General features: G+C 37.9%; 4 protein-coding genes across 7 annotated transcripts in view; 1 reads left to right on the forward strand and 3 right to left on the reverse strand.

Annotated features, from left to right (window-relative positions):
- The first annotated feature begins 28,379 nt into the window (after positions 1-28,379).
- Positions 28,380-197,908, forward strand: bach2 (BTB domain and CNC homolog 2). Of its 2 annotated transcripts, XM_002940313.5 has the most exons (7): positions 28,380-28,852; positions 67,052-67,166; positions 116,731-116,888; positions 156,506-156,760; positions 185,432-186,946; positions 191,872-192,078; positions 192,943-197,908. In XM_002940313.5, exons 3-7 carry the CDS (start codon positions 116,856-116,858, stop codon positions 193,420-193,422), a joined length of 2,490 nt encoding a protein of 829 aa, XP_002940359.1. In that variant the 5' UTR covers positions 28,380-28,852; positions 67,052-67,166; positions 116,731-116,855; the 3' UTR covers positions 193,423-197,908. The 2 variants fall into 2 exon arrangements, with proteins under 2 accessions (XP_002940359.1, XP_017949819.1); XM_018094330.2 differs by lacking the exon at positions 67,052-67,166.
- A 25,352-nt stretch (positions 197,909-223,260) lies between these two features.
- gja10 (gap junction protein alpha 10) lies at positions 223,261-224,956 on the reverse strand. The gene has a single exon (XM_018094017.2). The coding sequence runs from the start codon at positions 224,950-224,952 to the stop codon at positions 223,261-223,263; it is 1,692 nt and encodes a 563-aa protein (XP_017949506.1). The 5' UTR covers positions 224,953-224,956.
- A 16,938-nt stretch (positions 224,957-241,894) lies between these two features.
- On the reverse strand, positions 241,895-263,116 carry casp8ap2 (caspase 8 associated protein 2). 3 transcript variants are annotated; one of them, XM_031901507.1, is made up of 10 exons: positions 262,868-263,116; positions 260,371-260,455; positions 260,157-260,225; positions 259,215-259,312; positions 258,982-259,056; positions 258,439-258,554; positions 254,470-256,769; positions 250,143-252,732; positions 248,644-248,743; positions 241,895-244,395 (listed from the first exon to the last, which is right to left on the reverse strand). In XM_031901507.1, the coding sequence occupies exons 2-10, from the start codon at positions 260,429-260,431 to the stop codon at positions 244,333-244,335; spliced, it is 5,472 nt and encodes a 1,823-aa protein (XP_031757367.1). In that variant the 5' UTR covers positions 260,432-260,455; positions 262,868-263,116; the 3' UTR covers positions 241,895-244,332.
- Positions 263,117-274,997: 11,881 nt separating this feature from the next.
- Positions 274,998-288,358, reverse strand: part of mdn1 (midasin AAA ATPase 1) — a 126,650-nt gene continuing 113,289 nt past the window's right edge. The window contains exons 84-102 of the mRNA XM_002940316.5: positions 288,286-288,358; positions 287,729-287,870; positions 285,732-285,913; positions 285,032-285,181; positions 284,615-284,762; positions 283,811-284,127; positions 282,825-282,980; positions 282,601-282,702; positions 281,002-281,203; positions 280,562-280,741; positions 280,028-280,179; positions 279,793-279,879; positions 279,307-279,422; positions 278,912-279,086; positions 278,744-278,817; positions 278,087-278,201; positions 277,434-277,497; positions 277,183-277,325; positions 274,998-275,893 (exon numbers count right to left, since the gene is read on the reverse strand). The exon at positions 288,286-288,358 is cut by the window's right edge and continues 65 nt beyond it. Of these exons, the coding sequence (XP_002940362.3) occupies positions 275,705-275,893; positions 277,183-277,325; positions 277,434-277,497; positions 278,087-278,201; positions 278,744-278,817; positions 278,912-279,086; positions 279,307-279,422; positions 279,793-279,879; positions 280,028-280,179; positions 280,562-280,741; positions 281,002-281,203; positions 282,601-282,702; positions 282,825-282,980; positions 283,811-284,127; positions 284,615-284,762; positions 285,032-285,181; positions 285,732-285,913; positions 287,729-287,870; positions 288,286-288,358 (2,767 nt within the window). The 3' untranslated portion in view covers positions 274,998-275,704. The remainder of the gene's footprint in view (positions 275,894-277,182; positions 277,326-277,433; positions 277,498-278,086; positions 278,202-278,743; positions 278,818-278,911; positions 279,087-279,306; positions 279,423-279,792; positions 279,880-280,027; positions 280,180-280,561; positions 280,742-281,001; positions 281,204-282,600; positions 282,703-282,824; positions 282,981-283,810; positions 284,128-284,614; positions 284,763-285,031; positions 285,182-285,731; positions 285,914-287,728; positions 287,871-288,285) is intronic.

Genomic DNA, 288,358 nt, shown 5'->3' on the forward strand with positions numbered 1-288,358 from the left:
TTTGAAATCAAACATAAAAAAGGCAAACAAGCTGGCAAAAAGTTGCCTCTAGTAAGCCATAAATAGTAAAAAATAACGCAAATACAAGAGTATTGTAGAAATGATACCTATATTAGCTAACAATAAAAATACACTGCAAGCTTTCGGAGCTCTAGTAAGCCAAATTTCCATTTTTTAAAACAGAAAGCTAGGGCAATAGTGCTCTCTGCACTAGTGACATGACCCCCTCCCCCCTTCCTTTACCTACTCAGAAGCTGAAGAGATAATAGTGGAAGGAACATCCATAGAAACTGCACTGGATGTAAACTACTGAGGGCAAGAAGAGTATCCAGTCTTTCTTAAAATGGCATACACAAGCTGAATAAACCTGTTAGCAGCTTATTCGTCTGTATATAGGGATTTCTGTTGGCCAAGTTTGAAAATTTCTCCAGACAAGGACTCTTCAAAACATACTAACATGTATAGTGGGTAGATGACCCTGAGCAATATCCATGTACTATGGTCATTGGCCTTTTACAAGAAATAGCCTCCTTTTCTTGCTAGCGGCTTGCACTGGGGGGCCAGAAATCATAACTGTGCAAGGGGCAGCAGCAGGCTGAGAAAAAGAAAGAAAAGAACTGGCAGAGAGCACCCAGGGGGGGGAAAGGGGCCTAGTAGTATTGCCTTGGGCACAAATATTACTTTGCCTGGCTCTGCGGGCATGTACTTATGTGTGTGGTACATATTGCTGTTCCACTCGTTAGGCTGTGGACCCAAATGAACATTAGAAGAGTAACCGAACTGTGTATTGTACCGTAGGCAAATCAGAATATTCCATGCATGGTCACTCCGTGTATGGCATCCTTAAATCAGTAAAGTGAAATACTACTAAATAATGAGAATCTACTCCTTCACTTACATCTCACCTTACTGAGGTAGATCTTTGTAAAGGGCTTACTAAAAACTACAAACCTTTATAGATTAATGTAAAGTGCTGGGTAACTTGCTGGTGCTTTATAAATATATAATGAGGATGATGATTTTAATGAATTCGGTTCATTCTTCAAAAACACCCTCCCATATCCTACATAATATCCTAGGCTAGTGGCACACAAAGTGTTTCCTCCACTGGCATACAAATGTTGACAGAGAAAAGGATGACCCATTTTTAAACCAGTGAAGAAAACTCTGTGTGTGCCACTAGACTTACTGTTATTACCTTCTTTATTTGGGCTATCAGAAAGACAAATATAAAGAAAATATATAGAAAGCAAGGCTTTCTTTACATCAACTTTAAAAATGCAACATTTTATTGCTAGAAATATATGTTTTTATAGTCCCAGATCTGCAGAAAGTATCTAAATATTTCCTTACCTCAGTGATCACCAACCAGTGGCTCGCGAGCATCATGTTGCTCCCCAACCCCTTTGAGGTTGCTCTCAGTGTCCCCAAATCAGGTAGTTATTTTTGAATTCCTCCGAAGGAGGGAGCAACCCTGCACTATAGCCTCAGGGTGCAGATTGTGTAATTTTTGAATTCCTGACTTGGTGGTAAGTTTTGGTTGAATAAAAACACAATTTTCTACCAAATAAAGCCTCCTGTAAGCTGATAGTGTGCATAGAGGCTCCCTAATAGCCAATCTTAGCCCTTATTTGGCACCTCCGTGAACTTTTAGGATGCTTGTGTTGCCCTCCAAGTCTTTTGACATTTGACTGTTGCTCAGAGTAAGAAAGGTTGGGGATCCCTGCCTTACCTAGATGCAAGTTAACATGTGTGCTACTTTACACCATGCTAAAATATATAAAATAAATAGTGCACGTACAACCAGAAGTTTGCCCTTATATTTATTGTCATACAATGATCTATTGTGTATTGCTAATTTAGCGCCTTTGTTAATGCATTGCGGAGTACTCTGCCTTTACGGCATCAACCTTTGTACTGCAACTAGAAATTTTAAATAGAAATCTACTCTTACCCCCATATGTAATAAAAGCCAGGAGCAGGAGCAGTATCCCCTAGCAACCAATAAGAATTATTTTACCTGCTGATTGGTTTCTATGGGTTACAGCACCTGGGCAAATTTAGAGCCTTTACATAGCCCTGTAAACTTTAGACTTCCATGGCCATATCAACAAGGCTGACATTATGGAAATAATTCCCAGGGACAGCTGTTGGGCATCTGCATCACGTGAGGCTTACCCACCATTCATAACATGGCAAAAGGATATTGTTATTACAAACAATTAGCTGACATGGTGAGAGCTGTCACTAAAAATGCATTCTGGAAAAAGAGCAGACACAACTGAAATGTGGGGAGAGACTGTTTATGGCTCTACAGAATGCAACTTCTCAACAGGCCAGCAGTTAAAAATATCTCTTTAATAAAAACTTTTTAGTAAAATGTATTGTAGGAATTAATAATGCGAATACATATGCAATTGGTGTTTCTTATTCAATGATTAGAAATGTTTCTTTTTTTATCATTCTTTATTTATTTATTTGTAAAAAGGGGGGGGGATAACAGAAGGGATGAGGGTAATGCAAATATTACACAGTATAAGATTTTACGAACATGGCAAGTTCTGTCAACAAGTTATTGCTAACATACCAATATCTAATTGCTTAGAAGTAGAACAGTGACCTTATCCTTAATAGGTTATGTGGCGGGTCTGTACTGTCTGTATTACCTTAGAAAGAAACCTTGCATAGCTTTATCTCATAATGAACATAGGTAATTTAGCCAGGGAGTCCATATCTTCCAGTATATCTTACTTTTGTTCTGTATAATATGTGTGATTTCTCCTAATTTCCTAGTATCCTCAACAATCGTTAACCATTCTGGAAAAAGTGCGTGGGGGGGGTGTAGCTTTCCATTTCTTAGGGATCAGAACTGTTTACTATACCTTTCGTAGGTTAGAATAAAGTGTTAGAAGAGGAAATTAAACAATAACAGAGAAAGATTCTAACCTCCCCATCACTCTGCATCTGTTTACGGTCACTGACACTAGCAACCAGAGAATAGTTAAATTTTTATTTTTCAGAGAGGCAAAATAGAAAGGCAAATAATAGAAGCCAACAATGCATATAAAAAGAATAAAACTGGTAGGATTTTCAATTAAACACTTCTAAAGAACCAATTTAAAAATACTCCTGCTTAGGTAAAGGTCAGGAAAGAAGACACTAGAAAAACTTCACTACTGTATAGTTGATTCTAAAAGCTGACATTTTGTGACCCATGGATTTTGAAGTTTGTGGCCTTGTAGCCTTGTGGCTATTACTGCATAGAATCACGTAGCACAAAACTACCTATCTTTGATAGATATCTAAAAATGGTGCCCCTTTAAGGCTTTGTTTATTTTGGCTGATATTTATATTTCAATTACTGTGTGTTACCTCCTCTGACTGGTAAGGCAGCCAGTAAAGCTGGTTCCTCCACAGTCTGTCACCCCCAGAAACCAATTTAATTTTGCTGTAGTGCAAACTACATTCACATTAAAGTCACCCCACACACACACCTACTTAATGTACATACAGATCAGATCCCTGTGTGTTTTCAATTATTATTAGGAGGGTTCCTTCCAATAATTATGCAAACTATATGCAATTTAACAAAAATTACTTTAGCTGTTAGATAAGCTGTTATGGTAATATTCAGTATAATGTGTATTGTATTAGTATGCACTGCACCTGCAGAATGACTGGGTGTTTAATTGAGCAGGCTGTACAGTATTCTTCACGTGTATAGCTAACTACAGATCCGTCTGTCACCAGGATTTATCTTAAAGACTAATAGCATATTCTATGCCCAATCAGAGAAAAGTTGACTGCTGTGACAGATGATGGAGTAGATCGTTATGCATTGCTTACTGTAACACACAACATATGTACTTCCATGGATTGGTGAAATGGTGTTGAAGTGACATTGCTTTTCAAGTGCAATTACTATTATTCAAGGATGTCTGCAAGCAATTATAATGCCATGTAGAAAATACTACAGTTTACATTTAGATATATGTACATATATATATATATATATATATATATATATATATATATATATATATATATATATATATATATATATAAAATAAACATAATTTCCAAAGATTGAGTGCCCCATGATTAAAGTGATACTGTCACTAAAAAATGACTCCTCAAAATATGAATGTACACAAAAAGTTGCCTATAGGTCATGTTGATTGATTTTCACTGAGAGATTTGCTTTTGTAAATAATTTTTACTTGAAGTTCCTAAACCTGACTGTTATGCGAACCTGACTGTCCCTTCTCAGCCTGTCAGTTACAGTTTCTTATGCTTACGGCCTCCTGCTGGACAAATATGGCAGCCCCCTTATAGAGGAACATGGGGGATCAGACAGGTAATATAAAAGCATTGGGCAAATACTTTTATGGCAAAAATGAAGATCATGCAAAGACAATGTTATGATAGATGTAAAAAAGGTTTAATTTCTGGTGTCAGTATCTCTTTAAAGATTTAATGCCACAAAGGGCACTGTAAACAGACGTTCCCTGTCCCAAAGATCTTGCAATCTAAGTAAATGCCCATTGCAAATATGTAAGTATGTGCCAATGTGTCTTACAACATAAATATGCAGTATATATGCAGTGGCAAATATTCTTTAAAGGGGTGGTTCACTTTAATTTTTAGTATGTTATACAATTGCCAATTCTTAGCAACTTTTCAATTGGTCTTCATTTTTTATTTTGTATAGCATTTGCCTTTCTCTTTTACATCTTTCCAGCTTTCAAATGGGCATCACTGATCTCAGCAGCCAAAAAAAATATTGCTCTGTGTGCAGTTGAAAAACCCAACATACTGTTCTTCGACCAGTTTATTCTTCTTCTTAGCGCCCCCCATTTTCTAAATGCTACTCTCCACACTTCTTCGCCCTATAGCGGAGCAGGCTGCTTGTGCTTTTCTAAGCGATCCCGCCCCCCCGTCTTTTTGTGGCGCCGATCCGAACCCCCCAATTTTCCCATTGACTTTGACAGGGAAGATTTTCAAACTGCTGCCACTCTTACAGCTTTGAGGCTGCACCCCCCAAACTTGAATCACATAGTCATGGGGTCAGCCTGAATGAAAATATGATGATTGTTGGATGCCCAAAAGTGGGTGAAGCTGTAAACAGCAAATCATATTTTACCTATTGACTTGGCAGAAATTCAACCTGCTGCCATTCTCACAGTAATAACATCAGGGTCCCCAAACTTTGTAGAGTTAGGCACCAGGTAACTGCGGTTCAAGGTTAGAAAAAAAAAGTGGGCAGAGCCATCAACAGCCAATCAGATTTTACCTATTGACTTTCAATGGGGAAATTCAACCTGCTGCCATTCTCACAGTATTAACACCAGGGTCCCCAAACTTTCACAGTTGGTCACTAGGGGACTACAGTTTTAGTTTTGAAAAGTGGGCAGAGCCACGAACAGCCAATCAGATTTCACCTATTGAATTTTATTGGTTTGATACCAGGGTTCCCAAACTTTGCACAGTCACTGGGTGACTACGTACTCAAGGTTAGAAAAAGTGAGCAGGGCCACCAAAAGCCAATCACATTTCTTTCATTGTTTTCAGTGGAGAAATTTTAACTGCTGCCATTCTCACATGTTTAATGTCATGGTCCCCAAACTTTGCAGTTTGTCATTGGGTGACTACATTCCAAGTTTAGAAAAGTGGGCTGGGCCAACAACAGCCAATCAGATTTTGCCTATAGACTACATATGCTTAAATTTAAACTGCTGGCATTCTTTAAATATTAATACTAAGATCACCAAACTTTGCAGAGCTAGTCACTAGGTAACTGCGGTTCAGAGTTAAAAAAAAGTGGGTGGAGCCACCAACAGCCAATCAGATTTTAACTATTGATTTTCAATGGGGAAATTCAACCTGCTGCCATTCTCACAGTATTAACACCAGGGCCACTAGGGCATTTTTAGGTTCTAAATAGTGGAGCCACCAAAAGCCAATCAGACTTTACCTATTGAATTTTTTGGTTAAAATGTAAAATTCTGCCTTTCTCACCCTATTTATGTCAAGGTATTGGCTGACCAAGTATTTAGGGTTAGAAAAAGTGGGCGGAGCCACCAACAGCCAATCCATTTTCACACATTAAATTTCATTGGTTTATATTTAACCTTTTTAGTGCCACAGGACGTAGAATCTACGTCCTGGGTACTAAAGGACCAAAGTGCCACAGAACGTAGATTCTACGTCCTGGGGCACTTCCGGGTTTGGGAGCGGAGAAGCGGCTTTTCAAGCCGCTTCTTCGCTCCCCGCTCGTTCCCCACCCTCCAGACACAAGTCAGAGGTGGGGAACGAGTGGCCCCTGGGGCGCGATCGCCCAGGGGCCCCATAGGAAATGTCAGGACACGCTGTCTATGCGTGCCTGACATTTCCTGCTCTCCCTTCCCTCCCCCCTGGCCCCCCTTCTCATACTCACAGATCGGCGTCGCAGGAAGAAGCTGCAGCGTCTCCTGGGTCCTTCCTCCCACCTTCACACGATGTCTGTGCCTGCTTGTCCCAGGTAAGTGTAAAAAAACACACATACACACACATAATACACTAATACACACTTATACTCACACTTACACACAAACACATACATTTTGGGTAGTTGTTGGGTTTCACACATTCAGAAAAGTTACACTTACACATACTTACTTGCACACTCACTTGCACACTCACACACATGCACAAAAAACACATTTTACCATGTGTACACACTCACTTACACACTTATGTAATTTTGTATTTTTTTTTTTTTTTCTATCGCATCGTTTTTATTCTTGACGGAAAAAAATGTTTTATTGCCTTTGCGGATAGCGTATTCGCTAACCGCACTGCGCAATACCTTTTGTGTATTATATTGGTGTTTCTACTACATGTTCTGTGATTTTGGTGCATTTTTGGGTTTTTTACTGCATGTTTAGCCATTTTATAGCATTTTCAGTTATGCATAGTTGTTGTTCGCTTGACTTTGTCTGTAAAACTTATTTGCCCAAGCCAAAATACTCAAACTGTTATTCTGCCTGCAGATATTATTGGGCAAAAAAAAAAAATGATTTTAGTGATTTCTTTTTTATTTTTATCAATTTTAGGGCTTTTTACATTGTTCTTTGTTACTTGTCTTTGCACATGGACATTTTGTCTGCTGTATTTCAATTTGGCATCCTCTGTACCCCACATAGTTTGGTAAATCTATTCATATTGGGCATCAAACTGTTCAGTAGACCCCTGGCGTTCATAGTTAGAATGTTTTATGTTGATACGTTACTAAATGTGGGGGTACATAATGGGGTAAAATGCAAGCTTTGTGACAATTTTCAGAAATGTCATAAAAACCGTTCTGTTTAGCATAGCTTTGTAGTTTGGTAGTTTGCAGTAGAAAGATGTATTTACCCATTTTTGTTTTGTCAGAATGTGTACTTTCGGAAAATATATGGTTTTCTAGGGTCTCTGTACTGTTAGGGGGTCTTATGCCGCATAATACACATACCGGGTGCAAAAACTGCATGAGCCGGAGCGTCTTATGTGAAAATTCATATGCACTATTTTTGCTTGGGTGCCCCTGTACACCACATAGTTTGGTAAATCTATGCATATAGGGCATCAAACTGTTCAGTAGACCCATGGCGTTCATATTTAGAATGTTTTATGTTGATACGGTACAAAATGTGGGGATACATAATGGGGTAAAATGCAAGCTTTGTGACAATTTTCAGAAATGTCATAAAAACCGTTCTGTTTAGCATAGCTTTGTAGTTTGGTAGTTTGCAGTAGAAAGATGTATTTACCCATTTTTGTTTTGTCAGAATGTGTACTTTCGGAAAATATATGGTTTTCTAGGGTCTCTGTACTGTTAGGGGATCTTATGCCGCATAATACACATACCGGGTGCAAAAACTGCATGAGCCGGAGCGTCTTATGTGAAAATTCATATGCACTATTTTTACTTGGGTGCCCCTGTACCCCACATAGTTTGGTAAATCTATGCATATAGGGCATCAAACTGTTCAGTAGGCCCCTGGCATTCATATTTAGAATGTTTTATGTTGATACGGTACAAAATGTGGGGATACATAATGGGGTAAAATGCAAGCTTTGTGACAATTTTCAGAAATGTCATAAAAACCGTTCTGTTTAGCATAGCTTTGAAGTTTGGTAGTTTGCAGTAGAAAGATGTATTTACCCATTTTTGTTTTGTCAGAATGTGTACTTTCGGAAAATATATGGTTTTCTAGGGTCTCTGTACTGTTAGGGGATCTTATGCCGCATAATACACATACCTGGTGCAAAAACTGCATGAGCCGGAGCGTCTTATGTGAAAATTCATATGCACTATTTTTACTTGGGTGCCCCTGTACCCCACATAGTTTGGTAAATCTATGCATATAGGGCATCAAACTGTTCAGTAGGCCCCTGGCGTTCATATTTAGAATGTTTTATGTTGATACGGTACAAAATGTGGGGGTACATAATGGGGTAAAATGCAAGCTTTGTGACAATTTTCAGAAATGTCATAAAAACCGTTCTGTTTAGCATAGCTTTGTAGTTTGGTAGATTGCAGTAGAAAGATGTATTTACCCATTTTTGTTTTGTCAGAATGTGTACTTTCGGAAAATATATGGTTTCCTAGGGTCTCTGTACTGTTAGGGGATCTTATGCCGCATAATACACATACCTGGTGCAAAAACTGCATGAGCCGGAGCGTCTTATGTGAAAATTCATATGCACTATTTTTACTTGGGTGCCCCTGTACCCCACATAGTTTGGTAAATCTATGCATATAGGGCATCAAACTGTTCAGTAGGCCCCTGGCGTTCATATTTAGAATGTTTTATGTTGATACGGTACAAAATGTGGGGGTACATAATGGGGTAAAATGCAAGCTTTGTGACAATTTTCAGAAATGTCATAAAAACCGTTCTGTTTAGCATAGCTTTGAAGTTTGGTAGTTTGCAGTAGAAAGATGTATTTACCCATTTTTGTTTTGTCAGAATGTGTACTTTCGGAAAATATATGGTTTTCTAGGGTCTCTGTACTGTTAGGGGATCTTATGCTGCATAATACACATACCTGGTGCAAAAACTGCATGAGCCGGAGCGTCTTATGTGAAAATTCATATGCACTATTTTTACTTGGGTGCCCCTGTACCCCACATAGTTTGGTAAATCTATGCATATAGGGCATCAAACTGTTCAGTAGGCCCCTGGCGTTCATATTTAGAATGTTTTATGTTGATACGGTACAAAATGTGGAGGTACATAATGGGGTAAAATGCAAGTTTTGTGACAATTTTCAGAAATGTCATAAAAACCGTTCTGTTTAGCATAGCTTTGTAGTTTGGTAGTTTGCAGTAGAAAGATGTATTTACCCATTTTTGTTTTGTCAGAATGTGTACTTTCGGAAAATATATGGTTTTCTAGGGTCTCTGTACTGTTAGGGGGTCTTATGCCGCATAATACACATACCGGGTGCAAAAACTGCATGAGCCGGAGCGTCTTATGTGAAAATTCATATGCACTATTTTTGCTTGGGTGCCCCTGTACACCACATAGTTTGGTAAATCTATGCATATAGGGCATCAAACTGTTCAGTAGACCCATGGCGTTCATATTTAGAATGTTTTATGTTGATACGGTACAAAATGTGGGGATACATAATGGGGTAAAATGCAAGCTTTGTGACAATTTTCAGAAATGTCATAAAAACCGTTCTGTTTAGCATAGCTTTGTAGTTTGGTAGTTTGCAGTAGAAAGATGTATTTACCCATTTTTGTTTTGTCAGAATGTGTACTTTCGGAAAATATATGGTTTTCTAGAGTCTCCTAACTGTTAGGGGGTCTTATGCCGCATAATGCACATGCCGGTAGCTTATATTGCAGTATATACACTTTGTATGCACTAACTTCCTTTTGGGGTCTCTAAATGCCAGATACATCAGTGATCCTATGCACAATGGGCATCAAACTGTTCAGTGGACCCTTGGCTTTCATATTTAGGGTGTGTTTTCTTGGTACCTAATGTTATGTGGGAGATAAGGTGCTTGAAAGTGGAAGATTTGATGTGATTTTCAGGTATTTCACCAAAACTAGCAATTTTGGGAAAGCACTGCGACTCTGTAGTTTGGAGTAGAAAGACATGGGTACCAATTTTGAATTCGCCCGAATGTGTACTTTCCAAAAATATATGGTTTTGGGGGGTCAATGTATTTTTTTGTGTTTTTACCCCACAGAAAATGCAGTAAACGTGTTGAATTTTCAGTAGCTACCGAGATCTCCTGGGCAATTTGTATGCACTAACTTCCTTATGGGGTCTCTAAATGCCAGATACATTGGTGATCCTATGCACAATGGGCATCAAACTGTTCAGCGGACCCTTGGCTTTCATATTTAGGGTGTGTTTTCTTGGTACCTAATGTTATGTGGGAGATAAGGTGCTTGAAAGTGGAAGATTTGATGTGATTTTCAGGTATTTCACCAAAACTAGCAATTTTGGGAAAGCACTGCGACTCTGTAGTTTGGAGTAGAAAGACATGGGTACCAATTTTGAATTCGCCCGAATGTGTTCTTTCCAAAAATATATGGTTTTGGGGGGTCAATGTATTTTTTTGTGTTTTTACCCCACAGAAAATGCAGTAAATGGGTTGAATTTTCAGTAGCTAAAGAGACCTCTGGGGCAATCTCTATGCACTAACTTCCTTATGGGGTCTCTAAATGCCAGATACAATGCTGATCCTATGCACAATGGGCATCAAACTGTTCAGCGGACCCTTGGCTTTCATATTTAGGGTGTGTTTTCTTGGTACCTAATGTTATGTGGGAGATAAGGTGCTTGAAAGTGGAAGATTTGATGTGACTTTCAGGTATTTCACCAAAACTAGCAATTTTGGGAAAGCACTGCGACTCTGTAATTTGGAGTAGAAAGACATGGGTACCAATTTTGAATTCGCCCGAATGTGTACTTTCCAAAAATATATGGTTTTGGGGGGTCAATGTATTTTTTTGTGTTTTTACCCCACAGAAAATGCAGTAAATGTGTTGAATTTTCAGTAGCTAAAGAGACCTCTGGGGCAATCTCTATGCACTAACTTCCTTATGGGGTCTCTAAATGCCAGATACAGTGGTGATCCTATGCACAATGGGCATCAAACTGTTCAGCGGACCCTTGGCTTTCATATTTAGGGTGTGTTTTCTTGGTACCTAATGTTATGTGGGAGATAAGGTGCTTGAAAGTGGAAGATTTGATGTGATTTTCAGGTATTTCACCAAAACTAGCAATTTTGGGAAAGCACTGCGACTCTGTAGTTTGGAGTAGAAAGACATGGGTACCAATTTTGAATTCGCCCGAATGTGTACTTTCCAAAAATATATGGTTTTGGGGGGTCAATGTATTTTTTTGTGTTTTTACCCCACAGAAAATGCAGTAAATGGGTTGAATTTTCAGTAGCTAAAGAGACCTCTGGGGCAATCTCTATGCACTAACTTCCTTATGGGGTCTCTAAATGCCAGATACAATGCTGATCCTATGCACAATGGGCATCAAACTGTTCAGCGGACCCTTGGCTTTCATATTTAGGGTGTGTTTTCTTGGTACCTAATGTTATGTGGGAGATAAGGTGCTTGAAAGTGGAAGATTTGATGTGACTTTCAGGTATTTCACCAAAACTAGCAATTTTGGGAAAGCACTGCGACTCTGTAATTTGGAGTAGAAAGACATGGGTACCAATTTTGAATTCGCCCGAATGTGTACTTTCCAAAAATATATGGTTTTGGGGGGTCAATGTATTTTTTTGTGTTTTTACCCCACAGAAAATGCAGTAAATGTGTTGAATTTTCAGTAGCTAAAGAGACCTCTGGGGCAATCTCTATGCACTAACTTCCTTATGGGGTCTCTAAATGCCAGATACAGTGGTGATCCTATGCACAATGGGCATCAAACTGTTCAGCGGACCCTTGGCTTTCATATTTAGGGTGTGTTTTCTTGGTACCTAATGTTATGTGGGAGATAAGGTGCTTGAAAGTGGAAGATTTGATGTGATTTTCAGGTATTTCACCAAAACTAGCAATTTTGGGAAAGCACTGCGACTCTGTAGTTTGGAGTAGAAAGACATGGGTACCAATTTTGAATTCGCCCGAATGTGTACTTTCCAAAAATATATGGTTTTGGGGGGTCAATGTATTTTTTGTGTTTTTACCCCACAGAAAATGCAGTAAACGTGTTGAATTTTCAGTAGCTAAAGAGACCTCTGGGGCAATCTCTATGCACTGACGTACTTATGGGGTCTCTAAATGCCAGATACAGTGCTGATCCTATGCACAATGGGCATTAAACTGTTCAGCGGACCCTTGGCTTTCATATTTAGGGTGTGTTTTCTTGGTACCTAATGTTATGTGGGAAATAAGGTGCTTGAAAGTGGAAGATTTGATGTGATTTTCAGGTATTTCACCAAAACTAGCAATTTTGGGAAAGCACTGCGACTCTGTAGTTTGGAGTAGAAAGACATGGGTACCAATTTTGAATTCGCCCGAATGTGTTCTTTCCAAAAATATATGGTTTTGGGGGGTCAATGTATTTTTTTGTGTTTTTACCCCACAGAAAATGCAGTACGTGTGTTGAATTTTCAGTAGCTAAAGAGATCTCCTGGGCAATTTGTATGCACTAACTTCCTTATGGGGTCTCTAAATGCCAGATACATTGGTGATCCTATGCACAATGGGCATCAAACCGTTCAGTGGACCCCTGGCTTTCATATTTAGGGTGTGTTTTCTTGGTACCTAATGTTATGTGGGAGATAAGGTGCTTGAAAGTGGAAGATTTGAGGTGATTTTTTAGAATTTTCATAATTTTTTATAGAAAGTGCTAAATTCAGTAAAGCATTGCTGTTTGGTACTTAGGAGTTGGAAGACATAGTTACCCATTTCGGATTCGTCAGAATGTGTAGTTTTCAAAAATGTATGGTTTCCTGGGGTAAACCTAATGTTCCAGGATTTTTGGCTTTGGAATGTAAAGTATGCTGTATTCTGCTGTAATGCTTTGAAAATTTAGTAATTTACTGCTGGGAGTTTTTGATCTATAGAAGTCAGAAATCTCAATAAAACTATACATATCAGGTATTGGCACGTTCGGGAGACATGAGGCTTTCCAAATCAGTTGAATTTTTGTCCATAAAATAAAATATGTTTCTGGTAGAAATCCTTATATCATGAAAAATAGCATTTTTTCTTTTTTTTTTTGTATTTCAAGCTCTAAATCTTGTTCCAGAAGTGGAAATACACAAAAACTCAGGTAGATTTGGAAAGCTCAGGTTCTCCTGAAAAAAACAATATATAGTTTGCCTACCTAAACTTAACCCTGCCCCCAGTAAAAGCCCCTACATTGAAAGAGCACAGAATGTTTACAAAACGTCTGGCACTGGGGGGAACTGAAATGACGAATTCGGCTGGCACTTAAAGGGTTAAACTGATGCCATTATTTAAGTATTAATTCCAGGGTTGTTAAACTTTCCAGACTTAGTCACTGGGTATTTGCCATTCAAAGTTTTGCCAACAGCCAATCACATTTCACCTATTTATTTTCAATGGTGAAATGTAAAATGCTGTCATTCCCACAATTTTTATGCAAACTTTGCAAAGTTGGTCACTGGGGGACTGCAGTTTAAAAATTGGAAAAGTGAGTTGGGCCACTAACAGCCAATCAGGTTTTATCCATTGAATTTTATTGGTTTAAATTTAAAATGCTGTCATTTGCAAACTATTTATGACAGGGTGCCCACTGCTTGTCACTGGGTGACTTTTACTCAAGGTTAGAAAAAATGGGCACATCCACCAACCACCAATCACAATTCACCTATTGACTTTTATTGGTTTTAATTTAAACTGCTGTCATATTTTAACAATTAATCCTAGGGTCCCTAAACTTTGCAGAGTTAGTCACTGGGAAACTGCAGTTCCAGGTTAGAAAAAAACTGGAGAGCTGCAGAACAAAATGCTAAATTACTGGAAAAACCACACAAAAAAAGAAAACTAATTGCAAATTGTCTCAGAATATTAATGTCAAGGGCCCGACTGGGGGGTGCAGGGCCCACCAGGGCTCCCGCCCCAGGGGCCCTGCAGGTGCCCTAGCCAGCCGTGTCCCTAACCCCCCGCAGGGCCCCCACCTGACGTCCTCCCCGAGCGTGTATAAATTGAACGCGTTAGGGGAGGAACAGTCAGAAGCGGGAGCGCCGGCAAAGGTCGGACTGAGCCGCCGGGGCCCACTAGGGCCGGGGCCCACCAGGATTTTTCCCGGTGTCCCGTCGGCCCAGTCCGACCCTGTTAATGTCTTTGTCATACTAATGTTTAAAGATGAACAAACCCTCTAATGTCTATTGGAATTTAAATTAAAAATAGTCAAATATTTGCATCTATCAATTTGAGTCATTAGGGGTTACATCTTCTTGCTCTGATCATACCATTTGCCTATTGTTTTAATTGTTAAAATATACATTTTTTTTTCTATTACTTGAGCTAAACAGAGATACTGAAGCTACTCAACATTTAGTTATTGTATGTATGTATGTATGTATGTATGTATAACTTTATTTATAAAGCGCCACAAGGGTACGCATCGCTGTACAATCTTACAAAATACTAAATTACACACAGGGAGGACAAGTGTTATAATAAATAAATACAATAAATATATATAAATGCACAGGGAATAAGTGCCATGTGGTATGGGACACAGTAGGAAGGAGGTCCCTGCCCCATAGATTTTACAATCTAAGTGGTTGGGTAACACACAGGCACAAATTGGAAGAGAGGTCCATTATGTGGGAGGATTATCTGTGCACTGGTAATCTAATGATTGACCCTACAAGGACCAAACATGGAGTAGCTTTAATTGCAATACATAGTAAACTAGATAGAATAGCTTAAAAAACACCATCTATTTACAATAGAACAATAAACAAAAAGAATGCTTGGCACAAGTCTAACTATAGACCTCATGTTAAAGTTTATTTTGCATCTCGTGTTGAACAAGCAGTGTACTACCCCTTTAAATGAATACAAATGTTACAGCTTTTATAGAAGCATCTGGCACACAAAGTCACAATCCAAGTTTTCCAGTTCCATCAGTAACATCTGCTGTATCTATGTTTATCTGTACACCTGCTAATACAGTATATCTCATTTGGAGATTCCTTTCACCCTGCTCTTGTTTAGAGTCTTTAATAAAAGCTTCAGATGTGTAGTTATATCCTGCTCTAATAAGATTCAAACAGATGTTTTTTAAAAACTCAGCAACTCTAGAAGGGATGGAGGATTTCCTTACAGATATCCAGCATCTGTGTGGCATGTGTATATATATTTGGAGGCATTGGGGTTTTGTGGCCCATCCTACCTTGCCGATTGCTGATGTTCTGTTAATCCTCAGATTTGGGACTTAAGAAGCCCATATTTTCTTGCATTGCAAGGTTCTAAAAGATAGTAGGGATGCACCAATCCGGGATTCGGACAAGATTCTTCTCCAATCTGGGATTCGGCCTAATGCATGATCCTGGCCGAACCAATCCAAATCCTTCAATTCATATGACTTTTAGCCACATAAATATGGAAGTTGAACATTTTTCGTCATGTACGCAGCACGCGGTTCTTTTTACGTCTTCTGTAGCTAAGTTTGCATATGCAAATAAGGATACTTGCAATTACATTGGCATCATTCATAAGGGCATATTAATTATCTTTGGATGCTCAATCCTATAAAATAATGTCAGAAACTGGAGAGAGGTTAAAATTAGGTCAAGTAGAATCTGTGTCTTTGGTTAATTAAAATTGTGCCTTCTTGCACCATAGGCAACTGCCTCTACTGTCTTGAGAGAGGTGTAAGTTAAACTAAAAAACAGACATCTAAAATAACAGAAGCTAATTGTTAAGTGTTTAAGTAGTATTAAATAAATGACATTAGTAAATGTGTGGCACAATTGCCCAGTAGTTAAAGCTCCTGACCTGCAGTACTGAGCTTTGACCTTGATTTGGTTTCTTCCAGGTATATTAGCTTCCTCCTATACTCATACACAACATACCCACAGGTCTATTGGTATCTGATAAAACTGGCCATGGAGGCAGATGTATTAATATTTAGCTCTTAGTGGCTTTAGAGTTTATTAAAACCACAAATAAACTCATTTCCATGAAAACCATGAATGTCCAATCATTTATTAAAAAATTCAAAAACTACAAATGAAGCTTAAAATGTGGAACAAAAATACGAAAATACGAATAACGAAAAATGATTTTGACATTTTCCTACAAATCTTCTTGGACTTACAACAAAAAAACCTCTAAAACAACTAAGGATGCACCAAATATACTATTTTGGGAATCAGCCAACCCCGAATGAAATATTCATGAAATATTTGGCCGAATACCAAACCAAATCTTAATTTGCATGTGCAAATTAAGCGACCAATGGCTACAAAAGGAACCACGTGCTGCACGCACAACAATATAATTTCAATGTCTGTGTTTATGTTACAAACAGTCACATGATTTTAAGGATTCCGATTCGGTTCGGCCAGGACCATGGATTTGGTGCATCCCATATACTTCTACATGACCTTGACAACTTTTAGATGGTGTATACTGTATTTGCAGTGTAATGGTTTGATGCATATTAAATGGCAAAAGATACTATGAATTTAGTACAAAAACACACAAATCGTAAAAAAAAAAAAACCTTTGTTATTAAATGGCTCCCTTAGTTGTCTGCATATTTTACAGTAGTAAAATGGGCATTAGATTATAAACTCCACTGGGGCAGAGAATGATGTGAATGATAATGTCTGTAAAGCGCTGCATAGCTTGTTGGTGTTACATAACAAAAGGATAATAAATGCATATGTATTAAAAGAGTTAGAATGAAACCATTTATGTATAAATGATTGGTTAATAGTTATAAAAGTAGGTTAAAGTTGTGCGGTTACACTGGCATAATAAATGAGGTAAGCTCTCCAGCCAACTAGTGTGTGTGGTTTCCACCTCTTACTTTGCACCACAGCTTTATCTCAGGGTATGTGCAACTGGGAACTGGACTGGTAATACCATTAAATCATCCTGGGCCAGGAACATTGGCTTATAGGTGCACATGAGATAGTTGCCAGCGGGCAAATTGGTAATTTTTAATTTCTAATTCTGTATCTGTGAAAGGGCCTCAAGAATAATCATTGGCTTGCTATTGGTTTTTATTTGCTCCAAAGTGATGCCATTTTACCCATGAAAGTTTTAAGCTTAGTTTATTTGCCAATATTGGTCAGCTGATGTACTGCAGAGGGTATACTTACCCGGCTGAGGTGTATGCTGTGCCTTGGGGCATTCTAAAGCAGGATGGCACAGCAAAGGAACCCTTCCACCCACCCTTAAAAAAAAAAAACACTGTTGCAGCTTTGCAAGGAATAAATGAAAGAATCTGTAAGAATGCATTTATGTCAACTGACTAGTGGCAGTTTTCTAAAGTGGAAACAACAATGTATTATAGTTATAATTTTTGTTACAAATTGCAGGATATAAAACTCTTTAAGGTTACCGATTGGCAATTGAATTTAGAACATGTTTAAATAAAAGCCCCGGCTTGTGTGTGTTTTATTTGGTCTTGTAGTCTGGCATACTTATCCCATGTATTTGTATTGAAAATGCATTACTAAATATGTAACAATATTTATATCAGCACTTTGCAGTGAAATATGCAGCCTTTTCCTCCAGCTCCAGCTTGTGCCTGTGTGTGTTATTTGGTCTTGGTAGTCTGGCAATGAAATGTCAGCTACCAGCTGCGGCTACCGAAACGTCAGTTTATGTTGCACATATAATAAATAACATTATTTGTTCTTAAGTCCTGTGTGAAGCGGTACCATTGATGTTCGAATATATATACATATATATATAATAGTCCATAGGGTGCACACCATTTACAGCAACAAAACCTGGGTGCTAGTACAAAAAAATGCACTGGAACAAGGACAGCACTCCTAGAATTTAAAAAATTGTGAGCAAAATGTAAATGCAAAAATAGAAAGGTTTATTACTCAACGTTTCGGTCTCACACAGAAACCTTCATCTGGAGTGAAAAACACTCCAGATGAAGGTTTCTGTGTGAGACCGAAACGTTGAGTAATAAACCTTTCTATTTTTGCATGTACATTTTGCTCACAATTCTTTAAATCCTAGGAGTGCTGTCCTTGTTCCAGTATATACAGTATATATATACTATATATATATATATATATATATATATATATATATATATATATATATATATATATATATATATAAATAAGTAATTTGATTTTAAGATTTAATGAAGTTGATTGGCATGTTAAGTTTTATTTTACAGTATTTAAACGCAACATGTTCACCACACAAACAACATGTCTCAGATTTTAGACCATTATACAATGGATTATTCTTGGAACCTGTTTTGGGGTTTAAAACTCTCACAATAGGCTAAGAGACTAGTGATGAGTGAATTTTTTGGGCAGACATGGATTCGCTGCAAAATTCTACATTTCAGCATCAGTGATTTTTTTTTTCGCAGAACCACTACAAAAATTTGCCATGACAAAAAAACGCAGAGAAAAAACGCTCTTTGACTTTAATGCATTTAAAGTGAGAAAAAAGTAGTGCACAAAAAAAGTTGTGCACGTAAGAAATAATTGTTGAGTGGTAGGAGTGAGAAAAAACTCCCAGTGACATTAATGGGGTTTTGAACCTCAATAAGTTTCTGACTGCACAGCGAGTTTGGGAGCTGCTAGCGAGTGTTGCATGTAATCTAAAGTGTTGCATGTAGATTAAGTGTATAGTAGGCGTTAAAAACAAAAAAGGCGTTGGAAACTTAAAAGGCACTATACAAGAGATTGCACTTGGGAGACTGTAAGTACCCAGTGGCAATATGAGTTGCAGTATGATTGCTGGTGTTACTCAGTGTGCATCTTGCCGCATGTATGTGGTCCTGGAACAGCAGTTCCATGCAGCATTTACTTGTGAGAGATGCAGGTGGGTTTTCCTCTTGGAATCTGAGGTGCAGAATCTAAGGGGGGAACTGGCAGCACTGAGGGCAGCTGCAAACATGGGGGAGAACAGGAGGCTCACTGAGCAACCACTGGCAGGGGCCGGTGTAGTGGGGGGTGGAGAAGGGACAGTGGAGGTTAATGAGGGAGACAAATTTGTAACAGTTAAGAGGGGAAGTAGGGGACACAAGGGTAGGGGGGCTGGTTCACAGCTTGTACAAACCAACAGATTTGCCGCTTTAGGTGAAGATGCTGGGGAAGACAGCTCTGAGCTAGCATGTATGGAGCGGGCTGACTCTCAGAGCACCCTGGGAGCCGGCACCTCTAATACAGGTGGGGGGAATAGTGCTAGGAAGGGAAGGCAGGCTATAATTGTAGGGGATTCAATTATTAGAAAGGTGGATAGGGTAATTTGTCGCAAAAACCCTACATGCCGAACTGTGTGTTGCTTGCCTGGTGCTAGGGTTCGGCATGTGGTGGAACGAGTGGACAGATTGTTGGGAGAGGCTGGGGAAGACCCGGCGGTCTTGGTACACATAGGTACCAATGACAAAGTTAGAGGAGGGGGGGGAAGTCCTCAAGAACGATTTTAAAAAGCTAGGTGCGAAGTTGAGGGCGAGGACTTCCAAGGTAATTTTCTCAGAGATATTACCTGTGCCACGAGCAACATTAAGAAGGCAGCGGGAGCTTAGGGAGATTAATGTGTGGCTGAGAGATTGGTGCAGGGAGGAGGGCTTTGGGTTTCTCCAGAACTGGGCTGATTTCTCAATCGGCTACAAGCTCTTTGCCAGGGATGGGCTGCACCTCAATGATGATGGGGCAGCTGCTTTGGGGGAAAAGATGGCTAGCGGGTTGGAGGAGATTTTAAACTAGGAGTGGGGGGGGGAGGGTGCAGCGGGAAATTCTGTGGTAGACAGGATAGATGAGGTAGTGGGCATAGTAAGGGAAAATGGGGGAGGAGACTTGCTTCGGGATACTGATAATGGCAGGGAGGCCCATAAGTTGTTTACACGTCATTCTCACGCCGGAACCAGTATTAAATGTATGTTTACCAATGCAAGGAGTCTGATTGGTAAAATGGGAGAGCTGGAGGTACTGGCGTTGGAGCGGAAATATGATGTGATTGGAGTTGCTGAAGCTTGGTTGAATGAGTCTCATGACTGGGCAGTTAATATTGGGGGGTATACATTGTTTCGGAGGGACAGGGGCAATAGAAAAGGAGGAGGAGTGTGTCTGTTCATTAAGCAGGAATTAAAAGCAAATATTAAGAAGGAAGTGATGGGGGTAACAGAGGGAGCTGAATCCTTATGGGTTGAGCTTCTCACAGATAGTAAAGAATCTACCAAACTAATTGTAGGGGTATGCTATAGACCCCCTAATGTAAGCGAAGAGGAGGAGGCCCAGCTCCTGTTGCAAATAGAAAAGGCTGCTAGTTTGGGCAGGTGATAATAATGGGGGATTTTAATTACCCTGATATTGACTGGGGCAATAGTACTGCCAGGACAGTAAATGGGAACAAGTTTATAAACTTGCTGCATGACAACTTTATGTCACAAGTTGTTGAGGAGCCAACCAGGAACCATGCTATACTAGATCTAGTGATCTCTAATGACCCAGAACGTATAGCAAATGTGCAAGTGGTTGAACCCCTGGGTAATAGTGACCATAATGTTATTTAATTTGATGTTTGGTGCAGGAAATAAATTTACACGGGGGCAACAAAGACACTGAATTTTAGGAAGGCAAATTTTAGCTCCTTAAAGGCAGCGCTTCAGGGCATAGATTGGGGCATTATGTTTTCTGATAAAAACACAGAGCAGAAATGGTTGTCATTTAAAAGGATATTAAATCATTACTGTTCTCAATTCATTCCATTAATAAGAAAAAGTAGAAGTGTTAAGAATCACCCTATGTGGCTTAACTCTGAGGTAAAGAAGTTAATAGGGAAAAAAAGGAAAGCTTTTAAGAAATATAAGTCAGAGGGGACAGTAGATGCATTTAATGATTATAAACACTATAACAAGTGTTGTAAAACAGCAATCCGGAAGGCAAAGATAGAAAATGAGGAGCGCATCGCGGCCGAGGCCAAGACTAACCCCAAAAAGTTTTTTAAGTATATTAATAGTAAAAAGATGCAGGTTGAGGGTGTGGCCCCATTGAGTTATAATAACAATATGGTTACAGCGGATACAGAAAAGGCAGGTGTGCTTAACCAGTTCTTTTCTTCTGTGTATACAGTAGAGGAGCCAGTGGGCCAAGTCCCACCCAATAGCTGCACTGTTGCCTCAGCTCCAACTACACAGTGGTTGGCACAGGATATGGTGCTTAAAGGGTTACACACGATAAATGTAAACAAGGCACCTGGGCCAGATGGAATACACCCTCGGGTACTGAGAGAGCTAGGGGCAGAATTGCAGTGGCCCTTGTTTCTGATATTCTCAGACTCTCTTTCATCAGGTATGGTACCTAGGGATTGGAAGAAGGCGAATGTCATTCCCATATTTAAAAAGGGAGTAAGATCTCAGCCTGGCAATTATAGGCCTGTAAGTTTGACATCCGTGGTGGGCAAGTTATTTGAAGGCTTGTTAAGGGATCACATTCAAAATTATGTAGTGGAGAATGCCATTATGAGCAGTAATCAGCATGGCTTTATGAAGGACAGGTCATGTCAGACCAATTTAATTGCTTTTTATGATGAGGTAAGTAAGAAGCTGGACAGTGGGGATGCAGTAGATATAATCTATTTGGATTTTGCCAAAGCATTTGATACCGTTCCCCACAAACGACTGCTTTCTAAGCTAAGGTCTATTGGTCTTAGTGAAGTCGTTTGCACATGGATAGAAAACTGGCTACAGGATCGGGTACAGAGGGTGGTTGTTAATGGTACATTCTCTACTTGGAATAAGGTCCTCAGTGGGGTCCCTCAGGGTTCTGTACTGGGTCCACTTTTGTTTAATTTGTTCATAAATGACTTAGGGGAGGGTATTATGAGTAATGTATCAGTGTTTGCAGATGACACAAAACTCTGCAGACCAGTCAATTCTATCCAGGATGTGACATCCCTGCAGCAGGATCTTGACCAACTGGCAATCTGGGCAGCTAAGTGGCAGATGAGATTTAATGTGGATAAATGTAAGGTCATGCACCTGGGATGTAAAAATATGCAAGCCCCGTATACCCTTAATGGGACTGCACTAGGCAAATCCATAATGGAGAAGGACCTTGGAGTCCTTGTAGATAACAAACTTGGCTGTAGCAAGCAATGCCAGGCAGCAGCTGCAAGGGCAAACAAGGTTTTGAACTGTATTAAAAGGGGTATAGATTCACGGGAGGAGGGGGTTATTCTTCCCCTTTACAGAGCGCTGGTAAGGCCCCATCTAGAATATGCTGTTCAGTTTTGGTCTCCAGTGCTCAAACGGGACATTATTGAGTTAGAGAGGGTCCAGAGAAGGGCAACTAAGCTGGTAAAGGGTATGGAAAGTCTCAGTTATGAAGAAAGACTGGCCAAGTTGGGTCTGTTTACACTGGAGAAGAGGCGCTTAAGAGGTGACATGATAACTATGTATAAATATATAAAGGGATCATATAATAACCTTTCTAATGTTTTATTTACCAGTAGGTCCTTCCAACGGACACGAGGGCACCCACTTCGTTTAGAAGAAGGGAGGTTCCATTTAAACATACGGAAAGGATTTTTTACAGTGAGAGCTGTGAAGTTCTGGAATTCCCTCCCCAAATCAGTCGTGCTGGCTGATATATTATTTAACTTTAAGAAGGGGCTGGATGGATTCTTAGCAAGTGAGGGAATACAGGGTTATGGGAGATAGCTCTTAGTACTAGTTGATCCAGGGACTGGCCCGATTGCCATCTTGGAGTCAGGAAGGAATTTTTTTCCCCTCTGCGGCAAATTAGAGAGGCTTCAGATGGGGTTTTTTGCCTTCCTCTGGATCAACTAGTAGTTAGGCAGGTTATATATAGGCATTATGGTTGAACTTGATGGACGTATGTCTTTTTTCAACCCAACTTACTATGTTACTATGTTACTATGTAATGCATTTGGAGTGAGAAAAAAGGTGCATATGTAAAAAAGTTGTGCACGTAAAAAAAAATTTGTCAAAAAAATAATTGCCTGTTGACAATGCATTTTGGGAATTCTTCTCTGTTTTGCAAATTTTTCGGCGAAGCAAAACAGGACATATTTGCTCATCACTAGCTCATACCCTTACATTTTACAGCCCCGTGTAAGGGTGTCCACCGTCCAGCGCATCATTCAGCGCACGTGTCAAAGCAGCCGGCGCACGGGAGCGGGCGCTCGCATTCCAGCGTGCAGCGCGCCGAAAAGTTGTGGGCATATGTCCGCACACTCCGGCGTGCGTCCTGACGCACCGTGCACTCGCGTCTTTTCGTCATCCTGTAAATAGTCGCCCAACACATGCCATCTTTGCTTGGTTATCAAGTTTACTCTGGTGCCTGGTGTTTTCCCTATCCTATTCACTGGTGTGAACCTCTGCCTGAAATCCGCTTTTGATCCTGGTCGGTCTGCCTGCCTCGACCCGGACCCATCTGACCACTTTCTCACTTGATCCTGTTGTTACTTCGTTTGGGCTCTCCTGCCTCTCTCCACTTCTGTGCTTCCTGTTCCCATCCTCAGGCAAGCCTCCGGTTAGTGTGAGACATTTGTGGGCTTGCTCGCTACGACCTATACTTCGGGCTTGACATCTATTCCTCGGCTTGACACCCCGGTGTTTAATTATTTAGCATTGCACTGAATCTCATAGAATTTCTCAGGCTGCCATTTTGGGGTTTGGGTGAGGTTAACTGTGTGAGGTTAACTAGCAGGTGCACTGCGTGAATGCTTTTTTTTCAACTATACAGTAAAATGATATGGTTGCAGCTTGACAGAAATTAACAAACTAACAAATACTAGAAGAAATCTTGATATACTGTTTATGTCTTGTTTATCACAATCATGGAAAACGTTATATTTCACAAATCGTGAAAAATCATGACCCCGTAAATATACACCTCTACCCAATAGTGTCACTGTTTGTAAGACAAGGAAAGGGAGTCATGTGCACTCGTACCCTCATAACTGGTCCTAAAGGGGTTAGCATTTGTAGTGAAAACCAATAACTGAGTGATTTTAACATTCCCAGGTGTTAGCAAAACTATCCTCTTTATTAGGCTAATGCCAGACGAGGCGTAAGACGGATACGTGAGCGCTTTCTGAAAATTAGGCCCTACACCTCCTACATGTGCCTGCACCTGAATGAATGAGATACGCTCGGGTGCAGGCACATGTAGCCGATATACACATGCAAACACGAGACTTTGCATTTTCTCGCGTTTTCATGTGTGTATCAGCTACATGTGCCTGCACCCGAGTGTATCTCATTCATTCGGGTGCAGGCACATGTAGGAGGCGTAGGGCGGAATTTTCAGCAAGCGCTTTTCCACTTGCCGAAAATATCCGCCCTACACCTCGTCTGATATTAGCCTTAACATTTCTTTCTGGCTGTAAACCCTTATACATGATCTCTTTCAGCTGATTTTTCATACACCAATGTAGTTCTTTGTATATGTAGGACTATTCAACAAAGAAAAGTTATTTTGGAGTTACAAAGATAGTACTACATTTCTTTATCCTATTCTCAGTAAAGAGGACAAAACACTGTGACATAGTTTACTGTAAACTGATGCTTTCCATTTATATCGAAAGGACAAATGACCTCAGAAAATCATGAAAGCTCTTTATTATTCTAGCATGGTATAGAAGAGGTTAGCCGACTGCTAAATCAACAATAAGTCACTGGTTAGTATCTGTCATTGCTAAGGCAAATCAAGGACATCATTTGCTGGCTCTAGAGGCCAATATCACATTAATCCTAGGCTTTGGCTGTTTTGTAGCCAGCAAAAATGATCATGCAAGAGCTAAAAAATGTCATCAGTAAACCTTGTGTAGAATTATGAGGAGGAAATATCTGATTTGTTGATCAAGACTATCTGACTTTAGAGATTTTGTATTTTCTGTGAAATTATGCTCCATTTTTAAATCCTTATAGGAGGAGCTTCATTCCTGGTAACCACATGACTTGCACTTTCCACCAATCCAGACAACTATAATTGATATACTATGTTTTCCTACTGGCATTGTAGCGTATACACAACCTAATTAATGATGCTTTAGGGTGATAGATGGGGTGCTTTGTCACCCATAGGAAATTGCCTTCCCTAGATAATTGTTCTGCTTTTTTGCACAGTTACTCCTCACTGCCGCATGTTAAGTGGTTTACACGTGGCAATATCTATTCATACAGAGAGAAAGATATATTCTAGTATTTTGTCATAAAAACATGTCACATTTATTATAATGGATTACTGAATGTAAGCACCACATTTAATTTCTTCATGTGTCTTAAGTTTTTTTTCAAACATTTAAACAGTGTATTGAACATTTTTGAGTATCAGTGCAAGATAGTGAAGATATTATGTTGTAAAATTAGACTAATCACAAATCTGAAAACTTTCTAAAGTCAGTTTATATACTCTCTTCTTGATTCTACCCATTCAATCTCTTATCTGTTTTTGACTGGCCTAATCCTTCTCTGAGGTGTTTTTTGGACTTGTGACTCTTAACACATACCCTGAAGTAAGCCAGAACAATATTGCTCACTACTACTATGACCCACAGTCACATGTGACCTTTATAACAATTATTCCTTACAGCAAAAATACCCTTGCATAGTCTTAACAGTTACATGTGCATAGTTTGGCAGCTAAAATAAAGTTATAACTCCACACAATCAGAGTACATGACTAAGTTGGAGCCATAACCATTCCTAATAGGATGAAATGATCCATATTGTCTTTTTTCTGTTGATGTAAAGGAGTCTAGAGTTGTGTAAAATGATTGGAAGAAAACATAACAATTTCTTAATCAGAATTATCTAAAAGATGTGTTTATTGGTTTCCTGTCAATTTTGAGTGAAAGGAAACCAGTATAACACAGAGATGACGTAGGTAATGTGTTTGTGCCCTCATTATGTTTTTGTACCTTTGCAGAACATTCATTGGCACCTTATTTAGGCTCCACTTCTGCACAATGAGCAGCTGGAGCCTTTATCTGAAAAAGAGTAGCTCAAAAATTAAAATGTATACACAATCTAAGGATTGATTGAAGCAAACCCATATGACTTATAGCTATTTAATGGGCTTAATATGCCTTTCAAAAACCATTCTTCTGCTGGCATGTGACAGGCATATACTATGGGGCAGATTCATCAAAGTACGAGTTCGAATCCCGAAATGGGTAAAATTTGGATTAGATACAATCATTTCTGATGATCGAAAATGTCACTAAAATGCTTACAAAAAAAACCGTAATAGTCACAATAATATCATATTGGCGATCCGAAAGTAACAACATTTTTGTATCCGAATGATCGTAAACGGTGGGAAAACCTTTCTGACTTTGATCCTTCTGTGCATGTTTTTGGAAGCCTCCCATATGACTCAATGGCACTCTACAGCTCCAACCTGGCCAAAGGAAAGTCACGATAATGAAGCTTTAATGAAGCTGAAACTTTCATACTTGTTGCGACAAATACAATTTTGTCTAGTAAAATTTGAGGCAAATAACGATTTTTTTCTATTCGGAAACAATCATACTTTGATAAATGTGCCCCTAACTGTTTCAGGCTTTGCCCTTTTGTATAAATAGCTTTAGCATTTTGTGAAACAAAGTTAAAAACTGATAAGATACATTAAACAGATCTGATATAGGTATAGAGGTAATTTTTAATGCTAACACGCCAAATGAATTATTTTTCCTCCTTTCCTCACTCAGACACTTAATTCTCCAAGTCCCTTTATTTACATGCTAGCATCTATCTTTCCATTTGTTTCTCATCTTTGTTCCAATTTAAAAATAGGTAATGGCCATGAAGTAGGCCAAATGGTCAGGAGCAGGAGGGCCCACTTACAGCTGGACCCACCGGGAGTTTTCCTGGTATCCTGGTGGGCCAGTCCAATACTGACTGCAATGCACAAACATTTTCTGCCAAATTGACATGTATCTGCATTGATAATTGTGTCAGTTTGTTAAAAGAATTAACTGCCTGGAAAAGTGTTCCTGACTGTCATAAAAGTGTTATTGATGTGGTAAATATTAAACTGCTACATATTATTACATAAATCTGATGTTTCATTTTTGGATGATTTTAAAAGAAAAACTTTAAAAGTTAATAAGCATACATCCACTCTTTGCAAAAGGAAAAATGCAAATTGCAAAACCTAAACTTGTGAAAAATATAAACAAAATACAAGGCAGAGGCAAATGTGCTGAGGGGGTTGTGTACAATACAGTTTTCCCCACACATATGCCAAAAGTCAAAAATGACACTTGCTGTATATTGTGGTATGCAGTGACATATTTCTGACATGAGACATGCCCATGCTTGGCAAGTCAGTTTCTCAGGTACATTAAAGCAGTTGGAATTCCGTCCACACCAACTATCTGTAAAACACCGCTACATATTTCATGAAATCAAAGCTTTATTCACATGGTGTCAAAAACAGTACATGAACATGTAGGGAACTAATGCATTTCGCACATTTCAACAAGCATTTTCTCAGAGCTGAGCAGTGCTGCATTATTCACTCTTCTGAATGTAAGTTGCTTCCTTGCTCAAATGTACATTATGTTATAAATTTGGACTATATGAATGTCTGAAATCTACATACTAATATCTATCTTGAGCAAAGACTTTCATTTATTTATTTGTAAAAATCAAAAAAATAGATAGCAGGTAGCCATTTTTCTATACTGTATTAAGCTACATAATGAGCACAAAAAGTGCCAACATATCCTGCAACACTATACAACAGAATGGTGCATCCATTAAATGACATGGGTACAAGACCCTTTATGTGCAGTTATATATATATATATATATTTACAAGTTTACAGGCAGCAGAGAAAAAAAAAGTCGCTTTATTAAGTGCAACTAAGCACACTTTTTCCAAGTGTATAAATAAAACTATTCGGTGCACGTAATAGTGTCGGTGTCAGTTGAAATGAAATATTTTATTTGCAAGCCAGAGCAAGTAAATGGAGTAGAGTGCTGAGAGCACCCATTACATTCCCATGAAGGAAGGGGTGAATCAATATTACTAGCTCACAGTTGTAAACAATGCCTCCATTGTGCAATGAGTCACAATACAACAGGATATGTGACACTGCGCCTCAGGAGCTCACAGTAGATGTCAGTAACGAGTCTCCGAGCCGATTTGGACAGCCAATAAACAAGCAGGGAGGCAGAGAAGGAGGCAGAGGGGTGGGCGGGCCCTTCAGAGAGCAACAAACACACGGCAGTCACACACGCTGCCTGGCAATCAGGAGGGAGAAAGGGGCAGTCACACACTCTGGGAGATACACAAATACACACAGGCGAGTGGCCATGCTTGTACTACAGTGCAACCCTAGGTCATTAAGCTGAGCCCGTACATTCAGAGCATCTGTGGCACAGCCCGGACTGACAACTGCACAGGCACACAAACACACACATCAGCCACAAACAAGGGCTGCAGCGGTAGCAGCTCCGTCTCCCCTCGGAAAGCCTTCCTCTTTGCAAGGCGGTGGGGGTGGATCGTGATTGAGAAGCTCTCCTTGGCTCCTGGGAACAACAACAACAACAGAAAAAAAGCAGCAGCAGCAGTCGCTGCCATGTGATGGGTCCCTTTGCGGTCCGCTGGGAATGCTACAAATAAAGAAGAAGATCGAGTGAAAGAAGGAGGAATTGAAAGTGCACGGGAGGTGAGTCCATTGGCTGGGGGGGGGGGTCCCTGCAGGTTTGGTACAGCTGACACCTGGCTAAGAATGTCAAACTGCAACCACCTTAGCATGTGTGACACTTTGGTCCTCAGATGTTGAGGGATGCTGGGATTTGTAGTCCTATATAAATATTTCCGGCCTGAGTGCTGTCCGGATTTCGCACAGGAGCTGCATTGTTACAGCGCGGGGAGACATTCCTGTTCCGTGCGGTTCCCGGGTGTCAGTGTGGGGTTATGGGAGTAGCAGGCTGAGCCCAGCTTGGCTCTTGCTGTGCTGTGCTTATAGAGAGAGAGGGGCAGCTGTCATAATTATTATATTGCCTTTAACCCACGAGTGGTGCTGGGTAACAATGTGCAGTTGTGGGTATCAGGGCAGCCCAAGGTGCCATTCACAGCGGCTTTTATGAGGCCGGAGAGTCAATGAGCGACTTATCCAGGCAGCAGGGTAGCACAAGGTGAAGCTGCTTTGCTGAGTTGGTTGTGCTGAGCACAGTGGGGCTGCCCCCCGTCACTGCTGCCTGCAAGCACTACTCAGCATATTTAGCAGCAGCACCAGGCGGCTTCTTAGCTTTGGTCAGGGTTTCGTGTTGGCAAAGCCGTCTCACAGTATTTATAATGCCAGTGAATCCTAAATAACAATGTGTGCGTTGGCAGTGAAGTGTTGAGACGTAAAAAAAGCCATTCAGTTTGGTGCCGTTATGTAGCAGCATTGCAATGTGTGTTGGTAGAGATTCATTCATATTAACAGACCCTAGCAGGGCTGGTAGGGTGACACTTCTATAGCTTGCCTGCTGGATTTTGTCACACATCATAGATCAGCAGACTTTGACCTTCAGCTCTCCATCTGTTGTTGGCCTGCACCATCTAGCTCCCCCTGAAAGCCTTTGCTTGTGTATGTGTGCTGAAAAAGCCGTAGTTCAACCTGTGCAAGAGTGCTGCAGGTCAAACTGTATTACCCCTGTTTTAAAGATTCTGTTTATGGTGGGTTCAATATTGAACTTTTAACATTTTCCCTATATTCTACAGGCTTATGTCATGTATGTATGATATGTCCGATTTCATTGCCTTTGATTAGTGAGCAGATCACCAGCATATTGAGTGGTGTGTAGTGATTTCATGCAGGGAATCAGGCATGGTATGCTATTTGTATTACTGGTGACCACAAGCACTTTTCTTAACCTGCATAATATTAAATAGGTGATATTTATAACGTTCTTCCCTTCAACCCAATGGGCTATCGTTAATTAAAACCCAGTTTATTTTGTGGTGTCATTAAACCCATCATAATGTTTACTGTCCCAAAAACACAACTGCTAACCTGATGCTAAGCTAAGCCGTTTATTCACCATTACAGCTGAATTTCCAAGCAGTGGGGTTAATGCCGTTTCTCAAATGTCAATTCATCAGCAAAATGTGTTTCCTCGACTCTGACCAATGTGGTTCAAAGAGTTTTCACAGTAGATTTCCTCTGCCGGTGTATTTAAGCGAAAAGGATAATAACACTCAGCTGCAAAGCATAAATAGTAAATTTGCCTCCCCAGTGGGGATAATAGTAAACATAATGCGATCTGCAGTAACATCCTGCTTGCTACCTAAACACTACGATTAGATGCCCAAATGTTGCAGTTCTGACACGCTGAACATGCTTTCCTGCTGGGAGTGTATCGTATGTAGTAAAAGTTGCAAACCTTGTATTTGGTCTAGTAACCCATTGCCACCAGTCAGGTGTAAGCTTTTAAACAGGTGGTTCACAGATACAACCTGCTTGGGGTAATTAGACATGCCGCAAACTTTGGGACTTTAACTACATTACCTCAGTGTTTTCCCATCTTTGCGAAGACCACAGGGAAAGTAATTTATATATACAAATGACTTATTCCCACATTGACAATCTGCGTTGGTGTCGTTTGTGCTATCCTGAGGTCTGGCGATGCGAAAGCAGTTTTGATGGTGGATTTTACATTTATTAGGAATTAGCCTGTATTTTCCTACTCTGTTTAGGTCTGCAGCAACGTGTTATAACAAAAGGATTGGATTTAGAAAATCCAAATTTTCTCTCATTTTTTTTAAAATTTCTTTTAGTCTTTTTTTTGTGTGCAATAGATTTGTCTTGTTTCTTATTTTTAAATTTAAAAAAAAAAAAAAACACCTAGAAAATGTGTAGAAATGTAAACATATAGTTACACTATGTAAACTATAGCATTTTATAAATATTCTGCGAGTAGTTAATCCGAAAATAGCAGCAAAATATAGTAGTCATTGGTGTTTTGCTGGTGTTTACTCAACAATGTAGTAAAAGTTCCCAGATCTAATAACCCAAGGCAACCTAACAGCTAGTAGGAATCTTTTAGTAAAAAAAAAAAAAAAAAGATTTGTTTGCAAAAGACTGCATGTCCTGGTGTAAGATGCTCTTGTGAACCTGTGTGGTATTTCTTCAGTTTATGTTGTTGAGTCAGATCAAGCCCATGTAGCAATTAGGGATGAAGGGAGTTTAGGGGGTAATTATAAATCTGTGGATAAAAAAAAAATCATTCCCAGGCGTGGAATCATCTGGTCTGTTTTAATGCAAATCAGTCATGTTTTGGGCCTTCCCACTGAACTAGTTGTGACTGGTTGTTTTCTGGGAGCTGTAGTTTAATAACAGCTGGAGTTTGCAGGTTGTCCATGATTGTCAAATGTAGGCTTCCTGTGCCAATATCTGCCATGTATTGAATGTATTTTAGTTCTCTGTACATTGTTCATAGTGGTATGTGCTGATTTAGGGTTCTCCTTCCCCCTATCTCTTGTTAAACTTTAATCTCTGGCAAAACCTGCTTATCCTATATTGTATGAATACTTTTTTGTTAAAAAAAAAAATTATACACTAGAAACAGCTCTTTCTGTCTAATGTGCTTTGCTGCCTTCAGCATGAGATAATCCATGAGAAGTTTAGTTTGCCTGTATCAGCTGTGCAGGCATAGTGTGTGTGGCTGAGTTATGCTATCTGTCAAAATACAGTGGCTTGTTAAAGAAATATTGTGGCTAAATCGAGGTTGACCTTCAACCCTGAAATGGCTTAAGGATCATTGTTGAGAAGGCTGACTAAGCTTGCAGCTAAACTAGTCCTCTTCTTCTCTTTATTCTTGTTGTGAGCTCTCGCTCAATGATTGGATTTATTTTTATAATTTGCCTTGATGTTAAGTCATCTCTCACATTATGAATCAGTTTTGCTAGATCTAGATCAGAATAAGAGAGCCTTGTCATTATAAAATGCAGACTTTGCTTTAGATGAGACCTTTTACAATCAAGTGCCCCACAAAACTTGCTGTTTCCAATGCAACTGAAATCAGTGTTTCATTATGTTATGTTTGCATTTTCTAAAAAATTGATATAGGTACTTAATTTCTATATATTTTGTTAAATAATACTTGTTTATAAATGCTTTAAAGTTTTTAAATGTATTTGTAAAGTAAACCGTTAGGGTTTATACAGCCTGTGACAAATCCATACACCATTGCAAGATAGGCAAAATTAAATATGTTCTAACTCTGTCATCCCCATCTCCAGTAAATCTGTACCATGGTTCTCTGTATATTCGTGTACTGTACTGCTGATGTTCTGTTGGGTTAAATATATGTAAGTTTATCATGTATATGGGCATTTTTGTAATTAAATGAATAACTTGTATTTAAATTAAACATAATCGGCAACACAATTATAAATGAAAGTAGCCTTTGCTACTGAGTCCTAATTTATTTAAATTTTAAAAATGTTATACAGGTATGGGAGCTGTTATCCAGAGTACTTGGGACCTGATGTTTTCTGTTTAAGGGATCTTTTCATAATTTTAATTTTTGTACCATAGGTCTACAAAAAAAGCATTTAAATGTAAGTTAAACCCAATGGGATTGTTTTCTGTCCAATATGGATTAATTATATCTTAGTTGGGATCAAGTACAAGGTACTGTATATTATTACAGAAAAAAGGAAACCATTTTTAAAGATTAGAATTATTTGTTTAAAATGGAGTCTGTGGGAAATGGCCTTCCTGTAATTTGGAGCTATCTGGATAATGAGTTTCTGGAAAACAGATCCCATACTTGTAGTTGCTTTTGCACAGAGGAATGTAATTAATTTAAGTATCCCTTTCTCTGACAAAGCAGTTGGTGCCTGTTGCTTTATGGTGGAGTTTATAGCTATCTTACTAACAGATCACTGGAACCCCACTGTTCAGGGATCCTTGCTGAAACCTATTGCAGGGTGACTAAGATGGGAAAGGAGAGCAAATTAACCAGCATTAAAGCAGTTTTCCTGTTAAATCAAATTGCATACAATTAGGAACTTTATTATTTAGCAACTGCACAGCTCTAACAAAATACATATAAAAAGAAACCAAAACAAGTTAAAAGGCAAAATTAGAATATATATTTATATAATATTGTCTGTAAGACATGTAAACTCAAAAATAAAATTTTCCCCAATGAAAGTAAACATTCTTCTAATCAAACATATGGATACAATATTTGAAATGGTATTAAAGGTATTTGAATATATCTTAGTAATAGAATGCATCTGTCCCTTTCTGCACTGCTTGTTCTGCCTTTTGAAATAATGTAGCAGAAGGTAACCTTGCATGTTTTTTCACAAGCAGTTTCCTGGGTTCTGCTACTCTGTTTTAAAAGGCATAGAATAAAAGGGGACAGGCAGGCACTGATTTTAATAACCTTTATATTTACATATAACTTTAAAACCACTGGAAATGTTTCATTTTTGTACTTTGTAAAGTTACTATTATTTTCATGAGGCTAATGTTTATATTTGGGTTTAAATTCCTTTTAAGATTTACCCAGTGGGCACAGTTAAGAATTTTCCTATTGACATTAGATGGAATCTTACAAGAAGGCTATAATTTCTGGGCAGGTTGAAAAGATAGCTGCTCTACCTCCAGTGGAAGGATCTGTTGTTTTTTTACTATCGTGCATGTGTTCATTGTATCTGCCGGCTACACTGAATTTACAGTCTTTGTTTACATTAATTTTCAGTTTCATAAGCATGTAGTAATAAAAAAAAAAAAAGAGGAAGTTTGCCGATGTGTAGTCTTGTGGCTTAAAGAAATGTTCCCCAGAGCAATAATTTAATTGATCCATCTGCCAGAATGACCCAGAACACAAAAATACATATGATTTTGTTGGGGATTGCCCCTATCTATTTCTGTCTCTAAAGGATTACAATTTCCCCTTTATTGTAACTGTATTTTCTGAACCCATACACCACTGAATATTGGAGAGGAAGTTCTGCTCTAAATTTTGTCAAGGTGTGCAGTGTATGAAAGATATTACATCTACTCACCCACTTCTGCTTTATTTACTGGTCTCCTGCTAGTATTGGGGCACACAGAATGACTTAAAGGGATCGCTCACCTTCAGATTAATTTAATGTATGTTATAGAATGAGCAATTTAAAATTGGCCTAAGTTACTTTTAATAGTTTTCAAATTATTTGTCGTCATCTTCAAAATCTTTCCAGCATTTAAATAGGGGTCACTGACTCCAGAAGCCAAAGACTTTTGCTCTGTGGCTACAATTTTACGGTTTTATTTCATTATTTATCTTAGCATATACATCATGTAATCTCCTCTGGGATGTCTTTGTGTGTTGTTTGAGGCACCCTGAGATTAATAACACCAATATAACATTTATGAGTATCTTGGAGAAACTCTGTAACAAATAAGTAGAATAATTTGGTTTATAGAAAGGGAAAATATTCTAGTTGAAACTTGCATTTTCTCCCTTGCAAGACATTCTTTTCAGATTTTGCATGAAAGAGGTTAATGTTGACCTTGCCTTGGAAAAGAGGAAGCATTAGTGTGGAGGTGTGTGCTCTGTCCCATTCACACACAGCCATCTTGTATTTATGAGGTAGGTGTGTGTGTGTGTAGTGGTTTGTGTCTGCGAGGAGGAGAACAATACAGGCTGTCAGCAGTTTCCTACAGGCAGCTGCTGCTGACTCACATGTCTGCTTCAGCCCTGAGCTGCCCTCTCTAAATCATCCACAGCGTGAATGAAAGAATGTGCAACTGTCACTTATCTGATCGTTGTTCAACTGACATACATGCCCCTTCAACGGATAGAGAAAGCCTATTGGCAGGACAGACTGAAGGGCTTTTTTTTTTCCTTGTGTGTTGTGTACATAATACAGAGCACACATCCTCCTCAGACCTTTACCTTGATTGCACTTGGCTTGTTCCTGTGCAGAATGTAGAACAATTGCATCATTACATAGTGACAAAAGGAGCATTGTTCCCTCTTTTCTCTTGCATGCGTGAAGCTATTTTTCTGGGATTTCATCCACGGCCCTTCCCATTGCAGGGATGTAAATAAAACTCCCACAGTAATCATTTCAGAGCCTTGCGCTTCTACATGGACTGTATCTAAACTACACTACCCAGCATTCTCTGGCAAAGTTTTTGTATTTTAGCTGTCTTTACTCAAGAAAAAAATTCTTGTGACATGCCATAGTTTTATTCAACATTAGGATTTCATAAAACACATGCAACTACTGTGTCAGTCAATAGATGCAATTTCTTTGTGCGTGTCTTTATTTCAGGCTATAGGCTCTGCATGTATCCCTCCAAGTCTATGGTCCATGCATCTTACTCAGTCTGATAAAAGATTACTAAGCCATATTTTTATATTACATTAACTATGGTTTAATGGTACTTTTTAAGTTAACTTTTAGTATGTTATAGGATGTCCTATTTCTAGCATGATGCAATTTGTTTTAATAATTTATTTTTATAGCTTTTTTTTTTTTAAATTAAAACGCCGGGCATAGACTATTGGACTGGGGAGGCCCGTCGGTGGTGTCCATACACTGGCAGATGAGCTGCTGAATCCGCCTAAAGGACCTATGTATGGCCACCCTAAGACTATGTGGAACTTGTGCTATGAAACTGGTAAAAGGGATAGTTCACTTTTAAATAAATGAATTATTTAGATTTTGTTCAGCAGTTCGGCAGTTTGGAATTTCAGTGACAATCCAGTTGCAGTATTACTTTTTTCCCCTGGGAACCAGGCAATGGCTTGATAAAGTATAGGAGAGGGCCTGAAAGAAAGATTACAAAAGTAGCAGTACTAAATTAGAAGCCTCACAAGGCAGTAGTTTTTTGGTTGCTGAAAGCTGGAAAAAGGCAAAAGACAAAGGCAAATAACTATGAGGGCAGGGTCACACATAAGCGCAGGTTGACAATCTGCCATACACTTAAACATTCTTCTAGTTGTGCCTGCACCTGGAAGCATTGAATCCGCCTGGGTGCAGGCACATGCAACCGATATCTGCCAACAAATGCAAGACTTGCCATATGTAGGTGGATATTGCCTGCGTGTGCAAAGAAGAATTTTAAAGCATGCGGGTGAATTGTCAGCCTGCGCTTATCAAAAATGCTATAAGAAATCAGACCAATGCTAATACTTAACGAAAAGGTGGACTAACCTATTTAATGTGACACTGCAAGTAAATGCAATACGGTGTACTTGGGAGGAGCAGTACCTTATAGAGTGCAAAACTGTGTTTAATAAAGTTTTATATATATATATATATATATATATATATATATAATCATATTAGCGTTTACCTTGTATGTGCTGTGTGTTTATTCCTCATCAGGTTACACAGTGTTTCTCACTAAGGCATTTTTATAAAACTTTGTAATATTTCCCATCTGAAAAAGTTGGTATAGAATAAACTGTGTATTTATAAGCTCCTTTGTTGTCCTTATCTGTCAATTAATGCTTGATTATCCTAAAAATAATGCATTACATATATCTAGTTGGCATATAATATATATATAAAGGGTTTGTTAAGCCAGACTTAATTTACATGGTTATTTAACAAAACTTTAAACCAGCTTGAAAATATATGAGAATTTTTTTGGAGTGGAAAATGTTGTCAGAATCAGTACGGCATACCATGGCATTAAAGAGATAATATTTCAATTTTGCCTCTAAGGGGTTGCTTTTCCAGCATCAACTTGTGGGAAATGATGGTACTTGCAGTTCACCACAGCTAGAAGGTCTAAAGTTTGACAAGCAAGCCTGATCAAGAGGATATATTGAGGATATATTTGGAGGGGAGTCTAGGGATTTGTGCCTTGAAGGCAGGAAAAGATCCTGCCCTTGTTAGTTAAAGCTTGTGTTTTTCAGGAAATCAGTGTGAATGTCCTGGAATGAATCTTGGAGTCACGCAGAAGCAGAACTTCCATACCAATGGTTTATTGTAATGTTTGTATACAAAGAATAATGAGAGGAGGGGCTAAATCGGAATGACTCTCACAAGCTGCTTGTGACCTTAAACAACTTGGCTTTCTTAGTTGACATTAACATGTAGATGCCTGTTTGCAGCTGTTCCCCCTAGTACAATATGATGATATGATTAACCCAAGTGCCTTTACTCTGAAATTATTTTGAGCAACAGTATTTTCTTGGCTTAAAGCGGCACCTCACAAGAAAACAAACTATGAGTATGATGTAGACAGCATAGACAATTTACAATTAGTTGCGAATTACATATTTCCTCTGTGTACACAGTGGCACATTCACTATGCGTCCTTAGTAGCACTTGTGTGGAGACAACCACAGAGCTTCAACTGCAGCACCCTGCTCCCAGCTGGCTAAGGTTTATGCTGAAATACAGTACATTTTCCCCCAAGGGTTACCTTATCCTTTAAAGTCTAATTTACATGGATGGCTTTTGTCATGAAATTTAAAGAATTTGCATTATGGTCTTGTGTCAGCCCTGTTCTTGAACAGGTCATAGCCATGTTGTTCACAGTGGCTGCTAATTTGTATGTTATCTGCCAAAGATGTCCAACCATGATTAAATCTCACATCATCTCATATAAATGTTAAATCACCTTTTGGGATCACTTCTATGTGGGCATCTGTACATTCTTAATGACAGGTTACATTACATGGCTTTGATATACTTCTGCTTAAATGTGTTATAAATTAATCTATAAAAGCAAAAATCATCAATATTGGAAATGGTCACCGTATCACCTAATCATTTTGTCTTTGTTGTGAGGGGAAGAAAATTCCTATCATTTTCTGTTTTGCCCATCATTGTCACAACAGCTTGGTTTGGTGTATGCATCTTTTATAGAGCATGTGAGGGGGTGGCATTGGTGCTGCTGGTTTAGGCATCAACAGCCCTAGAACACAGCTTGGCATAAATGAAAAATTAGGCAACTTTCATTGCATGTAGAGAAGGTGAGGCAAGAATAACAAGTATTGCTGATTAGACCACACCAGAAACATTATTATTCTTCCTTTTAATTGTGTGCAGTAATCAGCACCTTTTATTTTAAAGTCTCAGAGTCACATTTGAACAACAATATGATGTCTGCCATGCCAGAGACGGGGATGCTAAGTTTCCGCCAATACAACTGACTCATCTATATCAGTGGGGTTGTACGTTCTATTAATAAAGCATGTGGTTTTAGTTTGCAAGTCTAAGTGAAAGGTTGGAAAATATTGCTCTTTGTAGCTTTGCTTATGTTGAAATATGTAACTCTTTTTGATTAAATGTTGTATTTAATTATACCTTCTCATTAGATATCTGTAAACCCTTCTTACAGAAGTCTGATCTTAGAACTGTGGTATCTCTCTCTGTGATGGAAGACGTGCCAATTTAAAACTTTCTTGCTAGAGAAGAGTTACAGCGTGCCATGATAATGCTGTCAAACGATAAAATGAATTTCCAGGGACCTTTTATTGTGAAGCTAATATGGTACATCATGTGCCGCATATGTGGCATCCATAATGACAATGGCTCGTGCAACTATGTTTTAGCCAACCCACTCAACTGAGAGCTAATTTCTTTTCAGAAAGTCAATGGAAAATGAAAATTTATTTTAAAAAAAGGGTACAAAGAGCCAAGACCAGTGCCATCCCTGGAAATGATAAGACAACTGGCATATATGCACCAGATAATAGCAAGTTTACCCGCAAAAATCTATGCTTTTACATCCGTTTCAGTCTTCTGGTGTTCTCATGGCAACCTCAAATGTTTTAGTTTTCTTTGTTCTTCTACCGCATTTAATTCAGCTGGTGTGAAAGTGCCGCAAAAGATTAACACAATGTTCTTCAACAGACAAAATGCCTGCTGCACTGTAAGGACAACGATAACGCATTCTTTGACTTTGCAAGCTTTGTTGCATGCATACAAATTGTTTTCACGATAAAACAAGTTAAAGCTGTGAACCACTTTCATCTGGGAGGAAAAATGTGGCACACCACAATTAATCATACTGAAATTTCTCCCCCTCCTGATTCCACCGGGTGTAAGAGAGTAGGTGATGTGGTCAGGGATCTGTGTTAGTGAGTGGGAGACTCGGTTATTGTGACTTGAACATTTCTATTCAAATTAGTTGCATAGCTATATACCCTTTTATGCAGTGTCCATATCTGCGCAATACAGACTATCAGGAGAGAAGGTCTTGTCACTTCAGGTGATATTGAAGTGCAAGTCACAGTATCCCCAACTAGCAGCTAACTTGGGATAATGGCAGCACCACTTTTTTTCGGCACTTATCAATGCACTTTTAAATCTTTATTGCAGCCAAGGTATTTCAGGATTGCAGCATGCTATAAACCATAAGGCGTTTCTAACACAAACCTTTGTGATCATCTAGCATTTGCAGTGTTGTTAAAAAGTTGAATCAATCTGTATCCAAAATTGATGTTTAAACCGTTATTACATCAGACTTTTATATTCTGCGGTGTTTATAAGGCAGGATATCAATTGCAGAAGATGCTGTTAGAGTAGAGCATGATTTGAGTATTTTTTTGTCTCCTAGTTTGTAGCATTGTGTGACTCATAGGAACCTTGTTAACTCTTTAATTGCAATAATCCTTTTCCTTTCTTGCCCTGGGCTTTGCTTCAGTCACTCACTTTCTGCCTTACATTGTGCCCCTTTCCTTGGTTTCATGTTCCAAGCCCTGCTTTTGTTCCATTCCTGTTTCTGCTTTTAACCTTTTTTGCACTCCTCTGTCCCTGCTAACTTGTTTCACTTTTTTTTAGCCATGTTGCCAGGTCCTCCAGACCTAATCTTTTGCCCTGTTGTCTTGTGCTGTTCCTTCAACTCTTCTGTTTCCTTTTATTCTTTTTGAGTTTGTACACCTCTTCTGCCCTACTGCTTCTTTACACACTTCCAATCCTGCAGCCTGATGCCTGACCATGGAAGGCCTTCACCCTTACATTTTAAATTTTTTGTGCCCTACACCTTTTTCCACTCTCTCAGCCTGCTGTCTTGTTCTATTGCTCCTACCCTAATTTTTCATTTTCCTCTTAGCACAGCTGACTTATTCTGTACTGCCTGGCTGATCTATCCTTCTCATTTGTCTACTTTTCCTTCATGTCTGCTTCTTATGTTTGTCTGTTACTCTCCATGCTGCTTTTTTCCTCACTCTTCCAACCCCTAATGCCTTGTAGCTTCTGCGGCCCAGCTAACAGTTTCGTTCCTACTGCTATGCTGGCTTCTTTTACTCTTGAATCCATAAAGATGGTACCTAATTTCACCGCTAGCAGCTTTGTGGAATAATTGTTCTTATTGAATAATTGAAACTTGTTCTATTTTTTCAGTCAAGGGCCCTATTACATTGTTTTGTCCTTTGGTAATGTAACATTGGTCACTTTGCTTTGTCACTTTAGGCTTAGCTGCCTTTGCCCTACTACCTTATTCCAGTCCTGCAGACTTGTTGCAAGTAGTGGTTATTCCATGCTGAACAAGTGTGTTATTTTGCCTTCAAGTTATTTTTAAACTTGCTACTTCTCTGCCTGTAAACACTTCAAAATGTGTTTATATCAAATCCAGATTAAAATTTATACAGATTTTAATGGTTTTAAACCAGATTGAATATAACAGCACAGTCAAGGTCTAAGACAGGGCTAAATCTGTTTTTTTTTTTCTTCATCCGCTTTTTTTTTTGTGCTCACAGTATTTTCCACAATGTGCTTTTATCATGGAACATTGTTGCTTCATGCATATACTACAAAATTGAATCATTTCTGATGTTGCTATGGTTACAGAGTTTGTGCCATATATATTACCCTCTGATAAGCTATATCCCAATAATACTTCTCTATTCACATATTTGACTTATACTAAACAAACAGAAAGGGTACACTCTGGTGCAGTGATAATGCTGCTAGTAATGTTTCTTCTTTCTTTTTTTACTTCTGACTGTTAATCCTGATAATTAAAATTAGAGACAGGAATCTTTCACCTTTTTTGCCCCCTCTCTTGCACTAATAGCTTGTTTCCTAATTAACCCTTCTTTACAAAGCTTGGTACAAGTTGTCTAGTGACAGTAGAAAGATGCCGTTTGCAACCACTGTTAAAGTTGTGGGGGATAGGCATTGATTTTAGGGATTAATGAAGCATTCCTAATTTTCTGTCAGTCAGCAAAATGCTGTTCAGCACACACATTTTGGAAAAAAATATTCTAATAGTATATATCCCTTCCTAGAGAAAAACAAAGACTTTACCATTAACTGGGCAGCTTCTACAGCAGAAAATATATGACACAGAAATCTGCATTATCTTTTCCTTTTTTAACTGCCAGGTGCAACAAAGATGGCAGTTGCTGTTCACAGCTTGGGTCGAGTGTCTTGTAAATAATTCCTGTACTGAATGCTCTTAAATAGAAAAGTGAACAATTTATTGTCAACATTCCAGTGCCATGGGGGACACCTTTGTCAGGACGAATGAACATTGTCCTGAGAAACCTGTCCCTTGTGGCATAGACACATTGGCTATAAATAGTTCACATTTTATTTAAGACCAGCAATCATGTGAAGCAGATACAGTACATGTTTACTGAAAATATGTATGTAGTTTTCAGGGTCACTTTAAATGCATAGTGTTTATATGTAATTGTTATTATATGTATGTGCATTCAGACAGGAAGTAAAGAGGACTTTGCTCAATAGAGCTTGCAATCTAAAAGCATTAACATTTTCTAAAAGAAGCTTCATTACACTTAACCACCAGTGGTTGATTCCCTGGCTGTTCTCATAGACCATAAACCTACATCCGTGAAATCAATGCTAGGGGAAGAAATTATTGACTTAGCATGTCATTTGTCTCAGGCATAGCAATGAATGATGTAATGTAATGGCTAGTCAATGGCTAGTCAGCATGTCTGTCTCTCACTGCATTGTACCAAAGTTCGGCCAGACTTTGAGCTAAATCAAACAACCCCGATTGCAGTCATTAAGGCCAAGAAAGAACAATATTTGGACATTAATGTGCGCAGTGTTCTTGCTTCCAGCAAAATGACTAACTGGCATTTTGTTGGACACAACTCTTTAAACAGGTCAGGTACCTTACAATTAACTCTTTGTGCACTGATTATTTTTAGTTTTAAATGTAATCAGTGGTGTCCAGCAGCATGTATTCATTATGTACCTTTTTTCAAGTAATCTCTTGTCTTTAGAGTGATGTACATAAACAGTATTACTGATATAAGATTTGCTATCCAAAAATCTGTTATCCATAAAGTTCTGAATTACAGAAAGGACATCTCCCATAAACTCCATTATAATCAAACAATTCACGTTTTTAAAAAATATTTTTTCTCTGCAATAATAAAACAATACCATGTACTTGATCCTGACTAAGATCCTTTTGGGTTTATTTAACATTTAAAATATTTTTTAGTCAACAAAGTATAAAGATCCAAATTACGGAAAGACCCCATGTCCAAAAAAAACCCAGGTCCTGAGAATTTTGGAAAACAGGTCCTATACCTGTATTAGGTTAATGGCAAAGGGAGTGTTTTGCACCCTTTGAGTTCTAGCTCATGAGGCAAAATGTCAGAAAATGCCTTTGTACTGACAATAATGGATAATGGTAATCACTGTAAGCCTTTCAGTGCACCTGTATGTCAGGTGATTATCACTCAGAAATTTGGCAGTGAGTATTTCCGAGCAGTAATCACCTGACCCACAGGTGCTTCACCAGGGTCAGTATTGTTAATACAAAGTTATGCTGTCAGCATTTGTGTCCTGGGTCTTTTTTCAGACTTTTTTTTTTCTTCACTTTAAAATTCACTTTAAAATTCTAGTTGGGATGGTTACTGACTATAAAAACAGGTAGTGGTTGTAATCACAGATATTAAAATGAAAAATCTAGCCTCACATTCTAAGATCACTGAGCTAATAACAAAATACTATTTAATGTTGCAGTGCACACACACAGAAGTAAACAAATAGAAATCATTTGCATTCTTTTCTGTCAGAATATCAACATACTGAAAGTTATTAGTTTTGTTTTGATGACTTGCCCCTTAGGCCTATTGCCACACATCGATAAATGCGGGCCAAGAATTTGCCCCTCTGCTTGAATCAGCACTCTTCTGAGCCTGTACCTGGAGCCCAGGCACAGGCACATGGAGCAGATTTTGGCTCTGAAATGTGTGAAATCAAAGTCCTGCTTTGTGGTTACTTATAATAATGTGTGATAACATGTCAGACCACGGCATGGGCAATGTGTTTGCTGAAAGCTATTAATGCTATTAAAAATTTCCATCAAAGGCATTTGTTTGAGAATGTTTGTTGATTCAGTATGTTATTCTGACTATACTTTATATCTACATTTGAAAGGCCAAACATTTCAAATATAATATTCTGTTACTCTGTACTGGTAAAATGTGTGCTGCAGAAGATCATATATAATTATGCTAAATTAACTGTTATGTAGCTACATGGTCTGTGACTGAAGTTCCAGTAGAAGTGCAGGACCAATAAGTGTATACCATATAAACGATAAGCACTACTGGATGCAGCTGAAAAGTGCTTGCTGTCACCACCTGCAGCTAGTATTAACTTTAAATATGAAATGTTGGAAAGTGCAGGTGAGATCACTTCCTGTCCAGGAAACTCTCACCAGAGAATTTTGAATTGAAAAGTGATCACACTAGGGGGCACATTTACAAAGGCACGAACGCTCCGAGCGTATTTTTGCCGATTTTTTTCGGGCGTCCGCACGACTTTCGTACGGCGCACGACTTTTTCGGACATTTGCACGAAAAAATCGGAAAGGTTTTACCGCTGTTTACAATTGTTCGGTACGAAAATTTTGTGACTTTCGGATCGCCAATACGATATTATCGTGACTAATACGATTTTTTCGTAAGCATTTTCGTGATATTTGCGATCTTAAGAAATTTTCGTTTCCAATACGATTTTTTCCCATTCGGAAATCCACGGATTCGTGGATTAGTAAATGTGCCCCTAAGGGTTGTTTCCTATTCAAGTGAATAGGGACTGTGCAAGTTAAAGGGGGACACATTTCAACTGGAAGAAATATATTAGCCTTACTGGCCATAAAGGTCGGAATTTAACTTATTGTTTTGTTCTCCCTGATTGCATATAAACCTTGGTGACATGGCCAATTCCTGTGTTATTTTGCCATACATTGGACTGAAATTATCTGTTTGGTTTACTGAACATTGAGACAGTCAGTATGAGGAGGTTTATGTGGTATGTTGGTTGGCAATTGTGGAAGGCAATAAAATTAGGAAACTATTCAATTGGGTGATCAAGTTTATACTAAAGAAATATGCAGTCCTCATACTCTGACTGCTCAGGTGTTCTGAACACCTAACCTACACATACCCATTACCATTAGTCAATATGTGTAATTTAAATGCTAGCTACATGATCAACTAAATCACTTTATATACTGTTTATCATGAATAGCATGATATTGAAATTGTATAAGCATATCTTGTGTATTCACCACTGGCAATTTTCTGTTTCAGACTGGGTAGTCCAGTCTCTGTTGCTAAACTACAAAACCCTCAACAAAAGCATGTCTCTATACATGTAAGACCACCCCCCCCCCCCATTTTCTGGAAATAAAAAAACAAGCTTTTTACATGAACTAATTAGATGAAATGCAGTACTTTGTGTGTATATGCCTATATTTTACTGTAACCCAGGGCCATGTTATTTTAGTATATCCTATAATGTTCCTGTAAAAAAAAAAGGTCTTTTGAGACTAGAATTAGTGTACACAGTTCAGTGGTTGTTTGCTCTTGGGCAATGGTATGAAAGTATGTAGGTAATCATGTTCTGCAGTGCATCTGATATCTTGATGGTAAGCAGATTTAACTGATCAAAAAAAAAATTCAGTGGCTTTTCTATGGATCTTTCCACCAACAGTTTGTGTATTTTAAGCACGATAAGGAACTGGGCATAATTTGGTACTAGTGCAATATTAAAATCTGGGGTCCAGGGCTGTGTACTTCCATGTTCTTGTGTGTTGGCGGTGGGCCTACTGTAAGCAGATAATGCTGGCTGAAATAAGATGTGAATGCAGTAATATGCCAGTAAAACACATGGCAAAGGAATTAAAGGGGCAGGTCACCTTCACAAAACGTACGGTTTTCAAATCAAATAAGGTCTTTTCCCAGTTTTCTGTTGTTTTATTGGCACTTAGCTTCTTGTAAAATGAAAGCTGTCCTTTGTGCCTTTTGTATTTATAGACACTGCTGTATTACTGACTGGGCAGATATGTTTTCCAAGTTTGCATACTATGGTGTGTATAGTGCTTCTAACTTTACAGGTCAAGGCTGGGAGTAGCAGTAAGCAGAGACCTCAGGTACAATGTAACATGACAGCATGTAGCAGTGACAGACTTGCTGAGCAAGGTAGGTGTGTGAGGCAAGAGGAGATTCTTTCAGGGTTCCCTTCTTAGCTTAGCCAGTTAACTAACCTAAACTGTAGCACCCCCTTCTCCTGTTGGATGTGCAGCTGTACCCTGTCACTGCACAGGTACATCATAAGGGTTAATAGCCATAGGTGCTAACTTACTAAGGGGGGCACTCTCATTTAAATTGCAGGGCTAACATTTAGGGGTTTCCATGCTCTTTTATATGCTATGCCTTGCACCTAAGTGACAAATTATTGTCAAGATGGGCACAATGACGCTAGGCACAAGCAAACATTGGCATGTAGTGTGTGTATATATATATATATATTAGTACTTGCTTTTGTAGCTTCATCTGCAAATTCTAAACTAGGCCCAAATGGTTACATTAGGCCTAGTAAGATATTGGTGTACACAGAGGAAAGGATGTAGGAGTGGTAGATGGGCAAAGACTGATACATGGAGTGAGGGCAAGAGGGGGAGAGAAGATTGGCCTGCATTTGGCCATAAGGTACTCTTTTTGAAGTGCTATTTTTGAATGTAAGTGTCCATAGTGCCTTGCAGTGTTATCCTTTTACTGTAAACATAGGTATATATTTCTACGGATTAGACACTAAACCACAAGTCCCAACGTCCTTTGAAAGATTAGTTCATCAGTTGCAGCCAAGCTAAAACATTGAAGGGTAGACGGGTTAGCTAGTTACATGATTGCTGTATATGTTTTTTTTTTTACATGATTTGCAGATGCTAAAAAACCTCAGTAGCTACACAGGAAACATTTGCCTACAGAACATTTCGTCATAAGCCTCACCTTTACTTTGTGACCTTTCTGATTTGTGGTTACATTTTTGAACTTATTTGAGCAACGACGAAAAGGTACAAACAATAATAAATATTTTAAGATACCTCTTGTTAGACACAATATCTTTCAGCATTGTACAGCTACTGTGTTCACATAGGTGTTGACTGTGTAACTAAACAGAGTTGTCATTGTATGACTTGGTAAAGCGTGTAGATTTTTTTTCCAGGTCCACAGATAATAGTCAACAGTCATTGTACATTAACAAAAAATATTTCTTGGATATTTATTGGATGCTGTGGGTTATCGTAGAGTTGACATTTTCATCCCATCACATTCATATCTCACAGGCAATCCTCTTCTTTTTTTTTTTTTAAGTAAGATATATACACATCATGTTTTCTTGTGGTTGCCAGATCTGTTATCCCTTTAAAATGGGATACCTATAAAATACACTGCATATCTAATCAGCAACCATGTCTATGAGCAGCCATGGTTTATTCCACCCATGTTCATGTGTACTTTACAGGACACAGTATTAAATGAATGGCTCTTCAGCCTTACACTGAACTAAGTAATCATTTATGGACTTGTATGCTTTACAAACCAAGTGCTGTACATTATCGTGTTATGCTAAGGGATTATAAGTAGTAGGCCCCTAACACTGGTTTTACAGCTTTTACGTCAGTTCAGCATCAGTCTTGCTTACAAAGCACTGATACAGACTTTGATTATCTGATGTAACCATACATACCAAACTCTTAGGCTGAAACTGAAACAGTAGTATAATGTTGAGAAGCTGATGATGACCCCCACTGACCCCTATGACCACCACTTTTTCTAAAACTTCCTAATGGCAAATGTAAACTGCTCAAACAAATAAAGGGAACACAAAAATAAGACATCCTAGATCTAAATGAATGAAATATTCTTATTAAATACTTCGTTCTTTACATAGTTGAATGTGCTGACAACAAAATCACACAAAAATTATCCATTATCAATGGAAATCAAATTTATCAACCCATGGAGGTCTGGATTTGGAGTCACACCCAAAATTAAATTGGAAAAAAACGCTACAGGCAGATCCACCTTTGATGTAATGTCCTTAAAATGAGGCTCCGTAGTGTGTGTGGCCACGTGCCTGTATGACCTCCCTACAACGCCTGGGCATGCACCCACACAAATGGCTCACGTAGTGCAGCTCATCCAGGATGGCACATCAATGTAAGCTGTGGCAAGAAGGTTTGCTGTGTCTGTCAACGTAGTTTCCAGAGCATGGAGGCACTACCAGGAGAGAGGCCAGTACATCAGGAGACGTGGAGGAGGCCATAGGAGGGCAACAACCCTGCAGTAGGACTGCTAACTCTGCCTTTGTGCAATGAGGACCAGGAGGAGCACTGCCAGAGCCCTGCAAAATGACCTCCAGCGGGCCACAAATGTGCATGTGTCTGCTCGGTCAGAAACAGACTCCATGAGGGTGGTATGAGGGCCCAATGTCCACAGGTGGGGGTTGTACTTACAGCCCAACACTGTGCAGGACGTTTGGCATTTGCCAGAGAACACCAAGATTGGCAAATTCGCCACTGGCGCCCTGTGCTCTTTACAGATGAAAGCAGGTTCACACTGAGCACATGTTACAGAGTCTGGAGACGCCACGGAGAACGTTCTGCTGCCTGCAACATCCTCTAGCATGACTGGTTTGGCAGTGGGTCAGTGATGGTGTGGGGTTGCATTTTTTGACTTGTTTTAAGGACATTACATCAATGTTGAATCAGTCTGTAGTGTTTTTTTCCACTTTAATTTTGAGTGTGACTCCAAATCCAGACCCCCATGGGTTGATAAATTTCATTTCCATTGATAATTTGTGTGATTTTGTTGTCAGCACATTCAGCTATGTAAAGAATTAAGTATTTAATAAGAATATTTCATTCATTCAGATCTAGGATGTTGTATTTTTGTGTTCCCTTTATTTTTTTTGAGCAGTGTATATACATTCAGCAGTTTTTCATAACAATATGCATACAACATTATTTTTGTTAAATAACTTTAAAGAGGTTTTAAGAAAATGAATACAAAAAAATATTTTTCCTGACAGAGCCCATTAATCTGTAACCACATAAATAATCAGTTCAAATAGCATAATGCTATTATAAAATAATGCCTCTAGCATTTTTAATTAAAAAGTTGCCTTGGTGTTTTAGAACACCTTTTAATTTCCCTCAAGAAAATTTATAAACAGGTTTTTGGGAACAGGCTTCAGGCCTTATTATAATTTCACAATGAAAAAGTCTTCACTCTTGCTGAAATACAACTCCAGTCAGTCACCAGTATGTTGCTGTTGGGTGGATGTTCTTAGCTGTATTTCATTGAGTTGGCAAGCCGTACAGTGCATTCTTCGGTCATATGGGTTCAAGAAGTGGTTTACAAAGAATCTCTTCTCGTGCTGATTTATAAGAATGTTACTGCATATTCAGTTGTTTCAGGATATTGTATAGTATTAGAAAAAATGTAAAATATTACATCGTAGTGACACAAACAAAACTTTTAGGCACCCTTGAATTAATCCAGGTGCAAGAGAAAACGCAGATGTGACGATTAATGCAAACACAATGCAAAACATTTCTAGGAACCTGAAAGATTCATTGTACTATTTTACCATAGATTTGAAGCCTTCCACTTATCCCCTGTATCACAAGTCAAGGGCAAATTACTTTTTTTATGCCCAGGACCCTATTTTCTTTTTGCATCCAGTTTTCTGGAAGATCTGAGGTGACCTTATGAACACAATGTAAAAAGTGTATTATTCAACAGAAGAATAGAGTTTGTAGATGTAAGAGGTTCCACTTACATCATGAGATCATAGATATGAGTGGATAAAGAAAGTGCGGGATGAAGACATTAGATTCTGCTTACAGATCTTTTGATTTTTGAGGAGAAGGGCCCAGACCAGTTACACTTCACATTAGTGCTGTGTATGGCACTGTATGTATGGCAGTCATGCATGTGCCAGTTAAGGTGCATTAGGTTCCACTTATCCAAGTTCAAAATAAAAGCTTGGTTAATACAAAAACAGAGGCAAAGATAGTATTACACCATACAAACCATCTTGTGTGTATGTGTGTGTTTTTGTTATACTAAGGGAAACAAGTCAGTCTGAAAACACAAAATTATCTAATCTGCAGGAAGTTGTATACTGCTGGAATAAAAGCGCAGGGAATAAAAACTCAGCATTTTGGAAGCTGGGACATTGTGCTTCATGGGGAACATTTATATATAGTGCACCAACTATACTTCTACCTGTAAGTGCATTCAAGTTACTGTGAATTTATGAAAAGACGCCAGAAATGCTAGAGAAATTACATATTTAGAAAGAATTGTAGTGCCACTCCCCATGCTAGTTCCATAGACACACTAGATCTTCTCTCACTGTGTTTCAAATTAAGGTAGCAGACAAGGCTGTGATCTCCCGAGGAGCATACTCATGATCACATGCCTCCAGCTACAAGTTCACTCACCCTGAAATTAGATAGCTTCTTGAAGAGTGCAGTTATTTGGCAAATTAAAGATATTAAGATACACAAAGGTTAATTTTCCTTTTGTTTTTTTTCCTTACTATAATTGGTTCAGCTTGAGAACATTAGTTCTTATTTGCAAAGAACTATCATTTGCATTTAGGGAGTATTACTTTGCCTAGAGAGGCTACCGATGGGCTGCCTACTGTAGAAAAGCTTCACTCTCCTATATTTTGTATTCTTTTATATATTGGTCAAATAAACACACAGCACATCACAGAGAATGCAGCGTCTGAAAGGCAGGTAGGGGTAATCATAGGCAAGTAACTTTATTTGTATAGGCAAATAATCTCCCGGTCACAGTTCATACCTTAGCTGCAAGCTGTCCTTAATTTTCAGGGATATTGCCTTGTTTTGGTTTTCTGTCCCTAGAAATGGCCAGGGTAAAATCTGAATAATTTCACAGACTGCTCTCACTCTGTACCTCATCATACTGAAGTAGGGAATTAAAAGAAAACTGTACAGCGATCACATGACAGGAAGTAATTCAGACTCCTTTTGTGAGAAAAAGACACAGCTCTCTCTTTTCCTCCATTCAGCCAGGGGGGCAGTTTAGTTTTTCATTTTGGGATTATCCAGTGGCACATTGTACTAGAACAGTATTTTTCATAAAAAGGCTTTATTTGTATGAAACGTGTATTTTGATAGATGCCTGCAGTGCTCAGGGCTATAGTTTCCCTTTAACTTTTTTTATATTTTTTTCATGATGTCCACTTATACCATATTTGGGGGTTGTAACACATTACATTACCCATCCCTTAACACATTTCTTGTATGTGTCAAAAGTCTATCAACAGTGTTTGCCTAATATAGGCCACAAAACAATAGCAATAACTGATTAAGACAATTTAATTGCAACTGACTAGGCTTGTGGAAATCATTTAATACAATATATAATATGCAATTGTGTGTGAAATGATTCCACAAACTAGCAATTTCTCCACTAACATCTCTATCCAGCATTAAAGTAGTGGAAAAACATCATATATCTTCAACACAAAGGGCTCAAAAGAGTTTAAATATGTTACACATGTTCTGTAAAGTATTCACATTTTCCCCCTTCAGTCCCCTCAATGATTTAATCCAGACCCCTACCTCCCTTTCTGCTGTTATTGCTCCTAGAATGGTAAGAATGCAGGCACTTGCTCAAGCAGACAGCTTGTAGGTTGTGTCTGGCTTTTGCTGTTCACCTGACAATAACACAGTGATATGGCTGAAAGTATGCCTTTACATTAGGCATGGCTGACTTACATCCCTCTAGCTGTTCTAAAACTACAGCTCCCACTATCCTTTTATATGCCTATTGTATGTCATGCTTACCGGCAATACATGGTATCCACAGGGACCATGGCAGAGTGTTAAAACACAATCAGCTTTAAACTAAAGGATTTTTTTGCTTCAGAGTTTAATATATAATAGCTAAAGTTTCAATAAGTTTATTTAGTCATTTACAGTAAATGTCAGACTTCCATAAGTTTAAATCTGCGAACAGCATACACACACACAGACCCTTATTCAGCATACATTTCATCAAGAATACAGGCTCACATAGGCAGAACTGTCTCTGATAAAAGTTCTGCTGTGTTTGAGCTGAGCTCAGGGGTGTTGGTTGGGAGAAAAAAATTGAAGCAGACCGCTAGAGCTGAGTTTCTATGGGAACCAGCAATGCCATCTCTTCACTGGTTCTAGACTGGGGGGCATGTTTAGTAATCTGAGCTTAGAACAACTGAGCATGCCCACAAGCCAACAGCCAAAGCAAATTCCTGAGGGAGGGGGCTGAGTGGGTTACAGGAGGAGAAGCAAATCTAAGTGATTAAGGGAATGTTGCAGCCTTACTATTAACCTCTGGACACCCAGTGTGGCAGGTATTGAAAGATTTCAAAGAGGCTGTTCACTGATTAAATTTTTGTGTGTGGGGTTTACATGTCCTTTAAGATCACAAAAAATGGCATGAACCTACCTTTGATACTTCTGGAATCAGCATCTTTCAGGTTAGGATTGTGCTGACACGCTACAGTGAAGACGCAGCATCTCTTCTACCCAGCACAGTGTTATAGGTCTCCTCCTCACTAAATATTGGGCCCTGCCAGTGATTTGAAATGGACCCAATGCGCTTACTCACCTCAGGAAATTTTTTTTTTTTAAATCCCAGGGCCACAGAGCAGGATCTGATTGACGATGCCACCTCCTGATCAATGGATCACTGGGCAAGAACTGCTGAACCAAAGGGCCCAGTTAGCAGCTCCACATATTGGCATCATTATGGAACTTATAGACTTATATTATTATGTATTTTATATAAATAGTGTTTGTGCAACACATCAGATTAGATGAGTAGCTCCGCCTTCTCTCCGAGTTTTGTAGATAGGTGGAGAAAATTGCATCTGCTCTCATCCCCAGCTCTATATAGCTGCACTGACACAGCATCAGTCTGAGTATCAGTCTAGAGGTGGCCATACACACTCCGATAATATCGTACGAAACCTCGTTTCGTACGATATTCGGTGCGTGTATGGTATGTCGGCGAGTCGACCGATATCGCAGGAAGCTGCTGATATCGGCCGACTCGCCGATCGGACCAGTTGGAAAATTTTGATTGGGCGCCATAGAAGGCGCCTGATCAAAATCTCCCTTCAGCGCTGAATCGGCAGAAGGAGGTAGAAATCCTATTGTTTCTACCTCCTTACCTGCCGATTCAGCCCTGAATGGTGTGTGGCACATGACCGATGGTCGCACGAAACATCGTCAGATCGCCACGTGTATGGCCAGCTTTAGTGCAGCTACACAATGTGGAGATTAGTCCAAAAGTTGAGGTTTTTTGCTTTTTTTTTGTCCTGATCACCACTCTGTGTAGCTGCACTGAAGCTGAAGATGCCGCTGTTGCTGCTGTTGCTACACAGAGCTGATACTCCTAGTGGGAAGTAATAAATATTGCTTCTGCTTTGTGAAGGTGTAGTAGGTTCTTTCTCAATTCCCATTCACTTTACTTTATTCACTCTGTTATACTGATGTTTCAACAAATAATAACATTTCATAACAATACTAATTTAACATTTACTGATTTGTAGAATGGATATTGTGTTAGAAATTATATACCTTTGTGATCTCTGCATAAGGGAACTTTACAGAGTAACAGCAAGATCTTCATTGTGCTATATTTCATGCTGTTAAAAGATTGTAGAATTAAACCAATATTTCTCCTTGACAGTTTGCCTTTCAGTATTGTGATTTTAGTTTATATGCACTACTATGGCTAAGAAGCTTTTATCCCAGTTAGGAACAGCAGTTATTTTACTTTCTTTTTAACATTTTAAAGTGTAACCTGTATTACAATTGAACTTAAATGATTTTATTAAACACTGAATGGCAATTTAGCAAAAGTTACATTTAGTATTTGGAGATAATGGGCCCGATTCACTAAAGTCCGAAATAAGGAGTGCTATTTATAGCATGCGTTAAAAATCTTATCACTTCTTATTTTTCGCTCGATTCACTAAAAGGACACTTGTCATAATTAAGAAGCAATGTTCTTGGCGTTATTTATCTTACGATGACATATTTTAATGAAAAAAACTATGCGATAAGCGTTATTGACCTTTAGTGAACCGGCCCCTATAACGCTTATCCCATAGTTTTTTTCATTAAAATATGTCATCGTAAGATAAATAACGCCAAGAACATCGCTTCTTAATTATGACAAGTGTCCTTTTAGTGAATCGAGCGAAAAATAAGAAGTGATAAGATTTTTAACGCATGCTATAAATAGCACTCCTTATTTCGGACTTTAGTGAATCGGGCCCAATGTGTTTGTATTATCTGTAGTATTGTTTGAAACACAAGGTTGAAATCCTAAAGTACCTAGTGTCCCTATTAATATTATAGGACTTGCAGTTTACTAGGAGCTGCGTAGCACACCAACAAGTTTCTGCAGATAGGATGGTTAGTGATGAATATGCTATGAATTTCCATCTTAAGATGACTATACATTATAACCTCGCCAAATGAGCAGATCTTTCAATGATACACCTACCATCACATCGATGGGGATACAGACCATTGAGTGAAAACCACATCAATGATTCGTCCTTAAAAATCAAAGCTGCCCAATTGACATCTGCCCAATTTTATGACAGATATCAGTCAGGTAGGCTGGTCGTAGGGCCACATACATGAGCAGATAAGCTGCTGAATCGGTCTGAAGGGCTTAAATCTGCCTGTATATGGCCACTATAAGCAATCACTTTCCTATGGCTGGAGCCCATTCTGGAGGTTTACTGCTCTCTTCATTGAGCTTTTAAATGGTACATAACTTTTATGGCTTGCAACATTTTTCATAGTCTTCATAGTTACATAGTTACATAGGGTTGAAAAAAGACCAGTGTCCATCAAGTTCAACCCATCCAAGTAAACCCAGCATACCTAACCCACACCTACCAATCTATACACTCACATACATAAACTATAAATACAACCACTAGTACTAACTGTAGATATTAGTATCACAATAGCCTTGGATATTCTGATTGTTCAAGAACTCATCTAGGCCCCTCTTAAAGGCATTAACAGAATCTGCCATTACCACATCTCTAGGAAGGGCATTCCACAACCTCACTGCCCTCACCGTGAAAAACCACCTACGCTGCTTCAAATGGAAGCTCCGTTCCTCTAATCTAAAGGGGTGACCTCTGGTGCGTTGATTGTTTTTATGGGAAAAAAGAACATCCCCCATCTGCCTATAATCCCCTCTAATGTACTTGTACAGAGTAATCATGTCCCCTCGCAAGCGCCTCTTTTCCAGAGAAAACAACCTCAACCTCGACAGTCTCACCTCATAGTTTAAATCTTCCATCCCCTTTACCAGTTTAGTTGCACGTCTCTGCACTCTCTCCAGCTCATTAATATCCTTCTTAAGGACTGGAGCCCAAAACTGCACTGCATACTCAAGGTGAGGCCTTACCAGGGACCTATAAAGGGGCAAAATTATGTTCTCATCCCTTGAGTCAATGCCCTTTTTTATACAAGACAGCACTTTATTTGCTTTAGTAGCCACAGAATGACACTGCCTGGAATTAGACAACTTGTTATCAACAAAAACCCCTAGATCCTTCTCCATTAAGGATACCCCCCAACACACTACCATTCAGTAGATAGTTCGCGTTTATATTATTTCTACCAAAATGCATAACTTTGCATTTTGACATGACATTTTCAAGTCTATTTTTATGCTGTTCCTCATGTTTTAATATTTCTGTACATTTAACTTGATAGGCAAATTAGTTGAGCTGACACGAATTTAAACATATAGTATTTTAAATTGTGTTTCTAAGGAAAATAAAGCAGGGAGTTGTTTCAGATAATTTCCATTGTAAATCAAATGACTCCCTGAGCTTACACATATATTAGCACACACATATCAACACATACACAACATAAGTTGTGCAGCATTTAGACATACAGGCTAGGGAGCTGCAGGGGCCACAAGGCACAGAAAAACTTACTGTCTGATAATGGCAGTAGTTAAAGAATAAGTAAACCTTTTTTTTTTCTATTGTTAAAATTACTCTAAACAGCCTCCCAGAATTGCCTACCTTTGTCCCTCTTCTTTTTGACCTGGATCCTGAGTTACATTCAGCTCTATTCTAATCTTCTTAACTTACACAATATTCCCATAGACTTCTACTGTATAGTTTTTCTAATCCAACTGAAGTTAATTCACTGAGATAATTTTTCCAAAAAAGAAGTACTGGTGTGCTCTATTAGATTCAATTGTCCTTGTGCGGCCGGATTTATTAAAAGGACTAATACAGCTGACCTACAAGTCAACTGCTATTTTAACTGTGCACTATACCTCCATTATAATTAAAAGAAGAATAAATACAGGAAGAAGACTCGTAGGACTGAAGCAAGGGAGACAAGCAGTTGAGTATCTGTGGTTAGGATTTGCACTCTGTTGCCTTCATTTTTTTGCTGTGATGAGCTCTTCAAAGCCATGCTTTAAAGTGTTGGCTACTCTCAGTAAAAAAAGGCAAAGTTGATCTTTTGAAGGCAAAGAGTTTGGAATTCTTTCCCACATCCTGTCTGACTTTATCCGAGAGAACAGGTGCAGCTTGCAAAGTCTGTAATTTGCATGTGTGAGCAGGTTATGAAAATGGTGTTGAGATGCTAGTCATTAGAGGAGCATAACAAGCGAGTTGGTGGGTATTTAGAGAGAAGTTTAGAGATGTAGAGTGGGGCAGAGTTATAACCTGCTTTGAATGTGAGGGGTCATTAGTGTGAAATTAATGCTGAAAGGCAGCTAAATCCAGCGCAGACTGGCAAAGTGGCATGGAAGAAAAGGAGTGGTTACTGAGGTGTATAAGCTTAGCAACAGTATTTATTATGGACTGAGGAGGTGACAGTTTTTGGAGGGGAAGGCAAATCAATAGAATGTTATAGTAATCTGAGAGTGAATGTAAATTCTAATGGCATCTTGGATGATAAATGATTGTATTTTGAAAATATTCCTTCAAAGAAAGCAACATGAATTAATGAGTGACCTGATAAAAGGAGTGAAGGACAGTGCAGAATCCAGGATAACCCCAATGCACTGAGCCACTGAGGAGATAGGGTGATAAAACAAGGGTTTATCCACAAAACGTGTTGAATGTAATTAACTGTGCTCATTGACAGCGTAAAAACAATGCCAGTGGTTCGCAAAGATTTCTGGTTCATTGCTCCACCATTCCATGATTGCAGGGATCCACCATTCCATGATTGCAGGGATTTCGCATGGAATGCACATTTTTGTGGCTTGTCAGTAGGCAGTAGAGGTGAGCACCTAATGTCTGGCAGGACTGAATAGCGTTTCATTCATAGGCTTTGGCAGCTCAAAAACAAATCTGAATAAATAAACAAAGGGTCACAACTCACATATTTGGCCCACATCCTGCTTTAAAAGCTGCTGCAGATTTGTTTTCTAACTTAATGGGAGATTTTCATTCAAGCACAACCAACCACAAACTAATATAAACATCAATATTTCCAGTAAGTGAAAAAGTACATTCCTTCACAGCATTTTAATGGCTTTTATTTTTATTACACAAGCATGCTAAAAAATAACGAAGACATTTTAAAGTAGTGTTATAAACCTTTTATAGAAAGCAAATACATAAAAAGCACATGTTGGGTTTCTAATGATGTCCTCAGGTACTTTGGCTGATCCAAAACCTTCAGTGGGTTCTGGCATGATGAGAGGTAAGAAGTGAATTCAGTTTGCTGACAGAAAGCCTTGGTGCACTATTGCTCACAATGATTTATAGTTTGAATGCCAGGCCAAGTTGTATGTTTACCTTTAAAACTATTGATCTGGATGTTGACTGAAACAATACCTTTAATAATCTTTACTTGTTTTGGTGGAGAAAATCTGTTTTGCGGTCTCTGTTTTTTAGAAGCCAGAAGCTGCAGATGTGAAGTAATGCTGCTTGCTCATGGTCTTTATGTACACTTTCCACTAGTGTAACTAGAATGGTGGTTTAAAGGAGAAGGAAAGGTTAAAAATTACTGGGAGTTACCAATAGTTAGACACCCCCCAGGGTATTTACTTACCTGATACCCTGGGTGCACCTGTTAGCAAAAAACTGCCCCGGCCCAAGGTTCTTTTCCATGAGCACCATGGAGCAATCTTCTTCCTGCTTCTTTTTTTTTTTGCGGTGGTGCGCATGTACTGTAAAGTAAAAAGTCTGCTTTTTCACTTGCAGTTTTCTGCTAAGAAAAGCATTGACCTGGTGTAGCAGGTAAGTAAATACAATCACTAAGGGATGCCAAAGTTTTACCTTTCCTTCTCCTTTAAAAGAGGAAACTAGCTTTACAATAGCTTAACAGTATGTTGTAAACACCTTCAATCTAAAGGAATTTTAATTTACAATGTATAAATTATTTTTAATTATGATTTTTTTGCTCAGGCTTACTGAATGCTATGTGGCTTTTTATCAGTGGCATGTTGTTGCAGTCTGGTGAAGGGCTTCATGGGGGATTGTTGTAAGTAGCAAATTGATTGAGAGAGGTTGGATATTGTGCAAAGTCCGTTTTATCTGGGCTTTTTATTATTTACCAGAGGTACTGATTTTTTTTTTTTTAAATATTCTTTATTTTATGCCTCTGACATATTCTGCAGCACAATGATTATACATCATTCATATTAGTCCCTACTAAAGTGTAGTTTACAATCTAAGGATCCTAACACAATGGAAAATTTATCATGTTTTATCAACAGATTACCTGTTTGTATGTTTTTGTAGAAACCAGATTACAAACAGTAGAACATACAAACATCTGAATGTATTGGCTCTTTGTATTATAGAGCATTAGAAGTGGTAAAAATTTGGGATCCAGTCATTTCTGAAGCTCTAAAACAGGGATCCCCAACCTTTTGGGGAGCAATAGAAGCATGAAAATGCTTCCTGGGGTGCCAATAAGACCTATAATGGACTGGCAGCTTACAGAAGGCTCTGTTTGGCATTATGCTTGGTTTATATGCAACCATGGGTTAGTTAAAATAAGGTAATTGAATGGGGAATAAGAAGCATTGCTGGTCATGTTAATACATGTTTAACTGGGCTCGTCTCTAAGAAATAAAAAGTAAGGTTAAATAGAAGAAATGCTGACTTTTTACTTTTTAGTGGTCTAAAATATTGAAACATTAAGGGAAAGAGACCTGCAGGTCAAGTGAATAATTTACATTTGCATGTTGAGGAATCAGAGAATCTATAGTATAATAAAGGTGTCAGACCCAGCAAGGGCTTTAGGGTAGAAAATACTGATGTTACTCTGATGAGAAGAGTGGTGGTAACATCAACAGTCAGACACATGATCACAGAGAACACCATAAAGAAAAGAAACATGTTAGATATAGTACTGCTTATGCATTTTGGCTTTAAAGAAATCTGTCTCTGAACATAGACCTGATAAAACTTACCTTAAAGACCCCTGATTATTGAGTAACTTACAACTTGGAAAAAGTTACCCCCAGCCACAGTCCTTAATATCTACATTTTCTTATTCACCATTTCCCTGCGTATATTTCTTTAACTGATAAAAGGTTAAATCAAATGTTCAGCTAAGGCAGCACAACTGTGTTTTCAGTACTGTAAAGATTACAGTGGAAAGTTCAAACATTTTTTAATCTGAGAAATATATACTGAAAATATCTAGGAAGTGTGTATTAAATTAGCCTTTATCACAGTCATGATAGGCTTGATTTCAACCTACAGTCTTTTTTTGCCTACTTATTGTTATTACAATTTCACAATGACACCCTCCCACCTTGTAACCCCACACACATTGGTTTCATGAGAGCTCAATTAGGGATAATAATTATTTTCGAATCAGTGTGATAGTATATTAAATCTGGAACTGTATGTCAAACTGCATCTTCTATTTGTGTAAATCATGCTGACATTCAGAGCCTGATCTGATAAGCGTGTTGCCAGCAGAGTTGCTGATCAAGCTCTGATTCACTGTCGGCTCTTATTCAAGTATTAGATGGTAATCTGTAGCAATCTATAAAGATCACTAGTTGTTGCGCCGTTCAGAAATAATATTTACATGATGGATGTAAATATATGATGGATTTTTGAATGAGCAGACCTGGAATCTGAGGCTAAGTCCAGCACTCAGTCTGTGCATTCATTTTGGGAAAGGATTTTTTGGGAAAGGATTAATATTTTGGCCCTGGAACAATTAACTACTATAGAATTAAGCTCAACAAATATGTACTTATTCACTTATATATAATGAAAATACATATCATATTATGGACACAGAGGTACTAGAGGAATCCAAAGCTGATAGCCTTAAAATTGTGAAGATACATTCATATATGCTTGACACTGTCATGAGATTTTGTCACTATACATATATTTTATCTAGCATATGGGAAGAATTAGCTTCCTTTGTAAGGCATTTCTTTACCCATGGTTGGTTTAGTCTAATTTTAAAGTGTTGTGATTTTCTTCAGAATTGGGGAAAAAAACAGACAGGTAAGAGGATTGTACTAGAGAATGTTTTCCGACCTACGTGGTGGAGGGCCGATAATGGAAGCCAGTTTTGACCACTCCCCTTTTTGAAACCGCACCCACTTGAAACCAAACCCGTGTTATCACATGACCATACCCATATTAATGGTTGTAGTACAGCAAAAACCTGCCATACTCTGCCTGCCCTACCCTGCCTGTGTGTGCCATACTCTGCCTGCCCTATGCTGCCTGTGTGTGCCATACTCTGCCTGCCCCACCCTGCCTGTGTGTGCCATACTTTGCCTGCCCTACCCTGCCTGTGTGTACCATACTGTGCCTGCCCTACCCTGCCTGTGTGTGCCATACTCTGCTTGCCCTATGCTGTATGGCATACACAGGCAGCATACAGTGACACAATGCTGGCACTGCTCCTACAGTCTGCACAATAACTATATTAAAAAACTTTTTAATTGCAGTACCACCTCAGTATATGTTCTTTTTGTAGTGTGCAGGGAGTCTGAGGTGTGAACAGGTGAACAATGGGGGTGATTACAGTCTGAGCCTGAGGTGTGAACACTGCAGGGGGTGAACAATGCAGAGATTAAAAGGTGTGAACAACACAGGGGATTACATTTTTAAACAATACAGAGGGTTTACAGCCTGTATCTGAGGTGGAACCATGCAGGGGGGCAGTTAATCACAGTACTGATACCATTTAAAGCGGGCCGCCAGTTGGACAGCACTGCTTTAGAACTTTCAGAAAAGGTTGGGGTTGAAAATGATATATATGCATTAGGAGGGCAGAGCTGAGAATAGATAAAAAGTGTAACTTGTCTTCGACCTTAAGGGAGTCTATGGCTACTGTATACACCAACTGCAGGCATAAAAGAACTATAAACGTCATATTATGGCCACAGTTCTCCTCCGAAGCTGATAGTCAAACAAATTTGAAGGTACATTCAGATATGCTAGACATGGCTCCATGTGATGTAAGATGGGCAATAGAAACATATATGGATACATTTAATAATGGAGTCCAGCAACAGGGTGCTACTCAGGAGGTGTGATTTATGCTGGGGTGGAGGTTAAAAGTGCCAATCAAAGTTCATGTGACCACTGCAAAATAATTTGTCAAAAACCTCTCTTTAAAAGCATTGAGGAAAAAGACCGTGGAGGGCTTTGAAGCTTTAGTGAAGCTTGTAGAGTAATGGCAAGAGACTGATACTTTGAGGATATTCTTACATTTACAGTATACATTTTTGTGGTGTCTGCTAATATTAAGTGAAACAAAAAATAACCTTATTACAAGTCATGACTATTAATCTTCATCATTTTTTTTTCTATGAGGATAGTGAAATATCAATTACATAGTTACATAGGGTTGAAAAAAGACCAGTGTCCATCAAGTTCAACCCATCCAAGTAAACCCAGCACACCTAACCCACACCCACCAACCTATACACCCACATACACAAACTATAAACACAACCACTAGTACTAACTGTAGATATCAGTATCACAATAGCCTTGGATATTCTGATTGCTCAAGAACTCATCTAGGCCCCTCTTAAAGGCATTAACAGAATCTGCCATTACCACATCACTAGGAAGGGCATTCCACAACCTCACTGCCCTCACTGTGAAAAACCAACTACACTGCTTCAAATGGAAGCTCCGTTCCTCTAATCTAAAGGGGTGACCTCTGGTGCGTTGATTTTTTTTATGGGAAAAAAGAACATCCCCCATCTGCCTATAATCCCCTCTAATGTACTTGTACAGAGTAATCATGTCCCCTCGCAAGCGCCTCTTTTCCAGAGAAAACAACCTCAACCTCGACAGTCTCACCTCATAGTTTAAATCTTCCATCCCCTTAACCAGTTTAGTTGCACGTCTCTGCACTCTCTCCAGCTCATTAATATCCCTCTTAAGGACTGGAGCCCAAAACTGCACCGTATTCTCAAGGTGAGGCCTTACCAGGGACCTATAAAGGGGCAAAATTATGTTTTCATCCCTTGAGTCAATGCCCTTTTTTATACAAGACAGCACTTTATTTGCTTTAGTAGCCACAGAATGACACTGCCTGGAATTAGACAACTTATCAACAAAAACCCCTAGATCCTTCTCCATTAAGGATACCCCAACACACTACCATTCAGTAGATAGTTCACGTTTATATGACAATGACACCTTTTAAAATAGATATGTAAATGGCTATGAAATGAATTTCCATCTTCTGTATTTTTATAAGCATCATCCTAAAAAAAAACAAAACTCTGTGGCAATATCACAGATTATTCAAGCATCTGAGCGTGTAATGAAGCATATTTAATAAGAGAAGGAGCCCCATATTGGAAGGAGCTATGTAAATATCGCCTCAGCGTCTGTCAGCTGCAGGTGTTGTTTTCAGCTGAATGCGAGCAAACTGCAGTTGTCAAAACCAACAAAGCTGTACGGGAAATTGTCCACCCTGCTGAATTTTCCATTTAACCCACTAGATCAGCTGAGTTTCACAGTTAGAAAATTAGTTGTTTTCCCTGATTCGTTCTTTCCTTCCGGAAGCTAAAAGTAGATAATAGCATTTGTATAGACTACTAGGGGTCATGCACAAGCACACCCCAGAGGCAGGTGCAAATGTAAAATTCTACCTGTTATATATGCCCCCCCCCCCCCAACCATATACATTACCTATTGGGTCGCACATTACCATGCTGGCAATGAACATATCACTTAAAAGGAGTCATTTTGCTGTGGGTAATTCACTGAAAACTGGTTTGGGTGATTTCTTGAACAAGAGTACTATCCAAGGCATTGATCTCAAGATCTGCAGTTAGTAAATGTATTAGTATACTGCATTGTATCTTTGTGTATATATATATATATATATGTATATGTATAGATAGGTATACTTCCATGAACATATAAGAGTACATTATTAAAATACAAACGTTTCAATGTCATGTGATAGAAACTATGTAACTAATCAGTGATTATAACTGATGACATCACCAAACATAGTTTTAAAGGATATAATTTACAGGATATTCATGGCTTTCTTATGTATGTATGTGTGTGTGTGTATATATATATATATATATATATAGAACAAAAAATAGCCGGGTACCGCACTCACAGGTCTTGTAGAAAGAAATTTATTCAAAAACTCGTGTCTAACGTTTCGGCTGCCATTGCAGCCTTTGTCAAAGACAATGTGAATACAGTGAATACACACAGATAAACCAGAAAGTGGCTTGAAAATAGTGACGTCATGGTGTGGGGGAAAAAGTGATTACACAATAAACCATAAATAAACATATAAATCCAAATAAATGGTGAAAGGGAATCAAGTAGAGACCAAGAAAGTGTATAAGAAGATAAATACAAAGCATAGAGGAGAGTCTGGAGCCCAACCGGTAATCCTGCGTACACTGATGTTGAACTGCAACTCGCTCACTCTGTAAATCAATCTAGCTCGTCCAATGTCGGTTTGCAGGTACCCCCAAGCTGTAGTAGAGTCAGGACTCTGTTAGGGACAGAATAAACTTACCGGTCGAGCTGAGCGAACCGGAGGTGCTTAGACGTAGTACAACAGTCGCGCTGGTTCAGTCAGTCACGGTGAGCTAGTCACAGTTTCTTTGGTCCCGTGTAGGAGAAGTTGAACTGAACGTACTGAAAGTATTTAGTAGCGCTGCCGTAGCGCTTATGGTCAAGGCTGCGTAAGGTCACATTACACCTATGAACGGTGCTGCTACGGCTCAATAAAATAAAGTTATATAACTGCGGGTCCTTACCACTGATGTTGGGTGCGCATACAAAGATAACATAGATCTGTACAAAAAGTGGTAGGTTTCACTCCCTGGTGCTTCGAAGTCACCAGTCGTCAGGGGCTATATTTCAAACACCAGACGACGACTGGTGACTTCGAAGCACCGAACTTCGAACACCACTTCGAACTTCGACTTCGAACACCACTGTAAAAATCTCTGCTTACAGGACTTTAAAGGACATGTAAACCCCACACACAAAAATGTAATCAGTGAACAGCCTCTTTGAAATCTTTCAATACCTGCCACACTGGTTTCCAGAGGTTAATAGTAAGGCTGCAACATCCCATTAATCACTTAGATTTCGTCTCCTCCTGAAACCCACTCAGCCCCCTCCCTCAGGAATTTGCTTTGACTTCTGGCTTGTGGGCATCCTCAGTTGTTGTAAGCTCAGATTACTAAACATGCCCTCCGGTCTAGGAGCCAGTGAAGAGATGGCATTGCTGGTTCCCATAGAAACTCAGCTCTAGCTGTCTGCTTCAATTTTTTTCTCCTAACCTCCTCTCCTGAGCTCAGCTCAAACAAAGCAGAACTTTTGTCAAAGACAGCTCTGCCTGTGTGAGCCTGTATTCTTGGTGAAATGTATGCTGAATAAGGGTCTTTGTGCATTTATGCTGTTTGCAGATTTAAATGTATCTGATTATGTATCAGAAGGAAAATGCCCACCGGGTGAAAGCTGCTATTTTCTTTAGGAACATGTGATGGTGCTGGCAAGCGGAGGAGATATATTCAGTACAAATTATGCCATTTGGGTGGGGGAGACGTGCCCAACGGATATACATTGTAGGGAAATGTAGGTTTAAATGTCCTTTAACGAATTCAGAAGGTGATTTATTTCAGAACAAACCAAATGTTTCGTTGGATCAATGAATCCCCAGCCTTTGTCAAAATGCTACTGTGCAAGAAGCCAATCCCTTAAAAGCAGTGTTTAGCATGCAATTAACAAGTGAGTGATATCATCCCAGAGAGACACCCATGACAACACATGCAGGTATGAGACAAAATCACAGTGAGACAAAAGCATGTTTACTAAAAAAAAATGGTTACTCAGATGCGCACTATAGAGCTAAGCAGTTACACCAAACGATACTAGAGACATTTGAATACAATATAAATATAGTTTTATACTTATTTTATAAAATATATCATGCATATGATATATATGTTTGTTTCATAACCTGCGCCAATATGTTAAACACTTACGGTATCCAAAAATACAAGAAATGCATACTCTATGTTTAAATGCCTTTTCAGGCCCAAAGTAACTAACATGAGGGGGTTCTATTTTAACACAACATTGTGCAATATTCATTATCAATTTGAAAAATCCTTCTCAGCCTAGAGGCCCTGTCCGCTTTGCAGTTTGTGAATTAGCAATTTTGGGTTCAGTTTAACTACACTCCGGGCCATATTGTTCACTGGAAAAAGCAAGGGCCATAGAACTGCTGCGGTTTTATTATAGCATAGGATAGTAAGTGTTATATTTTTGAATGCAGGCCATGGAATTTGTAAAAGGTTTTGAATGTGTAGTGTAAAGCACACAGTATGAGGGCATGTTATTTGCAGTGTTTTGTTTTTGTGCTATTCCTGTCAGGCTTTCTTTTTTTCTATTTTTAATTAAATATAAAACCTTAGCTATAATTAAAATGTTCTCAGTAAATTGTTAAACCTGTGTACATTTATTTAAAGTATTTGTTTTTTTTTTAAGGCATAGCAAGAAATTGGGTAGTGAAGTTCTAATTGGTATAGCAGGAATGGATGATCACAGCCGCCCACTCACATCAGTGTTCAATATTTCTGTAAGTGTTGGGTTTGTACATTAACATACTGGATTCCATGGCAACTGATGCATACTCAATAGGCAGTTCATAGAATACTCAGTACACAGATATGTGTCTCTGAATGCTGAAAAGGTCCTGTTTGTCTTCTGTGCACAATCCACTTGCAGATACATGTTTTCACTCGAGATGCTTTTGCTTAAAGTACGAGTTTATAATTGTGTATTCTAACTATATGGTTGGTAAATACAATAGTAGGAATAACAATTTGAATTATTAAGTGGTATTCCAGGTCTTAAACATTTGCAGGTATCAGTTAGTTTTCTAGAATCAATCTGAGGCTTTTAGCTCGGCTGTACAGTGAGTAGTGGCTTCTATTAGTGCCAGATATTCACATAGCATTTCATATGCATGAAGGATTATGTTGGACCACTGATTATTTGGATGTCTCACTGTAGAGTGTAGATGTGTGAGGGGCCATTATGGCACCAGGGCTTACTTGTTACATTTGAAGAGGTTTTGGCACTATGACAAGGTCTAAGACATCTGACAAAGTGAGGTATGGAATTAATTCTTTTTAGCATATGGTACTGTTGGGTTTATGCACTTCATTGGGTTGATTTGTAGCATTGTTGCTGTTATTTCAACCATAACTAAAGCTGGTTGTTAGTATTTTTGTGGACAATTGGTCGCACTGGAATGTTGTATATGATGCCAATGATAGGTAAGAGCTACTGTTCAACTACATGCCCCACCACCCTTAGATAGCCTTTGGCTGTTGGTAAGATCTTGGAAGTTGTTGTACCCATTGCATTTCTTAGGAGTATGCAGCTGTTACTGCCGGATTCTTCAATATTATTAAGGCAATAAATGTGAATACAATTTGCTTATGTTACAATTGACTATTGAGAAGATTTAGGGTGGCCACCTTGTCACAAGCCCATACACATGCAACAGCATACATGACAAGCAACTGGGATGTTTGTTTGCAAAACCTATGATATGTTATAAATTGTGTGGGTCAGAAAGCCCCTAAATGTGAAAGCAGATGCATTTTGAATTAAATATAAGGCTCTCTAGAAATAATAATGGATATTGTGAAATTAGAAACACCATTTATTTCCTTCTATTCTGTATACACGATCTTCTGTGTCAGACTTCCTTCAGGACACGGCACAAGCATGCTCAGTTTGCTCCACTCTCCCATGCTGCCAATATTTCATAATGATTTCATATTTGTACCCCTGAACAAAAAGAATGCATCAACAACAGCTGGAGAAAGGTGCAGAGCACAGAGGCTGCACTGAGAATAAGCGCTATGTACTGAGAACTCTGAGGGTCTCTGTTTTGCATTTATCAGTGTGGCACTTGCTCCTGCACTTAGTAAATGAGTTGTATCCACATGCTACAAAATCATTTCTATTCTCCCTCTGCAATCTAAAACTATTATTATTAATATTGGGCATTGATAAACCATGCTTTTAGGTGTGTATTATATTGACAGCGTAAACATTCTTTTCACAGGTGATGCTTGCAGATAAACAGAATTTTGCATATTTCTTCAACCCCTGGGCCCTCGAGTTGACAGCACTGCAGAAACATTTCTGTAATAAATGATTGCATATTGGAACAGCATAAGGTAAATGGTTGGGGTGGGATGAATAATGCTGGAAAACTAGACTGTAAGCAATCTGGCTACTAACATTTATGGACAAATTGCAGACAGTGTGACAGTGTTGCATCATTTGCCATATTGGCTGACACCTCGCCCACTGTCTTAACACTTACCTCCAACATTTGAAAAATGCAAAAAGGGACAAAAAGGAAGGCAAAATTTGGCAGGTTATTTAAAGTTTGAACACATTTCTGGGTATCTAGGGTTCTTGTTCATATGTTATTACAATTTTGCTATTGTTTTATCCTATTAATTACAATTTTACCTAAGCGCAGGTGTTGACTGTTATGGCAGTCCGAAGTCGCGCAAAGTTTCCTCCCGCAGGCAACTTTGTGCAACTTCGGGAAAACAATGCGAAGGGCTTTCCACCTGCAACTCTCTATTGTTTCTGGTGGAAACCAATTTCGGAGAGGTTAGTCACCCACGATAGAAGAGATCTATCGCGGGCGACTGAACCGCTCTGGTTCTTACCCTTAAGTATACTGGGCTCTATGCCCAAAACCTACTTATCTAATTAAGTTTGAGAAACTTTGTATCTTTTTTTTGGTGTAGGAGATCAAAGGGAAATGAGAGACTTTCCAATAAGAATCCGGGGCTGGGGGTTGAGCTGTTAAAATCAGGACGGTCCTGTGAAAATCGGGACAGTTGGAAGGTATGCCTTAACAGACAATGGCCTACAGGGGTCACATAATTTAAAGCAACCCCAGTCCGCTCATCTTGACCAACCTTTTTATATAGTATAGTATAAGTATAAATAAAGTTAGTCTAATGCCTGTGGCCATTTTAACCAATGATGCTTTTGCATCATAATGCATACCTTCGAGCATGTGAATTTAAATTCTGTATAACTAAGAAAAATTGGGATAGCTGGGAATCATGCATAATACAGTTATGTCAGGTACACTAGACATGGAAAATTCAGTGGATGGCTACTTGCGCAGAGCAACTGTACATTCTGTTGTGTATTGCAGTTTTCAGTCTATGGGCCCCCTGAGATATTTCAATGGATTTTTCTGTCTCCAAGTTTCTTTTTTTATTAGGCAGCATTGCCACTATTCTGAAAACAAGCTGAAACTGTTAAAATTCTCCTGTACAACTTTATTGAAGGGACCTTCTTGTATTCAAACCCATTCTATCATGAATATTGTATATATTGCATTAATATATGAAGTGAGAATATAAAATAACTGTGTATATAACAAGGCAATTTGTGCAGCAACATTTAGCTAAAAATTAAGCCTGTATACTAATTATAAATATATTATTTATGCTTTATTATTTATGCTACTAAAAACGCTGCTGATATGCAAAGGAATGTAAATGTTTTTATAAGGGGGGAAAATTTGGCATCCTGGCATCATTTAACTATAAAATGCTTAAAAAGGAGGAAAAAATGCAGAATCATATCAAGCTGTGTTATAGCACATTTTCTCCATTCGAAAATTTGCCTGAGGTTATTTGCCAATGGTTGTACAAGATTTGTCTCATGTTTATTTTGTGTGGCTTTTTTTTGTTAGCTAAAATTCCATCAGTTTCATTTATTGTTTATGAACATGTATGTTTGTTTGTATGTATGATACCCAGAACTGTACAATCTTACAATATATACAAGTGTCATAATAAATACAATATATAAGTATACTGAGAGATTAAGTGCCTTGTGGTATAAGACACAGTAAGAAGGAGGTTCCTGCCCTGTACAACTTACAGTCGAAGTGGTCGGGTAACATACAGGCACAAATTGGAAGGTAAGAGCATTTACTAGGCAAAATAATGTATTTGTGCTCCAGAAGGTAGCATCTGAGTTTTTTGTAGGATAGTGAGTGAGTGTTCCCTACGGAAGAATTCAGGGATAGAGTTCCAGAGATAAGGTGCAGCAAGTAGAAAGGTTTGAGACCAGAGAGAGCAGTGGGCGTGGATGGTGTACAGAGACGGAGGCTCTGAGAGGAGTGGAAGAGACGACCAGGAACGTGCAGGGAGACCAGTGAAGAAATGTAGTGAGGAGCAGGTGATTGAAGGGCTTTGAACATTAGCAAAAGGATTTTGTATGCTTTCCTTTGCTTGACAGGCAGCCATTCTAGAGAGATTATTTGGGACTAAACATGTTACCTCTTGGGAGAAAGCAGAAGGATCCGAGCAGCAGAGTTCAAGATGGATTTCAGGGGAGAGAGGTGGAAGTCTGGACGGCTGGTTAGTAGGAGATTGCAGTAATTTAAGCGGGAAAGGATAAGACCATGGAATAGTGTTTTAGAAGTAACTTGTAAAAGAAAAAGTGTATCTTGGCAATATTGCGGAGAAAAAGCGGCAGGTTTTGGCAGTGTTACGAATATGTTTAGTGAAGGGGAGGGACCCTCAGACAGCGTGCTGAATTAACAGGGTTAATGGTCATGCCGTCAATAAAAAGGGTGAAAGAAGGAGAAGGGCTAGGATTGGGTGGGAAGACCATGAGCTCTGTTTTAGCTAGGTTAAGTTTAAGGTGGCGTTGGTTCATCCAGGAGGAGATAGCCAAGATGCAGTTAGCAATCTGGGTTTGAACATCAGTGGTTAGTAAAGGGATGTCTAAATACTGTATATCTGGATGTCATCTGCATATAAGTGATACTTAAGACCAAACAAAGAAATAAGGTCACCTGTAGAGAGGGTGTACAGGGAGAACATCTATTATTATTAACTGATCACAATATACAAATTATATATTCTGGGTTATTTCAGATTATATGTAAACTATATATGAAACAAATATCAATTGGCTGGTTATTCAATCATATTGTTATCTCCAAGACATCAGGGAGCCTACAATTCTTTAAACCTAATACCTCCATATGCTAAATTGTAGCAAATAAGGTCTCCAAGATGGCAGGAGTGGACCATTATCCCCTTACTGACATGGGGTCAATTGAGATCTCTGTATTGTACAGTTTAACCCCTTACCAAAAGGATTAAATTGCACTTATCTGACCAGATTAGTATAAAATCAAACAAGTGAGAGAATACTGCCTAAGGAAACCAGATTTTCATTAAAGCATTTTGTTGCATTAATTGTTTTACTATCCCTAAAGAACTAGGAAACAAGTAATGTTGCTGGGTTATACTGTAGCTCCCAGCATGCTTTAAAGCAGGGCTGTCAAACTCAATTACATAAAGGGGACATAATCTAATACACAGGCTAAGTCGCCAGCCACATTTTTTAGTAAAATACTGTACGGTCAGTCACAGTGCAGTCAGGCGATTGGTGCTGCACGGTCAGGCACAGTCACCAGGGACCACATAAAACAGCCAGAAGGGCCGTATTCGGCCACGGGCCTTGTGTTTGACACATGTTCTTTAAAGGATTCTGGATCAGGATTATAATAGAATCATTTTTTGCCTTGCCTTTTAATTTAAAAAAAAATATATAATTTGAATTTTTTTGTATAAAATTTATAATTATTAAATTAATAATGCATTAACAGAGCATTATTTTGCTTTCACACTTGCTATGTTAAAATTAATTAGCTAAGGTAAAGTAGAAATACTGAGCTTTTTATAAACGTTCCTCTCTCTTCTCCCCTTGTTGTGACTGTTTTGGCTTACAGATAAGCAGATACTGTATAAACTATGCAGGGAGATTATCTGCACACTAGTAATCTATTTTTCTACCTCACATGAACCAAATATGGTGTAGCTTCAGATTGTCTGCTTAGCTTAAAGGGCACCTATCACCCCTATATTGTTTCCCCCACCAGAGGTGCGGGCTAATAGAGCCCCCACTCCAGATAGGGGAAACAAACAATTCGCTCATTATGTGCATGTGTGAGAGGTAGGAGGGTGATCCACATTTACCGTTTCTACATCATGTGCATAGTAAGCGAGCAGGGGAGATTGTTTATTATGCGCATGCGTGCCAACCAACATGGCTGCCTGCACCAGGAGGTGCGGGTAGCCCAGCGCTGATGGGGCCAATATTTTAAAAAAAACAAAAAACGATCGTTTTCCCCCAGCCGGAGTGTGGGCTCTATTAGCCTGCACATCTGGTGAGGGAAACAATATAGAGGTAATAGGTGCTTGTTCGGCACAAGCCCATTGTAAGGGGGGGTGCTGTCTAAAAATTAGAGAATCCCAGTGTGCATTTTATTAATATACTAGTTGCTAGAAAACAGATTCTATTGAGCATAAGCTGTATATGGATACCATGGGTCTTGATGCTTTCATTCAATAGCACAACATTATTATGGATCTTATCGGCTGTTGGATTCAGATATTAACTGCAATCTGTACCCCAAATGTACCAATTCAAGTGAATTTACAAAAGCAGCAGAGAAGCCATGCCATATTAATGAGCATATTGTTCCTACTGATTAGAAAATGTTAGAGGATTCCCTGAACTGGCACATTTGCTACACCCCCAGCAGATGCAGTGTGCTGGTATAACAAGGTTACAGCTTTTGCATAAAGTAATAAAGCTGGAAAAGCAAGGAACTAAGGCACTGTGGATTGATAGATGAATCCTGCCTGTAGGATTCCCCTTTGCTTTTGGTGGCTCAGCGGTTAGTGACTCAGGCTGTTAAATGTGCTATTGTGACTCAAACTTTTGCTATGTACTGTATGCTTCAGTATGAAATGGAAATAGCATTCCTTCCCCTACCATCTATTTAATGTATAACCGCACACTAGCAGAGGAAAGCCGTTTTCCTCAAGGGCTTCAGGAGTTTTGTACTGCTAATTACCTGCATTTCCTTTTATTAGGTTCTGTTCTAGTTGCTGTTGGGCATGAAATAAAACCTCAACATAGCCTGCTGCATTTAATAGCCAAGGTGCCTTAAAGCTGTGCAGATTCCATTCTTCTTTAGACCTGCTCATTGTTTTAATCATCTCATGAGAAGAGATGAGATGAGCTAATCAGCCAGAGTTTAAATTTGAGATCCATTTTCAGTTAAAACATTATATTGACAGGCACGTGCCTAAGGCACAACAGTGGGGGGGGAGCTGGGTACGTACCTCTCCTGCCTACCTTCCCTAGTTTCAGCCCATTTGGATGTCCATGGGATTTAGTATGTGAATGGGTGCTTGCATGCTGTGGGGGTTGTTTTGTTCCAGGCCCAGCCAAGGAGGTGGCAAGTAGGTGAGGTTTTGGGCATGGGCTTGCCTTGAGCGATTATGACATTAGGCCTGACAATGGACATTGGTTTATGTTGCTACCTTTCCTTACAGGGGGATGGTAATAATTGTTAGCCCTTGGTAATATTTTAATTTTCCATAAGGGCCATTTAAAACCAGCCAATTTGCATAGGATTTACATGCATTGAGCATGAGATTGCAGTATTAATGCATGTTATTCTGCTATAGTCCTGTCTTTTGGTTAACACAAGGAAGTCATTTGATATAGGTCTAATTTTAATGATTGGTTATGGGATGATGAGGAGATGCCAGTTATTGAAAGAAAGAGCAGCACTCCCAAGAGAGTAAACAAGCTGAAACTGAATTTGAAAATTCTGCTATTCAGTGGACAGCAACAAGCCATTGCCCTGAGCCTTATGGTCTCTGAGGGCCTTGAAGGCAGAACACCAGTTTTGCTGTTCTTAGACTGATACATTAATTTTCACTTATTAAAAATTAAATTCAAGAGTCCTTTATCTTCATCATGCCTGTGGCCATCCCTGGGGTAACCCTAGTACCAACGCTAATGGGCACTGCCTCTTGGCTTCTAAAACATGCTCTCTATTGCTGCCACCCAAGTAATTAGGGACCACGTTGGCAGGAGATTAAAAAAAAAAAGTCTCTTCATCATGTTTATGTGGCTGTGAGGAAGCTTTGTCTTGTTGCATGGCTCAACTGTAAACAGATTTTCTAGGTACAGCCTAAATATCAGAGGCCAGACCAGCCACAGGCTTGAAAGTCTACTGGGCTTATTTATCAATTTTTGGGTTTGTGAATTCAAGAGTTTTTTCTAGTTTGAATAAGCTTGCATTTTAAAAAAAACTTGAATGCTTGCTTATCTATTAATAAGGTAAACTCATTTGAATACAAAATCCCAAATACCTTGAATTTTCAAGTTTACATACTCAAATAAAACTTAATATCTCAAGTTGAAAACATGGCTTGACTTTGCCTAGGACAACTCCCATTGACTTCTACATGAACTCGTAAGCTTTTAGAAGCCGTATTTTTACATCCTGGTTTTCAGGTTGTTTGCACCTAATAAATAACAGACATTAGATTTTTTTGAACCATAACTTGAATTTTAGGGCAAAAAAACTTCACATTTTAGGGGGGAAAAAATCACATTTATAAGTTGATAAATCACCCCATATGTGTTGGGATATGTACATTCAAACTAACAAGCTTTCCTTTTAAATGGTTCATTTGAGTAAATGGAATTGTTTGTGTCTTGTCCCATTTAGCGAACTCGCATGAAGTTCATTGTTGAAACCCTATCCCTGCTCTGCACTAAAGCTGATGTAATGCAGGATGAATGTGCGCTTTTTTCTGTTTTCAGGGGAGGGTGGGGGCCTTTTTCCCCCTCTCTTTCAATGTGAAACAAGTGTCAAGGGCGCCACAGCAACTCTGGCATCTGCCAAGAATGCGCCTATTTTTAAACACTATGGATCAAATATCAGTGCTGCTCGTTACAAATCCTTATCTGTGTGTACGAGGGAGCCCTCCTCTGTGTAGTCTACAAATGGGAATGCCTCTACTTGCCTTGTTTACACTGCAGCACTGTGCATTCTTGAGTAATTATAGTAATGGAACCAAAGGGAAAGGGGGACGGGAGGACAGGATGCTATATGAGGTAAAGTTTGCTTTGAAACTTGGTGAATGAAAAGGAACTCTGTCTGGGAAAGAAGCTTAAAAAAAGAAGGAAAAAATGGGTAGGGGGGAGGACGTGAGCTTCATCCGCACAGGGAAATACTCTGTGCCTTTACGTTCCCTTCATGCATAGAAACCAGATGGTCTGCTGGAACACCCGCTCTGAAAATGGAGAAGCTAAACATATGGTTAATGGTCAGGAGTAGGAGATTTCAGAGCCAGAGCTGCTTACTGCTTCACATTACAGGCTGTTATGTCATTGCCAAGCTAAGTGCTTAATACCCACTGTGGTCGCTGGGCATACATTTACACAAATGACTTAGCTTTTGTTGGCAACCAGTAGGCTGACATCATCGTTAGCTAGCTCCTTAAATACATCCTTGTATGTCTTCATCTAGACTGTAAGCTCTCTATAGCAGGGCCTATGTCTGACTCTGTCTGTTGCTGCATTCTGATTGAGCCCTTTATACTGTGCCTGTTGATAAAACTATTACACTAATAAATATTGTGGGTCACTGAGGAAACATGTTACTGTGCCATTGCCTTTGTCCCTTTGTAGCGGTGTCAACGCACTCTCAGTACCTACCAGGGAACAATAATGTACGTGGCATTTAAAGCTTGTGTTTAGAGAGATCTGGGCAACATTGAGGTCTGTGTTATCTGCGGAACTGCTGAGCTCATTCATCTGCTTTTCAACGGCCGTTTCCTTTTATTTTCAGCCAAATCTGTCAAGCCTGACAGGCGGGTAATTTGAGCCAGAGAAAGGGCAGAGCTCCAGGTCCTTTTCCACAAAGCCATTCTTCTCCTCCCCTCCTGGGAAGGCTCCGAACTTGGCCTGCTTCAGGCAGATGGATTTGTTGAGTCATGTGAGATCATTTACACAAAAATACATAGTGAGGGAAGGGGGGGGTTGAGCAGACTGTGTAGATTTGTAAATAAGAGAACTACAATTAGCCTAATGCCGATTGCAAGGAATTCATTGGTAACAGTCATTCTAACAAATATATACACAGTAGTAGTTTTATAATTATTATTCTTATGATTCATATGTATTTATAAAGCAGTACTGTACAATACAAAGAGGTAAACATACAAACATATAAATTACATGCAAATACTGAGTGAGGTAAAGGTACAATGATCAGGCAATGTGGGCGTAGGGTGTTTACTGGTCCAGAGCCTGCCCTCTTTCTTTAAGACTCCTAGGGCAATATTTTATATAATTTGATTTATTAGAATTCTTATGTAATATATTGCTGAATAATTAATATTTTGCAACAGTAACACTAATGTCACAGGACCTCAGAAAAAAGTTCTCCAACCTTTGCTATAAACCTGTGTTTTGATGTATAGATGAGGTTGCACAAATACATTTTAAAAAGGAGTGCCTTATAACGCTCAAAATTTACTGTCTGCAGTGTCAGGTGCCCAACAAAATACTCCCAGATGTTATAACAATCTGTAATTTGGAAAGTAGCGGCACTCTGATTTTTGTGAAACAGGCAGGTGCTGGTGCCGGCGCCTGTGCCTTAAGGCCATACATGGTAAGATCGTCTCTTTTGGCATGTTGAATTTTCTACCAATAGGGCCCCATTGTGCACCACCAGATCAAGGACTGCATCAACGAGCAGATTCGCCCCCTGAACCGATGGAAAATCAAACTTGCTGACCGAGATCTGCCCAATTTTAGGCCAGATATCGATCAGGTAAGTCCATCGGAGGTGCCAATACACTGGCAGATAATCTGCAAATTGGTCTGGAGGACCCAAATCGACAGCTGAAATCTGCCCGTGTATGAGTGAAGTAGCACAGAGACAAGAAAAGAAATATCCAACACATTTCATAAAAGCAGTAAAGAAGGACACAAAAGCTCTTCAGTCTGTTACAGTATTTTTTTTCCATCAGTATCCCATCTGAGGAAGATTTGGGAATCATTTATCAACACTGGGCACCTGTAACCCACTTGCCAATGACATGGTTGCTTTTATTGTTCTTGCAACAGCTGTCTGAAAGAGGCTAATCACTGATTGCTTGCTATAGGTTACTGCCTAGGTGTAGAAGTAGGTAGAGTCCTGCCCAATGCTACCCTAATGTTTTAGGGGTGTCCATAATTTTGGATTCCCCATCCAGGTAAGAAGCCTCTTAGGGCTGTGGCAGGCGAATTCGGCAAATCACCGAAGTTGCCTCGCGAGGCATTTTCGGCGATTTGCCGAAATCGCCTGCGCAGCATGTGCCATCCCACCGGCGACTTTAATTTTTGCCGGTGGGATGGTAGTTCAGGGAGATTAGTCGCCCGTGACAAGGGAGATTTGTCGCGGGCGACTAATCTCCCCGTGTGCCAGAGCCCTTATGGTGTAATAAGGCTGAGAGGGCAGTAGCTAATTGTTTTGTGATAAAAACCAAGAGATTAGCTAGGGTTGCTGTGGGCTTCTTGCCCTTCTTACCCTTTTTTATGTAATGCCAAAATGCTGTCTTAATCCACTGAGGCGCTTTCTTAGAATTACCCATTTTACTAATCTTTACCTATACTGGTATGTTCTACATCAGTGCTGTCCAACTGGCGGCCCGCATGCAGCCCGCGACCCAGGGTAGGGCAGGCAGAGTATGGCACACACAGGCAGGGTAGGGCAGGCAGAGTATGGCACACAGAGGCAGCATAGAGAAGGCAGAGTATGGCACACACAGGCAGGGTAGGACAGGCAGAGTATGGCACACACAGACAGCATAGGACAGGCAGAGTATGGCACACAGAGGCAGCATAGGTCAGGGAGGGTATGGCACACACAGGAAGGGTAGGGCAGGCAGAGTATGGCACACACAGGCAGGGTAGGGCAGGCAGAGTATGGCACACACAGTCAGGGTAGGGCAGGCAGAGTATGGCACACACAGGCAGGGTAGGACAGGCAGAGTATGGCACACACAGGCAGCATAGGACAGGCAGAGTGCTGCAATCTAAAATAAAATACACATAGAACACCATGATTATAAAGAAAATAGAAGACACTGTGATTAGTCTAAATGTGATTAGTCTAATGTAAATTTTTTCTGTGTTCTTTGCAATAAGAACATTTAACCATGTTCATTTCTAAGCATAAATGTAAAATCACATCCATTTGTGCCGTGGGGCTTCACAGTGCTGTTTCTTGCATCTCCTCCGAAACGCCATAGTGAAGGAAAAAATGAAATGGCCAGCAAATCTTTTCTGCTGCTCTAAGGGGAATGAAAAACATAATTAAACTTGCATGAAAATTATCCTTTCAAGAGCCAGACAGAAGAATGCAGTGCAGATTCTTTCTTGAATAAGGTAATGTCTATTTTACAGAAGGGGGTGGGTGATTATGCTGAACTTGCTGCTGAAACCTATAAAAGGGAAAGAAAGAAAAATGTGCATCTTTTACTGAAATGGATAATATGCACAATAAAGTTGCTTGCAGTCCTCTGTTTTCCCAGGTTTTTATTTTGCCTTTTTAAGATTAAATCAAGAAGTAATACACACAATTCATAACAGTGGAGTTTGCATATAGTTACAGTAACAGTTACACACTAGTTGATTGAAAAGGTCAGTTTTTAGTGCTCATATTATAAAATACCTCACATTGAAGGCCTGTATATTAGTATGTATGTGGCCATCTGTTCCTCTGACCTACCTTGGGTTCTTCTTAGCACACAGGGCGATCCTCTTAATCCACATCTTTCTCTCCAGGGCTGACGCACGGTGGCTCAGTGGGTAGTACTTCTGCCTTTCAGCACTCAGGTCCTGAGTTCAGTCCCAGCCAAGGCACATCTGCATGGAGTATGTATGTCTGCATGGGTTTCCTCCTCTACTGTGTGATAAAAGAAGATGAAGGAAGAGGACAGTTCTGTGGTGCTCACTAAAAAAAAACCCTGGGCTATTGCTAACAGGAGCACCAATCTGGGGTATCAGGTATATGAGTAAATCACTGGGGAGTGCTTAACATTTACACCTTCCTTCTCATTTACAACTGCAAGTGCATATTCAGTCCTGCAAATTTCCTTTGCAGTCATTTGTGCATAAAACCTCATACATTAAAGGTATTTGCGTCAAAATAAGCTTCTTACATTTCTTTATAGTTGTTCTCAGCACCGTGGTATCTGCTGGATTCCCATAGCACCCTGTGTCAATGCGCGCAGTGACCTTACACCCAAAGAATAGGGTGCACACACTCGCACGTGCCAAACAACCAAAATAATGTGAAAATATTTGGTGCAATTACATCTGGTTTCAGCTAAGTGCAAGCACAAATGTGCATCGTCCAAAGTTGTATCTGGTATCTGGTGTTGTATCTGGAATTTGAATTTGGGATTATGAGTGTGATTTTGAATGTACTGAGCTTGGCTCATTAAAAGTAATAATTGTAGTGGCCATAAGGGCATAGATAACAAATATTCTGTTATATAAAATAATTCAGGTTAAAATATGAGTAGTCTTTTAGGAAAAAAGTGGACATTTCACCCAGGCATAAAAAGCTGTATAATAAATGTTCTTTTCAAATTAAACCCAATGAAACCCTAAATTAATTTTTAAATGAACACTTTACTCATTATGAAAGCATTTAAAAATTACAGCTGTCAATCATATGTTGGCTGCCCCGCCTCTATGCCTTAGTCATAGAGATGGGTCAGACAGTTACTTTCACTATCAATCCTGAACTTCTTAGATGTTGCTGCACTCCTCACATTCCCTCTCCATCCATCTAATTTTGTAACCAGTGCATGAACATGCGTATCAGGTGCCTACATACTGGCACAGAAACAAGATTTTGGCAGGATGCAATGCTTGCCTTAATAACAGCATCCACAAAATGGTGCTTGTCTGCTTGCTGCAGTTGTGAATTCCAAGGCTGAAGAAAATAAGATTCAAATAATTTGTATAGTGTTAGTGGAGTTTATTTTGCATGACAAACACAATTTTGGAATTATATCTTAGGGTGACAAGGTCCCCTTTAAAGTGATAATACGTGTGTAAGGCAAGGAAACAAGATACAACATACTTTGTATTAGTAGTTGTGTAAAAACTATAAAAATATATAAATATTTGTGCTGCCAGGGTGTAGCACTCCCAAGGTTAAGCTCAAAACAATATTATTCCCTAAAGAAACAAAGAATAAACTATACCCTATATTTTATACAGTAAATGCTTCTTATGTGAACAGCTAGAGTCAGGATCTACAGTATATATATCAGATCATATGTGTCAAACTGGCGCTCGCATTCGCCGTCATACAAGCGTCATTCAAGCGAGACAGAGAGAGCTGGCGGGAGAAACCGGAGTTCTGGCGCTTAAATGATTTTTTGGCTGGCACAGGTACACGGGGCAATATGGCTGCTGGCACAGGTACACGGGGCAATATGGCTGCTGGCACAGGTACACAGGGCAATATGGCTGCTGGCACAGGTACACGGGGCAATATGGCTGCTGGCACAGGTACATGGGGCAATAATATGGCTGCTGGCCCAGGTACACAGGGCAATAATATGGTTGCTGGCACAGGTACACGGGGCAATAATATGGCTGCTGGCACAGGTACACAGGGCAATATGGCTGCTGGCACAGGTACATGGGGCAATAATATGGCTGCTGGCACAGGTACATGGGGCAATAATATGGCTGCTGGCACTCCAGCTCTGATAAAATGATATAAGAGCAAAGACAACTGAATTTTAGTGTGTTCAATAAATGTTTATGCTGTTCGGCCTGCGACCTAAAGTGTGTTTTGAATTTTGGCCCCCTGTGCAATTGAGTTTGACACCCCTGTATTAGATCGAACCTAGCATGTTTTATAAAGAATGGGTGAAAGTTCAGTAAGAAAGAATGTGATGTCTTATATCTGAAGCATAAAATAAACAACATATACTGAAATAATGTATAATTAATGCTGAAGCGAATGCTACACCAGGCTCTTTCTTTGCCAGAATAAAAACTAAAAATGCATTCCTTTGCATTTCCACACCAAATTCTGCTCCATGTGTGTGCACACAGGCCAACACCATGCCTATTAGTGTCCTTATACCAGGCAGCAGATTGACTTCAGGCAGAGAAACAGCCTGGTGTAGTATAAGCCTAAATGTAAGCAGAGTTACTGTGGAAAAAAAGTTGAGAATTGCCCTTTAGGGCAAAGTTGTTTTAATGTTTCTGACTTATGTGCAGTAGCTGGTTAAGACCCTGGTGGAAAAGTATGTCTTTCCCAGTTGTAAATTAGAATAAACACCAAGAGGCACATTTATTAACATTTTGATTTTAGTGGTTTTATAGTTTTTTGTTTTTTTTTTTGAAACCACGAAAAAACTAATTTCCACTAAAACCACAAATGTCTAGTCATTTATTAAAAAGATCCAAAGTAAAAAAAGCTTGAACGAATTAAAATGCAGAACAAAAAGAACATAAAAACATTGATTTTTTTTTTGTAAGAATTATCATGCAACAGCATTTAGTGTAGTTTTTTGGTTGTTTTTTTTTTTTGCTTAATCACACATTTTTTGTGTGTTTAGTATAATTTACGATTTTTAGCATTTAAACCCATTTGTGAAAATGTAAAAAATTACTAATGTTAGTAAATGGTTAGTAAAAGGTTAACTGTTTCTAGTTTATCAAGATTACTTTACTCTAATCACAGATCGGGTGATCAGTGACCCAGTCTATTCTGGTCTAATAAAAATGTAATTTGTTTGTTGCTTATGTTATATGTGTTTGAAACATATTTTGTTTAAAAAAAAATGCTGTGAATAAAGCATAGGCAACTACCTGATTATTAGGAACACCATACTAATACTGTGTTTGACCCCCCTTCACCTTCAGAACTGCCTTAATTCTACGTGGCATTGATTCAACAAGGTGCTGAAAGCATTCTTTAGAAATGTTGGCCCATATTGATAGGATAGCATCTTGCAGTTGATGGAGATTTGTGGGATGCACATCCAGGGTACGAAGCTCCCGTTCCACCACATCCCAAAGATGCTTTATTGGGTTGAGATCTGGTGACTCTGGGGGCCATTTTAGTACAGTGAACTCATTGTCATGTTCAAGAAACCAATTTGGTTTCTTGGTGGTCTTAAAGGGATGGACATGGTCAGAAACAATGCTCAGGTGGCATTTAAACGATGCCCAATTGGCACTAAAGTGTGCCAAGAAAACATCCCCCACACCATTACACCACCACCACCAGCATGCACAGTGTTAACAAGGCATGATGGATCCATGTTCTCATTCTGTTTACGCCAAATTCTGACTCTACCATTTGAATGTCTCAACAGAAATTGAGACTCATCAGACCAGGCAACATTTTTACAGTCTTCAACTGTCCAATTTTGGTGAGCTTGTGCAAATTGTAGCCTCTTTTTCCTATTTGTAGTGGAGATGAGTGGTACCCGGTGGGGTCTTCTGCTGTTGTAGCCCATCCCCCTCAAGGTTGTGCGTGGTGTGGCTTCACAAATGCTTTGCTGCATACCTCGGTTGTAACGAGTGGTTATTTCAGTCAAAGCTGCTCTTATATCAGCTTGAATCAGTCAGCCCATTCTCCTCTGACCTCTAGCATCAACAAGGCATTTTCGCCCACAGGACTGCCGCATACTGGATGTTTTCCCTTTTCACACCATTCTTTGTAAACCCTAGAAATGGTTGTGTGTGAAAATCCCAGTAACTGAGCACATTGTGAAATATTCAGACCGGCCCATCTGGCACCAACAACCATGCCACGCTCAAAATTGCTTAAATCACCTTTCTTTCCCATTCTGACATTCAGTTTGGAGTTCAGGAGATTGTCTTGATCAGGGCCACACCCCTAAATGCATTGAAGCAACTGCCATGTGATTGGTTGATTAGATAATTGCATTAATGAGAAATTGAAGAGGTGTTCCTAATAATCCTTTTGGTGAGTGTATATATTTGAGGGCAATTTAATATCTTTAACAATAATAACTTGCAATTATAGTTATAAAATATATTTGACAGTATACACAAGTATTTATTATGTAAAATATTCCCAGACCTTGGCTAAGGGTAAGGTCCCATGGAGCACTGGTTCTGTTTTTAGCCTAAGGGAAGTGGAGCCGCTTCTGTACACCATTCCATTGATTTGCACAGCATCCGCTCACTTGCAGGCACACACAGCAGAGCGGATTAGAGGTCGGGCCGAAAACGCTCCACTGCATGTGCCTGCAAGCGAGCGGATGCTTTGCAGATCAGTATGGAGTGGATCCGCTTCTCTATGGCTGAAAAACACCAGGCCAAGAGCAGTGGAGCCAATGCTCTGTGGGGCCTACCCTAAGGGGCACATTCATCAAAGTACAAGTTTGAATCGTATTAGTCACGATTATATCGTATTGGCGATCTGAAAGTCACAAAATTTCGTATCCGAACGATCGTAAACGGCGGGAAAACCTTTCTGACATTGATCCTTCTGTGCATGATTTTGGAGGCCTCCCATAGGACTCAATGTCACTCTGCAGCTCCAACCTGGCCCAGGGAAAGTCATGATACCGAAGCTTGATTGAATCTGAAACTTTCGTACTCGGCGCAACAATATGATTCTGTGAAAAGTCACAGAAAATACGCACAGTACGAAAAATTACGATTTTTTTTCTATTTCGGACCTGTCGTACTTTGATAAATCAGCCCCTAAAAGTTGATATTTTAAACATTGCATATTACATAGTCTGTTTTTAACCAGATTATGCAACTATTTCTGCGTGCTGCCCTAGCCCAGTGGTTTCAAGTGGTGTAATTCAATAATTTGCCTATTACCATTTGGGTTCATTAGGCCTTTCAGGGAGTAAACTTGATAATCTCTGAGAACCAGTAGGTTCGCTGTGATAGGCTGCCTGCAAGGTACTGTGCCTTCCATGATATTTAAATTTCATGTGAAAGATAACCAAGTAACAAAGTTTGCACATCTAGCTGTAACTACAGGTGCCATTCAGTTCACAAGACATGTGGAAAGATCTCTGTGCTTAAACTGTAAACCACTTTATGGGTTATTGGATAAGTCATTGTTTTTTTGTGTTTTTTTCCTAGAAAGCTTGTAAAGAGTTTATGAAAAGCCTTATCTTGTTTCTGCCAGTCCTTGTACTGGGCTTGTACTTGTACTGTTAGATACAATATTTCATGTGTTATCATTTTTCTTTATACCTTCTGCACACCATATAGCATCATACATATGTAGTAGTACAAAACTTAAAGCATATTTACTTACAGGAAACAAATAAATCTCTGTGAAAAATCTAATAGGTCTGTGTTCAGCTTAACACAATAAAAACAACAGCTATGATATACTTCGCTTGAGCAAAGTCTTTTTTTTATAACTTACGGAGTTTAAAAAAAAAAAAAAAATATATATATATATATTATTAATATTAATTAGTATATTATTAGTTATTAATTAGTATTGCTTGGTTTATTTCAAAAAGACTTATTTTGAAAGTCATATCATTGTCCATGGGAAGATAAGATGGGTTAAGTTTTGGGTGGAAAGGATATATAAAGAAAAGGAGGGAAGAGATTATTCTAAACAACAGTGTATACTCTTTAATACTATCCCAGGTCTTATTGCCAGATAGACTAAAACCCCCTGTCCAGGAGTTTTTCCTGGGTCGGCAGTAGACGAGTTAAAAAATTTTTGGGGGATGTTTACATGTTCCCACAAAGAAAGGAGTAAAATGATTTTCTGTTATCTCTGCTGCCAGTAGATGGGTTAAGGAAAGTTTGTGGGAATATTCACTTAGAGAATATTAAAATCAATTATCAGTATTGTTAGGGTGCTGTATGAAGCGGGTCTATTGGAATGATCAGGGGTAGATGGGCATTTAATCAAAATAGTAACCATTTTCGGAGGATTTCATAAAACAGTATTTGGGTAGGATGGTTATTTTTAAAGTCAGACTCTGAATGCTCCATCTCAGCACTTTTTCTTGCCATCTTCCAGAGCTGAGGGTTGTTTTGTATATGGTAGATAGACTGTTGAGATTGGCCTATGGTTATAGTCATTGCAAGTTTTAGGTAAAGGTAATTTGTATTTGAACAAATGTGTTAGCTCACTTGTAATAAAGGTCTGGTGTTTTTAGATATTTTGAAAGATTTACTTTCCTGTAAGGCTTCTTTATTGGTAATATATACAGCAATTGCTTTAGTGTGAGGGGCAGAAAATGTAGAGAGCTGAAGAGGAGAAAAATGTTTTAGCTGAGGTAGAGGGGAAAGGGTCAGGCTTGTCTTACAATGATATATTGTATTCTGTAAATTCTTTTAATATTTTTCATGGTTGCTTGTTATTTTGCTCTTCCTGCTTCAGATTGTGGAAGGTGATAGAGGTGTTGAGCTGGAAGGTTCTAATTTCTAACAGACATAGTCCCTGTGGACAGAATTTCTGTCTGGACCACAAAGTTTGCTTCTCCTTAACTTTGAAGAGGCAAAATACAAACCTGTATGAATCTATCTAAATGAAAATTTTGCTTTAGTTCACTGAGTTTTTAGACATAATTTTTTTCTCTTCTTCCAACTCTCTTATGGGATTTTCAGAGAGAGACGGGGAATGGAAAAGCAACCATTTTCTGGTCTGGCCCATATGTTGTTGAAGACAAGAATGGTTATTGAATGGTCTTGCCGACTATTGGTCAAGATCTGGAAAAATGTTTTATTATCAATATGCAGCACTAAACAGTATACAGACAAAAAGGGCAAAAAGTACTACATTAATGGAGTACCTGCCACTTTCACTGCATAGTAAGTAAAAGTGTAAGTTTCCACAGTCACATGTTGTGTTTGTACTCCAAGAGGTATATTGTAAGCTATGTTTGAAGCTAGTGGATGATGGTGCATTTTTGGTGAAGGTTCAGAAATGTACAATTAAAGACATATGTAGAAGTAAGCATAAGACCAGAGAAGTCAGAATGCACAAGTAATACAGAAGAATTGTGGTTCTTTAAGGAGGAGAGAAATGCCCATACATTTAAGGAAATACAAATTAAGAAAAGTACTGTGGTATGGCAGAATGAATGATTTTATAACCCGTACAGTTATTGATGGTGAGTCAGTTCTCATTAATGAGCAAGAAAGGATTCTGGAAGAAGATGTTAAAGTACTTTGGGCAGCTGGAATTAGTACAATGTTGTGATAGTATAAGGGGGTATGATGAGGGCATGAAAAAGCGTATCAGTTCTTAGAAACGAAAGGACTTTACTGAAAAAAAATACAGTGGCTGCTGGTTTGGTTCCAAAAGGAGAACCATTTTAAATAGCAGTATTGTTGGAAAGGGGATTATCTGTAATCTAGGGTTTTTATGCTTCCACGAAAAAGTTTCTTTCCGGTAAAAGGAACACCTACTCTGTGACCCCACGTTTAAATTTTATTTTAAAATTTGTAAGCCCTGACCACCATACCCAGGAACATCTGTGGACCTGCATTGGCTGGACAATGTAACTGGGTTTTTCCTCAGGCAGCCGGTCAACCTGCATTTCTACTATTATATGGTTTGTGCAACAATTTTTTAAATAAAATGCTATAAGGGTTATATAAATAAAAATGAACATACGTAAGGAATTAGGCCATTTGACATTTACCTATTACAAAGTTGAGTGGAAGAAATGGAGAAATTACAGTGAAAAGGCAGAGTAAATGGAGCTCTTATAGTGGAGTCAGTAGGTTTGTAACAAAGGGATTTTTGCATGGTTCTTTATATTTCCAAATATTGCATGATATTGTGCTTTTCATCATACATTTGGATAAATAAAATGTTAAACATATCAGAGGGTACTTTAAGAAAGTTAATATAGTAGATGTAGAACAACAGACATAATGAGCATAAGAAAAATGATTTTGCATATGAATAGAAGTATGCAGAATGTGTTTGAGATTGAAAGCTTCAGTTTGAAGTGCTTTTGCACTGCAAACTCTGTTAGAACACTGTTAGACACTGGGGCTGGATCTAAGGAAACCAAACAGTGCATGCAGTGGCACCTTAAAGGTCATGTAGGGTAAAAATTGGGGAAATGCTGCCCCTATACTCCTTGGACACTTTCTGTAACCCTGATACAAACAAAAGAAGGCCTGATTCAATTTTGGACTAACCGAACAAGTTCAAAATCTTCTTAGAAGGAATTGCGGTACAAGTGGACCATAAATTTCTTCACTGGCATGCTGTCCGTGCTATTAAAACTTTACTCTTACATGCTTCTGAAGATACTACATGGCTGCGGTCTCTTTTCATAATTGGATAAGAGATAAGGACTATATAAGGGTGAAGACACATGGAGCTACTAGTAGCAGCTACTTGTATTGGCTACTAAAATAGACAATGCTGATCATTTACTGATAACAATCTCTATGTGTGTTTTAATAGAGGCAGTTCTCAGTATTGTCTATGGCAGGGTATTTTTGGCATTTAGTAGATGTGAAAAAGTAGCTGCTACTAGTAGCTCCATGTGTCTTCAGCCTAAAAACTGACATTCATTCATTTAGTTGCACTGCCTGCATGATCTTTTTTAGGAAAGCTTTAATAGTTTGAAAAGTGAGTGTTCCTGTGCAGGTTCATTACAAGTCACCAATAAATAGCATATTTTTACTATATCATAGTTCAGTCATTTAAACTCTTTTAACATTGATTGTTATTTCTGCATTGAAATAGATGCTTTAAGATGCAAAAGGTGTTCTGTTAGCATGAACCAAATATCACCCAAGACTCTCATTTTTTCATCCTTCCAAGCCACAGAGCAATATTCTCATCCTCGCAGACTAAGGAAAAGATTACGCCATGCTGGAAGTGGTCTGACTAAGCTAAAAATAGCCGTGTGGATTGCACACAAAGAAAAGAATGTAAAACAATATGAATCCAAAAAGGCTGGTACATCTGTAACGTTTTCCTAGAAGACGCATCAATAAAATGGCTAAATAAAGACGTAACCCAGTTTTTACAGCCTGGACTTATAAGACCTTTTAGCAAATATGCAGTGTGTGCAGAAAACTGTAAGACTTTTTTTTAAAACCCAAGCTACAAACTGCACTGAATTTTTACTGTATGATGGCATAAAATTCTTGGATCTTGTGAACTGACCAAAGTATTAGGAGACAAGGGCCCAGATTTTCTAAACAGTGGTAAGAATGACTGTTAGAATAGTTAGTTACCGTATTATCCAAAGGAGCTTCCAGTTCTCTAAGGTTTTTGGTGTTAATTTAGCTTGAAGAGGAAATTATAACCAGATGTAATATTTCCAATCTATTCCCTAAGTTTGGAAATCTGTTTTTTAATTTATATTAACACAAAAAATGAATGCCAGGTCAGACCAGACATTATGCAGATTTTTTTTTTTTAAATTTAAAACGGGATCAAGTTTTCATTGCACATAGTCATATACAATTCAATAGATATATGTGCCTGTGTGCAGTGGTTAGTTACTGGTGTGAGGGAATACTAACCTTTAGTGAATCTGGGCCAAGATTACAAAACCTTTATGGATGACTGCAGTTTTTTTAGTTAAGAGAATCTTTCAGATTGTATTGATGTTGTATTGAAGCTTATATATTATTTATCATTATTGCAAGAAATGCATTTCCACTTTTGTTGCACTGCTCTAGTCAAAGGGAAATATTCTACAGTCATAATCAGGTGTTCTGTCGATTTTATATTTATGTTAAATGTTCTCCACTTAACACATTATAAGAAATTGTAATTCTAAACATCTCTCGAATATACATTAGTTTAAAATGTTCTTTGTCTTTAAAGTTATTTGTAAATGGCATAACAGCTGAAAACAGTTCCATCTTGTCTGACACAGCAACAGCATTCGTGACACTTCTTTGCGTTTTGCATATAGCAGTACATGAGCCCTTAAATCTCTTGCATAGTTCCCAATATAAGAGTGGCCTCCTGCCAACTGATTGCCATGATAAATTATATAATCGTTTTCGAAACACTGGATTTTGGAAAAATAAAGTAGTTTGCTTAGCATGGGAGTCTATATAAGATCATTATCGTTTTACAAATGAGAGAATTATGAATATGGTTAGTAGAATTAAAGTGGCTATTCACAACAAATTTAAGCTATCCATTCAGCCACTTCAGACAGTGTTGGTAGCTTATCTTCCCTTATATGGGGCCCTCCAATGGGCCTGTCCGAGCAACATCTGGCCAAAAATCAAATAGGTTTAGAAATCTTATTGGAGCAAGGTTGATGCGGTCCTTGCTTTAATGGACTGCATTCCCTTTGGTGTGATCCAATTGTTTGGCCTAAGAACCAGGCAACTTGGGTCTCTCAGCTGACTTTCAAAAGGTATAGAAACTTTGCACCCTGATCTCACTAGATAAGGGCAACTAGGGCACTAGATAAGTTATGTGACTTTTGAAAAAAACTTTTTTTTCATAGAAATCTGTATAATAAAAGTAATTTTCAAATTAAACATGAAACTCAGCTGTCAATCATATATTGTCTGCTCTGCATCTATGCTTCAGTCATAGAGGTGGCCTTGCAGTTATTTTAATTTTTATCCTGCACTTCCTAGATGTCACTGCACTCCTCACCCCTTCCCCTTCTCTGCTTACTGTCTATAATTGTATATTTCATTCATGGGCATGGGCATCAGGTCCCCCATATGGCGCAAAACCAATATTTTAGGATGAGGTAAAGCTTGTCTTCCCAAAATGGCGCCTCCCTGATGTCTGTGGTGGTGAATTCCAAGATTGAAGGAAACATAATTTATATAATTTATATAGTGTAAGTAAAGTTTATTTAGCCTGACTAGACTGCAGTGCAATGGCATATTCACACCTAACATAAATGCTACATGAATGCAAAGTGGAGGTGTCAGTGCTTGTTTACACGAAAGACTAGAACACCTTTTATATCTGAATCGCTTTGGTGTAGTTTTTCTACAGCTCAAACATGTCACGTGGGGAAAACTATTTGTTTGTTTGAACCTATAGAAGGTGAAGAGATTGGAATTTCAGTTATGAGTAAGCTGTATTGTTGTCATGGTTGCTTGGAATTGGGAGGTGCTATATACTGTGAAGTAGACAAATCTGGAAAACACAGAACACATCTTGATATAGGTGAGCAAGAGGAACTGAAACCTTATTGCTGCAAAACACAAGTACAAGTAGATGCTTAGCTGACTGGGTAAATATAGGATTATTTATATCCAAACAGAAAAATGACATTCTGCATATGTGGAAGGCTCAGTGTAATGATGACTAACTCTATAGAATTGTACATACACTTGTCATCAATAGTGCAAAGGATAATTTAAGCGAAATGTTACCTATTTAAAAAAGACCAAAATCACAGAATGTTGAGAATACTCATTACTTTGGCACATCCTTTAAATGATAGCAGTTGGACTACTTATTTTCAGTAAGCTTAAGATATTAACAAAAGAAACTCCTAATTAATAACCAGTTTAAAACAGGGATCAAGACTACTTGATGCTGTATATCAGAAAGAGGAGCAAGAGGAGGTTCCACATACTTCAATTACACCCTACAGATAAAAGAGCAATTAGTTAATGTAATGAGTGAACACAATTTTAACTGCTGTAAAAAAACTGTTTCAGCTTTGAAGAGCTGTCTCTGTTAGAGACTCCACACAAGTATGTTCTCCATTGGATTTCAATTTGTGTCATAATATGCTTCTGTTCACAGCCCTTCTGTTGAGAGCAAGAAATGAAAAGAGAAGCAGATGCCTTTGATAAAACACTAGTTAATTTCTATCTCTTAATGAGATAAAATCATTACTGCTGACAAAGTGCTACAAATCAATAGCTGTAATAGGCTGTTGCTAACTTAAAACATAATTTTTTTTAAAGAAATGTAGATGCAACCTTAGGTGATAGACTTGAACTAGAAAGTGCTTTTAAATGGGGCTTTACTTATCCCTATAGAGGAGTTATTGTATTGAGATGCTATTTATTTTCTCCTTATTATTATTTTTTTGCACAAAGGGGTGCCAGGTGTTCAAAAATGTGTGGGTGCTATTACAATATATTGGAGACAAAAATAATATACAGTATAATGCAAGTGAAATATTCACTAATACATAAAGCCAGTTGGTAGTATTCATTTTAACTGTGCTATTTTACACCTGCAGCCATAACTGCAGTTGGTATAAATATGGAAGCACACCCACCCTTTAAAGGGAATTCATATGCTATGATAGATAGGTCTTACAGTCACATTATTGTTATATAATGTTAAGTAAGCCATTAAGGCATAAGTATGAACAATACCTCCTTGTGCTGAAGAATTAAAAATAAATACTGATGTTTATCACTGTATAAAAGGAGGCAGCATCATTTATGATTAACAGAGAGTACAGTAACTTGGGGTAATTTTTTAAGAATATTGGGTTATTTCTAATTTAAGGAGTAACTTTGGTATCTGCTTTATTATATGGATTATTTACACCACAAGGGGGTATACAAAACCATAAAGTGTGTACTTTTCTGAACAGAAATAGAAATAGGTACACTTGCAGCCTGAACATGTCAACACAGTCTAATTTATTCTGCGCATAGCAAAGAGGAATTTTGAATGAATATTTTATGAATTTGTCAGCAACTTGTGAACTGAATTCAAACACCCACACCTTCTCGCCAATATGTCTCTGTAATTCAATCTCTGTAATGTGTAGAAAAAGCAAGTAGTCAAAGATGCTACATTATTCTGAATAATAGCTACTACAAGCTATAAACTTACATCCCCATTATGTGGGGCCTTTCTAATTTTAACTCACTGACCAAGGTGAATTTCATAAACTGTGCCAGGGGGGAGCTCTCATAATCTTGGTGTTCTATTATGTAAGCATCTCTTACAGAACTATTTGTAGATTTCTGTTATTTTACTACACACACACACACACACACACACAAAAATAGTGTTTTGGTTGACAGCAGTCATCATTTATTTAGCTGTTGGGTCACAACGATAGTGTGGTGTGATGTCACCATTAGGATGCTGGTAATAATATCTGTATCATTACTTATTCACTGTAGTTCATTTAATTAGGACATAACTGCTGCTTAAATAAGATATATGAACAATTTTCTGAGTTGCTGAAAAGAAAATGCTAATATTATGGTAATGCTGCCTTCAGTTGCTGCATTTAAATGAACAGGTCACTCTACCTGACTTTAATACATTAAAATCAATGGTTCATGAACACGTTCTTGGCATACAGGTATATAATAGAAATGTATTGTATGCATAAAAGAAGTTCATAACATGAATGATAGAGGCTTGTGGTATGCAGAAATCTGTACTGTAAATGAAAGAGGTTTGTCATAATATAACTAAGCCTTATACCATGTATGCATAGGCAGAGGGTGACTTTTTTGTTTGGGGAGGCTAAAGATGGGCCATACATAGACTGACCTAAAGTTAATGTGAGACTTAGTGGATTCGCTGCTGGTGTAAAAATGAACCTCCTGTGGTTCCCACTGACTCCCAGGGATACTGCGCAAAAGTGCAGGTGGGGGTGCTTTTTTTACCCTAAAATACTTAGGATGTAAAAGTATTCATACGTGCACTTCTCTGAGGGGATCTGCAAACATTTGTGTTTGTGATCAGTTAGCTTTCAGGACAGTGCAGAAATGGAGCGAGTTTTTTTTATTTTATTTTTTTTAATCATGGTCTGCCTGATCAATATCTGGCTAGTTATCAACCAGCAGGTTAGAAAATACTGGCAGGTCTTTTCCTGACAGTGTACTTAGGTCTCTGTTATTATCCAGTGGTTGTTCCTGGGGCCAAACAATAGTATTCACCTATGTTGGTGGTCAGATCAGGCAAAGATCCACTTATCTTGTGACCTTAGGAAACAAGCAGATCTGTTTTTGTATGGCCAGCTTTGTTCATTGTACAAACTCCATTCCATTTTGTTTATTGTACAATATCCATCTTAATTCAAGATATGGAAAATGTTATGGTGTTAATTTACTAATGCTAACAATTTTGACTCTATAAAAAAGTAATCAGCAGTAATTACTCTACTGTGGGTAAAATAATGAAAGCAAATATTTGTTTAATTGTTAGGGGCGATATTAACTGAGGCATATTGATTAGGAATGAGCCTTGAACTGGGAAGGGAGGCAGTCAACCAAGCTGGTGAAACCTGAGATATTGCTCCTGCTGTTTTCAATACCAATTTTCTCCTATCTGCCCTGAAATAGCTTCTGAATTTTTGGGTTACATTTTTATTGATGTAGACAATTTGAAAACAGATATTGTGTTTGCAGGCAACAGATAATGTGATATGTTTGATATCAGATTTCTTATGGATTAGTTATAATTAAAATAAGTATGGCTTATTGTGCATATGAGAAGTGAGGCATACATATGCATATTTGTTATTGTACACACACACACTCCCTATGAATCATTGGCATTAAAACAGCTCTCCTAAATTGGGAGCTTCTGATTTCTTTCTCTGTAGCCATTGTCCATTGCAGGAGTAAGCATGATTAAAGAATGTGCGTGAGACCTGGAAATATTAACGTTTGCTGTTGAATTATTTTTCTCCTAACTCCCCAGCCAAAAACATCTGCTGCTAATACTGTGTTGCATATGCTAGAACAATTTTAATGCAACTCTTATTTATTGTGCTTGAACATATATAAGTTTATATATATCAGTTTCCATTATTATCTAACCCAACCCCCTTCCTAGTCCTTGACAATCATTGTGCTTCATGGTTGGCATATAGGTATATGTCTGTGAGGCTGCACACTGCATAATTCATTGGATGCGTTGACAGTGCTATAAAAGCAGGCTGTCTGTTTATATTATGCATAGTTTATTGCGGTAAATAGACAGCTAAAGGATTGGGTTCTAAATCAGATGCTAGTTATGCCATAATACATGTTTGTTCTGACAAACATATTCAGCTTGTACAAAGTAAAACAAAGTGTTCAAATGTACATGCAGTTATACTGATGTTAATAGATGTGACTGGATTGTACACAGAAAAGCTATGAAATGCCTGCTACCAAGTCACCCTTGTGAAGTTACCAATTTTGAGCAAAATCAGCAAGTGAGGCCTTACAGGTAAGGTCATATTGCACACAAAATAGAATGTATCAATCTCATAGGTCTTAAAATGGTTAAAAATCTTATTTTTCTGTTGATAGCATTTTCATATCAGTTAACTGGTCTGATATGTGAGATTGCAAATGTCTGCCATCTAAGGTCTCTAATACAAGGCACTGCGAAGTAGGTGAGATGGGAAGTATTTGTGGATAAACTGAGTTGTTCTGCATCAGGGTTTTCAGCAGCAATGCTGTTTAATTATTCATCATCTTGCAAATAACCATCACAAAGGAGCCAAGGTGATTTATTATTTAACTGAGATAAGATAACATTGGTCGCATGGCTAAGCTAGTCAGAACATTCACAAAAACTATTGCTGTTTCTGTAGGATGCAGAGAGTTGTAATTAAGCTATTTAGGTTGGACATCATCTTTGCATTATTCCTTTTTATGCTGCCCTGAAACTATCCCTTCATGATGCATTGTAGGGACCTTTAGAATCTATTTAATGTGAAAAAAGGAAACAAAGGAGTATTGCGAGGCACCCACATCTCAAAAAATCCCCTAAATTTATTGGTATAATTCTTTTAATGGTGCATACTGATTTCAGTAGTGGCCCCTCAGTCTCTTACAGATCCCAAATAGCAGCATAATATTGGGGGCATCCTTCCCAAAAACAAAAGTTTGGAGTTTCTCCTGGTTGTTATTTGCCATTGATTAATTAACCTTAACTGTAATTATCTCAGGTTGGCTTTAAATCTCACACTGCAGCTCACTATTTACTGGACTTATGTGTCAACCTCATATAAACCCTGTTCCACCAGTCCCATTAGTACCTTTATGTCAGCGGTGATCATTTTCTTCCTTTTTACAGTCACTATTCCTTCTTGCTTTCCATCTGTTCCACTAGTAGCCATTTCAATATTTCTGTTTTTTTCAGACTTTAAATTCAGTACCCCTTATATGCATTTTGTTATACTTTAGTCATTGGGGAAAAAAATGGCTTTTGATGTGTTGTAGTATTGTAATAATTTATAAAGTTTTTTCTACTCAAGGCAGCTGTTTTATTTTTTTTTTTTTTAAGACAGCAATAATATGTACACTTGAACAAAGCTGTTTTCCACCTTCCAGGTTGCAGGACAGTTATCTTTACTGACTATGCTTTTGCATATTGATTGATTTAAAAATGCTGTAGAGGCTACAGCTCATAAAAACTGGCCTTCCAGTTGCACAGCCCTCCTCCATTTTTAGTATATATTCTACTTTTTTAAAATGTTCATTCTTTACATAAATAAATTAGCAATCTTATTATTTTATTCAAACATGGAAAGTCCAATTTATTCTTACAGTCATAGGGCTAAATAAACCCTATCACTAATGATGAGTGGGACTTTTAACCCCATTAACAAAATTGCTGTATGTGTTTGTGGTTAAGCAGTGGCTGCGTTGTGTGTCCCATGCGATACATAAGAGGCTAAAGGATTTCTAAGGAACTCCGGGTACATTATGCTGTAGTTTCCTTTGAGGAGAAATTACAACAATAGAATATAAATTACAATATATTGTTAAATCTTAAAGCAGAAGGAAACTACTCTCTATTGGTGCCGCTGGGGTTTAAAGCTTTAGGTATTAAATTCTTTATCTCATGAATGGAAAGGTGTGACCAGTATACCTTCATTGGTCCCAAACACTGGCAATTATGCACAAACCCCTCTAGTGGTGATGGAGTTAAATTCTGTATTCTATTCAGGAAAATGCATTTGAGTTGTCAGGTAATTTTGTTTTGCTTTGTAATTGTTTGTGAGCTGTACATGTCTGCTGGATGGTGTAATGAGTAAATTTAGAGCAATTAGCATTTTAGTAGATAAGTCCATGAGGATAACTGCAGGCAGTTATGCTGCTGTTATGGTGCTAATTGGATGCTGTAGACCAGAGCATAGCAGAAGCTTTGTACATATGAATGGAAGGTGCAGATAATGAGCATCTCATCTGTACTACTACAATCAGTCAGCAGAGAGCCGCAGGCTGTCTTGTGTTATGACAATCTTCAATATTTTCCTCTGCCAATAGCATTTGCAGCAAGATAATGATGTAGAGATTTTATTTTTGTTATGGATTTTGCATTGCAATGTATATAGCATTTATAATGATTATTATATACTATGGCTGTGCAGGCAATTTAGAATCCTTCTAGCAATGCTTCTTCTGAAATATAAGAAGATAAAATGCTGTACTGTTGATTGTTTCTCTTGGAAATATAACCTATTTTGAAAAGAAATAAAATATATGCAACATGATGTGCTGTATGTTAATATGACAGGACAGACAATTTCTAAGACCTTGTATAGTTTGTTATATGAAAATATTTGTATAAAAATACACTTCTAAGTAGTGCACACACTTGGTCCCTTGGTGCTGTTTTCTTTTCTGTTTTGTATAAGGTATTTTACCGGGCACAATGGCACCTACTAGGTAGTGCTGCAGGAAGTGGGTGCTGTCCATATATATAATATGTAATATATGTAAATATAGTCACACCGAGTAAAGTAACAAAGTCATAATATTTATTTTGCAGCATTAATTTGTTTGCACTAAAATATGCCCTGCAACATATTAATCTGGGGTTTGTCTATTTACAAAATATTGTGACTTGGCCACTCTGTATCTCTAACAGATGAATGAAAATCGCTCTGTATTTTACAGCCTGGCATTGCAACAGAAAGAAAATGCAGCATTTTGCCTGGCTGCCCTTCCTGGAACTTGATAGATGGTGCGTGTGCTTGAAGGCCTTTGTTTTGATGCAGCAGATGAAAGTAGGGCAGCCAGTGACCTGGCAGTAGTATGAGGCAGCATTTTACAGGGTTACTCTCTGACAGCTCAACAGCAAACTGATTGTATCCAGGAAGTCTGTAGCCTTGAATATACATCCTGCTCTGTGGTTACAAAGATTTTTTTTCACCTTCTCGTGTATTTTTTCCTTTGCAGATACATAGCTTAGGGTCTGGCTATTGCTAGGTTACAATGTTAGTTGACTATTAAAGGGAAGGGAGAAAATTGTGGTGCTAGTGTTGCATGTTTTGCCATTACATCTTGTTCTTAAGAACTCATTACTCCTGACTTTTAGAGTGACAGTCATAAGATATAATAAAAATATATAATAAAGCATACATAGGAAGATCAGAGACAAATTTAATTGAACATGGACACAGTAATTAAGGAAACATTAAATAGAAGAAGGTTGAGAAGGATTTGGAACAGTAAGCACAGTGGTGAGCATTTGTATCCTAGTTATCAGCTTGCATGGCCTCCTGTTAAGTTGCAATTTTGCCTGTTAAGTTGCAAGTTATGATTCAAGAGTTTGTATTTATGTTCACTGCAAAATCTTGTTTTGGCCAGTCAAGTAATGTTCTCCTAATTATGGGGAATGAAACAACAAAATGAAATTAGATGGATGAAGAAAATGTGAAAAACTGGAAAAGAAGAAGGCACGGCAAGGGTTAAAAAGCCTTAGTGAATGACAGAACTTTGAGTAATGAGAACGAATTAGGACGAAAGAAGTTGCAAGGCGGTGACATTGAGGAAAGGAAAGTTAAGGCTGATGGCAGACGTGGCGTTTTTACGTTGCGTATTTTTTCCGCCTAAAAACGCCGCACAACCACACAGCCCCTGACGTTTTTCAGCCTAGTACTGGTGACGTAGCAAATCCCGTTTCCCATGGTGCTAATAGTGCGAAATAGTAAAAACGACGCGTATTTCCGCAAGATCTGGCAGCTGCCTTTGTGTATACATAGGAACAGGTTGCTGTGCAAATAACGGCGTATTTCGGCAAACGCATGAAAAGTCTGTGGTAACATGTTTTCTAGCATATTTACGCATAGTGTGTTTTCCATCGAGACTGTTTAAGTTATTTCTATGGATGATGATATTGTGCGTTTTTCAGCTGCCGAGAGAATTAGAAAATACGCAGCGTAAAAACGCCTCGTCTGGCATCAGCCTAAAAGGAAAAAGGAGATCAGTGTTGGAAGGAGGAAAAATGAAAATGCTGTGTAGTAAAAACTGAAAGAGAGAGAAGGCAAGTGACAGTAGTAAATCAAGTATTAAGGGCAGAACAGAAATATAGAATGATAAAGAGTTAAAGCAAAGAAAGATAAAAGGTGCCATGGAAATGAAAATGGTCAGAAGATATAAAGGAAAAATAGAAGTTTGGCCTGTTTTACAGGCCCTTTGCTTCTGCATTGTAGGATAGTTGCGGATTAAAGCGTTTTGATGGCGGATAATACATATAGCAATTGATCCTGGGACTAGGCCAATCTTGTCAGAAAAGATTTTTTTCCACTCTGAGGCAAATTGGAAAGGCTTCTGATGGGGTTTGGTTAGCAGTTTCATATGGACATAAAAGGTTGAACTTGATAGATGTGTCTTTTTCAACCTAAGTTACTATAAATAACATGATTAAACCAGCACATTATTGAGAAAAATGCTTTATTAAATGCACATGTATTAACTTCTGAAGATTTCTGTATCAAAATCTTTCCTAAATTAAAAGTTAATAGCAGTATGTGCTTGAATTAAACATAAGTACATAGTATTGCCTCCTAAGGGTTATATTATTTATACCTCATTTATACTCTGAAGGCATGTCTCATATCTTTGATCCTTCACAGATCTTGTTACAACTTTGTTCCTCAAGTGCCTGACGTCTTGCTGATTTGTATTTTCTGTTAGACAGGCACCTTGTTTTCTGCATGCATGTGGTTGGGAGCTTCCGGTGTGGGCAGGGGAGTGGTACCGAGAGATGTTTTATTCACTTCACTCTTTAATCTATGTATAATGTTATCTTGGGTACAAAATAAGAGCTGCCAGGTTGCTATGTGGTGTAGGACCCCAAAGCTTCCTGTGCAAAGGTAGGTGGTGTGTCACAAGTTGCTTTGCCTGGAGGTTTGGTTTAACAGTGTATTAGCAGTTGCTGTCTCTGTAGCAGACGCATGCCAACAGTGAATCTTTTCTGGCTTAGTGATGGCTAATATTAATCACCATAATGCACATTTGAGTAAACCACCAAGATTTCTACAATAATAGAGTTATTATGCTTGCTATTTTAGTATGTCAAGATTATTGGTGTGCCAAAACCCTTAACAAAGCACATGGTTTCAGAGTAAGACATGTAGAGCTCCGTGCTTTCAGGTATACAGAAGTCCCATTTTTAATGCCTGCTATAAGCAGGTGTTACGTACAGGACTCTGCTTTATTCTATGGCCCATGGAGCTCCTCAGCCTGTGTATCTAAATGTGTCTTAATTGATGCAGTTGAGCTTGCACTTTGATGCTAATTAAATGCAATTGCACTTAAAACTTTCCGATTGGTGTCTTTTCTGGCATTCAGCACGAGAGTGATGTATGTGCCTTATTTTTTCAACTGCACTGTGTTGCAGGCCCTGCCTCAGTAGGCACAAGTGAATGAAACTCTGAACAGGAGGAAGGTAGTGCCACTGAGGGCAGCTATACAGCACTGTAAGGAGCACATATTGATCCAGTCATCTTTAATAAATGGGATTTGTCATGCAACTGACTGCAGCCAATTTAGTGACCCAGCAACTACGTGTCACACACGGTATCCCAAACTCAGAACAAAAGCCAAGGTCCCGGTCTGAGCTCACTGTTCTGCCTATAACAGCCACCTTTCACTTCGGGAGGAGCCCGCCGCTACTCGGGTGCCGCCAGGACTTATTGTGAGAGGACCAGGACAAATGTTCTGAGCAGGCTAGGGAACTTAGCGTTATGCAGAATTTGGGGAGAAGAGACAAAGTGATCAGGCCGAGGTCAAACCAAACGGACAGCGAAGTACAAAGTCAGATTCCGGAATCGTAGTCAAGAAACAGGCAAGGGTCAAAACACGAATCAGAGTCAAACAGCAGAGAAACAAGAACCAGGAGGCGAAAACGAAGTTGGGCCACGAAATTAAGCACAGGCGCATTTAAATATTTGAAATTCGCGCCTTGCGCGATGACGTCACATGTCGCGCCGGCTATACATGGAAGCGCGCGTACCTCCGCTTGCCAGACGAGCAGGACGCGCGCATCGGCGCGCATGGAGAGGCGGGCATCCCCGCCAGACCACCAGGTACTGTTACACTACGCTTCTGGTCATAATCTCTCATAGTTATCATTAGATTAGAGAAGCATTGTTTTCCATCTCTAAAGGTGGCCATACACGTAGCAATTCCCATGGTTTCCACCCTCTACTGACGTTCAGGGCTGAATCATCAGATATGGAGGTAGGAACAATAGAAATTCTACCTCCACCTGGCGATTCAGCCCTGAACGTAGATTTTGCTCTTAACCTGGCCGATCGCCGGGTCAACCAATATCTGCAGCCTTCTGCGATATTGGTCGCCTCTGCGAACCGCCATACACGCACTGAATATCACACGAAACAAGGTTTCGTATGATAATATCGGTACGTGTATGACCAGCTTAAGGCTTGAAATGTTTTTAACAGGGTACCAAACATAAATGTAACTGCTTTACTGTAATGTTTTAGAGCAGTAGGCATGAAATGGATAGTATGGCACATATTTGTGTTGAAAATGTGGGGAGAACGGTGCAAAGGCAAATCTGGCACTGTTTGCTCATCTCCTGTCTGGCATTTTCATTAGCAGATACATAAATCAATATGCATTAAAATTGTGCAGAGCAAGAGTGGGCTCTAGATGCAACTGCAACCTGAGAAAGTAAATTGTGCTTGACTCCCAATGTCCTTCTCAGTGCTACATTAGACTGTCTCCTGGACTAAGTCCAGAAAGAGACTATTCGTGTAATGCCTTCCTTAATAATTATGTGTGTGTATTTTTTTCTCCTTTTGATGACTGCACATTAATTGAACACGGATGATCTCATTGCAATCTGTAGTGCCAGTAATGTCCAGTTTCACTGCTTGACGTAAGGGTATAACGATCATTAAAAAGCGGTCTCAGTGTCTTTGGCTCAGTTTTCTCTGTGATTTAAGGGAGTAATCACTTGTATATCTCAGAAACAGAGCAGGGCTCATGTAAAGAGCAGATGAATTTTTCATGATGTACAGTCCTTATTTAAAGAAACAACCTTCTTTCCAGCTTTGGTACTAATGTATCCATGCCTCACAATTACTGACAAAGTTCAAAGCACTTGACTGTCACACTTGTTCCTTAAAGTAACTCTCATCCAGAATTTTTCCTTTACCCCAGTGTGCAGCCTGCCCTGGCTCCTGTGCAACAAATCAGTCCCTGGTTCCCCTGTTTAACAGTCCCTTGTTGCATTTACTTGGGCTTGAATCTGTATTGAGTATTGGCTTGTGTAGACTCTCTTCTTGCAAACATTTGTTTACAGAATAGGAACAAGATCTGCATGTGGTCAAGTACAGAGTGCAAATTGTAAAGGTCCCCATACACATTAAGATTTGCTCACTTGGCGATCTCGCCAAGCAAGCAGATCTTCACCCGATATCCCCACCTACGGGTGGGTGATATCGGGGAACGTGTAGGCTAAATTTGATCGTTTGGCCCTGGGGCCAAACGATCAAATTATGTTGGCAGCAATGGGGCAGTCGGTTCGGGGACTGCATCAACGAGAGCCGATGCAGTCCCCAATCCAACTGAATCTTTTAACCTGGCCGATCAATATCTGGACAATTTCAGGCTAGATATCGGTCGGGCAGGCCAGTCGTTCCTGCCCCTACATGGGCCGATAAGCTGCCGAATCGGTCCAAGGGACCGATATTGGTAGCTACAATCGGCCCGTGTATGGGGAACTTAATATTGGACAGAATAGAACATGTTTTTACCCACAATTCCAGTTTAATTGTGTGCAATTATGTATTTGGTAGCACTGCAGTTGAGCCCAGTGTGTCAAAATGCTCACAATTACCCTTGTGTCTTAATGTGGCTGTTCCAGGGTCCCTTTCTGTCTATAGGAATTCATCCAAGCAAACTAGCCAGGCACAGTGGAGCTTAGGTAGAGTAGGCCTTCACCCTCTGGTGCTGCTGTCTGCCCCTCACACTGGATTTTTTTTTATCTTACACAGTGCAGACTGCAGCCAGACTGGCGGAAGAAGTCCTGCCTGAATGAGCACTGAGGGCCCTCTTCTTGTGACCCTTAGTGCTCTGCATTTTTTAACTTAGTCTGTCATTAATATTTATCTGCACAATGTATGTTGCAATGTCAGAATTTATCTCGATTTGTCACCTGGGAATGTTGGCAGGTATAGGATTAGAATATTCAAATATCATCTTCTATATGAAACTCCATTTATGCAGCAAACATATTTATTAAATTCTTTGTAAGTGACAGTTCTATTAGGTGACCGTTTTAATTAAACCGGATTGCACTGCAAAATATATAGCAGAACATTCATAAGCCATTCATAATATTTCAAAATCATTAGTTTAATGTAAGGCAAATTGCTTTGCTTCTTTTTTTGTTTGTATTTATAAAGTGCATTGCCGTCAGCATAAAAAAAGTTTTTAGTAATCATTTACTACCATGGGTGCTAAATGCCCATAGTGACCAATTATCAGTTAGTTTTAATGAGTCTACTACCTGTAAGAAAATGATATAATGGTCTGGTTCATTCTTATAGGCAAATACATTTTTAAATCAGAACTTTCAAGCGCTGAAGTTTGCAGTATTGCCCGTTTTATGTAATAACATTTCTTGCTCATTTTTGCTACTTTTAAGTAGGTCCTAAAATCTGTATTTTTGTCATTTGTTCTGATTTAGCACCTATTGATTCATTGGTGACATTTTATTAGATTCCCTTTATAATACGCTGTTCTAATGCACTTTAAAAATATAAAACTTCTTAGATTGTCTCATAAATAATGCCTCCTGATTAATGAAGAATTTCACAAAATCTTATTTATTTAAAGTGTTTTTTACTGCAAAAAGCAATGTGCATAAAAAACTGTTATTCTGTCATATATAAGCAAACCTCATTGCTTGTTAGCATTATCATTACATGAACAATATATATTTTATCTATTCTATATATTATCAGGAATGCTTGGGACCAGGAGTCTTCAAGATAACAGGTCTTTTTGTAATTTGGATCATCATACCTTACCCCTACTAAAGAACATTTAAATTTGAAATAAGCCCAATAGGATTGTTTTTTCACCAATATGGATTCATGCAGCTTAGTTGAGCTCAAATACAAGGTACTGTTTTGTTGTTACAAAAAAAAGGAAATAAAAAAAAATCAAATCATTTGATTAAAATGGACTATGTGGGAGATGGTCTTCCCGTAATTTAGAAAAAACTGGATAATGGGTTTTTTGGTTAAGGAGTCCCATACCTGTATTTTTCTTTATATAGCTCTGACATGTTTTGCAGTGCTGTACAGAAATTCACATCAGTGCCTGCCCAAGTGGAGCTTACAATCCTATTGCTTTCACACATACACTAGGGTCAGTTTCATTAGTAGCTATGTGCATATTCATGTCTAGTTCATTCTGTCTTATGAGGAAGGTCCTAAGCCAAAGAGGAAGTGCAACTCTTGGTCAGACTGAGTAAGGTCAGACGAGGAAGGGAGAATAACATGTTTCAGGACAGACAAGGAAGATATATGTGAGTGGGCTGAAAAAGACTTTCATTTTTATAACTATGTCAAGTGGAGAGCCAAGTCCAAGCAAACTTCAGGCATTTATTCATTGTAAGATTGGAGGGCAATCATAGAAGTAAAGATCTGTATCTTTAATTCTGTATCTGTTTGTGAAAAGTCACTCCACTTATATTTTCGCCCCCACACTTTCGCTTTCATGTGCCATGCAGCTGGATGCCGATCCAGCACGGTTGTCTAATGAGGTACTTCAGTTCCCTCTTGTGAAATTGGTGTGTTGGTATCTGATTATCCTTAGACATCCAGACACTATATGTAATTTTAGTTTTTCTGAATTCACATCCAGTAATGCTTGTAGTCCCTACTGTCACCTACACTACATTGTAGGATTGCCTTTATGATCATGCATGTTATATATGTGAAAGAAAGAGCCAATAAATTCACAATTCAATCAGCAACAATATAAAGTCATTGGCATGGTGAACAGCTGTAGGACCAGACCAATGTTTTCTCATGTATTGTTTCCCTTACTCATTACTCAAGCTTGACCAATAGTAACATGTATCTAGTGTTGTAATGGTTGATCTCCCTGTCCTTCTCCTGCCATTACTAAGCTAGATCAGTTATTATTTTTCCCCAGAATTCAATCTTGACTTTGTACAACATTTTTCCCACTAAACTGAATTTCGGTTATTTTGTTTTATGGCCCTAGTTTTACGATATTCCGACCATTGCCCCTATATTAACCTTATTTCCTCATATCGTTACCACTCATACTGAAAACGGTGTCCTTACTGTCCTTTATAAGGATAATAACACAGGGATGAAACCAATCACTTATCTTGGCAGAATTTCAGTGATCATTGTTGTATTGTTGCTAATTATAGAAGAATGCCACATGAACTGCAAACACACATGAACACCTGTCCCATACACAGAAATGTCCAATGCTCAAGTCCAAATACATGTTTCTTCTATATGCTATGTGTACTGGTAGCCTGATGCTCCAATTTCCGGCTATTCATAATGCCAGCTCCTTGCCTTCAAACAATATAAGTCTCTCTGTAAGGCAGCCATTTTAGATATACTCTCAGGATCAGATCCAATAAAAGAACACCATCAAAGCTTTAGTAAAAATCCATTATAATAAATTGTTTGCTTACCAATGGCAATTACATTGGCATTAAATTTAAAAATAACAAGAGGCTTAAAACTGCTAGAGACACTGGGCTATGTGAATATTGACGTTCGGGGTGGCCTCCATACCTATGGATATATTGGTTTTATATGTTATGAGAATAAAATCTTTTTAATGTGCATTAATAAATTAATGTTTTTATTTAAAATGGAGGATTGCGGCAAACTGAGCAGCTGTATCACAAGCCACATTTTCATGATATTTCATAATATTGTCCCGACTGCAATAAGTTTTTATTTTTTTTACATAATACTGTTTTTGGCTGTTTCATCTCCTCATTGGCTAGTGCATGATATAACATGTGACTGAGATTTAAAGCTGTCTTTTTTTAAAATAACAGCTGTCCAGATATTACGGATTGATTTCTAGCATCATTCGCAGACCAGACAGCTCACCTAAACTGATTATTTGGCTGAAAATTGCTTTGATCATTTGAATCTAAAAAAAAGTATTTGGAGCTACTCTGCTCCAGTTATAGTTTTGTAAGAGAGCCGATTGCTTTAAAACAAGTAGTCAGGTTAGCCACTGACACCACCATGGGCCTGTGGTTTAACCAAGAATTGAATTGGACCCACACTTCTGAAATTCATAAAATCAGATGAACTTGAACCATCCAGATCTAGTGTTTGTACAAATTTTGTCAAACCTATGTCTGTTTTTACCACATTAAAATAAAAAAGCTACATATTTTTTTTTTTTCATTTGACAGTCAAAGCTCCATAATCACCTAATGGTTTAAATCAGCATTGTTGATGTTGCACAGTGGATTAAATGAATATACTGTGAGATGAGTTAAACCACAAGAATGAATGATCATCTGTGCTTCGTGTGCGGTTTTATGATAATTATCTTGATTGTTAGTGGTTGGCTCTGTGGATAAGCTTCACTTAAACTTAAATTAGTATGTAAACTTAAAAGGAAAATGCTGGAAGAATCTTTCACTATACTTTACAGTCTCTTATTGCTTATACTCTTCCATTAGAGTTTTATCAATAGCAACTTTGAGTATATATTAAACTACGTATAGACACAAATGGGCGAAAATGTAATGTATTGCTAATGGAAAAAATGGTCACAATTTACCTAAAATTTAAGGATAGAAGATAGAAAGGTGTTTATCCTCTTGTTCAGCGTTCCTTAGTCTTGTATCATCTTAGAAGTGGTTTGCCTAGCCTTATCGTTCTAATCTAGACTGCATAGGTAGTTACAGTGGAGCCAAATTCTTCATTCACTGTTTTCCTGGAGTGGACACTATTACTAACTGGAAGATAATCCAGAACAAACAGCAGAACTTAACTTTAAAATCAAATGAATATGATAGGAAAAGCATACTGAAAGAAATGTCATTAATTGTATGTGAAACTTGTTATCTCCTGGACTTTATTACTGTTTCACCGGTTACATTTTAGGTCAGAGTACGTTTCCAGGAAAGAGTACACTAATTTATTGCATCCTGAGACACCTGCTGCAGTGTTGTGTTGCATCCCATTCTACTTACTGTGCAAATCCCACATTCTCTTTTTTTAAAAATGTCCCTCATGTTTTTATTTGTACTGTTGTAAAGTTACCTTTATCTGTTTATTTTTTTACCCAGCCCATTTTAACCCCTTCATTTTTATTTCTGCCTCAAAGTAGAATGTATGAATTAAAAATGTATTTCCCAGAAAGTAAAAATCCTTGGAAAATGGCATTGCTATAGCTGACCCAGATGTAACTGAAAGCACCTCTATGTACTACCAAATTCCTCAGTTTCTTACATAAATATAATAAAAAAAATGAAAGGGTTTTGTTGACAATATAAAAGTGTTATCCCCACAGTGATTAAAGTTGTTTTTGCTTTAGTAATGCTGTTACAGTTTAAATGCTGTGTAGCCATGGGCAGCCATTTAAGCAGAAATTGGACTGTGTGTATGTGCAGATAACACATCCTGTGTAGATTACAGTGATTTAAGTTCTTGCACAATAAGGTATATTTGAGTCAAATGCTTTTTCATGACACTTTAAAGCACTATAGAATGGAAACATATCTTATATAAAATAGGAAATTCATTGATAAGATAATGTAATGTGTTTGTCACTGACCATACACAGGCCAATAAGCTGATAACTCAGTCTAAAGGGCCAAGTCGGCATCCTTTATCAGCCCATGTATAGCCAGCTTTAGTACCTATTTTAAAAGATAGGCTACTGACCAGACAAACTAAACCCACCACTTTCATACTATATTCGGTGCGTGTATGGTGGATCGACAAGACAACCGATCGCAAAAGCCTTGTATATCGACCATCTCTCGAGTGGGCGCTGTTGAAGTTGTACCAAGTGAATGACTATAACCTGGGCATCTGTGCTTTCATGTAAAGCTTTTATTGTGGAGCAATAGGCTCAGATTCAATAAGGATGTAACTTGTTTACTGTTTGGATTACTTTATTTGCTTTTCCACTGTTGAACAAGTAAATGTGTAAATGCATGAGACCTGAAAGGTGAATGATATGCCCTTAATCTGTATCACAGTTACTGCTTGTGGCAAACCGTAGCCAGATCCAGCATTCAGCATTTTGTTTCTTTGTTACTGATGTAAAAGGGTCATTTACCCCTCTATGGGTAAGAACACATGGAACAAGTTGCTTGCACGCAGTAGATCTCTGCTATCATGGGTGCATAGCAATCTGAAAAGCCCTTTGTATCACTTCAGTAATGCAGGCAACTTCGGGTGACTTCAGAATCCTAAGCAATACAAAGGGCTTTCAACCTCCAACTTGGAGTGGTAACTCGCTCAGTGGGTTCTTACCTTTAAGTTTGATTTCTTGCCAATTAAACTTTCCCTAGGGTTTCAGCTTAGCAATTGTGTCAGTAAGGCTGGTGGCACACGATCAAGCTTATCATAAAACTATTGCTTAAAATTAAATTTGTCCATCAGCAAAAAAGAACATGTCAAGTTATATTATCTAGTTGAAGCTAGGGAAAATGCCTACTTGGTTCTGCAAACAATTGGACAATGGACAAATTTTGTCTATATTTAAGTCTATATTTTGCCTTAAACCTTTCCTTCTACAGGTGTATGTGAATCTAAACCCCTGTCACCTTGCTACTTGTAATCATAGTTACCCAAGAAACTACCTACCAGCATTTATTGATAGCTACATTGTATGCTTAACTGTGTACTGGCTGTTATAAGTCCAGCTTGCCTATTCCAGTAGACCCATTTCATCTTTAAAAGACTGCGCTGCCTTGGCCATGGCAGTGCAAACCATCCATCAGCCTTGCTTCCTGCATCAAACAAAGTGCTCAGCTTTACTGGGTGCTCTGTTTTCCACCTGCCTCCTTCATAGTCTATTAAACTCACCCACAGTGACTGTATGGCAGCTCTGGGCCACCCACGGTGTCTGCAACTAGAAGTAGAAATAAGTCCTTATTGTCAGCTGTCCTCCTACCATATTTCCTATCAGCTGAAATTAGCATACCCAGATTTTCCCCTAGGTCTACTAACCCACAGCAACCATAAGTTTATTTTTAAATGCCAACCAGTAAAAGCTCCAATAGGCCACTGGTCACTATGGATTACTATCCTGGAGCAAACTTTGCAACTGATACTATATTATTTACTAGGCTCATGCTGTCTGTGATAGTATGTATACCTGTCCTTCATTGTCCTCCCTAATTTATCACATTGTGTATTTAAGTACTAATTAGTGTAGCTGTTCTTCTAGTACAGTTCAGTTATATCCCATGAGATTATCTATTCCAAATTTTGTTCAGATATACTATAAGTTATGTCTGGAATAGCATAGATAGATATATCAAACTCAGTAGGCCATGTGATCTTGCTACATCTAATCAGCAGCTCAGCAAGAGCTCATTTCTTTTCTTCAGATTCAAGATTTTGTCCCTAAAGAAGTGTATAGGGTGCTTCACCCCAGAAACAGCCAAGGAGGATATTGAGATTTTAGCAGTAGAAGTAAGAGTTCCACCAAGGGATTTAAAGGAAGAGCTAGGCTCATAGACTGGAGCAATGAGATGGAATCCGTATAATGATATTATAATGATGCTATATTTTAGGGTCTCGGCTGAACAGGAACCTCTAAGGAGAAAGATTAAGCTAAATCTGTAAGAATGCTACTGTTTCTGTGCATACAGAGTTATACATTTTTTGCTCTGCTGATGTAACCTCACAGGTACTTTGAAACTAATGCTGGATTGTGGTGTCTAATTGAAGGCTGGTATAAGTGCAGGGTATAAGTGCAGCAGAGAATAAAGGTAGTGTCAGCCTTGCAGGACATTTACTGATGAGCTGTGATTCCCAGTATTCCACCTGGATTATTCTAAACAGCAATAAAGGCTGCCAGCTGTACATCTCTAATATGTACAAAGTGTGTATCGGAATTATGTCGGAAACAATGAATCTTTTTGAAGGCCCAGATGGAACTGGTGAAATGACCATGATAAAAAAAATAAAACATTAGAGGGTTGATTCACTAAAGTGTGATAACGCTTATCGCATGTTTTTTTGCGTTAAAATTGACGTGGAAAAAATGCATGATTCGCTAAGATATTATCGCATGCGTTAATTCTAGCGCAGAAATAATACTAACGCATGATTCACAAACACTTAGACGCGTTAAATATCTCATTAGTCTATGCAAAAATTAACACCTACTTGGGGCAGGCAGTAATTATAGAAAATGACAGTTCATGAGCTTTTGGCAACACAATAGTGGGATTTATTCAAGTATGTCTTGGCCCTAGAGTGATGCAGCCTCCAGTTTGCAGGGAAATTTTCAAAAAAAGTAGTTATACGAACATAATGGTGTGTATGGCTAATATGGAATGCGCGCGATAAGTAGCACCATCGTGTCATATACCGCACGAAAATAGTCGTTGCGACATAAATAACGCAAACAGCATTGCGTCTAAATTAACGCAAATGTCCTTTTAGTTAATCATGTTTGTTATATGTGAGTTGTTCTGGTTTGCATAACAAAAGGGCTAGCCATAAATCTGGAGTTATATTAGTAGTTAAGGTTTAGTTCGAAATATTTCTGTCCACAGTTGTTTAATCAAGCGGCAAGGCAACAGGGCCACAGGCAAAGCTCTAAACAAATACAGGAGTTTGAGGAGGAGATTCATCTTTACAGAGTAAAGCCAAGAAATTGGTAAATTGTGCCATTGCTGGATATCTTTATGTAAAGAGGTTAAGAGAGGTGGATAATTGAGGTCAGAAGAAGAAGTTGTTTCACTCTGGGAGGGACTATTACTCCCAAGTATTTGAGTCCCTTTTTTGCCCATCGGAACTTGAAGTTCAATTCTAACAGTTTCTGGGTATGGCTGTCCAAGTTAAAGGACAAGGAAAGTCTAAATACAATAATCTGACGAGGGAAAGGCATACCTCCATACTGTGTAATAGTGATCTCATTTTGCCTACCCTGCTTCTCTTACTACTCTGCAAAACATGTATGCGCAGCTCATCAAAATGGTCGCTATTGATGACGTAGGCACTTCAGAGATGACGGACGTGTCAAACTTTAGAAAACAGAAGCTCCTGGATGAAGTTACTTCTTTTAAAAATGGTATTTGTGAAAATAAATCTAGCGATCTGGGAGGGCAAGGGGGTACAAATTAAATGGTACAGTATGTTAAAAAAGGGTTTCCTTGTCCTTTAAGGTTTAAGGCTTCAGATTTATAAGTGTTTATCTTAAAACCTGAGATATCCCTGAAATCAAAGATGGTTTTTTTAAACCCATGATTCAGCTTTTTGAATCATGTCACAAAATGGCATTTGAATCACAGTTTTACATTGCCCCTATTGGTTAAATACAGTTAAACAACAAAGCTCTAGATTGCATGAGGCCTAAGGGAAGTTTCTAAATATACAGGTATAAGACCCATTATCCAGAATGCTTGGGACCAAGGGTATTTCGGATAAGGGATCTTTCTGTAATTTGGATCTCCATACCTTACCTTAAGTCTACTAAAAAAATCAATAATAATGGGGGATTAGTGATAATAATGGGGGATTTTAATTATCCTGATATTGAATGGAGCCATAGTACTGCCAGGACAATAAATAGGAACAAGTTTATAAACTTGCTGCATGACAACTTTATGTCACAGGTTGTTGAGGAGCCAACCAGGAACCATGCTATATTGGATCTAGTGATCTCTAAAGACCCAGAACGTATAGCAAATGTGCAAGTGGTTGAACCCCTGGGTAATAGTGGCCATAATGTTATTTCATTTGATGTTTGGTGCAGGAAACAAATTTACACTGGGGCAACAAAGACACTGAATTTTAGAAAAGCAAATTTTAGCACCTTAAGGGCAGCGCTTCAGGGCATAGATTGGGGCATTATGTTTTCTGATAAAAACACAGAGCAGAAATGGTTGTCATTTAAAATTATATTAAATCATTACTGTTCTCAATTCATTCCATTAATAAGAAAAAGTAGAAGTGTTAAGAATCACCCTATGTGGCTTAACACTGAGGTAAAGAAGTTAATAGGGGAAAAAAAGGAAAGCTTTTAAGAAATATAAGTCAGAGGGGACAGTAGATGCGTTTAATGAATATAAACACTATAACTAATGTTGTAAAACAGCAATCTGAAAGGCAAAGTGAGAAAATGAGGAGCGCATTGCGGCAGAGGTCAAGACTAACCCCAAAAAGTTTTTTAAGTATTTTAGTAGTAAAAAGATGCAGGTTGAGGGTGTGGCCCCATTGAGTTATAGTAACAGTATGGTTACAGCGGATACAGAAAAGGCAGATGTGCTTAACCAGTTCTTTTCTTCTGTGTATACAGTAGAGGAGCCAGTGGGCCAAGTCCCACCCAATAGCTGCACTGTTGCCTCAGCTCCAAATACACAGTGGTTGACACAGGATATGGTGCTTAAAGGGTTACACAAGATAAATGTGAATAAGGCACCTGGGCCAGATGGAATACACCCTCGGGTACTGAGAGAGCTAGGGTCAGAATTACAGTGGCCCTTGTTTCTTATATTCTCAGACTCGCTTTCATCAGGTATGGTACCTAGGGATTGGAAGAAGGCGAATGTCATTCCTATATTTAAAAAGGGAGTAAGATCTCAGCCTGGCAGTTATAGGCCTGTAAGTTTGACATCCGTGGTGGGCAAGTTATTTGAAGGCCTGTTAAGGGATCACATACAAAATTATGTACTGGAGAATGGCATTATGAGCAGTAATCAGCATGGCTTTATGAAGGACAGGTCATGTCAGACCAATTTAATTGCTTTTTATGATGAGGTAAGTAAGAAGCTGGACAGTGGGGTTGCAGTAGATATAATCTATTTGGATTTTGCCAAAGCATTTGATACCATTCCCCACAAACTACTGCTTTCTAAACTAAGGTCTATTGGTTTTAGTGAAGTCGTTTGCACATGGATAGAAAACTGGCTACAGGATCGGTACAGAGGGTGGTTGTTAATGGTACATTCTCTACTTGGAATAAGGTTCTCAGTGGGGTCCCTCAGGGTTCTGTACTGGGTCCATTTTTGTTTAACTTGTTCATAAATGACTTAGGGGAGGGTATTACAAGCAATGTATTAGTGTTTGCAGATGACACAAAACTCTGCAGACCAGTCAATTCTATCCAGAATGTGGCATCCTTGCAGCAGGATCTTGACCAACTGGCTATCTGGGCGGCTAAGTGGCAGATGAGATATAATGTGGATAAATGTAAGGTCATGCATCTGGGATGTAAAAATATGCAAGCCAATTACAAGGTTTTGAGCTGTATTAAAAGGGGTATAGATTCACGGGAGGAGGGGGTTATTCTTCCCCTTTACAGAGCGCTGGTAAGGCCCCATCTAGAATATGCTGTTCAGTTTTGGTCTCCAGTGCTCAAACGGGAAATTATTGAGTTAGAGAGGGTCCAGAGAAGGGCAACTAAGCTGGTAAAGGGTATGGAAAGTCTCAGTTATGAAGAAAGACTGGCCAAGTTGGGTCTGTTTACACTGGAGAAGAGGCGCTTAAGAGGTGACATGATAACTATGTATAAATATATAAGGGGATCATATAATAACCTTTCTAATGTTTTATTTACCAGTAGGTCCTTCCAACGGACACGAGGGCACCCACTCCGTTTAGAAGAAGGGAGGTTCCATTTAAATATTCAGAAAGGTTTTTTTTAGTGTGAGAGCTGTGAAGTTGTGGAATTCCCTCCCCGAATCAGTCGTACTGGCTGATACATTATATAGCTTTAAGAAGGGGCTGGATGGATTCTTAGCAAGTGAGGGAATACAGGGTTATGGGAGATAGCTCTTAGTACAAGTTGATCCAGGGACTGGTCCGATTGCCATCTTGGAGTCAGGAACGAATTTCTTCCCCTCTGCGGCAAATTAGAGAGGCTTCAGATGGGTTTTTTTGCCTTCCTCTAGAATAGATCAACTAGAAGTTAGGCAGGTTATATATAGTCATTATGGTTGAACGTGATGGATGTATGTCTTTTTTCAACCCAACTTACTATGTTACTAATAAAACATTAATTAAACCCAATAGGATTGTTTTGCATCCAATAAGGATTATTTATATCTTGGGATCAATTACAAGGTACTGTTTTATTACTACAGAAAAAAAGGAAATTCAGTTTTAAAATTCTGTATTATTTGATTAAAATGGAGTCTATGGGAGACAGGCTTTCCATAATTTGGAGATTTCTGGATAATGGGTTTCCGGATAAGGGATCCCATACCTGTATTTAATAACGTATTGTTTTTTTAAAATATAAAAATTTCAAGAATCCTTTTTGCAAACTCGTATTGGCAATATAAATATGACTTTTGATCTAATGGGTAACTACAGCTAAGCAACACATTGCAACTAAACTTACTGTACAGCAGAGATCTCTGTTTGCTTCTCCAAATAAACATGTTTGGAACTTAGAGTTGGGCGATCAGCCGTGTGCAGACTTCTGAAGCTTCTGATGAATGTGTTTTGACTGGTACTGCGTGTTCGTAACAAACCTGTAATTGATTCAGGAGCACAGCCATTTGTGTACAGTAGTTCTCCCAAAATGTACCCAAAACCTTCTATTCATGCTGCCTGGCCAGTGAAAAGATCTGATAAATTAAGCTTCCAACCTGAGGCGCCTCAGAGGGAAAGAACTGAACAAAATCAGTTTTCTAGACTTCCTGGAATTATAGTTAGTGGAGATAGTCCAGTGCACTGCTCTCCTAATGCTTTGTATCCATTGACATTTTATCTAGGGATGCATTGAATGGTGGATTTAATCCTAGTTGTTTTTGCAGGATTTGGTTCGGATAGGTTAGTGTTTGGATTCGGTTAGACTGAACATTAAAAGTCATTTAGCTTTAAAGGAGTTGTTCACCTTTGTACAACACAAATCTAACAGTTCACATTAATAGAACAGAGATATTCACCTCAGAATCCTCCCTCTGCTGATCCTTCACTTCTGCACAGACCCTGTGCTTGGGGAGGGGGGGTCAGTGACCCCTATAAACACTACTGTAACTTTTTTGCTTCCTTATATGATTTCACGCAAAGTCCTGGCAGCAGACTTATCTCCTGTTGGCTGTGTCTCCTGTCAATCTGACATTGCTTTCTGTGACAGAGTGCTGTAAATCTAACATAAAAGTATCAGTGGCGTAAATAAGGCCCCTGCCAGTCACTGCGCCGCTGCATGCACTCGGAAGTGACTTCACTCAGCAGGGGGCCCACAAACACTAGTTACACCACTGAACAGTATGCTAGATTTATGATATGTTGACTCTGTTTGCTTATGCCATTGCAAGGGAGAAATTACCTTTAATGAGCAAAGCCTGGTCGTGATGATGTAAGCATATAGGAAGTTCTCAGTGTGTCAGGTTCCAATTAGGCCACTCCCAACCCTTTAGAAAACTGATCAAAGTTTTTTTTACTTTTTTTAATGGAAAATGAATTTTATAACACCCTGAGAGCATTTTTGGTATTTTAATAAACTTTGGACATTGAAGGTGAACAACCCCTTTAAGGACATCTAAAGGCATTTTTTTCCCTACAGTTTTGTGGGGAGTTTGTACAGTGGAGTGTTGGCTTGCTCTGTGAATACATTCTCTGTGGCCTGAGTTAATTCCCTCATGAAAGGTCCTGTGTATTATTCAAACACTACTGGGCCGTCAGTGTGTTATGGACTAAACATCCTCTGTGTTTGTTTTGTTGGTTCAGTTTATATAGTCCTTTGTATTTGTCATAAACAGGTGTCTCTCTAACATGTATAATTTCATAAACTTTCAGAATAAATGTGTATGTATATCAAGATGATTCCATATATATAATAAATAAATGCCCACACAAAGATGTTAAAGTGAAAGCTCTTTATTCCAGTATGATCTTTAGCTGGCCACACATTTGGTGGCCAGGCATGTCTGTATGATGGATGACCATCAGTATATATTTTTGGACTCTGAAAGGCTTTATCTGTAAATATGTACATCTTAAGGATGTGAGAAGCTGTAGAGAAGTCTGGTCACATAAAATCAAGAGGTGATTAATAGCACTTGTTTTATCGAACTTTAGTGAATCAGCCCCTATGTCTTTTTTAAATGGGACCTGTCACCACCCTAAGAAATAATTCCAAATTTGATATTGTGTATGTCAAGCAAAACAAACTTTACTTACACTATATAAATTATTTAAATCTTGTTTCCTTCAGTCTTGGAATTCACAATCACAGCAAGTGGGCAGCTGCCATTTTGTGGACACTGTTACTAATGCAAGCTTTGCATCATGCCAAAATCTTGTTAATGTGAGTGGAAACACCTCTATGCCTAAGACATAAAAAATTATAAATTTCTTTATAAAGGTTATGGATGTGTTAATAAAAAAGTAAATTGGGTTTCATGTTTAATTTGAAAAGGACTTTTACAGACTTTTACAGCTTTTTGTCTGTAGAGCATTTTTTTTTTCAAATACAATAACTCCACATAGCATAATACTATTAAAACTGTTATCAATAATATGTGCAGGATATTATAGCAGTTTTGTAGTTTTGACTTTGCTGGAAGCTGGACTTTAAAAATAGATTTGTGTAGGTGAAATGCTTAGTCCTATAGGGATTCCCCCACCCTCTGTCAGAAGGGATCTGTTCAATGTAGTCAGTTTAGTTTCTAACTTCTTAATGCAGAAGTTCCAATACATGTCATGTTTTATTTACAATGCACCTTATACTGATCATAGAAAAGGAAGTAAAACAAATGCAAATAATATGGTCTTCAATGAAAACAACTTGATTTTCAAAAGAAGAAGTAAATAGGTGGTTTGATTCAGAGGAATGATAATGAGAACGACAGTAATATTCATAAGTTATTGTGCGCAACTTTTGGGGAAGTTTGCTATTTTGTGCTGTAGTTGCCAAAAATTAGTCATGTTTCTTGAGAATGAAACACCTGCCATTTTCACCATTGTGTCATCAATAGGGGTAAGTCTAGTGACATTAAGCACTGAGTGATCCTTGGAAGGAATACAATCATTTATGTATAACCAGCTGCTTATGTGAACTGTACATAATTTTTAGGGCTTTCAAACTAAATGTGTGGCCTTGATGCAATATCGTCATTTGACTCCCTTACACAAATCTTTTCTATTGATAAGATTCTAATTAGAGGAGAATTGTGAATATTGACAGCCAGCATATTTGAAAAAACAAGCTAAGGTTTCCTTAGTCAGCATGTTGGTTTGTCTATTTTATTATTATTATTAACATTTATTTATAAAGCGCCAACATATTCTGCAGCGCTGTACAATAAGTGGGTGTCATACATTGGAGTAACATATAAAGCAATCAATAACCGATACAAGAGGTGAAGAGGGCCCTGCCCAAAAGAGCTTACAATCTACAGGTCAATGTTTATTCCTTCTACCTTTGCATCAGTCTAAAATGTGGTCCCATGAATGGAAAAACTAAATACAAAAGTAAAACCATAAAAATATTATGGGCTGTATTTAAATATGAACAAAATAGAGTACTGGAATTGATATACTTTCCACTGTATGCAGGAAGTGAAGCTGCAAATTATCAGTTCAGTAAGGAAAGCATGGATGCTCCTTATTAGCAAATGAGCTTAGCACTGCTTGTTTTCAGTGGAGGTATCCATTCTTATTTGTCATTGTCCATAGACTTTAGGGGTTTAATATCTTAGACCCCCAAAGAGCTACTGATTGAGAAGCCCAACCCACAAAATACAATATAAAGACTAACTGCCATCTTATTTTGTTTTCAGTTATGTCTATTTGTTAGTAAATACTGAATGTCCTAATGGGTCATTTACCACTGGGAAGTCAGTGTGTAAAGTGCATAAACCTCACAATCTGACAACGCTCTTGATTTTCTGTCCAAGATCTTAGTAAATTACTTGTATAATATTCAGGCAAGGCTGAGGTTGGAAGTCCTGATGCAACATGTGTAGTGTTGCTGAATATTTGACCACATCCTCTTTTGGGCCTACCTTTGTTTTGTCTTTTGTTACAAATGCAACAGTGCTATTGATTGACATTAATGTCATTGCATGTTCTCTTATTTACAGTTGGCATTGCATGGGTCAGTGCTTATGGCTGTTGTACACAGGAGTTTTGTGACCCACAGGAAATCTGCACTAATGCTATTCCTTTTACTAACATGTGCCTAATCACTGAAGAATGTGTTTGCCAGCAATAAGGCCAGATCACTGTATCTAAAGTGTTTTTCATGCGGTAATCTACATTATTAAAGGGAAAGGCATTTTCTGGAAATCTTTCACCCATGTAGCACAAATTTCCAGTGGGCAACAAATCTTCTCCCCTTATACAACCAGAGCAGGTACCCCATAGATTTTGATCAGAACAGCAGGACCTCCCCAATCTCCTCTAAATCTGCACCTTTTGTGAATGAGTGCTATCAAATCACTTTAAAATTGATTTCTTCTTGTGACATGTACCTGTTTTTTTCTTTTTATAGGCAATTTGAGATTATCAAATCTGTGTATCAACAAAGTCTTCCATGACCACAAAATGACCTTCAGACGTGTTTATCAGCATGAAGACTGTGTGTCGCATGACTAACCATTATATAATTGTTGGAAAATGTATATTAATAGAGAGAGGAATCATTTAAAGGTAAGTCTTTATTTGGATAAACTGAATCAAGCTTTTTTGGGCCTACAGATCTTTTGATTGTGTGCCGTCAGTTAGATACAGTCATTACCTTTTGTTCATCCACCCCCAGGTTTCCAGTATGTTTCCTCTTTCTGTCTCATCTTAAAACTTGCTTCACAGTTGCTGAACTTTTGATTTAAAAAAAGGTCAACACAGAGGCTTTGCAGGGCTCCTGGGGAAGCGATGATAGAATGCTGGTTGCATTTTCTAAAGAATTTGTGGAATTATGAAAACCAAGTACATTGTAAAAATGGCAAGTGTTTCAAGAGGGAAGTTTTCAAATAAAGTGTTGCTGATTTCTAAGAGTCTAAAATGTTTCTAATTGTACTCATAAAGATATATCCCCAATTGGCCACATTTCTGCACATGTCTAGTTGGTTACTAAAATGCTATTTTGCACATTATTACAGGTCTGGGATTTGTTATTGAATACTTGGGCCCTGGTGGTTGGAGGATAAGGGGACCCTCTATGGAGTACAATGCTTCAATGCAGTGTTTCTTAACCTTATTCTCGGGGATCCAAATTAGGAAGGACATTTAAAGCCACAGTTATGTGGCTTCTTTAGAGAACTTTTCTGTTCTAGGAGTAAGGTCACTTTTTCCAGAGGAAGAATGGATCCTAAACAGCATAAGGACACATTTTTTGGGTCCCAGCCCAAATAATAAGAATTTGTACCTACCTGGGCTTATTAAGATGCATAAACCACTATCTAAAATTCCAGAAATAAAAATAAATGTATTTTTTTCTACACAAATACCTGATTCTACAGATATGAAGAAATCCATAATACTCATACAAGGCATTTCCCAACATCCCTTAGACAATGTAGTGCAACCGTGCCAATGCCTTGTTTTATTGTGAAGTGATGGATTCTGAGACTCAAAGTCCCTCTGTTTTGCAGACACTCTGTGCATGATCCACTATGGAAGCAGAGTAAGGGAGGGATTGCTTTATATGTGAGGTTTTAAAGGGGATGGGGAATGGGTTCCCGTGAATAGAGATTAACTATCACGAGTTCCTTTTAGTCTGTGGAATCAGGTATGCTTGTGTTGAAAAAAAAATCATTTATATTTATTTATGAAAGTTTAGACAGCACTTGTGCATCTACATAAGCCCAACTCAATTTACTCATGCCAGAGAGGGGGTATATTATCCCTTTAAAGGAGAAGGAAATTTATTTTGGCATTTTACTGCTAATAGATTTGCCACATTAGTGCCACCTAGAACAATATATTTATTCTGCAGAAACCATTAACATACCTGAGTAAACAACTTTAGAAGCATTCTCCTTTTGCTTAAGATAGCAGCTGCCATTTTAGGTAGCTTCCTTCCTGCAGCCTCTAGCCGTTATAGCTGAGATGGAGTTCTTAGCATTCTGGTGGGAGGGGGAGGCAGGAGAGAGGAGAGAACTGCGAAGACTCTGGTCCCAGGAATTAAGGATGTTTCTGAGAGAGGAAGTAAGACACTGGAACATCATGTTTAGAAAAAAAGCAGAACAGAAGCAGCAATTAAATAACATGTAAATCCCTCACAAAAAATGAACGGCCTATTTGAAATCTTTCACTACCTGCCCCTCTGGTTGTTCAAAGGTTAATAGTAAGTCTGCAGCATTCCCTTAATCTTTTGGGATTCCTTCTCCTCCTCTAACTCACTCGCCCCTCCCTCAGGAATTTACTTTGGCTGTTGGCTACTGAGCATGCCCAGTTCTTCTTAGCTCAGGTTACTAAACACCCTCCAGCCAATGAAGAGATGGCATCACTGGTTTTGATAGAAACTCTGCTGTAGCTATGCACTCTTCTGAAGAAACATGTTGATGGGTCAGATGGAAAATGGCAGTTGGTTGAAAGTTGCTATTTGTTAGAGAAAAATATGATGATGCTGTCAAATGGAGGGGATACATGCAGTACAAATTATGCAGTTTGGGTGGGGCCATTTTTATACACGGTAGAAAAATGTAGGGTTTACATATCCTTTTAAATGTTATTCTTTTAATAGGAACCTGGAATTGGGTTTCCAGAAAATACATGCCATATTCATACTCCAAAATGTAAGATACATTTTTGGCATAATAGCCTGTTAGAGAGTTTATGAATGCTATATGTTTGTAAGTTCAGCTTCACTTAAAAAAAGTTTACATTGTACCATATATTTTTAAAATATATCTATTTATATGTATCCCTGGAAACAACTGCTGTATGCAATATTTTCTAAAGCAGTGGCTTTGTTCAAAATTATGTAAGGGGTGTACAAAATATGCAGATGAATTAAACACATGCAGCATATACACAGCATGCAGCCCCCCAGCTGATGTTTCGTGAATCCTATGATCACACTAAGAACATTTATGTTTCTATGTAACAAATAGTGACTCTGCAACTCCTTACTACTGGAATATATATATATCATTTATTTTTATAATTGATAATCTATACAAATATTGGGGACATGGTATTTGAAGAGATTAGCTCTTTACTCTCCTCTTTAGGGCAGTGTACCTAGAGGTGTTAAGTCACCCACAACAACCCCTTTGATGTTTATTTTTATTATTCTAAATAGAACAGTAAATGCTTCTTAGTGGAGAAGATCTGGAGCAAATTTGCACCTTTATTAAACTTGTACATTCTCCCCAAAGCAGTGCTAAATTTAAATTTATTTATTAGTCTAAATTAAATCAACAGAACAAGACTCGTATACATTTTTTCTTTATACAGGGAATGGAGTTGAAACTTTTCATAAAGGAGTGTTTTCTCACCTTGTGAGAAATAATCTCCAATGTTTACAGAAAAATTTAACAACTAAAATCCTCATTTCAGATTTCTCACAAGTTTTTTCTTGTCATTGTGGAAAGGAGACACTGAAGAAGGTGATGTGAAAACAAACAATTAGCGTTGTCAAAGGAACTGATGACTCATCTATAAACATAGCGATCTACAGATTTCGGTTTCGTAATCTTTTTAGGAATAATTTCGACTTTTTAAAAAACTGCTTTTTTATAAAGCGCACATCCGATTCTGTATACAAATTAGGTTTCTGTTTGACACAAGCGGTTGAAAGGATCTTGTCATGTACACAAAAAAAACATTTTTTGTGTTATTTCGTCGGACGCTATGCTTGCAGCCAGCATAAAAACCGCAGGCCCTCTGTTCATTTCAATTTCTGATGCACTGTAGCGGCATCTCAGTAAACGATCCACCCTTTATCACAAACAAATTAAATCTGACTCATTGACAGCTCAATATTTCAGTCATTGGGGCTCTTATTAGTCATTGTTGGCTTTGCAGATTATTTGGTGACTCAGATGAAGAAATGTGAATTACCTTGCTGAACATTGGCAGGAAGTGAGAGTTTTGAAACCTATTAAAAACGCAGACCACAGTTTCTCAATGGTATTTTTATCTTTTGAAGACTTTCAGTTTTGTACATTATGAAATGAGTTGTTGTCATTTGTACAGTATAGCCAGCCAACTTTATTTTAAAAGGTAAAGGATGATTGATAGCCACCATGTCTAGGAAGAGCTTCCACCTACTTTTAGCTTTAGCTAGATCTTTGCCATGGTTACCAGGTGCATTTACACCCTGGCAAAAGGGGGAGAATAGCTTGGTTCTGTTTTCTACTTACCTTTCAATATGGCATGTGGGGCTGGTGATTCATAACTAGCTTCATATATAAGTAGCTTTTAAAAAGGTTTTGAGGTGAAGTCCTTGTAAGTTACCACTGTTCTAAATAAATTGTCTCATTACTTTAGTGCAGCGAGAGGAGCTGATGAGAAAATTTGGAACTTCCTTCATAATGTTTAGGTTTTTACTGTATGTAGGTTTTTGTTTTTATTGTTGACCAACAATATGCCGTTATACAACCTTTTTTTGTTACTTGTCTTTTGAGTGTCACCCTTGACTGAGAACCTGGGACTGATTAATAATATGCAAAAGCACAAGTTAATTGGGTCTGTGTCCATTTATTAAAATGCATAACTTTTTTGTCTGTTTTTGGTATTACGCTAATGTTACTCTAAGCTTCTTACCCACATCAGATAAATACTTAGGGAAGTTGCCCAAAATGTCACCAGTTTTCCCCAATATATAGGTCACACAAGTCAGCAAGACTTTTACCTATGAGTAGAGCACAAGGATTTTCTTGCTGCCAATACAGTGTTTTTGTGAGCCAATGGGCTCCTAACCTACTTAGCCACACTGAGTGATTAGCTGTTTCTCCACTTCATCAAACAACCAGTTACAGTAAGCTTGTTCTGTCTTTAAGGTTTTATGGCACAGCAGCTTTTCTGATCAAATGATGGGGTAGGTGGTGATGGATGGATCTTAGGTTCCTGTAAACTGGAAGTGATTATATGTTTTAGATGTAACCCATTCAAAATAGCATCAAAATGCACATAATAGATTGAGGAATTATGTATATATGTACACATATAGTTATGTGTATAAATCTTTATAGGGTTTACAAGAATACATAGTATAAACACATTGATCACAGTATAGGCAAACTAAATACAAAGAGCTTACAAGTCTAAGGGGCTGATTTACTAACCCACGAATCCGACCCGAATTGGAAAACTTCCGACTTGAAAACGAACATTTTGCGACTTTTTCGTATGTTTTGCGATTTTTTCGGATTCTTTACGAATTTTTCGTTACCAATACGATTTTTGCGTAAAAACGCGAGTTTTTCGTATCCATTACGAAAGTTGCGTAAAAAGTTGCGCATTTTTCGTAGCGTTAAAACTTACGCGAAAAGTTGCGCATTTTTCGTAGCGTTAAAACTTACGCGAAACTTTGCACCTTTTAAGTTTTAACGCTACGAAAAATGCGCAACTTTTCGCGTAAGTTTTAACGCTACGAAAAATGCGCAACTTTTTACGCAACTTTCGTAATGGATACGAAAAACTCGCGTTTTTACGCAAAAATCGTATTGGTAACGAAAAATTCGTAAAGAATCCGAAAAAATCGCAAAACATACGAAAAAATCGCAAAATACCGATCATTACGAAGAAAACGCAATCGGACTCATTTCGACCTGTTCGTGGGTAAGTAAATCAGCCCCTAAATGTATTTCCTTACATATCACCAATTCTTTTATCACTTAAAGTTTCAGACATTAAAGCTTCATATTGTCCCGTGTAATACTGTTTTTTGGGAAATGATTTCAGCTTCACTACTGACATTTTATCTGTAGCTGCTTTTTGTGTGTATTCAACTTTGATGTCAAATATGCATATTTATTCCTGTAAGCAGCAGGAAGCGGAATAAGATGAATGCTTTACATTTGTGCTTTATGTGGATTCATACAGCTGGTGAGATAAATTCATATTATAGTATTGTCAGTGCATATGTTTAGGTTTGAATGCAAAGATTTGTTCATTTGGTTTAGGCATCTGATGACAACTAGTAACCAAAGTGGCTTAATCATCTCAATATTATGTTTCCTTGCAATTTACACCGTCCCGTCCCCCCCCCCTCCGTTCCCCAGCTAACTCTTGGTGCTAAAAACAGGGGCTAAGGGCATAAGTGCAAAATCCCTTAAGGACATGTCAACCCAAAAAAATGAATTTTTGCCTAATAAAAGATAATATAATTCTAAGAAACTTTCCAATATGTATTTATTATTTTTTTAGTGATTAAAAAGTTTTTTTTAAATGTAATAGCTATTGAAATCAGCATTTGCTGCTTTCCTGTTAATGACTTTTAACAATGTTGCAAAAGTCTCCTCCAGCAAGACAGGTCTGTCAGTCTGCTGCCTTGTGTTACATTGTTGCAAGAGTCAGAGCCACCAGTGCTGCCTTGTGTTACATTGTTTCAAGAGTCAGAGCACCAGGGCAGAGAATAGAAAAGGCAACAGTGTTTTTCATATACAAATAACAAAAAAAAAACAAAGTTGCCAATGCAAAGTTGATTAGAATTATGTTTTCTTTTATTAGGCAAAATTTTATTTCTGGGTTGACTTGTCCTTTAACCTGTTAATGCATGCATGGTAGTGTGCTATATAGGTAGCAGAGTGGGAGTGGATAAGGCGGCATGCCTAGGGCAGCACTGGATATATTCTGTTCTGGGGCTGCGAACACTTGTGATTTGCAAAAATTTATTTTTGCAAGCAGCAGAAATCAGCCAAATCCTGGATTTGGTGCATATCTGCATAGAAGCACCCACATTCAGTAGTTTCTCAGGTTCCTGAATCTGACTACAGCAAGCAGCTAGTGCCCATTTTTGGGTGAGGAATGAATGAAAATAATCTGTTCTGTCAGTTTTAGCCAATTCCAGTAGACAACAGTGTGGTTTTCTAGGGGTGAAAAAATGTGGAGGGCAAAACATAAAACTGTTGTGGACATTATGGTTCTCTAACCATCAAACAGTTGTTTAATTTCCAGCTCACCCTGACAGCAGTAGAAGGTATAACTGTGTGGAAATGACAGCCTTATATTTGTTATTCATTTGCTTTTGAATATTGCATTTCCTATGAATAATCTCTCTGCAGGACACTTAGCTAAACAACTGTTTTTGTTTAACCAAAAAACCTTATTGTGATCACTTGGAACAATTTGTGGCTTTATCAAACAATTCTTATTTTATTCTACTCATTGACCAAATACCAACATACAGTAACCTCATTTGGCCCACAGTATAATGAGTCAGAGAAAAAGTGAGCTTTGCATTTATCCATTCTGCTTTGTGACACACAGGAAAGTCATTTTCTTTTATTTTTCCAAGTGCAGACACCCAATGCCAGGCCTACAGCAATTTTCCCATCTTTTTATATTTTATACTGCTTGTGCACTACATACAGTGCTATTTGTGTGAGCTGCTATCCATGAGTCACATCAAAGAGGTTTATTTACTGCTAGTCATATCTTCCACTGTGGACATTTCTGGTACCTGATTTATTTATACATTGAAGGAATTAGAACACTGTCTACTTAACACCCATGCTATGCAAACCTCTACTTTTTAGACACTCATACCTAAGATCCAGCACAGGTTATTACTGTTACTGAAATATCCCAGATTTTCAAAACTGACCATCTGCATATTAATGCTTCTATCTGCCAATGGCAAGAAAACAATTGGTCTTATTCTGTTTGTTAGATATCAATAGAGCTGTTTGAGGGGATACCAACCAGGGCCCTAGTGTAGCACCATACAGCCACCAACAGCATTACTGTGTTTTGCCTTAGGCTCTTTCAACCAGTCAAGTCTTTTAGGTTATTAAAATATAAAATTGCAACACAGAATTGTTGCAATTACATTATTAATGAATGGTAAACATGGTGCATTGTGCCAAGCTAGAGCAAGTGTCATAATACCCCCCCTGAAAGAAAAGGAAGGTATAGAAGAAAAGGTAGAGGGTTGCTTGGGGAGAGTTTTGGGCCATAGTGGAGTTTCCCAGTTACATGTTACTACAGTACATAGCAATTATAACTTTGATAACACCATTCCTGTCATTTCCTATAAAACCCTGACTCAAAATGATAATGACAAATATCAAAGATTTTCTATGAATGCTACATATTTTCCTGAACTACTCTCTATGTTCATACATCAGAATTGAAGAGAAAAGCACAAAACTTTTTTTTTTTTTTTACTTTCAGCATATCGAATTAATATGCTTTTATTCTTTTGATAGAGTCAGTTAAAGGAACAGTAACACCAAAAAATGAAACTGTATAAAAGTAACTAAAATATAATGTGCTCCTGCCCTGCACTGGTAAAAGTTGTGTATTTGCTTCAGAAAGTCTACTATAATTTATATAAATAAGCTGCTATGTAGCCATGGAGGCAGCCATTCAAAGGAGAAAAGGCACAGGCACATAGCAGATAACAGATAAAACACTATTGTATTCTAAAGAACTTATCTGTTATCTGCTATGTAACCTGTGCCTTTTCTCCTTTTTTCCAGCTTGAATGGCTGCCCCCCATGGCTACACAGCAGCTTATTATATAAATTATAGTAGTGTTACTGTAGCAAACACACCAGTTTTACCAGTGCAGGGAAACAGTGCATTATATTTTTATTACTTTAAAGCTCTTTCATTTTTTGGTGTTACTGTTCCTTTAAAGGGGAACTCCAAAATTTTTTTTTTTGCATTAGAAAGAAAACTTAATTCTAAGCAACAATAGGAATTAATATTTTTAGTAGTTTCAAATATTCATGTAATTACTGTTGAAAGGAGTATAGGTTAAATTTTTTATTTGCTAAGCTGCAGCTTCTGGCTTTTAAAACAATGTGTTTAGCTCTCCATCTCTGGCCACGGGTAGGATGTTGCAGTAACAAAAAAGAGGTAAGGGATGGAAGGAGTCTTTACTATTTAACAATTCAAAAGCAGTACATTTTTTAAACATTAGGAAAACTGATAGGTATACCATTAAGCATTAGCTGTACTCCTTTTGAAATATAAATTAAAAAATTTACAAATTTGCACACTTTGTAATGTTCCCTTTTGCTTTTATTAATGCCATTTTATTTATAGAAGTATCTCATGTCCAAGCTTTGAGCATTGGCTTTACCCCTTTTGTTGGGACACGGTATGACTAAGTTTTCAAAGTCTATGTATGGTAGAGAAAGGGAGAGAGGTGACGTGAACCTACTAAACTTAACATGCGGGTCCGTCAATCACACCTTCCAAGAAACCAGTGACACTGAAAAAAGAATCTCCTATCATTTTCTTCTGCCATCCAATTGCTGACGTCTATGCTGTAATTTCATCTTGTCCATCCCTTTTTGCTGCATGTCGTAGACCTTAAAGTGCATCTTCTTTTCACTTATTAAAACACAGGCAGTAAATGACATTTGGTGTGGTAGGGGAAGTGTGTGGGATTGTAGCAAATAGAACACTTAGGCATATATTTAATTCAGTGACTTTTGGCTTACGTTAATCAGTTATTGCAAAACTTCCCTTCGATTTACTGACATGTGATGCAAATGCCTTCACTAAAAATCTGAATTGATAGTACAGAATGATGTGCACTGTGATGCACAATCCAGAAACCACTGTCCTATCTGTGTAAGGAAAGATAAGGAAAATGTTGCCAGCTCTGCACATAAGAGTTCTTTTCATAATACTTTATATAGTATAAATAGAAGTGTTAACTCTCTAGATTTGGTGTTGGTTGTTTTTCAGAATGGTACAATATATCCATACTTCATTCACACTCATAGCGTCCTGATTTAAACTGTCCCAATAAGTTATTCTATTGCTTGTGTTCTCAGCACTTGCAATCTTTCGAAATACAAGTGCTAACATTTTGCCCACTTTAGCAGAAATGCTGTTTTCCTTCTGTTCTGTTACGCCTCCTACATGTGCCTGCACCCGAATGAATGAGATACGCTTGGGTGCAGGCGCACTTAGCCGTTATACGCATGAAAACGCGAGATAATGCAAAGTCTCCTGCGCCAGCACCCGAGCAAATCTCATTCATTCCGGTTCAGGCACATGTAGGAGGTGTAGGGAGGCGTATGTTGGAGGCGTATGTTTGAGGCGTAGGGCGAATTTTCAGCAAACGCTTTTCCGCTTGCTGAAGATATCCACCCTACACCTCGTGTGGCATTAGCCTAAGCTAAACACATGGGGGCCCATTCATTAAAGTCTGAATGAGTACGAATGGAAAAAAAATGTATGTTTTCTAACTTTTAGAACTGTGCGTATTTTCTGCTATTTTTTCATTAATTTCCGTTAATTTTTTCGTAATTTGCGGCAATTTGTGCGACAAAATCATATTTGTACGAAAGTTTTGTTATTCATTCAAGCTTTGGTATCGTGACTTTCCTTTGGCCAGGTTGGAGCTGGAGTCATATGGGAGGCTTCCAAAAATATGCACTGAAGGTTCAAAGTCAGAAAGTTTTTCATGCCGTTTATGATTGTTTGGATACGAAAATTTCTGAACTTTCGGATTGTACCACAATATTTTCGTACGACCATGATGCTAATTTTTGCACAATTAACGCACATCAGAAATTTTCGTATTTCATCCAATTTTTTCGAAATGTACTTTTAAAAGTCCGAAATTCGGACTTTCATAAATCAGCCCCATGGAGTTATGTTATAAAAGGTGCAAAGTTTGCAGATAGGCTAATCACACATAGTAACCATTCAGCAGTAGCATTTACTGGTTACCAGACATCTTATTTGTTTCTATGGGTTACTGCACCTTTTCAACTTCATCGTAGGAAAATGTGAAAGAAGACATTTCCTTGTGATTAAGCAGAATTGATGCGAGTAATGTAATTTTATTTGTGGTAATAATAATGTTAGCAAAAGGGATGGCAATTTTTGGGAGATTTTTCGGCTACTTTAGCACAGTTTTAATCTTGGTCAGCAGATTTTTTCCTGCATCTGAAAGAACTGTGTCTTCCTAGTTAAGAAAATGGAGCAATCTATTTTCTCAGGCTTGTGTGATTACATTCTTTATGATGGTTTGATAAAGAGGAACAGAATGTAAGATCAATGGAAAGAGTCCTTTACATGTCTGTAATTGGATATGCCTAGCAGACCTACAATGTATTGTCTCATAGATTATGTAAGTCCTGTGGCTCTCTTTTTGCAGTGAATTAAAGTTAATACCCAGGTTTTTTTTTAACATAAAGTAATGACTGCTGAACAACATATTAATGTTACTGCCTGAAACATGCTTTTTATGGCTTGGCAAAAAAGGTAGAGTACAGAAGTACAAATCATCTGAAAACTGGTAGCAGTTTCCCCACCCCACCCCCCATGTACCACGAGTGTACAAATGTAGCATGGTGCAAACATGTCATGAATACTGATTAAGCTACACACGGTATCGAGATTTTTTTTTCATGGCCAGAATTTCAATACTCTTCCTTTGGTACTTAGTATGCAAGTGTCCAAGTGCAAGTCAGAAGACAGACAGGTGTATTCATTGCATAGCATCAGGTCATTTCAGGAAGGTCACACTGGAGCAAAGCATGATGATTGGTACAATCTGTGTGGTGGGCTGTGGATACATTAATAAGGATTTATTAAAGACAAAAGAGTGTTAGTGAATGCAACATTATTGCAAATACAACTGCAGTACTGGTTGAAAAACACCCACCGACCAAGTCAAACACACATTCCTTTAGCTGTTGTGAACTTCCATAGCCTTTGGTTGCTGCTTTTATATCTGCTGGAGTGTCGAGAGAGACAGCTACATCCCTGATTTACATGCTATTTATTCTCTTTAAAGCCCCGAACACTAAGCACTGATAAGGAGGCAAATTCTATCATTCTGTTGGAAGACGTTTCAGATGACTGCTTGTCTGTTGTTCTCACCTCATTAAATTACACAGCATATTCTGAAACTGGCTCTCCAATAAATCTCAGACGTGACAGGCAGTGTTCACAAGCTGGTTTTCTGTCATTGTCCTTGACACTTGTCTACATCAACATGTTGTGCTACAGATAAGTCAGCATTTACTGCCAGCTCCAGTTATTAAAGCGGCACCGGGGGGGAAAAATAGACAACCCCTTGGATGAGAAGCAGCTACAAAGAAAAATGTCTATGGTATCTAAGAGGTTAAGGCGTTAGCTCTAATATATGTTTAATATGTTTGTTGTCCAGTTTTCATAGTTGCAACATAGTTGCCAATTTTCTACTGGACAGTAAAATGACCATGAATTATAATATTACTATATAAGATATATCCATATTTACATAAAAGGCAAAATAGACATCGTGTTACCAGAATAAAACAGGCTGTAAGAAAAAAAAATGGTAGTAAAAATTATAATGTGATTATTATTGATTTATTTATCATGCCCTGATTAAAGGAATTTAAAGGGTGCGCATGATTTCAAGATGAAAGGCTAAAACAAAATAAACAGGTGACAAGGCCTGCATAAAAATATAAATCCAATTTTGTAATAAAATAGGGATTTGCTTTTTACAAATAGTAACTGGGTTTTGTAATAACAATCTTGCAATTTTGGAATAGAAATAAATACATTTGCAATAAAAAATGACTACACAAAAACGTCTGCCCTAAGTTATTTGCATTGTGTAAAAATAAATATACTGGCATAGATATACAGAGGAACGAAGCAGAATTCAGAATTCAGTTCATCAGGTGCAAATGAGTTGCATGTGTAAATGTGGTGCATAGAGGGTACCCTGACAGTAAAATCTCCTTAAGACAGGTGTTCATTTCAGGGATCCCTTGTGCTCCTTGGCACAATTTATCAGAGGGTACTCTGGTTTCCTCCCACACTCCAAAATCATAGGCAGGCTAATTGATAGAGGCTTTAGATTATAAGCTCCACCATGGCAGTGACTGATGAACATTCTCTGTACAGGAACATCTCAGAAACGCATCTCTGTGAGTAACATATACATGCACAACTTTGTGCTTTGACATGGGCCCAACATTGTTATAGCAACAGGACCGAAGAGCTCATTTACAAATACAAACTGAATGGCAAAGCACCTAACAGCTATTCACAGAGGTGTTTTCACATATACAGCCCCAATTTGACTTGCTCTTAGCAACAATGCACTGGTTCCTTTGATTCATTTTTAGAGGATGCAAAGTACATGGTTGCAAGGGGCAACCTCTGTTTGCATCTAGTGATTCATACACTAATGCCATTCAAAACCATGGTATTTGCAAGGAAACTGGCACTGCAATTCATGCATGATTTATAGGTGCTCATTTGCAGTTATGCCCAAATTTAGAAAAACACTGTAGAGGTAAATTGTATGCAGGTTGGCAACTAGCGAATTGCTCTTGCATTCCGTCTGATTATTTTTCTTACAATGTATTATAGAGGCAGTTTTACAGCATCTCATTTTTTATCCAGTCATGTCAGTCTGAGGATTTGAGAGAGCATTCAAATTGGGTTTTTCTAAACACAGCAATTTATTGCATTTATCGAGCCAAAATAAAATGGAGACTGCCTTCCATAAAATATATTGTCTCATTGTCTTATCCTGTTTTACATCCAATGACTAGAAATTATGAACTTGCATGTATAAAAAATTAAGATGTTAAGCCATAGTGAATGGACCAGGCCCTTGTTAAAATTCAAAAGCCCTGTAATTTACATATGCTGGTTAATCTGGATATGTGCAACAGTTTAGGAATGTTGTAGACTCTTGCATATCTTTTATTAACATTTCCCTATGTGCTTATTATGCCGTGCATGCCATGCTGGTCAGTTTTGGCTAATGTTGCTAAATATAAAGCCTTTGATAAGTTCCAGTTTCTGACGATGCTGGTAAAGGTAGACAACAAGGACCACTTTGAAGAGCAGTTACTAGTAAGTGTTTCCTTCAAAACATGTATTTATGTTGGTTGTTGCCTTTGTGTCTATATATTGTTGTGGTAGCGCCAACGTAACTTAAGATCATCTTAGTATATATCCCTTAGTTTATATTGTCTCTTTGATCCAGCTGGAAGTTCTCTAAAAATTTTCATTTTTGACCTTTTCTAAAATACTGGCCATTACCTTGTAATTAGGATTTTAGAAATTTTATTCCATTAAACTGCATGTGCTTGTCACTTCTTTGCAATCAGCCTTGAGAATCAGTTCATTAGTTTTACATTTTGAGCAAGTTTTCTTGCTCTGACATGTTTAATCTTTAACCCTCTGTCATTTCTTCCTACTAAAAGCAAAAGCAATGGGGAAGCCATGGTTACTATGGCAGCATCTCTATCTCTGCTTGCATTTCAGTGTGCGTGTACTCAATTCAACAAATAGCTCAGAACATCGGTTATTGTAGTTTCTACTGAACCAATGTGAACCACTTAAATTCACCTTTTTTTGCTAAATATGTTTCTGGTTACTTATTTCTTTTCTAAATCTGGATTAACTGAAGGACTCCTAAAGTGCCCCACAGATATACAAATCACCATACTGAGAGCAGCATTATACAAGGTTGAATGAAGGTCATAGCACAAATAATGAAAGATGCAGGTTCTACAGAAATGGCTGCCTGGGAAATGAAACTGAATGCCCTCTTCAGCATTACACTATTACTCCAAATTATTTATATGATATAATATATATGTATTTATGTGTGTGTATTATAATAGAAAGAGTGCCGTGCACACACATGATACAAAAGAAAAAACATTTTTATTGAAAATTCCAACGTTTCAAGCATGACCAGTGCTCTTCCCCAGGGACAAACCAACAGACCATATCCCAACACCCACAATAAATACCCCCACCACATAAAATTGCACCAAAAAACGGCCACAGTAACCATGGCAACCAGTGGACACAAACCCAACACAACCAGAAATGGATAAATTCAAGTGTCAACATTATATATATATATATATATATATTTGGTACTTAAAATTGTAAGCAAAACTAGGGCAGGGACTAACATGAATGATGTGTCTATAAAGCTCCGTGTTAAGGTATCATTGCTAAATAACAGGTAATAAATAGTACTAAATGCTACCAAACCCTACACATAAGGTTTGTACAGATACTATAGAATGCCAGAATCCTTATTTGCAAATATAATTTTAATCACTGTTGTTTAACAGTCCAAATATAGTGTTTTGTAACATATGCAATAATGGGAAAGGGCATTAGCAATGGACAGAAGTGTCTTAAAGAATAACCAAAAAAACAATTTAACAATTATGCAGTACAAACCTGCACTAATTGATAACACATTCAAATTCATACTTTTAGAAGGCTCATAATTTAAAAACCACAGATAGACAGATGTACATGAAAATTGATGCTAGCTGTGATTGTGTAATTCCAATACTGGAAGTAAACAAAATTTCTATTATTTCTATAGTGTAAGTGAAGCTTATTTTGCTTGACAAACACAATAGAAAATTATTTGGATTTTTTTCTTAGGGGGACAGGTCCAATAGATTTGTTTTGCCTCCTGTAAGGATTAATTATATCTTAGTTGGGATCAATTACAGTGTTTTAGTATTACATAGAAAAAGGAAATCACTTTGAAATATTAGAATTATTTGATTAAAATGGAGTCTCTGTATAATGGCCCTCCCATAATTCAGAACTTTCTGGATAATGGGTCACCGGATAATGGATCCTACACCTGAACATCTTCTCACATAAGCACACATAATGGTGTAAACCCTAATATATTATTTACAGAGATAACAAGTGATAATATTAAGATTAGAAAGGGTTGTTATAAACCAGCAGAGTGAAATGTACAAAGTAGCAAAGTACTTTTTTCAAAATATGGTTATCTAGTAGAATCCCATGATTAAAGCCTCAAAGTGTTTATTAATGTTACACTTTGATGCCCTATGGACTCAACCATGTGGAGCCCTCTCCATGACAAAAAGAGTATCAGCCACCAACCTCTCCCTTGGTACAAACATACATTTTCTGATCCCTTTTTTAATGTTATTGATTTTTTCTGTATTTTGTCCAGCTGCATTGTAACAATCTAATGGCCAAAAATAATTCACATATTCACAACAATGTAGTTTTGTTTTTTTATGGTTGTTTTATGGTCGGTGACGATATTGTAAATTGCTTAATATTGTTTGATCTTAAGGTCCATAAATGTTTTATTGGTATATTGTACATATTGGTTGATTATTGTCTAAATGAATCAAAACCAGAAAGAACAAGAAGGAAAAAAGACAGTTCTCATTTGAGATAAAATGTAAATAAATTCCTGGTTGTTAACCATTTAGGGAAAATGTTATTTGTGATACAAAAAAACAGCAACAAACTACTGAACTTTTAAAATATGTAATTGTAGGAAATCTGATAAAGAGCACTGTTAACGCTTGTATTAAAAAAATAAATCAGGATCATAAATGTGCTGCATTTTTGGATCTGTCCATTAATTGACTAAGTTATATGCCTGAGAGTTTAGAGTCATAAAAATATGCTGATTTATGCAAGAGCTGATCATCCCCACAGGTAGCAATTTTACCATAAATGTGACTTTGCAATGGACACTGAAATAAATTGCCACAGAAAGCTTAAGGCTATGAATCATTGTTTTCTTCTTGCATCCTGACTAGTTTTCAGATTCCCACATTCTACATAGTTAAAGTGAAAATCCTGCAGGGAACTGTAACTTACCCATCAGACAGAAATGTCCTACCTGATCTCAAGCTAGAGACCTGAATTTGATTCCCTGTGGCTACTCCTTTTCAAGGGACACAAGTTCCATGGCAGAAATAAATATATATATCCTTTTCCTATATGGCCCTACATTACTAACATGAACAAACAGAGAGAAACAAATAGAGATACATTTCTACTGCCAGAATCCTTGACAGTACCCAAGTACTTTTCTCAAATTTATCAACATGCAGCACGAGCCAAACCAACAGGCATTGGGTGGCTACCTGATGGCCTCAGACTGCACTAGCAATCAAATCAAAGAAGAAGTGGTTTTTTGCCCCAACAGCATAATGGTAGGAATGATTAGGGGATTTGAAAGAATATATCCTTTTAATTTTCATACGACCAATAAGACTGCTCATATAGTTAATTTTATAAACATTAAGGTATTGCCTTGGAATCTTGTTCAAGAGATGTTGATATTATTATCAGCAACAGTCGCTATATATAGTCGCTATATCCCTTGACTATTGTTACTCAGGACCTTGGGTCCTTAAGATTAGGGGTCTTACTGTTGTGTGGATCTCCATAATGCAGTCTACTAAAAGAAAAAACAATAAATTAAACCCAAAACATGTCATGCCTCCCTTGGTACAAACATACATTTTCCGATCCCTTTTTTAATTTTATTGATTTTTTCTGTTTTTTGTCCAGCTGCATTATAATCCAATAAGGATTTATTATATCTTAGTTATGATCACGTACAATACACTGTTTTATTATTACATGGAAAAGGGTAATCATTTTAAAAAAACAAACAAACAATTTTTTAGAATGTAGTCTATGGGAGATGGCCTTCCTGTAATTTAGATTATATATTTCCAGATAACGGATCCCATATCTGTATTTACAAGCTTGAACATGGGTCTGTGTTTGTTTATTTTTAAGCAAGTGACTTTAAAAGATGTTGGTGAACTCCTGAAGTCTGTTCTCTTTCTTGCTTATAGTGCCCTTGGAAAAATGTTTTTAGAATCATAATGACATTTTATAGAGTAGATCTAAAAATACACATCTTCATTTATATTAACATATTGACTTCAAGTGTTTTCCATCTACTGTTGCAGATAATTTCATAATATTCTTTATTTTTCTGTTTCTCTTCCCTTTGATTTGTATGTACTTTAGTGTAATAGGAAAGTTGTGAGTCAGTCAGTGATTCATTACTATTATGGAAGTTGTCGATTGTTCCCACGTATCTATTGCCAGTTTGTTTTTTGTTTTTTTTAGTTCTTTTTTCTAGATTTAAGTTCTTTCTTCCAAAGCAAACAAAAGTTTTTCATTCTTGCAAAATATTAACACTCCAAATACCCAAACCAATCAAAATGAATATGTAATGTAAGCTAGTTGCATATAATGGCACAACAAACTGGCCATTGCGAAAATTCCAGTGCTCTAATTGGCCACTGTTTCTTGCCACATGAACAATTTAATTTACATATTGGTTACATTTGTTACCTTACCAAAATGGTGGGGGGCACAGATGTAATGCCTTGCAAGAAAATAAGGGCATGCAGATCATAAAGTAAGCAAAAGACATATGTCAAGAAAACTAGCTAAAAATAGAAGCTTCTCTTTTAGATTGTGTAAAATTTTGAATTAACACTGATACGTTATAGAGTGCTGTGTTCTGTGTTTGCATTTATACTTTTATTTGGGAAATAGTTTCCTGAACACATAGTTTGCATTATTTGCAAATATTGCTAAAGGGAATTTGATAAGTAACATCTGTTATTCTATATCTACCGTCCTTACTTTCCTCTGAAGGGCACAAAAAACATGCCTGGTTATGGAAGATTTGCTATAGTGAACTTTTTAAAGGCCACACAGTACTGCAGAGAGCACAGATTTGCATATTTGCTTTAGAAAAAAAATACATGATGCACAGAACCTATGGGTTATTTGAGATAATGCAGTTTGTTGTGGTAAGAACTCGAAACAATGTCTTGGTTTGCACACACAATACATTACTGCGTTTTTTCCCCAAGAAGCCACGGGTTGTTTGTGCACTACCAGCAGCATCATTTAGATCGTTTGGTTTGAATGCACAGCTTTTTAGGTTCTGTGATGTGTTGTCAACATGTGCCTTGTTCCCAGCTGGCCAGGAACATGTTTATTAATATGATTTTTATTGATTTTCAAATGTAAAAGAAATAAGATAACTAAGAGTTGGGTAAAATAAGCATTAAGAATGCATTTTTAAGTACGATTGAGAAAAAATCATATTTTTTCTAACTTATGGAACATTTCGTAATATCCACAATAATTTCGGTAAAATTTCACAACTTTTTCATGGTATGTTTGTTATTCCATGAAAAAGTCGTATTTTTTGCAACGACTATGAAAAATTTGTTATTCATTCAAGCTTTGGTATCGTGACTATCTTTTCGCAAGGTTGGGTCTGTAGAGTGCCACTGAGTCCTATGGAAGGCTTCCAACATCATACATTTTGTTTCAAAGCCAGAATGGTTTTCGTACTGTTTACGATCGTTTGGATACAAACATTTTGTGACTTTCGGATCTCAACCACAATATTTTCGTACGACCAAGAAAGTAATTTTCGTGCAATTTTTGAAATTATCGCGGTTACTGAATTTTTTTCAATTGTGCTTTTTAGTAGCGAAAATTTGTGCTTTAATGAATGGGCCCCATAATGTCAGGACCCAACAATGTAATGTGTTGGGCAGGTTTACTAGATGTACCAGCATCTTGTGTTACATATCATAACAACTGCTTACTGTCAGGCTGTACAGTTATGGGGTTTATCATATAGATATCCATAATGCTTGGGACCTGTGGTTTTCCGGATAAGGGATCTTTCTGTTATTTTGATCACCATACATATCTTAAGTAACAGTAAAACCAAAAAATTAAACCTTAGCAAAGTAATTAATATATTAAGTACTATTGCCATGCACTTATAAGGGCTCTGGCACACAGGGAGATTAGTCGCCCGCGACAAATCTCCCTTGTCAGGGCTCTGGCACATGGGGAGATTAGTCGCCCGCGACAAATCTCCTTTGTCACGGGCAACTAATCTCCCCAAACTACCATCCCACCGGCGAAAATGTAAGTTGCCGGTGGGATGGCACACGCTGCACAGGCGATTTCGGCAAATCGCCAAAGTTGCCTCACGAGGCATTTTCGTCGATTTGCCGAAATCACCTGCGCAGCGTGTGCCATCCCACCGGCGACTTACATTTTCGCCGGTGGGATGGTAGTTCGGGGAGATTAGTCGCCCGTGACTAGGGAGATTTGTCACGGGCGACTAATCTCCCTGTGTGCCAGAGCCCTAAAAGTGGTATGTTTGTTTTAGCAACACAACTATAGTTTAAATAGTAAATAAAGCTGCTGTGTAGCCATTTGGGCAGTTATTCAAACAGAAAAAAGGAGAAAAGGCACAGGTTACATAGCCGATAACAGATAAGCTGTGTACATTCCCTTTGAATTCTACACATCTTATCTGTAATCTGCTATGTAACCTGTGTCTTTTCTCCTTTTTCCAGCTTGAATGGCTGCCCCTTGATAACATAGCAGCTTTGTTTATATAAACTATAGTAGGGTTTTTGAAACAAACACACATCTTTTACCAGTGCAGGGCAGCAGTACATTTTATTTTAATCACTTTAAAACATTTTCATTTTTTGGTGTTACTGTTCCTTTAAATTAATCCAACAGGGTTGTTTTGCTACCAACAAGGATTCAAGCAGCTTAGTTACCATCAAGTGCAAGGTATTGTTTTATTGTTAAAAAATGGAAATAATGGCAAAACAATTGGAATTAATTGTTTAAAATGGAGTCTATGCCTGACAAGGGGACTCCTCAATTTCCCTTCGCCTTCAGCCATCCCTCTGAACCCCATTGTTACATACATTAATAAAACACCAAGAGCCGGAAATGGGTAAAAAGAGGCCACAGCATTTATTTACATTTTATCAAATAAATAGGACCTTGCCAGCCTCACCCAAGGCAATATTCAAAGCCAGAATTCTATAAGAGATCGCTACTATGCTCTGCTGTTCCTTACTGAAGACTTGAGATCAGCACTATGTCATTATATCCACCACTGAGTATTAGGCTGCCTCTACCTACAGAGAGGATGGCCCCAAACTCTGCTACCAGCAGGAGCTGCATCTCCCACCATGAGAGAAGTTCAGCAGCCCTGCTGCCGGTCCTGAATCTGCAATGCCTCGATGATAGGAAATCCAAGCAGGCTGTCACCTAGCACAAGCAGTAGTAGCGTCTGTATCAATCAACCCACCATGCATTCAAAGGAGAGAAGCTCCTTTCTCCCTCTTCTAAAATTTCCTGTGCAGTACTCTGGCAAGGTCCTACTGCTGCTGTGACAGAAACAACTTAAAATACATTAACATATATCCACTGTTTTGATCCAGAGGAAGGCAAAAAACCCAGCCTGAAGCCTGTGCCAATTATGCCTCAAGAGGGAAAAAATTCCTTCCTGACCCCACCTGGCGATCGGAAAATTCCCTGGATCAAGGATTTGACTTTTGTTTAACATAAATAATACCATGCAGACTCTCACATTCATACTGTATAGTGTTACCGAAACCACAATATAACAGTGCATTTAGGAAAACATTCACATTCTGTTATTAATAGATAATATGAGAGCATAAAGAAGAAAATATCCTGGCATTTTACAAAATATGCAAAAAAGAGGGGAGGGTGGGTGGGATGTTTCTACCTGTTCAGAAGATAGGAAGTGAACTCCTCCTCTTGTGACATCACGTCCCTATCCTTCTCCACCCCCCGGCCCAGCTTTTCCCCTCCTTAACTTACTGCTTCTCACTCAATCACAGCTGCATCTGATTTTTCCAATCTTTTAAAATAAACCAGTGTAATCTGGCTGCTGGTCATTCGGATCCCTTGTCATGCAGCCCCTGCGTTTATAGCTTCAGGGCTTCCTTTCTCATAATTCAGAGCTTTCTGGATAACAGGTTTCCAGATAAGTGATCCCATACCTGTACCACTGCCATTAGTGAAGGAAAAGCTGCCCAAAGCGCTGGGTCTTAGCTCTTCTCCCCTTCAGCTCTACCACCTGAATATCTGGTGGAAGGAATTTTTTTTTATATATATCTAGGCATTTGAGAGCCATCCCTCTAAAGTTACCACGCTTGGCATGGACCCTTGGGTGCCTATATAGAAAATAGATCCCTGACTTCAGTTAATACCGAGGTCCAGTGATGTTCTGAGAGACAATTCCCAGCTTATATTCAATAGAGCACTGTCATGCTGGTACTTAGAGCAATACAAAAAACAATAAAACATAAAACAATAAAAACATGACTGTGTTAGAAGATTCAAGGGAAGGATTGACTTGTAACCTCCTAAAACTAAGCAGTAGCTATGTAGGTCAGTCCACTAGATAACATAACTTCATCGCCTTACACTGAAAGCAATTACATTGTGTTAAAATAAACAGCACCAGTGTTTTTAAAAATTACCCAAAAGGTTGTTGTAGTAGAACTATTCTTGGTTATTGTTCCATGATTTTCTAGTCAGCAGCTTAAGATCTACTGGTAGATCACAGTCTGCATTTATTGTAAAAGATTATTATACAAGCTGTGCTAGTTTTAAGTTATAGCTACAAATGTAAGGTTTTATTGGTGATTTTAGTTGCAGCTGTCTTTTGACCATCAGAAGCATTTTCTGACCTACTGTCTTATACCTGTGTGGAAATTGCTTAATTTTCTTTTTACCACATGAAGTTTCACTTTCAGTGTAGCAGTGATTCACAGCCAAGTACAGTCATTTTGTGCCTACTCAGAGAGGTATGATTGGTCAGGTTGAGCTATGTCGTCTTGAGATCTAAGAGCCTGTCACCAAAGCTGTAAAGAGTAGAAGAATAGAATTTCTTCATAAGTAAGATCATTTTCCTTGGTGCGTTTGGTATGAAAGCTGTGTGTTACCATGAGGGAACTGTGCTACCACTTTTCTGTAAAAATCAGGTAAGAGAAAAGGGAAACCTCATTCTATTTGCAGACCGCAAATTAACATAATGTTGTCCTGCGTGTAGTCAGTTTTGTTTTTAGGTCAGCTATGACTGCACATCATTTTACAGATTTGAACATACCTTATATGTTGCAGGGCTTGTTTACTTTGCTGTAGACCCAAGCTTGCATTGTTTACCAGTTCGTCCTATTGTGGTTTTATCTTACATACCACAGTTCTGTTATTGTATTTCTTTCGGTGTGGTTTGGACTTGCCCCAGACATGCCAATAATTTTCTTCTGCATAATCATTTCTCGACTTAACCTTCTGTAAGATGTATCCTTGAAGGAGATACACAGAGACATAAAATATTCCATGTTTTAAAATAAAAATGGAATCAGAATATACATCTGCATTATAGCTAATTCTAGTTAAGCAAGAGAAGAATCTAGCTACCACATGGGCTCAGGCAATGTAAAGCTCTAATTGGCTGGAGGACCATATAAAAATGTGCCTATCAGATCTTTGCACAAGCCCTCACATTATGTAAAGATCACCTGATGAAAGTAGAAGGCCTTCCTAAACTATGATAATGTTCTACTACCCAGAGCCACACTTCATGTTTCTGTTCCTTTATATTGAAGTGGCAGGGAATTTTTTTACCTCAACTTAAAAGAGTTCATACAAATAAAATTATGGTATAACTTATGAGGCAACAGATAGTGTCAAGTTCTGTATGAGGCTTGTTGTTGGTCTTTTCTAAAGTAGGCAAAATGTGCTCTAAAATGTTACTGATATGACACTGGAGAGAACATTTGGAAACCACTAAGAATTAGCTTATTTGGAACGGGAAAAGGTGCAAACTCGAACTTTAGTTGTTTAAAGACAATTGATACGGGCTGATCTTACTCATTAATAGTGATGAGCAAATCTGTTTTGCTTTGCTGAAAAACTTTTGCAAAATGCATTGAAATCAATAGGCTTTTTTTCACTTGTTTTTTTTACACAAAATACATTGAAGGCAATGGGCCTTTGTTTTTCTTTTGTTGCATTTTTTTGTTTTTTAGCTGTGAATTTTTTCATGAACATTTTTGTGGGTGGTGAAATGCACAATTTGTCATGATGTTGAGGCCATGTTTACATTATAATATATGCCATAATGTGTCACATTAACAGTAAAAGGCTACAGCAAATAAGGCTAAGGGCTCTGGCACACGGTGAGATTAGTCGCCCGCGACAAATCTCCCTTGTCACGGGCGACTAATCTCCCCGAACTACCATCCTACTGACGAAAATGTAAGTCACCGGTGGGATGGCACACGCTGCGCAGGCGATTTCGGCAAATCGGCGAAAATGCCTCGCGCAGCAACTTCGGCGATTTGCCGAAATCGCCTGCGCAGCGTGTGCCATCCCACCGGCGACTTATATTTTCGCCGGTGGGATGGTAGTTCGGGGAGATTAGTCACCCGTGACAAGGGAGATTTGTCGCGGGCGACTAATCTCCCCGTGTGCCAGAGCCCTAAAGGTGCCCCTGCTTATTCTAAATTATTATTACCTTCTCAGAGTTGCCCAGTTATTGATAACTGTAAACAAAATAAAAAATGTGGGCCTGTGGTGTAATGGTCAGATCAGTCAGATTGGCCTGTTTGTACACTAATGTGTTGTGGCAAAACATCCAAGGGGTAGATTTATCAAAAAGTGAGTTTAGAGCTTAATACATAAAAACTCTAGTCATTTTTATGGGACTTTTAGAAGCAAGTTTATCATTGGGTGGAAGTTAGAGTTCACCCATTGATAAATATGCTTCTTAAAATCTCATTGGAATGAACACAACATGGGTGAGTATTTATGTATTAAGCTCTAAACTCACCTTTTGATAAATCTGCCACTTAGTGTATAATAAATACCACACCTTTATAAATAAACCTGGCACCTCTTTCTAATGGATTATATCTGTGATTGGTATGAGTGTCATTAACATACACAGAACATCAACAATAGAGCTTCATAAATATGCTTTTTATTTAATATCAACTTTGTTTTTCATAAATAAGGTCCTAAAGTCTTCCATATATTTGTGAATATCTTTAGATCAATCTCAATTATTTTTCGAAACAACAAGAGATACACCATAGCAGAAGTTATACCTACAGGTAACAGTTAAATCCCGTAATGTTGCTCATCAGTATGCAGTGCACATCCGCAGCCGTACTGCTGAAAGTGCTGTTCATCTTTGTGTCAGCAGGTTTTCTCTGATACTTACATCTGCTCTGGGGTCTGTTACAGCTAGTGAAAATTTGCCTTTTTATTGGGCTGACCAATCTACTGTGACTCTGGTTTAATTGATAGCATGTCAGCTTGTGGCCAGAAGGCACGCTAAACAGAACCCATGTCTCCTTTTTTTTCAGAAATTCATAACCCTCTGCTTTTTATGGTACAGTCCCTGTTCCACTTACCGAATAGCTGAATCATTTCCAGAAAATGTGCCTTTCTTCAAGCCTTTGCTGCTTTAGATTTGTTGTAATTCATGAAAAAGGATGAGTCAAGCACTCTGGCAGTGGCCCAACATCATCCTTTTTATTCTGCAGTCCAGAGCTATCAGGTTTATAGAAACTCTCCCCACTCACATTGTGCTCAAGAATTCAGAAGGCAGTCTAGCAAAGGCTATACAAGGAGAAATCAATCTTCCAGTAATTGCCACTCCAGGCAGTAAAGTGAGGCGTCCTAAAGCAGAAACATTGGAAAGCAATTCTTAATGAGATCATAGCAGGTGTAAGTCTGATCTTCTTGAGAATGCTAGTAATTTGCCAATATGATTTACCCAGGGCTACACTGCTTTGTATGGCATCACCCACTGGTTATTATTAATGCTGTATGCTTGAATACTGATATACAACTAGTCAGGGAGTAGCATCTTATCCTATAAATTGTCATGTGATGTCAAAAAACTTGGAATAGAATTTCTGTAACCCCTTGCATATACTGGTAGTGCTTCATTTAGGAAAATTACATGTTTTTAAGTAGTAAGCAATAGTATCAGATTTACAAGGTTTCTTTCATTTTATTAACTTTCTAAGGGTAAACGGGGGTGAGGTTTGACACCTGCAGTTTCCTTCTGTAGTTCTAGCTTGAAAATTATTCCCAGATGGCTTGGTTGGATAAGGAGGTAGGACAGTTTGTCAACTATGGGAGATGTTTATTCGATGGTGCAACTCCAACATGTATATAAAGAGATCAAATACTGTTGCTGTTACTTTATTCTCTACAGTTTTTCCCAGAATTCTTTGACATTTGTACTGATACAATTTAAAGCTTACATAAAGGTAAGCCATCAAAGCAGCCAGACAGGTGGCCACACAGAGGGGGGTCATGGGCCACCAGTTGGACAGCACTGAACTAGAGCATGTGCTTTCAGCTGTGGAGGTTGCAGTTGGACAGTCTCTTGATTTGCCTTGTGGCAGCGCACATCCCGATCTGGTACAAAATTTGCGCAATTAATTTTAATCAAGAAAATCTCCCATGGGCCACCAAGAGACCAATTGTAGCTGAGCCTACAGAAAGCTGTATAGTGAGCATACTAAATTTCTATAGTAAAATTTCTCCAGACAAATCAGGGCTTATACAGCATGCATGCTGCAGTAGGCCAAACCTTTCAGACGGGCCTATCTTTATTTGCCCTCAAAACAGGGGTCAATTATCTGTGGAGGAAGGGTGGATGAAGGCTGACTACAATTTACATTATTTATAAGGTTAATGGAATGCAAAGCTGTTTCAGATACATGAAGTCCACTTATTGTTAAGCTTAAAATACAGCATAGAGGCAACTGCAAAGGCCCCCCATAGTCTAACAACGCAATTGCCTGTCAAGTCCTTGTACTGCCACCTTTCAGGTGCTTGTTTCCTGAAAAAGCATACAGATAACAAGCACTCAAGCACTGATATAAGTACTTGTTAGGCTATTGCAACATATATATTTTCTAAATAAACATATATATGTTTATTTACAAAATATATATATATAAATATATATATATCCTTCCCACAGCTTTCCCCTTGATATACATATACACACATTATAAACGGTTGTTCAATCAAGGGTGCTCTCTTGCTGCTCCAAACTATGTGGCCCTTACAATGATTAAGCCCTGCCAGGAGCTCAGGCGGTTTAATTTTCATTTGTAACTGTCATTCACATTTTTAAACAAGGAAAAGAAAATGCAGATATAATCTAATCCAATTAAAACAAAGTGAATCTATTTTATTTAATGCAAGCCCAATATATAAAAAAAACCCATCACCCTGCAGTTTAGCAACAGCTGGAGTCACACAAGTTGGACATGCCTCTTTATAATATCACTCATCACTGTCATTGATTAGTGTCGTACTCCACATTTATGATTCTTTGCATTTCCATGAATGTATGAAATGCATTCCTTTCAGTGCAATGCTTTAAAATATATTCATTTCTGCGTGGTTTAAGAAATGAAGGAATTATCTTTGTCAGTTTGTTGAATGCATTTTATGTGAGCCAGCTTGCACACTGATTATGGCATTGCTAACCAAGAGATTCTGCAGGTGGGCTGGAAATAAAGGTGTCTAAAACAGTCTCTGAATACGGAGGGGGGAGCTGTGCAGAATGACTACAATTACTCTGGAGAAAAAGTGTCATACCATGACTTTCATATGTTTCATTTTTGCCCTTGGTGATCCACTCCAAAGAGTACATAGCATATGCTATGGACTAGACTGCAGCAGTAGCCATGTTAGGGGAAAAGCTTTGTGGATGAATACAGTTTTAGAAAAATGCATGCCATCATGGGGATATGATAAGGGAAGAATAGAGTGGACTGGCATATACGATAGCAAAGGGAATACTTTAATAATAATAATGGAAACAGACACACACAATTTCAAATGAAAGACTTTTTTTTTTCTCCTTTCCTCTGACCCCGACGAAAGCAATATCTTCCAAAATGCTGATTTGTCAACAGGTCACATCCATGGGCGTACTAATACTGGTAAAGTCTAGTAGAATTTGATCATCCTCTCGTTATTCCTTGACCTTCCTTACCCATCACTAACATTTCAATAAATTGTCTCTAAAGCATGACCGTAATATTGTAATAATATATATATATATGTGTGTGTGTGTGTGAAGTAGAAATACCACAGCACTCGCAGGACTTTTGAAAAAACTTTTTTCATTACTGCAATATCAACATTTCAGTCACATACTCAGATCTTTGTCAAATACAATACATATATAGTATACATATAATATTTATATATATATATAGAAACAACAACAAGAGATCCTCTGCACTCACCCATTATCAATATATAGAACATTAAGACATTTGGTGCATTTAAGCTACTAAGAAATGCCCTTCCCTTTAAGCAAAACAGGGATTGTTTGTCCATATATTGCAATATACTTCAAGCTGGCCAACTGCGTCAAAGTCATCCCTTCTGACCAGTTCCTACACTGACTTATGCGATTCATTAAGAATTCTACTGCTTCAATATACATTTAGCCAAGGGACTAAGTTTTACCTGCAACTTTCTTGCTTTCAAGGTTAAAACCCCCATATGGTTGCCCTTTTATTGGCTCCACTGGGATCACCTGACTGCAGCTGGGAAGGGTGGGAGCTACAACAAGGAGCTGGCCACTGCTCCTGTATAAGCTATAGCAAAAAAAGGGAAAGTTGTGCTCAACCACTAAATTTTAAACCATTAGGCGGGGGTGCAATGAGGTTGTGACCACGAAATACATAGAAACAACAACAAGAGATCCTCTGCACTCACCCATATATATATATATATATATATATATATATATATATATATATATATATATATATCATTTATATAAATATATCTTTTTTTTTTTTTTTTTTTAAATCTGTAATTGCCGTCTATAGTATCCCTTTAAACATGCATTAAAAAGGTAAAATGAAAATAAAAGTCGTACATACATAGCTGTATCATGTGTATATATATATATATATATATATATATATGTATATACTGTATAGTGGAAAAAGGGGAGACAAATGAAAAGCAACAGCAACAATCTGGGTGATTCTGTGATAAGCCAGTAAACATAGTAACTATCAATAGGCCTTGGAAACATGATATACACGAATTTCAGGAATTTTTCTTCAATGCACTGAATGCTGAATAGCTTTAGTGTTTGTACAATATGTTGTAATCATCCCCCTATTACTTTTCTGTTCCCCAGAAAAACAAATTTTGTTCTGACTGGTTTGCAGAATGGCCACAGACAAGTAATATTGTTTGAAAGTGGCACGAAAGGGCTGGAATGCATTCTGCCAGCTCATCATAATGTTATTGCTTACTAGCAGGCCTCCAGTGATGTCATCTTCATTAGTCATTACAGCAGCCTAAAGCTGCAGAGAAAGCAGATTTACTGAACTACAGAGCTAATGGTGGCAGAACCACTGTATTTGCAGTCTGATTTATTGCAGCATTGAAAAGGACATAGTGTGTAAAGCTATAGAAGGTTCCTATAAATATTTAATAATTGCTGTGCATTAAAAAATTTGGATTTTAGGGAGAAAAATACAGATATAAATTTAAGTTGTATGATTAGGAACGTTGCCCTCTCTATAGAAAGGCTGAACGGAAGGAACTGGTAAATCAGTGTCATTGCATGACAGTGCGGTATCCATTAATGATCATGTAAGAGAGTGCTGCAGAAGGCATCATGGGAATTCCACTTCACTAAATGACATTACTGAGGCAACCCCACAGGCGTTGTATCTGAATTGGTGAAGGAAAGAAACTGTTGTCAGCATACATTTCTAGCTATTATGGAACTAGCTTGAGGCATCTAATTCAATACGTTTTATTCTTTTTTTGGGAAGGAGTTGATATGGTGCATATGGGTTTTTTTACATTTAGAAGACCAGCTGATGAGTAAAAAGACTTCTCTTCAACCAGTTCATGCTATTAAGAGATTGAAAAGCATCAAGGTCATCAGATATATAATGTCCCCTCCCTTATTTGTCCTGTATGTCTGCTTGTTCCACAGTGCCTTATTGGTATATTTAGCGTGGATGCCAAAGAGGCATGGAGGACATTGTGGTTTAACTACTATTAGTGTCTTGTCTTGGTCTGAACACCTACATGGGCATTTTATTCATGAAATATTTATGTTCTCTTTATGTGTAAATGGGATTTCTCCAGGTGCTCCAAATTCCTCCCACAGTACAAAACCTTCTCGTAGGTTAATTGGATTCATACAAAACATAATAATTATACAAAACATTTTACCTGCAGTATTAAACATGATTGCCTTTATCATATGAATATTCAGAATAGTGGGTGCAATTTCATGAGCTCCTATACATTTTAGTGTGGTTTAACATCATGGATCAGGTGCACTGTCTAAATTGACCCAAGCCTTGTGTTTGATTCACAATCATCTTTATAGTTAACATTCAGGAAGATTTCACTCATCTATTCAGTAGTCTGGCCCAGAATGAGCCCCCCTGAGCATGTAATTTGGGATTAGCATGTATGAGATAACAGACATTGTGCATTGTGGATTAAAGTGCAAAATGATTGCTATGTAGGAGTTCTAGTCTTCAAAATAGTATGGATTTTTTAAAGTAATGCAGATATGTTACTTAGCTTTACTATCCCTGCAAACTATACTACAATAGAGTGAGTAACTATTGTTAATATTTTAATGAAGGGTATAAATACAATTTAGTACAGGTCTTCTGAGCTAGTAATTTAAAGAGGTTAAGGGCTCAAAAAAAATCCAAACTGTTTGAGCAGTATGCAGTAAAAGAAGTGAACATAGTAAAAATATATAAAGAATTATAACAGTTTATCACAATCACATAATAATTCTTAATAGTTCATTTTTGGGTACAAGGCTTTCTCAGTCAGATGTCTTATTGCTTAGTATTGCAAATGACAAAAAGGATGATATATGTTCCGTTGGCATTTGATTGCTGTGTGTCCGCAAGTACTTGCATAAGAAGAATTTATGTTGTAACAGAGAAAACTTTGTGCATTTTTTAATGCTGGTTATTATAATCTCCCAGTATTTCCCAAAGAAGTGTGTTAATGTGCAGCATAAGCCCTTGTTCGGCACCATTTGATGCTTTGATTTTTATGCCTTTTTTGACTACATAATTACAGTATCAGTACCATTCATGAGTAATGTTGTTGTGGTGATACTCAAGTACTGTACAGTGCTTTTGTCCATTGTCATGACCTTGGATCAGTCGGATAAAAAGTATGTATTTAATTTCATTTTATTACAGTTTGAGGTCACTGGCATTTACATTTCTCAAAAGCACAGAACTGTTTGTGTTGTAGGCCTAAATAATAAAGCATAGTATGCCATGTGTGTAGAATGTCTACATTCATCTTTGTTAAGGATCAATACTTTACCTAATGCTATTTTTTTTATTTATTTAATGGGTAAGATGATAATGCACTCATTTCTTACTGTGTCTGTGTAGGTTGTAACACAGTCTGTTGGAAAGCCTTGTCCCTTAATTGACTTGCCTGAAAAAGTCAGTAGTCATTGTGAAAGACTGTTTTAAATTTATCATTGAGTTGAGATGAACTCCTTGTAGGCCAAAGGATGTGAATTTGCTCAGATTAGGCATGCACAACTAAAGCCATGAAGCTCATGCCTCAACATGTGCTATCTCCCCTTGAGATAGCTTAGATAGCACTGGTGGTGCTTGTTTTGTGAATCTGAGCTGCCTGTGGAAAAGCTTACACAGGCGTATTGTGGGGAGGCTGACAATACACTTGCGTGCTTAAAAAAAATCTTGTTGTGCCTGCACCCGGAAGCATTGAATCCGCCCCGGGTGCAGGCACACACATTCAAGATCCTTGAACTAACGTGAGACTTACCGTAGTAGACTTAAATTATGGTGATTAAAATTTACAGAAAGAGACCCTTAACCAGAAAACCCATAGTCCCAAGCATTCTGAATAACGGGTCCCATACCTCTATTATGTGTCATAAGTCAGCATTAAGCTGAATCATGTCAGTTTGAAGCAGATATACCTGCCTTATAAATGGCATTTAACACTGTCAATGTAACAACATTACAGCATTTTATATGGCAATAAAATTGACATCTGAGCTCTAAAGAGTAGTTCTTGGGCAGAGCTAAACAGTTTAAGTTGTCTGCTAAATTGCAACAAGCAGAAAAATGCTGCAGCCCTGTTTAAAATATTGATTTTATCTCACATTTAACATTCAGTGGACTAATAACATTCCCCCTCCAGGCTGCTAGCAGTTCTTCTCAAGACTAGTAGGATCTACCATTAACTAGTGAACCATGTGTTTCCTTCACTGATCATGAGACTCAAATTTATTGGAGTGAAGTGCAATAGAATAAAGATAGATGCCCACATGTTTGTTCCTACAGCAACTATCATTTCTTTCTTCTTGTATAAATAAGGTGAGTGCCTTTCTCCGGTTATTGTGCATTTATCTTGTTTGTTAGGCATATTTCATATTAAATATAAGTTCCAGTGCTCTGCTTTAGAGTAGGGATCCCCAACCTTTTTTACTCGTGCGGCACATGCAGATGTAAAAAGTGTTGATGAACCACTCAAGGGGACTAAAACAAACAATGGGCTCTTTTTACCACAATAATTGGGATTTGGGGATTTCCATGATCAGGTGTCTTTTTGTAATATGAAACACCAGGCCTAAAATCTACCAAAAAAGAATAAACATAAAGAGGCAGTTGTTTTCTCATTAAGATAAACTAAAAAACCACACTGTATGGGAGACCTTTTACCTATACACTAAAGAAAATTATATCTGAAACAGAACAATTTTCATGATTGTTACTGTCTTATTGCTGACCAACCAAACCCATGGGTGTATAAGCCATTACTAGTGAGCACTTTTTCAGTAAATCTTTTATACATATGATTGCTATCCCATGAAGTCATGTGCAAATACATTGGTTTATGTCCATTGACCAGTTAAATATACACCTAAAATATACACAGATTATGCCATTGGCATTTGAGAATGCCCTTGATATAATTTATTAAATTATCTAAAATGTATTTACTAAATTTATTGTTTATTGCTATATAGCAGATACTTCTTTCATTGAACATATATAAATAAGTTTGTAAGTAAGACACATTTCAGCCTTACTAGTTTGGCACTGTGCCTGTAAAAGTCTATATGATGCCACATTCTTTGTGCTGAGTTGTGTAGACGCAATATGATTCTTAGCTAAATGACTCTTAGTGGTACTGAGAAGAGTTTCTTGATCTCTAACTGGCATTTACATTAACTAGCAGAAGTGGGGAAAAAGAAACTTTTGTTTTTACTGAGCAAGGCGGGGGATGACGATGTTAAAAGGGGGGGGAAAAAACTACCCAGTAATACTAGGACTTTTTGCATCTGAACAATTAGTTCTTTTATGTATGATTTATGTATCCAGGAATTTTAAATAATGAGGTCTTTTGTCATATGATTGTTGGTAACCTTTAAAAACGTTAGTTACATGCTCCTGTGATGCTGACATTAGTGTGGCAAACATTCTGAACAAATGTGTAAATATATGTGTGCGTGTATATATAGAGTATATATATTGTATTGGTAGCGTGCGTTTGGCTATATATATATATATAAATCACCCAATCATACCTTTGTCTGAAATACTGGAACTGTAAAACTGGATATTTTTTTCAGACATTCACTATGGAGAAATAAGTGAAACCAGTTTGAAAAAGTTGTATTCAAATATGCAAAAAATAACTAGACACAGCAAACCGATTCATAATGCACATACTGATCTCCAGCTGTTTTTAAACTAAATTTGAGCATTTCCCTCCTTGTTCTGCTCAAGAAAGGAGACCTTGAGTTTTAGAAGCAGAACAGAAGTAACTTGGTGATTCATTAGTCTGAACAGAGGGCCCTTATGGTGGTGCATATTTGCATTTATCTACATGTAGCATTACCTTTGATCTGAAAATATTTCCGTGATCAGGTGAAGCGTTGTGGAGGTGTGCCTCTCTCAGCCAATCAAAGTATTCTATTGGGAATCAGCAAGGAACATTCCTCTACTGTGTATATGTAGATGTGTTTTCTTGGTATTCCGGCCATTCAGAATAGTATCTTTAAATTATATATAGAGATATTTTACTGTATTTGCATAAGTGTCAATAATTCCACAATTTTCATTTCTAATTCTTGGACCTGAAATTTTGCTTGCCCATTTATGCTGTGGGGATGGGCCACGTCATCTGTGATGACGAAGTTACCTGAGATTTTTTGAGAGGGGTTGTCATGGATGACTAGCTTTTTCTTCTCACGTCTCATGAGCAGAGACACTAACCCAGTGGTTTTGTACATTGCATTTTGGGTGTGTTTGGGCTGTCATATGTACAAGATTTGCAGGTTGCAGAGTGGTTCTGACCAAGCTCTTCGTCTAGCCTCCCCACCCCTGACCTTAGAATACTCACCTTCTGCCTCTGGCAGCCTCTATTTGTAGGTGTGCTCTTGCTTCCCCTGCCTCCTTTGTGACGTTAGAGGTGGGGACAGTTTGGGTGCTGGGTTGGGAGTGGGCAAGTTAGGGTCATTTGAGGGTCTGCTTTTTGAATACAGCAAAAAATAAGGTTTGCATGTTGTAGAATCTGATGCTACTGGGCTTTTTTTTTTTCAAATTCTGATGCAATTTGTACTGGATTTTTCAGCTACTATGTCATGAGAATGAATTACTAATCAGCCTTGTATTGTGAATGTTAAATTCTGTACATTGTGAGTTGGACCCTAAACTCAGTACCTGAAAGCATCACAGACCATTTGCAGTAAATCAGCAGAAAAGAACATGGTGAACTACTGGGGGCATCTTTGGGGGCACAGATCTTCACAGCTAAAGGGCAGTGGTTGCCTTGGGCTGGTACAGAACCCCAAAATATAATATGCAGCATTTCAGTTCTCCTTTACCAGTTGAAAATAGCATGTTGTGGGTGATTGGGTTCTTAATGTAGTTGACCAGGTGGGGGGGAAAATGGGGTGACCCAAAATATCTGTGTTCATGTGTCTGTGTGAGTTATGAAAGGGCTGGTGCAGGTGTCAGGATTGATTGGGGTTAGTGCTGGTTGTGATAATTCTGTGGAATGCAACAGGGAGCTGCAGCTGAGTGAATACTTTTGTAGTAAGAGTAGCAGAAGGAAACCTTTCCTCTGACTGGAAGGGGGCAATGAATCAGTATGCCTAGGAGAAGGCAGATCAACTTTTTCTCTGTTATATTCCTGCCACAAAACAAAACCATTCCATACTATAATACTACAAACACCCTGTTAACAGGTATCCAGATCATGTTCTAAATGTCTTTAAATCTCCTGTGACTTTTTTCATGCTTGTGTTGCACCCAAATAGAGTTTCTAATGGGTGACCAAGAAGTGCTGTTATGGGTTATTTAGTAGACCAATGTGGACTGGCAGACCACAGGAGGCTCTGTGTGGCAGTATACATGGTCTTTGTGCTTCCAAAACTCACCTCCAAGTCAAAAATGTAAAAATGTGCACCTGCTTTGAGGTCACTGGGAGCAACATCCAAGGGGTTGGTGAGAAACATGTTGGGGGTTGGGAATCACTGATCTAGTGCACCTTCAGGGAACTACAAACACATGGCCTGGTTGCAAGAGACTCCTGCTGTTTTGGTGTCCCCAGGGCCAAATGACCAAATAAGCCTAAATTATCCCGATATCGCCCACCCATAGGTGGGGATATCGGGAGAAGATCCGCTCGCTTGGCGACCTCGCCAGGCGAGCGGACCTTTACGTGTATGGCCAGCTTAAGAGTTGAATTTGATTCTCATGATCAGTCTTGGGCCTCATCCTGCTGAGAAGACTAGAATAAATAAACAAAATGCTTCACTCTCATTGTCGCTAAATAAACCACTTTTTGCTTGCAAGACCAGTGCAGGATTTTGTTTTACATCAACTGAATGCAGATTTCTACATGCAGCAAAGACCCTTGGTCTTTTTATATAATAAATATTACCATGCACTGGGCAAGCAATATAGTTAAAGGCCCTTGGTCTAAGATACATACAAAGGTCCTGTATTAGGGCTGTAGGACATGCTGAGATTAGTCGCCTGTGACACGGGCAACTAATCGCCGAATGTAAATCGGCGGTGGGATGGCATACGTGGTGCCGGTGATTTGCCAAATTTGCCTCGAGAGGCAACGTCCGCAATCGCGGCGCCGCGTATGCCATCCCACCACCGATTTACATTCTCGCCAGTGGGATGTCATATCGGGAAGATTATTATATTATATATCTGCTTTAATATTAGTTTACAGCAACTGTAACCATACTTAGTAATACGGTACCAAGTGTGGAAGGGGTATGTTAATTATGTATAAGAGAACATAAATGCGATGTGTGTAATACTACGGTATATATTACACTGGTGCAGCTGTCACTTCTAAATCATACTAAACTACTTTTACTGCAAGATTCACTTCTGAAAGACAATAGCAAGCCTGGTGGAGAGACCAGTAGCATTCCTGTTTTTTATACTAACTGCTAATTTTAGGCACCCTTCTAGTATATATTGATTACAATCTACAAAAACAGTCCAGATGGCAAAAGGTACACATTTTTAAAGATTGCTTTTAGACCACAGTTGAATCAAGTACCTTATCCTGTGTATCATGGGCTACATAAGGAGGGTGTTTTATGTGCTGTATGTACCGTTTAAGGGTAAGGCCCCACAAGGCAGGCTGACAGTTTGCCCTTATGCCTGAAAAATCTTTTAATGGTGCCTGCATGTGAAACATTGATTCTGCCAAGGTGCAGGCACACGCAGCCTGTGTGTGCCTGCACCTGGGTAGATTCAATGCTTCCAGGTACAGGTACAACAAGCGTACGGGTGTTTTGACGGCCTGTGATTATCCGTAGTCTGACAATACTCCCATGTGACCTTACCCAAAAAGCCTAGTATCGCATGAATTACCTTATAAATTCGGGCCTGAACTGTTTGACCTTGGAACATAACCACTATATCTATTCAATTCGTTATATTACATTTTGTTGAATGAGGACATTTCAGGACTTTTCAGTCTCATTACTTAGAAAAATGCAGAAAGGAATGACTTAAATACTTGTGCCAGATGCAGAAAGGCACTGATTGGATTATTCCATAGCGGTACCTCTATTGCTGTCTTTGGTTTGCTACATGTTCCTCATTATAAGACTTCCTGTAATTCATGGCACTGGACCAATAGAATTAGACCTTATATGTGCTTAGAGCTTTATTCTGGATACATACTCTTTCCTCATTAGTTAGTATGGCTGGACTAAAATAAAAGATATATTTGTGAAACAAATACATTATTTTATGTTTTAGCCATTACTTGTCTATTTGTTTTGTTATAATACTGCTGCTTTTTACCTTCAGTGCAGCTTATCAACTATGGATTGGGGCAGACACACATGCCTGTGCTATAACATGACGTAATCAACCAGATTTTCCCATTTTTGTTCTCTGTATCCCCAGAAGTAGCCGTTTAAGAAGAAAAGTATGACATAGCAATTTGCAGCAGCTCCCTAACCTTTTAAAATGCTAACACAGTTGTAATGTGTAATTACCGAAATCAGTGTGAGAATTGTTGTACTGTATAATTATCTTTTCTTGCAACTTTATTGCTGAATGAATTATTAATCCAAATCAGTGTTGTATAGAATTTTCAGAGACAAAGAAGAAAAAGCGTATAATTAAATCGCATCACTTTTTATTTTTGTGCTTGTGTTTTACTGTGCTGTAATTGATAATTAATTGGTTAAAGTGTGTAGGAGTTTCAGGTGGGTGGCAGGTTTTGCATACGCTTACCAATGAAAACAGCGTAAATAACTCATTTTACCTCTTATTGTCAGTGCAGCAATTTGTTTTGCATCCTTGCTTAGGAACATGGCATAATAGGCCGCCATATGTATTGCATTTTACCAGCAGACCTATAATAATAACCTCTACATCTGACATAAAGCATCACACTGAGGACAAGCTGAAAGTAGTAATTTTGCTGATAAGTAACCTGCAGTAAATATTCATGCCAATACCAAAGGTTTCTTTTTTTCTTTTGACATTTATCATGAAATGGCTACTGCATTCAAAGCATTCAAAACCATATACTACTGCTAATGCTGATTTTGTTACACTGTTTTTTATTTCTATCCTGTATACATCAAATCAGCTTTTTTTCTTTGAAGTAATTGTGAATCCATGATTTACTGAATAGTAAAGTAAAATGTTAATCTGTAGTTTATTTATAAAAGCAAAAAAGAGATCGTTCATGATAAAAGCAGTCAGAAGTATTTTGTCACCATGGAAACATTACAGTTCTAAAAGATTTTTATCGAAAATTGCTTTAATTTTTTTTTATGTATTATTTTTACCACATATACTTACAATAGAATCAATAGTAATCTGATTTTAATTTTATATATAAATTTGCGAACAAATACAATTAAGATGACCTACAAATACTCTGTTAAGGCTTACAATCTAAAACAGGAGTGGTCAGATCAGTAATATCAGACCTGTGGCACACCATCTGTTTTTCCACTGGCAGTAAAATGGCAGATAGGAGCAAAAACCACCCATAAGTGTGGTCATTTACATGAGGGGAATCAGCCTCAGGGTTTATGTGAGACTTTCATATTTTATGGTCATGCAGGCAAGTTTTTGAAGTGACACTCCTATACCTTATTAGTTATATATCTATAGCCAGCTATATCTGCCTGATTTTCTTTCTTTCTTTATATTCCAGTAAACAGCACAAACAACTGAAATGCTTGGGATCTAGGGTATTTTGAATAAGGGATCTTTCCGTAATTTGGATCACCATACCTTACCTCTGCTAAAAAAAATGTAAACATTAAGTAAACCCGATAGGATTATTTTACCACCGATATGGATTCATGCAGCTTAGTTACCCTTAAGTATAAGGTATTGTTTTATAATTATGAAGAAAAAGGAAATCGGTTATTAAAATTAGAATTACTTGTTAAAAATGGACTCATGGGGAGATGGCCTTGCTGGAATTTAGAGCTTTGTGGTAACAAGATTTCAGATAAGAGTTCCTATTCCTGTATTACAGTTTTCAACTAGAACATGTGATTATTGTTCGGCTTCCAAGTGATACTGTGTTAATACCCCTTGACTGCCCCCAGCCCTGTAATGTGACTGTGTCTGACTCCCAACACCATTTCATCCGAGGCAGCTACAGTTGTGATGTCAGGCTTGAGATTTGATAAAAATCTTATAACTTGGAGCCAGGTCTTTTTCATCTCCTCCAAAGCTGATGTGTGATTGCTGAAGCTGCCATGACTGAATAAATTATGGAAGTTAAGCACAAGTAAATATTAGGGGCTGGGATAAGACATAATGTTAATTTAACAAGTTTGAATAGTCCAAGTAAGCTTATTGTACTGATACAACTCTGTAAAATCCAGAACGGGTCCGGGTTTAAATTTTAAAAAGTATGTGCAGTGTAAGAACTACCAAACTACTATATATCCTAGGTGCCATTTTACTGCACAAAAACAAATTATATAGATGCCACCTGAAATACCACCATGTGTTTCTAGCCAATATATAGGATTTTTAGTATACTGGAAAAGGAAAATGTGATGCTCTGGGACGTCTGTTCCATCAGTTCTGTTTTCTGTGGTACTTAATGGGTTAAACTTCTCAGCTGCAACAGACACTTGCAAGGGGTATATTAATCATGCCGTGTAAAAAGTGGACTGAAACATTACCGGTGAATTTGCTCATAGCAGCCAATCAGATGCTTTGCTTTGGTTTTCTAACTGTTGAAATCTAATTGCTGGTTGGTTGCCCTGGGACATCACCGGTAATGCTTCATTCCACTTTTTACACAGCATGATAAATATACCCCGAATGTAGCATGACAAAACCTCCAGACCAGTACATTGTAAGAAGTCATGTTGAGGTCCATAAGCTGTGTAATGAGTTTCCGCCTGCAACCTCATGCTCTCTTTTTCTGGTCACAAAAATTCCCTCCAGTTTTCCAGGATAGTTTTAAAGATGCCTAATGGAAGACCTCTTGTATTTTACATCACACACATCTACACAATAAGCTCCTTTTGGAAAACAAAATTGGTAGATTAAACTTAATCATAACATTAGTGTAATGAAACTGTTGGAACTTCAGGCGATATAGTAGGAAAATAAAAAGCAATGACTTTCTTTTTATTTCTTGCCAAGTTCCCAGTGTTTGATTGAGACATTAAATACACTGTTTCCCTACTCTACACTGTTTGGTAAGTTCGCTTTGAATGTACACCTTTTTTCCCATGAACAGAGCAAGCCTTTGTAAGAACTTGGTTCTTGTGCATTCGTTTTATCAATATTTCTTGTCAAGGGCATTTTGCTTTATGTGGATTGATCCTATATCTATCTATACATCTATCTGCATATCATGTTTTAACTGTTAAATCTTATTTCATGTTTTCTCATTTTTTTTACTTCTTTAAGGGTGTGAACGGAATGTCTGTGGATGAGAAGACTGAATCCCCCATGTACGTGTATGAATCAACAGTCCATTGTACTAATATTCTTCAGTGCCTCAATGACCAGTGGAAGCAGGACATTCTATGTGATGTTACATTAATAGTTGAAGGGAAAGAGTTTCGAGCCCACCGTGCAGTGCTTGCAGCATGCAGTGAATACTTCTTGCAAGTATTGGTTGGGCAGACTGAACATGGCTTGGTTGTCAGTTTGCCAGATGAGGTATGTTCTATAATAAATTATAAAGAAATAAGTTTTTTTTTTTGTTTGTTGTCTTGGAAACTGATATCAGTATAATTGACAGTACTGTGTACTTTCACCTTATTTTCAAGGACTCATGTAAGTAACATTGATTACAGGATCACTCAATATTCAGTACTGAAAAGGAAAATAATGCTCATAGTCAAAAAATGAAATGGGATTTTTTCCACCAACAGCAGATGTTAAAACTAATTTGAAATAATGCCATCCACTGATCATTTGGACTTTATATTTTTGCTTTACATGACCATCTGGGTCTGTGTAACATTGCACAATAAGATCACACACCTTTCTCTGTAGCTCTTTTCAGTAACTGCCACCAGGAACTCTTTGAATGCTAATGATGAGTGGAAATTATAATTACCATTATTGGAGTCTACAACTGTTCTCAATAATGATTAGCACTGAAGCAGGGGTTATTATTCGAGCGTAGATGCATAGCAGTTCCCTATAGTGATTGGACTGGAGGAGTTAGATTTACTTTGAATACTAAAGTGGTAACTCTTTGAAAGTCAGGCTTTTTTTCTGTGACCTCCCTACTTCATTTTATAAAATGAAGCTAATTCAAAGGGCCTTGATTGACATTGTGTCATAACTCAGATTTATTAAATCTTATAACATAATTTTCACCAATCATATGTACTTTCATTTTATAACATTTCTGATAAGCGTACTGTTTTATTGGATTCAACGTCTCCTGATACGACTATTTCTTTATTCTGAAGAGGTGTCTGAGACATAAATGGCTCTTCGCCAAGGACACTCTAGGTCATGCCAATGTTCTGGGCAGACGGCCATTATCCAATTAACATTACTTCATCATTGCTACTAATAGCTAGAGTAGATGGTTAACTCATGTGTGGCATGGCACAGAGAAGCCAGCTTTTCTAGTATTGGCATGCTCCTTTCTTAACTTGGTCATACAATCTGGCTATAAACAGTGCAGACTTTAACTAATATGCTGCTGCTGGAAACCTGAATTTATGTGACAATGCACAAAAAGAATTCAATATTTCCAGCATTTACAGTTTAAAATTGGACTCAACCACTGTAAGTATCAAGGGCTTCCATTAAGGATAGAATTTTAGAACATTCCACTTAATCAACACAAATGCCACCTACACTTTACTTACTCATACAAACATATAATCCAACATGTGCTTAAATATAAAGAGAAAATAAAATCATTGAATGATTGCCTCTTTATAACTTACTGGACTGCAATACAAAAAGAACCTGAGTTAAATTCCTGGTGCACCAACTGCCTATTGTTATTAAAGTGAACCTCAGGTGTCGAAACTTGGATTGTAAACTGTATGTGGCAGGGATTTACTGTGCTTTAAAAACTGTGTGTTCTTTGTAGTCTTAGACATATGTGACAATAGTGCACATATTATTCAGAGCAGTGCTTGGTTGGACAACTAAAGGAGCACAGATTTCAAGCCTTGTCAGCAAATAAATAGTTGCATTGATGTGCCATAATCACAGGCTTTTAACATAAAAAAATCATGGTACTCTAGAGATAAACATAAAACAAATCATAGTATTTCCAACATCATCTTCTCAGTTTTTCTTATGCTTTTTACCCCCTTTCACTGCATATAGATTGTGAACAGAGACGCTGTTTGTTCCTAGTGGCTATTTATGTACGGCAAAGACATTCCATCAACACCAACTCCATAGACTATTTTCATTTTGAATGGACTGCAATGTATCTGTCAATGATAGGTCACTTGTGTTTTTCAAGATACAAACGATGGAAAGCATAGTAACATATTTATTCCTCCTGCCTTCGTCAAATATACAGCCTTTTACTGCATGCTTAGTGATAATGGAACATTTAATTTCAGTGCTCAACGCTACTGGAACATAAAGTACTCTCTTGAGGGTCTCTGAACAGGTCTGCAGTTTGCTGCGTGTGACTTACTCAGCAAATATTTTCATCCTTGCTCTGGCTGTCCCTGAGGAATATTCAACTTGTGGAATTTAGTGAGACGTTAGAAGAGACCAAGAACAAGCCTGCTGCTGAACTGATAAATTGCAACGGCAGAATTTAATTTTATTTTACTAATAGGACTATAGAGAGAGTGTGGCTGATTTCAACCATCAAACCTTGCTTATTGCTACATTCATTAAATAATTTGCTTACTATATGAGGGTGAACATTTAATGATATTTTGTATGCCAGGGAGCAGCAAGCACCTTAGGTAGGCTGTCTACTCTTGCTTATTGCAAATATTACATTTTTATGGCTATGGAACACATATTTTGCCATGCTGATTTGTAGTTCCATAGGTGAAGACAAACCCTGCATATTGCTGCCCAATAAATATCTTAGATTGAGTTTAAATTCCAACAATATACATTTTTATATGAAGTAAAGGCATTCTATTTAAACTCTCAGTGATAAAGAAATATTGCTGTAGGATATTTTGACATAGTGCAGGTTTAGACTTATACCTTATTTAACCTCAGTACTGAGCCTGAAGCTTTTGCTGTGATACAAATTACTGCATACGCTTGCACTGTAATTGGCTCAGTGTTTCTATTCAGCTTGTTATGAGGACTGTATGTAGAAATTACATTTTTTAATGTCCTTCATCCTAGCCCATTGCATTGTTTTTTTTTTTTTTTGTTTGCTCCTATTACACAGTCACTTACTGTGACACAAGCAGTTTCAGCCTAATTTAAAAAGAAAAAAGGCTTTAGGGAAGCAGTTGAAATAGGCACAAATAACACATTACAAAACCTGAAAGGAATTTGTTGGTTTGTCTTTGCTAAGTTCCATACTTGCTGTGGCCTGCATTAGGAGAGAGTACAAAAGATTTCTTTGGGATCCTATTTTTTTCTCTAAACATCTCCTTAGGGACAGTAACCTTTATATATATCTGTTTGTAGAAGAATGGCATCAACAGTATCCCAACCCCCCCTAGCTCAGGTTTGCAACAACTAGAGAGGCAAATGTTGCCTAATAGGTTAATGTAATAAAAAGTACACGTGCTCTAGTTTCAGCAGCCTATAGCCACCAGTTAGCCATAGAATTTGCTGGTCTGCTATTTGCAAATTGCTTGCTCTGGTTTGCAAGACCTGGAGCAATGTCATACATCTTTCTACATTTGCAGGTTGTTTAATAACATAGGCTACAATTGGTCTGGTCTAATAACCAGTGGTTCTGCTAATGATTTTGCTAATGATTTTGTGCAATTATATTTATTAAAGCAAATGCCTGATGGGTTACTAGAATAGTAATCTGCTCATGCTACTACTTAGCCCCCTTAATATTTAGAATCTTGCCTTACTCTAGGTCCCATAAAATGTGTCCTTGAATTTTTTATAATTTTAAAAATTATACAAGTATGTTATCAAGTGCATGTCAGTCCTGCTCTATGCCTTAAAAAAATAACTAGAATCAAGATGATCCGTTTCTTTCTTTTATCTCTAATTTATTTCTGTATTGACTTTAAAGGGCAATGCAATGTAATGCTGAATGCACATTTATTTAAATCTCTACTCCATTATTTCTGGTGCCTATATAGTGCTTACAAAGCAGCACTTTATAGAGATTATACATAATTATTATCCGTCCCTGTCCCAGTCCCAGTGGAGCTTGCAACCTAAGGTCAAAATCACATATAGTAGAACCAATTAACCTGCCTATATGTTTTTAGAGTGTGGAAAGAAACCAGAGTCCACAGAGGAAACCCATGCAGACACTGGGAGAACACACAAACTCTTTGCAGATCATGTCCTGGCAGGAATCAACCTTGGTACCCCAGGGCTGCAAAGCAGCAATGCTCCCCACTGAGACATCATGCTGCCCATATTGCAAATGATCATAAGTGTTAGAATGTATATACAGTCGTGGCCAAAAGTTTTGAGAATTACATAAATATTGGAAATTGGAAAAGTTGCTGCTTAAGTTTTTATAATAGCAATTTGCATATACTCCAGAATGTTATGAAGAGTGATCAGATGAATTGCATAGTCCTTCTTTGCCATGAAAATTAACTTAATCCCAAAAAACCTTTCCACTGCATTTCATTGCTGTCATTAAAGGACCTGCTGAGATCATTTCAGTAATCGTCTTGTTAACTCAGGTGAGAATGTTGACGAGCACAAGGCTGGAGATCATTATGTCAGGCTGATTGGGTTAGAATGGCAGACTTGACATGTTAAAAGGAGGGTGATGCTTGAAATCATTGTTCTTCCATTGTTAACCATGGTGACCTGCAAAGAAACGCGTGCAGCCATCATTGCATTGCATAAAAATGGCTTCACAGGCAAGGATATTGTGGCTACTAAGATTGCACGTAAATCAACAGTTTATATGATCATCAAGAACTTCAAGGAAAGAGGTTCAATTCTTGTTAAGAAGGCTTCAGGGCGTCCAAGAAAGTCCAGCAAGTGCTAGGATTGTCTCCTAAAGAGGATTCAGCTGCGGGATCGGAGTGCCACCAGTGCAGAGCTTGCTCAGGAATGGCAGCAGGCAGGTGTGAGCGCATCTGCACGCACAGTGAGGCGAAGACTTTTGGAAGATGGCCTGGTGTCAAGAAGGGCAGCAAAGAAGCCACTTCTCTCCAAAAAAAACATCAGGGACAGATTGATCTTCTGCAGAAAGTATGGTGAATGGACTGCTGAGGACTGAGGCAAAGTCATATTCTCAGATGAAGCCGCTTTCCAATTGTTTGGGGCATCTGGAAAAAGGCTTGTCCGGAGAAGAAAAGGTGAGCACTACCATCAGTCCTGTGTCATGCCAACAGTAAAGCATCCTGAGACCATTCATGTGTGGGGTTGCTTCTCATCCAAGGGAGTGGGCTCACTCACAATTTTGCACAAAAACACAGCCATGAATAAAGAATGGTACCAAAACACCCTCCAACAGCAACTTCTTCCAACAATCCAACAACAGTTTGGTGAATAACAATGCATTTTCCAGCATGATGGAGCACCGTGCCATAAGGCAAAAGTGATAACTAAGTGGCTTGGGGACCAAAACGTTGAAATTTTGGGTCCATGGCTTGGAAACTCCCCAGATCTTAATCCCATTGAGAACTTGTGGTCAATCCTCAAGAGGCGGGTGGACAAACAAAAACCCACTAATTCTGACAAACTCCAAGAAGTGATTATGAAAGAATGGGTTGCTATCAGTCAGGATTTGGCCCAGAAGTTGATTGAGAGCATGCCCAGTCGAATTGCAGAGGTCCTGAAAAAGAAGGGCCAACACTGCAAATACTGACTCTTTGCATAAATGTCATGTAATTGTCGATAAAAGCCTTTGAAACGTAATTATATTTCAGTACATCACAGAAACAACTGAAACAAAGATCTAAAAGCAGTTTAGCAGCAAACTTTGTGAAAGCTAATACTTGTGTCATTCTCAAAACTTTTGCCCACGACTGTATTTTATTTCTGTATATAAGGCATAAAAACAATTACATCTTGGAGCTGAATTGCATAATATACCGATCCGAATATAAGCCGAGGTACCTAATTTTACCTAAGAAAACTGGAAAAACTTATTGACTCGAGTATAAGCCTAGGGTGGGAAATGCAGCAGCTACTGCTAAGTTTTAACATCAAAATAAATACCAATAAAATTACATTAATTGAGGCATCAGTGGGGTATATGTTTTTCAATATTTATTTCAAAGAAAAACAGTAAACTAGTTCTGTAAGTGGAGAAGAGGGTCAACAAAAACAATATGAGTACTACCCCACGCTCATTGCACATTGGCAAACTGGCAGCAGACCCGGTCCCGGAGGAGTTGTAAGGGGAAATAAGTATTGCTAGTGGGAGCCGAGGGCACTGGACGGTCTGGTTGCAGGTGGCCTAATTTGCACACAAAGGACAGAGGGTGCTAGTCTAGAGGGACCCATGGCACCCGACTCGAGTATAAGCCGAGGGTGACTTTTTCAGCACATTTTGGGTGCTGAAAAACTAGGCTTATACTCGAGTATATACAGTAACTGTATTTCAAGTTTCCATAGCAACTTTAAAGAGAAAACATACCATTTTATCGTCTATTAATTTTCCCCTAAATAGCCAATAATGTATAACTGAATAGTTTATTGTGCTCAGAGAACATACCTTCTCTGCATAGCTGAAGATTAAACTTTCATTTAATATAGTACATTTATCATTTTAAAATCCTTAAACACACATACCTGAAATCATTTGCATTTTTCCTCTATTAAAAGGAACCCTTGCCAGCAGTTACTTTTTACAATGAACTATTCTGTGCAAACCAGAATTCAGTGTTAAGATAAATTCCTTGAAAGCAGCAGCTCTGCACTGTTATAGCCATATGGTAGGGCCCCATGTTTAGCAAATTACCCAGCCTGAACAGAATATGTGAGTGCAGATTTTGTTGCTGTGGTTCAGCATGGTGGTTACTATAGAATAACAGTATTAAAATTCATAACACTGCACCACACTAGCCCTAAATTTGATAAAAATGACACTAAATTGAATAATTCAGTAACATAATAGCACACATCTATGGGGGAAATTTATCAAAATGTGAGTTTAGAGCTTAATACACAAAAACTCACCCTTGTTCTAGGTATTCCTGTTGGATTTTTAAAACCATATTTATCAAATAGTGAGTTCTAACATTGATAAATATTGATAAATATGCTTCTAAACATCCCATAGGAATAAATACAACAAGGGTGAGTTTTTATGTGTTAAAGGGGTTGTTTACCTTTGAGTTAACTTTTAGCATGATGTAGAGAGTGATATTCTGGGACAATTTGCAGTTGGCCTTTTTTTATTATTGTGGTTTTGTAATTATTAAACATTTTGTCCAGCAGTAGGGATGGGTGAAAAAATTCACCGAGCAACATTACATTTCGCATAGTTTTTTTTTCGTGTGAGTCATTTTTTGGACACACGCGTCAGAGAAAGCGATGCGAAAGCGAAAAATTGACGTGCAGTGCATTTTATTGTTGTGTGGTGAATTTTTTTGCCCATCTCTATTCAGCAGCTCTCCAGTTTGGAATTTCACCAGTTATCTGGTTGCTAAGGTTCAAATTACCTTAGCAACCAGGGTGTGGTTTGAATGAGAGACTGTTACAATAACAATAAAATTATAGCCTCACAAAGCAATTGTTGTTTGGCTGCTGGGGTCAGCGACCCCCATTTGAACATTGCAAAGATTCAGAAGAAGAAGGCAAATCATTTAAAACCTATAAAAAAAACAAATGATTAAGACCAATTGAAAAGTTGCTTAGATTTGTCCATTCTATGACGTACTAAAAGTTAACTAAAAAGTTAAGCTGTAAACTCACATTTTGATAAATCTGCCCCCAAATGTCAGGTCCTTGATTTCCTAGTGGACTGTTGGAAAACTAAAAGTCTTCAGCCTTTTAAATAATTTTTTTATTAGAGTTAAAATATATTTTTATATATATTCCCTTAATGAATAAGGTGGCGCTGTTTCCATAAATTGGAAAAACCCTGGTGATCCTACATGCAGAGATGATGGACGGATCCAGTTGTTGGACCCTTTAAGCCAATGATCAGCACATAATGAATGAGTGTACCCACACCTCCCAACTGTCCTGAATTTCATGGGACAGTCCCAATTTTAACAGTTCAGCTCACAGTCATATTCTTATTGAAAAGTTCATTATTTCCCTTTGATCTCCCGCACTGAGCACTAAAAAAGAAACAAAGTTTCTCAAACTTAATTAAATAAGTGGGCTTTTGACAGAGAGTACAGAAAACATAACAAGCTTCACCTACACTTAGATACAGTTGTAACTAATAAGCTAAACAGGTCTCTTGGGGGAACTAAGACTTGCAGTTTAAAGGGGAATTTCACCTTTTAGCAAAACTGTAACAACAAATAAAACAAGACCACAAAACCCCCAGAAATGTGTTCAAACTTTAAATAACCTGCCAAATGTAGGAAAAATGGGAGTGGTATTTAGGGGCGTGGTCTCAAAAAAGGGCATGGTTAAAAAATTGCCACAATACACACAGCATTTCTTTTTGTCCCTTTTCAAATGTTAGGAGGTATGAGTGCACCAATGCAATCCTCTTCAGATTTTCTAATCTGGCCTAATTTTGGCCAGATATGGTCCTATGGCCAATAAGCTACTGGCTTGTTCCAGAGAGGGTATACATTTATCAGCCCATGTGGCTCCTTTGCCACACTCTTTACTTAATCAAGCAATACTATTTTTTTAATTGGTAAAATTTCAAGAAATTTTAAAATGTAACTTGAAAAAAAACATCATCCTCACAGTTTTATATAAATAGAAAGTTAGTGATGAAAATGCAAAAATGATTAATTTGCCATTTGCTTTCTCTGCAAGGGTTAATACATCTCTTAAAACAGAACATCATTTAAAAAATCCCAACAGATGCACTGTCTGATGGAAGTCACTTTTACTCTGAGAACATTCCGCCAAGTAGAACATTTTAGCTTGTCTCACGGGTGTTGTTAGAAAAGAGAACACACATTAAATATTCAGTGAATCGGTAAAGTAAAAAATGCTATAACAAATAAAAAAAATAAAAAAAAAAGAAATATTCTGAGCTCTTTGTGAGCATTTTGTAGCAAGCCTTGTGTGCCTTTTTGATGTATAATGCATGAATAGCAGCCTAAATCTAATTAGATGATGCTGAATTATACTAGTGTGTTTCTGTTGCCAAATAGTCTCGGTCCATTAAACACTGAATCACACAGTGGGCTACACAGCATGTCAGTGCGTCCTGTCAATGGCCCTGCCATGGCTGAAAGCATTGTGGGTGAGCATTTATGTTCATTAACTTCTAAAAAAAAAAATCCTATTGCTTGTGGTTGAACTATAACTCACATCATTTTCTGTAGGATGAGATCATTCTGCAACTATTTCTAAAAGAAAATAAAAAAAAAAGTGTCTCCTTAGATGGTAAAAAAAACTCCCATATTGTGCCTTATCATAAAATTATAATGATCTTTATCTATGCTAGAATCTCATCTCAGCTGCTTGTTATCCCCAAACTACTGATAAATGCACAATGATAACATTTGCACTCTACCTAGGAGTAATTAATGTCATGGAGCACAGAAAATGACATATTTAAAATCCTAAACAAGTAGGTGCTGTTACAAAGTACTGGTCGTTTCTATATTACCCATCAACACGTTTTTTTGGCGTAGTAATTACCAACAGCTAGTAATTAATGTGCCAAATCCCTACAGTGTCCTGTCATAAGCTTTTCATTAATTAACATCTGACTGCAAGTTTTTCTTCAGAACACTCTTAACTTGCAAATGATTCTCCTTTGAAACGCAAAAAAAATGAATCAGTCCTATAACTTTAACCATGGAGTTATATTTCTTAGCTTGTTGGTATTTTAAACAGGCGCTACCCTGTCTGTGTTCATTCAAAATTCTTCCATATATTTCTGCAGAAATCTATAAAACATCCAATAACTGTGTGAGGTAAGCTTGTCATACTTTAAACCATGTGTTGGTTTTATTGGGTATGTAATAAATAACAATACTAAATGTCGTTTTCTCATTGCTATGGAAGATGCTGTATGTACATTATATATATGTATTTTTAGCATTGCAGTGTAGTGCTTAGCTGTTAAACCAGTTTAGTATAGCACCCTCTATTAATATTCATAGTTTTTATTGGTGGTCTTCCTGACTTTGTTTTTCCTGACTCAACAGAATCTTTCATGTTGTTTGTCATTGACATTTATTATGAGTCTGTTAGTTGTACAAGGGGAATGTTGGTAGTATGTGGTTGCTTTAACTAGCCAGTAATTTCCTTCATGTAACATACAGGTGCATGCTGTTTATGAGGGGCAGACAACATGAGTGAATGAAGAATAATTGCATTCCAAGTTAAATACCTGTATCAGGGAAAAAGTAGCTATAGGAAATATTAAATATATCATATCTACAAGGAACAAATAACAAAAGACTAATTATCAAACTAATTTAGCATCCAAAACAAGTTGGTAGGTTGTTATAAATGACAGATCCACTAATTCTAGCATTATGACACATATAACAAAGAAGAAAGTTATAGCTGACAGGAAAAGCAGCTTTTTTTTTTTTTTTACTCCCGATTGAATACAACTGATATTGTATGACATGCTTTTTATTATATATTTATAGAAGCGAACAACCAGGTGGGCTTTTGTATTTTGTGCTTCAGTAGGTACAGTGAAAAGCTTTTTGCCAACAGATTTTTTATCTGTGTGTGTGTGTATATATATATATATATACACAGTATATATATATATATATACACAGTTGAATGCAGTACAGTACAGTGCATCAGTAGGGCACTTTACCTGGGACCCTATCACAGCCTTCAACATCTGAGGTATGCAAAGCTGCATCTAGACACGCCAAATGGAGACAAGTGCTGTTCAGCATTTGATAAAAAAAATTCACCTTGCCATGTGGGGGTGAATCTGTTATATTTTGGAGTTGTTTGACCATGATTGGCAAAAGAAACGTACTTTTAGAGAAAAATGGACAATGAACTTAAAAATACGTCAGAAGCCGCCATTAGCTCTAATTTAGGAAAAACAATTTGGAGGTTTTGGAATGGTCCTTACAGTCATGTGACTTAAACATAATTGAAAATCTGTGGGTAGATCTTCAACATGCAAGATGGCCCAAGAAGATCTTGGCAGTAACGATCTGCAAGGAAGAGTGGGCAAAAATCCCTACATCAAGAACTGGAAGGCTCTTAAGGTGGCCACACACGTGGCGATCTGACGATCTTTCGTGCGATCATCGGTCGCACGAAAGATCGTCAGATCCGCCTCTAACCTTCAGGGCTGAAACAGGCAGATAAGGAGGTAGAAACAATAGGATTTCTACCTCCTTCTGCCGATTCAGCGCTGAAGGCAGAATTTGGTCAGGCGCCCGATCAAAATGTTTTAACTGGCTCGATCGGCGAGTCGACTGATATCAGCAGCTTCCTGCGATATTGGTCGACTTGCCATACACGCACCGAATATCGTACGAAACGAGGTTTCGTACGATATTATCGGTGCGTGTATGGCCAGCTTTAGTTGGACACAAAAGTTGTTTATAAACTGTGAACGGTGCCAAAGTGGATGTTAGTAAACGACATACTAGGGTGGCCACATTTTGCACATGTCACAATTACCATTTTCTTTGTTTCTGTGTTTTAAAGTTCTGGAAATAAAATGTGCATTAACTTTTGGAAATATGTTTTTTTTAACACACTGATTCCTGCAGTAGTTTGTACTAACCAAATAATTTAGCAGTGGGTACCCACATTTTTGTCTGAGTAGTTGAGTTAGACCAAAGTTGCATACTGATTGCACTCAGTCCATAACTATTTTGGGATTTATCGTGGCAAATAATGTCAGACTGATAATCAATATTATTCTTTATTTATAGCACACTGGCCCATGTGCACTTAGAATTTCAGTAAGCGATTTGACAATGACAGCAAAGCTTTAATAAATGAAAAATATATTTAACCAGCTAGGAAAACCAAAATTTTCCCAGGAAAAATCTTTTTCAACTGCAGAAAAACCTGCACCATAGTACATTCAGGATGCTGATAATCCTGTCTGCACTTCTTCCAACCCAATTTAACACTTTCTTTCTTCGTTTCCTTAATTGTTTGTATGCGTTTGTTACTATTTTAAAAAATTAAAGAAAACTGATCCTTCGTTTTTCCCTCCATAGAGATACAGCGGAATGCTCTATGAATTTGTATGCACGCTGCATCAATCTTAAGCTAATTTGCGATTTGTTTCCTCCCACATTTGTCAAAAAAGGGTTAAAATTGTGTTTTCTCTGTCAGTGTGAAGCAGCATTATTATTGCAGAGCAGGGTAATGAGTGAAGCTCCACTTCTCACCAGAAAGTCATTGTGGGAATGCAGCTGTCAGTCGAGTGCAATGTGCTCTCCCCTGCCCCCCAGTCAGGAAATTTGTGTGGTGACATAAGAGAAGGAAAAAAAGCAGTGAGCATGAGCAGTCTTGTAAATGTTTTTCTCAGACCTACACGCAGAAAATATTTATTTTACCTGATAGTAACACCATATTTAGTTTGGGGGACTGCCAGCTTTGACTCTCTCTGATTTAAATATCCATGTATGTTTTTCAGAGGGTCCTGCTGAATTATTAATATTGTTGGCAGTATTGCTCTTTTTCTTGATGCACCAACCTATAGCAAGGCTATATAATTCTTGGTCCAGAATTAAAAAAGATGCAGTGCAGGAAGATTGGGCACCAACTTGAAACAAATAGTAGGGGAACTATTAATGGAGGTCCAGCATGTGCCCCTGTCACTACCAAAAAAAACAACTTAGCTGTCCTCCTATATAAAAAGTACTTGTAGACCAAAGAAGCTGGGGGGCCACTGGGTCAAAAGTCTTCAATATTTAGGCTAAAGAACATTGTGCCCCTTCCTTCCAATGAACTCATTTAAGGTTGCTTCTGTCTGATTCCAGTGTTAATTTATTTTGGTAGCCAAAGCCTGCAAACATTCCTAGAAAACACAGGTGGCCACATATTGCAGACACAGCTGAAGGTTGTGACTGTTTGCTGGGATTTACAATAGTATAAGTAACTAACACATATGAGCCCTACAATAAAATCTTTCTAGGACCCCAGAACTTGGGTTGCTATGGTTTACTTCCAAATGCAAATATCCCCAGTGTTTATAAATGAGCCCCACTGATAGAATATTGAAACACAAGATTTACCATGATAGTGTGGTGGCACATCAATTTCCAACTTTAGTTATTCATCCATGTCTGAAGTTCACCTCTAATCCTCTATTTTTTTCTGTTGTACATGACTGTTCCTAAATGGATACCATTGCTGACCCTATAATCTGCACTAAGTGTCTCTGTGGATTGCTCACTTGTTTTGTGGTATTTTTAGCGGTGCCTCTGCACTCTGTGATCTGTTGCTCGCTGTCCATGTCCATCTACTTTTCTGCCTGTAATGGTATCTGCATTCCAGACGCCATAGAACTGAATCTCAAACCCAGTAGCCCGCATTAGCATAAAATGGCCCAGTTCTGTCATGTTGATTAATTTGCCCCTTTGTCTCTGCTCTGTATGATAAGTGCTATTAATGGTTGCAACGCTTCATATGTCAAAGTCTTTCTTGCTAATGACTTGGAAATGCGATTTTATTTCCCCCTTTTTCTGTATTATTTTTCTCATTTAGTATTCCAGTCGAGTAGAGATTCCTGCCATGCTCTTTCATTATCTTACTCGTTGCAGCTCTGAAGTGATTACATATGGTATAGGGTAAGCATCATCTCAGGGGTAGCAGCTGCTGATGTAAGCTGAAAATAGATCCAACCTACGCTCAGCACTTTTCCCAGAGGTCTTTTATTTATTAGTAACAGGCATGGCATAGGACAGCTTGAGTCCTCATTTAGCGAGATGACTTTGAATCGCAGAGCGGCACAATGACTTTGCTCAATTACTAACTGCTGTGTAATTTTTTTTCTAATTCTGCTATCGAGGTGATGACTTCACTGAACATAAATTGTAATATAAGCTTGATTTATAACAAAGTCCAGAAATGACAGGCCCCATTTGAAGTAACAGAGCTTGACAGATGTAAGGTTTAAATTAAATAATCCTATTTGTAGGGGAGCATTTCAGTATGCTACATTGATTTCAAATGAACGGATTTTTCCTTTTTTCATCTGCTCTCTTTATTTTTATGTATGGCAACAAACAGCCTTCCCATATGAAACCTGCAAATGAATTTAGAAATAACATAAACCCATAAATGTATTTGCAAAGGGAAAATATATGTATATGAATTTTTACCTATGTGGGTGACTTTTCACAAATAAACACAGTAAAATATAAAACATTTTTTTTCCCAAAAAATAATCAAGCGTACATTCATTTGTACATGAAATGAGCTGAAATCTCCTCCCTGCGGAGTCAGAGTGAGTGAGAGAAAGAGGGCAGTGTAAGGCAGTGGGGCAGACATTCATATTAAATATACCAGCAGCAAGGGACATGGAGTGTTGTAAACTACATCACATACAGACTTATTTATAAATATATTGCTGTTTTTTAGACTTAAATCTATTTTTTCACCCATAATGCAGTGTTTTTCTTTAAGGTTTACAGAACAATCCAGATGCCATAGCATCGGCAGCAACTTGCGCACAAGGCACCGGTATCAGTACAAAATTAGCATCCATTTTGGCAAGTTGGGATATACAGTTTCTATAGTGGGACTGGAATACGTTACCTGTGTTCTACTAAAAGTAAACTCAAAGGTGAACAACCCCTTTAAGTACAGGGCTCTGCTTTGTTGACATGCAAATTAGGGACAGGATAGGGAATGCCTACATGATGGCCCAAGCCTGCCTCTCAGGATTAAGCTTCATTTGATCTCTAATTTGAAGCCTGCATCTATTGACACCGGCATATTTATAGATATTGTGTAAGCCAACATCACTGGTCATGTTGCCCATAGCAGTCAATCAGATCTTTGCTTTTGTTTTATAACTGGTAGGTGACTGATCAAATTTAATCTCTCATTGGTTGCTTTTGGCAACATCACCAGTGATGTTGGTTTACACACTCTAATAAATATGCCCCTCAGGGTGGGGAGAGGTGCTATGTTCAAAAAACATGGCAGCTTGTGTCTGTTTCACTTTGCACCTTATCTGGCGCATTAGTACATAGTACTAATAGCAATTTCAGTGGGCAAGTATGAGAATGAATTCTGAAGTGTGTATATATGTATATATATATATATATATATATATATATATATATATATATATATGGTATGGGACCCCTTATCCGGAAACCCGTTATCCAGAAAGTTCCAAATTACAGAAAGGTCATCTCCCATAGACTCCATTATAAGCAAATAATTTTAATTTTTAAAAATGATTTCCTTTTTCTCTGTAATAATAAAACAGCACCTTGTACTTGATCCAAACTAAGATATAATTAGTCCTTATTGGAGGCAAAACAAGCCTATTGGGTTTATTTAATATTTAAATGATTTTTAGCAGACTAAAGTTATGGAGATACAAATTACGGAAAGATCCCTTATCCGGAAAACCCCAGGTCCAGAGCATTCTGGATAACAGGTCCCATACCTGTTTATATATATATATATAATATGTGTTCACATAAGATTTGATTAATCTAAGGGTAAGCTCTTGTGAAAATAACCACTGTTATACCATTATTATTATTATGTAACCTTTGTTTGTTAAATTATTGTAAGACCCCTGTTTGTTATAATGAATATAAAGCACTGCAAAACTTGCTAGCACTAATACAAATAAATGGAGGCTCCTTTTTTTTTTTTTTTTTCAGGTAATTTTTATTGTAATCAAATCACATACACTGGTACAAGCAGTGAACATCATATACCTTGCAGCATAAAAGGAATAAAAGAGACAAGCTCTACAACATATTGTTTTTTTAAATGGAAAAAAGAGGTGGTGTTCCCCAATTTAGAAGCAATTTAAAGGGAATGTTTTGAACTGTTGGGGTTGAGCTATGCTACTTTTGTCAGTATTGCCCTTGCTGATGGGTTATAGCTGTATGATGAATTATAAAGAAGACATGCCACGTGTAATTCTTGATGATGGATGTTCCCATCTAACTTACATTTGATAAATCCAGATTCAGAAAATGTAGCCTTCTATTTCCAAAGCCAGTATATAGCAGGCAATGTACAAGAAACAAAATTGATTATCTGATGCTCCTGTGTTAGAGCTGTTGCTTATCACATTGATCGATTGAGCTTCCATGTTGGCTATCAGGCAGCACGCTATATATATTTTTTAAACATTGCCATTTTTTCTATAACAGAACATGGATGAGAGGATTTATAAAATGTGTAAGGACAGTAGATTGCAGGTTTCCATTTTTTTAAAGGATCTGGTAATTGTTTAAATTGACATGTCTTTGTAGACTATAAGAATTCAGATTTCAAGATTGTAATTTTTCCTACCCATTAGTCCCTGACTTTGGAAATTGCACATTCCATACAGGATAAAAGACAAACCATTTCTAGTGGCCGTAGGGGGGAAAATTAGTATTTCAATTGAAAAAATAAATAGCTTCTTCTCTGGTTGCTAGCATGAAGAGCCTTCTTCAGTACTTCAATCTCCTGGCAGTGCTTACTGGCAGTAAACAACCTTGAAGGTGACAGTGACAACAAGGGGGACGACAAGTAGCTTAGCAACTTACTTGCCAGCAGCTCCTAACGTGCCTGACTCCTTTTCTCCTGGGGAGAAATCCAATCTGAAAAATGATTGAGACAAAGCCTGCAGTGCTTCTTGTGCTTCTCTGCTCATTGTCAGCACTGGTTCTGTTGACTCATTGTCTGAATTATACTAACTGTACATGATACTGTTGCACATAACCTCCTGCTGTACTATATAATATATGATTTTTTACTTTTTGGTTTAGAGTTTCACTACAAGAACTAGAATACATTAAACGTCTTTACATTTCTCTTGTATTTGCCTTTTATTTACAGTGTCATCCTTCAGTGGAAGTATCTTCCTAATTACAGGCTCATGAAGCCACTTGTGGTTTTATGGGAATCATGAAATTTGATGTAGTTATTCAGAAAAATTTTATTGAACATTTACTAAACTTTTATTGTCACGGCATGCAGTTGTATTGTTTCACCAATATTCCTGCCTTTACCAACAGATACTGACAAGTTTTGCTATTAACTTTGAAGTCCTTACAAGCAGATGTATGGCAGCATTCTGTAGCAAAATTATTTTTCCCTCATGCACCTTAAGGGTTATATTGATTGATAGGTAAATATTTACTATCTTGCTTAGAGAGGGTTTACAATGAACATGGGCACTCACAGCATACAGCCATTTCCCTGACCTAAACCTGATCCTCATCTGGCAGTTACTTCACAAAAATTGGGGACAGAGAGGTACAAAAAGGCTAAAGAGGATATACTCATTTTCACAATGGTCCCTATACATAGTGCAATATGAATCTACCAGCCAATATAATTCATATAGGTTAGATTTCAGTGTAGGACAAAGTCTGGTCTGGCTTCATTACATATAGCTGTTTCAGTGATTCTAGCATGGAAAACTATTATTATTATTAGCCTTTATTTATAGTGCTGACATGGGCATGTTTAATAAGATTGGATATAAATATCACCAGTGATGTTGTCCATAGCAACCAATCAGACCTTTGCTTTTGTTTTCAAATGTCAATGACAGTCAAAATGACTGTTCAAACCTAATTGTTGATTGATTGCTATGAGAAATATCATCAGTGATATTTCTCTCTGGGTGTTAATATTCTGCAGCACTTTACAAAGATTATCATCAGTGCCAGTGCAGTGCAGCTTACAGCCTTCAGCCTTAGGTCCCTATCATATCCACATACTTTATATTAACCTGGAAAGAGGACTGGTTTCTACTATGTGACCAAACTCTGAAAATATTAGTTATTGAGCCTTAATGATCATGCCAAATTGGCATATCATATGTGCTGTATATTGTAGGCATGGAAAAAGCAAAGGTCCAGATGTCAAACTGTCTCCCCTATCGTGTTATTCAGCAGCTCCTTGTCTTCCCTGGTTTATTCTTAGTCTAACAACTGCTCAGGTTTGAACTTTAGGTTAAAATAACACAAATCATAAAATAATATAGAGAGGAATAGATTATTAAGTATATGAAATGGATCCTAAAATGGTTTGTTTGTATAATGTGATGTACAATGAGCAGCCTTATTAGCAGCATGCTAGCTTAATGTTTATATCACTCACTGCCTGTTCAGTCACTTTTCTAAAGGTCCATAATTGGGTCCTTTATGGCTACACACAAAGAACCTATGGCAGATTTAGCATGCGTGCATTCCAGATGTTGAGTTTCCTCTAAAAATAATGGGTTAGATATTCAAACCAAGTCCTCCCTATTTTCATGAATACTGACCTTATAAAATGTTCAGCTAAACAGATACTCCCCATGCTGGAAGATATAAAAAAGGGCGTAAAAAATGTGCAGACATGTTACTAGCATAGAAGTGTATAAGATATATGGCTTGAATATAACTTGCAAAATTTAAGGAAAGTCAGCTGGAAAGATACGCCACTGTGAAAGCCAACCACTTAAATGATTAGTGTGTTAATATCAGTAACACCTATATTTTCAAGTGGCTTCTATTATACTTGAGCAGAAAACCTACTTTATGATACAAATTGATTGTGGTCTTCAACCTTTTACAGAAACTGGTATAACCAAATGGCCCTTAGCAAACTTTTTGGGGCAAATCCTTTCTTCAAGTGCTTTAGCATTTGTTAAAATCTCAGTATACTTTGGAAAAATTGCATGGGGTAAACTAGTGTAAAGGCCATATAGTTATATTAAGATGTATATGTACAAACCTTTCATGAGCGACTGAAGTACCAAATAGAGCACCACCTGTCCTGTGGACTAATCATTACAGCTACACACAGGGACTTGTGTTCTATTTAAGAGGATTGGCCATATTTTTATAAGGCAAAACTGACAATGTCAGTTTATTTAGCTATTGCTTAAGGGTTTTCAGTGTCTGCCCTACCTGGTGTACCTCATGATCCAGTCATTTAGCCCGAGGGGGAAAAGTGTGGGATCTTACACAGGCAGAACTTACTTTGATAAAAAGTCCTGTTTGGGTTGTCTCCTGTAATGGTTAATCTGATCTCAGGACAAGAGGTTATGAGAAAAAGCATGTTTTTCCAGAAGAGTTAACTGCTAGAGTAGAGTTACTATGGAAACCAGCAATGCAGTCTCTCTGACTGCCAGACTGGAGGGTGCGTTGGTAACATGAGTTGAGAACTGAGCATGCTCAGTTAGCTAAGAGCCAAAGTCAATTCCTATGGGAGGGGGCGGAGTGAGTTAAAGGAGAAATAGGAATCCCACATAATTGAGGGGATACTGCAGCCTTACTATTAACCTTTGAACAACAGGAGTGGCAGGTATTTAAAGATTTTAAAGAGGCTGTTCAATAATTAATTTTTTTGTGGAGGGTTAACATGTCCTTTAAACATCTGGTCTTTATTCAAAACAACTTGATGTTGCTTATTCCTCTACTTTAACAGCTACATAATGAACACATAATAAAAGGTGCCAAGTTTTCTAAAGGTGTTGTCACCCATAGCAGCCAATCAGCAGGTAACATTAAATGGTCACCTATTTAAAAGTAAATATCTTACTTGTTGATTTGAGTTACTGCATGTGGGCAAACTTTGTGTCTTTATCACATATGGGGTAAAGAAAGAAAGTCTGCAGAGTACAATTCCCAGGGTAACCTACAGAAGAGTACTGACCTTCATTTTGCTTTTCTCTCCATCAGCAAACATTATGACCTTCAGTGTACCGTATGTATATTTAGATTACAGAAATTAAGTGGAGTTTAATGGCTATATTGCTTTGACTATGATTAACCAAAAAACTGCATACTCATTTCAACAGACACCCAAGTATTTAAAATACATAAGATTAACATTCTTAGTTTCCAAATCACTAAATTAGGACTATAAAATGTGTCATTTCTCGTAAGTCATCATAGTATTAAAGAAAAGTAAGCATTTGGGCTGATCTGATCTACATATATTTCTAAAATAATAAGTTTGAATAAGTCAGGACATGCAGTTCTCACCAATTATGCAGCCTTACCGCCTGATAAGGGAAAAGCCTCTTGTATTTGCTTAATAGATCATTTTCTATCAGGAAATCGTGGCTGTGTTGTTGTAAAAACACAGAAATTAATTTAACAATTACAAAACGCACAAGGTTTTATTGTTCCATTCAATCCAGAGTTTACAATAAGCAAAAACTGATACCAGCACCAGGAGATTATCAGGATATCATTTACAGCCCTTTATAAGGTTATTGTTGAAACACATTTATTATAATTGAGGATATCAGAGTTTAAAGGTTGCAGAATCCTCTCCCTGCCCGATAATGCCCTGTCAGTAGATCAGAACAATGAAAACGTATGTTCCCTAGGTACGCATTTTGACGTATACTGTTTGACCCCTGGATAAGAACTGGAATCTTTGGCATGAAGAACGATAATCTAGAGTTGATTCATACAATACTATACATGCTGAGTGTGAGTACACATGCCCTCTAGTGAGCAAACATAAGACCTACAAGCAGACACTTTTTTTTTTTTTTTCACTTTAGAAAAGAAAAATTGAAGCAAAAAAAAAATGTAAATATTATACACCAGGCCTTAAAAGTCATGCCTGTATATAAATATATATATATATATATATATATATATATATATATATATATATATATATATATAAATGAAAAGTTTGTTGTTTGTTTTACTTATTTCTATCCATATAAGTAAAATTCATTAACTTTCAGACATTAGCTTTTTTTGATAAAATGACTGTGCTACAAAACTGATGAAGGAGAAAGGCAAATGCTTGCTTAAGAAATCATATGTTGAATGATTTCCCACTTCTATATTGGCCTCCAGCAGACGCTGTTAAGCATCTCATAAATTGTGACAAATATATTCAAGGCAGAGCAGATGATACATGCAAGTGCTTTTATTTTACTGCAGACACTAATACATGCTGCAAAGATGGACACCACTTGTAAATCCTGTTTTATGTGTATAACCTTCTGATTCAGGAAGGTGAACACCAAGGCATCAATCATGATCATAAGTAACTTCCATAGATTACAGGGTGATTCTATTGCACATGAATTTATATCATATTGCTGAGCGCATTTCGTGCCTATAGCGGTGATGGAGCAACATATATTTCAGTTGCATCAGTCTATACTGCAATAACATCTGTGCAAGTTATACCATTCTATATTTTATACATTTCTACAAAATGCAGCATTCCCATCAAATGCATAAGAAATATAGCATGGATGTTAAGATGTATAATAACATGCTTATTCATATTTTTTACTATGAATCCACAAAAGGAGAGTAGCTATTCTTATTTCTGCATTCTTCACATTGCATGTTGCAATAGTTGGTGCCCTCAGTCTGGAAGGTGTCCTGTGCCACTCCAGTATACTAGAGCCTTGTCAGACATCATTCACAATCGGCAACTCGACAGGCATAAAGCAGGTGTCTGGCCGAGCTGTGTGAGTTTGTAATTGAAGTCTCTGGGCTATGTCTATGTTACCGTATATGTCCTCTTCTGCCAGGGCATTGGAAGCCTGCATTTTGCACAAGCGTAAGCTGTTGACAGAAGCTAAATTAATTCCAAACGTTTGGCATGCTGTGCTTCATTCCTCCATGTATGTTCAGTATGCCAAGCAATGAGAGTGCTGAAAATAGACACAGCAGAGGTAATTGAAATTCTGGGCTAGGAACATGACTAGGGTATTACCTCACTGTTGTTTATAGGCCTGACAGGGCATAACTTATTAGAAAACTTGTGCATGCCACAGACAATAAGATGAGCATTTCGTAGAAAAGTCAAGTTGGCATAAGGAATTTTTCTCCAGCCTTCAGATTTCAGTGTACAGTGTTCAGAAGCTTCTAGCCTGGCACGGATGCTAAATTACAAATTGCTTATAGTTAATAGCATGATATTATTTTCCCATGAGCAAAGCTGAGATGATCCTTTCAGGATATTTTGCATCCAATAATATGTAAAATGTAAGTTTCATCATTAGAAACATCATAAGAAATGGAAGTGTTTAGTATATAAAATAGTGTATGCAACATCACACTCACAAAACAGAAGTTACATCATATCTTTCACATAGCTGGAAACCATGACCATAGGGAACGACACTTAAAAAAAACTTTGCCACGTGGTTCACTCGCATAAATACCCTCCCACAGGCAACTAAGTATATGACAGTCTATAATTTTCAAAACACAAAAAAGGTATGAAGTGGAAACATTAAAATTAAACTCACTACTTTTGGAAATAAATCAATATATTCAGAATATATCCCTTGGGACTGGAAGCAGAAGAAGGAGTTACTGCATCAATAAGTGATTGGCATCCTATCTACAGTGAACTCAATGGAAGAATATCCTGTTCATCTATTTTAAATTGAAATTTCCTCTTAGTTTCCTATGTTTGTATCTCTACAACTTTTTGTCTAACGGATGATAACCTTGTCCGCAAATTCTGTAACTTATTTTGAAAACCAATTAAAAACATCATTAAAAATAAAAGTGTATGCAGGTTAGTTTATGGTAGTCTGTGGGAACACTGCATGTAAAATTTTCTAACCAAAATAACATGAAGAAAATATAAATAATTGGACTGTGTGATTGATGAACACTGGTAAACCAAGGACTGGGCAGCTACATCAGACACATAAATGTAATTATTTCATACACAAGAGAGCATGGGCAGTCAAATGCATGAAACATAGCCTTGAAATAGGGCTTGCAATCCTGCCCCCTGATGTATATACAGTATATATGTCATACTTAGAAAGCTGTGAGATAATCAGCCTGGGTGTTTACTTTCAAAGTTAAAACTGCATCAGGAACTTGGTACATAGAAGGTATATTTTGTTGCCATACCAGACAAATATTTGATACCATGGGGAAGATTAGACTGTGTCTAGTAAATTACATCTCTCCAAACACTTATGTTTTAATAACTAATAAGGCAAATAAACCACTTCCAGCTGAATCAAGTGATCCATTCACACAAACTACTAAACACAAGCTGGGGTTCTGTTTCTAACTAACACTACTGTCTTTGAACCCTTATGAATGGATTATGGCCAAAGTACCATAATGGTACCTGAATGTCAGAAGTTAGCTTTATCTAAGCACCATGAGCATAGTCCATTTACACTATGTGGGGGTTCTTTTTTTTTTTTTTGTTACTCATTCACCTCGCATGCATGAAAAAACGAACAGGGACTGATGCAACAAATGCCTTTGGGCAAGATTCAGTTAAATTGTTGGAATCCTTGTTTCTCCACGTGCATTTACAACATCACTGTCAGATGTAACACAGAACAGGACAATCATATTTCTTATTTAACTGTGACAGTGATCTGATTATATATTGGATGCAGGGAAAATTCAAGTGTAGTGATGAGCAAATCTGCCCCATTTCACTTTGCTGAAAAATTCACAAAATGCAGCTACCATTTGGCTTTTTTGATGTGCGCGGCCTTTTTTGATGTGACTGCTTCTTTTCTGCCATGATTGTTTATATATATATATATATATATATATATATATATATATAATATATATGAGAGAGAGAGAGCGATCATAATGGTGCACGCCACTAACAAAAAAAAAATATATATATATATAATAAATGTGTGTGTCCGTGTATATTGCTTGTGTATGTAAGAAAAAGCCAGTTGTTCAATAAATGCTGGTAGGCTTTGTTAAACCAGTGTCTGTTATAAATGTTGGAGACAGAATACTTGCAATGCCCATAGCATTCATTAAAAGAATAGATGGTTCATTGGTTAAGTCACTACATTCTGATATTATTCTAGGTTTGATTCCTTCATCAATGTCTTTGTGTCCTTGGGCAAGTCACTTAATCTCCCTGTGCCTCACATACCAAACTCTGATTGTGAGCTTAGCTTCTGATTGTTCCTGAAACATCCTGTGCATAGTGCCACATATAAATAATAGTTCTATAAATGAAAAAATATTAGATTTATTTAAGCTTTATTTAGAAAGATGTGCAACATTGTCAGAACATTATTCTTTTGGCAGCTCTGTCTCCTGAATGCAGAACTCCTTTGGGGCCGTTATCACGAGGTGAAAGAACAATGGGAAGCGAATGCTGAATTTTAGTTTTTGAATTTTAATGATGAGTAGCTTGCATGTGGAGTAGGTTTCAAAGTATTTCCTGAGGCACCAGTAGCCCTTTAATAGCCCCTGTGCATAACAAATCTGAAACTGGGTTAGGTTTTTATCTAGCATACAGAATAATAAGCAACAGTACACTTTAGCACTAAGGAAAGTATTGGAAATAATGCAAGCGGTTTGACATATTATGAAGTAGAGATAGAACAGATTTATTTCTTGGAATAAAAAAATAGATTAAATACCAAGTCCTTGTGAATTTATACCCCAAAGACAATTAAATTAAAGAGACATACATTACCAGGCAGCTGGGTGAGTAAGAATGAATATACAATGGCTACAACAGAAACAAAAAAAAACAAATGTTTATGGCCAAAGAGGTACATTTTACCTTGCTAAAGCCACAGAATCACCCCTTGCTGCCTTTATTTATTTGAATAGGCAACATGCTGGGGTTTTTCATGCAGAAAACCCTCTAAGGATAATTAAACATAGTTTTTAAGCCAAAACCTACCTATCACTACGGGTGGCAGTGGTAATACTCCAATTCAATTCAATAGAATGCAGCACAGACACTAAGAAGTGTATTTCCACTGGCAGAGAAAACACTATGCTCCCTATGGAATAAAAGGCGCAAAGTCTGCCCATAGCAAACAATACTATAGCCAGTAATCACCAGTAAAGGTGATTAGAGCTGAACTGGATGCATCCTTTAATACATAATGGAATATGTGTGCCAAGTTTTACTATGGTTGCTGCCAGGTTATTACTAATAAAGTCAATAAAAATCATCAGCAAATATATTGTAATAGTCTCCAACAAGACTGGGGTTTTAGGTGGTAAAGGGTGGACTGGCTATGCACATTTATGCCTTAGGCACTGATGCACATGAGGGATGGGGGTGGGTGGTTGTAACCATTGAACGGAGCAGGGGGCCACTTTGGTTCCAGTTGTGGGGGTGCCTAACTGTTTATTATATGAAATGTGCTCCAGAGGGACAGCTTCAGAATTTTATTCCCAAAAATCCTTTATAAAACATCATGAGACTATTCCTTTATGATCATTACTGTAATATGCTAGCTGTGTTAATTTTTAGTGTTTTTTGACTATTTTATGGCCAGTTTCAACATTTACATCATAGTGTATGTCTGGATTTCCCCACAGACAACATTTGCGTTTCATGAAGTAAATGAAACATAGTTGGCAGGTGTGATTTTCATTGCATTCAATCCAGCTCATAGTAATAGTAGATCTGTGCATTCTTGCTTCCTTACATCCTAAAGTTATTCTCCAAGCCACCACTAATAAAAATTCATTTCACCCTATTCTTTGGGTTGATTTTTTATTAATTTTCAAACTCAATACTCTATGAAAATTCTGCATCTTAAAACAACTTAAGAATTTTGCAGGCAGCATGTCTACAGTTCATATTTAAGCTCAACTGGACCTGCTTGTGTTTGTAGTCCTGTCACTTCTTGTTCCTTTGCATTTACCTAGCAGAAGTCTGCTCATAATTTATGTTCTTATCCCTTTACTTTTGCTTAACTGGGAACATGTCATTGGCAACATTTGAGCCGGTTTTTGCATTAAATATTCTGCTGCTGTATATAGTGCCATTTTATATACAGTGGGGCAGATTTTTCAGATATCAGAGGTCTCTCGTCTGCAAGTTCAGTTGCATTCCACACAGTATTCCCAGTCAGTTGCATATAAAACCACTTTCCACTCCTTGAATTTCTGTATAAATGTGTTTGGTGCCACTAAGTCCTTTCTACTTTCTGGTTTGAGCACTTCTGTGCCAATGGACACAGAAGAACCGTGAAGCTACCACCACCTCCTGACTAGGCGGTAGCATCAATAGGCGCAGCACACTAGCACCTAAAGAATAGGATGCCGTCATAACTTGCATGCCAAACACCATCAGCATCTAATTTGCAAGGAAATGTGCAAACAGTTGCATTAATTGTAATGAATGGGACACAATTGTGGGAAAAACCATGGTGAGTGCGCTCGAAATTTCACTTTGCTCACTGCGCTAGCAGATGTAAGTGAGCCCTCGGGTTTCTTGTAGGATTATAAGCAATTCAATTTGACTAGGAATTCTGTTTTTTCAAATTCACTCAAAAAACAATCTTTATTGTTGTCCCTAACCTTCAGGAACACTGAATGTTATAGTTAATATTATGATGATTATTATTATTATATATTTTTAATAGTACCATGCTAAAAATACTATTTTCATATTCTACCAGTCCAAGGTCCCCCATGAAATCTTAACCAAGACATCAGGAAAGTCATTTGTACATACACTTTATTTTTTCTCTGTACATGTTCAGTAATGGGCACAGGTTTGAGCATATTTATTATATATTTGCATGAGCAGTTGCCATGCTCTTACTGTTCAGAGCAATGAGTTTTCCTTAGGCTCCAGTGACTCAGCAGTGTGTGGATAGGAATGTCTGGGAGTAATGGTGCAGTGCTTACTGTTTTGCTTTCAGGCAAGTTGAAGAACATATTGTGGACAAAATTCATAGTGATCTGTATATTAAACCAATACAAATGGGACTATATTCCATCAAAAACTTTCTCAGCTATAAACATAACACACTGTCTCTTAATAATTCTGAATACTTCTAATATCATTATATTAAATCTGATTGCTTCCATATACTGAACATAAGGAGAGATCTGAATGAGAAACTGCAGTGACTCTGCAGTGAATAGAAAGTATAGAGAACTGAATGCCTGAACTGGAATGAATGCTGTTTTTGTTCATGTCAATGATTCTCAGTGCAAGCCGCCTGATGAATTAGCTCCACTACGGAATGTTCTGAATCCTTATGAGTTTGTTTATGGTTAATTTGTGGTGTAACAGGAAAATCCCTTCCCTGGAGCGATTAACCCATGGGTTATTTAAAGGAGCAGCTATACTGAAAAAATAGGAAATGGGATTCACAAATGTAATTTATTTATTTAAATAATACAAAGCATATAACAGTTTATGTCTTCATTAATTTTGCCACCCAAGCTTGCATTAATTAGGGTTAAAACTAATAGGGTTAACTATGCTCTTTATGGACTTAAAGCCATTACTTTTTACACCTTGCTCACATTTAAAAGCAAATGATCTGATTATTACATTTATTAAAATACAGTAGGGCTAATTTACTATGCTGGGCAAAGTGGCAAAAACTGGCATGTGTTTAGCCACAATACACTATTCATTGCTAGAATTCCACCATAATTGGGCATGCTAGTATCAGGTGCGCATTTGTTTTTACCGGGTAGTGAATAGAAACAGTACGTGTAGCATATTGCTTTGTGGCAGAACAGGTAGGCACAGGTAGGTTGCCACTTTTTGTCCAGTTTTGATCCAGTATAAGTATCTCTCCTAGTCAGACTTCAGCACTGAGTCCCCGTTCTATGCCTTCCTCCTGTCCCTTCCACAGCCTGCAGTGCTGACTACATTAAAGGTGACACCAGAAAATAAGCAGTCAAAAATGTTTACCCTGGCCAGTACTGAATGATTTATCCTTTCTTGTCAAGTTCTGGATTTTTTTTGCACAAAAGCACTGTAGCTCACACCTGTTTGTTTTTTTCACCCTGAGGTGATCTCCCAAGGGAAGTGGGAGGGACTGGGTCCAGATTAGAACTGTGCCACCTCTCTGGGGATACCTTGTGGGGTTATGGGATGGTAATGCCTAGAGAAATACATCATCCAACAAGCAATTCAAGTTACTAGTAATCCTGGAAAGTGACACAATATCATTCCAAATTTTGTAACTTTGCTTTTCTGCTTCTATTCTATCTATAATGAAGTCCCAAAACACTTCCTTTTTTGAAAACTATGCAGGAAAAAAGTAAGTATCTGTTGGCTACAGGTTTTGTACCATTTTCGGTACGTGTACGTACTTTGTACCAGAAATATCTCTCAAGATCATCAACTAGGCAGGTTTGATATTTTTATCTGCCAATGCAGTAGATCTGCCAATGTATGGTGCAATTGCAGAGGAGTAATTAGGAAAAAAAGCCACAGCTTTTAAATATACAGAAATGTGGTTAGAGACACAGTAATAAAGGTCTCTGTCCCATAGAGCTTACAATCTAAAATTGTATAGTAGGTCTCCTGCACCACTGGAGACAATCACGTCTACTCCTAAAAGCAACATTGTCTTCAAGCACTATTGTATTCTTGAATTTGTCTTTCCAGTGTGCTTGGTAGGAGGCCGTAAATCCCTCATATCCAATAATTCTTACCTTTTTTATGCAGAGCAACAGAGAGGGTTAAATATGACATTTTTAAAAGTGGATTCTTCTACCTGCTAATTAAAAAGAAAATGTTAATTGAGATACCAAACCTTTCTCCACCTTCTCTTTCACCACCCTTAGGCTTTGTTATGGGTAATAAATCAGTCACCGTAACTTCATTAGCTTATTTGGCTTCACCCGTTCAGGGTGGTGGAAATCTGGTGATCCAATGTCCCCCAATCAAGGGGATGACAATGGTAGACTTTTATTGTCATCATGTATCTTCTAATTCTACAAACTGTTATTTTTACTTTTATTTTTAATTCATTTTTATTTTACTTTTAATTTTATCATTGAACCAGATTGTTAAAGTTCATGCAATCAGAGCCATACTTTTTATGTCCTCACTTAGGCATGATGTGTAGACACAAGCAGCATTACATATTAACAGCAGAATCACTGCTGACCCAATAAGAGATTAACTGATACATTACTGTGTTTGTATATGGATAGTGTAGCTGTCAGCTTACCTAACTACACTTGAAGGCTTCAGGACAATTGCTGTGCTGATTGGAACACTAGTAATTTCCCTGTTTTTATTTTACAGGTCACCGCTAGAGGATTTGGTCCATTGTTGCAGTTTGCCTACACTGCTAAGCTGTTACTGAGCAAAGAAAATATTCAAGAGGTCATCCACTGTGCTGAATTTTTACGTATGCACAACCTGGAAGACTCCTGCTTCCGCTTTCTTCAGACGCAGCTACTAAACAATGAGGATGGATTGTTTCTGTGCAAGAAAGACACCTCACGCCAGCCTATGCATATTGATACATTTGATTGTGAAGAGGAAACAATGGAATCTGAAACCTCAAAAATATCCTGCCCTAAGGAAAGAATGCATCAGGAGTCTTTTAATTTTAATGCAGGAGGAAGGGTGGTAGACAGAAATGATATTATTTTGCCTAATTGTGATATGCAAAAGGACAAAGAGAGTTTAGACAAGGATCCAGTAATCCGCTATCCAAAATACAAGAAATACCAGCTTGCTTGTACTAAGAATGTCGACAATGCATCCCACAGTACCTCAGGTTTAACAAGCACATTTAGTGAACAGAATTCAGAAACTGGTCTAAAACCAGGATTCCCCTTAAACCAGATCAAAAGTGAGCCTCGTGATGATGACAATGAAGAAGAGAGTATAACTCTTTGCTTGTCCGGTGATGAAACCGACATCGGAGACAAAGATGGGGATGTTGAGATGGTCAGGAAACAGCCCAGCCCTGTTTGTATTGATAACCCCAAAAGTGTATCATCACCTTCCTGTTTAAGAACTTTTTTTAGCAGAACAAAAGGGGCAGAGATAATTGATTTCCCTGCTGCTTCCCAACAGCATTTTGCTAGAAGTCCTGCATGCCCTGTAGAAAAGAGGGCAACTCAGGGTGACCATAAAACTGAATACAACTCTTTTATTGGGAATTTTGAACCTCATAAGGATTCCGCTAATTTCTTAATAGCATCCCCTCTCAGGGGGTCTGGTTCAGAACTGGCCTCTAAACATGAGGTGGAACTAGACAGGAGGAGTGTCATATTCTCTTCAAGTGCTTGTGACCAAATAAGCACTCCGGTGCAATCATACTCTGGTGTGAGCTGCTTAGACAAAGAGTTTTCTGAGCATGTGCCAAAGGGTTTGTGGGCAGGAGGTAGCCAATCTCTCCCTAGCTCACATGCCTTTTCCCACAGTGGACTGGTAGCAGATCCCTTGCCGGGAAGGCTGCGGCCTAACCCTAGTTGCCCTGTGCCAATTAAAGTTTGCCCCCGTTCACCACCATTGGAAACCAGAACCAGGACATCTAGCTCGTGCTCATCATATTCATATGCAGAAGATGGCAGTGGTGGTTCACCTTGTAGCCTTCCTCTCTGTGAATTTTCATCATCTCCCTGTTCCCAGGGTCCAAGATTTCCAACCAATGACCATCAAGAAGTTTGTTCAATGGCAGACTATAACCAAGTTAGGCCTCAGATAAAATGTGAGCAGTCATATGGAACTAATTCAAGTGATGAGTCTGGATCTTTTTCAGAAGCAGACAGCGAGTCGTGTCCTGTACAGGACAGAGGGCACGAGGTAAGCAACAGAAAAATGTATTCAAACAGTGCCATTATTGTCAGACCTTTCCCACTGTTCTATTTCCCTTCATTTAGCTCTTGTTTGTAGAGACAAAGGCTAATTTGTGTGTCTCTGTTTTTCAGTTAATTCCAAGCTAACAGCACAAATTGTCCTGGATATTAAATTAACATGTATATTTCTAGAAAATTACAGAAAATAGTAAAAGGCATTATTCTATATATATTGTTCTCTATTTGTGGATCTGTTTAATGTGACTAGGAATTCTAAGATTGATATAAGCAGTGAAAAAAATGAATCTGTACCTATCTGAACCAATGGTAAAATAGGAATATTTTGACTCGCATATGGCTCTAATTTGAATTTACTGACTTGAAGTAAATAAAAAAAATAACATATTAGAGCAATTACTTAGTGCAGTGCAAATATGAAACCATTGTTTTCTACAGTTTTCTTCCTAACCTGCACTATTATAAAATGGCACAGGTCTCTGCATTCCCAAATGGAGAACCGAGACCTGTGTTCCCCCATGAATACAGTCCTGCTTCCTTTGGCAACACTATATTTATGAGGAGTGGGAAAAGACACATAAACATCATTTCTCTTGCCCCCTGCTCTTCCTCTACCTTGCATGTCATTTAGATGTACCAGCACTGGCCACAGAGGGGCACAATATGGCAAGCTGCATGGAAAGAGCTGCCTCGTGCTTGCCGATGTAGAGCTCTACAAAAGTGTGCACTTACACTATACACTAGAGCCCCCTGTTGTAGCTGCATCTGGTGAGAGCCAGGATTCTGAGAGAGAAATTTTGAATCCAGGGTTGGAGAATGCTTCTTGCAGTGAATAAGGTGGGATATCAGGACTGAATTATGCAGGACATGCTGAGTCAGAAAAGAAAGAGATAAGCTTTTGTTTCTTCTAATAGGATTACTGTTGCTAAGGATTCATAAGATTTTTTGTGCAGCTAGCTTTTTATTTCCAGGTACTATAGGACTTTAACCCAAACAGTTAGAGCAACAAGGAAACAAGGGCCATGGTTTGAGAAGAAAAGAGAGAAAGACAAATGGAAAACTGGTGGAAGGAAAAGAGAGACCCACTTCTCTTAGTGGATAAACAGTGGCACATTAGTTCGATGATTAAGTCCCCTTTCCCTCCAAGACTACTTCTTCAAACTTGTATTGTATAATGTCTGAGATCACAAATAACCCAAAGAGTGCTGTAGGATCTCGTTATACTGTACAGTACTTATCATACCTTCACCTGGAGGATGAATAGGACTGAATCATTCTCTGTGCAACGGCACATGGTAAGAATTGTTGCCTGCAGTTAAATCTGCACTACTGCAGGCAAGAAATCTTCTGCAAATGGCTTGCCCTAGCATGAAATTAGGATCACCGCAAGTAAAACATATAACTTGCAGCAATTGCCTCCCTTCTCATTTTCTTGAATTAAACTGTGACAAGTAATTTTCAGAGATTAGTCGGTCACGGATTTAAAGGAACAGTAACACCAAAAAATGAAAGTGTTATAAAGTAATTAAAATATAATGTACAGTTGCCCTGCGCTGGTACAACTGGTAAGTTTGCAACAGAAACGCTACTATAGTTTATATAAATGAGCTGCTGTGTCAACATGGGGGCAGCCATTGAAGCTGGAAAAAAGGAGAAAAGGCACAGGCACATAGCAGATAACAGATAAGCTTTGTAGAATATAATGGGGTTTTATCTGTTATCTGTGCCTTTTCTCCTGTAAATGGCTGCCCCCGTGGCTACACAGAAGCTTTATTATATAAACTATAGTAGTCTTTCTAAGGAAAACACACCAGTTGTACCAGTACAGGGCAGCATTACATTATATAGTAATTACTTTTATACACTTTAATTTTTTGGTGTTACTGTTCCTTTAACCATGGGACCAAAACTTAACATGCACTATTGCCCTTACAAGGACTGTAAAAATTCCACATGTAGGGAGGTAGTGTGCATATACAAATTTATAGCGTTTACATGGGATGGGGACAGCTTTGAGTTCAGCTTTGAGTTCAGCAGTAAGTATAATTTGAGTATTTAATACAGTCCTCTGAATCTCACATTATGCTAACACTGGATGAATGTTTGTCTGCTGTAGCATTCATATGTTTGTGGATTCAGCTTTGGAATAATTTACTGGCTGTTCACAGACAGCCAGAAATGTAACTGTCTTTACCACCCACATATAAAAACATCAGTGCCAAAATATAAGTGAGCAGATAAAGGATTACAAATGTTTCTGCACTAATTATTTGGGTTGTAGTAAAGCATTTGGCCCACACTTTCTGCAAAGCACATTTATAATTATAATATGAATGGTATAAAGCAACCATTTGCCATCTTATTCCATTTAGGTATGTTCAACTTATTGTAACTATAAATAGCAATTATTATAACATTTATATGTTGGTTTGATTGGCTGTTAGTGTCCCATTAACTAAATTAGTATATTTCTTGATAATTTTTGCATTATCTTTTCGAATAAAATATAGTTTTGAATTAAATATATATACAGGTATGGGACCTGTTATCCAAAATGCTTGGGACCTGGGGTTTTCCGGATAAGGGATCTTTCTGCAGTTTGGATCTCCATAACTTAAGTCTGCTAAAAATCATTTAAATATTAAATAAACCTAATAGGCTTGTTTTGTCTCCAATAAGGATTAATTATACCTTAGATACGATCAAGTACAAGGTTCTGTTTTATTATTACACAGAAAAAGGAAATCATTTATAAAAATTTGCTTATAATAGAGTCTATGGGAGATGGCCTTTCCGTAAATCAGAACTTTCCAGATAAGGGATGCTATACCTGTATATATATTTTTAAGTGGTGAATTGACATTCAAATAAAAGGAAAAGTTAGTATAGGGTATATTGTATTTACCCTGTCTACCATACAGTGTATTGAAATAGGGGGTTACCATGTGAAGGAATCAAGGAGCTACGGGCCAGTCTGTTTTTAAATATTTAAGTACCTCCTGATGTCGTGAAGGCACCAATATGTAACAAAGATATATAAAATAAATACACATTGATGCCAAATTAAGAAGTTGTTATTATATCGATTGTACATTGACTTAGACAGTCAGGTCATGCTAGCTGCCCTTGAAGAAAAACATTTTCATTATGAGTGTTCCTTTAAGGAAATGACTAAACTGTTCTTGCCAAAAATGTGCGTGACCTTTGTAAATAAGAAAATATCCACATCATCATACCTAAGGTCACCTGCCGTGTTTAATGTTCAGCCAGTGTTTTTATTTGGGTGTCTGTTAGCTGATACAACATCCGCATGAGGAAAGGTGCAAAGTTTAGTGAGGACTGGTTGTGTGAATGGGGGCTAAGGTCATTAGCAGCTAATACACCAGATCAGCAAATATAACCTTTCCTATATAACGGCATGCAGTTATTCTTTGTCTTATTGCTAAATGCTAATATTTCCAGAGGACTCTAATATATCATCTGATAAAAATTTGCAAACCATGTATTCTCTGCCAAAAAGGTTATCATTTGAATTTGGCTCAGTGCAGAAGCAGCACCAGAAGGGCTTGGGACAGTAGCTTAATGCAAGTGGCCCTTCCCAGTCTTGCGCCTAGCCCTTTGTAAATAGGCCATGCTGTGCTTCACTTCCCAAGTCTGAAAATAAAAATGGATTGGAGTGAAGGGGAAAGAAACAATTTTGTCCCAGCAGGCTATTTATAAGCGCTTCGCAGGTTTGGCTAGCTACCAAGTAGTCTTTTTGTGTGTGCACTTGTGTTTCAGTATGAATCATAGGAATATTTGCAGGAACTCTCTCAGGCACTTTGATAATATTCCAAGAAAGATAGTCTGCTTTTTTTTATCGAGAGACACATTTGCTGGTATTCATTTAAATAATAGAATTGATCTTGATGTAACTGATGTAAGTCGGATCATGTGTATGTACTGCTATCTAGTGGTAGGATTGTATGCCTGCTGTTTCATAGGTAGCTGGATTTTGCAGTTTAACAGCTATACTTCACTAGTTTTGTTATTCAGTATCTTTTATCAGTAAGTATTTTTGCATTCTTAAATAGGTAACCAGGGGGAGTAACCAGCTGCATAACTAGAAGTTATTGCCCCTACCCCCCCCCCAAGCAAAATAATTTTAAGGACGTATAACCTTTGGGAATATGATTTCTTTTTTTATAAACATTTATGGAAATGTTACCTCCTGGACCTCTCAGCAGCCCTAGGGTCTGCCACCTCGATAGTTTAATATCAAAGTATTTGAGGGCATTAGGATCCACCTCTTCTTATAGCAATAAGATACTTTCAGCAAATTAGAAAATCAGCCAAACATCTGGGAAGGTAAAACTAGATTGTAAAAGTGAAGAAAATAACAGTGACAGAAATTATGCTAGGGAATTAGAATGGTTTCCCTGGCCAAGTACTTGAATTTACTACCCCAAGAGGGCTCAGCAGTCCTTCTGTGTTCCCTGACCTCACCCTCGGGGGATCCTGTTTGGTTTTGTTTTTATCTGGATTTGTCCCTTTTGCTTTTTTATAACCTTGTTCTTTTCTTGACCTTTTTTTGTTAAACCTCAATGACTAAATAACTTTAGCCTTTAGTTAACTTAACTATCCTGCCTTTGACCCTAAGCCTATCTTCAGCAGAACATAATGGCAGTGGCCTAGGCTACTGCTGCCTTCAGTGGAGTATGCCTTGTGTTGCTTGATTAGAAATAGTGCCATGCTGGATGCGTGTATTTTGTCTTGCACCAATAAGAAAGCAACAAAGTCTTGTAAGAAAATCCTATGGTCAACAACCAGCACTGACCTTAGCTCAACATTTATGCTGCTATCTGTACTAAAAAAAGAGTAAATATTGTGTATTACAACATGTTTCTTTATCTTGTACTTTATTCTGCCCCATAGGTCAAACTGCCCTTCCCTATTGATCAAATCACAGATCTTCCACGCAACGATTTCCAGATGATGATAAAGATGCACAAGCTTTCCTCCGAGCAGCTGGAATTTATTCATGACGTGCGTCGCCGAAGCAAAAACAGAATTGCTGCCCAGCGTTGTCGCAAAAGGAAACTAGACTGCATTCAGAACTTAGAATGTGAAATACACAAACTAGTGAGTATTTCATATCCATTCCTTATGAGGAATCCACAGCCAAGTTATTCTCCTGCCAGTAGCCAACATTCTACATCGTAGCCAACATTCTACATCCCATATATCGTAATATACTGTACCGCAACAATAGCTGACAGAATCCTTTTTTAAGATTTAGATCTTTAATGTCTGTTTATTAGAACATAAATGGTGGATAAAATGGGATACTTCATGTCCTTAACTACTTTGATACTATAAATTAAAGAGACATTACTATGGCTCGCAGATAGAAATGGTAAGCATGAATGATTGTATGAAGTATTACTATTTGTATTGAGATAAAATGCACAAAAAACTTCTAAGTCATAGAGCAACCTATTATGTGGCACATGTGCTATTGCTTAACATTTATTAACATCCATCATTAGCAGAAGACAGTGCCACATAACTTGGCAACAATTCAAGTGAATCAGTGGAGTTATGACAGACTAAGAACTTCTGGTCCACATAGTGACCTCACTCACTTGTTGAACAAGTCTCCTCATGGCCAGCAATATTTAATGGGCACTTAGTATTACTTAGGCTGATTTAAATGGAAGAATGCCCTCTGTATTGTTTAACCTGAATTTGCTCATATTATTTCTCCTTTAGAGGAGTACTTTGACTTTCCTGTGCTGTTTACATGTGCAACTGGTTTCACAGTATTGTCGGGTAAAGGAGAAATGAGACATTTGCCCAAATAATTATTACTTTATAAAATATGATAAAGGCATCCTGACTGTTAGTGTTTTTTGGAACCTTTTAGTGTAGCAGATGTCTGTAAGGATTAAATTAGACGTGTAAGATAAAAATCAACATTGTTATTGTCTGCTGTCATTCCTTCAGGTATGTGAAAAGGAGAAGTTGCTGACAGAAAGGAACCAACTGAAAGCATGCATGGGAGAATTACTGGACAATTTCTCTTGTCTTTCCCAGGAAGTTTGTAGGGATATCCAAAGCCCTGAGCAGATACAAGCCCTGCACAGATATTGTCCTGTGCTACAGCCCTTGGATCTACCCACAGCTGCCACTTTCAACTCCTTGCCAGCACGAGGAGAACAAAACCTTGTAACAGCTCAGGATGTAGGTGAAAACATGCCATGCTGCAATGAGCAAGGGTCAGTACAGCTAGGAGCTCATTCACTTCCTAATAACATCACAGAAAATTGTATAGCAAGAAGCGTTCCTGAGGGATCTGATCATGGTACCTACATGGAGAGGGGGGAGTGCATGGAACAGATCAACCAAACAGTGACAGTGGACTTCTGTCAGGAAATGACTGACAAATGCACAACAGATGAACAACCGAGGAAAGATTTCACCTAGTGACATTAGAGCTGTGCGGTTTGTATAATCTACAAAACGTCTTGTGTCAGCCATTGGCCACCACTGCCTCCTGGAAACATTATTGGTGCACACTACAGCAGTCTTAGCAGCAATACTGTTTTATAAAGTATTTCCCTCCTCTCTGGATGCAGGAGATCTCTTCACGATGGTGCTATATACACCTTGCTCATGCAGGGAACTGAACAGTAGCGTCACTGTCCTCCTTATCTTTTTATTTTATTTCTTAATATATATTAACTTCATATATTAACAGGGATGGACCTAACACCTTGGAGGACCCAACAGCAGCTTATTTTCTCAGTGACCATGTGTCACAAAACCCTATCTCAGGAATTTTCCTCTGAATGTTCATTTTGTTTTCATTGAAAACCGCTAAAACAAAATTCAACGTTTTATAGGTAAACTGTAAATAGGTTATATATCCATATGCAAAAAGTAGACTCGCCCCATGATTTTCACACCCTAAAACTGGAACGCTCGTGTCTGTATTGTAATAGCAAGATATAACATTCCTTTTTTGACACTGATGCTATCAGCTACACTTTATAAGTATTTTTAAGACCGTTCCTCTGCATCTTTCTTTTTTTTGTATTTAATTATGAAAAGCATCAGCAGCTCATGGTTTCTTCAACTAAGATAGGGCACGACTTTCCCATCATGCACCATTTCAGTACTGCAAGTTATTAGCGGGTATTTTTTTTCTTGCTGATACTGTACATTTTTTTGCCATTCTTGCCACTTGCACTGAGTTTTGCTGTAATTTAAACAAGGCTTTTTGTGTATTACCTTGTATGTAAAATAAGGAAGACAAAAAAAAGAAAATTCTCAGGAGAATATAACATAGGAACATTTCTTGCCAAATATTGCATTCACCATGTAGTGTTACATTGGTTTAGATTTTATTTTGATCCATTCCCCTCAAACTTAATGCCTGTTCCTAAAAACTGAGCAGTATTTAATGTAATTTATATTTTGGGTGGGTGGGGAAAAGTTTGAATTCAGTGGCATAGACCAGCTTGCTTTCGAGGGCTGCAAATACCTGTTCTGAGATAGCTATTATCGATCTAAGGGTTAATATATGGACTTTATGTGCAAATCGATTAAAGCCCTGACAACCAGTGGAAATCAGTTACCTCATATCAACAATGCCAAAAGCCTTTTTTTCATATTTTTTCTTATGATCTTGCTAGACAATTCCCACAGTAAAGATATACAGATTCTATTTGGCCAAAAGTATGTGGACATCCCTTCCAGTTATTTTAATTTGCTATTAAAGTCACACCCATCATTGACGATAGGTGTTACTACATCATTCAAAGACAATTCTTTGCTTCCCGATTTGTGGCATCTGTTTGGAGAAGACCCTTGTGCACAAAGTGCAGTTCATACTGATTTGTTTTGCAGAAATGGAAGAATTTGTCTAACCTGCACAAAGCACTGACTTCAACCCAACTCAACACCTGTATGATGAATTGTAACACTGATGTGAGGCCAACCTCTTACATATGAATGGAGGGACATCCCACCAACTGTGTTTCAACATCTAGTGGAAAACCTTCTAAGAAGAGCAGAGGGTAAAGGCTATTTATAGCAGCAATGATAGGACCAATATCATATAAATACCCTTGCTTTTGAAATTAAATGTGACAGGCAGGTATCCACTTACTTTTGGCCATAGAGTGTGTGTGTGTATTTGTGCGTGTGTTTAGCGTGCGTGTGTAATCTTTTCTCCTCCAATGGCATGTATTTGCTTTGCAGCTGAGTTCTCAAAACATTCTCTTGTTGTGCTTTTCCTGTGAATGCCCCTCAGCAGCACAAGCAAAGAGTGGACTCAATAGTCTGGCCAAAAAGCTGTATTGCCCAAAAAAAAGCATTGTTGGAAATGCAGGAATATTTCTTTGTGCTGTTGTTTGGTAGAAGAAGAATGAGGAACGCATTGTTTTTTGTTTTTTTTACAAGTAACTGTGTAATTGTGAAGCTAGCCTTCATTGCTCCTAGCTGCAAGAAAACATGTCATGACCAAGCAGTACAAATGCTAACTGATGCGTTTGCACTGCAGCTTTAAGGCAACCTTTCAGTTTATTAAGCTTGTTAATGCGTACCAATTGGTTTTGGCCAGGTTTTATTTAATAACCCTTGAAGATTTGAATTAAGAGTAATCTGAATGATAAGCTTTGAACCCTTAAGACATGGACTCTGCATGATTTTGTGCGTAGGCTGCCATCAAAATGTTCTATATCATAGATTGTGAACACCTCAAAAAAATCCGTGGCAATCATTCATCTAGGCTTCTTGACTTGAAATGTGCTTGTGGTAATGAATGTTTGTCCTGAAAAGGCTTTAATGTTTTGCTCCATAAATGATAGTAATTTGTGTTTAAATACTTTTGCAGTATTGATAAGCCCAATTATACAATGTGCCCATTATATAATTTTGCTCTTATTGTCCAACATGTAATGCCTCTAGCAAAAATTTCACTAGAACTTTCCAGTACTAGAATTTCCAGTAACCTGTTGTCTTTCATAGAAATTGGTTGCGACCTTGCATTGATACTTACTATATTATTGTCCCATCAGAACAGCCGACCGGTGGAAATACTGGGCTTGACTATGTAAAATCTCGCAGCCTATTCAATAGTATATTCTAAGATACAGAGAAACCTTATGGTTTGATGAACAATCATGAATGATGATCATACTTATAAGGAGGCCTTGCTAAGTTTAAAAAAATAATTTTTTTACAATATTTGCAGTATTATTGTTGTGTGATAGGCTGCCATATTAAAGAAAACACTAACATCAGTCCACTCTTCCCTAGAATGCCCATAATGCTAGCTTGTTTTTTTTAATCCTCATATTTTTAGTTGCCCTTGGTGCCAGATGTTGTTCTTAGGTGCCAGATGTTGTTCTACAGCCATCGAGTTACTGAGCTACAACCCTCATCATCCTCAGTCAGTAGGCCATCTAATAATAAACTTTTGCTTAACAGAGTACTTTAGGTCTAGGGCCTGCAGGATATATATGTGGCAATTATCACTGGTATTATGTATCATTCTGATTGTGTATTAGGGAAACTGCTAGTCATTTTCAGTCCCCTGAAAATCTACAGGTTATCTCATTATAATGGTACATTTAGATTACTACAGGCCTTGTTTGACTATGGATAGTTTTCACCCTTTCAATGCTTGGCTATTTAAAATTAAAGACGATAATTAGAAAACATAAAACTATGTGGGCTGGTGGTGGTGGTAATCCCTCTTTGGATTAGTATATACCTTCCACCTTTATTCTGTGTGTGCTGATCATTAAGCCAGACGCACAAATATAAATGGCAGCATGCCTTATGTTTAATAATAGTTACCAAATGGCTCTTCCTTTTTGCCAAATTCACTGCTCCTTTGTACAAATGCCCAGTGGTATATATGCCTGTAATTGGTGCTAAATAAAAACAAATGCCTACTTTCATTGTTTTTGTAGTATGAAGATATGGCCTAATGATATAAAAAAAATAGTTCTTATGTGTCAAATACACCAGAATGCCAACAATGTACATATACCTGTACATATGGTGGTTACAGTGCAAGAATTCAGCATCTGCCATAAATTTCTCTCGCTCTTTCTCTTTACTGTTGCATTTTCCAAACTTTATCAGTGCACTTTATTCCCTTAATAATTGAATGAGCAGAGTTAGCTGTAAAAATTCAATGTCAAAACTGGCAGATGGTAGCTACACTACACTATATAAGCCCTAAAAATGCAATGAGGCCTAGCTCTACCAAACTTATTAAACTGCAACTTCCTTACAAAGTATGATTGGAATTGTTAGAGACTAGCAATAATAGAAACAGGGAAGTCATGCACACACTAAGGGGCCTGTTTATCAAGCTGTGTAAAATGTTTTAGACCAAAAAACCATAAAATAAAATGTACTATGTATCCAGCCATTTCTTCTCACTCTTGTGCACTGTTATTTTTCACAGCTGTTTACACTTATTAGACAGTTTGATAAAGACACATTATGTTACAGTGTCGTGTGGAGTTGTGACATATGTTGTATTCTCTTTTTTACTCGGCTTCATAAATATACCCCTAAGTGTATCAGAAGTATAGGCCTAGAACAAAGTTCACAGAAGTTGAAGAAGCTATTTTTCTTTTTGTTTGACCATTTGTTGGAACTGTTTATTCCTTCATTTACATATTTTTTCTTCTGAGTAGACATTTGTTTATATTCACTTTTTGCAAAATTTGGTGAGAATACATATTGCCATGTATAAATTTTTTCAGTTGCATGCACATTGTTTTAAGCCTGTTGCTTTTTTACAAAAATGTGTACTTTCACACTATACCTTCAGCAAGTTTGCCAAAACCTGAAAATATTGATTTGAAAAGAAAAAAAATCTTCTGTAACATATATATATATTCTATAGTTTTGCACAAATCTGTGTCTTAAGTTTGACTGCATTGCAGAGACTCCATTGTTAGTTATGTTGCCCCAGTTTTTTTTTTTGTTTTTTTTTTTTAGCTTTTTTCACGTACTATAATTTACATGTGTTTATAAATTTATTTATATAGCACTGCTAGGATACACAGGGCTGCACAATTTTACAAAACAGAAAACTACTCACAAGGCAGATAAATAAATAAGTATAGTTATTCAGTAATAAATAGTTGATAATCCCATGTTTGTAGATAAGCAGAAAACAGCTGGCTATACACAAAAAGGCCCACTTGTTTGACCGTGCCAAAAATCAGATCACACAGGCCTATGGCAGCCCATTTGAAGAGGACTGCATTCAAGCACTAATTCAAACCTGACCAGTAGATATCTGACTGATTTTTAGCCACTTGTTTGTCGGTGAGGCTGATGGGAAGGTCCCATTCTCTGGCCTGAAAGGGCAAAATTGGCGACTTAAATCTGGTTGTGTATAGCCAGCTTTAGACTTCACAAATGGAAGCCCGTTCTAGGAGCCAGATATGGGCTCAGTAGTGTAACTGAAGGAGCACTTTCTTCCTTGTCACTAATCTTTCTCAAACAACTTTTAACAGCATCCACCAGTTTCTTAATCGCATGCACTCTATTTTCCCAAGCTGCCTCACAAGGAAACTTCAAGCTACTTTGCAAATGGTATATCCTGCTGGCAATTCACATTACTGTACATGGGAAGGGAACTAGGGATCATTTGTAGTCTGTGGTGGCACAGATTTACCGTGGGCAACAAAACATACATTTTCAGTTACATTTGTGCCACATATATTGGGAAGTACTAGGGGGAAAAATAATTGTTGGGCCCCATTATCTATTTTAAGCAGCAGGCCTCTCCAGTCTTATTAGATATGAAATTTTGTATTATGTAGATATGTATTTTCTGCCCCCTAGCCTATTCTATGGGATATTTAGGGACATATGTATCAGAGGGTTAAGGCTGATGCCACATGCGGCGTAGGGCTGATTTTTTCACAAATTCAGCCCTACGCCTGCTACTTGTGCCTGCACCCGAATGAATGGGATATGCTCGGGTGCAGGCACATGTAGCCGATATACGCACGAAAACACGAGAGAATGCAAAGTCTCGCGTTTTCATGCGTATATCGGCTACATGTGCCTGCACCCGAGTGTATCCCATTCATTCGGGTGCAGGCACAAGTAGAAGGCGTAGGGCTGAATTTTCGCCAAGCGTTTTTCCGCTTGCCGAAAAAATCAGCCCTACGCCGCATGTGGCATCAGCCTAAAGTCAGATCAATTAAATCGGATAAAAATGAACAGAGAGGGAGGCCGATATTAACTCCAGTGAACTGTGGCGAGCTCTAGTTTAATACTTAATAAATATGCCCCTACAGTATGTATATTGACTTTTGAAGCTTCAACAGAACACTAAATTGGATATTTAAAGTCTTTGCATTTGTAACATATTAGGCAAAGGTGCCATATTGCACCATAATGATTTAATCCTTTCCTAAATAGCACTTATAATGTCAAGTGTTATATTTAAATTGTGGCACTTATACTAGAAATAAATGGAAATAGTCCCAGGTTTTACATTGATAAAATAGGAAATCACCACTACCTTCCAAAAGCTGGTAAGTTTAACAGTCTGAATTTTTTCCCATTTGGATTTTTTAGCACTAAAAGTCGCAGAAAAAAAGTTGCAACTTATAATGCGATAAAATGGCTAGAAATCCAAATCCAACAATTTGCCAGCTAAAACTTGTCAAGATCATGTAGCAGTCAATGGCAGATGTATTTTCCCTTCCCTGGAGGATCCATCTTTGCTTCAAAACTTTAGAGTTTTTCTGATTTTTGATGCTGTTTTTTTGTGTGATGATTCAAAAAAGTAGAGCTTTCGGTGCAACAATTCGAAAAAGTGCAATTTTTCGACTTTTCTGCAACTTTTCCCCCATGTACTTTTTCAGTTCAGACTTTTTAGTAAATGTCAGAGATTCATGGAAATGAATTTATTCGAATTAATAAAAAAAGAAACGAGAAAAGTTAAGAGTTTTAGTAAATCTGCCCCAAAGTATTTATTAAGCTCTGTATAATAAAATGCTAAAGAGGAAACATACAGATAAAACACAAATAGTGGAAGATGCCAGAGGGCCCTGCTCATATGAATAATATTCCTTCATTGAGTGATTTGTATTGTTGCTTTGCAGTGACGCATATTTCTTTTAGACTCTGGTCTGTGCGTGCATAACTATTATTAATGGGCTTATTTACCAGTTTTCGAGTTCGTAACTTTGAGTTTGTTTTTCAAAATCAAATGAACTTGCATATCAAATGCTCGCTTATTTATTAATAAGGAAAACTCTTTTGAATAAAAAAACTTGGATACCTCGATTTTTTTGAGTTTACAAACTTGAAAAATTTGAAAAATGTTAGTATAAATATATGGCTTGACTTTGCCTTGAACAACTCCCTTTGACTTCTATAGAAACTTGCAAGCTTTTAGATGGCAAATTTTTTACATTTGAAATTTCAAGTTTTTTGTACTTAAAAATACCAGATATTCCAGTTTTTTGGAACATAATTCAAGACAATCTTGACCTTCTGTGGCTGACTGAGGATGATGAAGGCTATAGTTGTAGTTCAGCTAGAGGGCTGCAGTTGTGAATGTTGCCATTTGTATTGTTTACTCACCTCGCACTTAGGTTGACTTATTGTAATGAGTGGCTGAATTGAGGACTGGCATGTTTCTGGATCTCTGTGGGGTTGTACTGACATAATGATGGGCAAAGTCATTTGTGAAGAGGTTGCACCACAATTAAATAATAGTTGCCAAAATCAGAGGAAGTCACTGGGTCACGTGACCAGTGGGTGACACAGCCAGGAAATGTCTTGCTTGGTCCTTCCCCTGCCACATGGCCTCCCCTGTTATACTTCCTGCAGGAATCGAATGGGATTTTTTTGCGGGCATTATTTGTTTTTGTAATTGCTTGTATTTTATTTTGCTCTATTCATTGGAGTATTGATAAAACACATGTTTTGTATTTAATACGGAGGACAAATGACTGCTATGAGCATGTTCATGCAAAAAGTTCCCTTAGCAGTATATGCTTGACTGTCTAACAGAACTGTAGACTGTTTCCTAACCCTTAAAGAAACATTATTTAATTTTTTTACATGTATATCACGGTTTTATCATACAAATATATACTGTACATTGAGTGTTTGTGTGTGATGACTGCATTACTTAAAAGACTATTGGTTTTTAACCATGCCCTAAAGTATAGATATATCATGACTGTAAGTCAAACAGATGGTTTATGTACAGACCTAAAATAGGGATATCAGTGTCGTATTCAACACAGCTTTCATGTTTTAGATCCCTTTGGATATATATATATATATATATATATATGTGTGTGTGTGTGCGTATGAGATGGATCTTAATGGCATGCAATGGGTGAGCATTTCTATTTGGGTGTGGGAGAAAATAATCTTGAAATAGATCAAGTAAAATGGTGTCTAAACCAGCTAAATTCATATATTTATATGTCAAACTGATACCTTCTAGGTTTCCAGAATTTTCTTAGTATTATGACCTGAAAGTGTTAATCTGTTGTTCTTGTTTTTGAATCTGAAGTCCCAAATAAAGCCATGGGACTATAGAAGCATCTGCTGTTAATAGGAAGGCTGGTAATATCAGAAAGGTATAAGTATTTAGGGAACATAATGCCAATAGAAGCACTTAAGTCAAAATCAATAAATAAATGAAATTAGAGAAATAAAGCACTCTTCTGGGATTAGTAGAAATAATATATAAATTAATATTGGGGTTTTTTTTTATTTTGGTAAGCACTTAAATATGCAGAATCCATGCCTTTCAATTCCAGTAGATATAAAAACACTCCCTTTAAGTAGTATTCTTTAATAAAATCTAATTGTACACCGAGGCGCAGATTTATCAACATAATTTGAATTTTTTTGAGGTAAAAAATATGCAGTCTGAACTATTTTCAGTCTAATTTCTAAATTGCGATATTGAATACGTATTAAGCGCAAAAAACTACAAAACTCAAAGATAAAAAAATGGCCAGCTAAAATTTATGGGATAAAATCATTGCCGAATTTCCAATAATTCTCAAAAACTCAGACTCGCTGAAAATGAAAGGTAGAATGTGATTTTACTGATGTTTTAAGAAGTGATTCCATTTTGAGTTTTTTTAATAAATAGGCATAGATTCAAGATGCTCAAGTTTTTTCAAAAATGCCTCCATATGTGTGAAATTCAGGTGCGGAACTAATGATGAACGAAGTCTTGTTTAGTCATTTTAGTGGGAAATGTTTAACCCCATCCAAAAAGCATTTTTCTTATTAGTAATCTTTCATTACCATTTAGGGAAAAAAGCCAGAAGAACCTTCCCACTAGTAATATAGGCACCCCAAAGTGCAAAAACACCTTGCTTTAACTGCAGATTTGTGGAACTGTAAATATAGAAACTTCCTGATACTTTTCTGTAATAGACAGATGGATTAAACAAAGGATTCCATCTTGAGCAGCATTTTAATAGACATGCAGATAAGTCATCCTTGGATTAGTGTCTGGGAGGGATTAACATGGATGCTAGGCCATAGATTCAAGTAGTGATGACATTTTAGACATCTTCCATGATACGACCACCAAAGGGAAGGGCTGGTAAAATGATATAACTAAAGGGAAAGCCTTGCCTGAAGTTTGACCCATCTGAACCCACACTTGGGGATTTGTTTTTGGCCCAAACCCACCTATTCTGTGGGTTACCCTACAGGTTTCTTGGCGACCTGCTCATCACTAATACATCAACGTGGAATTCTATCTTGAGACTATAAATAACCAATATTGGGAATGAATGAGGCAAACTTTTTGTGACCTTCAATTCCCAACTCAACCAATCAAATTTGGCTCGTTTAGCTCTCTTTGTAAGTCAGCCATTTTTATTCACAGTCATCCTCACATTACACCATTTTCTTTGTGGATTGAGTTATGACATTCATCCCCATATTGTATATATATATATATATATTCAGGTTGATGTTTTGTTATACAAATATGTGCAGTAAAGTTTTAGTTTATGTATTTATAAAAAAAAAAGAAAGAGAAATCGTAATATTTAATGACTATGGCATTCAGTGGGATGCCGTAATACCATATATATAACGACCTACTGTCTGTGTACATTGCAGTATACATGCATTATAAATAAATAGAGGATTTATAAAGGAGCAATATGTGACAATGACATTATTTTTCTCCATGTAAAGTGAAAGTTGCTTTCATCGATTTGCGCTTAGCACAGTGCGGAACACTATTTACCCTTTAAAGTGCAAAGCTGCTGCAGGTTCTTACAGCACTTAGACTGGTAAATGAGATTCCCAGCTGGGAAATAAAATACTGTTATGTTACTTCACCAACTGTCACTTGCAGTCACTAGATATTTATCAATAGCAGTGTCGCATTTGTATTCCAGCTTAACCAGGTTTCTTGAAGGCAATGGACATTATACATCTTGGTCAGGCAACCTCTCCAGCTGCTTTCGCAATCCTCTCATCTTTAGCAAACTGTTGCCCTCCAGTATTGGGAGTGGTGGGATTAAGCAGCAGAACCATGCAGTTTGCCCCTTCCTTTTATTGCAGTTTGCTGCTTCTGAGTGGTATCCAACCAAAACAGACAGCGCACTAATGTTTACAGATGTCCATTTGAAATACTGTATGTCCCACACAACTCTGCTTATGTCGCCATTGTATGTTGCTTTGCTGCTTTCCTGATTAATAAATATATAATTATATATTTTTTTGTGAAAGAAGATGTAGGGATTTTTTTCCCTAAAACAACTTTTTTTTTTTTTATAATTGAGAACTCTGATCTGTGTCAGTTGGAGGGGTGTGTGTACCATGAGCTTGGCTTAGCCTATAGTGTACCTTTGCTAATAACAACAAAAGGAAAGGTATTACTACAATGCAAATCGCCACAAGAGCTTGGAATATTTTAGAATTCCTCAGTATTTGCTAAATGTAGTATTGCTTGTTGTGGCAGCAGTTTGCATTTCCCATGTACACAGACACAAACAGAATTGCTGACATGTTCCCAGGTCTTCTTCTCAGTAACCTAAGTGTTTGAAGCCCTTTGCTTTTAGATATGTCAATGACTTGAGGTCTAATGTTGGATAGCTAAACCTTCAACACACTGTAAGTATGTGGGAAAAGCGAAACTAAAATATATGTACATACTGAAGTGAAAGAAACCATGTATGTATGTATGAGAAAAGAGTCTTCTCTGCGTCTATGTTGCCTCTCTTCCAATGCATTGCCTTCACCACAGTTTGTTTAGTGCTAGGCCCAGATTCTTCCTTTTTATTATGAAAACCTTTGCTGTGAACACCAATGCAAACTGTCAGTGTGGGAAGTGTTTTAACACCTACGGCTCTGGTGGTCTGGGACTCATCAGGGATTAAGCGCTAGTCCTTTTGTTTGTAGCGTTTTTTCACTCCTGTCTAATTGAAACCTGTTAGTCTGGATAAGAGTCACCTTGACCGAAGAAACACATCTTCCCTCCCTCTCGGGTTGCCTGTGTCATCACGTTGTTGGGTACAAGCGCACCTCTCATGTTTGCCTTACAGACTAAAAAATCCATTCTCGAACAGGGTTTTATCAGTGTATGCAAGCGGAGGCTCTACCTCCATTTTCCTACTCACCAGGTCAAACTGAATGGGCTGTTCTCACACACACATCTACCTGTAAAATCCTCTGTACCTCTCATAACTGGTCAATGACTGTAACAGGTTACATCAGGTGTTTTTTCTACATACTTTTTACACAGATTCTATGCGATGTAACTTAATTCAATGCAGCATTTTATTGTTCTAGTTCTTAAGCTTGTCTATTATTTTTTTTTTCTAGGTAACTGTGGTTTTTCTTGTGGTTTTTTTTCTTGTAAAAAAAAAAGCTGTTTACGCTTATATGTTACTAAAAGTTTTTACCTTTTTTGGAAAGAAAAAAGCAATGCTATGAACTAATGAATTAAAATGTGTAAATACAGTATTGTGCAAATTTCCATTCATTTGAACTTGTAGTGTTAACTAAATTTTGTCTAGACACCATCTCTGTTGATGAAATAAAGACATATCATTATGTATTGCAACCTTCATTTTTTTAAAAATGTCACATCATTACCCAATTGCTTGATGTCTGTGTGATGGTATAATATAGCAAGCTATGGAGTTGTGCAGTCAGGCTCAATAGTGTTTCTAGGTAAGGAGCAGTAATGCATAGTTACCAATAGTGTAAAGTTGTGACTAATTTTTGTTAGGACTATAATGATTTTGCAGATGTTGTTCATCTTTACATAAACTTAAGTGCTGGGGGATGATATTCTGAGGCAATTTGCAATTGGTCTTAATTTTTTTTATTGTTATAATTTCACCAGTTATCTGGTTGCTAGGGTCCAAATTCACCTAGTAGTGGTCAGTGGTTTGAATAAGTGACTGGAATAAGAACAAAAAAAGATAAGTAATAAAATAAAACAACAGTAACAATACAATTGTGGCCTCACCAAGCAATCATTTTTTGGCTACCGGAGTCAGTGACCTCCATTTGAAAGAAGAATGGAAATCATTCAAAATCTATAGAAAATGAAGATCAGTTGAATAGTTGCCAAGAATTAGCAATTATATTACATACTAAAAGTTACTTTGGAGGCGAACTACCTCTTTAAAAGAACACTGTCATGGGAAAACGTTTTTGTTTTTTTTTCAAAACACATCAGTTAATAGAGCTTCTCCAGCAGAATCCTGCATTGAAATCCATTTTTCAAAAACACAAACGGAATATCAGAATAGCACTCAATAGTAGTCCAATCCAAGTCCAGCTTGGGATTTACATGGGAATAGGAGAAACAATAGGTTATCTGAAAGCAGTTCACAATGCTACACACCAATATTACAGCTAAAAAATGCATTTGTTGGTTTAGGGACAACATTTTAAATTAGTTTCCCAGGTGCAGTAACCTAATACAATGTTTGCTTTTGAACAAGTGACCATTAAATACTGATTAGACCTGTGGCAAATTTTGCACTTTTTATTACCCCTACTATGTTAGCGGGGTTATAGTGCCCCATCAGCCCCCCAGATGGCCAACCCATGCACCACTGCAGGAAAACATTTTATTGAAGTTTTGCAATAAACATGTAAGATGAATAATGACAAATTATTTAAATATAGGTTGTACAACAATAGTCACATTCGACAGTTTGTCCTTCAAAAAGATAAGAAATGAAGAAAATAGAATGATTACAGAGAAACAAAATAAGTAATTTAAATAGAGAAAAACAAAACAAATAAACTAACTGCCCAGTGGATAAACTAAAAAAAAGAAAAGAAAAGTTTCCTAGAGAGCAAAATCAAGGGTAATTTTGCTTATATGTTCATGAATTATTGAAATAAATCTATATATGCAGCATTTTATAAATCTGATCCTTATTACTTATATCTATAGCATTAAAGAAAAATGACCAAGGAATCCTGGATTTATGTTCACTTGTTTTTGCTTTGATGGCCCCTTGCCAGCTAAGCGGATTAAGATAAGAAATAATTTCTGTTATAGGAGGGGTTTCCTCTTTTACCCAATAATAAAATAATGCTTTTTTAGAGGCAGCCATAAACAAAAATAATAATTTATCAATTTTTTGTGCTAAGGAGACTGGTAAAATGCTTGATAACATCCTCTTTTTTTAATGTGTAATAGAGCAAAACTAGGAGATAACTTTATATTTAAATTCAACCTGTGGTTCAAGAATCTTTCCACCATGTTCCAGAAGTTACCAATCTTCGGACAAGACCATAGGTAGTGGAATAATTTAACACCAGTTTCGTTACGTTTGGGGCAAAAAGAGTTTGTTTTAAATCACTTATTACGAACAAAAAGTTTTCCATATCTTAGATGGACAAGTTGGAATTGCTGAATCCTCCAGCTTTCAGCAAAAATCAGATTGTTGAATTCATGCATAGACTTAACCAATTGCGAAGGGGATATAAAGTGTTGTAGATAAACAGACCACTTAGCAGACACATTCTCTTAGGCAGGGATCCCCAACCTTTCTTACTCGTGAGCCACAGTCAAATGTAAAAAGACTTGGAAAAATTGTAAATGTAAAACTACTGCCACCAAAATCAAATACAGCCCCTCTGAATGACTTCCAGTAAGTAGTATTTATAAGTGGAGAGACCTATCAATACACTCTCATGTATAAACCTATGAATACAGTATATACACCTATATAATTATATATGCCAGTAGCTATAATAAACTAACTGTAGATTTCAGTATCACAATAGCCTTGGATACTTATGCTTATCGAAGCCCCTCTTAAAGGCATTAACAGAATCTGCCATTACCACATCACTAGGAAGGGCATTCCACAACCTCACTGCCCTCACTGTGAGAAGCTTTGCTGCTTTAAATTAAAATTCTGTTCTATATGTCTAAAGAGATGGCCTTTGTACATTGATCTTTTCTATGGAGTAAAAAAAGATACTTTGCTGTCTTTCTATTATCCCCTTTAATGTACTTGTACAGAGTAATCATGTCCCCTCGCAAGCGCCTCTTTTCCAGAGAAAACAACCCCAACCTCGACAGTCTAACCTCATAGCTTAAATCTTCCATCCCCTTTACCAGTTTAGTTGCACGTCTCTGCACTCTCTCCAGCTCATTAATATCCCTCTTAAGGACTGGAGCCCAAAACTGCACTGCAGTTTATCTAGTATGCAGAATTGCAACACATACAGTAATGACATAGTGACCGCAATTCACATTGCAACAGACACCTATGAATTCCCAGAATACCAGCATCATGACCAATGGCAGATCTCCCTGACATGATTAGGAACCTTGAAGCTACCACCTAGGCGAATGGTAATTTTTTTGTTTGGGGAGGCTAAAAATTCTTAGTATCTATATGCAATGGCAGTCAACATGTTAGACTAAGGCCTCTGCATTTTCTGTGTTCCCCTGCACCAGAACGCATAAAAGGTTCAGTACAGGGGAACACAGACAGAAGCACAAGCCTGTATTTCATATATGACCACAGTCATTGTTGCCCTGACAGGTGTCAAACTCAGGTGAATTGGAAATTGTTCAGTGCTTGTCTGTGCCACAGTGAGTACATGTTAGATTTATTCCATACCAACAGCTACTTTACACTCAGCTCCCAGTATTCTTATTTTCAGTCCTACAGATTGAACATGTAAAGGTAAACAAAGTCCCAGGAACGGATGGTATTCATCCCAGGGTATTAAACGAGCTTAGCGCTGTGATTGCCAAACCTCTTCACTTAATTTTTTGGGATTCATTCACTGCAAATTCCTAATGTGTTGCCGATATTCAAGAGAGTATTCTCAAAAGACTATAGGGCTGTAATTTTGATAATGGTTGTAAGAAAGCTCCTCCTGTTCAGTCTCTGGTCTCTCCCAGTCTTGTACCAGTTCTCATGTGTTTCTGCCAACTCCTTACATCTCTACTTCTTCTGGCCTCTTCATTTTGCCTTTGTGATCTTTCCCCAGCCCTTTCCCTTATGCTGTCTCCCACCCCTACGTGCCATCTGCTCTCTTCCCCTTACCAGTAAGTTTTCTGAATCATCTTTTTTGATTGTCATGGGTCCTGAGCAGTAAGGAAAAAGTAGTGGCAGAGCTGGCAAGCAAAGGGAGGGATGCAGCAGCAGGTTAGCAAAGGGTTCAGCATGTTGTATAGCGAACCACACAGATGTGTACATGTGCCTTTAAGTTATAAATTACACATTCTAGCAACAGAACACATCATTTATAAGAATATAGTTTACATAAAGTGACCACACTGTAGATCAATAAATCATTGAGCTCAGTGATTAAATTAAATTTTCAGTAACATGACTATGCAGTTAGTGAGACCCGATATAGGCAATCAAGTCATGATTAAATGTAACTTTTATTAATAATCCTAAAATTATTGTCTCTGCTAAATTAATCTCAAATACGTAAAAAAAACTCAAATGTAAACGTTCACCATGTAGAAGCTTGTCATAGGCAAAGTCAAGCCATATTTTCAAACTTGAATTTTTCAAGGTTTTCAGTTTTGTAAACTTGCAAAATTTGAGGTATTTGAGTTCTTTATTTCAACGAATTTTATTTATTAATAAATGAGAATTTTATATGCAGGTTTATTTGATTTAGAAAAACAAACAAACAAATTCACAAACTGGGAGGTAGTCTATGTACTGTGAGTGCCTGATTGCAGAACTAGCACAATCTATAAGCATTAAGTTGTGAATGTTCTGTTTATAAGTATCCTTTTGTTCTATGCAGGCTAAATTTCATAAATATGTCTAGGGGGTAATGTACTGGCACACATACTTAGAAAACTTATTATATTACATAAACTACCACTAATAATGGAATGCAATTCCTACATGGGTAAAAAAAAACCTTTACAGCTAAAGATAATGTGCTCAGATTTTATTTATTTTTCAATTTATTTTTGGATTTCTGGCACAGTTTGATGTTCGTTGCCTTTGTAACCCTTTCTTGGCACACTTCTGAAAAAGTTGGATTACACACACTTATCTGGCTTGTGCTTAGTCCCCTGAGCCCCCTTTGCAATAGTGAAAGGTACTGGGAAACTGGGATTTACATTGCAGTGCCTCCACCTAGTGGACACTGAGGAGCACACCTCAGGAGAAATTCCACTAGGAAAATAATCAAACAATAACAATAAACTTTAAATAACAGTTGAAATAAAGCAATAACTGTAGGATGCAAATACTATAACCCTGCTATGGGAAACCTGTGTAGTTTTAGCCAACTTCTGGCTCAGTCTCTCCCAGGACACAGTCTCACACTCCCCTCTTGGAGGAAATACCCTTGTCCAGTTCAGTCCTGACAAAGTCCCTTCCCCAGATCTCTTTTAGTTTCCCCAGGTAGGGCCACCTGCCCCAAAGTACCTCTCCCTTTGGATAGGCAGTTGCTGCCGCGTAGCAGGCACACGATCAACACCGGTCCTCACACAAGGGGGACACACACCGGAGATAACAGTCACCAGCAACTTAGCAGATCTCTCTCTTTATGGTCTGAAACTCAATGCCAGGAGTACAGGTGCTGGGAAATCACTCAGTTATGGTCTCTCTCTCTTGCATTGCCAAAGCAGGTAGAGGGTGTAATGGGTGGGGTTAGGGGCTCAGTATATGGAAATTGGGGGAATCTCACTCTGGCTTCCTTCTCTCCCAACAGTACACTGGGAAAAGAGTTCTCTGTTCCCCTACACCTTCTTAGAAATTCTTACTAGGATTTATTTTTTTGCAGTGCTCAGTGCTAAAGTAACAGTAAATTATACATTGATACCAGTCCCACTAGCCAAGTCCCCTGCCTCCTTGCATTTTGTCCATCCAACAACAAAAACTACAGGGTGTCAGAAGGAGCATGGACTATGTGGCATAGGGCATTGGAGACAATTGGTGTTCCAAAACTGGCTAATTCTCTTACTCAGGCACATCAGGAAAAGAAAGTTGGCCTTGTTCACTGCCTTCAAATTTGCTTTATTGCCACAAGATGGCAGTAGCCAATAAACGACAAAATACATTGGATTTCCAGAATAAGCAGTACGTACTGTAATCCTATTTCCCCGCAAGCATTAAGTAGATGTATTAAAGCAATAAGGCTCGTCTTGACCTCTGGTACTACACCATCTTGCCCTCAGCTTTTTGTGTTTGATATAATGTAGGAAAGCCATGCTTGAAAGAAAAAAATGGGTGATGGGGATCAGGGCTGCCATCAGGGGGGGAGAGGGGGTATAACTGTGCCGGGCCCAGTGAAATCATCTTCTAATGGGGCCCGGACATATTATGAAAGTTACTCAATTTGCATAAGTTATGCATAAAGTTAACGTCAGAATTTACAGAATTTATGTAACTTCCGTCAACTGCTAAGTAAAATTATGTAACTTGACTAGAAACTTAAGTAACTTGCGTATCAAGCAAGGGGAATGATTGGTTATTGGGCCTCAAAGCAACATCTCTGGGCCCCCGACACTTGCAATTTACGTAATTTATGCAAAGACGTTACTTTCAAACAAACTTACGTAACGTACATATAAACTCCACTGACCCCCTCAATTCAAATACTGACTTATTAGCACATTAATTATTTTACTATTTTTATGAACTACTACTGACTAGTTATTGGGCCTCACAGCAACATCATTGGGCCCCTAAACTAACGCAGTTTATGTAACTTATGCAAAAAGGTACATAACTTCCATATCAATGACAGCACAGAGCGGGGGCAGGTAGGTGGGAAGGGGTTAAACTTGGGGAAAACCCCACTGCCCCCCAATAAACTGAATGACTTTCTGAAAGCACATTAATCAATGGAACTCTTTATATGAACATCAGCTGTTTATATTGCACATACAAGAGGTATGGCCAAAATGTTTTGTTCATGGAGGGCCCCATATAAATAACTTGTGCAGGGCCCAAAAGTTTCTGATGGTGGCCCTACACTGCTTGTAGGATAGACACCCTACTAGTGACAATTACACAAAGCCTGTGGCGATGCTTATTAATTGAAAGGCATTGTGCTAGGGCAGTTGTTACTGCTATGCTTTTCATTTTTATGATCCTTGTGCAGTTTGTTCCACACTTGTAGCCAGGGATACCATCTGGGGTACAGCAAGCAGGGGCATCATGATGAGGGGGGCCTCAAGATGTTAAAGCTTGATTCCTGGATCATGAAAGGGATAGGGATTTTATCTAGTGAGCAGGATTTGGAAGGATTATGGGCAGAGTTTGGCATAATTGGGGGGTGGCCCGGGTCAAATCAGGGGAGAAGTTTGGAAGTGAAGAGTGGCTAGGGCAAATTAGGGGTGTACATATGCATACAAGAGGCAGGGTTCACCATCCAGGGGGTCAGGTAACCAGTGGACTTATTATCGGGATCCCTTGGGATAGGGGCCCTGTGATGGCTCCCTTCCATACAGGGCCGCTGCTGGCCAAATGGATGCCCTAAGCAGAAATGTACTTTTGTGCCCCCTCCCCCAAATATTACGGAAGTAAAAATAAAATGAAAAAAAACACCTACTATAGGGGCCCCACACACAGTGCCCCCAATTGCCCCCAATAGCCCCCATAGATTGATTGAACTATCCGGGACAGTGTTGGGGGGTATGTTATAATATATAAAAATGGGTTTTTTTTGGAGCAGCTGGGATGGTGCCCCCCTGGGAGTTGGTGCCCTATGCAGAGTACTCTGCTTATAGGGAGCGGCGGCCCTGCTTCCATAGGTGGGAGGTATGCCTTGTATGTAGCGCAATGATGGCAATGATGGCAGCATGCACACAGTAACTCCAAAACTTACAGTAATAGCATAGTGACCGCAATTTATGTGTTTTACCCACATTGCAACAGGCACCTATGAATTCCAGAAATACTAGAATTGTGGCCAGTTACAGTTGGGCCTGACATGATTGGGAACCTTCAAGCTACCGTCAAGGCAGATAATGATTTTTTTGTTTAGGGGGGGGCAAAAATTCCAAGTATCTATATGCAATGACAGTCAATACATTAGACTAAGGACTTTTACAGACAAGCATCTTTACCTGTGCTTTCTGTGTTCCCCTGCACTGGAAAGAATAGAAGGTCCAGCACAGGGGAACACAGACAGAAATACAGGCCTGTAATTCATATATGCCCATAGTCAAGTGTCAAACTCAGGTAAATTGCAACTTGCTGGGTTTCACCTTTATTCAGTGTTGTCTGTGCTACAATGGGTACATGTCAAATTTATTCCATCTAAACAGCTACCTTACACTCAGCTCCCAGTATTCTTTTTTTCAGTCCAACAGATTGTCTTCTCTCATCCCTCCAGCTAAACAGTTCACCCATAAGCTCCAGCATAATTTATTTTTCTGTCGCCCAAAATTCCCTTTCCCTATCATTTCCTAGGAAAATTAATCCAGAGATCCCCAAAAGATCTACAGTATCTCTGTAGCTACATGATTCTTCTTATTTGTATAAGTCCAATACTAGAGGATTTTATGAATCCAGGATCTATTACCATTATGTAAAACATTCCTGCAGCTCCCATATAACACAAGAATATAATTACAAATTATATATAAATATTAATAAAAATCTGTGTCTTGTTTTATTAATAAGTTACACTCCCCTGGGCTGTCTAACTTTGCACTGGAAGGAGGGCAGGGAAGAACAACAGAGTATGAACAGGAACTAAGGAAGATTGAACTTAGCCTGCAAGGTGGAGTACATTGATTGATTATTATTGTCTCACTCTTGAACCCCTTCAATATCTCAACCCCCACAGTCACCCCAAGGCAGCATGAATGCAGCAGTGCCAAGTGCAGCCATACAGAAGTGCACATGTTGACGTAAATACCTTTAATGAATGGGATTTCTTGTGCAACTGGCTGCAGGGCCCACAACGGAACCCCTATTGACATGCATCACCATTTTGATCTAAAGCTTATTGATTTCTGCAAAGGTAAGGGTGGATTTAGGTGAATTTTCATAAAATTCAACAACCAAATACATTTGTCTAGTACAGGTATGGGATCCCTTATCCGGAAACCCGATATCCAGAAAGCTCAGAATTATGGAAAGCCGGTCTCCCATAGACCCCATTTGAATCAAATAATTCAGATTTTTAAAATTGATTTCCTTTTTCTCTGTAGAAATAAAACAGTGCTTTGTATTTGATCCCAACTAAGATATACTTAATCCTTAGTGGGTGCAAAATAATCCATTTTGGGTTTAATTCATGTTTTATTGATTTCTTAGTAGACTTAAGGTATGAAGATCCAAATTGCGGAAAGACCCCTTATCCGGAATACCCTTGGTCCCAAGCATTCTTGATAACAGGTCCTATACCTGTATAATTATATAAATAAATTTCTTGCCAGAAACATACTAAAACCAAATAAAAGGAAATGTATTTTCTCTTATATAAGATTTATAAAGTATATACAACCATAATAAAATCAACACAATATATATCATTACAATGAATATTAATGAAAATAAAAGAATAACTGTTATTAAGCCATAACACAGTGTATGTGTAAAAAATTTTTAGAGAAATCGGGTCTCATTCTCTATAAGTGAGCTTTGTCTGAGGCCAGAGGTTTTAAGTTTATAGACCAGTTATTCTTAGATTGACTTTTTCTACAGCATTGGGGATAGAAAACTTTTGCTCTCTGGCTACAAATCCCTACCAGGGCTGTTGAGGGGTGCTGGGAGTTGTAGATCTGTAATAGCTGGAGGGTCAAAAGCTGCTGATTGATGTACATCATTTGTTTAAAAAGGCAAGGCACAATGTTTTAAAATACATATTTTCCTGGCAAATACATAATTGTTAAACTATGTGTCCTGTGTGCACATGTGGGAAATATTTTGCAGACCAAGAAACCTCCCCCTGTCAAATAAAGAATCATTTGTGTGCCACATTGCCTATACTGTCTCACACTATGGCAGCAAGGGGCAGGTCCCATTATGTCATTTGGTTCCCGTACCAAAACCATTGTTATACCATATATATCCCACAGAATGAGTAAATAAACCAGGTATCCATGAGATGTACTTTGGTTAGGGATGTCTTACAGATATTAAACTTTATATTCTGAAATTAAACCGTGAAAACTGCCATTATCCTTCTGGTAAAAATACTCCTGTATAATGTTTTATAAAGTAATCAGTAATGTGGTTCAGCAAGCACAGGACTCCTCTTGTACAGCCATTGTAAAACTGTTGGGGTCATTACTCTGAGTTTATATAGATACAAGTTCAAAAGACTGCAAACATAGTCCCAAATAATTCATCTCACTTATTTTACACAATATCTTGTGTCTTTTAACCACATGTACTATAATAGTTGTGCTTCACAATTAACAAAACTGGCATGAATAGCCTTTTCCACAGTGGTGAATTAATAATAGTGGTGCATAATTTGCTTCCTGAAGCCATTGTGAAATATACAGATGCTCTTCTTGAATCCTATTGTTATGACTTGGCCAGAAAGGAATCTTAGCATGCCCGTGTTTTTCTTCTTCTTTTCATCAATGGTCCTTTGTTTTCACATAAATACAAGTCAAACGTAATCTCTCTTTCAATCATTATAAAATGGAAAAAAAAAATTAATTAAGATTTAATTTCAAATGTTTTTGTAAAGTACCATGTAAATGTTCTGCCAGCTGTAAATATGATGCCACTATTGCTCCAATAGACGTGTGGGGCTACTTTGTCTCAGGAAGCTTTGATGGTAATGTCTGTACTTTCTGTTGCCATCAGCTGACTGCAATGTAGTCTTCTGGGTATCAAATAGTTTGTGACAACTACATTCTGTTATTAACAGATGCCATGTTTTGGCAAGTTAAGTGTCAAAAGATTATTAGATACTGATGTATACAGTGCATTTATGAGCTTATTTTCTTTCCTTGTGTAGCTCCTTGTGTTTTCAGAAGCACGTATGATTTTTTTTGAGGTTGCGTCTGGGGGTGAAATCAGTGCTGGAAACTCTCCAGTCACTAAACATAAAGAGTTTTCTGCTACACAGGGTGCTATTTTTTCATGATAGAGGAGAGTTCTAAAAGCATGCTCTGCAAAAAAAAAGCAAATAAATACTTGTGTTAGGCAAATTCCATTTTTCATGTACATATTTGAAATAGTTGCAAACATATTGAAAACATATGACTATGAGCAGGGAAATTATCAGAAGTCTTGAAGCTCCATACAGTTATTGTTCTTGGCCCCCTGGGATCATGTGGTAGCCCCCTAGCTGGAGCTTTACCAGGGGCCATTGCTGCTTTCTGGGCAGCACCACCTTTAGTGTCTGCTGGTCTTTTGATGGATGAAATATATCAACACTGCAATTACTATACCCAAAAATTATAGTTAGGGTTGAGAGTTAGGCCAAGGAGAACATGTTCATAAATGAAACAGGATTATGCTATAAAGTAATTAAAGTAAAACCGCTAATCATGTAAACAAAGGGGCACATTTACTAACCCACGAACGGGCCGAATGCGTCCGATTGCGTTTTTTTCGTAATGATCGGTAATTTTGCGATTTTTTTTTAGCGTCTTTACGATTGTTGCGTAAAAACTCGAGTTTTTCGGCGTGTTTACGATTTTTGCGTAAAAACGCGTGTTTTTCGGCGTCTTTACGAAAGTTGCGCAAAGTCGCAATTTTTTCGTAGCGTTAAAACTTGCGCGAAACGTCGCGCCTTTTACGTTTTAACGCTACGAAAAAGGCGCGACTTTGCGCGCAAGTGTTAACGCTACGAAAAAATCGCGACTTTGCACAACGTTCGTAAAGACACCGAAAAACTCGCGTTTTTACGCAAAAATCGTAAAGACGCCGAAAAACTTGCGTTTTTACGCAAAAATCATAAAGACGCCGAAAAAATCGCAAAAAATACGAAAAAGTCGCAAAATGTTCGTTTCCAATCGGAATTTTTCCAATTCGGATTCGAAATCGTGTCTTAGTAAATCAGCCCCAAAATGTTGCTGTGGAAGGGGAGTTACTTAATGGGCCACTTGCTAAGTTAGCTTGTGTGGGCAATCAGCTTAGAAAATTGATTTCACTTCATGCAACTCATTGAATTATTGTTGCTTTTACTATAACAAGAACCTTTCAATAATATTAGATAAGCCTTTACTAGGGTCTAATAGATGATTACATTTTATTTAAAAATTACCAGTTATTCATCTACGCAAAAGGATGTGGTATGTGTGTCCACACAGGTGAAAGAACTGAGGTTTGTCCTACAACATTTAATACCTACATGGGATATAAAAAGTCTGTACATCCCTGCAAAATGTCAGGTTTTTGTTTAATAAAAAAAAAAAACTGGGATAACTGTTGTCAGAACTTTTTCCACCTTTTTTGCGAAACTACCATCTATACAAAGAAGTCAAAAACAAATCAGAAAGCGTTTAGTGAAAACTGGAAAAAAGAAATCATACAAAACCTGGTTGCATTTAATTGATGTCAGGCGTAAACCAACTACTATTTGAGATGAGACTGGATGTGATTGGTTTTTGTATAAGTCCTGTCAGAATAAGTTCTGACAGGGTTTATCTCCGTTTCTTGTTTCTAATAAACAAGAACATGCCATTTTGCAGGTTCTGTGTATATTCACTGCCCTTCTGTCACTTTTAAATTTAGGTTTGGGGCCGTCCACTTGGCTGGTGTCTAGGGTACAAGCATGCTCTGATCAGCTGGCAGTGATCCTCACAGGGCCGGATTTGTAAGCCGGGCGCCCCGAGGCCCCCCCCTGTCTGTCACACCCCCCCCCCACTCCGCGCATGCGCAAACTCGTGATCGCGCATGCAAGGGTCTTTACAATCGCATACGGAGCAGTGGGGGAGAGGTCCCCATTGCTCCGTATGCGAGAAAAACTTTAATATTTTGGTGCGGCGGTGGCAGCATGCCGCCCCCCAATTTGTGCCACCCTAGGCCCGGGCCTTTGTGGCCTTTCCACAAATCCGGGCCTGCATCCTCATATTGCAGGGCTGATCTGGCCAGGTTAACAACACTCAGGCCAGATTGCTAACTAATGATCACTTCTAGTGGACTGAGCAGGCTGGCTTCTATGCAATTAGATGGCATGCAGCTGAAGTAATAACTATTAATAATTAGCATTGATTTTTTCAACCCTCTGACAACAGGCGCAATTTTATCTGTGTTGAGCTTTTACACGTGCTTCTATCAGTACAGTTAACTCCTGTGTTTCTGAAAAACAAAGCTACCAAACACAGTTTGAAACAGCCCTTAATCCCAAAGCCAGTGAGCAGGCATAGGTTTGGATTTACCATGGTATAAAAACCTGTCATTGGGCTACTGTACCTTAATATTCAACAATTTCCATTTAGGGTACAAAATATGACTTATGTATATATCATATTTACAGTATGAGCCTATCCTCTATTTTTCCCATAAATGAAAAAAACTTCATATGTACCAAGCAATACGCTATTGTACTTAAAAATGTATGCTTGCCTTATCTTACCATAACATAACATCATTTGCAGCTGGGACTTTTTTCTTATGTAGTTTTCTAATGATGATATTTGAATTTGATACTAAGGATTCTGATGCAAGGAACTGGCAGATGTTATAATGAGAGACTGGGAGATGAGTTTGAAAAGGTCTGAATAAAATAATGAATAATATAGAACTGTAATAAAAAAATGGTCTCCCAATCAGTCAGATTGCTTGGTTTTGAGTCAACATTTTAAATTTTAATAACCAAAAAAATAAGAAGAGAAGGCACTGTTTATTAAGGGACTGTTTATTGTAGGTGTGTAAGATCTCAGGCAACATCAGCATCACCCACCTTAAAAATTACTAACTTTACATGTTGTAGACCTCAGTTCTGAGAATTACATGAATGTCATTTCAATAAATGATAACTGGCATGTTCTTTATATGTTTACAAATACAGTTAGGGGATCTGTTATCCGAAAACCTGTTATCCAGAAAGCTCCACATTATGGAAAGGCCATCTCACATAGACTCCATTTCACATAGACTACATATTTCTTTTTTCTATAATAATAAAACAGTAGATTATACTTGATCCCAACTAAGATATAATTAATCCTTACAGGAGAAAACAATCCTCTTGGGTTTATTTAATGTTTCAATAATTTTTCAGTAGGCTTAGGGTGAAAAGACACAGAGCTACTAATAGAAGCTACTGTCAGGGCTACTAAAATAGACAATGCTGATCATTTACTGATAACTGTCTCTAAGTGTGTTTAGCTGGGCTACTGTACCTCTGAAATGATTCTGTAATAATTTATTGCTTAATATTCAACAATTTCCATTTAGGGTACAAAATATTACTTATGTATATATCATATATCAGTATGGGCCTATCCTCTATTTTTCCATTGGTTTTACTTATGACCCAGTAAGTACTCAATAATAAATGATCTTCCACTAGCATGTTTACTGGTCATGAGTCTTGCCTTATATGTGAGGGATACAGGAGATAGTATTATGAAAATTATGGATGTAGTATTCAAACTAGATATCATTTTGGTGAGATGTGACAGCTTTGTAAAGCTCCATACATCAAACACAGTCTTTTGACTGTCCTTTCTGCACTTGATTGTGAGAACAGTTTAGGATAGTCTCTAATTACAAAGGGACAGCCATGGGGGCTGCATTTGCACCAGCATATACTAAAACCTTTATGTGATGGTGGGAAAGATATAGTGTTTATTTCTAATAAATTACAACATTGAATGATGAAAGAGCCATGTTAGTGTTGGTATATAGATGACACATTTATCTTGCGGAATGGCACGCCAGCTGAACTTTAGCATTTTCGGGGACACTGAACACTAGTGATTTCAACATTAAATTGACATTCACTTTCATTTTGGCTCCTGTATAAATATGTACAGGTATAGGACCCATTATCCAGAATGCTCGGGACCAAGGGTATTCCGTAATTTGGATCCCCATACCTTAAGTCTACTAAAAAATCAATAAAACATTAAGTAAACCCAATAGGATTATTTTGCATCCAATAAGGATTATTTAAATCTTAGTTGGGATCAATTACAAGGTACTGTTTTATTTCTACAGAGAAAAAGGAAATCAGTTTTAAAATTCTGAATTATTTGATTAAAATGGAGTCTATGGGAGACAGCCTTTCCGTAATTCGGAGCTTTCTGGATAACGGGTTTCCGGATAAGGGATCCCATACCTGTATATGCTATATATATATATATATATATATATAAATAATTAATGATAATAATACTCATAAGCCAAATTACTAGGAAATGAATATGTTTAAGGAGAAGTTGCTCCATAGATAAGGCTTTTTTACATAAGCCAAGTTGTTTATGGTTAAGTTAAAACAACAGGGCAATAGTTGTAGATCAATATGGACAGATTACAAAAAGTCCAAATAAAGGGCACACTTTCACCTAAAAGCAAAGAAAGAGAGACTGAATGTGTATTCCTTATTCCTGTTTTTTGTTAACAATGGGGGGATTAGGTCCAGTATAAACAGACACAAGCATAGCACAAGCAGTCTGCTCATTACAAAAATAGATTTCTGTATTACCTACCAACAAATCCCAAATGTGAAACACAATATGGTCAAAATTACTTTGCAAATAAATTTAGGACTATGAATCCTATGATAGGAACTTATCCTTGTGGTAGATTTGTATGTAAATGTACAAAATACGGGATTAAAATTTATTGAACATTTGCTATGAATGTTTACTGGAAAGTTGCTTAGAATTTTTATTTTTTTTGGGTCACAAACCCTTTTAAGAAATTTTTAAAGCTTTTAAATTCTACAAGATATAGATAGCTGAAAGCTAGTGTATTCTATGGGCTTTGAAGAGGCTTCAATGCTCTGAGTAAAATTTTGTGTAAAAAGCAGCAGAATTCTAATAACCCTGTGTATAAACCAACGCAGTTAGTTGTACTATATACAATGTGCGAGTTCTTCGGCTTTAGGTAACTAAGCGAGTTTCTAGGCAAATTCATTAGATTTCCCAGCTTTCTTCCTATACACTGCGATGGACTAAGTCCATTTAAGTGAATATTTTTGGCTCAAAGTCTGCTTTTATAAGTAGTGCACTCAAAACATTAACAAGGAATTTACACAAAAGTTGAAAATCTATAAATTTATAAATATAAATGCTATAAAAATATTTAGTGTATCACTGTATTACTGAAATTAAAAACATGTAATAATTCTGACCCTTAGGGATAAACTCCATGGGAGATTTTCAGCAGATTTTGTGGGTCAGTTTTATATGATCTAGTCATAAAACAGCAGGCAGCAGCATTGTAGGATCCTACAAAATCTGATCTCCACAACTGTAATGTAAAGTGGGGTCAGATAAGATTATATGGTGTGTTTTGTTTCTGCATCTCTATCCAACAGTCAGTGTATTTCAATAAGAAAAAAAAGTCTGATATAAAGTCTGATATAAAGTCTGATATAAAAATCTGATGTGTAAAAAAAAAGTGCATGGAAGGATTTTTCATGTAGTTTACACATTAGATTTTTATATCTTTGTATCTTTTGTATCTTTGACTTTTAACTTATTGCAACTGTACCTTGTACAGGTATGGGACCCGTTATCCAGAATGCTCAGGACCTGGGGTATTCCAGATCCGGATCTCCTACCTTAAGTCTACTAAAAAAATTATTTAAACAGTAATTAAATCCAATAGGATTGTTTTGGTACCAATAAGGATTAATTATATCTTAGTTGGGATCAAGTACAAGGTACTGTTTTATTATTACATAGAAAAGGGAATCATTTTTAAAAATGTGAATTATTCCATTAAAATGGAGTCTATGGGAGATGGCCTTTCCGTAATTCGGAACTTTTTAGATAATGGGTTTCCGGATAAGGGGTCTGATACCTGTATTTATTTGTATTTATTGTTATACAGGTATGGGACCTGTTATCCAAAAAGCTCGGGACCTGGGGTTTTCCGGATAATGGATCTTTCCGTTATTTGGATCTCCATAACTTAAGTCTGCTAAAATCATTTAATTATTCAATAAACCCAACAGGATTGTTTTGCCTCCAATAAGGATTAATTATATCTTAGTTGGGATCAAGTCCATCCAACACCATCTCACAAAAGCTCCTGTGGAGTTTAGCCCTTAGATTTAAAAAAACTATGAAACAAAACTAAAACCTGTGTGGAAAACTGATTACATGGTTCATTTTTTCACCAAGACAATAAATAGAAAGGGACAGGCAGACACTGCTTTCAATGGCAATTACATTTACAAATAACCATTAAAAACCAGTTTGTAATGAATGTATATGTATATAGGAAAGTTGCTTCAAAGTACATTTTTGGAGTTGATGTCCCTTTTAACTTTAACAAAGCTATGGAAACATTTACATGTTTGCTCTGTGCGTTCTGAAGAATGATTTTGTTTTAAGAAAAATGTCAAATGTCAAAATGTCAAAGTTTCAAAGCATTAGCGCTCACATTAAAAAAAAAAATTGTTTTTGATCATTCACAGAAAAAAATATATATACAAATGTTTCCATACCGTCACAGAAACCTTGGAACTGCATGTGATGTTTTGGTTTCATATGTTTTTGCTTTGATAAGTAGTGATGAGAGAATGTTTTCGCGGTGCGCTCACGTAAAAAAAAGACGCGCGCATCAAAAACAATGACAAAAAAGTTGTGTGACAAACATGTTGCGCCAAAATGTGTTTGTTGTGCAACTTTTTTGTGCACACATCTTTTTTTGATGCCTGCGTCTTTCTTTTTACGCGACCGCACCGCGAAAAAATTTGCTATTGATAAGCAGAAGAAACTATGTTCCTTAACATTTCATACTTTGGCTCTGTGGTGTAAGAGAAAACAACAAGTGGTCAATGTAACTTAAACTGCATGTCCTGACTTTTTGAAAACATTAATGAAATAAATCTGTGCCCACGTGTAACGCCAAGGAGTTTAAAGGATAATGAGTTTTGGGAGGAGTGCAGTAACTGCTAAATGCTGTGCAAGTGGATAGGAGCAAGTTTTTACAAGTGTTAAATGGCAATTTTTAATTAAACTGGTGACACGCTATAGATTGCTTGATGAAATTGCATATTTTGGTATATGGGGCCATTGTGTTTTATTTTGGGGATATGCATGGGAATCACTCTGTGTAGTATGATAAACCTTGGGGTTCCGTAGTTTATACTTGGGAAATTTGTGGGTGGTATGATTCTAAAGGTTCTATTATAAATATTTTTGATAATTAGAAATTTGGTACTGTAATTTATTTTGGGGTACCGCTCAGTAAATTAGGAGTACTAATTTATGGATATGCAATGATAACTCAAACTAAATACCACTTTCTAATGTCACAATGCATTGAACTTTAAGCAAGGAGTATCTTATTACCATTTCTGCCTTAAGCCTGGGCAAACGCATGCCCACCATGGTGCTCAAGCAAACAACAACAAAGATGCCATTTTCAAAACTGTATGGGAATGGCAGACACTAACAATGGCAGGTAGACAAATTCAGAAATAAGAGGATGTCTGTCACTACTGGTATCTGCCATAGACAGAACATGTTCTGTACACCTTATGTGTGACAATGGCATGTGTTTCTGGTGTTTTGTCTGCTAAAAAGCAAACAGCACGTGTGCTGTTTCAAAAGACAGACATTTAACTCTATATGAGGCACAGAGAAAGTAACAATATGGATGTTTTCATTGTGGACAAATGCCTAAAACCTGCCCCATGTTGTGCCATAGGCCTAAGAACTCATCACATTGCATCAATATGATGCTTTTAACTCTATGACCTTTTTATTAAGGGATTTTTGTTTACTGTTTGTAATATGTAATAATGATAATGAGGGTGCCTAGACTGAGAGTGGGAACCACTGGCCAGTATTAGCCCAGGGCTGGCTGCTTTACTTGCCATTGACATCCTGCGACCAGATGGTGGAGGTGGAGTGATGCTTGGACTATCGTCTCTCCTTCTAGATTCAGAGCCAGAGCCATTTCTAGAGTCCAAACTCTCAGTGTCACTGATCAGTCTGCTCTCGGATAATCCCCTGGATGTAGAACTCACTTTTCTATGTCCACTGTCTGCAGAATCACTGCGATCCTCAGCAAAGTCCTTGCAGCTGCCAACCCTGCTGTACTTTCGTAGTGCAGAGTGAAGCTCCATGTGGCTGGAGTGCAGACATGACCTTAGTGGGTGCACAGAACTGTGCCTGGGCTGATCCAGGGAATGCTGGCTTTTGAGGCAACTTTTTGAGCCCAAACAGGTGTTGTGTTTAAGTTTCTTTTGGGAATCTTCACTGCTGGAGGACAGATTGCGCTTCTGGAGGGCAGGGGTAGGCTGAATTGTGGGTATCCTGTGTGTCATGTGCCCATGGTAGTGGTCAGTGTGATTGGGTATCCTGTGGGGCTCTGCAGAGTGGAGGATTTGCTTGCAATGGCTTCCCTGCTGCTGATGCTCAGTGCAACTATGGTCTGCAGTTTTCCTATGCTTGTCAGGGGCAAGAACTTTCCCATAATGATTTTGATCACTCATCATTTGTGCCTCCTTAAAGTCCTGGGATGGGGGCAAGTAAGCTGGTAGTCCTACCGGATCCATTTGTTGATCAGGCAGCAGTTTGTAGCCACTTGAAGACAAGGGGATGATCTTACTTGGGGAGGAATTGCTCATGATACAAACAGGCTGCATAGAGTTCTTCTTGGACTTGCAGCTGCTTATTTCATCCTCTGTTGTCTCAGCATTGGATTTACCAGAAAGCCCCTGCTTTATTTTTCTAATGCCTAAATGGAAGATTTCTAAAACATTTAGGAACAATGACACTGCTGCTATACTGTGCATAAATACCATAAAAATAGTCTTTTCTGTTGGTCTTGAGACAAAGCAGTCCACTATATTAGGGCAAGGGGACCGTGAACATTTATACAAGGGGTCTAGGTCAAATCCATACAGCAAGTACTGCCCTATCATAAAAGCAACTTCTACTACCGACCTTGTCAGTATGTGCAGAACATATGTGCGTAATAGGGACCCCCTCAATGGAGCCTTGTTTACTTTCCTTTGTTCTTCTAATTTCCTAAGTTCCCTCTCCAGTTTTCTGTGCTCATCAACAACCACTTCAAGTTCCTCCAGCTCTGCTCTAAGTTGGGCTTTCTTCTTTTGCCTCTCCTTTTCCAGAGCCCTCAGTCTGTACAGTGCATGGCCCATGTAAACAAGGGATGGAGAAGAGACAAATATAATTTGCAGTACCCAGTACCTGATAAGTGAGATTGGGAAAGCTTGGTCATAACAAACATTCCTGCAGCCTGGTTGCTCAGTATTACAAATAAATTCATCTTGTTCGTCATCCCAGACATCTTCGGCAGCCACCCCAAGGACAAGCATCCGGAATACAAAAAGAATTGTCAGCCAGATCTTTCCGACAATGGTGGAATGGATGTGCACCTCCTCCAGTATGCTTCCCAGCAAATTCCAGTCCCCCATATTCAAGCTGTCATGTCTGAAAAAAAATGTACATTTTTTTATTCTCTAAAATGAGACGCGGCCAGCCTGCTGTCATCCAGTCCCTGTAAAACTGCAACCTCCGGTGCATGTGCCAGCAGTTCAACAATAGCCAGAGGGTCACATACTGATGATATTTGTCTTTAAAAACATCTAACCTTAGAAAATGCCTGTAAATTGCCAAACTGAATACTAACTACTATGCAGTTTAAATTAAGAGGCTAAAGATTAAATCAACCTACCTTAAAGATGCCTTGAAGATATCTTGAAGAGTCTAGTTTCAGTGGCATATCACTAATAGATACTGATGCTCATACAGATATTCTATGAAATAAATCCAGATCCAGGTACAAAAACAGCTTGTGAAAAATAATTAATCGTTGTGCAAAACTGCCATTAATAGCCTACAATTTAAAAAACAAAAAAAACAATTGATTCTGTGGCTGCAGAATAATGCCTTAGGACAGCTAATATTGTATCTAATCCTATGGGTGGATAAACTAAATATATACTAAAATACTTGCTCCCAGGGAATAACATTTTAATTTGCTTTCATCCAAAATTAGATTTCTGCTATGAAGTCTGGAGTCCTTTATCAGTGAATAAAAGTTCGTGCACACTGGCTGGGTTTGCTGGGTGCTTTTGTTAGCTTAGTGAATAAGAAAAAATCAATCGGGCATGTCCGATTTTGTGCTTGGCTGCAGCATGTGTTATCTAGAGCAATGCTGACAGCAGAGGCAGCTCACCAGGTCACATGGTACTCCATGGTGCATTCATAATATTGGATTCACTTTTTAAAAATACTGCTATAAGCCGGTTGCATAAAATTCAATACTGTCTCAGACTGTGGAACATTGCTATCCAGCTTCTACAAAGCACGTGGTTGATTATTTGTTCAAGACATATATGGTCTAAATCCTATTAAATAAACAATGCCCTATAAATACATTTATTGAGCTCTTCGTATGGGGACACATAGACATTGGAAGGACACATTCAGCCTGATTGAAAGTTTATTCTTTAAAGGAGATGGATAGGTAAAAATCACTGGAGGGTACCAAATGTTAGGTACTCCCCAGTAATTGTAATCGCTTACCTTATACCCTGGGTTGGTGCTCCTCTTAGGAGAAAACTGCACAGCCTGGGGTAGCTGCGAGACAGCAATCCTGTCTCTCTCTTCCTTCTCTCTTCTATCTCTGGTGCATGTGCAGTGTAGGGTAAAAATGTTGACTTTCTTCTTAAAGTTCAGCTTTTCACTACTGCGCATAAGCATGCAGCGCGAAGACAGAAGAAGGACGAGAATCGCTGGCTCACAGCTACCCAAGTTAGTGCAGTTTTCTCCTGACAAAAGCACCAGCCCGGGGTAAAAGGTAAGTGATTACAATCATTGTCTAACATTTGGCACCGCAGTAATTGTTAACTTTCCTTTGTCCTTTAAGAGGTTGTTCATCTTTATAAAATGTATGGGCAATTTATCACACTATTTTTTATGTGTTAATAATGGGTGTAGTGAGCCCACCGCAGTCAATGACAAACATTTTTCATAAATGCGCCAGTTCATTAAAAACGAAACTGACTGTCCACAAAGGCCCATGCCTAGGGCCACCGGCCACCCACCCGGTATAAATGAAACTCACGTCATGGCTTGTATTAGCAAACTTTACACTGGGCAGGAAATGTGAACAGCTGTCAACTTGCCTCCCCAGTCCGTTATGTGGCAACACGTAGAGGATGGAGAGGGGAGGTGCACGGGAAATTGAAGCCTGCCTCTGGCAGCTCATTAAGCAAAGGGGGTATCTTTTTCTTTTCAAATTTTTTTTATTGAATTTTTTAAACAAAAAGAATCTTACATTTTATCAGTACAGGTATTAAAAGTATGCCAGAAAGTTGGATACAAAAGCCATACTTAAAGCATGGCATAGATGAATAATATAAAACAAAATAAACTTGTCTTGAAGTGTTACCACAAAAGGTATCATAAGAATGTTATGTTAGAAACATTCAGTGTAAGAATTCAAGTACATCAAACTAACATAAATTAATATAAAATAGATACATTTCTGCTCAGTGAAAAAATAGACATTTTTGCAATTTAAAAGTTGACACTAGTTAAGACCTCGTGTATCGATATAATGTTTATGTCCTAATGTACAGTGCTTAAATCCTTCTAGAATTTTTTCAGTAAACTCTCTTTTTTTACTTTCAACGAACCTCAGTTAGAATACATGGCTTCTTGCACATATACATTTTTAATATAAAATAAATTGGGAAATCATTGGATAACCATTTTTAAAAATAATGATTTTCTTATAGAAGCCATTAGTATATGTTAACAATTGATAACTTTTTCTATGCCTAATGATATATTAAGACCTTTTAGATAAATATATAAGTCCAGTAAAGCAAATTGAGGAGTTAGTATACCTTTTATATACCACAAGAACTGAAATAAATTGATTTTTGACAGTAAGAAATTCTTTTGTGGACTGCACCTTTTTAATTGCAATATGTGTTTTTTTATTCAATTTTTTCCAACATAAAATAACAATGTCATGTCTATGGAAGGAACATTCATCCTATTAATGATGTAAGTATGTATTAAATTAAAGTGAATTCCAATATAATAATATACATAATGTATACAACCATGCAAGAGTTTCCTTCCGAGGTAGTCTACAAAGCCTCACATGGTAGATTCAATTTACCGTAAGATGCCAATAGTCAATGTTAATGTTATTAATATTAATGTTGTCATTGTTATTGTCATTGTTAATGCGCTATAGTTTGGATGTATCAATATGTTTCCAAAAAAAGGGGGATTACCTTTCAAATTTTTCACGTCATACCATGTCATATTTTGAAAGGTGGATGTTAATGTATGTGGTCCAGATTGAAAAATATTTTTTTGTGTGTTGTTCTTTGTTGGTCATAGTTTGCAACCAGTCCATGTGGAAAATGTAGTTTAATTTCTGTTTTGTGAGTGTAATGGTTGGAGTTTTTGTGGAGAGCCATTAATATAATATGGTTGTTAGGGAAGCTGCTGACAATCTTCCCACCAGGTGTTTTTCTGTCACATTACTCAATAAGGGCCAGTCTATTTTTAATTGAAGGGATTTGCCAACCATGTGCATCCAGTAAGAGGTTACTTCCAGCCAAAAGCTATGTAAGAGATCTGCCTTAGGGGCATGGGATCGAAGGCACCTGTCTGAGGGGAGATTTCCCATCTTGAAGCATGTTTCAGGGGTAAGGTATGAGTTATGCAGTAAAAGGCCATTTTTTGGTATCTGCAAGCTGGTAATAGCTTTATTATATGCATATGGAATTGTAAAATGTCTGTGAGTAGAAATAGTGATATAGCAGTTGTCCATTTAAATAGATGTGTTTCTGCTGTGTCTATGTTTATGGTTGATTTGATCATAGTCCGTTCCATTCCAATCCAAAGATTGTTTATAGGGTTATGCTTGTCCATTTCTCTGTGTATTATCTGTCTTGTGAAATGTACAATTTGCAGGCTGAGGAAAGCAAGAGGCTGTGATAGGACATTTTTTTTTCATTTTTGTCTGGGATAATGGCTTGTGATTCCTTTTTGTGAGATCTCGTATAGTTTGCAGTCCCTGATCTGATGCGTAGAACTGGGTTGGATAGTCCTATGGGACAATTCTTATTCCCTAGCCAAGTTAAATATGGAGAGAAATAAATGGGGAGGTGGCATCTATGTCTTAGAGATTGAAAAGTTTTATAAGTGTCTAGGAACAATGGAGTTTCTTTTATTAAAGTAAAACCATCTGAGTAATTGTGATCTAGATTTATTGTTGTGTATAGGTTTCTGTTAGGTAACCAGTCTCCTACATATCTCAACAATCCTGCCTTATTGTATTCTTTAATATTAGACAGATTGATGCCTCCAAATGTTTTGGGTAGTTGTAATTCGATCATGCTTATTTTAGGGCATTTGTTCTGCCAAATAAAGGTACAGAATATATTGTTTAAGCATTTGAAATCTTTTGGCATGATACAATATGGCAGAACTTGTATTGGATACAGGAGTTTCGGGAATAAAATAATTTTAACAAAGTGGATTCTACCTAAGAAGGACAAATGAATATGTTTCCATTGTTGTGTCTCTTGTATGGTATCAATAACGGAATTAATATTTAATTGGTAAATATCTCTGTGATGTTTCGGGAATTTTATACCTTTGTATTTGATGTATTGTTTGGCATTCTTGAGAAGATATTTTGGCCAATCTGTTGATAAAGTATGATGAAACTGGAGTACTTCTAATTTATCAAGATTTATTTGAAAGCCATTTGTCTAAATTTGTGTATTATGGATAGTATAGGTGGAATTTCTGTCTGAGGTTTATGGATAAAAAGCAACATGTCATCTGCAAAAGCTATAACTTTCAGCTGTTTGGTTTATGTGAATTCCTGAAATATCTGCAGAGTTCTGCAGAAAAATGTCTTATTAAGGGATCTCTAGCTGAATTAAACAGGGGAGATAGTGGGAAGCCTTTTCGTATTCCTCTGCCAACCATAAAACTTTGAATTGTTAACAATGATAAATGCACAGGGGTAGAATATAGATTTTGCATCTTTTTTTATATATAAAGAAAACTATATCCCAAGTAAATCAATCTGAATTGTTGGACTTTCCGGTCTTTGAAATGAATCCTATTATTAAAGGTATTTTTAAGATTCAAGTAAATCACTTTATATTAAGATTCTCACATATGAAGTACTGTAATTAGACCAGGTGCTTGCAGGTACTTCTACTGTAGAGACATCTTTTCATTCAATGAATAGTGCCAGTGATTGGCTAATGTAATTCATTCTGTTTATAATAGTATGAGAAAACTTACATTACTTCATGATTTGGAGTCAAGTTATGGCTACTAAGGGTTTCCATTTAATTAAAATAAATAATGATGTTTTTTTTTGTTAAATTGAGTTTTTTTTTTTTAATATTTGCCAAAAGAGTCGTTTTCTGGAATCAAAAGCTAAGATTTCCCTAATTTTTCTCAAACTTCCATTTCTAAAAGAAAGAAATGGTGAATAAAAACCTAAAGAGGAAACACTTCTAAATTTTTTACTGGTATAAAGTTACCTGGTAGCTGAGATCATTTCCATGAAACTAAAGTTTCCAAATATATATGGTATCTCTGTATATGGGATTTTTCTTAAAATCAGGATAAATATACTTCTGTTTACAATGAATAGCATTTAAAGGAACAGTAACACCAAAAAATTCAAGTGTATAAAAGAAATTCCAATATAATGTCCTGCTGTCCTGCATTGGTACAACTGGTGTGTTTGCCTCAGAAACACTACTATAGTTTATATAAAAAATGCAGCTGTGTAGTCATGGGGGCAGCCATTCAAAGGAGAAAAGGCACATAAACTTAGCAGATAACAGATAAAACACTATTGTATTCTACAGAGCTTATCCGTTATCTGTTATGTAACCTATGTAACCTTTCTACTTTTTTCCAGCTTGAATGGCTGCCCCCGGGGGTACACACCAGCTTATTATATATAAACTATAGTAGAGTTACTGTAGCAAAAACACAACTTTTACCAGTGCAGGGCAACAGTACATAATATTTCATTTACTTTAAAACTCTTTAATTTTTTGGTGTTACTGTTCCTTTAAAAATATGTGACACTTTTCATTTGTTAGCAACTCAAGTTCCAGATTAGTATATTTAGTGCCTCCTACTAAACTAGATATCTAGTGAGTGCTATTGAATGTACTAAAATCAGGTAAATTATAACCACCTTACGATATTGATAATCTCAGTTTAGTAACAATGATTGTTGGTCTCTTTATTCCAAATAAAATTATTCAAAGTATTATTCAAAAGCTTCATATCTAAATGTGTAAGTGATTTAGTAAGAGAAATTAAAGAGTAAAGTAACCTAGGAAAGATTAACATTTAAAGAAAAACAGATCTTTCTTTTAGGTTAAGGCTAATGTCTCATGGAGTGATTTAGTCATCCTCAATAGATTTCTGATACCGCGGGTGACTAATACCTATGAAATGCCTTTCCACCAACAACAAAGGGAATCGCCGGTGGAAAGGCCTAGGCATTGCTCTGGTTTTCTGAAGTCACGCAAAGTTGCCTACTACTATCTACAGTCAGAAAAAAGTACTAATTGTAACAGAAGTAATTGCACTATTTTTAATAATAAAAACACACATCTTTTCTTATTACCAAGCTAGGAGTTATGTATCTAGGGTGAGGCATGCCCTGATATATTTGAACAGGGACAATGATTTGGACTTCTTTTAGACTTACTGGTCAAAATGCTATTCTCCGAGCTATTACAGGAGCATATACAACTCTACGTAAAAACACTTAATCACACCACATAACCACAAGCCTGGCAAATAGCAAACAAAATTCCCAATCTTAACGATATCAAATATTTTAAAAGCAACATGAGACACAATCTCCGCCCTAAAAGCTGCAACTTACACCAAAATTATGCTGAAAATTATCCAAAGAAGATACCTGTCCCAACACCATAGGCATAAAATGATATTCTCAGCTCAGCCCAAAATGTGCAAAACCTCAGGAAGATTTGTTCGACTGTCTATAAGACTGCCCATACATAAAGGTCTTCTGGATCAAAATTAGGGATTGGGCCACAATAAGTTTTGTTAACTATGTGTTGCTATCTCCTAAGTGGGCAATATTTAATTCATATGCCCACTGCCAATCCAGTAGTTGCTAAGAAAACAATACCTCAGTGGTGGATAAACACTAACCATGTCCCCATTCACACTTTTCCAGAGGAAAAATTATTTCACAAATTTGTAATAGAATTGATAGAGGCATGCTTACAAAAGTAAACCTTTGCCAATGCACTTTTCTTTACCTGGGAAAGCTATTTTGACACATTACCACTAGAACTTAAAACAAAAATCGACAACTCTCGTGCCACTGCATGGTATAAAAGCAGAATGGTGCTACAAGACATATCAATTAATTTACCCGTTTTACAAAGGGGGTATGTGAGAAGAGGGATTCAGATCCAGGTCCTCACTGTTCTCTTTCTTTTCCTTTTCGTTTTTAATGTGTTGAATATATAGTTTTCACTATTTATCCAGTTAAAAATGTATATGATATGGGACAAAGTAAGAGAACCTAAACTTTTGTGAATAACAAATAAGACAACAAGTGATGCACACATCTATCACTGTTTAGAACACTTCACAAAGCAAATAATAAAAGTGATAAGGTGCAACCGTGACAGGTTCCTTTATAAATTTAAAATCCTGCCACATTCCCCTTGATTTTTAAGTGTTCTGCATGACTTCACTTCTGGATTCTGCTGCAAATTTTCAGCAGCGCTCTGCATGTGCCACAAGCCTCCACCCGGATTTCACAGTGTGAAAGTTGGCAGCTCTGCAAAAAGAAGAGAGAGAAGTAACTTGTTTTCCTTCTTTTGGGATCACCCTTTATGCAGAAAGTTGCTAGATGGTAATTCCCCATCAAAAATGGCTGTTGACTTCTCTTACTCAAACGGTGACTAAAAAGTGGGTCCTTTTCTAAGGAAATGGACAAATGAAAGTGGTTTCATTTTCTTGCTTATTCACTGATGTTATCATGGGCAGAAAAATAAATGGTTCAGCTATTCCAATACTGGATCCAAATCTAATCCAATACCAGCCATACAAAACCCACAGCAGGACAACTGTCAGTTCAGGGGAAAACACTTTCAGCACCCCACATGGCAAGCAAACTAGTCTCTGGCTTTCATGTTATTCCAGAGGCAGCAAAACAACCCCAAAATATTACAAACCTCTATGTTTCACTGTAGGAATGGTTTCCTTTATTTCTTTTATTTTTTAAGATTTTTCCTGTAAACAAAAACTCTCAATCCCATCTGTTCACAAAACATTCTGCCAGAAGGATTTGAGTTTGTTCAGGTAGGCTCCAGGTGGGTTTTCATATGTTTCATTGTCAGCAATGGGATCTTCCCCAGAGTTCCCTATTATTGAGTTGTTCCTTGTGAGTGAAGGTCAGCTTGAATTTGTCTGGAAGTTGATTAAGGTTCTTTCATCACAATTTGAACAATCCTTTTCTGCAATAACTGATGACTTTTTCTCTTTTACATCCAGAGAGACTGGCTACAGTGCCATGGTCTTCATAACATTACATATGATGGACACCTGATGATGGCTGGCTCACAGACAATTCCAACTGGTTGAATGTATGACTCTTATATTGCAGGCACCTGCAACTCACAGCTAAGTGACAGAGAATTACATACTTGAATTTCACTTACCTTTATGCAGTGTGCAAAAATGTGAGCACAATCGCCATTTTTTCTCCCACAATGCAGCATTTTCCCCCAGAATTCTGATGACATTGCACATGCAAATGGACGATTCTCTTGACGCAATTGCACTGCACATCTGAGACCGATTCTGAGACCTATTGACGCAGGTTGCTGTGGGAACAGCTGGCCAGGAGGTGGCCATAGCTCCAGGGTTTCCCTGTGTCAAAAGGGACAGCAGTGTCTCATTCAGAATGGAGGCATGAAGGACTGTGCATTGCCGAGGGCAACTATAGGGAACTGAAGCACTGTTATTTTCAACACATTTTTAGCAGAACTAGTGCATTCATGGAATAAAGTTTAAAGCTTGCAATGTTTTTGGCCATGCTTTTGCAATTGTTTTGCCTAAAAAAATGAATGCATTGTATCCATGCAATATGATATATCCAATGAATGTGTCCTGTAAATAGAAGTAACCCTGCCATTAAAGAGATACTGACACCACCAATAAGACCCTTTTTACAACGGTCATAACATTGTCTTTGCATGCTCTTTAAAATTTTGGCATAAATGTATTTGCCCAATACTTCTACATTACCTATCTGATCCCCCATGTTCCTCTATGAGGGGGCTGCCATACGTGTGCAGCAGTAGGCTGTTAGCATTAGAAGCTGTAACTGACAGGCTGAGAAGGGACAGTCAGGTTGGCAAAACAGTCAGGTTTAGGAACTTCAAAAAGCAATTACTTACAAAACAGCACTATCAGTAAAAAATGAGAAACATGACCTATAGGTAACTTTTTATGTACATTAATATTTTGAAGAGTAGTTCTTAAGTGTCAGTATCACTTCAAGCTAGAGCACATGTCTCTTTCACAGCATCCCATGTATAAGCTAAAGAAAGAAAAACTTTAACTAACAGCATATCATTAAAGTAGGCGACAAAAATAGTCATTATTTAATCAAGGTCGTTGTGTCTCTAAACATTTTAGTTTACAAAAAAAAACCATTGTCGTCTTTACTGATGAAATATTCCCCAGCTGAAATAAGGTCGATAAAATTCAACAGTTAAAGTGTAGGGAATCCTAATGGATTTTTCAAATTAATAGTCTGGACCCTGGGGGCCCAAGCATTGATTTTAAATTGAAAGCTTTTTTTCCTTTTTAATTTAGAATGTTGTATCCAGTATCTTCTACAGTTAATTAGAAATTTATTAAAAGGGATCAAAAACTAAATATTTAAAAGGGTATCTCAACTAAAAAATGGATTTGTTTGCATAAAAAAGAAAAGTAATGCTATACATCATTTCAATTATCAATTTTTTAGATGTGAATTGTAAATGTAATAGTGGTTGTTTACTCTTTCTTTTATTTTGGCTTATGAAACAACACAGCAGTAATTAGTTCACTTCAGGTCTGCTAAACCTGTAATTGGCTTTTGGTTCATTGTTTTAGGAGCCAGACCCAAAAGTGCAGAAAATATAAACAACCAGACTTTCATTTGCAGCTACAATTACAGACCAATGCATTAAATAAATATATATTAGAAGGTTGCTAAGAATTGCATTTCTGTTGTTATGCAGAACCTCCTTTGGCTGGCAATTCACTGAAAGATTATTTTGCTATTTTTATGTGTTTATTGTTAGACAGTCTTTTACTGGAAGGCGTTTTTTGGTTTAGGCAGGTACAAGACTGTAGATTAAGGGCAATGACACACATGGAAATTAGTCACCCAAAATCTCCTCTACTGCGGGCGACTAAACGCCTTCAAATGTTTTTCCCCTCCCTCAATAATGTAAATCGCTGGTGGAAAAACATAGATGTTGCTTTGGATTTACAAGCTCAAGAGCCATTTATATTATATATTATATTTATGATAAGCGACTAATCTCCATGTGTGTCATTGCCCTTATTTGTCAGTATTTCAAATAATGTTTATCCACTATAATGACTAGGATATGCATATCAACATATTGCACCCCCACAGTGATTAAGCCTTTTTCGTCCAAGAACATTTTTTGCATTTTTTTTTTACAAAAATTCTCTATTTTCCAAGCTCATCATTACTTCTCCAATTGGTTTTAACAGCTAACCCTGTTCATCAGCTTTGAACTGGCAATAATCAGCATTATATGTCACATTGATCATATTGATCAAACACTTGCAGGCTTGCTTGAAGTTTTCCTCTGTCTCAGTTAAACTAAAATATGGTGAAGCGTGTTTTCACTGCTGCAGAGTCAGATTTCATAACATTTACGTCAGTCAAGGTGAAGCTTGGCATTATCCATGATGATTTTAGGCTTGTGTGCAGCCTCTTACCAAGGGAAACCCATACTATTAAGCTAGTGATATTGTAAGCAGCTGTATTCATTGCTTCTTGATACAGTTTGAAGCACAGCAATATGTTTCTTTTGTTTTCAGTAATCTTTACTGACATTTTGAAATACATTTAGTTACATGTTTACACATATTTTCAATAAAAGTGATACAATGATACATCACAATCAGTTGAATACAATAAGCAAAAAATCTCTGCTAAAAATAAGGAACAAGGTCATAATGATTTTACAGAAAGTAATACAAATTGACGACAGATATATATAACACAAAATATTCAAATTAAAAATAAATCGGCAATAAAGCCCAGAGTTAGAGGTATACATAAATTTTCTTTCTTGACAATGATATCCAAATATAAAGACCAGTTATTTAAGAAAAAAAACTCTCAATTTTAGATACCATATGTAGAAGATTCTTCTTGTATCTAAAATATATAGATTTACCAGTGGCTTTTACTAGATAGGAAGAAATTGGCAACTTTATTAATTAAATCTTTCCTGGACACACAGTGCAATTTGCAGTTCGTACTTTGTTGCAGCTAAAAAATGCCATAACCCTTTACCTGCCAAGCATGTAGTTACTATCTTGCAGGAAAGAACATAGCACTATGTGCTTCACAGTAAAGGCTTTCTCTGTGCCCTAGTGGCTTTTGCTGCTGGTGCAGAGAGTCAAATGCACCCCAACTTCCTTGGCAATGAGCCAGGGGGCTGCCACTTCAGTCCTGAAACATGATCATCACAGGACACGATTTCTAATAGACACAACAGGCCACGTGTCTGCTGTTAGGGATACCCCTTCCAGCCAGGGGTGAATTAACCTATGTAGCTTTTTTAAATTATTATCTACTCCTCCGCATCTGTTTTAACTTATTATTTGCACTGATGTACATGTGCTTGGCCAAGGTTTACCTTTAAACAACGTTGAGTCGAGTTCAGTGCACAGCAATGATATTAACGGCGCATGCCGAACCCGACACAGCATAGAAAGCAGAGAGCTTCAGTGAACCTTGGGCACGCATACACATATCAGCACAAATAATAAGTGAGTAAAGCAGAAGAGTAAAGCTGAGTAGATGTATAAGAGTAGAGCCGAGTAGAGCTAAAACATAATAATTTAAACAATCTACATGAGCCCCCCGATCACATGGACCCCACAGATTTTTTCTCCACAGATGCAGCCTAGAAGGAGGGCACATTTTACCAAAGTTAGCGTAAAATTGCAACATTAGGTGATTTTCCAAAATGTCATAAAAACTACTAAGTTTAGGAAAGTTTTGCCATTTGGTTGTTTGGTGTAGAAAGATCTTCAGTGGTAGAAATACCGGGGTGCAAAGGGGGTCTGCTGGATGCTCACACCACTGTGATTACGTTTGCACCGGTGCAAATTCGGCACAAAAAATGTGTCGGGGGTGGGTGCATACCCTGCACCCAGACACGTTATTGGATGTCTTTACCTTATTTGGATTCATCAGAATGTGTACTTTCCAAAAATATATATGGTTTTTGGGGCTGTCTTTGTACAATTAGGGGATCTTATGACACATAATTGGGTCCCTACATAACACATACTTAAATCTTATATGACTTTCTGTGGTGAGCGTATTTTTTTTGTTGTTTTACCCCACATAAAATGCAGTAAATGTGTTGATTTTTCAGTAGGTAAAATGACAGAAACAATAGATTATATGGGGGTATGTTCACCTTGGGGGCCCCTACATGCCACATACTTAGGTAAACCTATACACACTGGTTATCAAACTGCTTAGTGGATCCCTGGAATTCATATTTAGGATGTTTTATCTTGGTACCTAAAAGCTTTGTGTTTTGGTAGATCAGAGCAGAAAGACGTATGTACCTATTTTGTATTTGGGGGGATGTGTACTTTCCAAAAATATATGACTTTCTGGGGTGATGGTACTTTTTTTGTGGCTTTACCCCACATTCTCATTTTGGGGCCCCTACATGCCACATACTTAGGTAAACCTATACACATTTGGCATCAAACTATTTAGGGGACTCCTGGCATTCACATTAAGGGCCTTTTATCTGGTTACCAAATGACCTTTAGAAGTTAAGATGCTGTGGATGGGAATCGCTAAAACATTTCAAACATTTTTACAAAAACTGCTAAATTTAGGAGTAAAATTGGTAGTTTGGAGTAGAAAAACATTTTTATCTATTTTGGATTCATCAAAATCTGTTCTTTTCAAAAATGCATGGTTTACTATTTTAAACCTACTGTTGGTGAATTTTTTTGCCTTGAAATCTTAAGTATGCACTTCTGAAGCATAAATTTGGTGGTGTACTGCTGGGATTTCTAAACTAAACATATTTGGTATTAGCATGTTCAAGAAAGGGATCATAAAAAATTGAAGGATCAAATTGTCAAATATTGACTAGGAAGATTAATTATATCTCGCATATCTCCCACAATAGCATAGAAACTCTAGTTCTGTTCTTACAGGGACAGCAAGGTTGCCAAATTGCACAAATATGTTGATATGAAGAACAAAGCTTATATGTTACCATCCCGGGCTTCCCCTGTTGGGGGATCATGCTGATCTTGAGGATAGCCACTTGTAGTAAGGCACTCCGCTATGGCCCATTCACAGTACAAAATAAAAAACAGAAGCGGTCCTCCAAATCACAGTATTAAAAATTTAAAAACAAAAACAAAAAAAAAAAAACTTCATTGTCCAATCAGCATTAAAACATAGGAGAGATACCAATCAAAGACACATCATCACCACCATGACGTGTACAGTAGCCTGACTTATTTGATGCCTCTGACACTCTTTGAAACGCATCTGGTGACACTGACATGTAGAATTGAAAAGATAAAATTATAAACGTTGCTCCAAAACCAGACAACTTTTGGACAGAACCACAAGATATACAACATTGTGCCTAAAGAAGAGTTGCCTCTGGAACAATTACTATTTGCCCCTGGAAAACGTTGACTACTTGGGCAGGGTTTTTTTTTTTAATCCATTTTTTTGTATTATTCTTTTATTTTCTTCCTTATTTCTCCCTTTATTTTATGTTTTGTAAATTTTTAAAATGAGTGTATGTAGATATATATATATTTTTTTCTTGTTCCAGTAACCTCACTTATTTATAAAAACAGAAGTTTTTTTACAAGTTGAATGTTTTAAAAATTAATTCCAGAAAAGTAATTTAAATACAGCTATGGATATTTTACAATCAGTAATAAAGAGAGATTTTCTGAAGAGCTAGCTCAGTGCTTCTGGTACATTTTAAGAAGCAGTTAAATATAAGCTACAATATCTTTAATATTGTGAGATAGATTGTGCAAATTCATAACATTCAGCCTGTTCCTTAAGTGTAGACAGGAATTAGCAGTTTTAGTGTCAAGAACATTAAGTGTAAAGAGACATTCACTTAATGTTAGTTGTACATGCAGCAAAGCAGCTGTGAAGAGAAATAAAATGGAGTCTCCATATAATAGAAACTTGTCACTACTTTAAAAACAATGCAGATATTGTACTAGCAGGATTTTTATGAAGTCACCTTGGTTATTTCACATTCTTTCAAGTCATGCAGATTATTTTACTTTCTTATTCATAATGGAATAAACTTTGCTGTCTTTATTTTAATAGAGAATGCCTACATCAAGAATCTTACCTAAAATGGTATGTATTAGGCAGCAAAGCAACTAATAAGATATGAAGAAAAAAAAATTAAGCTCAAAATAAAAGTACAGTGGCTTGCAAAAGTATTCAGCCCCCTTGAACTTTTCCACATTTTGTCACATTACAGCCACAAACATGAATTAATTTTATTGGAATTTCACGTGAAAGACCAATACAAAGTGGTGTACACATAAGAAGTGGAACGAAAATCATACATGATTCCAAACATTTTTTACAAATAAATAACTGCAAAGTGGGGTGTGCGTAATTATTCAGCCCCCTTTGGTCTGAGTGCAGTCAGTTGCCCATAGACATTGCCTGATGAGTGCTAATGACTAAATAGAGTGCACCTGTGTGTAATCTAATGTCAGCACAAATACAGCTGCTCTGTGACGGCCTCAGAGGTTGTCTAAGAGAATATTGGGAGCAACAACACCATGAAGTCCAAAGAACACACCAGACAGGTCAGGGATAAAGTTATTGAGGAATTTAAAGCAGGCTTAGGCTACAAAAAGATTTCAAAAGCCTTGAACATCCCACGGAGCACTGTTCAAGCGATCGTTCAGAAATGGAAGGAGTACGGCACAACTGTAAACCTACCAAGACAAGGCCGTCCACCTAAACTCACAGGCCGAACAAGGAGAGCGCTGATCAGAAATGCAGCCAAGAGGCCCATGGTGACTCTGGACGAGCTGCAGAGATCTACAGCTCAGGTGGGGGAATCTGTCCATAGGACAACTATTAGTCGTGCACTGCACAAAGTTGGCCTTTATGGAAGAGTGGCAAGAAGCCATTGTTAACAGAAAACCATAAGAAGTCCCGTTTGCAGTTTGCCACAAGCCATGTGGGGGACACAGCAAACATGTGGAAGAAGGTGCTCTGGTCAGATGAGACCAAAATGGAACTTTTTGGCCAAAATGCAAAATGCTGTGTGTGGCGGAAAACTAACACTGCACATCACTCTGAACACACCATCCCCACTGTCAAATATGGTGGTGGCAGCATCATGCTCTGGGGGTGCTTCTCTTCAGCAGGGACAGGGAAGCTGGTCAGAGTTGATGGGAAGATGGATGGAGCCAAATACAGGGCAATCTTGGAAGAAAACCTCTTGGAGTCTGCAAAAGACTTGAGACTGGGGCGGAGGTTCACCTTCCAGCAGGACAACGACCCTAAACATAAAGCCAGGGCAACAATGGAATGGTTTAAAACAAAACATATCCATGTGTTAGAATGGCCCAGTCAAAGTCTAGATCTAAATCCAATCGTGAATCTGTGGCAAGATCTGAAAACTGCTGTTCACAAACGCTGTCCATCTAATCTGACTGAGCTGGAGCTGTTTTGCAAAGAAGAATGGGCAAGGATCTCTAGATGCGCAAAGCTGGTAGAGACATACCCTAAAAGACTGGCAGCTGTAATTGCAGCAAAAGGTGGTTCTACAAAGTATTGACTCAGGGGGCTGAATAATTATGCACACCCCACTTTGCAGTTATTTATTTGTAAAAAATGTTTGGAATCATGTATGATTTTCGTTCCACTTCTCACGTGTACACCACTTTGTATTGGTCTTTCACGTGGAATTCCAATAAAATTGATTCATGTTTGTGGCTGTAATGTGACAAAATGTGGAAAAGTTCAAGGGGGCCGAATACTTTTGCAAGCCACTGTATCACAACTTTGGACCATTATTTATTTTCCTTCATATTGACTGTTTAAATTGTGGCAACCAAAAGTCTCCTAACGTCACCTTAACAACAGTATCAGCGTGCTCACAGAAGTGGTGAACCCAGTCATCAGAAAAAACTTGCCACAAGCAAAAGGTAGGTTTCTAACTATATATTTGCAAATAATTAGGCAGTTATGGGAGCTCTACCCTCATTCCGCCTACCCTGCAGGCTCCACAACTGAAAGTCAGCGGTATGTTTTATCATTTTGCGACTGAGTTGTTGTGACTCCTTAAGATTTCCACTTCACTTACAGTTGATGAAGAAAGCGTTAAGGTCCCCATACACGGGCTGGTTGTAGCTGCCGATATCTGTCCCTTGGACCGATTCGGCAGCTTATCGGCCCGTGTAGGGGCAGAAACGAGGGGCCTGGCCGACCGATATATGGCCTGAAACTGGGCAAATATCGATCGGCCAGGTTAGAAAATTCTGTCGGATCGGCGGTGGGGATATCGGGTGAGGGGGATCGCCAAGCGAGCGGCTCTGCCCGTGTATGGGCAGCTTTAGCCTATAATAGTAGTACCATGATAAATGTTACTTTAGTGTGAACCATTCTACTTCCACAGTATTAGATGCTGCACATTCCATGGCTGTGTGGATAGTTATACATATGTGTCAGTAATGGGCTACCCGCAAAAAAAAAAAAAAAAAAAAAAAAATGTAGGTGGGTAGCCTTTGGGATGCGGGCCAGATTGCAAATCTTATCTATACTTTCTTTTTATTTAATTTTTTTTTCTACCCCTGGCCATCTCCGATGATGTCAAATCTGGTTTGCAGACACAGCACTTCCTGTTTAATTGTGGTCAGCAGTCACCAATTTAAAGAAATCTAAGAAAATTAGAACTGTACACAAAGTCAAAGTCTAGAGTACGGTCTACTTTTGTCAGTCACCCTTAGGTAAAAATGTCTTGCAATCAAACACAGAAAGAAAATTGAACAAATACAACTTTATAAAGTATTTTTGTTATTACAACTGTAAGCAAACAGGTTTTTACAAAATAAAGGCTTCCAGTGTTTTTACAGTTAATTAAAAAAAAATTCTCACATTATATACATAAATGTTCACCCAAGAAAAAATAGTAGTGAACCTGTACACATTTACAAACAAAAGGAAAAAGACACATTTACACATGAAATATACATTTACACCACAGTAACAAAACAGGTAAACAGTCTGATAATGCATAGCTTTAAACAGAGAAGGTGCAGCAAATGTTGATGTGAAAAGTAAAGGAAAAAGAACTTTGTATTGATGATGCTCACAGTAAATAACAATTTATTCTAAAGCTTGTGGGTACTAGGGCCACATATCACACATCAGCCTAGTCAACCATGCTCCATGTTAATAAGCTTTCCGTTCTCCCCGATTTCCATAGCACATATAATAAATCATATACTGTATGTCTTGTCATATTGCAGAATTCTACAGAGAGCAGCTGGATTGAATGTCAAAGAGTGAAGGTTACCAGAGCAAACCTCCAGACAAAACGATTTTGTACATTACAGTATGTAGCTTTCTCCCACCCCAATGATGGGAATCAATACAGAAACAAACCATACCTACATTGGTTTCTCTGCTCCCAAAGAATCAAGACTTATGCTCTAAAAAAGTATTTGGAGTATTAACTATAGTAGAGGGTACATTTAATTAGGCAAATATCACTGTTTCACATGTCACCATGCATGCATTCTAAAGTATCCCACCTACCAAAATGTGCAACTTCTAGGTTGTGTGTGGCCTTGTGGGTGACTGAGACATAGCACTCCAGTTGATCAACAGTATATACTGCTTCTTTTAAGAAATTTTCTATAGTATGGTCTTAAGCTCTACAAGCATCAAGATTGGAAGAACTTCTCATCTGGTTGGCTGGTAACAGGTGAGAAATGGCTGATGCCATTTAAATACATATTCACATATTTAAAGATCTAGGTGCCTCCTGGTTTAAATGTTCAAAATGTCAATCCATACATATATATGATTTTGCAGCTTCCTTCACCACCATCCCTGTACGTCCAATATGTCCTTTAATTAGGAAGTTCACCTTAAAATTACCTTTGAGCATGTGGTTGTTGGGGTCAGACACCTAACAAGGCATTTGGGTTGAATGACTGATGGGAGTATGATTAGGGAAAAGCCTGAACAGTAATATAAAAAAAAAAAACAGAACTACAAAATAACCCAGTTCTGGTTACTATAGTCACTAATCTTAAAGGAACTGTTCAGTGTAAAAATTAAACTGGGAAAAATAGATAGACTGAGCAAAATAAAAAAAAATATTTCTAATATAATTAGTTAGCCAAAAATGTAATCTATGAAGGCTGGAGTGAGCAGTTGTCTATCATAATAGCCAGAACACTACTTCCTGCTTTACAGCTCTCTAAGCTGTTACTAGTCAGTTACCAATCAGTGACTTAAGGGAAGAATTCTTTGTGCCACTCTCCTCTACATACCAGCATGGAAAGATACCCAACTTCATAGTCTAAATGCAGTCACTAAAAAATGTAACAGAAAATGAGGCACTGACATAAAAGTGGCAGCATAGTGATGCCAAAAGGCAACCTGGAAACATATAATCTAAGTCCTCCAAATGTTTTCTGCATCATTACAAATTTGTTTCATGTCTCACAGCATAAGACCAAGCCATGCATTGAGATGTTAATAACCCCATAAAGAATATCTTTGCAAACAAACATGTTGTGTTTCCCAGGTGTTGTGCAGCACCCTCTGTATTTCCAAACAGGCAGCTAAGGATCAGCAGCTAGGTCTTTTCTAACCTTACTAGCAATGGCAAAGTAGCATTACATATATGGACCCTAACATGACAAGTACATGAAATTTCTATACTTAGACACAGATCAAGGATAGTAAGGAAACAATACCCTAATGTGAAAAATGGCTTGCTGGCTGTTAAAAAAACATGCAAAATTCATAAGCGCTAATAAGTAAAGAAATCAGTAACATTGGTATGGCTAATTCTTTTATGTAAATAGAAGTTCTGATACCACATTCTTTTATGTATGGTGAATTATGATATTTTGAACCCAAAAAATGTCTGAAGTTTGCCATCATCAGTTAGCATATTGGTTGTTTAATTCCACTATAATAATAAATGAAAAGAAATGGTGGATCAAATGTTTATATCCTTTACTAGAAAAATACCTGATATAATAACAGCATTATATAAATAACCTTGCGATCATGGATAAGAATTCTGGTATTCAGTTCAAATTCTTCACGTTTCATTCCATGCAGTCTGTACTAATTGCCTGCACCATGACTGGAGTTCTGATCCCTTTTAATGTGGATATTCTACATTTCACATCACTTTTAGTTGGTCCACAAAGCAGAACTTCAGTGCACGGTGTCATGTGGCAGAGTATCTGCATTTCTTGAATAGTTTCATCAACTGCCGGAACCTTTCCTCAATCTTAAAAATAAAACAAACAGAGAAGTAGTATTAAACATATGCAGAGAAACTTTCTAAAATTCATAGCATGCTTAGAGCATTCCCTTGAATGGTCTGCAGTATTGCCTGTTTCACAATTTCCATCATCTCCCAGTAACCCTTATAAATACCTTAACAGAGGGGAAAAAAAAAAAAAAAAAGGTTATAACTAATGGAAAGGTGCCTCACATTTGGTACCCGCAGTGATTTACTCACTTAACCGATACCCCAGGACAGTGCTCCTGTTAGCTGAAAAACTACATTGGCTCTGGAAACTTACTGCTTCTTCCTGTCAGGCCCACATGCGCAGTAAAGGCAGAAAGCCAAACTTAAAGCAAAAACCCGGCTTTAATTCCACTGCATTTGTCAGTCTGAGGCCATTGAAGAATGCAGAAGTGAAAGATGATGATTGCTTTGTGGTGCTTGCCCTAGGCCGGTGCAGCTTTTTGCTAACAGGAGCCATTTACTAGATACCTGATAGAGGTATCAGGTAAATGGCATATGGCGCTGGGCATGGACCGAAAATCTGGCAATTCTGGCAAATTCCAAAGGAACTCAGGGAATCAGAATAGAGGATTTTCTTACCTACCGTTAAATCCCTTTCTCGGTGGTCGAAAGGGTAACACAGGGTAAGTATGGTGTTAAGCTCCACCCTCCAGAAGACAGGACATTTTAATACGAATGAGGAGGCATGCCGTTCCACTCCAGCTTTACCCCCACACTGCACCATCTCCTTTCAGTTCGTACCAAAGACCTTATTATAGAACTATATAACTTATAACTAGGCAGAACGTAGTACAGAGGAATATTCCCTGTGACCATTCAGTCTACTTTTCTTTGTTCGGGTGGGAGGCCCAGTGTCCCCCTTCCGAAAAAAGGGATTTAACAGTAGGTAACAAAATCCATGGACAGGAAGGTGGTGCTGTGCGTAGCACTGCCTTGTCCTTGTGGAAGGCCAGGAATGCTGGGTCGCAGGAGAGTGCTCCTAATTCTGATACCTGTTGCGTGGAGGTACCAGGAACGCCCCTTTCCAGGTAAGCCACGCTTCTGGGATGGAATCTAGGAGCTCAAATGTGGGATCAATTAGAGCCTCCAAGACCAAGTTAAGGTCCCATCCTGGTACCTATGAGCGACTGGGAGGAGCCATGTGTGTGACACCCTGTAGAAAGATTCTGATGGAATCGTCTAGAGCCAGTCAGGATTGTAGGAAAACTGAGAGTGCTGACACTTGTACCTTGAGGGAGACAAGCTTCAGGCCTAATTTGAGGCCCCGCTGAAGAAATGAAAGGACTCTTGGAATGTCAAGTTGTAGGAAGGGGAAATTGGAGTCCTTACACCAAGTCCAATAGGATCGCCAAACCATTTGGTATGACTTTGACGAAGTCGGCTTGCTGGCTTTTTGACTTTGACGAAATCGGCTTGCGGGCTTTGAGCATGGTAGCAATGACTTCGTCGGTTAACCATTGTTGCCTCAAGAGCCATCCCATCAAAGCGAAGAGGCCGAAATTGTTAAAGACGATTGGGCCCTGAAGGAGAAGGTCCTTTCTCGGGGGTCAGCCTTACTGGTTGTGTCAACGAGAGTTCCTAGAGGTCTAAGAACCATATTCTTCAAGGCCAATATAGCGCTATGACATCACTGTGATGTTGGATTGCCTGATCTTTTTGAAGACTCGTGGTAGCATGAGGAGTGGGGGAAGATGTATGCCAGGTCAAATTGCCAGTGTTGAGTCATGGCGTCTATTCCTGTTGCTAATGGATCTCTGCAGTGAGCAAAAATTCTGGGTACTTTTCGACTTCGGCCTCCCCAACAGTGTGTCAGATCCAGAAAGGCGTCTGGATGGAGTTCCCACCCAGATCTGACTGCGACTGAGGAAGTCTGCTTTGGTGTTGGATATTCCTGGAATATGGATAGCGGATAGAAGTACTGAGTTGTATTCTGCCCAGTCCAGGACCTGGCGAGCCTCTGATAGAGCTGCTGGACTGCAAGTTCTTCCTTGATAATTGATGTAGGCTACCAAAGTTGCATTGTCGGTTTAAACGCGTATGGATTGTGCCTGTAGCTGCGGGGACCAATGTATGAGGGCTAGAAGTACTGATCAACAGGTAACAGGCCCCGTGTTACCTGTTGAGTACTTTCTTTGAATACTGGAACCTACGGCAGGACTCCATAATGTTTATTGGAAGTTTGGACTCCTCAAGTGACTATACGCCCTGAGCGGAGAGATTCTGCCAAGTCGCCCCCGAGCCCCGTAGACTGGTGCCTGTGGATAGTACTGTCCACATTGTTGATGCCTAGGACCGACCCATCGCCAGTGTGCTTGGTTGCAGCCACCATCTAAGGAGTCCTTTACTGGTTGTGGGAACTGAAAGATCATACTCTCAAGTATGCTTGTCTGGAGAGGGTGCTGGTGGATCTGGGCAAATGGTCTCGATCGGCGATACCATTGTTCTCAGTACCTTCAGTGATTGGTGAATCGTGGGTGTCTGGTAGTGTATTAGTGACCAAGTTTGCTCTCTGATCCATTTCTGTTTGTCTTGTGGAAGGGAGAATAACTGTGCTTCTGTGTCAAATTTGAGGCCCAGAAAGGTCATCCAATGACTGGAATGTGTGTGGGATTTGGACCAATTGATGGTCCACCCAAATTCTTGTATAAGGGAGATTGGAGGTCCATTTGGCCTGGATTTCTTTGTTGGCCTTCAGGAGAAGATTGTCCAAGATAGGGTGTCACCGACACCCCTTGAAGAAATAGAGACTGCACTCATGCAAAATTTCAGCTAGGGAGGTTACCCCATTTATTATCCCAATGTACCACAAAGGATAACCACACTGTGAAAAAAACAAAGCTTAAAACAATAATGAAACCCCATCCCTAATCAGTAGGTGAGTGATTGACAAGATAATTAAGCACCACCAATGCTATTCAGGAACACATTGTGAAAAAGTCCAGCACAAAATGTAAAAAAAAAAAAATTGTGGTTATTCGGAGAGGGAGAGAGGGAGAGGGAGAGAGAGTGAGAGACCTGACCCCTTCCCCCCAGAACATTGATTTTTTTTGTGGTACATTGGCATAATAAATGGGGTAAGCTCCCCAGCTGAAATTTTAGCCTGGAACTTCTTTTCAGGAGCATTCCACTCATCTTGTGTTATGTTAACATAAGCTGGTCGTGAGACAGAAATAGGGCCTAAGACCTGCGCTGCTGTCTATGCTTGTTGGCCAGGGTCTGGGTTGATGTGGAGTATCTCAAGTACTCCCTTGATAATGCCATCAACATAGTGATGGGTGTCTGTCTTTTCCCTCGTCCTCCTTGCCAGAAGTGGTACCTGAGGGTGGGAGTTTGCCATCAGGGTCAACAGGGTCGGAAACAGCTGATGAGCCCTCAGAATGATGTCTGCAACGATCATCCCTCCTCTGCTCACTTACGCTTGGGGTTGGGTTTTTGAGAAAGCCTGGCTATGGCTTTGCCTAGCGAGTCAGCAAGCGAGGGGAGCCCCTGTAGTGATGCCAATGATTGGGAGGGGCTGATGGATCAGCAGAGGGCCCAACCTGTGGCTCTTGGGAGGGGCCCTCCATGGGGAATTCCTTGGTCTGGTCTGTGGTTGGAGTGGGGTTACTACCCAGTGAGGGTGTAGGCCCCTGTTCCCTGAAGCAGGCTCTGCAGATAGGGTCTGCCTCTCCGCCAGAAATTTTGGATTGGCACTTTGAACATGAAAAGTATGTAACCTGTGCTGCTGCAGCACAAGATAAGTGTAAGTTTGTATTACAGAGACTCCGGGGCTCTGGAATCAAGTCAATTTAAGGTCAAGATGGGCAATTCTAGGCCCAAACAAGAAGCTGTAGATCAGTTTAATCTCCTCTGTTGCTCAGCAACACATTCAGGGATCTGAGCAAGCAGGATCTGTGTTAAGACTAAATTGGGCATAGCACAATTGAAAGTTTGAGAGAAAGTGCTTTGATCCATTGTTTCAGAGCAATTATTATATCTATGTGCCTAAATTGCTGTTATCTGACAAATCTGCTCATGAATGTACCATCATAGGAACGTTTTAGGGTGTTTGGGGCAGTTTGTCGCTCGACTTTTTAAAAAGTGGGACATAAGAAATGTTCCTATGGTATAATATAAATTACTCAAAGGCTATACAAAAACAAAGACTCAAAGGAACCCAACTCAACTGTTTGCCAATAGTTGTGCATTACACAAACTAAATACAGAGCTTGCCTGGGAACTTACCTCATGAGGGTGTTTATTCATTTTTGAAGATAAGGAAATAAATGTTTTCTGATCTGCTCCAAGCTGCTGACAGTTAAGGAGAATTAACCGATCTTCATCCCTGTTAACAGTTAAAAACATTATTATAAAGTTATATGAAATTATAGTAAGAAGCAATAAACTAATGTTGCTTTGCAAAATCTAAAAATTAAATTACTGTTGTTGCTCCAGCCTGAAACACTTCTCCATAGGGTGCAGCAAAGGTTAAAAAGGAAAAACAAAATCACTCATTGTGACTCGAGAAGAGCATTCCCGCAGCAGAAACTAAATTGTGAAGCTTTATACAAAAGCACACTTTAAGGAGCACAAGGTTCTGCATATTGCTCCATAATTAGATTTAGATTACAGGATTCCTGCACTTGACGAGACCATGCTGTGAGCAAATGCCCCTTTCTTTTTTTGAGCATAAAAGCCCGGTTCACTGCGAAACAAGAGCTTACAAAAACAACAGCTACAATTAACTGTATAAGTAATAATCAGAATTAAATATAACAAATCTCTTCAACAGATGAATTATCAGTTCATACCCAAACAAATCTCTGTACAGCCACTTCTGACTTAGTTTTATGTCACACAAGCTATAATTTTTCATAAAAGGAAAAATTCCCAAATTACATTCAGTATTGTAAGGACATGTGCATGCGAAACCAGCTTCATGGGCTAGGGAGTAGCTGGATGAAACATAAGGTAACATACAAAAGCACCTACAAATAGATGCGATGAAGAGAGCATGTTGACTCACTTAAGGCACTTGCATCCAAACATGTTACTACATTTATAACTGGTTGCCAATGCTGGGAAACCCTGGAGCTACTGCCACACTGGACACAGGTGGTAGCTACAGGTTACCCCCAGTAGCTGCACCAGCAGGCACACCAGACTTCCTCGAATACAATCTACATTTGAAAATGCTCAGGAAAGGAAACAATCTGCACTCGGATATGCACAATTGAGTGCACCAGCAATTAGGCTGGAATTATGGGAAAAAAACACTGCATTAAATGTTAAACATGGCAATTTGCATATTTCAAAATGCACGTGTTGTAAACGACCAATGAAGAGTGGGATAAGGCACCTGAGAACTACCCAAATATTTGCATTTATCTATAGGCTCAGACAAATGTTTCGGTCCCTCTTGGGACCTTTATCAAGTAACATCACAATTTGTATAGACTCATTATTTTACTCATGTGCAATCCAACGTTTTGGTCCCTCTTGGGACCTCTTGCCTCTTAAATTCGTATTTTTCACTTGCACAATGTCCTTGGTAAAGGTCCTAAGCAGGACTGAAATGTTGGATTGCACGATGAATAAAAGATGATATTGATGTGACCTGGTGTGCTGGTCCTTCTTAAAAAGGTATTTACATGGTTTGACCTAGAACCCGCTTATTGCACTGGTTTAGAGTGTGGGCACACAATTTGACTTTATATATAGTGGATTTTACCTAAGTTGCTTACCTGGACCAAGTCACAACAACTTCTCCTTTCTTTTTTATTACATTCTTTGCAGATATGCAATTTGAAGAGTCCTTTGGTGATGAGCTTAACTGAAGAGTGCCATCGCTGACAGACCTTTTGTGCTTTTTTTGAGACTTTTCCTTTGACAAAGTATCGCTTTTTTCTTTCCCATGTTCCTTTGCATTTTTTTCTTTAGTTTCAGGGTTGAGACATTGCACTTGTCTCCTTTTTGCCAGTGGTTCCTCTTTTAATCCCTTTTTTCGTTTCCTGTCCTGATCTTTATCATTCCAGTTGACTTGTGCAATGCTTTCAAAAGACTCCTCCTTACAGCTTATAGAGCCTTTGCTTACCTGCTCAGAGGATAAATTGCTTTTTTCACAATCCTTTTTGCCTTTTACTGAATGAAAAAGTTGATCCATGTTTGAATAAGATGTTGACACAAAATTAGAGTCTTTACTTGGACTAAGGGGTTTGGGGGGTTTAAACAACGACACAGTTATTTCATGCTCATCTTTTTGCGGCAACAGTTTTAAGTCTACTGCTTTATTATTTTCAATTTTATGAGGACTATTCTCCCCATGAGGTTCATGCTCTTCAAAATTTACATTTTTTAAGTGATCAGCAAGGTCTTTAACATCTGCATTTGTTGATTGTGGTGGGAGGTGTGAAAAATTTTCAGTTACAGGGTATTCAGAATTAGGAGATGAAGTTGAGGCTGCCCTTCTTATCTTTACAATGAAGTGATCATTTGACTTCTCCATGATAACAGCTTGCATGGGTTCACTTGGAAGGCACTGGAAACTGGATGTGTCACTTGTATTTTCCAAAGAACTATTTGAGTTATCAGAATCCAGTGTTAAATGTATATCTTGTTCTGCAACATCTTCTTCTTCTAGCAGAGCACTATCACTATAATGTGCACTAATAACTTCTTCTGAAACATATTCAGGTGCAGCCCCCAGTCTGAGGAAGCTTAAATGAGAATCAGATTTCAATGGAGATGGCACAGTTAATGATACTGCAAGATCCTCCATTAGTATAGATGAATAGGATTTTGGTTTTTCATCAAGGCTCTTGCCAGAGGAGGAAGTAAAAGGAATCTCTAGCATGCAGCTCTCATCTAAGGCATCTGGGTTAACAACCATCTCAAGCGTTGAAAATGAACTGGATTGCACAGGAGAATGTGGAGGCCAGGACACAGAAGAAGGCAGTTGCAAAGAAGTTTTTAATGGTGTATTTTCATTATTCAAGGACATTTTCTGGCTAGAAATATTCGTTTTTTCTGGTGTTTTAAGCACCCATGGTTGTTCTCCTGAAGTCTTCGTTTGCTCCAAAGCTTCTAAATCATTTAGCAAATTTTTAAAGATGTCACCCATATGGTCATCACTTACCAAATTAAAAGATAAGCCTGAATTGTCAGGCTTGAGTTTCTGGCTTTCACAAGACCCTGCTAATGCTGGTTTTATATTTTTTTCAATCAAAATTTTACTTTTTGGGACGGATTCAACGTCAACAGGTCTTTTTACTGGTTCTCTGGAGGGACTGTCTTTTTTACTTACACTATTCCTACCTGTTTTATTATTCTGGTCTTTAATGTTGGAAACTTGTGCTTTGCATTGGCTTTCTAAAGGATCTTTTTTTAAGTTTGGATCAGAAATTGGTGCACTTTTATGCTTTTCTTGCCTACTTTTCTTAATTTTTGAACCTCTGATACGAACAGATGATGAAATATTATTCTGAATCCTGTTTTTATCATTAATACTTTCTAACTCGGCTTTGTCACACAATTTGGTTAGCATTATTTTGAGTGTTTCGAACAAGGAATCCAACTGGTCATCCACAAAATTCCAGAGCTTTTTTTTCATATCTAATAGATGTTGTTCAAAAATACGATCCACAATCCCATTCTTTTTCAGCTTTTTCATTTTATTATCTATGTATTTACATAGTTTTTTTTGCAAACTGCTTGGCAACGAACACAGTGCAGTCCAATTAACTTTTTTTACCAGTGTTATAAAGTAAGATGTTCCAACTTCTATTACCTTATGGTACTGGCGCACTGTAAATTGCATTTTAAACTTCATGTATTTTTTTCTAATATGCTTTCGAATTGCACGTAGCATCTGTAAAACATCTTGTACAGAAGATGGCTGGTCGGTTTTCATAATTTCTTCAAGACAGTTGTCAGGATTTATCTTTCTTTCTTTCTTATTAGGCTGTTTAAGTAAATGTATTTTTAAATCAGATTTACATTTTCCCTTCGACTTAGTTGCACTTTGTTTTCGCGGGGATATCATTCCATTTGGTTTTCTCAATGATGTGTCTTCTCTTTGGAAATTTGCTGAATCTTCATTAATATTCATTTGGACTACAGAACTTTGCTTTGGGCTAGGAGTGGTGTGGGGTGCTTGCACACATGTAACTTCCTCCACATCACTTAAAATCTCGCCTTCTTCCATGTCATCTGAAGAAATAATAATGGGTGAACACTTTCCAGAACTTGGGTCATTCTTTAGAGCTGGCTGAAAATTTTCCTTATTTAGCTCTTTTGACAAATGAGCACTGGTGCTTCCATTAGCATAGTAGAACTCTAGTTTAGAAAGATGTAAATGGGGAGGAAAAGAAAAACATGTTAAGTATGCTTTTAAAACTCTGTACTATGAAGAGTTAATTAAATAGTGCAATACATGATATAATATGCAGAATGATCAGGGGAAGTTCACCTTAAAATTCCATTTTAGTATGTTATATGCAGGTACATTTTTTGTTGTGTGGCTCATTTAGAATTCTGGTTGGTAGAGTAACTACTTTTTCAAAAGTTGTAGGTCTATCTAACATACTACATGTTTAAAGGTGAACTCCCTTTTATACCGGCTTTCAAATTTGGTTTTGCCCATAGAATTCAATGTTCCTCATATCACAATCTCCACTGGGAGAAACATAGTAAGCACATGGAAGTACAGAAAAACTCCAAGGTCAGCTTCACTTTTAAATACTGTACTTCATATGAGGGCATATGCTTATAGCATTAAGGCCAGGGACAACTTGCTGTAACATGCTATATCAGAACATCACATAAAATAGTTCTATGTCCCATTAGCTGCAGCTGGCTGCAGGTCAGCAAAGTGTCAAAAAGCAGGAAGGTGTTTGATAAAGGAAGCTCTAGTGAGCAGAATTAAGAGAGGTTAGGCTTGAGGGGACAGTAACTTCAAGCTTGAGGCTTGATAAAGGGCTGGAGTGAAGCCCGAAACGTTGCCTTTGGCACTTGAGTAAAGATTCACATTTTTCAAAACAACCGGAGTGCTGCTGTTTTCTTCATTTTTGTATTTATCTGCCCGGGCAGTGGGTGCAGCATGCACCTGGGGCTGCAAGAGGCTATTTTCACTGTGTAAGCACATGTTAACTGATTCTACCTGTTCTAGAGTATGCTCCTTCAACTAACCTTATTAAGCATTTTTCCACTTTTCTGCCTCCACAGGAGGTCTTACTACTGGGCCCAAAGAAACTCTCAAAATAACATTTAGTGATGCATGCCTTAAAACGACAGACACGGCTGCTACATAAGATTAAGTTTACAACTGGTTTTTTTTCCCCACACTGAGAACTCAAGGTTTGGGATGTATTACCTGGAATGCTTGAAACCATGGGTTTTCCCATAAATTGGATCACCCTACCATAAAGTTTACTTAAAAAAAATGTAACATTTAATAAAACTGGATTGTTTTGCCAACAGTATAGATGTATGCAGGTTTAATCAAAGACAAGTTCCTGTTCTATTATTACAGAAAACCCCTAATCTATTATATATCATATATAAGTAAAATTATTATATATATATATATATATATATATATATATATATATATATATATATATATATATATATATATATACATACATACATTTTTTTATAAAAACAATTTTGGGGAAAAAGCTTGGGATTACATCCGTGCTTTCTGAATAGAAGGTATTCAGATAAGGGATCCCATACCTGTACTTTAAAGCATTACCATCTCAAGCTTGCAAAACTACCTCATCCCCACAATCTACTTTATAATTCAAGTCAATCAATCATTAAGGATGCATATTGATTATATATGGGGTTACTGTTTGCAATTATCTAAAGGACGTGATCCTTAAGACAAAAAATAATGTACTAATAATGCAAGCAGTACAGTACAAGTAAGACTTTGTGTTTGCCAAAACTATATAAAATACTTCCTCTAAACAATTTCAACCAGTGACTTAAAACACAAAAGCTAAAGCCTAGCTAGAAGGTCATACTTCCATAGTATGAGAAGAAAAGAATAGACTATATTGTTAGTACCTTTATTTAACATTCTCACTACAGAAGCCTTGGCTGTATAATCATTTCTATGCAGTTTCTCTATTGGCTTCATTGGACTTTTAAGCGGGCTGATGATTTTTGGAACACGTCTTATAAAATGTAAGTCAATATTCATTACAGAGTCGTCATCATCATGGAAACACTGCTTAGACTCAATTTCTTTAGTGCTTATTTCTACAAGATCAGAATTTGATGATTCACATATACCTTTTGCTGGTTCAGTTACATTTTTCAAAAAGTTGGTATTATGTTCAGACTCTTTATTCAACTGTTTTGATGGACTCAAGTTCTCCTGGCAAAATCCTGTTTGTGCAACACTATCTTCATCTACATTATCTGAAAAAGGACTCTCACTGCCACTGCATTTGTCAAGCTCTATGTAGGAATCCAGGTCTATAACCTGTGAGACGTCAACAACACTTGTTTCCATATCATCAGAATGAAGTATATGCAGCTCATTATTTTCATCAGCCTTTTCTGGATTAGCCACTGAAAGCACTGCATTGGAGGGTGCTGAATTAGTTTCTTCAATTGGTTGGTTTTGCTGAGTACATATCATTTCATCCACAACTTGCTTAGCTTGGCATGTCTTATTTTCCATATTTATGTTAGACTTTGTCACTTGTTTTATTGGTGGATCATTTGTTACAATAATTGGTCCAGCATTGCTTTTCCGAGATGACTCAGATTTCACTTCATTTATACTCTGTAAAGACTCACACACTTGTGGCATTGGCTCAGGATTGTTCATTTCACTGATGCCACATTTCACATCACACAGTTCTAAGGGCAGTTTGTTTGTATTAGAATCAGAGAGTGACTTCTTAGCAGGAGAGAGGGTGAGATTAAGAGTTTCCATATATGACAGCTTAAGATCCCTTACCGTGCTGGTTTCCTTTTCATTTGGATCTACCACCTGTTTTTCAGTATTCAAAGGTTTGCACTGATTATCTGTTTTACAGAGACTTTTTACTTCACTACTTTGCTTATCTGAAGATAACTCTTTCAGTTTTCCCTCATCTGTAAATTCTTTATATTCTTTTCGGTCACGATGACTTCCCTCTTTTTCTTTGCTCCCTTTGCTTTCATCTTTTTTATCCCTACTCGATTTCACACTTTTGCGGTTCAGTAAGTGCTGGTCTTCTTTCTTTGATGACATCTTATGTTCATTTTTACTGCCGCTAATTAATTTGGAATCTCTGTACCCAGATTTTGAATCTTTATTATAGTCAGAAGAATGCTTCTCTCTTCTGCTTGTATCACTGCTCCTTCTGTGATCATTTAATTCAGTCTTTACTTTATAAGAACCCTCATCCTTTAGGTGAGAAGCTCTCTGTGATCGCCTTGGTGGATCTTCTTTTTCAGTTGGCCTGCTCCTATGTTCTGAGCCTTTACCTTTGTCATAATCTTTAGAGTCCCTTCGGCTGTAAGATTCATAAGGCTTTCGAAGTTTCTCCTTTGTACGAGGATCTTCCTTTGACTGTGCCCTGTCTCTCATAGAGCATGCTTTATCATGAGAAGCTGAGGAAAGTGATTTTCTATTTCTTTCATTAAGTAAATCAAACTTTGTAGCCTGGTTTTCTAGCCCACTGTCCATTGTTACACTGTTTGAAGTAGGTCCATTTTCTTTTAGTTCAACAATTTTCTTTTCACTTGCTGAACTGCTGCTACTACTTTTACACTCCTCCTTCCTCTGCTTTCGCTCACTGTCTTTAGACTGACATTCAACATTTCTTTCCTTTCTTCCTTTTGCTGCATCTTGGTTTAAATATCCTTCTGTACATTTTTTTTCTAAATCGGTCTCGGAAATTTTAAAAAGCTTAGCACATGAGGGTTTTGAACTGCCTGAAGAGTTCTTGCCCCCAGCATTTAACTCCTTTTCTGTAGTCTGATAACTCAAGTGAGTTGAATCATTTCTTTTAGGGTGGACTGTATGCTTTTGCAATTCAGATTTTCCACAGCTATCCATATTTTTTGGTTGTATTTCTAAATCGGTCTCTGAAATTTTAAAAAGCTTAGCACATGAGGGTTTTGAACTGCCTGAAGAATTCTTGCCCCCAGCATTTAAGTCCTTTTCTGTAGGCTGATAATTCGATTGAGTTGAATCATTTCTTTTAGGGTGGACTGTATGCTTTTGCAATTCAGATTTTCCACAGCTGTCCATATTTTTTGGTTGTGTTCTATTCGATCTGCTTTCCAAGTGGCAGCTGGTTTTGTTAGGTTCTGATAAAGGCACAGGAATGTGTTTATTGACACGAGGGTTCACAGAAGAAAACAACCTGGGAAGAGGAAAAAGTGGGAGAATCATTAGCAGGCATTTCATTTTGTAAGAGACACACAAGAGTTATATGACTATTGTCCTCATCAGAAAAAGCGATTAAGAAAAATATTTGAACAAGACTCATTAACAATCAGATAGCCAAAACACTTCATTTTAACTGCAATCATAGCAGTGAAACAAGAACTTGTGGAAACCTGGTCTTGCAAACCTAACTTCCTTGGCAGTACAGGCATTTTACAGGGAAAAAAGAAACCTTTTAAAAATTAGAATTATTTGCTTATAATGAAGTCTATGGGAGATGGCCTTTCCGTAATTCGTAACTTTCTGGAGAACGGGTTTCCGGATAAGGGATCCTATACCTGTAGGAGTAGTAGTTTTGTTTTTTCTTAGAATATTTTGTTAAATTATATGAAAAAGGTGCTAATATTTTTGGCAATGACTGCAGAAAGTACCTTATGTTGTGGCACATTTTATTTGGCAGTAAGGCTCAGCAACTTCAAACATACATGCCAAGTGAGGAACATTGTAGGAACATTAACTTGCATTACTGTTTGACTACAATGTTATTGCACACTCTTTATATGTATGCAAGCTAATCGATAACAGCATATATGGCCATTGCTTAAAGGAATACTGTTATGGGAGTTGGAGTGATATCATCAGTACTGTGCGTATTTTCTACGACTTTTTTGTATAGTCGCACAACCTGTATTTTGCGACAAAATTTGTGCGACAAAATCGTAGTGTCACAACGAGTACAAAAGTTTCAGACCCATTCAAGCTTTGGTATCATGACTTTCCTTGGGCCAGGTTGGAGCTGCAGAGTGCCATTGAGTCCTATGGGAGGCTTCCAAAATCATGCACAGATGGATCAAAGTCGGAAAGGTTTTCCTGCCGTTTATGATTGTTCGGATAAAAATTGTGCGACTTTCGGATCGCCAATACGATATTATCGTGACAAATACGGTTTTTTGTAAGCATTTTCGTGATATTTGCGATCATCAGAAATTATCGTATTTAATCCGAAATTTTCCCAATTGGGGATTCAAACTCCTACTTTGATGAATAGACCCCTAAATGTCAAAGGGTTTTTGTGTCAGCTAGCGGTGAAGCAACCCTTAACTTAAGCCCACATTCCTCACAGCCTGTGAGATATTCATTGGATTATGATGCATTACAACTGTACACCCATAATCTTAAAAATACTACTAATTTATACAAGTTAACAGTAAACCATTCCACCCCTTACAACAAGGGAAACATTAAAGTTCCACAAGAAACTCTGTGCATACGTCAACAAAACTAAGTAGTCATGAAACACTTTACTGTTGTATTATGAAGCACTCATATTCCAGAATCAATACATATATTACTTGACTCCTAGGTGTTTTGCAAATACTTTTCCATCACAAACCTGCAATAGCCATTAATACTGCTGAATAAAGCATCAACTCCGGTAAGGACAGCAGTAAGCTCTAATAAAAAACCCTCCTCCCCTGCAACTGCCACTATTCGTATGCGTTAACCATGTATAAATCCCATCTATTGTACAATGTTGCAGAATATGTTGGTGCTTAATATACGTTAAGATTATAATAAATGGCATGCAAAATTACACATGTAATTCATGTAAAAAACAAACCTGCCTTAACTCAGTAAACAATTACCTCTGATTGAGTCTGTTGATCTCATCCTCTTTGCGATTAATTTCTACTCTCGCAGTCTTGATGACCGCAGAAATATTCTTTTTCAGACACTGATTCTCATTTTGCAAGGTTGTGTTCTAGCATTAGTAGAAGAAAGAACAATTGGTACACTTTAAATGGTTAATCATAACAATTATACAACAAAGCTATTCCTTAAAGTGCCCGTACTAGTGATGTGTGGTTCAGAAAAAACTTGACCCACACCTGACCCTAACATGAAAAATGTTGCCATGGTAAGACCCGCACCAAACCTCTCTCTTTCCACGCTATGTTCTACTTCTGAGCACACCTTAGGATCCAAGAGGAGGAGTGTACTTTCCCAGTCTGACCTGCACCCATACCGAACCAGCAATGGTAACCCAAATTTCAATCTTACCCCGCCTGAGCTAAGGGTAAACCTTCGATCAACCTGCACTAGACCATACACTGAAAGATTCAAGTATTATGGAATCATTTTTAATACTGTTTAATTTGTATGTGATAAATAAGGAGTTTATAAAATACCTGAGTCTGCATTTCTTTGAGTCTGTTAACAAGTTCTTTCATTTGTTTCTGACACTTCTCATATTCAGCATGCAACTGGGAAAACAAAATATTGCTCAAGAGCAAGAAAAAAAAAATACACACCTACACACATTTTAAAAACAGATAAAAAGGAACTAGGTCAGTTAAAAATAAATTATGAAATAATTAAAAATATAAATAAAAAATATGAACATGTTAGGGTATGCACATACGTCATTGAATGAGGCTTCTTTAGCTGTTACTTCTTCTGTCAGGATTTCCTCATACAGATCCAAACAATCCTTTGTTGGAGTGGAGAGTACAGGAGGCTCTGCTAAAACCATGAAAAAGGTTTCTTTTTCAAAAAATATAAACATTCTATGGTATATATATATGGCTGTTCATGTATTTTTCAATATATAATTGATTGTTTGCTATATATTATATATATATATATATATATATATAAATAAATAAATAAATAAATAATCTGGGAAAGTACAGTCTCAAGATTTATTTAAAGCAAAAATATCCAAGGACGGAACCGCACTCACAGGGCTTAGGTGCAAAAATAGATCTTTTATTGAACAAAACAAAAACAGTTTATACAATGCAGGTTCACCGTCTATTAACCTTCAATAGTTCACTAGACATTATTTTACTTCTCTCATTTGTGTCGAAGGATTGCAGAGACATTGTTTCCTGTTGCTACAATTAAAATCTATTACTAACTTTAGGCTAGAACTGCAGATTATCCCTGACTGCTTCGACAGAGTCTTCCTTATGATCACTCATAGCATTTCATTTTGTGTTGCATAAACTTCTTGGTAAAAAGTATGCAGGGTCCTAAGTGTTTGAAGAGACAGCCCTTAGGCTTGTAGCCTGAACAATTCAAAAAGTTACAGTATATTATTCTCCCTAAAAAGATGGTACTTATCCCACCTGAAAGCCAATTCCCTTTCACTGGAACGGGAAGCATGCTGCTGGTGACATAACTTGATAATGAAGACATCATTGTTTGTCCGATGTGTGACTCAGCAGCACTACTAAGAAGTCCTATTCTGAATCTGAACAGTGAGTAACTGTTGACAGAAAACTCCTCTTAATAACTGATTTTCACCTTTAGAAGACTGCAGCAATTGGAAACTACAATAATGAAAACAAAAAAAACGTACCTGGTATACTTGAAATATCCAGTCCATCATATATATCAACAGAACTGGTATCACTTTTAGCAGGAGAATCTGTAAGAAGTACAATGACATTTGACAATTCAAAACAAATCAGCATTCAGTTTTACATTACACAGCTATAGCTCTGAAAGCCTCTCACAAAGTACCCAGTATTTTAATTGGTTTAATCAGTTAATTGTAATTTCAGAAAATTTACCATATACATCTTGAAAATACACCATATTAAGGTCTTCTTCTGTAGCATTTTTGTCTGTCATTTTGATGTTTTAAGGGAGTTCTATCTGTGGAAGACAAAAAATATATGTATATTAAATATATACACATAAATTCAAATATAGCATGCATAAGTCATTATAACATTATAAATCCATAGCTTTAGGGGCTCGGAGAAGATCAGTGGTTATGTTGGTCATGGTGGCTTGATGGTAGAGCAAGTCTCCCATATGCAAAGTACAGTATTCAATTATACTTTAGTTCATGGAGGATCATGCATAAGGATCATGTTGCCCTCTACTACAAGTATTGCTGGGCAGCTTAAGGGACACTTTTCTGCAGAAATGATCTTGTGCTGAATTTCCAAGTAATACTGACACCTTCCTATTTGTATCATTTTGCCAGGTCTAGACAAGTATGTTAAGTGGTATAAAGTCTGTCTTTATATTAGAAATATGGATAGTAACAAATTACCTAGCGTGATTTAAAACTGTAACATTCTAATATGGGGCAAAAACACATAAAACCTACATATAATCCATAGATAAATGTATACAAACATTATAAATACAATATAGTATGAATATGCGATATAGACACACATTTACAACTATTAACCAAAACATAGTACTAAAATCTGTGCCTGTGTATATTTATAATTAAGTATTTGTATATTTATGAAGACAATGACCAGCCAGGAAATAATTGTTTAAAGGACAATGAAAGGTTAATATAAATTAAAAGTCTAAAGTAATTATTTTTAAGTACATACTGCATATCTAAATTCCCAGATCCCTGCTTGCTTCTCTGAGATATGGTGCTGGCAGCCTACAGCAGTGTAAGACTACAGTGACATCACTGAAATCTCTCTGTCCTTCCTGTAGGTGCCAGCGGCAGCCTTCCTATTCTATGAGCATGTGTGTAACTTGATCCTGTCTCCTGTTCTGAGCAACACATGCCCACCAGCCAATCAGAAGCGGATCTGGGAGAGGGGGGAGGGAATGAAACACATGTGCAGTATGAAGCAAGGAGGGAAAGGAAGGGAGAATACCTTTTTAGAGATGGCTGCCTGTTCTAGAAAATGTGAAGTAAGTGTGACTGAGTAAATATTTGATTAGGTGAGCCAAAAGTGTGGCGTTTTTACTAAACAATAGGAGGACTATTGGGCAGTATGCTTTTTAAGTTTTCACTGGCATTCTCCTTAAAACACTTTTTAAAGTGAAAGCATATCTGGCAAAAAGTTATGAATACCCAAAGCACTTTGTTCAGGCTGTAAGAAGTCACTGGGATCTCAGGTGTGGAACCTAGCGACTATGGGCAGAAAGAAGGCAAGGTTCTCAGGCTTGAACAACATTGAACATTTATATAGCTTGGATAAAAGGACTTGATACAAAAGAAAGTGTTTTTATTGAAAAAATTCCAACGTTTCGAGCACAATCAGTGTTCTTTGTGGCACTCTATTATATTTTTGTTTTTGACCTGCACCAAGAGCATTTGAACTTGTATAGGGTGTGCTCCTCCCTGTGTAAATATATATATATATATATATATATATATATATATATATATATATATATATATATATATATATCCAGCAAACCATTTCACAGCAAAAAAAAAAAAACATGCTTTCCTAATAAAACAGAATGTTAGTTGATGTACATTAAGCATAGGAACTGTTTGTATACACAACATATGTATTATTTCTATTATACATTAAGTTGAGAGGCCTTCTAGCTTTGTATATATCAAGTCTTAAATTTCTTATTTTATTTAAAAGAAAACTCTCTATGAGGGAAATTTTAGGGGTATATTTATGATGCTGTGTAAACACTGGAGTGAAGCATTACAGGTGATGTTGCCCAGGGCAACCAATCAGCAATTAGATTTCAGCAGTTAGAAAACCAAAGCAAAGCATCTGATTGGCTGCTATGACCAATCACCGGTCATGTTTTACTCCACTTTTATACAGCATGATAAATATACCCCTAATTAGGGTATAAGAAACAATACAGAATGACAGGGAAACAGAAGGGAAACACACCGAAAACAGAAGAGATTATCTTGCACAGACTCTTCTGCAGGAAATAACAGAACCCCAGGCAGAACAGAAACACTTACTAAAGCCCAAGCTCCTCTCATGGCTGATGCAGAACACCAACAATTCAGAGGCGGAGATAACCGACTACAAATTAATGGGCTGCAAACTATAAATAAATATCCAGAGCCAGTAACTAGAAGGTGAGCAATTGTACATTCCGAGGGCCAACTCTATGGAACCCGTATATTTGATGTGTACACTGTACCAGAACACTGAAATATTTTGGATCACAAAGAAATGGCATAGTCAAGAAGAAGTACAGTTGTATCCCTGCCTGACAGCATGGGCCGGATACAGTAGGTGCCTGTGCAAGTGTAATATGGGGACAGGACGCGCACAGGGGCGAGCGATATCAATAACACGGTGTCCCTCGGCTGACCTTTTTCATCCAAATCTTCGCTAGTCTCGTTCCTTCAGATCCCGAAGCTACCTGCGATAACCACTCACTAGTTTCTCCGGGAACCCGCCTTCGTCCAGCGGCCCCAGGCCAGCCTGGCGCACTTAGGCCATGGTATCCCAGAGCCTCTCCGCGGCCCCGCAGCCAATCAGTTGTCGAGGGATGACGTTTTTGCTAACGTCATCTTTCTCCGCCCACAAACCTAGACTGGTTTGGCGCGAAGACTTGTGTGCTGCAGAGAATGAACTCTGAGCTGGGGGCGGTGTGTAAGGAACCTAATAACAAGACTCTGACACTGTTCTGTATTGCCCATAGCTCTTTTTGTGCCCTGCTCTTGTATTCTACCCGGGAGACTCCCGGCTCCGAAATAATTGCTTTTAATAAAAGGGAGCAGCCGAGAGTCACGGGCAAAGCAGCCTGCAAGGGTTATATGGAGGGCACACATAGCTTTTGTTTACAATGTAGCAATATGTGTTGGGGTCACGGCACTACTGTTGTATGTATGTATAACTTTATTTATAAAGCGCCACAAGGGCACGCAGCGCTGTACAATCTTACAGAATACAAAATTACACACAGGGAGGACAAGTGATATACTAAATAAATACATATATGTATATATATATATATAAGTGCCATGTGGTATGAGACACAGTAGGAAGGAGGTCCCTGCCCCGTAGAGCTTACAATCTGAGTTACATTGTAAGTAATATGCGCTAATGTGGAAATTGAATAGAAAAGCTTTAGTAACCCATATTTTATGCCTTCTTTTTGTTTTACATCTGTCCGCTCCTGCCTCCCGACTGCCCAGGCATGCTGGGAGCTTTAGTGGAAAACCAGCTGAAGGGCCCCACGGATTGGACACCCTCCATACATTGTCTTTAAAGGAGCACTTCACCTTACCATTAATTTATTTAATATTAATAATTATTATTATTTAAAAATTAAGATATAGCAGGTCCAGACTGGGCTTCAAAATAGACCCTGATATTTCAATTAAACAGAGGCCCAAACAGCCTCCACAGGCCCAGCAAATAGTGGCATCATACAGCCCCTCTGGCATTTTCCCAAACCCACAGATTGCAAATTTGGGCCTGAGATACAGATGAGTATTTTAATACAATTTAATCTTAATTTTCTATTTTATTTGTAGCTTTTGAAATATTACATTTCAGGCTTGCAACTGTTAGGGTGTAATTAACTTACCATACAGGCAAAAGTTGGAAAGTCACAATGGTAAATCAATAGGAGAATGTTTGAGAGCTTTAAAATTGAAATTGAACTATTTTTACTGGTTGCTGCAGTTAGCACAATACTGTTATAAGAATGAAAGGATATTAAAATTGTGTATCAAAATTTCTTGAATGACTTCTATTCACAGTGAAACGTGAACATTACCTAATATATAGGTTTTTTTTTTTACTTCTGGGAGTTGCAGCTCAAGAACATCTGTATGGAGCAGGCAATCTGTGGACAGTGCAGTGGGCAGAGAAAAAGCTCTTGACAAGAAAGATTTCTATTTTGTTTTAGTGTAAGACCATCATCCTACAGTATGGGGCTGATTTACTAATCCACGAACGGACCGAAGGCGTCCGAATGCGTTTTTTTCTAATGATCAGTATTTTGCAATTTTTTCGTAAATTGTCGCGACTTTTTCGTAGCCGTTACGACTGTTTCACAAAATGTCTCGACTTTTTCGTAGAGTTACGACTTGCGCAAATTGTCGCAACTTTTTCGTAGCCTTTGCGCCGAGTACAAAAGTTTCGGATTCATTCAAGCTTCAGTATCGTGACTTTTCTTGGGCCAAGTTGGAGCTGCAGAGTGCCATTGAGTCCTATGGGAGGCTTCCAAAATCATGCAAAGTCTGAAAGTTTTGCCCGCCGTTTATGAGCGCTCAATACAAAAAAGTCGCGACAATGTACGAGCAAATCGTAAAAGTCGCGACTTTTCGCATAAGTTGTAACAGCTACGAAAAAGTCACGACAATTTACGATAAAGTCGTAACGGCAACGAAAAAAATCGCAAAAAATACGAAAAAGTCGCAAAATGTTTGTTTCCAATCCGAATTTTTCCCATTCGGATTCAAATTCGTGGATAAATAAATCAGCCCCTATGTGTTAACTGTGATCTCATATTCCAGTCCTGTGCAGATAGGGTAGTGCTAAAACTTTGAAACTGAAGGGCTGCAATTTTAAATTTTAACTAAAGACACTTCTGTTTCCCAGAGCATTACTGAGCATAGCATTGCTTTACAGTTTAAAATATACTGTACATATGGAATATACACAGCATATTAGCCCTGTCACATCAACTTCATGCGTGATGATTTTTCAACAACCCTAAGGGGCTGATTTACTAAGACACGATTTTGAATCCGAATTGGAAAAATTCCGATTGGAAACGAACATTTTGCAACTTTTTCGTATTTTTTGCGATTTTTTCGGCGTCTTTACGATTTTTGCGTAAAAACGCGAGTTTTTCGGCGTCTTTACGATTTTTGCGTAAAAATGCGAGTTTTCGTAGCCATTACGAAGGTTGTGCAAAGTCGCGATTTTTTCGTAGCGTTAACACTTGCGCGCAAAGTCGCGCCTTTTTCGTAGCGTTAAAACTTAAAAGGCGCGACGTTTTGCGCAAGTTTTAACGCTACGAAAAAATCGTGACTTTGCGCAACTTTCGTAATGGCTACGAAAAACTCGCATTTTTACGCAAAAATCGTAAAGATGCCAAAAAACTCGCGTTTTTACGCAAAAATCGTAAAGACGCCGAAAAAAATCGCGTTTTTACGCAAAAATCGTAAAGACGCCGAAAAAAATCGCAAAATTACCGATCATTACGAAAAAAACGCAATCGGACGCATTCGGCCCGTTCGTGGGTTAGTAAATGTGCCCCTAAGTTTAGCTTCTTAACAGCCTCCAAGAGCACACTGAGCATGTGCAGTGTCACAAATTGTGCTTGATTTTGAAGACCTGGACCATTACTATTACAGGGATAATGAACATCTGGACCAGTGCAGAAAGTTTAGTATATGGGATTAGCCATGCCTTCCATTATTCTGTGGGAAGCTACTTGTTGATAACACTGCACAAGACTTTTAGCTAAATCAGTGCAGGGCTTCTATCCCCAACCTCCCTAAAAGTAACCATAGGTTTCACCTGGCTAATTTTAGTACAGCAGGGAGGGAGACCACTGTGTTTGACAGCAACACTTTCATTTTCAGCCTGGATTGCACTGAAGAGTGGTAGGTGATAAACTCACCATTTAACTCTTTTACTGCCAAGCACGTATGGCATACGTGCTGGCAGTAAAAGGGCTTAAACGCCAACGACGTGTCTCATACGTCGTTGGCGTTTAAGCGCTGCCCTCTGCAGCGGCGGCATGTGCCGCCGCTGCAGAGGGCTTCTAACAATGACAGCCCCCCTGGGCAATGTGCCAGGGGGGCTGTCATCAGGGTCCTGCGAGCCGATCGCTCGCAGGACCCTCCAGGAAGCAGCAGATGCGATCGCATCGCATCTGCTGCTTCCTGCTTCCTCCCTCTCCCCCAGCGCCGGCCCAAATGACGAAGGAGGCGATCGGTCTTCAGGAACAGGTAAGGACTTTTTTTTTTATTGCATTTACACACTTTTACACACTTATACACACATTTACATACATTTATACACACTTACATACATTTACACACACTTACAGCACACATTTTAGCATTTTTTATTTTATTTTTTTTTTTTTTTTTTTTTCATTTTTCACACTTTTATACACTTATTTACACTCATATACACACTTACACACTATCACACAACTTTTACACATGTACACACATGTATACACAAACACTTTGGTTTTTTTTGTTTTGTTTTTTTTTTTTTTTTTTTTTCATATTACCACTTTGTTTTTATTTTCTTTTACCTAAAAACTGTTTATTTTGACAGCGTAACTATTGGATCAGATATTCTGGCCACTAATTACACTGTCATGTAACTTATTTTGTTGTTTCACTGATTTGCACAATTTTTGTGGTTTTATCACATTTTATCCCTATATAAGTGTTCCTGATCTGTTTTTAGCGTAGCTTTGCCAGGTGTAACTTTGGTGTACAAAAATAACTTTACCTATTTTGAATTCATCAGAATGTGTACTTTCCAAAAATATATGGTTTCCTGGGGGTCTCTGTATAGTTAGGGGGGGGTTACTGCACATAATACACTGACGGGGGGCTCTGTGTGCAAAAGCTGAGCTGGCAGGCGAGAAATCCTTATGCGCTATTTTCATTTTGGGTTCAGTACATACCGCAGACTTTGGTATATCTATGCATATTGGGCATCAAACTGTTCAGTAGGCCTCTGGTGTTCCTATTTGGGGTGACTTGCCTTTGTACGCAAGAAATTGTGTGAGATAAATGCGGCAAATTGCAACATTTTTAGGCGATTTTCTGAAATCTCATAAAAACCGATAACTTTAGGAAAGCTTTGCGGCTTGGTACTTTGGTGTAGAAAGGACTCTTTACCCTTGTTGGATTTGTCAGAATGTGTACTTTCCAAAAATATATGGTTTTGTGGGGGTCTCTGTATAGTTAGGGGAAGTTTTGGCACATAATACACTGACAGGGGGCTCTGTGTGCAAAAGCTGAGCTGGCAGGCGAGAAATCCTTATGCGCTATTTTCATTTAGGGTTCAGTACATACTGCAGACTTTGGTATATCTATGCATATTGGGCATCAAACTGTTCAGTAGGCCTCTGGTGTTCCTATTTGGGGTGACTTGCCTTTGTACGCAAGAAATTGTGTGAGATAAATACGACAAATTGCAACATTTTTAGGCAATTTTCTGAAATGTCATAAAAACCAATAACTTTAGGAAAGCTCTGCAGATTGGTACTTTGGTGTAGAAAGGACTCTTTACCCTTGTTGGATTTGTCAGAATGTGTACTTTCCAAAAATATATGGTTTTGTGGGGGATCTGTATAGTTAGGGGAAGTTTTGGCACATAATACACTGACAGGGGGCTCTGTGTGCAAAAGCTGAGCTGGCAGGCGAGAAATCCTTATGCGCTATTTTCATTTAGGGTTCAGTACATACCGCAGACTTTGGTATATCTATGCATATTGGGCATCAAACTGTTCAGTAGGCCTCTGGTGTTCCTATTTGGGGTGACTTGCCTTTGTACGCAAGAAATTGTGTGAGATAAATGCGGCAAATTGCAACATTTTTAGGCGATTTTCTGAAATGTCATAAAAACCGATAACTTTAGGAAAGCTTTGCGGCTTGGTACTTTGGTGTAGAAAGGACTCTTTACCTTTGTTGGATTTGTCAGAATGTGTACTTTCCAAAAATATATGGTTTTGTGGGGGTCTCTGTTTAGTTAGGGGAAGTTTTGGCACATAATACACTGACAGGGGGCTCTGTGTGCAAAAGCTGAGCTGGCAGGCGAGAAATCCTTATGCGCTATTTTCATTTAGGGTTCAGTACATACTGCAGACTTTGGTATATCTATGCATATTGGGCATCAAACTGTTCAGTAGGCCTCTGGTGTTCCTATTTGGGGTGACTTGCCTTTGTACGCAAGAAATTGTGTGAGATAAATGCGACAAATTGCAACATTTTTAGGCGATTTTCTGAAATGTCATAAAAACCAATAACTTTAGGAAAGCTCTGCAGATTGGTACTTTGGTGTAGAAAGGACTCTTTACGCTTGTTGGATTTGTCAGAATGTGTACTTTCCAAAAATATATGGTTTTGTGGGGGATCTGTATAGTTAGGGGAAGTTTTGGCACATAATACACTGACAGGGGGCTCTGTGTGCAAAAGCTGAGCTGGCAGGCGAGAAATCCTTATGCGCTATTTTCATTTAGGGTTCAGTACATACCGCAGACTTTGGTATATCTATGCATATTGGGCATCAAACTGTTCAGTAGACCTCTGGTGTTCCTTTTTGGGGTGATTTGTCTTTATCTGATCTTTATCAAGAAATTGTGAGAGATAAATGCGGCAAATTGCAACATTTTTATGCGATTTTCGAAAATGTCATATAAATCTGCAAACTTAGGAAAGCTTTACAGCTTGGTACTTTGTAGCAATAAGAAATATTTACCCATTATAGATTCGGGGGGATGTGTATTTTCCAAAAATATATGGCTTTCTGGGGTGAATGTACTTTTTTTGTAGCATTATCCCACATAAAGGATGTAAATGTGTTGATTTTGCAGGAGCTGAAATGATAGATCATATGGGGGTATGTTCCCATTGGGGCCCCTACATGCCACATACTTAGGTAAACCTATACATATTGGGCATCAAACTGTTCAGTGGACCCCTGGCGTTCAAATTTAGGGTGTTTTATCTTGGTACCTAACACTATGTGGGAGATAAGATGCTGCAAAGTGGAAGCTTTGAGGGGATTTTTGGAAATGTCATCAAAATTGCTAACTTTAGAAAAGCTGTGCGGCTTGGTACTTTGGAGTAGAAAGACATGGGTACCCATTTTAGATTCGGGGGAATGTGTACTTTCCAAAAATATATGACTTTCTGGGGTGAGCGTACTTTTTTGTAGCTTTATCCCACATATAATGATGTAAATGTGTTGATTTTGCATGAGCTGAAATGACAGAAATGACAGTATATATGGGGGTATGTTCACATTGGGGCCCCTACATGCCACATACTTAGGTAAACCTATACATATTGGGCATCAAACTGTTCAGTGGACCCCTGGCGTTCAAATTCAGGGTGTTTTATCTTGGTACCTAATGCTATGTGGGAGATAAGATGCTTCAAAATGGAAGCTTTGAGGGGATTTTTGGAAATGTCATCAAAATTGCTAACTTTAGAAAAGCTGTGCGGCTTGGTACTTTGGAGTAGAAAGACATGGGTACCCATTTTAGATTCGGGGGAATGTGTACTTTCCAAAAATATATGGCTTTCTGGGGTGAGCGTACTTTTTTGTAGCTTTATCTCACATATAATGATGTAAATGTGTTGATTTTGCAGGAGCTGAAATGACAGAAATGACAGTATATATGGGGGTATGTTCACATTCGGGCCCCTACATGCCACATACTTGGGTAAACCTATACATATTGGGCATCAAACTGTTCAGTGGACCCCTGGTGTTCAAATTCAGGGTGTTTTATCTTGGTACCTAATGCTATGTGGGAGATAAGATGCTGCAAATTGGAAGCTTTGAGGGGATTTTTGGAAATGTCATCAAAATTGCTAACTTTAGAAAAGCTGTGCGGCTTGGTACTTTGGAGTAGAAAGACATGGGTACCCATTTTAGATTCGGGGGAATGTGTACTTTCCAAAAATATATGACTTTCTGGGGTGAGCGTACTTTTTTGTAGCTTTATCCCACATATAATGATGTAAATGTGTTGATTTTGCAGGAGCTGAAATGACAGAAATGACAGTATATATGGGGGTATGTTCACATTGGGGCCCCTACATGCCACATACTTAGGTAAACCTATACATATTGGGCATCAAACTGTTCAGTGGACCCCTGGCGTTCAAATTCAGGGTGTTTTATCTTGGTACCTAATGCTATGTGGGAGATAAGATGCTTCAAAATGGAAGCTTTGAGGGGATTTTTGGAAATGTCATCAAAATTGCTAACTTTAGAAAAGCTGTGCGGCTTGGTACTTTGGAGTAGAAAGACATGGGTACCCATTTTAGATTCGGGGGAATGTGTACTTTCCAAAAATATATGGCTTTCTGGGGTGAGCGTACTTTTTTGTAGCTTTATCTCACATATAATGATGTAAATGTGTTGATTTTGCAGGAGCTGAAATGACAGAAATGACAGTATATATGGGGGTATGTTCACATTCGGGCCCCTACATGCCACATACTTGGGTAAACCTATACATATTGGGCATCAAACTGTTCAGTGGACCCCTGGTGTTCAAATTCAGGGTGTTTTATCTTGGTACCTAATGCTATGTGGGAGATAAGATGCTTCAAAGTGGAAGCTTTGAGGGGATTTTTGGAAATGTCATCAAAATTGCTAACTTTAGAAAAGCTGTGCGGCTTGGTACTTTGGAGTAGAAAGACATGGGTACCCATTTTAGATTCGGGGGAATGTGTACTTTCCAAAAATATATGACTTTCTGGGGTGAGCGTACTTTTTTGTAGCTTTATCCCACATATAATAATGTAAATGTGTTGATTTTGCAGGAGCTGAAATGACAGAAATGACAGTTCATATGGGGGTATGTTCACATTGGGGCCCCTACATGCCACATACTTAGGTAAACCTATACATATTGGGCATCAAACTGTTTAGTGGACCCCTGGCGTTCAAATTCAGGGTGTTTTATCTTGGTACCTAATGCTATGTGGGAGATAAGATGCTTCAAAGTGGAAGCTTTGAGGGGATTTTTGGAAATGTCATCAAAATTGCTAACTTTAGAAAAGCTGTGCGGCTTGGTACTTTGGAGTAGAAAGACATAGGTACCCATTTTAGATTCGGGGGAATGTGTACTTTCCAAAAATATATGACTTTCTGGGGTGAGCATACTTTTTACTAGCTTTATCCCACATATAATGATGTAAATGTGTTGATTTTGCAGAAGCTGAAATGACAGAAATGACAGTATATATGGGGGTATGTTCACATTCGGGCCCCTACATGCCACATACTTGGGTAAACCTATACATATTGGGCATCAAACTGTTCAGTGGACCCCTGGTGTTCAAATTCAGGGTGTTTTATCTTGGTACCTAATGCTATGTGGGAGATAAGATGCTTCAAATTGGAAGCTTTGAGGGGATTTTTGGAAATGTCATCAAAATTGCTAACTTTAGAAAAGCTGTGCGGCTTGGTACTTTGGAGTAGAAAGACATGGGTACCCATTTTAGATTCGGGGGAATGTGTACTTTCCAAAAATATATGACTTTCTGGGGTGAGCGTACTTTTTTGTAGCTTTATCCCACATATAATAATGTAAATGTGTTGATTTTGCAGGAGCTGAAATGACAGAAATGACAGTTCATATGGGGGTATGTTCACATTGGGGCCCCTACATGCCACATACTTGGGTAAACCTATACATATTGGGCATCAAACTGTTCAGTGGACCCCTGGTGTTCAAATTCAGGGTGTTTTATCTTGGTACCTAATGCTATGTGGGAGATAAGATGCTTCAAAGTGGAAGCTTTGAGGGGATTTTTGGAAATGTCATCAAAATTGCTAACTTTAGAAAAGCTGTGCGGCTTGGTACTTTGGAGTAGAAAGACATGGGTACCCATTTTAGATTCGGGGGAATGTGTACTTTCCAAAAATATATGACTTTCTGGGGTGAGCGTACTTTTTACTAGCTTCATCCCACATATAATGATGTAAATGTGTTGATTTTGCAGAAGCTGAAATGACAGAAATGACAGTTCATATGGGGTATGTTCACATTGGGGCCCCTACATGCCACATACTTAGGTAAACCTATACATATTGGGCATCAAACTGTTCAGTGGACCCCAGGCATTCATATTTAGGGTGTTTTATTTGGTTACTTTATGACCTGTAGGAGATAAGATACTATAGACTAGAAGCTTTGAAGCGATTTTTAAAAAAAATCACAAATTTTGATAAAAACCAATAACTTTAGGAAAGCATTGCGACTTGATAGTTTGGAGTAGACAGACAGTTGTGCCTATTCTGTATTCCCCAGAATCTGTTCTTTCCAAAAATGTACAATTTTCTGGGATAAACCTTCTGTTAGTGGAATTTTGGCCTTGAAATCCAAAGTATGCAGTTTTTTTGGAGCAGTGCTTTGGGAATTTGGTAGTGTACTGCTGGGAGTTTTTGACCTATACAAGTGAGAAATCTCCATAAAACTATATATATTTGGTATTGGCACGTTCAGGAGACATGGGACTTTCCAAATCAGTTGTATATTCGTGCATAAAATAATTTTTGTTTCTAGTATGTGTGATTATATTATGGAAAATTTGATTTTTTTTGCATTTTTAGACATTTAGAAGCCTATATCTTGTTACAGAATTGGAATTACACAAAAATTCTACCATATTTTGAAAGCTTAGGTTGTTCTGAAAAAAACGATATATTGTTTTCCTTGGTAAACTAAAAGTCCCCCCGAGGAAAGGCCCCTAAAGTGAAACAGTGCAAAATGTTCAAAAACTGTCTGGCAATACAAGTTCCGCTTTGACCAAAATGGCTGGCAGTAAAAGGGTTAAACTATAAAATAAAAATGCATTACAGTTCTGTTTTTCCTGTGCAGCTTTTGTCTCTATCCCTGTTATATAGCTGCAGGGGTCCAGCATTTTAGCACTGTTTCACCACCATAAAACACAGGATCTGTGGTGCTAGCATTCAAGAATCTATATGTCACATGCTAAAGATTCTACATTTATGCATTACATTCAACACTATGGGGAATATGTATTGCCTAGCAATGCCTGATACCAGCCACAGCATCAATAAGAAAACAAAAACTTAAAACACAGCACATCCAAATAACCATGGCTACATACTATTAGTATCTCTGTACTTTATCATGCTTTTGTTAAACCAAGCTTAAAAGGGAGGTATACCGTATTGTTTACAGAGTGCAATGATTAGGGCTTGTCTTGAACATACTTTTGACCAATTGTAATTATAAAAAAAACCTTTTTTTGCAAGTCCTAAAACTAGTAAACATGATTCAAAGACATAATACTTGTTAATGTATTGAGCAAAATGATCCAAAGTTGCATATTTGCGTGTAGCAAAAGTATATGAACCTTTGCTTGGGCAGCAGTAACTGCAACTAAAGGTTATATTTATTATAATGTGTAAGCCAACAGCCCCAGTAATGCTGCCCATAGCAGCCAATCAGATATTTACTGTTGTTTTCTAACTTGTAGGTGAATGTTTAATTACTGATTGGTTGCTATGGGCAACATAACTCAGTGATGTTGGCGTTTTTACACTATAATAAATATTACCTTTAAAATGCTTCTGGTAACTGTTGATCTAGCACATCAGATGAAGGAGTTTTAGCCCATTCCTCCTAAAAGGACACCTTTAACTCAGTGATGCTTGTGGGCTCCCTTATTTTAACTGGCCGCTTTAGATCCTTTCACAACATTTTTGTAGCATTAAAGTCAAAAATGTAACTTGTCTTTTTTCTGCTTATTATCACCTCTTTGGTAGACTGACTAGTTTAACTTGGGGTATTGTCTTGTTGCAGGACCCATTTTCTCTGGAGATTCAGTTCTCATACTGACATTTTCATGCATAATTTAGTCTTTCCTTCCTGGATTTTACAGATTTTTCACAGTCCCTTGGAAAACGTAAAAGCGGGGTTCTACTGTATTTTGAATGCATATGTGTGTATATTTGTTTTTTTTTTTTAATTTTGGTTTGCACCTAACAGGGGTGTGCTGGGGTCCAACAAAGTATGTATCACAGGTTGTATCAATTTATGGCGCTGGAACACAAATGCCAGTGTTGTACATTTTAAGCTTCTAGGTACCATTTTATTCAATGTTGGATCTCACTCTACAGAAACTGTCAATTACGCAAAGATTTTGAGGAATTAAATTGTAATACTGAATCTAATTCCTCATGTATATTCCTTCCAAGAGGATGTAAAGGAGAAGCAGCAAAAATAAATTTTCTTATTTGGTGAGGTCTTCAGATCCCACCCAGAACCCACATGCTGGGCCTAAATGAGCTGATTTGATAACTTGGCTCTCAGGCCTATGACTGTATCCTACAGTGGCCTATGGAGACTTGTCAGGAGATGACTGCATCAGCCTACAGATGAGGTTACTGTCCACTGGGATTTTCTAACCTGGCCAGTTTTCAGCTAAGTAATGGTCAAGCAGGCCATTGGTAAGGCCCCATACACAATACAATAAGCTGTCAACTCAAAATGGAGTGGCCATGTTGCCAGCTTATATCAGCCTGTGTATACAGAATTTGCTGCAGTTCAAGGATGTTGAGAATAATTTTCGACTGTCCAAGGCAGCATGGAATTTATGCTGAGCGGGCTTTACTCAAACCTAATGGATTTTTTTTAGTGGCAGACTGCAGTGATAACCTGTGTGGCTGAGTGGGGACACATGTGAATGTAGTTCCCTGAAAGGCAAATGGTACCCTCTATTGTAACTGACCAGGTAAACAATTAACTTGACTTTATTAGACCGCAAAGCTAAAAAGGATAAAAAAAAACGCTCACGTAGACATTTTTCAAACACAGTATATGTCCAAAGATCATTGTACAAATTGTGCAGACTTCACAGTTTAACATAGTGATTTACAACGTTTACCACGGACCACTGTTAATAACAATAAAAAAAAACAAATTGGATCACAAAAATACCTAGAAAACATGACGAGATCCTCTACAGAAACCATTTCAAGTAATGAAACAGAACTTACGTTTTTGGTTGAATTGAAATAACCAAAACAAAAAAAAAAAAACCCCAGCTTCTTTGAATATAGCCTATTATCTCTACCGATTACAAAATCTCAGCGAGTCAATTGTCCACATTTATTCAAAAACCTCTCTTTACTTTTTGAAGCAGATTGACAAAATATGAATACATTTTTTAAATGAGTCCTGTGTTAAGTGAGCTACAAATGGAAATATTGACAGCAGGTAGTATGACTATATATCTGTAGAAGATGGAAGGAGAAAGTGGAGGTAAATTGTGTTCGTGGATCATTGCATAGCATCCTGCATCAGTGCAGCAATGAATTTTGACCTGAGTCACAGGACATTGTAGCACTTATAAAAAGGAAGTCCATGTGTCCTGTTCTTCTGATGTTTCGGTTCAATGCCACCAACATGAAAGTGTAGAAGCTTGCTGTATAAATGTGGGGTTTAGACATTCTCTGAGGTAGTCACCAGCTCAAACCACTGCCTGAGGGCATCACTAAGGGTTTCTGGAAGGGCATTTACATCTCGGAGGATGATATAGAAAGGGAACGGAAATTGCTCCATGTAAGATATCATTTTTGGCATAGCTCCAGCTTCAGTAAAAATTGGCACTTTAATATCCATAACGGAATCCTAAAACAAAAGAAAGAGAATCTGTTTATGACCAAAAATACCAAATTAAAATGACCAGTAATGTCTTTGCAATGCACATGCTCTATTTCAGTTATTACAAATACTAATCAGGCAAATAGATAAAGAAAAAATGCATACTACTTTACAAATGTTATGGCATTTCTGTTGTACAATAAAAGTACTGGCCAGCATGATGAATGTGCAATATTTGGATCTAAAGAAAGTCACAGAATTTCAGGGCCTCAAAAGATGTGATAGAGCCTGAACCTTGTACACACATACACAACAATGTTTTTGGCTATACAAATGGATAGCCATATAGTACAACGATGGCCTATGCATGGCCACTTCTATTGTCAGCACAAAACCATAAATTATGAATCATGAACAGCTCTGCCAGAGCTGTTCAGGTTAATACTACCTAATTTACACATGCCATGGTAAACTATGGGTATAATTTTGTACCTGAAATGTAAAGTACAGACTAATGCAAAGCTTCTTCACTCTGATCAAGCAGCATTTTGAATGGGAATACTGATCTGCTTCAACAGTGAAGCAGACTGATAAATCTACCTGGAGTCTCAAAACAAGTTGCCCAGAGAGGAATGGCAAATTTTATTTCCATTTTAACGGGTTATGTAGCATACACGGTAGTCTGTAATAACAGTCTGGTAATAATCTCCAATGATACCCAGAGATGTGTTAAGTACTTTCAGCAGTGAAAGGTACCACACAGGCAAGGGCAGCTAGAAAGTATCCAACAGTGAACAGTTGTTAGACCACTTAAACAGACATATATTGCTCAGACACACATAAATGGCACAAATGCACTATGACACTTATTCCTCTCTTCCACAGCAACCATAACCTAGATCAATGCTGTCCAACTTATTACACGTATTGGGCCAATTATATTGCATATAGAATGCTGGGGGCTGGATTAAATTAAAATGATGATGTAATATATTGAAGTCTAAGTAGCCTCTGAGCAGACTGGAGGCCATTAAAGTTCTCTGGAGGGCCACATTCAGCCCAAGGGCCTCCAGTTGGACAGCCCTGACCTAGACAGTCAAGATATAGGGGTCATTTTGTTCCTCAACACCCTCCAGTTGGCAAATTTATATTGATATTTTACTCTATGAACCCATTTCATATGTAAGGATAAAGTAAAGGGCCCATCAAGAAATAAACCTGCACTTTTGAGCTCCAAGGTGGTATTATGCTGTGTGCCATCAACCTATACAATGTGCATAGTAGAAGTAATCTAAATACACCAGAATGTAGTTTACCTTGGAAGTAGGATTGTCCAAAATGATAAAAATAATAAATATATTGGCATTCCTTGCCGCCTGTACAGCTGATGTGACTCTGTCTTTCCCCTCCACAAACAAGCCTCTTCCATCAGACACAATTAAGAGCAGTTGTGCAGTTTCTAACAGAAATAATAAATACAGGAATAAAAACAAAAATCAAATTAGGAGAGTAAAGTCGTATTAGGGTCAAACATATTTACACTACATTCTAAAATGAGTAATCTTACCTGGATTGCTACTAAGGGACAACTGCTGTGCAGCAGCAAACATGGGCACGGAAGATTCCAAGAACTGCACACAGAAAAATTGGCAAAAGTTGATACATTACATGGAGTAAAAGTCAACCTTAAGTCCTGCCTTTATTATTGGCAAACTAATAGGTAACATACTGCTGGCCAAGTGATTTTTATACAGGTCATGAAACCCGCAACTTATGATATCCTAATATTTTAAAGAAGGGAAATATTACTAAACACTATTTACTAGGGCATTTTTTAGAGGTTATTTGTGCCTTTTTTTTGTGGATTATAATATTATTATAGTACAGTAAAGTAACTTTAAAGATTTACGCAGTGCCTTTTTGAAGCCTAACACCAGAGGGCTGATTTATGAAGCAGTCACCATTGTTATCGCAGGGAAAAAAATACTGATGTATCATATACAGCTCTCTGGTGGTAGCTTCAGATTTACAAACTTCTTATCCACTTCGCATGAAAAGTTTAACAAAACCAAAAAGACCCAAAAGACTTTACTGCTTTAAACAGTTATTAAAAAACCTGAGTTTATTAGAAGATGTAACATAAGACTATATCATCACTACAAGATGCACAAGAATAAGTAAAAGAATAAATTTAATAAATACATTTCCACAATGCCATACCTGAGCAATTAATGTTTTCTTCTGCTGGAATTTACAGAGGCTGAGTATCCTAGATCCAGACTGGTCACTGAATTGCTCATGGAAGGGGTGTAAAAGCTTGACACTCTCGCCAAAACTTAAAAAACAAAACGAAAAGAAAAAAAAAATCTGTCAAACTTTAAACAGTCAAGTGAATCTCTAAAATGTCATATTCTTAATTGGTAAGTGGCGTCCACAAGATTTTTTTTCTCCCAAGCTTTCGGTTAAGACAGGACCTTTAGGTTACAGACAGACGGTCAGGCTATAGAGATGCACACATGAACTGTTAACTGAATGGAAGTGAGAATGTACTTCACCATTCAGCTAGAATAGTGATAAGAGTGGGTTCCCACAGTATGACCGTGTACCTTCTTACAAAGCAGGAGAAGGTTTAGGGTTCATACTTTAGCAAATCTGTGGTGACCATTTATCTACTATGCTGTTAGTGTGGTTATGTCATTTCCTATGGCAAAGAAATTGAGCTCTTATGGCTTTTCATGTTAGAATGAATGGAGTGAAGCCTAGGGATCTCCACAACAGATAGTTTACATAAGCATGTTATATCATTAGGCTCATTTTATTTTAAATAATAGCTATCAGTGCTCTTTTGAAAATGTAATTTAATGTTATTATTCCTACCTGTACACAGCAATCTGCCCCACTTCTAAGAGAGTCAATGCATTCCCAATGACAGCCAATGACTCATAAGCAAGCTAAAATGAAAAGGAAATCCATTAGTGTTTATGGCCCTCTACAGAAAACATGCATTGGATTAGCAGCCTAACATTTGGTACAGGGCACAATTACCTGTTTAGAATGGTTGTCAACCATACTTGAGGAATCATCAATAGCTAAACAAATCTGATACTGTCGCTTGCTGGGTTTTGTTCTTCGTAGCCAAATCTTGTCTTTCCTAAACTGACTGGCTATGTATGGAATCACTTTGCGCATGTTTAGTCTCTTTCCGGTCCTGAAATCACCTCTGTAAACACAGACAGAATGTTTATTGCTCATGTAAGTAGAACATATTTTATACATTGTAACCAAAACCTTTTCCTGCACCTATAATAAAGGCTGAAGGCAAAAAATGACCTTCTGATCCCTCCCACTCCAATTATCTCAGTTTAGCCAGGCCACTGCTGCTGTGCAATTAAATGTGCATTATGATTCCCACTAAGAATATATTTAACAGTTGTACTAACTTGAGTTTGGCTGCTTGTGTAGGTTCAAGTATGAGCCTTAGCTGCTCACAAAGCTGCTGGGAAAGAGGAGCCGTTAGTAGGAGGTACCGCTGCCACATCTCAGCTGCAGTCTTTTCCTAAAACAATAAATGGGTGGAAGAACACATGGAATTAAGAACAAAATTTTACATTAGGCAAGATAAAATCAGAAAGAAAAAAAAAAAAAGATATTGCTTACAAATTTGCAAAAAAACCTAAATGTTTTCTTATTCCCTAATGCATTGCTGTACAACAATTAACAATATGACAATTTTACTAATAGTAATAAATGCCTTTCTGGTATAGTCTGCCATTTCAGTTGCAATGCATACATTATTTACTAGTGCTGTTCTAACTAAAATGTCTATTAACAAAAACAAACAAAAAAACATTTTAAAGAGAAAATTCTAGTGATGTATGAACTGCTATGTTGAGAAAGCAGCCCTTTGCAAGTGAGTCAACCCTCACCTCTTCAACGCTACTAACTGACTGCATCTGCCAGACTTCCAACTGCTTTTCCAGCATTTCCCTCAGTTCTTCTGGATTGTGAGCAACCTATAAAAAAGACACGATCAGGTAAATACTAGGTACGAATGATATGCATAACTAAATAAACACATACTGATTACAACTTTTTTTCAGGCACTGTAAATTTAAGCTGCATGCACACACATATATTTATAATTCTGGCATCACTGATTACCTGCTCTATAGCATTCGTTAGAAATTGTAGAGCAGTGTGTATTGAAGACTCGGTGCTTCTCTCTGCCTTTCCTGTTTCTTGACTTCTTTCAGCGGTGTCTATATTTTCTTCAGTCTTTGCAATTTGGCTCTCTAGCTCAGCATCGCCAGGCCCTGCATTGGACATAAAATCCACAAGTAACTATTTATGTAACTGTCTATTTTCTGGAAAAGAAACAAATTGCATTGCTAATATGGAAACTGCTAATCATCTGTTGTTTTTATATTATGTAATTATACTGTAGCATTTATGTTTTTAATATACTGTAAGCATAAGAATGCTTCCTGTTTTTACAGCAATACAGCGAATACTTTTTGTGGTTTCAAAACGTGACCAGAAACATGTCAAATACAATAAGGTGCAAACCCTACATGGAGCCAAGCTGACAACAGAATGCCACTTTTGTGCTATCATATGGCACCTTAAATAATGTTAAATAATAAATTCAAAGCTTCAAAAAACTTTCCTGCAGACAATGTAGTTACTTCTGTTTACCTTGCGTTTTTGACAAATCTGAGGTCAATTCCTCTGGTTTCAATTTCTCCACATCAATGGCTTCAAGCTTCTCATCCAATGGTGGTTCCATTTCCATTGCATCTTCTTCATGTGGATTCTTCTCTCCGTTGTCTTCATTCATAGGATGCATGGCTTTCTCCTGCTCTTTACTAGCAACATCTATAAAGTGCAGTGAGGTAAAAGTAACATTTACAGATGTCAAAGGGGCCAGGTAGTGCAATACTACAAACTAATGCTTTGCAAGAAATTTTTTTTTATATCAAGGACATATTACCTTCACATATGTACCAGCAATGGTCTCACTCTTTGAACGTACACCTATCTTACCAGTGACCTAACCCACTAACCTCTGCTTTTATTATATTACTACTGCAAGTGAAATAAATAATGAAATGAAAATATAAAAAACGAATGAATACCATATGTCTGCACATCATAGGACACAGAGTCTTGCTTAATGTGTTCGTAAGCGTCGGCCTGTCCTGATTTATGTTCTGGCCTGTCGGAACTGTCTGTCATTTCACTGCTGGAATCCATAATCCTAAGCCGCTTGTGGACCTGCTGGCTATGATCGCCCAGTGATCGTTCATCATCAGACTGGCCTGGTTTCCGCTTTACACTCTAAAAAAATGTATAAATGTGTGGTTATTGTGAGCACCATGAGTCTGTGTCTGGTGACTGTATTATGACTGGGCCGGATTTGTGAAGTAGAATTGTCACTCCTCTTGTTATTAGTAGAAGCTGAGGAATAAAATCACTGTCCCAATATTATGTTCTCTACCTTTTTTAAAATGTGTTTCCTGTATAATTATAATGGATGCGCGTTGGTTTAGATAGTTCTTACATGACATTCTCCTTTTAAGGGCTCTGGCACGCGGGGAGATTAGTCGCCCGCGTCAAAACTCCCTGTTCGCAAGTCTTTTTCGCAAGTTGCAAGTCTTTTTCGGCGATTTGCGCGAAATCTCGCCGCCGCGTGTGCCATCCCGCCGGCGACTTACATGTTCGCCGGTGGGATGGCAGGGGAAGGCAACTCGGGGAGATTAGTCTCCCGCGAACAGGGAGTTTTGTCGCGGGCGACTAATCTCCCCGTGTGCCAAAGCCCTAACTGGATAACTTTGACCCTTAGCATTGTGTGATAAGATATGTAATGGGTATTCATCAGGATTAGCCACAGTGGATACCTGATTAATAATTGTTAAAAGGAGACCCAGTGCTCACATGGAGTTGTAGCATTTCAAAAATTAGCACAATATACTGTACACTCAACCGCAAGGAATGGGGAGAAAAAAAAAGAACTAGGTGTGGGGACTGTCTCCAATTTCTTCTGCTTTAATGCTATTCTCATATCTACTACTACGTGAAGCATAGGAGCATGTTTACAATGCAAAGGATTTCTGACTTTATTTTTCAGGTAACTTCTGGCTTCAGGTAACTAAAGTATGCACTGCCTCACACTGCATAAAATGTATTTATGGCTAAAGTTCACACTGCCTCTAACTGTATTTAATATATTTATTGTGTCACTGCCCTCAATCTCTCACTGTATGAAGTATGTAGTATTTGAAGGCACTTTCTATTTTAAATATATTTAAACTAACACCAATTGCAAAGCAATTTTAGGGAGGTTTGTCCACGGGTAGCAGAAACCGTGGTGCAGCTGAACCCTTCAGCATAGGGGTCAGGGAGCTGTTATCGTGTTACCTGGCCATTGTTCTGCTGATCAGCTGCTGGAAGGGAAAGGAAGGGGGGTGATATCACTCCAACTTGCAGCACAGCAGTAAAGAGAGACTTTAGTTTATCAGTGCTCAAGTCACATGGCTTTGAAAAGTAAGGAAATGGCTAGCCTCTTGTCAAATTTCAAAATTAAATATAAAAAAGTCTGTTAGCTCTTTTGAAAACTTGATTTTAGTACAGGATTATTGCTATAAGAACTGATGCACTTTGAAAAAAAAAAACATGTTTTCCCATTAAAGAATCCCTTGCTTTATTTTATATTTTTACTTTCTTAAAAAACAGACCTGTGTAGTTTTGATGCTTTCCTTCTGAGATGCCAAACGTGCCATTAATTTGGATTCATGACCCTCAGATTGGCTAGCATCAGCAGTTCCAGTGCCATGCTCCTAGAATGCAAAGACCAAAAAAAACAAAACAGTTTTTAAAACCCTTTTTAAAATAATGTTCCCTTATACAGTTGTAATTATTGTAATATCAGTTATGGTAGAGGCTAGGTTCTGTCTCTTACCTCTTTCGCATCATCCTTTTCTGAAGCTGATCCTGCAAGCTCTGCAGCACTTTCACTTTGCAAATTTTCTTCTGCAGTTTGCCCACATGAGTCATGTTCCATTCTTTCTGTTGAGTCTGCAATGCCTTCTTCCTTCTCTGGTGTCTCTTCTTCAGCCTAAAGGAACACGCATATAGCACCTGCCTGAAGCTCTTCAGAAGCAATAGGTATTCTTAACTATTCATTATCACTATTCTTTTTTTTGTTGTTTTTGCAGGATTTGGTGCATTCCTATTTGCCTGTCATTCAACTCCAGTAAGGTGGTCTGCCAAATATGTGGCATGTCCCAGATTATTTCCATCTACCTTCTTACAGTATCCTCATGGGTGTGGAATTAAAGAACATAGGGCCAGGAATTTTTGAGTGAGTTTGATGCATATTACACACACACACAAATCAGACACACGTTTGGAAGAATAGTTGCACTAAGTAGCAGAACTAACATCTAACAGGGTAATGTAATAAAAATTCTTAATTTTGTCCACATCTACTAACCCATAGCAACCAATCAGATACTTGTTTTCAAGCAGCTGACCAGTATATGCTACCTGATGATTAGTTGCTAAGGGTTAATAGACAGGTAGCAAATATAAGACCATTTATTACATCACCCCTTATGTCTAAACAATTTTAAACATGTCAGTCTATTTGTGGGTGATATAAGGTAAACGCGTGCCCTGCCTGTGGCTTACTAATGGAACATATATTTAAAAGAATACAAAACCCTTCCACATTGTTTGGTGCTACTGGCCTTTGGAACTTACTCATGATGTTCTTTGACATGAAATTCTATTCATCACATTCAATGGACTGAATGCCTTGTTTGTGCTTACTTTTAAGTGAACCTCTATTCTGATCTAACAGGCAAGCCGACTGTCGATTTCCATTAAATTATGTTATGCTGTTTCCTGAATAATCTGGCAGAACCCATTGTAAAAATTTCATACCTTTGGTAATATACCCTGATCTGCTGGTAGCCTGTCTTCTTCATCTTTCACACCAGTATCCATCTTATCCTCCTCCACAGGTAGTTCATTTTCCTCCTCATTCTGTTTATTTTCCTCCTCATTCTGTTCATTTTCCTCCTGATCAGGATTCTCAGTATCTTTTCCATCTTCCTCTTCTCCTGTCTGTTCAGATGCATTTTTCTCTGTAGCGTTAGAGTCTTGCTCCTCTTCAGGTCTGCCTTCTTCATGTCCTTCATCTTGTTTATCTTTATCATCTACATCTAAGGGCTTCTCTTCAATATCATAAGGATTTCCCTCTGCAAAGCAAAAGGTACAATTCTATACAACGTGTAAATATAAATGGTCTCAGCAGAGGCTGAACTTTTACAGGTAAGCACACACTACTCAATCATTAGGTGCATTATACTTATTTTAAAAATAAATACACAATACCTCTCAAATTAAACTTTTGTGGCCTTAAAGGCTTTAGTCTCCCTATTAACCTGTTTTATCATCAGTTTTTAAAAGATTAACACACTGATTAAATATCCAATCAGCCTAAGTGGAACCATGCGTTATGTAATGCATTAACAGCGTTTGCTTTAAATAACAGCACCCACTTTGGCATAATAGGGAAAGTAATTGGCCGATGATGTTATACACAATATGTGCACAAAATAAAATAAATATCCAGTATTTCAGATTTATCCAGTGGTTTCATTTCTTCTGCTTTAAACTTCTGTGTCAGGGTTACATATTAAGTACATGATGAATAAATCACAGCAAAGTAGCTCATATAGTTACCTTCATTACCCTCCTCTTTCTCATCTCCACTGTTTTTTTCTTCCTCATTTTCTAGGTTTAAATTATCAGGTAGGTCAAGAGCTTCTGGTTCAGGCTTATTTTCCTGATTACCATGGTATGGGTCAGTCTCATTCTCGTCATACTCACGCTAAAGGGGATAAGAAAAGGCTTAGTAATTTTTTTTATTTTTTTTTACTAGATTTTCAATGCATCTCTTAGAAGCAAAAGTAGAAAGTTTATAAAATACTCCTACACAGTAGAACCCTGATTTTACGTTTCCCAGGGGGCAGCATCAAAATGGGACATACATTTGGGCTTCTATTGTATTAGAACAAAAGCATAAGCCATCCACAACAAAAGCATACCTACTGATTAGGTCAAAGGACTAATAATCAGTAAGAAAAGTAAACAACCCACCTCATCAATCTGTTCGTGAATTTGTTGCTTGTTTGGTACATCCTCTGCTTGTTCTTCATCCCTCTTATCTCTTACTTCCTGCTTTTTATCCTCTTTGCTTTTGTTATCAGCGTCCAAGTTATCATCTTTAGCAACAAGTTCAGATTCACCCTGACAAAGCAAATGTATGTTAATATTGAACTAAAAAGAAAAAAAAAAACCCACATTTTTTTATTTGGCAAGACCCACTATTCTGGGGCTCATTTACCATATACCAATATATATTCCATATGTCTGTACAAGACAAGGTGTCAGGAGGGCTGTTACTGAATGATATCACAGTGGCTATTTTGTTACAGATGAACTCTGCATAAATAATAGGGGAAAATGCACAATGAACAAAAATGGAATTCTTTCCAGTAACTTATTTACTAATTTATATTAACTGCCTAAAATGTGGTAGTGGTTTTGAAGTTATTTGTAAGAAATTGCCATTGAAAGGAGTATCTGTCACTTTCTGAACTGCTGGTTCTGACATGTAAAACAAGCTGGTGCTAAGAAAGTTGCTGCCCCATGACTGAGGATGGCAGCCTTTTTAATTGCTTTGATGTTTCCTAGATATGCAATGTAAGATGTGGAAAGATTACTACTACACTGTATCTGGCCATTTTAACATTTTATATATGTATTAAACACTGTGTTTAGATCATTAATGCATTACCATATCCATCCCTGGTCCAGTCTCCTCAGTTTTATCACTTTCATCTTCATTTTCATCATCATCATCATCATCATCATCTTCTCCCCAGAGCCTTTCATCCAGTTTGTCAGCTTCAGCATTACCAAGATCTCCCATCTGCTTATCCAGCTCTTCTTCATCACTGTTGGACTCATCCTCCTCCTCTGCGAAATCATAAGAAATTAAACTTTTTTTTTTACATCTATCATGACATTGTCTTTGCGTGCTACTTATAATGTTGCCTTAAAAGTATTTGCTGATGCTTCTACATGCCCCCATGTTCCATTATGAGGGGGCTGCCATATTTGTGCAGCAGATGTCTGTTGGCATTAGAAGCTATAACTGACAGGCTGAGAAGGGACAGTCAGGTTGGCAAAACAGTCAGGTTTAGGAACTTCATGTAACAATTAACTTAAAAAAAAGCAGAACTATCAGCAGAAAAGTATCAACATGACCTATAGGTAACTTTTTATGTACATTAATATTTTGAAGAGTAACTTTTTAGTGTCAGTATCACTTTAAGTCAAACTAATAGTTTTAAAAAAAGGGGCATTTTATTATTTTGTATATAACAAAATAAATAAAATAAGAGTATAAACTTAAGAAGTTGGATTCCAGGTCAAATTATACAACTGTAAGGCACAGTATCTCTGAATTACATTGCAGGCAGTTAAATAACAGGTACAACATCACAAATGTAAGTACTGGCAGAAGATTAGGTGTAGTAAGCTGAATTACTGGTTAGGATATATATACATAACAAGTGTTAAGTAGGGAAGTTTCAACTGAATTTACTGGGTAGGATAGATACATAGGGGAAGGTTCCAACTTACAAGTTGGGTGAGGGGCTCTTTAAGTCACACCAGGGACCACAAACTTGAAGCAGAAACTAGAATCCAAAACACGAAGGACCCTTTGAAACAAATGGCACCCTATGGTGCCTATACATTTCTTAAGGTTTGAAAATTTCAGACAAATTTCCTCCCACACAAAAAGAAAAACAATACTGACCTAACAAGAACATTCCGTCACCATACTATTATAATTTGCTATAAAGCACAACAAGGAAGAGGCAAATAGAGGTGTGGAACCCCTTAACAAAAATTTAGCGTTACTCTAAAATGTTTGAAATTTCCATTTCCTACAGAATTCTCCTAGGCAGCAGTAGTGCCAGGAAGTAAAGATGATGATCCACACACTGAAGCTTGTCAGTATGGAAAAAAGAATTCTATAAGTTCTAAATCAAGGCTGTGTGCTGGTACAACCAAAAATAGCCACAACCTGGCTATTTGTCCCTTGAAGTTAATTAAATATGAAAACTTTCCATCCTAATGTCTTAAAAGCATCGATAAAGCATCATAAACACATAAAACTAACCAAGTCTGTACAGACAAATACAACATAGAAGCTCTTGTTAGGAAATTAACTATGAGGCAGAGAAACAGACTAACAAAGAATTGTATAAAAACAGATGGGTTGAAAGGACCCTTGCAGAAAAACCAACATATCCTGATCTACAGCAATCAAAAGAAGATTTAATGGTTTATAATTTGAAAATAGATTTCTGCACTTGGATTTGGATTTTTACGACCCATCTAGGAACATTGCAGAATTTACCTTAGTGAGTGAATATGAATATCTTATAGCTTATAAGATCTTTTACCAGAACCAGTTGTCTACTGCTAGTCTAAGACCACACAAATGTGTAGAGCATTGTATTGGCTGCTGCTCCATAATGTTCCTGCAGCCACTAGTGGGGTCATAACAATATCTTCTGCAATGGGGGGAACCCTTCCTTTTGCTCATGGCTCTGATGTTACTACTGAACTACAAAAGGGACTCTCATATCAGTTTCACTCAAAAAAAGATAAACATTTATAAAATAAGGGAGGCAAATAAACCCTATTTAGAAGCAAATATTTTGCTCACAACAATACTGAAATACCAGAGTGGTAACACACAGAAGATATATCATGTACCTTTCTTTTGCAACTCCCCATCATGGATTTTTCCATCAAAATCCTCTGACATCTCAATAGCATTGTCTTCTTCTTTGACATCAGGCTTATTGTTTGGATCATCCTTCTCTTTATCCTCCCCTTTCTTCAGTGTATCTTCTATCTGAAAGCATTAATACAGATGAATTCTTACGAACCACACTGACGTGAAATGAAGTTGAAACAAATTCTAGTAGTCATGCAAGTGGATTCACAAGAATAAAGGTAAGGCATAGGCAGCTCAGAATGCATGGCCCCAGTTTCCAGCCCAGTGGTAAGCTGCATGTTTCAACAGATGATAGAACTTTCTTTTTAGGGTGTAAGCTCTCAAGAGCAGGGTCATCCTGTGCTTCTGTATAAATCAGCATTTGTACTGTACAATGAAAGATGAGGAGGATTTATACATTTCAGAAGGGCAACAAGGCTTTAATATCAGAAAAACAGATCTGATTATACTGAGCTCCTATAATTGTCCAAGATTCACAAAACAATTACTTTTCAGAACCCACCAGAAAATATAGAATAAAGGCTATTGTTACCTGATCCTCATTTTCAATTTTGTCACTGACATCCTTCATGCCTTCTCCTTCCCCTATGCCACCACCTTCATAA

The sequence above is a fragment of the Xenopus tropicalis genome, chromosome 5, assembly GCF_000004195.4.
Source record: "Xenopus tropicalis strain Nigerian chromosome 5, UCB_Xtro_10.0, whole genome shotgun sequence".
In the NCBI taxonomy this organism is placed as follows: Eukaryota; Metazoa; Chordata; class Amphibia; order Anura; family Pipidae; genus Xenopus; species Xenopus tropicalis.

Bases quoted from the DNA above. Each gene is read 5' to 3' on its own strand.
- bach2 (XM_002940313.5), top strand. From the start codon at position 116,856: ATGTATATTAATAGAGAGAGGAATCATTTAAAG. The intron at 116,889-156,505 runs GTAAGTCTTTAT...TACTTCTTTAAG, and splicing joins GAGAGAGGAATCATTTAAAG to GGTGTGAACGGAATGTCTGT. The intron at 186,947-191,871 runs GTAAGCAACAGA...TCTGCCCCATAG, and splicing joins TACAGGACAGAGGGCACGAG to GTCAAACTGCCCTTCCCTAT.
- gja10 (XM_018094017.2), bottom strand. From the start codon at position 224,952: ATGGGGGACTGGAATTTGCTGGGAAGCATACTGGAGGAGGTGCACATC.
- casp8ap2 (XM_031901507.1), bottom strand. From the start codon at position 260,431: ATGACAGACAAAAATGCTACAGAAGAAGACCTTAATATGGTGTATTTT. The intron at 259,313-260,156 runs GTACGTTTTTTT...TGGTTTTAGCAG, and splicing joins GGATATTTCAAGTATACCAG to AGCCTCCTGTACTCTCCACT. The intron at 259,057-259,214 runs GTATGTGCATAC...TTGTTTTCCCAG, and splicing joins AAGAAGCCTCATTCAATGAC to TTGCATGCTGAATATGAGAA.